The following is a 260,022-nucleotide window of genomic DNA, read 5'->3' on the forward strand; positions in this document are numbered from 1 at the left end:
AGAATTTTTGAAGTCGGTTAGTAACAAAAAAAACACATAAAAGAGATTCGATTTCAGGCCACATAGTATTCTATCATCATATCAAAAGTTTAAAAATAAATTAAAGATTCAAAGATAGATAAAAAAAAGTCAAGGAAACGTCGATATAATAAAATAATATTAATTTCACTTAACATTTTAAAAATTTAAAATGTATTTCATTTTGGTAATTTGTTTTTTTTTTAAGAAATTTTTCTCATTTGTGCGTTAATATTATAATGTATTATACCATATACTATTACATAATATAATAAACAACTCGAAACTTGAACAAACATGACAAGATTTTATGGATAATTCTTTCAGACGGTTGGTAAAGTGGTTAGAGCACTGGGGCGTATCCTGTGAGTCCTGATTTCATCCATTAATTTGGTATTTAAGGCTATAAGTTAAATATGTATACTTTATTTTAATTTGCAATAATTATTTTAATCATCGAGATACATAGAATAGATTTGTTTTGCTGACGGTACTCCCGCCTCGTGAAGCTTTATTAATTAACAGTAAATGTAAAGATAACAAATCGTACAGAGACATGCGATTGGACAAGTTGCTTCTTTTGTGTTTGGTAACAATGTATGGCTGGGGCCAATGTACGTCTGGAGGGAGTTTCGATAGAGGATGGGACAAGGTTAGTTTTTTAACTCATTTAGCAACATCACACAGAAACAGCTTAGTTTTGGTTGGAATGTTCCGTCATTTAACAGATTCACAAATGAACAGCTTAGTTGGGGTTGGAATATTCCGTCATTTAGCAGATTCGCATAGAAACAGCTAAGTGCCTGTTGGAAGGTTCGGTTCTGACACACCAAATTTAACTCTAAATATTTATATGGCTTAAACTAGCTGACCCAGCAAACGCCTGTGACATATAAAGTAATAAATGTAATAATTAATATATTTTTGGTATAAGATGACGACCGATTCTCAGACATACCGGATATATCGTTCATAAAATTTATTGTACTACATTTATTGTATTCGATCTTGCGCCCCTATTGCGTATCAGTGGATGGAACAAAATAATATAAAAATCGCGAAACAAAAATATATGTTGATCGTAGATTGGTTAAAATTTGAAGTTGTATAAATTTAAATAAAGATAAAAAAATGTGTCAAAAAAAATTAAAAATATTTAGGGGTAGACAAAATAGATGTTGGCCGAATCTCAGACCTACCCCATATGCACACAAAATTGTGTAAAAATCGGTTAAGATTTTCCGGAGGAGTTTAGTAACAAACACTGCGACACGAGAATTTTATATATAGATACTGTTACGTGTCATAACTATAAGGTACGGAAAACTCAAAAAAAAAAAAATTTTTTTTCACGTTGCAACAGACAGTTTTAGCACAATACAGTCATAGCACTATACAGTAACAGAACAGTACTTTAACTTCATACTAGAGCGACCGAATAACCCACGCATACATACACACGATTAACACGGAAACAAAGCAATTTTGAGAAGACAAAACTATTGTGTGCCACGTCGTACGCTACCGCCTACAACAAGCGAGAGCGGTCAGTCGCAGTATTCCTCGATATGGAGAAGGTGTTCTATCGCGTCTGGTACGCCGGCCTCATATACAAGCTGTCCAGGTCTACTCGAGCGCCCCATTCGAACCCAGGGAAGCTGTCTGACACTCGTCGACCATGCTAGCGTTGTATGCCGACGACGCGGCGTTCATTACCATCTCGCTGAATGCCCCGCATGCAGCGCTGAAGATACAGAGGGCACTGCACGCGCTCTCCACCTAGCGAATGACTGGAGACTCAAGGTCAACGTGGCGAACACTCAGGCGATTATCATCGGGCGGGTGCGCCTATTGCCGCCCCTTGTGTCACTGATGGGCGAGACCGACGAATGGTTCTCGAAGGTCGGCGCGACCATCGATTCAGCCCCATGTGAAGAACGTGGTCTTCCTCCGCCTCGTGCTGGCATCCCACCTGCCTCTCTGTATGAAGGTGTGCGTCTGCAAGGCATACGTTCACACGCGACTCACCGACGCGGCCCCCGCCTCGTTCGCGCAGACAAACGAGATGGGACGCAAGTAGCTGCGAGCGCAGCAGTCGCTGACGTTCAGCACCATCTACGGAGCACCACGCTTCATATGGAATCAGGTCATCTCCAGAGACCTGCGCATGGAGAGCCTGGACGACTTCGTTTGCCGCCTGAGCAGCTCTGTGATGGCACGCGCCGATGGAGCGCGATCCCAGCATCTTCGTGGCATCGCGCCATACCATCGACGACCTCCGGACATAAGAGGACTACCACGTGACCTAGTCTCCTACACGACTGCTTCCTGATGGCTGATGGGCGTCCACCGGTACACTAGCGGCGGGCTCGTCATCGCTTGACCTGCCACCTTGCCGCAGTCCGCAGATCACTCGCGACACTACGCGGACTCAATCGGACTGCAAAAGGATACCACCGGATACGACACCACGGACCAGCCGGTCCCACTTAGAGCCCCGCCTGAAGTTGCAGGCGGCAATGATATCACTGAAAGGGGCTATCTCCCCCATCATTTAACTCGAGGCCCGTGGGGTCCTACGCGGAAGACCCAGGATGGATGGTGGCACGGGGTTGCTACCTCATATACAAATATACTCTTTGGTTTTTATATTTGTTTAAAGTGTAGATCCTACTTTGATTTAAACACTGTCTCATTTACTCAGGGCAACAAGCACACAATTATAAAACTTTCAAAGAACTGGGGCATTCAATAGGAACTTGCCCACGCAAATGAAAATTTTAAAACTTTGCAATTACAAAGTTATCGCACTGAATAGATTTTAATTTCAGCACCAAAATTTACAATTTGATTTCGTAAATTAAAAGTTACTTAGAATACGTATTATACACAAGTATGTGGGAAAGCTTATTATTGTAATATTACGTTTAAAGTATGAACGGGATTGTAAAATCATGTAATATTGGAACACACCTGATCTATGAAAAGGAAACATTTTTGTGACAGATGTGTGACAGCGGCCTTCATCTTTTTTGTATAAATTTCGTCACAATATTATTTTGTGCTACTTAGGTAATAATTGAAAAGCCTGATGGCGGTCTCTCTATTCCCAATCTGTGGTATCATTAATAAAGTAATTTATGTTATAGTAAACTTTACCAAACAATCATTTCTTAAGAATTCTTTTGAATTGTAACACATTTGTTTTGTATATTTTCAGGGATCTAATAGTAAAATCATAATATTTAACGCGCAACAAATGACCTACTTACTTACTTAGACGTGTGGTAGGCATAATAAGTTATAATCTACTCCTGGTGTAAATATTATGTTTATATACATAACATTTTCAAGAATATATTGAGCTGCAACACTTTAAATGTTTATTAATTAAAAATTATCTCTTAATGATTCTTAGAATAGAATAGAAACACTCTATTAGCAATAAAAAACACACACGTTCAATTTTGAGTATTAATTACAATTTAAATTAAATGAAATAGATAACAGAAAAATTTAAACAAAAATAAAAATTATATAAAATTAAAAAGATCTGTGCGGCGCGTGATTCCCTGCTAAAGTGAGCTGACTCAGTACATTGTTGGTAAGTGCAGAAGACACCAACACAACACTGGTTTTCAGCAGCCCCTCGTGACGTTTGGAGTGGATGGTTGCTGTAGTCTTCCCATCGTTATTAATTCTTTAGGACCTAGCGCGAATTGCCATCTTCTACAGCACAAAGATGGTATAAATACCGGCTCAGCCCCATAAAAATATACCATTCAAATTAATTAATTAAGACACTTTCACACAACCTGTATATTCGTGCGTCCTATTAATCTCATTAATAAAGAAACTCATTGCTAACTTAATGCAGAATTTCATAAAATTTTTCACAAGTTTTTTATTCGGAAAAAAACAATTCGCGAGGTACGTTGTCCCCGAGTTAAGCAGTATTAAAGTGAGTTGGTGTTTTAAGTATATAAATGAGTAAGCATTATTATAACTCACAATTAAAGAATAAATTTATTTATGCGTTACTTAAACGTTACGATTTTATATTGTCTAAGGCTTGATGTATGTACTGTACACGATACGGCCCGGAATAATAACTTATTAATTTTAAGTATTTTATATTTTGCTATAAATTTAGAAATAATGAAAAAATAGTAATGGTTCTAAATTGGACGAGGGCAGCACAGGAGCGATCGTCATGGTGATCTTTGGGGGAGGCCTTCGTCCAGCAGTGGACGTCTTCTGGGTGAAATGGATGGATATGTTATTTAATAAAATACATAAGGGTAATTGTGGTCACAGTCGTCAGATTGCAAATGATAAATCTGGTTGGTGTTTTTTAAAATGTCTAGACCTAACGTCACTACGATGTCCGATGGTCCCTCTACCATCTTGCGGGATTATAATAAGGTGTTAGGTTACTCATGGTGGCGTTCTACTACTTACCATTAAGCGTTTATATTATAATAATAATGAGAATTCGTGCTGACTCGAAAGTACCGAAAGATTGTACCCCAATATATCCATGAACTACTGACGTAGGTGAATAAATGAAAGAAAAATTCCATAAAAATACCGTGTGCGTCTCGGGACTCCCGACAGAACTGATAACTTAAACTAATCTAGGTTAGGTTATTACTTAAATTTCATGTATATTAATATCATAATGTAAGGAAAGGTTATTAAATTATAACGGTTAAAAATTGTTTCAATTGATTTTTTAAGACTGAAGTATCGCGTTACGTATCGAAGCGGCTAAGCCTCCCATAAGAAGTTATCACTTCAAAAATATATGTTTAAAATATGGATATATCTGACAAAAAAAATTCCTTCGAGCCGGATTTGAACCAGCGACCTATGGATTACAACATTAACTCTACAGTCCACCGCTCTACCAACTGAGCTATCGAAGGTGTGACAGATAACTTCAAATAATATGATAAATAAGTGAAGAAGTCTGAATTATGCACGTCACTCGTTTTGATAACGTTGTTATCAAATTGGGGGCACGGTTGTGACTCCGCCAAGTTGGCCAAAATAAGCGGCATGGCCGTACCATCCTAATCTTGAAGCAGTTCAGGCCATTTTCAATCCCCTATAACTTCGTTGAGGATAAAATTGAAGAGAGAAGCCTGATTTTCAGTAACCAAGTAGCTATTGTTTAAGTACGGTATATTTAAAATCTCATTCAATTTGAACCAGTAGTTTAAAAATTATAACTAGTCAAAGTTACAAAATTTTGTCACTCACTGACTGACCAATCATTAAAAGTTTAAGGCACTTCTAGAAGATATAAAAGCTTCGAATTTATAATACAATTAGTATTAAGTGAGTAAATTAGTAGAAAACCGAAATATATTGCAATTTCAGTCCAGTTATCTAAATACACTAACAGCATAATAAAATAACTTTGTAATCCCATATAATATTATAAATGAGATTACAAAGTTATTTAGTTGGGGTTACGTGGAAATATCGTTTTTTATTTTTATCAATTATATTATATTAACAAAATATGTTTTTTTTTCACGAAATTTGGTGAATATTGCCCTTTTTATGTCCCAAGTACACTGTAATTGATCAAAATTGAAATAGATAAATTGTATAATACAATACAATAAATTGTTTTCACCTTATTTTGACACAAATTATCCAAAAATAACCCTTATTTTCAATCGAAAATTCTTTTTAAAAAGTTTTTTTTTAAAAATTGGTCTGTTTTCTGTTCGACAAAATCTCTACTTTCCGATAGTGTACAAAAAATATAAATTACAATGGTAAATGTTCGGAAAATTTTATTACCCTTAACCCCCCCCCCCCTTTTTTTTCCACATCCCGACCTCAGATCGCCCGTAATTTATTTTTCCTTTCATTTTTGTTATATTCTCTTCCATTTCCGATGGGTCCGATACATCCAACTATTATTTTTTTTGGTTTCAAAAATTATCGACACTTCTCTATTCGAAAATAAATGGACAGCTCTGAGAGAGAAGAAGCGACGCAAGAAACTCTCACAGCATTCCTTTTTGCTCCCTTTTTAACTTTATGTAACGGAAACTTTCAACATTTTACAATAAAATTCGTTTTTTTGTTACACATTCACACTATTCGTATATATTAAAGAGTAATATATTCTACTTTTTGCTTGGGTTTACTTTAAAAGCCTGTTTTTTAGTTTTTGTGTAACTATTTTTATACATGCGGTTAGATAATAAAATATTTGATATATATAGTACGTGTGCATTTTCAAATTTGGTTCAACCGTGCCGTGCATTAAAATAAATTATATTGTTTCCATCAGATGGAGCTAAAAAGAGTGGATTTGGCTAATGAAGAATACACTATGGACATGCATTACTTGGTAAGTTTTAGAATAAAATTTAAAGATATCGTAATGCTGAAACTTTAATCGTCATCATGATCAGCCGGAAGACGTCCACTGCTGGACAAAGGTCTCCCCCAAAGATTTCCACGGCGATCGATCCTGCGCTGCCCTCATCCAACGTATTCCGGCAATCTTGACCAGATCATTGGTCCATCTTGTGTGGGCCTACCAACACTGCGTCTTCCGGTTCGTGGTCGCCATTCGAGTACTTTACTGCCCCAACGGCCATCTGTCCATTGAACTATGTGCCCTGCCCACTGCCACTTCAGTTTCGCAAACACTTAGACTATGTCGGTACCTTTGGTTCTCCTACGGATCTCCTCCTTTCTGATTCGGTCTCGCAGGGAAACTCCGAGCTTGAATATTTTGAAAAAACTACTGAATGTACCTGGGACGTACTTCTTTTCTATCGACAATGACATGCCTCCTACGAAAAACAATGTCCCTCTAAAATTACCACTTTCTAATTTTTTTACTTATTTTTTTTTAATTCGGCACGTGTTTCGCCTGTCTTCAGGAGGTGTTGACTCGCCGAATTCTTTAACGAACCATGTCTCACGTCGATTCCTTACTGCAACTAACTCTCGAAAAATCTCATAACTTTTGGATTATTATGGATTTCCGTAAAATAACACTTAATTCAATAAACTTTCCTTACAACTAGAAAGTTTAAATTTTTCAGAAAAAATGCTGTTGCATACTTATTTATAATCCATAATATTATTTTGTAAAGACATAAATAGATTTATCAATCTTATGTCTTACTAGCTATGAATACCCGCTTCGCTGGGTCATTTTTAATTGTATACTTATTTGTTAATGTTAATAATCTATCACTACTTACTTCACAATTTTTTCACATAAAAGACACATTTTCTTTTTTCTTATTAATTTATTGATCTTACTTATTTTTACATTAAAATCTTACGACTAAGTAGACTTAGTTATATCTTTTATCATCTAACATTAACTGATATCCTAAACATTTTTATTGAAATACATTCTTATATACTACATTTACAGTTTTGCATTCTGGTGCATAAACAAATAAATTTTCTTTCTGTCCTACGCGTGAAAAAGCTACATAGAGTTGACCATGTGAAAAACAGGATTCTTTTAAATTAACTCCACAAAATCGGAATATCTGACCTTGCGCCTTATTGATAGTCATACTATAAGCTAATCGTACAGGAAATTGTAACCGTTTAAAATAGAATGGTAAATCATTCGAAATTATTGGAATTCTTGGTATAAAAACCAAGTTTCCTTTTTCTTTGCCAGTGAGAACTTCTGCCTCAATGATGTTGTTCAAAATTTGTTTTACGCATAATCTTGTACCATTGCACAATTTTGGCGTATTAAGATTTCGCATTAATATGACTGGTGATCCAATTTTTAGCTTTAATTCATGAGAAGGCATACCAGGTGGGTTTAATGAATTTAAAAATTCCGTTGGAAAGTTTAAACTTTCATCTTGATTCATCATTGTATCTATTGATTTATAGATTTTTTCCTCTCCCGGTATCATTTCCTGTATTTTTTCATTTATTCGTTTTACTGCATCATTTTTTGTAACCAAAATTGTTCGCTCAGACAACCATGTTTTATTTAAATAATTTTGTTGTATGGATGGATAAATTTTGTCTATAAGGTGTTCTTCGGTGTCTACCACATGACATATCTCTTCAGTTAAAATTATTTTACCAGACTGTGGATCTAGTGGGTAGGTGCCATTCCCAATTTTCAAAAGATTGTCGGCAAACTCTTGTGCTTTTGGATCTCCAGTAATTAACGCTCGCATATTTTCTGTCAGTGATAACTTTTCAACATTGTTCCAAAAAATTGATCGCTTTAAACATGCATTTATTTCGTCAGCTGGTGTTGATTTTGGAATAACTGGTAACGTTTGTCTAAAATCCCCCGATAGTAGCATCTCCCATTAGTTTTGTATTTTTCCGAGGATCCTGTAATGTTCTATCCAGCGCTTCCAGTGATTTTCGATGAGCCATCGTGCACTCATCCCATATTATAAGTTTGCATCTTATTAAAATTTGGCCACGTACAGAAAATTTTGTGATATTACAGACTGGGAATTCTTGTTCAGCTACATTTAATGGCAAATTTAGTGCAGAATGTGCCGTTTTTCCACCTTCCATTAATGTCGCGGCAATTCCAGAGGATGCCAATGCTAATGCTATTTCATTTTTCACCCAAATGGTAGCTAGGACCAAATTAATGAGGAAAGTTTTTCCAGTACCTCCGGGTGCATCTAAAAAGATTATTCCTCCTGCATTCGTCTCAATACGATTTATTATTGTGTTATATACTATTCGTTGTGTTCGTGTTAATTTTGGTTCATTTTCTTCAATGTAACGTTGCAATTCATCTTTATTATAATTAAGTTCTTTTGATAATTCAGAATTAGTCACGCTTAATTCGTTTCTTTTAGGAGATTGCACTCCGAGAGTAACTAAAGTTTGATTACATATTGCGAAACATCGATCTTCTAAAATTATCAAAGCTTCATTATAAATATTATCGTTGAATGTAATATTCATATCTTGATTTTCTCTACGTAGTCTTGCTAGAATATCATCACTCATACTATCACGATATTTCAGCCATAGTCTATTCGGATTTGAAGGATTACACGATGTTAGAATTATAGCAAAGAGTTCTCGCAGTTGATTCGCTGTTGCTGTTTCTGCTGCCTCTTTCATTGCCTGCTCCCATTGATTATCATTTTCTTATAAACCACGACGCTGGCATGCTTCACGATACGTTTCGCAAATGTAACCATCTACTGTTCGAAGATCTTCAAAAGAAGTTGGTCCACGTACTTCATGAAGTAGTAGACGTAAATAGAAACATTCAGCATTCTTTGGATGTACCGTATATACTCGACCAATAGCTTTATCTTTAAAGACACCTTTAAATCCTTCAACCGAAACTCCTTTCTTTCGTCGATTAAATACTTTTCGCGATGAGTCCCATGTGTAATAACTGGGAACATCTCCATAAAGAAGAGTTCTAGCAAACAGATCACTTCGACACAATTCGAAAAATGCAGTAAACGTAGTATTAACAGGTTGGTTTGCAACTTTTTGTGCTGTTTGATTAGTAAAATATACCCGTTTCCCATTCTCAAGGTGAACTGCTAAGTGAAAAACAGCTGGATCCCTGCCATGAATCGGAAACCCCAATATACGCCAAGCTGCCTCATTACTATTTATATATCGTCCCATTTGATAACTTAAAATTTCATCATATCTATTTTCATTTGTAATTTCAAAGACAGCCATATCACTTCCTTTGTTAATATAGTTACACAAATATTTAATTGACTGAACTGAACTGCAATATTCTACATTTATATGTGCATTAAACATTTTCGATAATAACGGATTATAAGGGACAACCCATCGATTATCAATTTCGATTTCTTCACCCCGTACTCTAATTTTAGCTGTAAATCCTCCTTCACTCGGTGGTCGATGTCAGTATTGCGGATATCCATCATCTCCCGTTTTTGTCTCACTCAAAAATGATCTTGGATATCGTTTTGAGCATTTATTATCTTTTATACAGGGTGATTGCATATTAAGTGCCCCGCAAGGTCCATGTATCATTTGTTTCACGATTATTTCATATAGAACAGGATCTTCAACCGGATTTGGGAATTCTGCTTTAATAACGTCATCGATTTGATTTGAGTGAATTTTTTCTTTCAGCCAAATTAAATTGTGTGAGTGTGGCAACCCTCTTCTTTTTTTTCCTTCCATGACGAATTGCACGTAAACGTTATGAATAAGTCAGGACGACCATATTTTCTCACATACGCCATTGCGTCTTGTGCATATTGAAGCATATGCCTAGGGCTACCAATGAATGTAGAAGGCAAAATTACTAATCGTCCCAAATTTTCAACATCCCCATCATTGGCTACCGCATCTCGTAAGTGAATATATTCATCCGTTCGTAATTTATTTTGATTTAGACGAATAAATAACAATCTTTCTGCTTCTATTTGCTTGCATATCAACAATAAACTGTAAAAACAATTTCCGACAATTGAGTATATGATTGTATTTATTCACTCTCTCCATTATCCGATATGCGTAAAATTCCTTGGAAGAAACTTTTTTGTTTGTAGGGCTATTTGTTTGTGGATCAACATGCTGAATATTAAAATGGTAACCGTCTTCACCATGACAAAATATTAGTGGATACTGTAAGGCGTCATACATGTGATGAGTTTCAGCGATGCGTTCCAACTTATTACTTCTTCGTTATACCACAATATCCCTATAACTACTTTCATTGTCCACCATAACTACGGCTATTTCATTTACTTGAGGTGCATTAAATCGTCTTTCGTGTTCGCCAATTGGCTTTTTATCTGCCCGAATTATTATTTTATAATCATCCGAAACCATTTTTTCCATCGCAGTCTTAAATATCTTTATCAACTCATTATTTTCATGTAGAAAGCGCTGTAAATGAAGAATTATATCTCGACGCAATTCTGTAAAATTTGAAAGCCTTTGATCCAGTTCGTCTTCTTCATTTCCTACAAAGTAAATTTGTAAAAATTTCGGAGTATTATTTGGGAGTGACAATAATGATCCAATTTTATGATATACTTGTCCCTGTATTTTAAATACTGGATTAAATCCTTTTTCTTCAATTACTGCAGTTGCTCCAAATGAAGTCATTTGAAAGCATGCATTGAATTTCTAATTTGTTGTAAGAATTCTTTAGAATTTTGTGTTTCTCCTTTCATATATTCTAGAAATTCCGGTGGCAGTGATTTTAACTCTGGTAATTTAATTTTGCCACTTGAACAGCATATACTTTGCGTTTCTCCTTTGAATTTTTTAGCTTCACAAAATTTGCATACTTCATTCATTCTTCCGATCACTTGAATGTTCAAAATAATTTCTAGTAGGATTATAATGAAACGCCTCTTGTTCAAGACTGTATTTTTCCCGACGTTTTTGACGAACAGAATATACAGTTGTTTTAGAAACTTGAGCCTCCATTTGTTAATTTAGTCGAAGATCACGCATTCTTATTGCATTTTGTATTCTTCTATCATCTGCTTTATTTTATTATTCTTCTTTTTCTTTGCAATCTTTTTCTGATTCGGTCCGTTTCTTTAGAATCATTAAGCTGCTCTTCAGTCTGATTATTTCGACTTTGATGATAATTTTCTCGAAGTAATGTGAGACGTTGTTCTCTTTCGTCTGTAGTTTCATTTCTCCGTGACATTTTTTGCCTTTTCAATACAATTCGAGAACGTGAGAATACGCATTTACGTTTCGGCATCGTTAGTAATATTTTAATTTTTTTTTCACCTTTTTCACACTGCACTAAAATAAAAAAACTAAAAAAAAAAGAAACAATATTGTGTATTACACTGCACGTTAAAACTTTTGATTCTTCACTTTAAAAAACACTATACGCTGTTATTTATGATTATTTAATTTTTAATATTTATTTTTTCGTTATACAATTCTTATAAAAAATCGACTGAAGCACGGGTTTGACATTTCGGCTTATATAGTCGCAAAAATTATCCCCACTACCGACCAAATTTTCCGGATTGTTCTAATAATTTCGACTTTTAAGTATCTCAAGAAATTTTAAAAGTTTCTAGAACGATCCAGCATATTTCTAATCTATCAAAAAGTTGAGATACATTTTGGAGCTTTCTAGATCATTGGAGGAATTTCCAGAACATTCTATATTGATCAGAAAATTAGTTTAAAACATTCTGGAATATTCTAGATCATTCTAGAAATTTCTAGGTGATTCTAGAATTTTTTCGAACATTTCAAATATATTTGATCAATCAGAGCCTTGGAATACATTCCAAAGATATCCAAATTATTCTTGGATGTTCTAGATTATTCGATAAATTTCTAGATCATTCTAGAATTTTCTAAATCATTTTTATTCAATCAGAATCTAAACGTAGATTTTAGAACTCTTTATATAATTCTAGAATTTTCCAGATCATTATAGACATTTCTGGATCATTCTAGAATTTTCTAGAACATTCTCATTCGATTAGAATCTAAATGTAGATTTTAGAACTTCCCATATCATTTTAGAACTTCCCAGATCATTTTGGAATTTTCTAGATCATTCTAGAATTTTCTAGATCATTCTAGAATTTTCTAGAACATTTTCGATCGATTAGAATCTAAATGTAAATTTTAGAACTTCCCAGATCATTTTAGAATTTTCTAGAACATTCTTATTTAATCAGAATCTAAACGTAGATTTTAGAACTCCCTACATCATTCCAGAATTTCCCAAATCATTCTAAACATTTTGGATCATTCTAGAATTTTCTAGAACATTCTCATTCGATCAGAATCTAAACGTCGATTTTAGAACTTCCCATATCATTTTAGAACTTCCCAGATCATTTTGGAATTTTCTAGATCATTCTAGAATTTTCTAGATCATTCTAGAATTTTCTAGAACATTTTCGATCGATTAGAATCTAAATGTAAATTTTAGAACTTCCCAGATCATTTTAGAATTTTCTAGAACATTCTTATTTAATCAGAATCTAAACGTAGATTTTAGAACTCCCTACATCATTCCAGAATTTCCCAAATCATTCTAAACATTTCTGGATCATTCTAGAATTTTCTAGAACATTCTCATTCGATCAGAATCTAAACGTCGATTTTAGAACTTCCCATATCATTTTAGAACTTCCCAGATCATTTTGGAATTTTCTAGATCATTCTAGAATTTTCTAGATCATTCTAGTATTTTCTAGAACATTTTCGATCGATTAGAATCTAAATGTAAATTTTAGAACTTCCCAGATCATTTTAGAATTTTCTAGAACATTCTTATTTAATCAGAATCTAAACGTAGATTTTAGAACTCCCTACATCATTCCAGAATTTCCCAAATCATTCTAAACATTTCTGGATCATTCTAGAATTTTCTAGAACATTCTCATTCGATCAGAATCTAAACGTCGATTTTAGAACTTCCCATATCATTTTAGAACTTCCCAGATCATTTTGGAATTTTCTAGATCATTCTAGAATTTTCTAGATCATTCTAGAATTTTCTAGAACATTTTCGATCGATCAGAATATTTTTTTGGTATACATATTAAAGCTTTCTAGAACATTCCAGAAATTTCCTGAACAATCCAGACCATTTTAGATCAATAATAGTCACATTTTCAAAGTTAACATCTTTCAACCCCCGTATCTTTTACACCCTTATAATTATCGACTTGCAACCACCATAGTGCACAATGGGAACCTTGTACCTATTGCCACATACAAACACTTTTGGTCTACGATGCGTAGTTTTGGCTGCAAGGTGAAATATAGGGACACACACCTCCAATTTTATATATATAATATTTTCAAAGTTAACATCTTTCAACCCCCGTATCTTTTACACCCTTATAATTATCGACTTGCAACCACCATAGTGCACAATGGGAACCTTGTACCTATTGCCACATACAAACACTTTTGGTCTACGATGCGTAGTTTTGGCTGCAAGGTGAAATATAGGGACACACACCTCCAATTTTATATATATAATAGATAATAGATATCTAAAACACACTAACATTACATCACAATAACATAATCAACCAAACCTTTTCGTTTTTCAGTTCGATAGACTGCAGGCTACTGGAAAGGTACGTGTTATTTCAGCCTTAAGGTAAGTTACTAGTGGGAGGCAAATTTGCACCGGATGCCGGCTAGATTATGGGTACCAAACAGCGGTCTGAAGGGCGCCGTATGTAGTGAAATTACTGGGCAAATGAGACTTACCATCTTATGTCGCAAGGTGACGAGCGTAGTTGTAGTGCCTCTCAGAATTTTTGGGGATTTTCATGTCACGTCCTTTATGTTCATAAAAAAAGTTTCTGTGTATTGTTATGTCCTTAATTAGAACGTTTTTGATAAATTTTGTGATTTAGTTTTATACGCAACATTAATATCAAGTTAAATCTTTGTAGGTAGCAACAATTCGACATATTCTACAATCGTATCTTTTATCATAACTCATAACAATTTTCGTTGATAATGGCGGACTTTTTTTAACCTACTTCAAAACTGAAGGAGGTTCTCAATTCGTCGGTATGTTTTTTTAATGTTTGTTACCTCAAAAGTTTCGACTGGGTGTACCGATGTTTATAATTTTTTATTTGAAAGGATATACTTCAAATATACTTTGGTGAGTGTTTGGTTAGGTTCTGATTACGAAATCCATGATGACAACTCTTCAATTATTAGGAGCAAATTAACGATATTCGGCCGAATCTTTTTTATGGTATCCGGATATTTAAGTGATCGATCATAACATAGTTATGGTCAAGTAAATGTCGTAGTCGAGTATGATGATCAATGGGACTTCTTAAGGACTAACAGTAAGGGTGCGATCTGTGGCAGAATTTCTAACTGTCTGTAATCAAATTGCAAAGCGCTTATTGCGCGTTCATTGCTGCATTGAAAGTTTTTGTATATCTACACATTTTAAGACAAATTGTTAGTTAGTGTACTTCAAATTCACTAAAAATCAAAAAAATCTACTACAAAGAAGCGACTTATGAATTTTAAGCACTATGTGGCACCGCAGCTACAATACAATAATAGAACAGTACATTAACTTCATACTAGAACGCAATAGACGCACGCACACATACACACGATTTACACGGCCGCTAAGCAATCTTAGGAACACAAATCTATTGAGTACCACACCGTACGCCGCCAAGACTGAGCACTGTCCGATTTAAAATGGCGTGGTCAATATTTTTATACGCTTCATATTAGCTTCACTTGTATGTTTGTATGTATGTTTGTAACTCACTTTGTAGATTTATCGAGGACCGATGACATGCGGTGTAGAAGAATTCTTATTTTAATAATATCTTAAAAAGCACCCCACGCTTTTTTAAAATAAAATATATTTTTTTACACTATTTTCAATTTAAATGTATTAAAATTTATTTTCTATTTTTTAGTTAGTGCTTTTTAAGATACTTATTAAAATAATAATTCTTCTACACCCACGCTTTTTTGCAATAAAATATATTTATTTACACTCTTTTCAATTTAAATTTATTAAAATTTATTTTCGATTTTTTAGTTGAATTTCATATAAAGCGTGCTTTTTAAACTATTATTTTTGTATGTATCAACCCTGGCTCTCCTGTAAGTAATCTAGTAGCCGCGTGCTAGGGTACTGACACCAATGAGTGCCTACTTTAGCGATCACGTAAGGGTGATAAAATTTTTGTTTTCTAAATATGATATATTTTGTTGTTTGACACTAAAACTTGAAACTGTATGGACGGTGTTTACGGCATCTCCAAAAGGTATATACAGCATGTACCTAACAATGCATGACATAAAAAGGCATAAAAAGCATTTATTTTCTCAAAGTTGATTCCTTTAGAATTCTTTTTGATGTCATTTCTAATATACTAGACACTACTACCACTTCGGAAACAAATGGCGCTCTGAGAGAGAAGAAGCGGCGAAAGAAACTCGCCCAGCATTCCTTTTTTTTTGCGCTCCTTTTAATGAAATATACAATATTGTACTGTTATTGCTATTGCTATAAAAAACTCCTAATCTAGTCCCAGGTTGTCGGATCACTTACGGCCATTTCCAATATTCAGTCTATCGCCTGCTTGAGATAAAAATCGTAACTATCGTTGACTTTTCTGTCCCAATAAACCTAGACGTAGGTATAAGTTTCAAGAAGACTGTTGAGTTATGCTACTGTTCTATCACTTGTACTGTGCCACAGTGTCGTTCGTTGCCTACCAGGGGAACAGCGGTAGTCCACGACCTACCACTCGCATGAATCGTCCGCTTCTTTCTTGGCGTGTTGGTAATGACAATTGGGACCGGAATGATGGTAGATCCGTTCTCCCACTTATCAAATCAAATCAAAATCAGTTCACTCACGTAGGTCACGGAAATGACACTTATGAATGTCAAAAAAAATTAAATATTAAATCGCCACAAGTTAGGATATCATCCTCACCATCTGGATGTGTGGCGGTCCTCCACAGTGCGGTTTACAAGGAGCTTTCTTCCACATACTACAAAGCTGTGGAAAGAACTTCCTTGTGCGGTGTTTCCGGGACGATACGACAAAAAAAAAATCTTATTGAATCTACCGCTACTTCGTAAAGGGTTGAGCTAATGATAAGAAGTAGCAAGAATCTCATTGCCACACTTTTATATCAAGATTTACATCGATTTACAAATCATTTCAATTACAATATAATAATATGTAAAATGATGCAACAAACACACTCAAACGTCAAATAGTCAATGTCTTACACGAGTAAGTCAAAAATGTAAATGTAAATTAATACAAAAGTTATTGAGTACAGGAGCTGCATCATCCACGTACACCATAAATAAGTAAAGGTATTCTGTAAGCATTTTATAAGCGCTTATAAATAAATAAATATGTATATACCCTTACATATATATTCACACAATTACCCCCTAAATATGTCATCTTTAACACAAATAAGTGGCCACTTTTAACACCTTAACCTTAAATCTATAACAATTTAATTGATCGATCAACGTATTTATTTATTTTGTTACAGAGTTACCAGTAAAGTGTACTGTAAGCACATAAATATTGCAAAATAATTATTATTTATGGTGTAAACACAATTCACAGGCAAACCGGCATGCATTTTTGAGTTGCGAAAATGCGGGGTTGTAAGTTTACACTGAAAAAGAATGTGTTTAATTGTACTAAAGTAATGTAAAGGTGAACAAGTGAAAAAATAAAAAGTAAAAAATAACATTTTGGAATTAAAAACAAAACAAAACATCAGTTACTTGGTTTCTACACCGATAAAGTAATGCAATTTTTTTTAATCCTGGAGGAGTGGATGTGAACACGAGTAATTTTGAAAAGCTTTTACCAATATTCTAGTTCTAAGTTCTAATGATATTTTCATTTACTAGCTGACCCGACAAATGTTGTTCTGTATACAATATATAAAATACTGTTTTAATTAATTTGTCAATAATATAATATATATCTTATCTAAGGGCGCGTACACATAGAACATCCGTTTTACAGGATCCTTTTTAACTGATCCGTCGTTACTGGAGGTAATATTCACACAGCATTTACAGGACCGATTTTAACAGATCCGACGCTACTGGAGGTAATATTCACACAGCATTTACAGGACCGATTTTAACAGATCCGACGCTACTGGACTTTCGTTCTTCAGTGTATCGCCTACTTTCTACGAGAATGGACGTTGTCGTGTTGTATTGGTACTATCGTCGTCTGCGGCGGAGGAAGCCCCGGCGTTATTGGATACATCCACTATTAAGGCAAAGATTTTGTCGTGGTGCTGTTGTGCGTCAGCTGAAAGAAGACGAATCTAAATTTTTTACTTATTTCCGAATGACGACGTCTACTTTTGATGACCTTCTTAAACGATTAGAAAAGGATTTAAAAAAGAAAGACACAAACTGGAGGAAAAGCTTGTGCCCTGAAGTAAAACTAGCGATATTTTTAAGGTAAGAACTTTAATTTTTGTTATTATCAATTAAAATTTAAAATGACAAAAAGGTTTACAAAAATGAAGATTTATTTCAAAACATAGACAGATCTGGCAAGTCTGACTCCTGGCTGAATGTAGATTCTACTGATGGCGAACCTTCTACTGATGGTGTAGAGTCAAGATGATGTGGCCTACTAAAATAACCTTGGGTGTGGTAGTGAGGAGTGCTAGAACTTTGTGAATATGGAGGCCACTCGTAGTTTGACTGACCATATCTTCTACTTTTAATATTTTGTAAAAGGTTTATCACTCCAGACTGAAATTCTAAAATTTGATCGCCATTAAGTGAAGCCAGTTGCGGCAAAATACCTTTGAAGAACGATAAATTGGGATCTTCAAACTCATTTTTACTTTTTTTTAACTGATCATTCATGTATTCAATCATTTTGGCGTCTACTTCATTCACATTTCTTTTGATTGCCTTGCGTTGCGGCGGGGCTAAATTTTGTCTTTCCTTTTGTCTGTCACTACCACTTTGTTCCGTAATCTGATCAGGTTCATCTTCGTTGTCTTTATTACTTTTTACTGTTTCCGTGATGTTGTCATTAGCAGGGACGTTCTCGTGTGTATCACCTGGGGTGACAACTTTTTTCAAAAATAACATTTGATTGTGATATTTGTAAGGCTTGGTATTTGAGGCAGCAGCTCCAGATTTCTTCAATTTCTTTTTCTCACTCAATGTTCGTATCCAGGCATCTCTAGTCGAATTCCATTTTTTTATAACATATTTTCCTGAAGCAAGTAAATAATAATATGAGATGGTTGTCAATAGCTTAGTAAGTGAAAGGCGAATAAGAAGGTAGAATAGACTTGTCAGTAATTAATTACCATATTGGTCAGTGGATAAGTCAAATTGACAGTGCAAGAACTAATCGGTCAGTAAATAATGGGAAGCAAAAAAGTATTACTAATGTTTAAATCAATTTATTTTAATTAGGTAATTTTATAATTTAGTTCAGTTCAGTTTAATTTTATTTTATTTATGTACTATATATACAGGGTGTTAGGCACGTCGACGCACAAACGGATACCATGGCTCCAGGACATGATTCTGGACCCCCCCGTGTTGGAATTTTTCGTCGGTTTTTTCCTAATTTTTTCATTTTTTTTGGAGTTTTTTTTACTTTAGACTCTTCATAATCGTTATTCTTACCTAACCCAATGAGATTTTTAATAAAAAAGTAATTAATTCACTACTTTCACTAAAAGTAGCAATGTAAATAAAACTAGAAATGGTGTCTTCTCAGCTGTTTATAAAAGTTCAAATGAAAGGTCATCGTACCACAGAACGATGACCTTTCATTTGAACTTTTACAAAAGTCGCGAGCCGTGCGCTTTATTCGTACCGCCTCTAGCTAAAATCTAAACAATACTTATTATTACTTCATTTTGCGCCACTATGAACATTTTGGATTGCGCGCGCTTTCTCAAAAGAAGCCGCTATTCTGCTTAGTCCATTATTGTTCTGTGGTCAAAGGTACGTTATCGCGCGTTGAAATCGCGGTGTTCACAATACATTGCGCGCTCGAAAATGACAATTTCTGTAACCGATCATTAGCGAGATGAATGACTTTCACAATTTGATTAGTGGCATTAAGTGTAGCCTTTTCGCGAAGTTTGCGTTATGACGTCAAAAACACCCTGTATAAGTATGAGTTTTGATTTACGACTTTGCTAAAAACTCTCATAAAAATTTCGACTTTCCATACAAAATTTGTTGGTCACTATAATATTTTATAGTTTTATAATAAAACAAGACTTATTCATCAAGCCATCTTTAATAGTCTGACCATAGAGAAGTACCTCTACGAAACATAGACATATACATAATCAGTAATAGACAAAATTAACTAAAACTAAACCCTTACAGTCACTAACGTTACTTTGTATGGGAAGTCAATATATGTGTAATAATATAGTAATTGATTAATTTATTTTTTTTAGGTATGCAGCGTCTGGGTGTACATTTCAAGAACTTCATTACGTCTTTCGTGTCGGTGTGTCAACTATAAGCAACATTATTAAGGAAGTTACACGATGCATATGGAACAACTTGAATGACGAGTTTATGCGACTTCCTACAACAGTGAGTGAATGGGAGCATATATCAAATGGATTCGACACAAAAGCAAATTTTCCCCACTGTTTAGGAGCAGTGGACGGTAAACACATCAGACTTCGAAAACCAGCAAAAAGTGGCTCAATGTACCTAAATTACAAAGACTTTTTTTCCATCATATTATTAGCGATCGTAGACTCTGACTATCGTTTTCTATATGTTAGTATTGGGTCGTATGGAAAAGAATGCGATTCATCAATATTCAAGGAGTCGACATTTTGGAAAATGATGCTAGATGGCAGTTTACAAATACCAGAACCTTGCCCATTAATAACAGGCTCAGAAACGAGAGTTCCCTACGTCATAATCGGCGATGAAGGTTTCGGTTTACACGAAAATTTAATGAGGCCATTTAGCGGGACGCATTTAGACGTAAATAAGCGAATATATAACTATCGTTTGACCAGAGCTAGACGATACGTTGAATGTGCATTTGGTATTCTTGCTAATAAGTGGAGAGTATTCCACCGGCCTCTAGACGTCAACAAAACAACAGCTATATGGATAGTTAAGGCATGTACCGTTCTACACAACTTTATAAGGGAAAAAGAGGGCTTAAAGGATGGCAACACATCCGAATCTGAAGCATTTCATTTCAATAGCCTACCTGATGATGAAACGCTACGAGGTGGTCGAACTGCAAATTCAGTTCGAACGGAATTCGAAAACTATTTCGTGTCCGAATCTGGGTCAGTTTCTTGGCAGAATGAAGCTATTTAAAATAAAAAACAATGTCTCCATTACAATATAAAATAAATACTTACCAAATTCTTGTCTTTCTTTTTGTTCCATAGCTTCAAAATCCTCCTTTAGAATACCGCATATTTCGCGCCAAGCTGCGGTTTTTGCAATTTTATCTTTATAAATCTCCAGTGTTTTGTCCCAAAGAACTGGTCTACTTTCAACACAATTTATCAAAACTTCTTGCTCAACATATTTTTCAAACGCCTTGCTTGCCATGATTATGATAGCACTGGACACGTGCACTACTCTAGGAATGAAACCGGCAAATGGCGGCTGTGTGTAGCACATCGCACCCCGCGCACCCCCGTGCAAAGCCTCGTGCGGTTTCAATCCGATAAAACGGATTAGTATAGTATTACTGGATCCGGAATACTGTGTGAACTGGCTCATACAACTACATACGCTAATAACATATACGTTTAAATGGACCTGTAAAACGGATTGCTGCTTATTTTGTCGGATCAGTATTTTTTACTGGATCCGGAATACTGTATTCTGTATGAACTCGCTCATTCAACTACATACGCTAATAACATATACGTTTAAACGGACCTGTAAAACGGATGTTCATACATATATAATGATGATATATATTTATTATACATTGTAATCTGATCGAAGTGATATATAAATATACCACTATACAAAAATACATGGTGTTATTTTTAATTTTTCCTGACGAAATGGATACGGTTCATTGAGACGATTAACCGCACATAAATATAAACAGCGCTAATTTAACAACAGCTAGCGCCATCTATGTTCCCATTTTATTGTAAACAGAACTACACTTTGCGCGGTAAGTTCAAAGACATTTGCATAATACTGGCAATGCCCCGCGGTTTCAAACTGACAAATAAACACATTCTTACAAACACTCGGTATAATAATCAGTAAGAAACAATATACAGGGTGCAATAACTTATTAAAATACCTAGGTATCTTTTATTTAATTCAAGTTTAATAATAATTACAATTATATTACACACATCTAAGAAATAAAACAAGTAACTTTACATACCTACATATAATACTACAAATGTACGGGCCAACGCACGAACTTTTGTTATTTCAGCACTTTTACGCCACATGCATTAACTTAGGTAATTTAGACAGCCAGTTCGTCAACGGTAATCAATCACGCCGCGCGTAACTCATAAACATAATATGATTTTAGAATCGATCAGTTTATTTTATCTTTTTATCAATATATCATTTTAACAACTATCAAAGACTTTTAATATCTGTTATAATTTTGAAATAGTGTATGGAAAGCATTAATTTTAAATAATCGAAAGAGGTAGGTAAAAACTGGATAGACGCACGGTGTTAATCTTTCAATCCATAATTTAAAGATCCCGATTTAGTCTAAACAAAACCACCCTTCCACTAAACACCGTGATCTATGGAGTAGCGTTCTGCGGTACATCCTAATCACATCGTGGAGCGACCATCACGCTGAGAGCTAAAAATGGAATGTATATAATATTTAATTAGTATCAATTATTAGCAACATTTAAGGTAACATGTGTCACGACAATGTCACAGTATTAGTTGCTGCACTTTGTGAGTACGCCTGCGGTATCTGGTATTTCATAACATCAAGAATTATTTCGTAAAATATGCACCCCGTTATTATAGTGAAATTGTTTCACAGCAGAAATGTCAAATCGTGCGTCAATAAATAATTCTCTCATAGAAAATATGTCCATAAAAAACAAATATTGGAAATAAAAATAATTATGGGTCCCAAATCGAAATAAAAACTATCCTATCTCTCAAGTTGGACTAAACTGCACTCCACGAAGTAATCCGTATTAAATTCCGTTCATTATTTTAGGAGTTCACAGGAAACACTGGATTAATGTATGTTATTATATATGTTGGATGCCTTCAACATAAGTCGTTGATTAGTACTGGCTTGTATCTTCTATTGAGTTCACTCGAAGGTTGTGCGATGAAACTCGTTAGTTTTAACTCCTAGTAGGCTACCTTTAAACCATATACACACATCAAAAGCGTAAAATCATGAAAAAATAACATTGCCATCTCTTGACTGTGGAATAAACTACTTATTGTAGATTAAGTATTACACGCACAGACGGTCTGTTCACATTTTATAAAACTGCAGAGCAAAAAAAAGAGCTGTATTAGGTCAATGTGTAGTCTTAAAATAACGGATAGTTATAAACCATTCTTTAATCAACTTAAAACTCTTACTTTGACCTCACTATATATCTATGAAATAGCATAATTTGTAAAAACTAACACTGATACATTTGTCAGAACATCTGAAATCCACAATATAAATTTGAGAAGCAAGAATAGATTACGTTTACATGGCAGTAACACAGCTTCTATGTACAATAGTGTTCTTGAAACGGCGCCGAGAATATTTAACAAGATACCTACACATATCACAGAACTTAAGTTGACGTGTTTTAAAAGGAAACTATTTAATCTCCTACTGACAAAATCGTACTATTCCATAAAATCTTCTTTTCAATAAATAATAAATAAATTTGGTTTATTTCAAAGATTACATATACATTTTTAGTGGTTGAGACTTCCCAGGAAGTTGTCTTAGGACACTTGTATTGGGAATATCCTGCAACTTCCTTAGCAGATACATTTTGTTTAGTAAACAATATAGAAATAAACAGAAATGATTAAAAACCAAATTTTACAATTTACAATTAATTGTGTGTGTGTGTGTGTGTGTGTGTGTGTGTGTGTGTGTGTGTTGTTTGAGTGTGTGCATGTGGGTTTGAATTGGACCTTTAATTGGGTCCATCTATACAATGCGTGTGTTTGTCATGTCAGTCTGATTAGAAGATTTTCCACTTCATCATAAGCAAGACAAGTTAGCCAATTATTTAAAGCCTTTTTCAGATACAACACTCAATTAACATTTTTCTAAATATCATTTTACTAAATTTAAATACTTTTTACCAATTTCAATTATTATATGTTATTTCAAAATGTTCAATTATTGATATATATATCAATTAACTGTCTTTGCGTATATATATATATTTGTTTGACTTGTTATTAATTACTATTTGTACGCCACAGCATGCGGGCAAGGAATGGAGAACTTTTATTGTGATTTGAAACATCTATGTATACACATGACTACAAATAAATGATCTTATCTTATCTTAAACTAATTTGAAATAATAAAAAACACGAAATAAACTATTATACTACATGAATAACCCTACTTTTTTTGTAATTTCATAATAACTAAATTGCTTAACAAATTGATATACATATCACTGCTGTAGGTTTAATAGTTTAAGAGTTATTGTTGATCAAATAGACACCTTTATTTGCGGACGGCCCAGTCCCTTTTTTTTGAGAGGAGGAAATTTTTGAGAGGAGTAGGAAAGGGCCAACGATTGGTTTGTTTTATAACTGCGGTGGTCATACTGAGCACTTTGCAGCTACATTCGGAGGCTGCAAACAAGCGGAAAACTCTCCATTAATTCAATTTCAAGTATTTTTTATTCAAAATAGGATTCAAAATAACTTATTGAACGTCAAAAACTACCACCCATTCAAAATAGACTGCATCAGACCTGAGAAGAACGGGCGCAAGAACAGTTGGTTTTTATATAAAAATATGGATTACAATGTAATATCGTACAATAAACATTTATAATTAAAGAACCTGAGGGTGTTCGTTTCATCCCAAGTCTGTGGTATCATTAAGAAAATCGTTTATGTTATAATAACCTTTCCCACATAAAAGTTTTTTTAAAGGTTCTTTTAAATCTCGTAAACGTCTCGTCTGAAAACCGCAATGTGGTGGTGGGGATGATATCATCCCTAACTTGTGGCGTGTCGTGCGATGGTGGAATTCGGCGACAGGAATCAAGTTCCGAGCAGCTCTTCGGAACACTCCCCGTGATAAATTCGAAGAAGACACACAATGAGCCAAGTGATCCAGCCGTTCACAGAGCACTGGGTCCCGGACAATTCGATCAGCTCTGCGTTACACGCGGTCAAATGGATCGAGCTGATACTGGGGTGCGCCAGACCAGAGATGACAGCAATACTCCATATGTGGCTGGACCTTTCTAATTTGTCTAGTTCTGGAAATGACCCCCTATATGGGGTAGTTTCGTCGATGAAATAGTTCATAGTTACTACTCCTAAAGTTTTATTACACATTGTATAGTTTTAATGCGTTTGATAATAATTAATGTAATTTTATTGCAGTGGGACGAGTTCGCGAAGTTGAATGACAAACTTAATGTATGTAATATTTTTGGATATATTTAAAAAAAAATCTGTTGACATTACAACCGCTTAGCTCCATGGTTTTTGGCGATGACTACTTGCAATTTTTTCTATAAATATTTTTTTATAATAGTGACACACAATCTAGGCATAGTCTGCATGTACTAAGGATGCAAGACAACGAAATATACATACTTAAGCATGCATAAATATGTATAAACATCCATGACGTGGAAACTAACATCCATATTCATTGAATAAATTTTTATATGTGGCGAACGAATGCTTACCTAGTAAACATATATACACAATACATTTAACTGGCACTAATGTTCTGTAGTTAACGTGACTAGATTTAACTCTTTGTTAGCATATATTATTATAGAAAAGCAGCGGACCCAGAATGGTTACGTATAGCCAAAGATAGAGACAATTGGAAAGCCTTTGTCGAAAGACAAGCTGTTACAAAGAGAGAACAACCGAATGCCAACGATAGCGCCTATTTAGTTTAAGTTCATATTTAGTTACCTCTTTTAAACATTTAATATGTTTTGTTAATTAAGTTAAAAATAAGAACAATAAAGGCTTATTTTATTTTATTTAACATATATTGCAAACCCGTGTGGTTTTCTGATGCTAGCTATAAGTATTTTCTTTTGTAAACTTTTATGTAAATAAATAAATAATATTTACTGTGATTTGAACCCCGAGAGCTGACAAGTGGGCAGAGACACAAACCACTGTACAATATGGGTCGTATAATTATTTGATGAATGTTTTTTTTTATGGAATAGGAGGACAAACGAGCGTACGGGTCACCTGTTATTAAGTGATCACCGCCGCCCACAATCTCTTGCAACACCAGAGGACTCACAGGAGCGTTGCCAGCCTTTAAGGAAGGTGTACGCGCTTTTTTTGAAGGTACCCATGTCGTATCGTCCCGGAAACACCGCATAAGGAAGCTCATTCCACAGCTTTCTAGTACGTGGACAAAAGCTCTTTGAAAACCGCATTGTGGAGGACCGCCACACATCCAGATGGTGGAGATGATATCCTAACTTGTGGCGTGTCGTGCGAAGATGGAATTTGGCGGCAGGAATCAGGTTAAACATATAATCTAAAATATATCCAGAATGAAGCGACGTCTCTACGCAATACCAAGTGATCCAGCCGTTCACCGAGCACTGGGTCCCCGACAACTCGAGCTGCTCTGCGTTGTATGCGGTCAAATGGATCGAGAAGATACTGGGGTGCGCCAGACCAGAGATGACAGCTGGGTGCGCTTTGGTTTCCAGTAGCTCTATTGAGGCGCGATGATAGTACATTGTACATTCTTCGCACCTCCGGGCCCCACGGACCAAGTATCTCGACACCAAACGGCACAAAGATGTAAGACTCTTACCCAAGAGGTGGTAGTGTTTTTATTGACATTAAAAAGTATTGGAAACGAGTTTAGAGAAAAAAATACTTTTTATTGCCTGCGACAACTAGAATTACTTTTTTACTAACTGTACTTTGTCTATTGTATTTGACAGAAAAAACCCGGAGGAAAAATAAATGTATGTATTATTAATATATTTTACTTATTTTATAGTGATTTGACAACTGGACTAGAAAGAAAAAAAATCTCGAACAAATATGCGGACGGAATTAATTATGAATATTCATTACTTGAATAATATCAAAAACGAGACTCAGTAAAATACAAAATTCGTTTGTTTGTCTCCGTTTGCGGCTCGTTCATAAAATTCCAAATAATATCACATGTCTAACAACTTCCAAATTCAAAAAGTTATAAAGAAATGCCTATTCATAAAGCCTTCATATATATAGAGGATATGAAAGTATTATTTATTCAAATTTTTTATGGGTCACTTGATAAAATATTATGTAATTCATAGGTGTACTAAATACTTCAGTAATTATAATATTTCTTATTTATTAATTAATTTATTTTTAGTATGAAGAAAATGCTCGAATAATGGGGGTGAGAGTTTTGTTTATCGTTTTATTTTAAGTCAATTTTTTTTGGTTCTATATTTATTCAAACAAAGCAACTAATATAACTATACTAGCTGATGCCTGCGATTTCGACGGGAAGATAAAGGATCTTAAAAAAAACAAGCAAGCTTGGAATTGAACATTATCTCATGTCCTATTCCAGTTACCGTTTTCGCTCCCGTTTTTGCTCCCGTCCTCAACATATTATATGTATCTTATTTCGAGGAATTTTCCTCGCGATAGCAATCTTGCCATGGCAAAATAAGCCTACTATTGGTATAGTTATAGCTCATCGACATGAATTTCAATTTTCCTGCGGGAACCGTGGATTTTTCCGATAAAATGTAGCCTATGTCCTTTGCCAAGCTCTTATCTATCGCTTTACCAAATTTCATTAAAATAGGTTCTGTAGCTCCGGCGTCGATGGGTAACAAACACTTACACTCACATTTATATTATAAGTAGGGATTTACAATACTATGATTACATTAAAATAAAACTATCATTACAGAGAAGCGTACCAAGAATACTGGCAGTATTTCCACGTTGGATAGCAAGGGCTGATCCGTTGACCAAAATAGCTGCCAGCGCTTGGGTTTCCAGTACTCTTTTTTAATAATATTTTTTTATTTCTTTACATTTATTTGAAATTTAAGTGACTGTGATATCAAATGAACTATATTTAATATAACCAATGTAATATGCTATGTTACATTCATAATCTTTACATTGTACACATTTTTGAAGTGAAGACGTTTTAGCGGCGTTGAGATGAAATTCGTACGACAGTCGGTAATATTATTGATGAAAGTTGGTTTCTCTGAGGGATAAGCTTTTTTATCTAAAATAATTGTAATACTTATGAAGTGTTATATTTTTTAAGTAATTTAAATTTTCATTTTTGTATACGATAGCGCAATTAATGAATATTGTATTTAACCACATAAATACTTAGAAATAAAGCAATTCGTGCGAAACTATTCCTAACTATACCAAAATATTCAAAAATTCCTCCGGCGTTCTGTACTCTAACCAACTGAGCCAACCGTTCGAGTAACATATCGTTATAAAATCTTGTATGCTATGTTCAACTCTCAGGTTGTGGCTGTTTTTCAAATTTTATTTGTGTATTAATCCTAGAAGGGTGGGTTATCACTTTAAAAACATAAGATATTGTTTACACTCAATTTTACGTAAGAAAAGTCTAAACAAAGCTTATGTACTCTCTAAAGATCTCAACCTTAGTCTCGTGTATTCCGAAACTTTCATAATTAAAACAACTTTTTACTATATATATAAATATTGCCATAAATAATGAAAAAAATAATTAAAATCTATTGCACATAATATCTATTACTTTTACAGTGTGTTAGTTTAATACATAAATAAAAAACAATTTAAAATATCAAAAGCTTATTCCAAGTGGTCTCAGTACTTTAAACGTTAAGGCCAGTTATCAATAGAAGCACGCACTCTTTCCACGGGAAAATTCTTCACTGCCAATCATACGTATTCTTTTAGGGACTCCAAATTATCATGGTGCTTAGAACAAGCCGTACTCTCTAAAACTGACCATAAATCATAATCCAGCGGATTAGGACTTTTTTTGAAAGCGTTTTTGTTGAAAGCTCTCAGAAGGCTTATTTTTTTTCGTCACATAAAACAAATATCGTGAATGTATACAAAAACTTAGTAAATTTTAATATACTAAAACTTTCCTTGAAAACCATCCTATCCTTTGGTGATAACAGCATGATGATCGGTGCAGTAGTTTTTGAGTTCATCGGGAGCAGACAGACAGACGCGGCGGAGGACTTTGTTTTATAATATGTAGTGATATCATATCAATGAAAATAACATTTTAAATTACACAAATTTTTCAGAAATTTTCGAGGGATTTACTCAATGAATTAAAAGTAAGTACTTATTAATAATATAATTTATCAAATTATTATTTTTTATTTACACCCATGCCTTAAATCCTCTATTAAAGATTCTAAAACAGTTAGCTTATTACCAACATTAAAACTCCCAATGTCCTAATAACCATTACATCATCCAAACGAGTGTTGTATTGAAATTCAGTACAAAATTAAATCATCCGTTTTTATAATTACACTCCTTTGGATGATATTATGGTTTCTAGGACTGGCTTTTTTAATGTTATCAGTAAGCTAACTGTTTCAGAATCTTTTATAGAGGATTCATATTAAATGTGTAGATAAAGTATTATATGCAACTGTTGATAATTAGGTATTAAAACACTCTGTGATATTATTATCACACATTCGTGTTTTAATACCCCTTATTACACAAAAAAAAAAGTTACAGAATAGATTTTCTTGTGGGAGGATGATTTTAAAAGGATAGCAGGACCGGACTGGATGAGAGTAGCTAGAGACCGAATAAGGTGGAAGTCCTTAGAGGAGGCCTTTGTCGAGAGACACATTACTAGTTAAGCTAATCTAAGTTTTATGTATAAGAAAAATGAAGTCACTAGTAATAATAAAGGCAATTTTATTTATTTATTTTATTTTATTATTACACAACAGTTGCATAAATAACTATTACAGAACTCTGCATACAAACAATTACTGGGTAATCCTAACATTATAGCATTATATGTATACAGTATGTTATGTTTTTAAAGTGAACGCCCTCACTTCTAGGATTAATACGCAAATAAAATTTGAAATACAAAATTTTTAGAACAAAAATTTGTAGATGAAGCCACAATCTGAGAGTTGAACATAGCAAACAGAATTTTATAACGAGGCGGTACTCGAACGGTTAGCTCGGTTGGTTAGAGCACCGGCACGGAACGCCGGAGGTCGTGGGTTCGAATCCCGTCGTTCATAAAATTTTGTTTTTCAAATTTTTTTGTGTGGAAATATGTATGATTAGATTTATACGGCACTTTACCGGCAATAAATTGATATATCTATATTATATGTAGTACCTACATAATATTTTTGAGGTATTGACTTCTTATGGAAGGGTTAACCGCTTGGTAACGTAACGCGTTACGGCGCCAGTCTGTCTGGCTTCCCTTTCTCTCACGCATACAGGAGCGGTAGGCAGGCTCCTCCTCTCTCACTCTAACCAATTATTACTGTTATAGTATAAAAAATTATATTAATAATATACATACACAAAATTGTAATGTACATATTCGAGAATTGTAACTAAGAATGAAATGTGTTTTATAATCAATAAAAGATTTTATTAATAAATAACCTTTCCTTACATTATCAATTATCATATTAATATACACAAAATTTAAGTAATAACTTAATCTTGTCTCAAGTTAAACAATTTCAATATTAAATTATTATTTCAACAGATTAGAATAAGTTGTCACTTCTGTGGGGAGTCCCGATACGCACACGTTTTTTTTTATTATTTGTAGTTTCAACTAAAATATGGTAACTATACACTCTTATTGTGTGTGTGTGAGTGTGTGTATGTATATGTTTGTAAAGGTGTTGTACTTTTGATAAAAACCCGATCCAATACATTTTACATGTACCTACAGAGTCACGAGTGGTCTCCTTCTACTGTAGTTGGTATAACATTTTATTAATATGTCTGCATACACTTTAGAATGGAACCTCTGTTTATACGGCGGAAAAAAATATATTTACTGTTATTCCATATGTAATGGAATAACCTTATAGACTGTTCGGAATTATTAGAATCTATAGAACCCGTCACACTGACTTGTTTCACTTCCCCCAAGTAACCATAAATTATGCCCAGAACAGTATTTTAAAACGTATAACATATTTATATAATACTGAGAGAGAGACATTTTTGCGACGACTAAGCAACGCTTTATAAACGAAATCAAATTGTATAACATAAACACGAAAACACTCAATAACCCGCACGCTCACTCACCTACACTTACATAATATATATATATATATACACACACACACACCTCTTAAATAATATTATTATTAACGTATAAACTATTAAAGTTTGTAATTATTATTCTTAATCGGTATATTTGTAAATTTATTTGTAAGTCTATTGTAATGGTTTATAAAGCTGTTGGATTATTAGTAAATAAATAAGTCTGAACTTTTAATTTCAGGCAAGCAAACTAGCTCAACAGGTGAGCATAGTTTCCTGTAACGGCCATCTCATAACTATATTGAATGCTATGGAATTAATAGTAAAGTGTATTACTTTTCTAATGAACAACTATTTCCAAGACGATACGATAGCACTATACAGTAACAGAACAGTACTTTAACTTCATACAAGAGCGACCGAATTAACTCACGCACACATACACGCGATTTACACGGCGGCTAAGCGATATTGGGAAGACAAATCTATTGAGTGCCACGCCGTCGTACGCCGCCGAGACTGGTCGCTGTCCGAGTTTAATTAACTGCGCCGCTCCGTCCGCGTCGTCAATCTTTTTATATGTACCAACCCTAGCGCTCCGCCCAGACGTAGGTATAAATTACAAGGAGACACTGAGTTACGCTACTGTTCTATAACTTGTATTGTGACAATAGTGACATTATTTACGACGCGGGCACCTCAATGTGGCTAGCACATTTTTTTTTAATGAAAATAAGGGACGAGACGAGCCGGACGTTCAGCTGATGGTAATTGATGCGCCCTTCCCATTACAATGCAGTGCTGCTCCGGATTCTTGAAAGACCCACAAGGAAGCTCATTCCACAGTTTTGTAGTACGTGAAAGAAAGTTCCTTAATAACCGCGCTGTGAAACACATACAGATTATTGCATATGGAAGACAAACCTTTATGTCTCATGCCATTTTCACAACAATACAACTTGCTTAGAAATGGTAACAGAAACAGAATATTTAAAAAAAAACCATTAATATTTTTTATTTTTGTAGATTTTTAATTGTCGATACGTAATTAAGATATCGAGTCGGTAACACGAATGGATATTACAACTAATTGATTGACTCGAGATGTCAAAAGTAAAATAAATAGTTGGACAAAGTATAGTGCTGCCATCTTCACTGTAAGCCTGTAATTTTTTCAAACTATCTCGCATGTACTTCGTAGCTACATTATCTCTGGAATAACATGAAGCTCCCTCCCGTTCCCCTTTCACCCCCTCGCGCTCGTCCTGCTGTGTCTGTACGGCTTGCAGTTTCATTACCTACGTACATGTTATTTTATTTTCGTACTATCGCTGCATTGTATTCATTGTTAGCTTTTGACTTTTGTTAATAGTTCTGTAGTTTCTGTTGTTCTGTCACAAAAATAATTACTTTAGTACTGAACCCAGGTTCTTTCTTTAATTTTTCATTATTATCATAATTATAACCACTACACAACACCTTTATATCAATCAATAATACAGATAAAATAAATCGTAGTTTATTTATTGACAATTATTCCTACTGATGCTTGTTTTGCACACCGTAACAAGGCGACGATGTGACGTCATCGATGTCAGTTTCAAAAATAATGTAACCGGGTAGTTATTTCTATTAAAACGGTATATTGCTAATAATTATTAATATAACCCTGATTATAGGAAAAACAAGTACCTTCTGGCAAGCCTAGCCCTGGTGTAAGTATGATTTAATTATAAGAATCATGAAAACTTGATAGTTAAATGTATGTACATAGATAGATATTAGTGAATATTCTAGAAACTATGATTAATAATAAGAGTTCCCGGCCTGTCAGGTGAACGTATCAAAGGTACTCATGTGGTATCGTCCTGGAAACACCACTCGAGGAAGCTCATGATCCTCAGTTTGTTTATTTTTTATGACAATAAGGTGCGAGACGAGCAGGACGTTCAGTTAATGGTAATTGATACGACCTGCCCATTACAATACAGTGTCGTTCAGGATTCATTGATTCTTGTGGCAGGGTATTAAGTCTCATTTGCCAAGTAATTTCACTAGCTACGGCGACGTTCAGACCGAAACACAATAATGCTTACACATTACTGCTTCACGGCAGAAAAGGTGCCGTTGTGGTACCCATAATCTAGCCGGCATCCTGTGCAAAGGAGCCTCCCACTGGTGTATGCGTTCCTTGAAATCCACACTGTGGAGGACACATTTAGATGGTGGGGATGATATTAAAGTTTCTGGCAAAAGCAAAATTGAAGTTTAAGTTCGGGTGCAAATCTGGGGTTTTGCGAGATTAGTTAAAACAGTTCTTCGCAACTAGGATAGAAACCATCCGTCCAGATTAATCCGGACATATCCGGATTTTTAGTCCGGATCTTGCCCGGCTCTCTAACTTATTATATTTATATTTATCCAAATGTTATGAGTTTTCTTGAGTATTCGAGGGTTTCGGATTCGGCGAGTCAACATCACCTGAAGATGCTTCGTTTCGAATTGGTCTGAACAAATCTTGTCTGGAATTACCCTCAAGAAAACTCCAGAACTCAAGAAAATAAAACATAATTAATTAATAATATTTGTTTGTTTTTTATTTTAATGATGTACGAATATGTGTATTCATATCGTATGAAATACATCGTTGTGTCGCGCAGTTCGCACCCATAGTACATGGCTGTCTTTGGGGCAAGATAATTTGTGTAAAAAGTGTTGTCAATATTATTAATAATAATAATTATTTTCCAGATGTTTGGCTACTGGGCTGAGACAGATAAAGAAACGGTAATTTAATTTGGAATATATTTGTTCTAACATAATTTTGTTTCCAGTAACATAATACAAGTAATTCTATTTTTAAATAGTTTGTCCATTGCTCAAATATAGTCTTCGAGAAAATCAAAACAGAAATCTGAATCACTTATTTATTCCCCGTGACAGATTACATGAAAAAAAATGGCTTAAACAGTCACCATTATTGAAAACATTCATGAGAGAAAAACATCATAAGATTATCCCTTAATAACAGAAAATCATTACATTTTGTTAGTTTTTAAGTGATAACCCTCACTTTTGGGATTATTTATGAATGTACAATGTACTATCTTCACGCCTCAATAGGGCTACTGGTAACCCAAGCTATTTAGGGATAACGGATCAGCCTAGCTATCCAACGTGGAAATACTGCCAGTATTGTTGGTACACTTCCCCGTAATGATTTAGTTTAGTTTTAATTTAATGTAAAAATCATAGTATTGTAAATATAGTTTTGATATTTGTTTTTTTTTTTAAATAAAAACTGTATAAATTATAAAAATATATTTTTATAATGTTCATATAATGTTTATTTATTATGTACAGTATTATATGCATCTACTGTTCTTAATAACTCTTTTTTATTTTTTGATATATTTGTTTGAGTATTTTTATTGCAACGCCTTACATGGAATGTAATAAAAATAATTTGTAACATTATGAAGCTGGAAATATAGGTTTTAACAATAGGCAAAATCAATTTCTTGCCACTTCTTCTTGTTAAGCCTCAACCTTTTCCGAAGTCAAGTCCGAAGTAAATGGTAAAATGTATTACTTTTATTATTTAAGTGTCATTTTTTCACTTGATTGAACAAATCTAAGTTGATCTAATATACAAATAAAATTTGAAAAACAAAATTTTATGAACTTGGAGGGACTTGAACCCACGACCTCTGGCGCTTAGTGCCAGCGCTCTGCCAACTGAGCTAACCGTTCGAGTGACGTATCGTCATAAAATCTCGTATGCTTTGTTCAACTCTCAGCAAGCTCAGTTGGTTAGAGCACCGGCACGGAACGCCGCGGTCGTGGGTTCCAGTCCCGCATCGTTCATAAAATTTTCTTTTTCAAATTTTATTTGTGTATTAATCCTAGAAGTGAGGGTTATCACTTGAAAAACATACCAAATTGTTTTGATCTAATATTTTAAACATAACCATGCAAACATAATTTTGATTGGTTTATATTTGTGGCGATATCACACAAATTCATGTCCAATATCAGAATGAGATTCCTTTAAGCTGACTTGAAGTTATAGTTAATTAATATTGATAATTGACTTCACACATACAATAGCCTTATCTGTATTAATTGACTAATAACTCATTAACGAACTGTCAACAACAATTATAAATGGCTTGACACACTAAAGCGGAGTTGCACCATATTACCTGTTACAGTTAATGTTTAAGTCAAATTTAACGTTAACAGTAACACTGGCTTTAACATATACTGAATGTGTGGCACATTCGTATTCATTGGCATTTTTCAAGTTAAAGTTAAAAAGTGACATATTATAGTACGAGATCCCACTGCTCGATTCTGCAGGAACGTGTTTTTTTGATAAAATTAATTTAAAAATGAACGTTGTGGGAGGTTTTAGTGTAATTAATTTTCTATTATTAATTGCAACCATATGTTTTTTTAATAAATGTTACGTCACCCCGTTACTTATTACTCATCCTCTCTGAATATGGTCCTTTAATGCGTAAACGTATCTCTTTGGGAAGACCAATTCTTCAACCACTTGTTCATACGTCGCCATTGATCAGCTCACTGCAAAAGATATAATAAGTCCTGTGTAGAGGCGAAACACGTGTCGAATTGTTTAAAGACAAATATTGGCGGATTTTTTTTTATGGAATAGGAGGACAAACGAGCGTACGGGTCACTTGGTGTTAAGTAATCACCGCCGCCCACTTTCTCTTGCAACAATAGAAGAATCACAAGAACATTGCCGGCCTTAAAGGAAGGTGTACGCGCTTATTTTTGAAGGTACCCATGTCGTATCTCTCTCTTTGTAGTTCGAGGGAGAAAGCTCCTTGAAAACCGCACTGTGGAGGACCGCCACACATCCAGATGGTGGGGATGATATCCTAACTTGTGGCGTGTCGTGCGAAGGTGGAATTCGGCGGCAGGAATCAGGTTAAACAGCTCTTCGGAACACTCCCCGCGATAAATGCGGTAGAAGACACACAATGAAGCGACGTCTCTACGCAACGCCAAGTGATCCAGCCGTTCACAGAGCACTGAGTTTCATTGAGTTTCATGAGCTGCTGAATTAAAACTAAAGAAAACTCAAATCATTTATATAATTATGGATTTCCGCAAAGTAACGCACGCCTACTTCAATAAATTTTCTTGGATATAATACGATTCATGGAAAGAATCAATGTTAACAGTGGCTATTACAATAGATCACATTGGTCGCAATAAAATAGGGATCTGTACTAAAGCCGCTTTATAAATCATAGGTCTTGCTGCCAACTCTTGCAACTAAAATAGCTCTATAAATTTGTGCAGCCATTTGTCAATCTATTCTTTAAACATTAAACATGCCCAAACCAACTCGTTTTTTTTTGCCAAAGATTGGATAGTAAATATATGAAACTGCAATGGGGCGGTTAGGGACATTCAACGGTAATCATAAGGTTTCGGTTTTTATTGGCGCTTCTCAGTAATTAATAAAACGATTTTTTTTTTTGCTAGCGAAATGTGCGACCTGGAACTAACCCACAAAATGTAAGTTTATAGGTATTTAAGTTAAATATAAAAATATGTATCAATAAGTATTTCATATAACTTGCATTCAACATGCAAATTTCAATTCCCACTGCCACTTCAGTTTCGTAACCATCAGCTATGTCGGTGACTTGGGTTCTCTCTCCTACGGCTGTCCTCATTTCCGCATTGATCTCGCAGGAAAACTCCAAGCATAGTACTCTCAAAGATGTCACAAGGTAAGGACCTTCTGACATCTTTGAGCCTGACTATGCCTCGTGTCAGCCAAGTCCTATTCCAAACACACAATATAAGTAATCAACACACCTAAAGAAGTATTCGCTTCAAATAGGGAAAAGAAACCGTCGACGGTAATGGCACGCAACTCAAGACAAAATGGCCGTGTCCGTGATATTATTCTCTTTGTCTTTAGATTCTTCATATTTCCTTGTTCTTGCAACAAGTGGCAAGATATTCAGAGGTAAATGATACGGCCTGCCCATTAGGTACCATCGACAAAATTGGCTCAAGACCCACTTTGCTGGTAATTCTTTTAAAATCATAAAAACAGTTGGGTTGCACGATAAATATTGTATTGACAGTTGGTTGAGTGTCAGTGTCTTATCTAATATAAATGATATCAGCTAGTTAGGAAATCTATGTTCAAACGAATTTCAATGAAGGAAATTGACATTAAGGTGGGTCATGATTCAATTTTTTCGATAGTGCAATACAGTTTAGGTTTTTTCTTTATTATTTATTCTTTTCTGACCCTAAAATTCTGATCTGTATTACGATTGCACATGCAAATACATGGTTTACTTTGAGAAATAATATGTACATAATATGTCATTACCCTAGTAAGATCAAGGAACTTGCTAACAGACGTTCAGCTGGTGGTAATTGATACGCCCTCCCATTACAACGCAGTGCCGCTCAGGATTCTTGAGAAACCAAAAAAATTATGAGCGGCACTACAATTGCGCTCGTCACCTTCAGACAGATGTTAAGTCACATTTGCCCAGTAATTTCACTAGCTACGGCGCCCTTTTGGGCTTCAGACCGAAACACAGTAATGTTTATACATTACTGCGTCACGGCAGAAATAGGCGCCGTTGTGGTACCCAAAATCTAGCCGCCATCCTGTACAAAGAAGCCTCTCCTTGGGTAGGTAGATGATCAGTCTCGTTACTTTCTCCGATCACATCATTAATGAAGTTTTTATTCTTTTTCAGCCACAATTTTCACCCGGAAATTTTCCAAGTGTAAGTCGGTGTAATAATAATTATTAACTTTCGTGGATTTTCCGGCAAAATATTGCATATTGTGGACAAGCAAAGCTTACTGTACATGATCTGAATAGTGGCGCTCATCCAGCCCAGATTTAAACTGCTTGAGCTCAAAATGGTCAGTACTGGAATACGTTATGAACGATGATTAAAAATAACTAAAGAGTATTAGAAAATGTTGTGCACATCGTTTGACGGACAGATGGCCGCTGTGGTAGTAAAGTCCTCGAATGGCGACCACGTACAGTGTTGGTAGGCCCCCCACGAGATGGACCGATATTCTGCTCACGTTTGCCGGAATAAGTTGGATGAGGGTAGCCCAGGATTGATCGTCGTAAAAAAAAAGAAATGGAGAGTGTTGGGAGTTATACCTTGTACCTAAACAAGGCAGTAAAAAACTTTAGAGAAGGCATTTACTAGCTTTCTATCCACATATTCCTAGACAAAGAGAATAAAGATGAAGAAGAAGTATGTTATAGAATATCGGTGTTTTTAATTCTAATCAACTAACATATATTTACTTTCAGGCAAACTATGCTCCTGGAAATTTCCCACATGTAAGTTGGTTTCAAATCATAAACGTTTGATGAACTGTTATAATGCCTACTACTCGGCTAAGTCGAGTTAGTAAGTCTTTTGTGGGGCGATGTATATGCTTTTACAACAAGATCCCAGAAAATGTTCAAAATGAAAGTATTACGTTATTCAAAAGAATCGTTAAAATACGTTTGTGTGGTAAAGGTTACTATAACATAAATGACTTTCTTAATGATACTACAAATTGGGAATGGAGCGACCGCCCTCAGGCTATTAAATAATAAGTTTAATTGTACAATGTTATTTTGTAAACATATTTTTTGATGAAAAAAAGCCCGCTGGGTTTGTTGCCTTCTTCTCAGGCCTGAGCAATTCATTTTGGAATGGGTGGTAGTTTTTTGACTTTCAATAAGTGATGTCACATCCTATTTTGAATTAAAAATTTTTGAAATTGTATTTGTACAGTTTTTGAAAAAAAAAATTTGAAAAAAAAATTTTGAAATCTTATAACCATTGCGTAGCGTTGTGATCAAAGCGAGGTCAAAACACAACTGAACGAAAACTCTGCGTAATAGTCGCGTAGGCAGAGTTTTGCTTCAGACAATTTTGGATCATGATTGTGATTCTAGTTGTTTAATTTTGATAATGTTCTGTATACACGAGGAACAAACATAAACTTGTTATGCCTTCTACTCGGTTGGGTCGAATTAGTAAGGCTTTTGTTGGGCGGTGTATATATACTTCTACAATATGATCCCAGAAAATGTACAAAACAAATGTGTTACGAAATTTTAAATAATTTTTAAAAAGTGTTTGTGTGGATAAGGTTACTATAGCATAAACGATTTTCTTAATGACAAACCGACTACCCTCAGGCTCTTTAATTATAAATGTTTTTTGTACGATATCTCTCAGGCATCTCATTCTTCTCAGGCAGTCTCTTTTGAATGGGTGGTAGTTTTTGACGTTCAATAAGTGATTTTGAATCCTATTTTGAATAAAAATATTTGAATTTGATTTTCAGTTAGCGTTTTCTGAATGTCAGCTTTTAAATCATTCGTAGTTGGTGGCTTGTTTATTAGCGTCAAATAATAGCTAATACTAATGTTGTCCATAATAATGATACTGGATAGAGATAAATTGATTATTACGGCCGTTCCCAATATTCAGTCATTCTCTTACTTGAGATAAAAATCGTAACTATCGTTGACTTTTCTGTCCCAATAAACTTATCGACGTTAGCTCACCTTATCCGTACACGCTGTCTGTCAATGGGACTGCGTATATAGCTTACCAGCGATAGAAGTTTGTATGGAAATTTCAATTCACGCGTCCCAATATAAGGCGATAAGAATGACTTATCGGGTATATTGGGACAGCTTCAGATTATTGACTGCTAATTACTGAGAGTAGAAGGTAATAATTTTTCTCTATCTGTAGATAGAATATTGGGAACAGCTGTAAGGGCAACTCTAAGACATTCCTTTAAATCAATATGAACTTTTACGTTTACTTGAGCAAGGTGAAATGGAAATAAGTCATCATTAATCTCTAAAGTTTTACGAATAGGTGTAATAAGTGTTTCAACATCACAACTACTATACATCTTCGTGAATACAATAAGTTAAACGATACTAATTCAGTGATTGATAAATTATATGTTCAGTAGTGGGGTGGTCAGGTTTTTTTTTATGAAAATAAGGGACGAGACGAGCCAGACGTTCAGCTGATGGTAATTGATACGCCATGCCCATTACAACGCAGTGCCGCTCAGGATTCTTGAAAGACCCAAAACTTCTGAGCGGCACTACAACTGCGCTCGTCACGTTGAGACATAAGTTGTTAAGTCTCATATGCCCAGTAATTTCACTAGCTACGGCGCCCTTCAGACCGAAACACAGTAATGCTTACACATTACAGCTTCACGGCAGAAATAGGCGCCGTTGTGGTACCCATAATCTAGCCGGCATCCTGCAAAGGAGCCTCCCACTGGTAAAAGGAAGGTATAAGGAAAGCGTTATTAAGCACTTAGCTGGTACTCCATCTGCATTAGTCAAATAAGTAGTTTTTCTTTTTTTATCTCTTTTATTTCAATTAATAGGTTTACTTTTTAAATTGTAAGTTTTTTTTGTTTGTAGCCATAGTAGTAGTTTTATTATTCAAAAGCAATTAATTATTAGGGAGTTATTTTCTTGATTTTTACTACCTCCATAACTGTCAAATATTTTAGAACAAAAATTGTAACATAATTGAATGGAGTTTCGATAAAAGGATCGACCCGTCATATTTTAGGGAAGATAACGGACAGACATAATTACATTATGTACTTAATTACTAAAATATGAAATCGTTCAAAGCAAAGTTATTACTAGCTTTGAATTAAACACATTCTACAGAATGAAATTTTCTCATCAATCACGTTCTATACTTACACATATAAAGACATCATTCGCAGTCTGATAGAGGAACGGTGTGCTTAAAAATATTGTAAGCACATTTATTGAAGTAGGCGTTACTTTGCGGAAATCCATAATTATACAAATGATTTGAGTTTGCTTTAGTGTTAATTCCGCCAATATTTGTGTTTAAAATATTCGACACGTGAGTCTAGTGCCAGATTTTGGCGAGACAACACGTCCTGAGGATGCCTCGTGTAGAGGTGAAACATTGGCGGAATAAACACTAAAGAAAACTCAAATCATTTGTATTGTAAGCACACTTTTCTCCTTAGACGTGTGTCAACTGTCACTGTCCGAATCAAATTTGAACTGAATTAATATTTTACATTGCTGTTTATTGACCAAGAATATTTATTACATAGGATATTGTTTCTCAAAGAAATAAAATAACGTATTTTTGCTTTTATAGCCAAACTTCTCCCCGGGAAATTTCCCATCAGTAAGTTGACATTTAAGTTTCTACATACATAATTTAAAAAACTTATTTACTTTACTAACCGACTTCAAAACAGGAGGTTCGTTTGACAAGGTTGCATTACCCCATATTTTCTCGACACTCATGCGCACTCTCCACGAGTGGAGAATCGATACGTAGCGTCATAGTATCGCCGCGGTATCGTATCGTAACGTGGCGCTATCGTAGCGAGCACAACGCATCGTCAAGGAAATTCGGAGATTCCGTTACGAGACACGGACGGACACGCTGTGATTCTGTCACGAGTCGCAACGATACGCGGGTGGAATAATTTATTTATTTATTAGAAAAAGGCTTACCAACTAGACATACAATTAATATTATGACTAATAATAATAATATAATATTAACCCACTCTTACACAAATTATCTTGCCCCAAACTAGGACTATGGGCACAATACTACGATACGATCTGTGGTCTGGTGCTAAAAGAGCCAATTTTTCCAAATATCAATTTTTGCTATTAATAGTTACTTTAATGGTTATAACAGTAGAAAATAAGGAATTGTTTGTTACTGGCTTCATTGAACACAAAGTAACTCTCAATGGTAAATAAATACACTTCTATAATAACGTCGCAGCAGCAATTCGGTTGTAATCTATACATAAAATTATTTATTTAAAGTCATTAGGACATCATTAAGAGCAAAAATTTATTTGGGCCTTTTAGCACCAGACCACAGATATAATACAATAAACATACTTAAACATACATAAATACTTATAAACATCGATGACTCGGAAACAAACATGCATATTCATCATAATAATCGCTTGTTCGTGGAGATTACCCGACGATAGAAGTGCGGACTCGCGATTCTCACGCTCGTGGAGACAGCGCCTAAGAAGAAAACGTTAGCAGTAACTTTTCCCTACAAACTTTCTCAACTACTTTCATAAAATAATATATAACCAAGCTGATATATGGCACGAACAGTACTACTGCTGTGCAAAACATAGACTTACAATATACTAGCGACTAGCGTATAACCAAACAAACAAGAGAGAAGAAACATCATCAAGCTAACCTATCGTTCCTGTAACCGATTTAAGTTGACGATTGAAGTCGTAAACACTTGGCATTATTCACACACACATTGACAAATCAAAATTGATACCCATTATCGGGCTGTCAGGATGTCTATGCGCTAGTATATAATAATTGTATGACTTGGATAATTAGTACGTCTAGAGTCTCTTGCTGTTAGGCAACGCATGACAACAGGACAAGTTTATTAATTTAGTGTGCATGACAAGTACGTCTCACTCTCGCGATACGTGAGTCACTTTTTAAGTGTGCGTTGCTGAAATTAGAGGTTAACAGTTCGCCGCAATTTTTTCCGACGTCTTCACAGCTGGCTATCTAAACGTTTTAATCATCCATGTTGTTAATCGTTATTATTACGATACGATACGACATTCAAAAAAGCGCGTACACCCCTTAAAGGCCGACAACGCTCCTGTGATTCCTCTGGTGTTGCAATAGAATGTGGGCGGCGGTGATTACTTAACACCAGGTGACCCGTACGCTCGTTTGTCCTCCTTTTCCACGAAAAAAATTAATCGTTTTGAAAAAAACAACCTTAGAGTTTCTAACTCATTCTTCTCTTACGAAATCTGCCATCCGAATGAGCTGTACGTAAAAAACATTACACATTTCTAGTGTAATATGATTTACCTATGAAATAAAAATATTTTCGAATTGATTTGTTCACAGCATGACAAGAAATCTGAATGTATTTAGAAGGCTTTAAAAAAAAACCGTCGTTCTGCATAATATTAATATTGTAATTGTTTTATGTTTTTAGTTAAATCGTAGGCCTCCATACGGCCAGAGCCAGCCGAATCCTGGCGTGAGTACTATTTTTTTATTACTAACGGAAGTACTATTAGCAATTAATTTATGTAAATATTTTGTCCCGACGACTGACATAGTCCAGTGGTTATTGACAATGCCTACTGAGCTAAAGATCCCGGGTTCGAATCCCGGTAGTTTCAAACATTCATAATATCTGAACAAGGAATTTTTTCACAGATGGGTCGCTGGCCAAATATGGGTCAACCAAACGTTAGTACTTCAGTTCTATTTTTGTATCTCAATATATTCTTGATAATGTAATGTATGTTCATAGGCACATAAGTGAATATGCCAGAAACTGTCATAACCATAATGTTAACACCAGGAACAGACATAAACTGATGATGCCTACTACTCGGCTAAGTCGAGTAAGTAAGTCTTTTGTGGGGCGATGTATATGCTTTTACAAGATCCCAGAAAATGTTCAAAACAAAAGTATTACGTTATTCAAAAGAATTGTTAAAAAACGTTTGTGTGGTAAATGTTACTATAACATAAATGACTTTCTTAATGATACCACAGATTGGTAATGCAGCGACCACCCTCAGGCTATTAAATAATAAGTTTAATTGTACAATGTTACTTTGTAAATGTTACTTTAATTGTAAAACATATTTTTGATGAAAAAAAAGGCCGCTGAGTTTGTTGCGCCCATTCTTCTCAGGCCTGAGGCATTCACTTCGGAATGGGTGGTAGTTTTTTTTTTTGACTTTCAGTAAGTGATTTCACATCCTATTTTGAATAAAAATATTTGAATTTGAATTTGAATTTATGTATTTACACGTTAATCGGCTTGTTTTGGTGCTACACTGTTATGTAAGGTGACACGGAGTCCTTATTTTTTTACTAGTCCGTGGTTTATATTATAATTACTGGAACGCTGTTGATTACCAATAAATAAATCATAATAATGAGCTACTAGTATTTTTATCTCCAATTACCTTTTTAGCCAAAATTCTTCAACTACTTGTTTTATTGATAGATTCCTCCGAGAAACACCTTGGACTCCACTTTGAAGAAATATGCTGTAAGTTGTTGTATCGTTATCATATCGAATGCAAGCAATTCTTGTAAATCTATAATAAAAATTAATGCGTTTCTATGTTTCATATCATGAAAACTGAGGATACGAGAAGGGTATATTCTGAATTCTGGTATACCTTCTGAAATACAAAATTAAGACAGCTAATATTGTTATGTAATATATAATTAGGAAATAAGATTAAAAAGGGTTTTTAAGCTTCTAAGTATAAATTTCAAACAACACAAAGACTAATATTCGAATAGAAATCGGACAGAGTAACGTACTAACTAGTCAACGGTTGCAGCGAAAATGTGTCGACGCGTCTTCTCTCGCCGCGCCCACATGGGCGCGGTGGGGGAATGCTGATCAGGACTTTTCGTCACCTGCAGCAAGGATCACTCGCCGCCCGTTGAAACGAGCGGGTCATTGGGGGTGAGAGTCGTTGCTCTCTGCGGTCGTCTTCTTTAATTTATGGTATATATGTTGGGGGAGCCGATGCCCCCCTTTGTGGTCATCTTTTTGGAGCTGAAGGAGTGCCTGTTCCCTCAGCTGAGATCCGGTGATTGTTGCCGGTTTGCGCGGGCCTTGACGATCAGCCCCGAAGAAGAGGGAGGGTGATCAGCCGAGCCGCGCGCAAACACGTCACTCTTCATCCTCGTCCCGCACGAGATCGCGTGGGTAGCGGCGGCTGTCAGGTGGCCGCGCGTGCCAGGGGGCCAGATCTCGCAGATGATGGAGATCGGACAAGTCGGCACGCGCGAACATGTTGACGGCGAGACGACGAGTGAAGTCGTCCAAGCCCTCGACTCTTAGGTCCCTCTGGATTGTTTGGTTCCTCACGTACCATGGTGCGCCCGTGATGCGGCGGAGGATCTTGTTCTGCAGAACGGTTTGCAACCTTTTCCGGATAGTTAGATTCACGAGCGGGTACCATGCAGGAGCGGCGTACGTGAGTCGGCTGCGTAGGTGGGTCTTGTACACCAAGACCTTCACCCTCAGAGGGAGGCTTGAGGAGAGCACTGGACGAAGTAAGGCCATCGCGACGTTTGTCGACGCGATGGTCTTCGTGACGTGCTCGTTCATGTTGAGCCGGCGGTCGATGGTGACCCCGAGGTACTTTACCGTCGGGGACCACGAAATGTCCTGTCCGTTTAGCTGCAACCTATGCTGGCCAGTGTGCACACACCCAGTCGCGAGCGCCTGGGTTTTGCCAACGTTCACCGATATCCGCCACTTCTTGAGCCATTCTGGCATCGTGTCCAGCTGGCGCTGCATCTTCACGGAGAAGGCGAGACAGACAGCTCCCTTGCGGTACACCAGCAGAGATAATCTTGGAAGCTGAAATTGCATCCTCTACCCTTACTCGAAACCGACGGTTTTCAAGGAAGTTGGCGACTATCCTCACCAGGCGGGGAGGTGTCGAGGTTGCAGCTAACTTGTGCACGAGTCCAGTATGCCAAACACGGTCGAACGCCTTCTCCATGTCCAGGAATACTGCCACAGCTTTCTCTCTTTTGTTGAGAGAAGCGGTGAGGGTGTGCAGTACCCTGGACAGCTGGAGCGTGGTGCTGTGTTCAGCGCGAAATCCAAACTGTTCTTCCCTTAGATCTATGTAGGGTCTTAGGAGTGACAGCAGAAGAGATTCGAATATCTTAGACTGGGTCGCCAGAAGAGTGATGGGCCGGTAGCTATGTGCTAGTGCGGTGTCTTTCCCCGGCTTCGGGATCATAATGACGAGGCCTTCCTTCCAGATATTTGGAAAGTACCTCGAGCGCAGGATGCCATTGAAGAGTCGCGTCATCGCCGCGATGGTTTGACGCGGCAGATGGCGCAGGGCGGCGTTTGTGATACCATCCGCGCCCGGGGCTTTTTTGGGCCTCGTCCGAAGGATGCAGCTTCTCACTTTAGTTGGGGAGAAGAACAGCGCATCTTCTAGTGCCTCTACCGGCCGTTCTAGATATTCGGCGACCTCTCTCTCAAGATGTCGGCACGCTCTGCCGCTGCGTATCTCAAGGCTCCGTCAGGATGACGCAGCGGGCGAGCTGCTAGATTTGTGATTTGGCGGCACAGACGATGAAGAACTGATACATCATCTGCGGCCTCGCCAATCGTTTCCTCCCAGCTCTCGGCGGCATCCTCTTCGAGCTTCTTCTTGACTAGGCTGCCCAGCCTATTAAGACGAGTCTTGAGTGTTGGGCATCTGGTCAGCTTAAAGCTCGTTTCTCGAGGATGAGTTGCCGCAGTCTTGCAGGCAACTCTATCTTTCTGGACTCGGTCTCCTTTGTCGCGCTGGCCAGCGACCGCTGGATACTCCCCGTGAGGTCCACGGCGAGGGCTTCGACGTCGGCAGCTGTCTCTAACTTCCGGGATGGAGTGTTGGCTGCCAACTCTTCCGCGAACACCTTCCAGTCAGTGACCCGGCGTGATGGTCGTGATGGTGCTCGCGTTGTGGTGGCGGTTATGGTAAGAAGGACTGGAAGGTGGTCTGACAGAAGCTCATCGATAATAGTTTCCTGAGTCAGCTGGCAGTCCAAGTTCTTGAGGACAGTGAAATCAATCACATCTGGAAGGTATTCATGGTTGTCCGGGTAGTGGGTTGGAACCTCCGGGCCGTGGACCTCGTATCCGTGTTGTAAGGAGTCGTTAAAAAGTGTTCTGCCCAAGGTGTTGGCCATTCTGGCATTCCAGGCAGGGTGCTTGAAGTTCAGGTCCCCGGCGGCGAGAGTTGCTTTCGGGGAGTTAAGTAACTGTCGCACGTCTCCGGGGACGAGCCTTCCGTTTGCCGGCCTGTAAATGGCGAAAATGCGCAAGTCCTGGCCGCTGATCTGGAGCTCAACACCGAGGGCTTGTAGACTATTCAGGTCCACCATCTGGAGCAGTTGGTGAAGCAACCCCCTCCTGACGAGCTCGACCAATCCCCTGTACGGACAACGCTCGCCGACTTCATCCTTGCAGTAAGTGATGAAGCCTGAGACCCGAAGTGTGTCCGCCCTCGACATCAGTGTTTCGCTGATGAGGGCGATGTCTATGTTCTGGTCTCGAAGGAGGTTCTTCAGCAATGGCAGCTTCTTCTTAATGCCTCTAATATTCCAATGAATAATTCTCAGCGAGTTGTCCATTTATGCGGTTATTATATCCATTAGTTTGTTCATCCCGCTGAGGATGACTGAAGCCACATCATCTTCCTTTTGAAGTGCAAGAATGACCGTTTGGAAGATCTCCATAGCGGCCTTCATCATTAGGTCTTTCTTGCCCTTCATTGGCTTCTTTGTGGCCGTGGTTTGAGGCCTTGTCCCGAACCTGGCCTCTTCATTTGCCGGCTTCTCATTTAGGCTCCTCTTTTCCTTCTTTTTGGCCTTCTTCTTCTTTTTCTTTTTGGCCCCAGCAACCGTGGGTGGTGCTTGGCGCCTGGGTATCGCCTCGTTTGTCGGGGCCATAAGGCTTGTTGCCTCCTTAGGCTGCTCCACCGCTGGAGCTGGCTCCCGGGCTGGCTGGGGGTGCTTGGCCTTTTTGCCGATTTTTTTGCTTCTTGGCGATTGGCCCTGCTTTCTTATTTCTTAATTCTTCCTTGAAAACAGGGCATCGAGAGTTGCATCATTCATCAGGGCATTGAGGACCCCCGCAATTTGCACAGGTTGCGGGTTCCGAGAGTAAGCGGGGGCAGTCCTTCGCTGTGTGTTCCCCACCGCAACGCACGCAGGCCAGTGGTCTGTGACACCCATGCGATGAATGACGGAACTGCTGGCACCTGTGGCATTGTGCCGGCCCCCTCTTTGATCTCCAGGCTTCGAATTTTACATCAGGCATACACAGTAGCTCGTTAATCTCAAATATGCCGGGCGTAAGATTGGGCGTCCTCTTCATTATTGCGAAGAAGATACAGCCCGGACGCCCTTGTCTGGCCCGTATCCTCTTCACACATTCGGGCTCGAAGCCGAGCCCGCCTAACTCCTCTTCAATTTCATTGGGCTCAGATGTCGCAGGTAGCCCTTGTATTGCGAACTTCGCGCTTTTCTCCGCCGGCAGCGAATAGCTGAACCAAGAGATAATACTACTTTTCTCCAGTTCGCTTAGGTATCTGTCGACGCTAGGGAGACGTCGCCTTTTATAGACGTCTTCACTCTGTCCACCTGTCTCTGTCAACACAATTTAAATAACTACTCACTACAAACAATCAATACGAAAACGGACAGAGTTTCTGAGAGATGTTCACAGTCCGACGACAAACAAGGAACGAATAATCACCAACTGTTCTGCTACGGCTGTAAGTGGGGAGAGGTGACGTCACGTCTTGAAAATTTTCTTGTGTTTCTATGAATATAATATTGGATTTGGTCCGGCCGTACCAAATCCAACCATGTGTTAAGCCTATAAGACTATTCGTATGAAGGTCATTCCACTTTATGTTAATACTATTTAGATTAATAATACATGTTCGAAGTAAATCCAAAAAACAGCATTATATTATAAATATTGCTTAGTAGATAAAATGAATTGTAATAAAACCATGTGTTGCCTTTAGTAAGGCAGTACGCGGGTGATTATTGATCGGGCCTGTCCTAGTTACTATTAACCATTACAGGACCGGCCCGAGTAACCATTTCAATCATTATTATTTATTACCAATGCATAGTAGAGATGCAGTACGCGAGTAACCATTGGTCGGTCCGGTCCTAGTTACCATTAACCATTTGTCTATAACCATTACAGGACTGGTCCGAGTAACCATTTTAACTATTTTAACCAATTAATAGTAGAAAACCGCGTACTCACAAATAGAACCATTAATTATAGTTATTTACCAAGTATCATAGATTAATTTAGTATCTTAAGTAAATAAATACTTTTACCATAAAACCAATATACATATATCTACCCCTAAGTGCACCCCTTTTCAATACATTTTTCTTTCACACAGGCCTTAGATGAATTTGATAAGAAAATGTCACCGCTTTATAAAACACAACGGGACTTCATGAACCTACCTGATGATGTGAGTCCAAAGTGAATCACTAATATTGTAAAGACAAAGTTTACAATATTTATTTAGATAACCACGTCATATCCTAGCTGTGTCTAGGCTAGTTGCTGTGAGACTCATTCTTTTTTAAACTTCATATTCTACAGACTGGCTTTTTAAATAAAACACTTTTTAAAGTTTTTAAACGCATGTAATTGTAACTGTGTTTTTACAATAGTTTTTGCGTAAAAGTTACATTTTTGAATTAAAACTTCTTTAGAATCGATGTGATTTGAGACTCGATGAAACGAAAAAGCGATACGATAAAGGTGCCATTGCCAGCTCTTATTTATAAAAGTATTATTTTGGTTAAAACTATGATTTCTACGATATGGATATTGTATCCGAGTTTCTCGAGGGTGCAGAGAACGAATATGAGATCATTTTTAAATCCAAGATGGCCCCCGCGCAAAATTATGATTTCAATATGAATATCGTATCTGAGGTTCTCGAGGGTGCAGAGAACGAATTTCGTTTCATTTATTTCATTTAAGTATTATTAATTATAATTACATACATTGTTCTTGGTGCCTTATTTAAATTTACAGAGTCAGTCTCAAAAACAGAAACAAAGAGGCACCTTTAATGTGTTAAATTCCTCTGTATGGCTCACTATTCATTTGTTATTAATTCACACATATTTTTTTATTATTATTTTAGCCAACCCGACGTTTCCTGACCTTTCCAAAGCACGCAAAATGTTGCCAAAAACCATCTGTCAACAGCAAATACCACCTCCGAGGCAGCAAATGGCGCTAAAGTTTATAATGACCAATATGACAAATACTATCTAGACTATCTGTCAATCGCAGTCCCCCTGAAAACATGCTCTAGGTTACGAAAAGTCGAGATGGCTAAAATAGATAATAATAACAACCTTTTTTTAAAAGGGTTTTATTTAAGTGTGGAACACTCGCGTTATTCAAAGAAAATACGAAAATAATTGTTCTTTTAGTTACGTTTGAAGTCGGTTAATTATAGTTTGAAATTGATTTATTTTACATTAATTTAAACCCTGGTAGCAGAGGATAACTTTGGCTATACCTTACCTTAATGATATTATTATATTTAATTAGATATTTAATTAAAAGTTTATTTTAACTTTCGTGAGATATTAGTTACTTTTTATTATTTAAATTGGCTTTATTCGCGATTCCTTGGTGTTGGTACCGACTAGTTTTGGACTATTCGGAGGTCCTTCATCAGGGTGAGTGTAGTGATAGCTGGACACATTTACTATTTTGTTTCTTTTATTAAAATGTAACCTTTATAATGTCAGCCAGACTAAAAATAGTGCAGCCAAAGAGATTTTATTACAAGTTATGGGTTTTTTTTATGAAAATAAGGGACGAGACGAGCAGGTCCTTCAGCTGATGGTAATTGATACGTCCTACCCATTACAATGCAGTGCCACTCAGTATTCTTGAAAAACCCAAAAATTATGAGTGGAACTACAATTGCGCTCATCACTATGAGACATAAGATGTTAAGTCTCATTTGCCCAGTAATTTCACTACCTAAAGCGCCCTTTACATATTACTGCTTCACGGCAGAAATAGGCGCCGTTGCGGTACTCATAATCTAGCCGGCATCCTGTGCAAAGGAGCCTCCCACTGGTAAATACTGGTGAATACATACTTTGCGAAAAGAGTTCCTGCTCGACCTATTCATTATGTATATACAAATTATTTAAGTTTTCTTTAGTGTTAATTCCGCCAATATTTGTCTTTAAAACAATTCGACACGTGTTTCGCCTCTACACGAGGCATCCTCAGGACGTGTTGTCTCGCCAAAATCTGGCACGAGACTGAATCAAATGAGCCGGAAGCCGCTCTTTTATACCCTCGTCCCATGAAATGACGCGTTGTGATTGGTCGGCTGTTGTGACGTATTACCCCCGGAAGAGACACGTAACAAAGGTGATGGGACTAAATTTGTTTGTTCATTCAACAATGTAAACATAATGTTATTTTTGTGTTTTATTATTTCTAATTGCTCCAACACATTTAAGCGAAATCCTTTTTCACATGTATGCAAAATATTAAAATTATTATTGTTTCTGAGTGAGTGACCTGTATCAATTAAATGTTTCGCGAAGTTTGATTTTTCGGGATGATTATTCGTAAATGCGGCAATATGTTCCTTTAATCTAATTTCGAAATTTCGACCTGTTTGACCTATATATACCCCGTTACAAGTGTCACAACTTAGTTTATAAACGCCGGATTTTTCTGAATTATTTAATCGATCTTTGCCATTACATATTCGACTGACATTCCCGTCCCACCACAATCAAATACTGAATATGTGGGTAGTTTGACATATATTGGTCCAATATCGGATAAAATAGCTAAAATATTTAAGAAAAACAATATTAATGTGTCCTTCCGAACGAATCACAATGTCAGTCGAATATGTAATGGCAAAGATCGATTAAATAATTCAGAAAAATCCGGCGTTTATAAACTAAGTTGTGACACTTGTAACGGGGTATATATAGGTCAAACAGGTCGAAATTTCGAAATTAGATTAAAGGAACATATTGCCGCATTTACGAATAATCATCCCGAAAAATCAAACTTCGCGAAACATTTAATTGATACAGGTCACTCACTCAGAAACAATAATAATTTTAATATTTTGCATACATGTGAAAAAGGATTTCGCTTAAATGTGTTGGAGCAATTAGAAATAATAAAACACAAAAATAACATTATGTTTACATTGTTGAATGAACAAACAAATTTAGTCCCATCACCTTTGTTATGTGTCTCTTCCGGGGGTAATACGTCACAACAGCCGACCAATCACAACGCGTCATTTCATGGGACGAGGGTATAAAAGAGCGGCTTCCGGCTCATTTGATTCAGTCTCGTGCCAGATTTTGGCGAGACAACACGTCCTGAGGATGCCTCGTGTAGAGGCGAAACACGTGTCGAATTGTTTTAAAGACAAATATTGGCGGAATTAACACTAAAGAAAACTTAAATAATTTGTATAGTTATGGATTTCCGCAAAGTAACGCCTTATTCAATACATTATGTATATGTTAATTAAACATACCTATATGAAATAATGGTTATGTTTTGAGTTAGAATAAATTATGGTTGAAATCTGAGTGACATTTTGTTTCAGCTGCCTTACGAAAACCATCCACCAGCAGTTATGTTTGTAAGTTTGTTGTTTAGATAATCTAATAGGACTATTCTAAGGCTGAGTTAATCTTATTAGCTGTTATTGTTACGGATAAAGTCAAATTCAACATTACCATTACTAATTAATTTCAAGCAATTTAAATAATTACATAAACTTTTAATAAAATACTTCTACTTTAATTCAAATTCCTTAAAAAAAATAACTTTATTAATTATTTAATATGATAATTTCATTCACAGACAACGCCGAAACAAAGCTCGGAGAATAAGATTCCTTCGGTGGTAAGATATTAGATAATAGGTGATAATTTCATCAAACAAAACAAATCTTATATCTATATTTACAATACTATGATTACATTAAATTAAAACTATCATTACGGGGAAGCGTACCAAGAATACTGGCAGCATTTCCACTTTGGATAGCTAGGCTGATCCGTTAACCGAAATAGCTGCCAGCGCTTGGGTTGCCATTAGCCCTATTGAGGCGAGAAGATAGTATTTGTACATTTTCCGTGCCTCTGGGTCCCACGGGCCAAGTTTCTCGACACCAAACGGCACAAAGATTTAAGACTCACTGAGACTGACATATTTGCGACAGCTTCTGCTGTCTTCTGCAGGCGAAGCAGCAAGATACAAGACATTATCTGGCGGGATATTGCATTAACTATCTCTTTGTTCTCTGTGGCTCTCTCTGGCAGCATCATATTGACTTTCCAGTTGTTCTATACTACTACAGAAACCTCTTTCTGATTTATTCTCTCCAATTCTTTATCCGTTTTGATTTGTCTTAAGGATAAGGAATAATAATAAACTGAACTGGAATGAAAAGCCTAACATTAACTTCAGCAAAATACCTAAACGGCGTCAAGCAACTCGTTAAAAGGTGCGTAAAACGACTAAGCTAGTTCGTTTTTCTTCTGGGTTTCCTACCATTTCATTGATGATCGGCATTTAACGAACACGTTAGCCATTGGCTATATTATTTAATAACATGTCTGCGACATCATCATGAGATCATGCATTTCAATATCCAATATACCCACTTTATAGTTTAAGATTTTTCAATATCCAGATTTTACTATCCGTAAATCAATCCTGAATCTGTATTTCCATATCCGATCTCTAGTTTACGATTATTGAATATCGGCAAGATTTTGCAATCCGTCAATCAGTCCTGAATCTGTATTTCAATGTCCAATCTCATGTTTAAGATTATTGAATATCGGCAAGATTTTGCAATCCGTCAATCAGTCCTGAATCTGTATTTCAATATCCAATCTCTAGTTTAAGATTATTGAATATCGGCAAGATTTTGCAATCCGTCAATCAGTCCTGAATCTGTATTTCAATATCCAATCTCTAGTTTAAGATTATTGAATATCGGCAAGATTTTGCAATCCGTCAATCAGTCCTGAATATGTATTTCAATATCTAATCTCTAGCTTAAGATTATTAAATATCCAGATTGTATTATCCGTCAATCAATTATGAATCAATTATATTTATTCCCAAGCCATAAATAAGAATTAGTCATTTCACAGAGAGTTTGAAAAACGAGCACAACAAAACGTCCCAAAGACCAGTTATAGAAATGCCAAAAGCAGAAATTGGATTAAAATTATAGTATCCGCTATTCGAGAATTACGATAGAAATTATCCGAAAATGGGAAAGTTATGTTAACAATAAGCTTATACTGACTTCGAACTATTTTTATATCGGCATTATTAAATGACATACGGCTATTAAGCGTATTGTCGCAATAGCATAATTCTACAGGGCTGTAAAAAATGCCTCAGTATTTCATAGAAAACCAATGTTCAGTTGATGGTACATATCCTTATCCACGACAGGTCCTTGATAAGGGTTTGAATCTTTGATGTGACAGTCTTTGTATTTGATCAAAAGCTTTTTGCAGGATGATTTTCGAGCGCCAATCCAGTGGGTTCCAATGAATTCTGTAAGTGATTTTGTAGGCTTATTTTAAGCCACGACTTTACATATCCATCATTATTTAATTTAAATAAATGTATTTGTTCGAATTCTAAATACTTTTTGTAAGTCCGGTTTGCATGAGTACTCAACTTTCACCACCGGATATTACGTCAAAATGGAAAATTCCAACCACATCATGTGTGTCATTCTACAACCACGCGGCTTGTGAGATATTTCTTGCCTAGCTCAGCCACTTTGTGGAATTAATTACCGGCTCCAGTTTTCCCAAATAAGACTAAGAGAACTTCAAGACTAGAGTATACTCACTATATGCGATAAACTCAAAAACTACAGAGTCCATTGGGAAGTTTTTGACTTTATCGCGTTCAGACAGAAATATGTAGCGTATATTTTATGATATAGTTGGATATTTAAATTTAAGTGCCTTTTTTGTAGAATTTGACCAGCGATGGACTTGCGAGAGTTACCGTAAGTAAATACTTTTAAAATGACTACTTAAAAAACTAAAAGTAAGTAAGTAACTTAAGTAGAACCAAACAAACTTGTAAGAAATAATTTTCAATGATTTTGACTTAGGAAATGTTATAAGCAAAAAAATATTATTTAAAAAGGCTTGGGCACACGCCGATATACGCATTATTATTTATTTTTATGTTTTTTGTCGTGTCGTAGCAACGAATGATCAACTTTTAGCTATGCGTATGTTTAAGGACGCGCCTTGGTCTTTGGCACAAACTTTGGCAAAAGTGTGCAAAGTTTCTAATCAACCCAACGTTTTCAAGGGGTTCAAAATCACATTCAAAGACATGTAGTCTTTGAACACCTTCATGCAATTTTATTATCACTCCCTATGGTAAATAAATATATTTCTATTCTACACTTTTTTGTTTGAATGATACAAAATCTACCATTTAACTTATTGACAATTTATGATGAAGGATCACAAAACGGGACAAAACCTCCAAATTAAAGTAAATGTAAGTATTAATGTAATAATTATCATCACGAACGTATGTTTTTAATTACTTATGAAAATTAAATTTAATATAACTTAGATCATCACTGCGTTATGTATCTATATCTTTTATATTAGTTAATATACTACAAGATGTGAGAGATGTGAAATGTGAGAGGTAGAGACATGACAGTGTATTGGCAGAGCTTAAAAACATTACAGGAATAGATGAAACGTTAAACACTGCATATACTAAAATTACTGCAGAACATACCTTCTGTGATTATAGTCACTGAAATTGGCTTTAACCTGGATGGTTTTGGATTGAAAGAGTGAGAAGCAGTTAGCTAATTTGTGGGTAAGCTAGCGAAAAAGACGGATGAGTTACTACCCTGAAAACAACAGAGGAAGGGTACTAGTATGATAAAGTATTGCTAACGAAGTCTAACAGGTCTGGCAGGAAATATTTTAAAACTACTGCATCATAATGTATCTGTTGTTACAACACAAGACACCAGTTCGCTCTCACCAGCGTTTTAGAGAAAATGTATAAGTGGTTGAAATATTTTTCACTCCTTGGTGCCTTTCTGCAAACTGTACCAAAAGTAAACAAAAATTTAAGGAACACTAGTACTGCAGTTGACTTGTTTTTTCCAATTAAAATAATCTATTAAAGAAGAGGCAAATAGTTTGCTGAGAGCTTATAAATATTATGAAACTTATTGGAATAGCGACTGTCGCTTCATTATTGCAATCTGAAGGTTGGTGTCGTTTATCGTTACGCCGTCAGAGTTTCGTGGTACAGGGCACCAGCTGTTGACAAGCACAAGACTAGCGTCCGTCGACCTTATCTACCGGAAAAAATAATTAGTGGGGATAACAACAGATCGATTTTATTTTTCTTATTAATTCTTGTCATCTATTAAATTGGAAAGTATATTGAAGATATATCGTAATATAAAAGTAAAAGACATAAAATATTACAGGGAACAATCTTCGTTCCAGTTATAGACAAGAGGCTCGACCATTTGGGTATAACCGTAAGTCAACAATTTGATTTAAACTAATATTCAATCATACAATCAATCAATCAATCAAATCCTTTATTTATGTATTACTTATTGACATGTTCTTTTTACTATATTAATATTAAATAAATTTTATAATTCAAGCTTGAATTTGTTGTACTTTCGAAAATTTAGAGCATGTTGCTAGAAATTCTAATATTATTATTCAAAATAGGATTCAAAATCACTTATTAAACGCCAAATAAGAACGGGCGTAATAAACTAAGCCAGCTTCTTCTTTTTTTTAATAAAATTTAGTTCAGTTTATTATTAAATAGCAAGAGGTCGCTCCATTTCCAATCTTTGGTATCATTAAGAAAGACATTCCTATGTTATACATACTTATTACATTATGCCATAGTTACCTTTACTATTTTTTGTTCATTGATTCTTCTGGATTTCGTAATACATTAGTACATTTTTTGGAATCATGTTATAGAACCGTATACATCGCCCAACAAGACTTATGACAGTTCCCAATATACTATCTACAGATAGAGAAAAATTACTACCTTCTACTGTCAGTAATTAAAAAAAAAAACTTTTTTATTTGGTCATATGAACAGTGGATAAGTAATTATAATGAAATAAAGTAATTTTTGTTAGTAGTTATTAGTTAAGGTAATATTTATTTGATTTCTTCCATAGGAACCCCCGTGCAGGTGAAGGCCTCCTCCAGGTTGTGCCATTTATCCCTATCTTGTGCCAATCCGAGCCAGCGTTTGCCTGCGGTCTCGCGTATGTCATCTGACCAGCGTTTAAGCGAACGACCTTGTTTGCGCTTTCCACTTCCTGGTCCTTTCCACCCTGTGACCACTTTCATCCGTCAGTAATTAGCTGTCAATAATCTGAAGCTGTCCCAATATACCCGATAAGTCATTCTTATCGCCTTATATTGGGATGCGTGAATTGAAATTTCCATACAAACCTCTATCGCTGGTAAGCTATGCGTCGTACCATTGACAGACAGCGTGTACGGATAAGGTGAGTTACCGTCGATAATTTTATTGACACAGAAAAGTCAACGTTAGTTATTATTATTATCTCAAGTAAGAGATAGACTGAATATTGGGAACGGCCGTTAGTGTCTCAACTTTATCAAGTATTAGGCATAACAAGTCTATGTTTGTTTATTGTGTTAACATTATGATTATCACAGTTTATATAAAAAAATGTTTATGTAAATAAATAACATTATCAAAAATACATTGAGCTGCTACAGTTAAAATATTTATTTCTTTAAATTTTTCTCTTAATGATTCTTCAGGACCTAGGTTATAAAAAGCGCGAATAGCTCTCTTCTGCAGCACAAATATGGTATTTATATCGGATGCACTGCCCCATAACAATATACCATAGGAGATGCGTAGGACATAATACTATGAAAATAACTTAACTATTCGCGCCGTAACTATGTCAGTTAACTGTCTTATCTAACTGATAAATGATGACATGAACGACTTTGAGATCTTTATTTTAGATTTAACACCAGGAACAAACATAAGCTTGCTATGTCTACTACTCGGTCAAGTCAAGTTCGTAAGTCGATGTATATCCAGAAAAATGTACAAAAGAAATGTGTTCAATATGCGAAAATCAAATGAGTCGTACAAAAACGTTTGTTTGGTAAAGGTTACTGTAACGATACTGACATCAAAAAGAATTCTAAAGGAATCATTTTTGAGAAAAGAAATGCCTTTGTGCATTTTTTAATGATACCACAGATTGGGAATGGCTACAGGCTAATCACTAAAAGAAGCCGTAAAAGTTTTCGAATGGGTGGTAGTTTTTGACGGTCAATAAGTGATTTTTTAATATTATTTTGAATAAAAATATTTGAATTTGAGTATTCTATTAGGTTAAAGAGAACCTTATGAATATCAAAGAGTTGAGCTTTAATGAGAATAAGTGGCATTGCCACTCTATTAAATCAACATTTAGAATTTCAGCATTTTACATTATATTTTATACAAAGTATGTAAAATGATGCACCAAAATTACTCTAAATTAATAAAAAAAAACTCAAAACAGTAACGAGTGTGGTAAATATATCAATTCGAATACACTGTTAATAAATCAAGACTTTATGCGGGCACTTATACATATTTAATATTAATATATACAACAGAATGATATAGAGCTTAGATCATTAATTACACGTCTAGATACACTGCGGCAGCTGTAAACACGTCGAACAAAATTGAGGTTGACTGTTAACCTCTATATTGAGCAATGCAGGCACACTGACACAAAGTTACATACAAATTGCGAGTGTAAGACGTAGCTTGTCACGCACACTAAAGTAATAAACCTAGCCTCTTTTCATCAGTTGTCGTAGCAGCAAGAGGCTCTATCCAGACGTTATTTATCTAAGATATCAATTATTAGATCACACACAGTATATTTCCTGTACATTTCTGTAAATTAAGGTATTTTTTTCTTAATTTCTTTTCAGACGACGCAAGTACCAAGTATTACTTCAGTCAGTACAGCATTACGAACTTTAGAAAAAAGCCTTGACCCCAAAGCTTTGGATCCAGCTGATTGGCTGGCCTTTGAAGTGGCAAAAGGTGTCACTCAAAGTGCACCGGATTCGGTAAATATATTTTACTTTAATAACTCTTTGACTTAGATAATTTATACTCTTAGCAATGCATGACAACAGACCCGGTTTATTGCTTTAGTGTGCATGACAACTGCTTCTTATACTCGCTAAAGGTACATGAGTCACTTTGTTTGTGTGCAGCAACGCATTGCTGAAAATAGAGGTTAAGAGTCAACCTCAATTTTTCAACGTTTTCACACCTGTTGCAGACTATTTAGACGTATGAATGATCTAAGTTCTATATCATTATGTTGTATATGTTGTATTGGTAAAAAGGAAAACAGTTTATATTATACCTGTCACTGGTGGCGGGAGCTTGTACAACAATGTGAAAAACTGTGAAAGAGCTGTCACAAAGAATTACTCAAGCGATTCAGATGTTAATAGTGTATGCGCCGCACGTGTTACTGATAACGAAAAAAATCATTAAGGCGCGGTCATACCTCAATATCCACAAAAGTTGGTTTCTTAGAGAGACGATTACAATATAACGCAATGAGAATATTCCTACGCAAAAAGTACAGCGCCTAAAGAAGGACTTAAAGAAAATTTTGAACCGAATAGAATATTTATATATTATTTTAAATATAATAATATTGGAAGTTGCTTCCCAAAAATAAACTTTGGAGTCAAAAATCTCCTAATTTTCAGCTATAACAACATTCTTTTTTTTAAAGAATTTAATAGAATTACTTAGTACTTTTCTAAAACTTCAACCGATCAATTTTACATTTTAATACGTAAATTTTGATAAACAAAAGAAAATCAGTAAAATAAATGCCCATTTGCAGCATGGCCACATGATCAACACAAATATTTGTAGGGTTGGATCATGGATGTAGCGTTTACAATCCTAGTCAGTCCGCGCCTTAAGTTAATCTCCCGGTGTATAATTTCCGCCGCTCTTTGCCGCTATTTTACGACATGTTCACAGTTATCCAAATTTTTGTGTGTTTTCTTGAGTGTAAATTCCGCTAAGATTTGTCTTTAATCAATTCTCAATAAATTTGACACTTGTCCAACCCGAGGCGTGCTCAGGAGATGTTGACTCACCGAATTCTGGCACTAGACAGATGTTTACAGCTGTCACATTTTATCTAGACGTATAAATTGTATAAGCTTTGATGACGTAGCAATTTCACGACAGCATGAATTCCAAATCCGAATTCCAAATCGCACGACACAGCAGATGTGGTGTGTCGTGCGATTTGGAATTCGGCGGCAGGAATCAGGTGAAACAGCTCTTCAGAACACTCCCCATGATAAATGCGGTAGAGGACACACAATTAAGCGATGTCTCTACGCAACGCCAAGTGATCTAGTCGTACACAGAGCACTGGGTTCAATTCGAGCTGCTGTGCGTTGCACGCGGTCCTGCGCTTTGTACAGCGCTAGAATGTGGTCCGGCTTGAAGTATTGCCGTGCTCTACTTATGACGCCCAGTTTCTTCGAAGACAATTTAGCTTTGCTCTCCAGATGGCCGTGGAATTGGCAATCGCTCGGGATATCGAGACCAAGAATTCCGATACTCGGCGAGGCTATAAGGGAAGTGTTGTCGAAGAGCGGTGATACGACAAATAGACTACACAAGACTCGATAGAAGACACAAGTTTCTCCCGGCACTGGTCGACTATTTGGCCGCAACCCAAGTTTGATACGCCTGCTTTTTGCAGCCAGATGCTGCTTTAACTGACGCATCGAACCAGGGCTGTGATCTGCCACCGATCGGTACTACAGAGCTTGGTATAAAAATATCCATGCTCTGTAGTATCACATCGGCTACTGCAACGGCGCAGGCACTAGGATCATCCAAAGGGAAACAAACCTTGCTCCAAGGGTAGGATGCAAAACAGGAACGCATCCTTTCCCAATCTGCTGACTTATAGTGCCAAACGCGGCGGTCTGAGACGTTGGCGTCGGATAGGCACTACACTCCTGACCAGGCAATGGCCGGACATTCCGAGAGGGGCGTCGACAGAGACCTGGTAACTATCAGAGTGAGTAGTCAGCAGAAGATCTAATAAGGACGGCATGTGGCTATCCACATCCGGGAGCCGCGTTGGCGACTCCACCAATTGGGACAGACCATATATTTATTTATATATTTGTTTTTCATAAATGTGTTCTAGCTTTTTTGGTAGTTTTAAATTGACAGTGAATAATTGTTATATTACCTCTATAGGTTTATGCTTTATTTTATTATAGTGTCGAGTTGGTGGATGTCCTGCGAGGGTAAGTAGATAATAATATACCGTTCATCAGAACTGTTATAAGAAATTGACAGTTATAATGTGACATGACAAAGTAATACCACTTGTGTTTGTAACACTAGATTTCTGTTTATTTAAACGAGCTTATCTTTTAACTAGGATAAAGTTTGAAAACTGGATGTCACAAGAAAATATAATATCGTTAATAAATATTATGGTGTGGGCAATCGGTCTCGGGTCTCTTGATCTTATATATATCTCTATATCTATCTAGAATATTGTTATAATTCACATTTTTTTTACTGGCTGTACTAAAATAACATTTTAAAAAGTGAGACGAAACAGGAATATGGGACGAAAACCCGGGGCCAAACAGGAACAAATCCGCACGAACGATATAATGAATTACAAAAACTGTTAGAAATAAGAAGTATGAAAAGAATATTGTGTGTGTTTATAGAGTTACTATTTTGCTTCAAATTGTTGGTTGTGATTGAAATTTATTTAAAAAAAATTGCGTGATTGACATTAATTTAAGTGGAGAAGTTAATATAGCGTCTATAAATACTAATTTTGACATAGCTATATATTCACCGTCTTAGTTGAATGACAGTCTCAATAATAAACGTCAGGTAATCACTACGTTCGTGTGATATTTCGTCTCACATACAATACATAGGTGAAGAGGTGAAAAATGGCCGCTAAATTAAGAGACTTCGATGAAGGTTCTATTATTGAGGGTAACTCAGATTTTTGAATTCAAAACTTCTTTATCCGAGTTGGTCACTTTATGGTAGGGGAAGTCTTATGGGTTCGCATCACCGATATGCTCATGACTGGCGTGATAAAAATAAAAATATATATTTATATAGTTAGACACTATACAAATGATTTAAGTTTTCTTTAGTGTTAATTCTGCCAATATTTGTTTTTAAACAATTCGACACGTGTTTCGCCTCTACACGACGCAACCTCAGGACGTGTTGTCTCGCCAAAATGGATGCCAGACAAATATTGGCGGAATTAACACTAAAGAATACTTAAATCATTTGTATAATTATGGATTTCCGCAAGGTAACGCCTACTTCAATAATTTTTTTTTTAGTTAGACACTGTTTGGATGGGTGAAATGTCTTGAGTTCGCGTCACCAAAATGCTTATAACAGTAATTGAATGGATAGCGGATAAAGTTTGTATGGAAATTGCAATTTACGCGTCCCAATATAAGGCGATAAGAATAACTTATCGGGTATATTGGGACAGCTTCAGATTATTGGCAGCTAATTACTGACAGTAGAAGGTAGTAATTTATCTCTATCTGTAGATAGTATATGGGAACGGCCGTAAGACGCACACACTAAACTAATATTCCTGGCCTATTATTATCGGTTGTCTAACTGCAAGAGACCCTATTTAGATGTATTAATTAACTAATATTAACCCTTGAGCAGTTTTTAGATGGAGAGTAACATAGGCATGTCGCATCGATTCTTTAAAGCAAGAGATATTGTTAAATGCAAAGATTGAGGTTGTCAGCATTGACATTTCCGACATTATTTTCGATAGTAAAATTTTAATAACAACGTTATAATCTAACCTTCAAATCTTAATCTCAATTATAATTGTGAGTGAACATTTTTAAAATGTGAAAGCAGTAATAATGCATTTTATTTAAAATAGAAAATGAATAATAATCTAATTATTATCGATTTTTTATTCTAGGTAGAGAAAATACCAACGCTGCTTAAAATATGAGGTTATATCATCAGCATTTGCGTTATATATACATTTACTAAATGAATTATGTATAATTTATATGCATATAATGTATTTATATGTAATATCTGTTGACTATTCCTAAAGTTTGTTACTAATTATTAAGTTTTACTTCAATCACGCGTAAAGGTTACACGCAAAGTGCAAACCTTTTTTGTATTTATTACTAAAAAACATATCTATTGTATTATTGATGTAGTTGTGAGAAGCTAAGTCGACATATTGTGTATCGTCAATAAGATTTTTCTAACCCAATCTAAAAATCTTTATATAAAGCTTATAATAGTAGGCGCTCCAAGTTGCTAGAATATGTTACACAAAACAAGTTTACTCAATGCACCGATAGATGGCGCTACACTAAAGTAGTGCATTTTAAAACACGCTATATGTGTTAGTCGAGGTAAGTAGACGACATGCGTAAACAAGTGTTGCTGTATTGTAATGGGCGTAAGGTGATCACTTACCATCAAGTGTATTTCTGACGAGTTAAAACTGCTTAACATTTAGGTGTTAGGTAGAACTCTAATAATAAATTAAAATTTACAGTTTACTCATTTTCTGTTCATGTGTTCAGTTTGAATTGTTGAATAGCGATGGCCGGGTCGTCGCAGTCGACGTATTTAGTTTGAACGAAGCTACGACTAGTCGATGGATTCGTTCAAACTTCAAATCGTGGACTGTTCACCTTCGACCGTATTGTAAATTATTTTGGCGTAAGTACTTAAAAGATCAATCATGATGAGATACTCTGTAGAAAGGCCGGCAGTGTGAAGCTATAATGAAAATGGTGAAAATATCTAGTTTATAATTTACATTATCTTTTAAACAGTCGACAAACGAACTCTGGTTACGTCTGTCATAGTGTATGAATTGAACTAGTCCATTTGAAAAACGTCGAACCGTCGACGCATCGACTGGTTGATTGAACTGGTCCGTTCATTCAACACCCACTGTTACTTTAATCAAATCAAAATATTTTATTGCAAGTCATATTTTACAGTAGGATGGTCGGTACATTAATGGGTAGACAATATGTGACGCCCTGCAAGGGCACAGCAACGTTATACATAAAAGTCTTATACATTCTTATACTATATTGTAACTAATTCTCACACTTAGTGTAATTTAAAAATTCGGGTAAATCGTAGAAGCATTTTGAAACTAAAAAATTTTTAAGACGTCTTTTAAATAGAGAAGGCTTCTCTTTATTTTTAATTTCGTTTGGGATGTGATTATAAATTTTTATTGCCATGTGGTGAGGGCTCGATGACACTAATGACATACTTGTTTGGGGAATTTGTTACTTGGTAGTGTTGAGTATAAGTCCGAATGTTTTTTAACAAATTTACATGCTTCTAGGATGTAAATTGAAGTAAGAGTTAAAATTTTGTGTTTAATGAAATATGGTCTACATGAATCCATCTGCTGGATATTTTCTAAAATTCTGATACATTTTTTCTGTTGAATAAATATATCTTTTATTTCACTACAGTTTCCTCATATCAATATTCCATATGATAATCTAGAATGTGCATATATGCATAATAAGCAGCAAGGGCAGATTTGAAATCTATTACGCGTTTTAGTTGGTAAAGAGCATAAGTAAAAGATGACATTTTGCTTTATAATCTTTACTGTCAAAATCTGGCTTCTAAGTTCTAACATGTATATTCAAAGGTACTCTGTGTCTAAGATGAAAGCAGACATTTCGTACCTTGAGATAAACAAAAGCATAAGTGGTCTTATGCCGATATGTTGGTTTTTACGTCATCGTAAAGAGCAACACAAATTTTACTCCCCTGCTGAATATCTAAATGATCGGACAGCCTGGGACTAGATTGTGATTATTTTATAGCGATAGAAATGACTGTACAATATTGTATATTTTTATTGAAAAGAGCGTAAAAAAAAAAGAATGCTGGGAGAGTTTCTTGCGCCGCTTCTTCTCTCTCAGAGCGCCATTTGTTACCGAAGCGGTAGTAGTATCTAGTATATTAGAAATGACATCAAAAAGATTTCTTATGGAATCAATTTTGAGAAAATAAATGCCTTTTATGTCTTTTAATTACATTAGCTCAATTTTTTTAGATTTTTCTTACAATTATTAAGGGAGAAATGTTAAAATTTGTTACTTGTGTATTTTTACGTTTGACAAAAATATATTGACTAAAACTTTGACACCTTTTTATACCTAAAAAATATTTTTATTAATTTTAGTAAACTTTTTTGTCATAAAATTTTAAATGTTGTAGTTTAAGTAAACATTATAACAACACTTTACCTTGTTCGAAATTATTGTTCCCCACAAACTATCGCGATTACCACTCAATGTGCTGTAAACTTAACAAAATTTTTAAGCGTTCGATTACGGATTTGTTTCCCAAAAAATAAAAATGTTCAATTCAAGTAAGCTTGCATACTTAAGAATTGCTTGTGAGGAATCCGAGTTATGTTCGAATACGATTGTGTGCGGGACCGGTGTCGTTGCAGATTTTATTGCATAGTCTTTAGTTATTTACCCAAATAATAACACTATTGATGGTTTAAAAGTATCATCAGCTGATGACAGTGATTTAAGGCGCGGTCATACCTCAATATCCACAAAAATTGGTTTCTTAGAGAGACGATTACAACATAACGCAATGAGAATATTCCTACGCAAAAAGTACAGTGCCTAAAGAAGGACTTATAGAAAATTTTGAACCGAATAGAATATTTATATATAATTTTTAATATAAAAATATTAGAAGTTGCTTCCCAAAAATAAAATTTGGAGTCAAAAATCTCCTAATTTTCTGCTATAACAGCATTCTTTTTTTAAAGAATTTAATAGAATTAGTACTTTTTTAAAACTTCAACCGAACAATTTTACAATTTAATACGTAAATTTTGAATAAACAAAAGTAAATCAGTAAAATTAATGCCCATTTGCAGCATGGCCACATGATCAACACAAATGTTTGTAAGGTTGGTTGTAGCGTTTACAATCCTAATCAGTCCGCGCTTTAATCGAGTTAATCATAATAATATTTTCAAAGAAGTAAGACCATTGTCACCCTCAACAAAAGATATTTTATATTCTATCCAAAGAAAATGCTCTCAATTTGAATAACTGACATACCTCGAAACGTAGATGAATGCGCAGAACAAATTTACGAGCACCAAAATATAATCCCATTAACTTTAACTGTTTCAAATTCTGGTCCAATTATTATTGGTATTACATATTATAATGTAACGGATACAAATAAGGCTGATCTAGTGAAGCTACTAAGTCTCCAACTTTGCTTATAAACAAAGGAAACGTTAAACCTAGGAAAAAGAAAGCAAATACTTGTAAAATATGGACATCTGTTAAGTGAAAATATACAGATGACGTTCACAAGCCACTATGTTTGTCATTCGTAAACTATGAGAAACACCGAATCCTGGGCGATGCTTCAGTCTTTCCAGTGGTTGACTATCGATATATCGATGCGTTGAAGTGTTTGTATGCAAACGCCACCATATGAGTCCATCTCCACGATCAGATCTCGACGCCTATCTGTCTGCAATGGGGAGTCAGTCAGTAAAATTGATGTCATATCGCCGAAGATGTCTTTAAGCTTCTGGACTGGAACGAACTGGGCATCAATTCAACGGCGAATAAATCGCTCACCCGCAAATCTGCGGTGGTTACATGGTTTTAGCCATGATTAAGACGATATCTTAATCATGGCTTAAGCCATGGCAGACTAAACCAATGTGCTCGATAGCCTCGATACACCTTCCCAAGGAGTAGATCTCGAAATGAACATGGACAAGACGAAGATCATGTCTCATATCCTATCGCACCTACTCCCGTAAAAGTGGGGAACTGTACTCTCAAAATGTTTAATGAGTAGGTACGTCTACCGTGGAAAATGATCGAGTTCAGCAGGTATAATTTGGTCCAACCGCAATTACCAACTGAGCCAACCGTTCGAATGACACATCAATATTAAATCTTGGTTTGTCTGGTTTGTCTGGTAGGTTGTGGCCTCATCTACAGGATCTACTTTACAGTTGATGACCATAGACAGATGACCTCGGGTGGGCAGCTTCGGGGAGCTCCGTCAAATCTTCTCGTCCCAAATACCATGAACATTGACGTATATATCTATTCATACACATTTCTTTAAAAAAAAAACTGTCTAATGAAGAGTCGCGTAATATACAAAATAGAAAATTTCTAAATAAGTATTAACTTTTACTGACAGCTTGTGTAATAAGCACGCGCTTGATACACTTAAGGCGACACTAAATGCCAGCGACCTTGAGCGATATGAGTTCACGGCAGCCGCCTCGCCATCTATGTATCAAAGCCAATATTTTCAAAATTCTTGCGTGGAAAACAGTTTATATGCTTACAATCCTCGTTATTCACTACTAATCTGAATAAATGAACCTACACAAAAAAGTACAAGCTATAAGAATAACTTTTCTGAGAGAAGTACCAAAAAAATGCGTCACGCCATGCCAAAAAACTTGTTTAACTTCAAAGAAATGTGGTAGTTCAAAAAGGCTCGGCAGTGTTAACTATAACCAACAGCAAGCATTAGCAACCTACAAATAAGACTTAAGGATATGTGTAACAGGATTAAGTAGTGTTCATAGCTCGAAATGCTATACTTTCACCACAAAACTTATATAAAAACACCATGTTTGGGTGTTTTCTGCTTACTCTTCGCCTTAACGTCGTGGCCGAACGGATCGACCTGTTTGTTTGCACTCTGAGTGAACTCACAAGGATTGCAATGTGGGCTATATGTTATGATAGTTATAAATAATAATTATAAGATAAGGTAACTTAAGTATTATATGATTGTAAGATTAAGTGTATCTCTATATTTTTATTTTTTAATTAATGCTTATTTTAAATGTTACATTATTTTTTTATGGTTAAGTTACACCAGTGCATTAGGAATATTCCTGTAAGGCTAGACAAAAAAAATAAAACAAATAAATAAAATAAATAGATAAGTGAAAAGAAGATTTTTTGACATTAAAAAAGTGGATTCCATTTAAATAGTTTTTTCGCTCTCGTGTAAAACATACTTTTTACACTTATGCTTTTGTTCATCTCAAGGTACGATATAAGAGCCGTAAATACAATATAAGTATAGAATAATAATTTAATATAGACACGCTTTTACACAAATTATCTTATCCCAAACTAGGCACACAACGATATTTTAATATAATATACTTACTTAATACAAATAAACATCCATGACTTGGAGATAAATATTCACAATGTTAAGAATTTCATAAATATCGAATTCCGCCGCGGCAACCAACCATCGTTCGTAAGAGCCGTATTAATCTCTAACTACAATAATTATTAAATATCAAATTACCAAGTGAAGTAGGTACATAAATATAATTAATAACAATTGTCTCGTTAGGTGAATTTTAAAAGTATAACAACATTGTCAACTCATATAATATACTCCATACGATTTACGAAACGAACGAAGCAAAACACCGCCAGTTGATCAATAAAGATAAGGTTTGGAATTAGATATCTAGGTGTTCAGAAATATATAGTTTATATATAGTTTTTGAAACCGTTATTCCTCAGTGATAGTATTGTGCTTACTGCATACCGAAAGGCGAAAACTGTTCACGTTTCGACATTCGAATTTCGAAAATAACAACAAATAATTATTAAGAGATTTAAGAGAACCACGGATTACGGGCTCTCTCTTCAAAAATACATATATGTTGATCAGATGTGTAGGTGATAGTTGGTAACCTACGTAATAACTTTGCCTGACTAATGAATACGGAAAAAATTTTAATAGCGCGTTGCTGTTTCTATTTATAAACGTACACAGCACCATCTAGTCGGTATCCGGTAAACAAACAGGGGCAGTCCCAACAATTAATTAGTATGAGTGCTAACTCGTTGAAATAAATTAATTATTATAAAGTACTAGCTGACCCGGCAAACGTTGTTTTGCCATTTAAACTATTTTTAGAAGTAGACCGTTTCTTGGACATTGCTTTATTTTCTAAAATAAACGTAGCCTAAGTTACTCCTTATTACATAAGCTACCTGCCAATAAAAGTCGCCGGATTAGACGGAACAAACAGACAGACAGACAAAAATTGTAAAAAATGTTATTTTAGTGCATATACGGTACGTATATATTGTGTTCATAATATACATTTAGTAAAAAACGGTTATTTCAATATTACAAACATACACTCCAATTTTATTTCAATATATAGATAATTCACACAATATTATAGCCTATATGTTATTCTGGTGTGTAAGCTATATTATTGCAAAGTTTCATCAAAATTCATTCAGTAGTCTTTGCGTTAAAGAAGTTCAAACATACATCCAGACATACAAACTTTCACATTTATAATATTAATAGGATTAGACACAAATTGCAAGCCTATCTTTTATTTTCGCCAAGAAAACACAACGTGCATGGTCTGGATGCGTCATCAGTTCTATATTTGAAGTCTTCAGAAACCTATTTGTGACCTTAGCTTAGCTTGGGAGGACGCGTTGACGGGACAGAGTAAGACTTTGCTACGTTCTTCGGAAAGTTTTTCAAAATCATTTCGCTTGACTTAGATTGTGAATACAATTCGGACCGATACGGACCGGTAGATTTTTATAATTATTTTGCTATGCTAAATATTGTACCCGGGGTACGTGAAATATGAAGTATCGCTAGGTCGAGATATCTGCGTCTAAGTAAGGAAACACAAGGCCGGCCGCGCCATCTCAAGGTTGAGGTGGATGGCGTTTAAATTGGAGTGGATCCACCTAATGTTGCAAAAGTCCACATTAAGCGTGGAGTATTTGCGGTTCTGTGCCCTCCCCAGAATACGACGGGTAGCCCGAGCGAGAGTGCTCGAGGAGCGATTCTACGACTCTGGTAGGGCCAGTACATTCCTGGGGTAAAATCTCTTATAGCACCGCTGTCATATTCTGGTGGAGGGGACTAGGCCGCTACTTCACGCCGGTATTCTGTGCGAGTGTGGTAATAAGCCTGGACGACTCTTGTCGCAATGGGCTGACGTCATTAGACGGCAGAGTGACTCTCCTACTTTTAAAAAGCCCTTAGTCGCCTCTTACGACACCCTTGGGCCTGAGAATTACTCTCTTTACGCCCGGGGGGGGCAATTTTATCAGACTTTTGAGCTTGAAGAGGTCAAAAACATGGACAGCGTTGAGCTCAAAGTGAGCGCGAAGCGAGAGCATGCGATTATAAACGGTTTAGACAAAACTAGGGATTTTTTTTAAACAAATTTTGAAGTTTAAAAAAATTTAAGCCATTAATCTCATTTTTTGTTTTGTACAGTTTCGGCATTTGTGTGCGTACTTTTACTTTCTTGATACCGAACTGTGATAAATTATTATTTTTACAGTGATTACAAAATTATTATAATAAAATAAAAGATGAGAAAATTAAATTAAATAAAATTGATAATTAGTCGATACTGGAACAGACGTATTTACATTTTGCAACCGAAACGTTTTTGTTGGATTATAAATAGAATTGAAAAGAATGACAATATAGGGTGGAAATACGCGAACTAAAACATTATTTTAATAGAAAAAATTAGCTATATCTGTATTATTATTTATGTATATGTGTGGTACACAGTGGTAGTATCGGTTGAATGTCGAGGAAATTAATTAATGTGTTAACAAGCTCTACCACATCGTGGAGCCGTAAGAGATCCCAATTAATAATTACATTTATTACTGTGTTAGTAATGCTTGTGGTGGTGACGTGGGACGGGTCGTTCTGGGTCGTCTTGTGGTGGCAGGATGATCCTGTTTCTGGTAGAAACTCTGCCTCATGGTTTTAAAATTAAAGTTATTATATTTTTTGTAATCGGTAATAAAATGCTCGCAAAATACTTTTATTTATAAACCTATATGGGGTGTGTGGATTAATGCATCTACTATACTCAATAACACTTGTTTTTACGTATTCATTTACTTTTACTTTTTTTTACTTACTTACTTCGTATATGGCGTTGAGTATTTGATGTTTGAGTATTTTTGTTGCACCACTTTACATACTATATTGTAATGAAAATTATTTGTAAAACGATGAAAATGTGATTGATGAGTTTCTTGCCGCTTCTTGTTCTCATTAAGATTAACCCTTTGCGAAGTGGCGGTAGATATAAAAATTTTTTAACATTTGTCACATGTGTCATTTCCACTGACTGGTCGCTGACACTCCACCCATGAACAGTTTACTACTTAGTCACTACTGTTAAGACTTAAGCAGACTTACTTTACTTTTTATGTTTTAGTGTAGCAGGCTTGGATGTGAATCGATGGTATGTATCATCTTGCGATAAAACTAAAAACAAATAAGTTAATGACATTATCTTAAGCATATTATACAAATGATTTAAGTTTTCTTTAGTGTTAATTCCGCCAATATTTGTTTTTTAAAACAATTCGACACGTGTTTCGCCTCTTGGCAGGCATCCTCAGGACGTGTTGTTTCGCCAAAATCTGGCACGAGACTGAATCAAATGAGTTTTTTTTTTTTTTTTTGCGCCCAAGCAAGGGAATGGGCTACCCTCCGGGATAACGACGGGAGGGAGGTGGTGAATGCTCATGCATACCAACGCAGCCTAAGTCTGCGTTGGTTATGTGGGACTCACGTGAAAACCTAGGTGCCTACCCACTAAACACCACCTGCAGTTGGCTGTGGGCAGGTGCCCTCTAAGCCTACATCGAAGGCGACCTTCTCTTGGGGAGAGAGAGGCGCAAGCGGCACTCCCTATGGAGTTTCCGCTGGGATGAATCAAATGAGCCGGAAGCCGCTCTTTTATACCCTCGTCCCATGAAATGACGCGCTGTGATTGGTCGGCTGTTGTGACGTAATACCCCCGGAAGAGACACTTAACAAAGGTGATGGGACTAATTTTTTAAAAAACAAATATTGGCGGAATTAACACTAAAGAAAACTTAAATCATTTGTATAATTATGGATTTCCGCAAAGTAACGCCTAATTCAATAAATTTTCTTAAGCATATTAGTAATTTATGTTACTCAACAACACTTGTCAAATTTGTTTGCAAATTGACATTTCATTTCGAACTAAATGTCATCTCGCCAGATATTTAAAGGTCATAAGTATATTAAGAAAGAAGCAAGAAGACGAATACAAAATTTAAATAGGAACTATACATAGAATACAGGCTCCTAAAATGTGTATATATATATATATATATAGGTAAATGTGTATAATATAGATAGTAGGTATAATATATATTTTAGTGTATAACTATAATATGTATATTTTATATACATATTATAGTTATATTATTTTTATTTTATTTTTTAAATATTTTATATGTATATATGTCACTATTACGATTACTTATAAATATTATTTTTTATCTTAATTTTTAAGCACTAGTAGTATTAGCGTAGATAACGCAATATTGTTAAAAATCAGCGGAACACGTGGTTTAGAATACATGTATCATAATTCTTATAACTCATTGTCTACACATGTATTCTGTTTGTGTTTTTCCAATAAAATAAATAAATATTAGAATATAGGTCAAATTAACGTTCTTTGTTTTTCGGAGATGTTCGAAATTTGAATGAAATGATATTATCTTAATCGATGTTATTATTTAGCAACAAAGAGGATGTAAATACTACGTAAATTGAAATTTATTTTAGTATGAAACTTGCAGTCATTTGACACAAAGAGTATAATAATATATAGATTTGACATAAGTTTGAAATAGTAGTAACTACAGCGTGGTGATGCGAGAGCCAATTTAATCTTTTTATTTAAAATATAAAATATTTCATAATTGATGTAGCTACTTGAAATGTTGCTAGGTTAGTTAATTACGTAATAACTTAATACCAAAAGACCGTTACGTTTGGACTGAATAAATTGACCGACTTGGTATTACTACGGACGAGTAAAAAAAGAAGGACTCCGCGCCGTGATATTAGCAAGTGAAGCACCGTTATGCTAGTGTGTTTGCGGTTACGGGGGATACTAGTTACACAATTTTTTCTCCCTTAAATAATCATATATGGCCACAAATACTTATATAGTATTGTTTTTACACTTTTTCACAATGCACGACGGCATTTTTAAAATATTTTATTAAGACGCAAACTGATCTGTCACAGACGATGACAATTCTCATAATGGCCGCCTATCGGCCTGTAGTAGTGTAGGTGTATGCATGGGGCTATGTATTTACACGTTACTCGGCTTGTTTTGGTGCTACACTGTTATGTAAGGTGATAAGGAGTCCTTATTTTTTTACTAGTCCCTGGGTATTACATGGATATCGCAACTTTTTACCGTAGAACTTAGTTGCAATACCTGCTTGATTTTTTTACAAGTTATGTTTTTGATGGCATTTTAACTCTGTCGATAAGTCCTAAGATACAATTTGTAAACTTAATCATGTATTTGTTTTATTTAGTGCCGTGGTGACACTTGTACATCCGGGGTAAGTAGAATAATCTAATTATTATTTTCATGTTGCGCTTTCTAAGCATCTTCGTAATGATGTGAAAACAGGGTCGAAATTATGCAAGACCTATAGGTTCTATGTAAATCGAACCTGTTCTTTTTTCCCATTGATTGGAAATTATTTGTTTCTGAAAACCGATCAAGTGTGAGGTCATAAATTGAATCACACGAAGTATGAAATTGTGACGTTGAGACATTTTTACAACATATAAATCAAATCAAATCAACACACTTTTAAAATGAACAAAAGTAAGTGATTTAGGTAATATTGACAGTAAATTGTATGAGGCATACAGTGCTGATAAAAAAAAAACAAAATGGACAAGAAGAAGTTAGCACATTGTGTAAAGGTGTGACAATGATGAAACTGAAGTGGAATCTAAAACCAAAGAATTTCGGAACACTGCTTCGGCTCCTTTAAGATCCTGAGGGATTGATACAAACGTACTTAGGTATTTATATTTTTTTCAAATATCTAATTAAAAATCTGATTTATTAATTGTTAATATTATTTATGAGTTAATCGTTAGATAGTTTAAACATCTAAAAAAAGCCTCTTGCTGTTAGGCAACGCATGACAATAGGCCAGGTAAATTCAAGGTTATTACTTTAGTGCGCACTACATCCTTTTTTATGACAGTAAGGGACGAGACGAGCAGGACGTTCAGATGATGGCAATTGATACGCCCTGCTCATTCAATTATGCATTGCAGTGCCGCTCAGGATTCTTGAGAAACCAAAATATTCTGAGCGGCACTACGATTTCGCTCGTCACCTTGAGTACCACCGATTTCGCACGTCACCACATCTTATGTAGATGTTAAGTCTCAGTTACCCAGTAATTTCACTAGCTATGTCGCCCTTCAGACTGAAACACAATAACGCTTACACATTACTGCTTCACGCCAGAAATAGGCGCCGTTGTGGTACCCATAATCTGGCCGGCATTCTGTGAAAAGGAGACTCCCACTGTGGTAGGTACTATCTACGTCTTACACACGCCATACGTCAGACACTTTTAGTGTGCGTGCTTTGCTGAAAATAGAGGCTAATAGCTACTGCTATATTTTTACAGCTATCTAGAAATATAAATTATCCAAAGATATTTCCTGCATTAAGTTTCTTGTTGCTTTCCAGTGCATAGGAGGAGCTTGTAGTACATTTGTAAGTAAAAAATATTAATTTTTAATTGTTTATTTTACAAAGAATAGAATAGCTCACCAATCTCCTGATGGTACTCCCAGCTCCTCATCTTAAACACTCTAATAACAACACCGACTAGCATCCCATGTCATTAATCAAATTAAAAAAAATTTGCCTGTTGCCTGCCGTCAGAAGTGAAATTTAGAACTTTTATTATTAAAAATTTTAAATTTTGTAATGCTTAAGAACAATGAAATTATTAACACGGCTAAATATCTAAGTGATCGGACAGCCCGGGACTCGATTATCATTATTTTGTAGCCATAACAATGACAGTTGACACAATATTGTAAGAGTTTCATGCGCCCTTTCCCAGAGCGCCATTTGTTTCCGAAGGGGTAGTAGAGTTTTAGCTGACATCAAAAAGAATTCTAAAGGAATTAGTTTTTAGAAAATAAATGACTTTAATAATTTTTCCTGGTTACATACGCGCTAATAATATAATCTAATCCCCATTGTTTTTATTATTTAACAGTGCAATGGACCCGGCTGTTTTGCCATGGTACGTAATACCAGAGATATTTCCATGCATTTTCTCTTAGGCTGAATTTAGTGCTCAACTATACATAACCAAGTAAATAATAAAATAAAAATTGCGGACCTCTCTTCTTACAAAGTAAGATCTACAGTACGGGAGTGGCTTTTACAATTCAGCTATGATGAAACCGAGAAAATTACTAACTCAAAATTAATATAACTTTATATATTTAATTATGAATATTTGTTTAAAACTTTGCTTTATCTATATAACTATTTGCTTTATCTATTATTATTTAAATTTAACAGTTCTTATTATAAGATTGGTATGCTTTAAAGTTAGATGAATATTAAGTGTCATTCTTGGTTTTATTTCATTAATTATTAACATTAAATAAAATTACACAGCAGACGGTAATCACTGGTTGGCTCTGCACAGGGTTTCCTTCCAGCCAGTTTGCCATCCAGAGGAATTTAATTTAAAGGTGCCTCTTTATTTCTGTTTTTGAGACTGAGATTGTAAATTTATATTAGGCATGAAGAACAATGTATTTATTTATAATTAATAAATAAATAAAACCGACAGTCAGCGCTTTCGTTGCTCGAGCGCTGATCATGCTGCGTTGAGTGCTCAGCTGACAGCAAACTTGATTGCGCGTGTACAATTGCAGTATATTATCGCCATAGCGTGTCAGCGGGCCGGCGTACGCCGGACCGACGAGCTCGACCTACGATTCTCGTCAGCGTATCGTAGCTGTACGCGCGTAGTAATTCATCAGCAGTGAACTGACGGCGATCAAATGTTTTCATTGGTATAGCTACGCTTGACCGACGTCAGCGCTAACCGTCCGCGTCGGTCGAGCACTAAATGCAGCCCTTATATTTCAAATAAACTGCTTTTGTGTTTTTACAAATAATTGAATCTCAGAAAATTAACTTTAGCCTTCTTGCCCTTAAAGGTACGGACAGACGTGCTCAAAAAAAGCGTGCTTTTAAGTTTGCTTAAAGTTAGCATGCTCATGCAATTGTTCACATTTGCCAGCAATAAGCATGCTTGCTTAAGCATACTCATTAAGGTAAGGTACAGACGCAATATTATTTTTATGTAAAGGAGAATGTGTGTTCCACAGACATTCGTAACGCGACATATTGAGGGTTCAATTTTCGTTTTTATTTTAATTTGACGCAAAAACAGTCACCCGCCGCGGATCGAGATCAAACCGATAATAGCATGCTAATAAGCAAATCTGTTCAGACGCGCTCGGAGCACGCCCCCTTCTACCCGCGCCTCAGGTAGCATGCTCGAAAATCAAACGTCGATTGATTTTAATCACACACTCTAAATAAGTATGCTCATTACAGTACACACGTGCTACTAATGAGCACATGCTCAATAAAAGCATGCTTTCGTGCTAGTAATGAGCGCGTCTGTCCGTACCTTTACGCAATTTCTAGTTAACTTTCCATAGCTTGATTTGTTGTTGACAAATGTAAAAATTGTGATGTGGATTGTATATTATCGTTACCTACCCAAAGATATGTGCGAAGGAAGCGATGGCTGGTTCATGCCCATGCTCGTGAACGGACGCTGTTTTTAATGCCTGGTCCGTCCTGCCAGCCATTTTAAGGTTTTAGTTTAAGTATATAATTGCTCACTTAATACGATTACTTATTTACATTGTATGCGAATTGAAGTACACACACACACTTTTTTTTTCTTCATCCTTTATTATGTAAAAGCATTATATAAATATAATTTTACATAAATGGTTTTGGTAAATGTTGTTCTGTTTGACCGCCGACTTTACACGAATGAGCGTTACAAAGCCGAGCGTGAAAGATCATTCAATAAATCCCATAATAACTTTATAGATTTAAAGTGTGTTGATTAATGCATCTGTTGTACTCAATAACTCTTGTTATTTTATTTATTAACTAGCTGACCCGGCAAACGTTGTTTTGCCACATAAATTACTAGCTGACCCGACAGACGTTGTTCTGTAGAAAAAAAATACTGTTTTATAGGAATTTGCCAATAATATTCAAAAAATCAAGAATTTTTTCGTAACATATGGTCCTTGTTGTTATAGTGAAATTGTTTCACAGCAGAACTGTCAAACCGTGCGTCATTAAATTCTCTTACAAAAATATGTCCATACAAAACAAATATATAAAAAATAATATAATTATGGGTTCCAAATCGAAATAAAAACTATCCTATCTCTCACGTTGGATTAAACTGCACTCCATGAAGTAATCCCCATTAAAATCCGTTCATTATTTTAGGAGTCCATCGCGGACAAACAACGTGTCACGTAATTTATATATATTAAGATTTTTAGAGTAAGACCGTTTCTTGGACATTACAACAATACTTTATTTTTCTAAAATAAAAGAATTTTCCGAAAATAAACGTACTCTTACTTACTCCTTATTACATTAGCTACCTGCCAATAAAAGTCCCGTCAAAATTGGTCCAGCCATTTCAGAGAACAGCTGGAACAAACAGACACTCCACTTTTATTTATATGTATACATTTACCTTTTTTGACGTACTAGTATTTGACGTTTGAGTATTTTTGTTGCATCACTTTACATGTATTGTAATCCAAGTCATTTGTATAACCATGTAAATGTTGATTTAAATGTAACATTGAGTTCCTAGCCACTTCTTCTCATTAAAGCTCAACTTCTCCGAAGTGATGGTTAAAAGGAAAAACTTTTGCTATTCATAAGTATAATTTCCTAGCCTACATCAAGATTTTTTTTAATCGAGTCGAAAAATGATTTTATTTTTTATTTTTCTTTTATTTTGTTCAATGTACTATGGTCTAAATAATATAAATATAATTAATTGATCCTGATTTGATTTGAATACCCACATAATTAATTGACTGGCGCCAAAAGATATTTCAACATTCATGTCAAAAATCTTATATATAAAATTCTCATGTCACAATGTTAGTTACCTTACTCCTCCGAAACAGCTTTACTGATTTTTATCAAATTTTATATGCTTATTCAGTAGGTCTGAGAATCGGCTACTATTTATTTTTCATACCCCTAAAGTGATAAGGGTTGTTCACCCTTAACATTTTTTTTGGACAATTTTTTTTATTTTATTATGATTCGACATTAAAAAACACATACAACTTCAAATTTTCACCGGTCTACGATCAAGACCTACTTTTGTATGGCGATTTTAATATTGTTCTCTTCCATCCACAGATACGCAATAGAGTTGCAGATGGCAATCGAATATAATGATTATTGTAGTACGATAAATTTTATGTACGATATATTTAGTAGGTCTGAGAATCGGTCGTCATCTGTTTTTTATACCCCAAAAATTTTTATTGTTGACTTTTTTTTATTATTTTATATGGCAATACAACGTTTGCTGGGTTAGCTAGTCTCCTTAGATCTTGTGATTCCTTTTACTTCACTCTCGTCCAATTTTCAGTGTATTGGTGAAAACTGTAGCGCTAAGGTCAGTAATTTTAGTATATGTTTACTATATAAATGATTTAAGTTTTCTTTAGTGTTAATTCCGCCAATATTTGTTTTTAAAAACAATTCGATACGTGTTTCGCCTCTACGACGTTGTCTCGCCAAAATCTGGCACGAGACTGTTTTTTAAAAACAAATATTGGCGGAATTAACACTAAAGAAAACTTAAATCATTTGTGTAATTATGGATTTCCGCAAAGTAACGCCTAATTCAATAAATTTTCTATGTTTACTTATTATTTATTACCATATTACATCTTTTGTATTTTATGGAAAAGGAGGACACACGGGTCACCTGGTGGCTAAGTGATGGGCTTTTAAGGAAGGTGTACGCGCTTTTTTTTTAAGGTACCCATGTTGTAACACCGCACAAGGAAGCTCAATCCACAGCTTTGTAGGAGGTGGAAGAAAGTTCATTGATTGATTGAAGGATTGTACAACATATTAAAACTACTCACAGTTTGTGGTAAAAAACATTGTAAAAGACCGTATTACGTAACAAATCAATGTAATAATAGAATTTCAAAACATTTGAATCAATTTCCCGTTACCACTTACCACCGAGTGCCGGCGTTACCACTTGATTGTCCGTAGCCATATTGTATTTTCCATTTAACTATCTACATTTTATACTTTAACGTCCTGACAAATAAAGTTGGCATATATATTGCCTGAGAATAAACCAAAGAATATGCAATAATTTTACAAATAGACATTTTGCTTAGGTTTATTCGGACGTATAACGTTTTCCCCGTTTATTTGCAAGGCTACATGACATTCGGTAACTTCATAATTATCATTGTATTGACAGAGTTGTCAGCGATATTGTTAACATTTTGCATATTCTTGGTTTATTCTCAGGTTTAACTTTATACCAAGTTTATCAGTAATGCCCTAATAGATTATTATAATTCAAGAATTAAATTTATAATAACCGATGCATCCAATGTAATATTGTTTATATTTATACATTTATTTTTATTACTTTCTATGAAATGTTTGACTTTTTTATATAAATATAAGGGACAAGATGAGTAGGACGTTCAGCTGATGGTAAATGATACGCCCTGTCCATTATTATGATTCTTGAAAAACCCCTAAAATTCTGAGCGGCTCTACAACTACTGTGCTCGTCACCTTGAGACCTAAGATGTTCAGTTTCATTAGTCCAGTAATATCACTAGCTACGGCGCCCTTCAGACTGAAACACAGTAATGCTTACACATTACTGCTTCACGGCAGAAATAGGCACTGTTATGGGTCCCATAATCTAGCCGGCATCTTGTCCAAAGGAGCCTCCCACTGGTAAGATTTTAAAGATCTGATAAGATTAAAATGCACTTTAGCTTTGAATATGATTCGTATTATATTGCCATAGCCAATGTAAAATAACATTTTTGATTTAAAAGAGTGGCCGTTATGTTGCCTGCCCTATAATAAACGTAGGTACTTCTCACGGGCTCTTCTTTTACCGGACATATGGTAGATTCAGTAGTTTAAATTAAATATTCATAATGACGATTGAAAAGCGATTAGTTTAAGTTTATTTGAATGGCTTATTTGACTTTGAATTTAGTTTTAAAGTCTACCTGAAATAAGATTAATAGTGTTAAGTTTATAAACATTTGGATGATTTTCATTTTAGTGCGAAGGAATATCCTGTGAGGCAAGAGTAAGTTACTTCCCATCCTAACTTATATTCTAAACGACAATGTGAGTTTGTTTGTCACACATTCATGACTTATGATGAATCATTCCTCCATTCAAACATTCTCGACTATTTTCTGCTTGGTTATTTGCTGCTGTGTTGATTTTTGAAGTGAAACTTCTTTAAAATCATTGTAATCTGAAACTCGATGAAACGAAAAAGCGAGACGAAAGAGATACAAACCGGTAAATGTATAGGATTCAGTCGGTGAGAAAATGAGACAGACACATAAATTCATAAGATTTAACGAGGTGAGAATGTGAAAGCGATGTTTTGGAACCAGGCGATCATAGTTGAAGAGAGATTGTCTTATGTATAACGCCTACGACGACTAACGAGTATACCTTAAAATATTCTGAGGTCATGCGCACTACGTAATACTACATAGAACTACTACATCTGGAGTACATAATTATGGTAGCGGTGATAGTAATGTTTTTCATAGCGGTTGAAAACACGTACCAGGACCTCATATGCAGTTTAGAGGTTCATGCACAATGCATATCATAAAATTATTATACAACTGCGGACCCGTTATTGCTTTCGTTCGTGGTTCTCTTTGCGCTCTGCTCCGTACGTGTTTGTGCGCGCATGCTATCCGTGAGGACCGTTAATTGGCTTATTTTCACTATTAGATTTTATTTAAAACTATTGTACGCTGTTGGTCTTCCTATATGAAATAAATAAATAAATAAATGCGTAGTACAAAGCTTGAGAAAAGGCATCATAACAACCGTGGTGTTTTGTGTACGTGTTCGTTACGTTTATAGATAAATATAGTTTCTTCATCATTTTTGAAGGTTTCACTTCTACCACGCGAGAATTGCACACATGTTTCTTTTTTGTGATATTTTTTTCTAAGTGATAGAGTACTTCAAAAAGTGCTTTAAACAACGAAAGCCTGGTATACAAACCCGACATCAATAAGAGAAAAGATCAAAACAATGATACAGAATTATTTCTTTCAAATTAGTTTCCAAATTTCGTTACAATTGGTTAAATTTTAGGGGAGAATTTTTGGGAAAAACATTAAAGAGTTTCAATAGGGTTCCATTGACTTTCAGATTTTACACAAATACTTACAATTAACTAGCGTAAGACAAACACAGCATGGAAGAGAAAAGAACTTAAAGAAGAGTTTAAAGATTAAAAATAGCAATGACAAAATAAAAACAACTTGGAAAATTATAAATGAGGAGATCGGTAAAAATAATAAGAGAAAGAATGAATTCAAATTAAAGATTGGTAACAGAAACATAAAAACAGATTCTGAAATTGCAGATACATTTGAAAAGTTTTTTACTGATATACCGGTCTCTACGACAAAATATCTAAATTCCTCACCTATATCTGCAATGAAACTGCTACAGAAAAACGTATCTTTATGTAATACAAACTTTAAATTTTAGCATGTTGATCGCATAGAGATTATTAAAACGTTTAGACTAATTAGCGTTAAGAAAACTAAAGATCTCTGGGGAATCTCTGTTAACGTAGTGAAATCTGTAATAGAAATTGTAGCCAAAGACTTAGCTTTTATTTTCAATAAGTGTGTAGATTGCGGTATATTTCCAAACCAAATGAAACAGAGCAAGATCACTCCTCTATTTAAGTCGGGAGATAAAGCTGACCCCACCAATTTTAGACCCATATCAGTACTACCAACCTTTAGCAAGATTTTCGAAAAAATTATGTTAACGCAATTAATTAACCATTTTTACAATAATAACCTCATGCATAATAAACAATATGGTTTTACTCAAGGTCTTTCAACCACAGATGCTAGTATCGAGTTAATAAGGAATATTTTGGATGCTTGGGAGGATTCATGTGACGCGTTAGGAGTGTTTTGTGATTTATCCAAGGCATTCGACTGCGTTCATCATGAAACCTTACTTCAAAAATTTCACCACTATGGTGTTAGGGATGTTTCACTAGATTTAATAAAATCATACTTGTGTAATAGGATTCAAAGAGTAGACGTTAATGGAAAAAGATCAACTGGCTCTATCATATCGATGGGTGTACCGCAGGGCTCAATCTTGGGTCCTTCTTTGTTCCTAGTACAATGATTTACCATACCTTATTCAAAATAAACATGATATTATACTGTTTGCTGACGATACATCTTTGTTATTTAAAATAAAACGCCAGTAGTAAATTGGTTTAATGTTAATAACTTACTTTTAAACGAAAGGAAAACAAAATGTGTAAGGTTTACACTTCCAAATATAAAGCACCAACCAACACCTATAAAAATTAATAATGAAAAACTTGATGTAGTAGAAACGACAACATTCCTACGCATTACATTAGACTTTAAGCTCATTGTAGCTTAAAGTCTAATGTAATGCGTGCTCATATAAAAAACTTATGTAATCGACTTAGCTCTGCAGTATTTGCGACAAAAAAAAATTAGGCAGCTGACAGATGTTGAAACGGCTAGACTTGTATATTTCAGCTACTTTCATAGTGTCATGTAATACGGAATTATATTGTGGGGTAGGGCTACAGATATTGAAAACATGTTTGTGCTGCAGAAAAGAGCAATTCGAGCAGTCTATAAAATGCGTTCAAGGGATTCATTGAGAGAAAAGTTTAGTGAAATAAATATTATGACAGTACACTGCCAGTACATATACGAGAACCTCCTATACGCCCATAAAAATATTAGCCAATTTAAAAAGAATAGTGATGTACACAGTGTCAATACTCGAAACAAACATAAACTCGCAATTCCATCTACTAGGCTCCGTAAAATCGCTAAATCTTTTAAAGTGGATTGTGTCGTATTTTATAATAAACTCCCAAATGAAATTAAAATGTTACCTTTTAAAAAATTTTAATGTATCGTAAAAAATAAATTAACATCTAAACCTTAATGATAAAGATAGTTGGAATTCTAAATTTTGGTAATGAATATTGTTATACTCATTTGAATGCTATTGTAACTTTTGTACTTCATCCTGACTTGCACTAAATAACTTATAAAGTTTTACAGTGAATAAAGATTTTTTGACTTTGATTTGACTTTGAACATATTTAACGGATATACAGCAAGATGGAAAAGAAAAGCGAATCTATTGTTGCTTTAACCGATTTTGATTGAGAAGTCGTAAGCAGTCAGCCACGCTTGGCAACTGTTTATTCGTATTTTAAAAATTAAACCAGCTAACGAACTACTAAACCGCACACATTGACAAATAAAAATTGGTCACGCATTAACGGACTGTCAGTTCTTCTGTATTTTTTTTTTTGCTGATGGTAATTGATTCGCCCTGCCCAATACAATGCAGTGTCGCTCGGGATTCTGGAAAAACCTAAAAAAATTTGACTGGCACTCAGGTCTCCTTTGCCCAGTAATTTCATTAGCTACGTCAGACCGAAACACAATAATGTTTACACATTAATAAATAATAAATAATAATAAATTTCATTTATTTCAAAGATTACATATACATTTTTTAGTGGTTGAGACTTCCCAGTAAGTTGTCTTAGGACACTTGTATTGGGAATATCTCGCAACTTCCTTAGCAGATAACTTTTTATTTAGTAAACAATATAGAAATAAACAGAAATGATTAAAAACCAAATTTTACAATTTACAATTAATTGTGTGTGTGTGTGTGTGTGTATGTGTGTGTGTGTATGCATGTGTGTGAGTGAGTGAGTGAGTGTGTGGATGTGGGTTTGAATTGGACCTTTGATTGGGTCCATCTATGCAATTACTGCTTCACGGCAGTAATAGGCGCCGTTGTGGTAGCCATAATCTAGCCGGCTTCCTGTGCAAAGGAGCCTCCCACTTGCATATTCTAAACTACGTGATCGACTATGTTCTCTCTTTTATATACAGATAAAAAGACAGTGACAAAGAATCCCATATTCCATTTCATAAGAGCTTTCACTACCGAGACACGACTTTTTACCTCTATAGTTACGATGCTTTTTATTTACTTACTAGCTGATTTACAGAGCTGAGACACTACTCCGCGTACACATGACTGAGCACGTAGTGGTTATAAAAATAATTGTTTCTTAAAACTTTAATAACTCACTGGGCAATGGAGAGGGCAACGCTCGAAGTATCCCTGCGAGATTGAATCAGAAATGAGGAGATCAATAGGAGAACCAAAATCACTAACATAGCCCAAATGATTGCGAAACTGAAGTGGCAGTGGGCAGGGCACATAGCTCGGCGGACAGATGGCCGTTGGGGCAGTAAGGTCGTCGAATGGCGACCACGTACCGGAAGGCGTAGTATTGGTAGGCCCCCACAAGATGGTCCGACGATCTGGTCAAGACCGCCGGAGTAGGATGGATGAGGGCAGCGCAGGACCAGTCTGTTGCATCATTTTACATATTATATTGTAATTTGAAATGATTTGTAAATCGATGTACTTAAATGTAAATCTTGATATAAAAGAGTGGCAATGAGTTTCTTGCTACTTCTTCTCATTAGCTCAACCCTTTACGAAGTAGCGGTAGATTCAGTAAGAAAAATATTATATTTTTTTTTGACACTCGTAAGTGTCATTTCCGTGACCTACGTGAATAAACTGATTTTGATTTGATTTGATCGTCATGGCGATATTTGCGGGAGGCCTGTGTCCAGCAGTGGACGTCTTCCGGCTGAAATGATGAGCTTTATACTTCGATCCGTATCTAATGGTAATAATCTGGTGTTCCTTATTAGCCAGCTAGATTATTTATAAGGATTGATTTAATACTTTGTTGCAGTGCAGAGGAGTTGATTGTCAAGCAAGCGTATGTATAATTCACAAACTTACACTAATTATTTTGAACCTAACTAGGCATAGCCAATGAATGAATGCATTGAATTTAGAACCCGATTCGGACAGTGACAGTTGATACACGACTAATGGCCGTTCCCATATACTATCTACAGATAGAGATAAATTACTACCTTCTACTGTCAGTAATTAGCTGTCAATAATTTTAAGTTGTCCCAATAGACCCGATAAGTCATTCTTATCGCCTTATATTGGGACGCGTGAATTGCAATTTCCATACAAACTTCTATCGCTGGTAAACTATACGTCGTCCAATTGACAGACAGCGTGCACGGTTATCCGTGGTCACCTTATGGTGAGCTACCGTCGATAAGTTTATTGGGACAGAGAAGTCAACGATAGTTACGATTTTTACCTCAAGTAAGAGATGGACTGAATATTGGGAACGGCCGTAAAGGAGAAAAGTGTGCTTACATTAGAATCTTTATATATGTGTATTGTCATTGTTTTCTTTCTATATTAGCTCTCTCTAAGGACTTCCATCTTGATTTATTCTGGACTATTCTAGTCCAGCCTGGTAATAATACAATTTAGATTTTTGTGTTTGTACATTATTAGTGCTCACATTATTTAATCCTATAAAAAAACAATTGGTTAGAGTGACAGAGGAGGAGCCTGCCTACCGCTGCCGTATGCGTGAGAGAAAGGGAAGCCAGACAGACTGGCGCCGTAACGCGTTACGTTACGCAGCAGTTTACCCTCCCATAAGAAGTTATCACTTCAAAAACATTTTAAAAACTTTTTCTACTTTAAATCGTTTCTACACCTCAGGAATGCGGCGTTCTTTATTAGGCTATTGCGTGGACCAATTAATTTATTCAATCCAAACAATTCGCTATTTTTAAAGTAATATAGTATAATATAATATATATTATATATATTTTTAGAAGTATTTTATAACCCTCACTTCTGGGATTAGTTACACATTTTAAATTTGAAAACAAAATTTATGAACGATGCGGGTCTCGAACCCACGATTTCTTGCGTTTCGTGCGAGCACACTTCCACTGAGCCTACCGTTCGTGTGACGTATCGTTGATAAATCTTGTCTGTCTTGTTCAACTCTCAGGTCGTAGCTTCATCAACAGGATCTACTTTACAGTTGATGCTATTCAACCCCAATTTTTGCATATTAGGACATTGACAATATAAACAATTTGGTGGAAAAGCGCTCGCACAAAATGCGCGAGGTCGCGGGTTCGAGTCCCGCATCGTTCATAAATTTTTTTTTTCAAATTTAATTTGTGTTATTCAATTCATTTTAAAAATTTATTTCAAGTGCCGCAGTTTCTCGTGCATGTTTGTGAAGAATGGTGCCATGGTGTTGGGGGGGAGATCCTGGGACCAGCACTATCCTGACTACAGAGGAAGATGATTATAGTTCAATAAAGTTTATCATTTAATTAAACGTCTTTTGGCATAAATCTCCAAGTTACCAAGATATACACAAAAAAAACTTAAACGACTTGTTGACAACTTATCATATTTATATTCAAATTCAAATATTTTTATTCAAAATAGGATTCAAAATCACTTATTGTACGTCAAAAACTACCACCCATTCAAAAGAGACTGCCACAGACCTGAGAAGAATGGGCGCAAGAAACCCAGCGGGCTTTTTTTTATATAAAATATGGATTACAATGTGATATCGTACAATAAACATTTATAATTAAAGAGCCTAAGGGTGTTCGCTTTATTCCCAGTCCGTGGTGTCATTAAGACAATCGTTTATGCTATATGCTTTCCCACACAAACGTTTTTAACAATTATTTTAAATTTCGTAACACATTTGTTTTGTACATTTTCTGGGATCATATATATATATATCATATTTTCATTTACAAACTCATAAACAACCTTATAAACTGTCCAGATAATCTTCAAATTATTAGCATTTGGGAACCAGCATTTAACTTTCGAATAGTTTACCCAGTTTTAGTACATATTCCCTAATATTTATTAAATTTTATAGAAGTAACTACGGATTAAACTCTCCCATTGAACTCATGTGTGTAAACTGAAATAAAATATTTACATAAGATCATACATAATATATATTTTTTCAAATTTTAACTTTTATAAAAAACAAGTGTCCTTAGTCATTAAAAATAATAAATATAAATTAGTTTATAAGTAATTAGTAGTAAAGTCATTATTTTTAGTCATTTTTTTATCTAAATTGTTTTAAGCATACATTTTTATTTAAGTAATGTTGCGCATACCAAATCAAAATCAGTTTATTCATGTAGGTCACGGAAATGACACTTATGAATGTCAAAAAAAATTATTTATCTCAATTATTGAATCTACTGCTACTTCGTAAAGGGTTGAGCTAATGAGAAGAAGTAGCAAGATACTCATTGCCACTTTTTTATATCAAGATTTACATTTTAGTACGCCGATTTACAAATCATTTCAAATTACAATATTATATGTAAAATGACAATGTAAAAATACCTTTAATTTTGATATTACTAATAGTAACACGTACCTACCTATAGATAATTGTTTATCTTATTCGAAAATGTTATCTTGGTAAGCCTAAATAAATAAATAATAATCCAAATCTATGGCTGTGCTCACAAGGTCCAGCTTTTTTTACAAAAATACGGACGGGACAAGACGAGCAGGACGTTCAGCTGATGGTAATTGATGACAATGCAGTGCCAAGCTCGTCACTGTGCAAAGACGTCTCCCACGAGTTAATGGCCTAAGACGCCTCTTACGACACCCTTGGACCTGGGACTTCCCTATTCTCTTTCCTCCTTATTCATAATGGTCCGCTAACTTTAAACAGCCGCTAAGGAGTGTTTTTTCTCATTCTGTCTTAGGTCAATAGAAGAAGACAAAGTGCGAATTAGCAATGCTTTAAGTTAGCAGACTATTTATTGGTATTAATTATGGGTTTATGATTATGGAAGCACAGGGCGATTTTATAATTTTTCATCATTTTATCATATCATATTTAAATTCAGACCAAACTGGCTGTATACGATTTCAAAAAATAATCCATGGAAGTCAATAAAGACGCAGTTCAGTGTAAAAAGGCTCTAAAATAATATGGCGAAGGCGAGCGTTGTATTATAAATGTGTTCAGTTATTTATGATGAATGTCATCCGGCAATATAAGAAGACACGGTGAGATTGCGTCCATGATTTATAACGCTTCTAGAGAATAAGTGTTAGGTATTGCTTATTTTCTAATATTATGTGAATAATTTAAATCTTCGTGTAATAACCCTAAAAATAAGGGATTGCTTGTAACTAATTCTAGTAGGCTTCATTAGATACATAATATGTTTAAGGGTAAATGTAAACCTTTTTAATAAAGTCCCAGCCACTGTTCAGGAATTATCTATAAATAAATTTGAATGTTTTATTAGATAATGGCTCTATCGTCAATCCCTACTACTACACAGCTTAATATCTAAGTGATCGGACTGCCTGGGACTACATTATGATTATTTTATAGCAATAGTAATGACAGTAGAATAATGTACATTTCATTAAAAAGAGCGCAAAAAAATGCTTCGGGAGAGTTTCTTGCGCCGCTTCTTCTTTCTCAGAGTGCCATTTGTTTTCGAAGCGGTAGTAGTGTCTAGTATAATAGAAATGATATCAAAAAGAATTCTAAAGGTATCAATTTTGAGAAAATAAATGCCCTTCATGCCTTTTAACTTGTCATCAGCATTGTTGCATCACTTTGTATATAAATGTTGATTTAAAAGAATGGCCATTAGGTGGTAATTAGATTCTTACAACTTCGTCTCATTGAAGCCTTTTCCGAAGTGGTGGTAAATATAAAAGAAAAGAAACCTTTTCACATTCATAAGTGTCATTTCCTTGACCTTGATGAAGAAAGTGGTTTTGATTTTGATTTTATCAAATGCGATAAACTTATCGATAATTCCCGATTACCGATAACCGATACGGGGGCTTATTGACCTTCAATCTAAGAGCATACTCCCAACTTAAAGCCCGACAACGTGTCTCTTTTTTTTATTTAGTGGCACGGGATGCAAGTCCATAGGCCAAACGTGTCTCTTCACCCCTGGTGTTGCCACGAGCGGTGCCTCACAACTTCCCATTAGGCCCCTCTTATTTAAAAAATAGTTATTTTAAATCCTATTTGTATAGAATATCAAATTGCAATAATGTATTTATTGGGATGCTGAATGGAATGCTAAGTGGCGTTGAAGAAGAATACAAATACAGGTAAGGCATGGCAGATATTTTAAGGAAAACGTTCGTAAAACACAAGTTTCTAATTAACAAGTTTTTTATTATTAAATAGTACTTTGGTTAATCATCATGGTACTAAAAACCTTGAAACTTATACAACTTCGAAATAATTTTTTCATAAAGTGCCTATTGATGATCAAACCCTATAAAATAGCTAATAAAAAAAGTTTTGTTTAATTTATCTTAACTGTTTGTGACAACAAACGCAAGAGATAAATTATAGTGTAATCGCTCGCTGTTACCTTTTTAGTCTTCAAAAGAGCTGCCTCATAGCAAAATCTGAAAAAAAATATATTTTTTGCAACCCGCCCTTAACTCATTAATCCTCGAAAGCATGTATACTCAAAAATCTTTCATTATTCTCGTGTCGAGGAATTGGATATGTTAACCTCAGTATGTTTGATATTTAGAAATATTTATTATAATGAGACTTCATTACAAGTAGCTTTGGTAGTGAAATATATTTTTCTTAATCTTCAGTGAGTGTCCTAACTGAACATCGCTCGCATAAACGTACGATCCGAATGTCTTCGCAATATCGTATCGTGAAATAATTTGATACAATATGTCAACTCACAGCATCTGTTTTTTTCATACGCTATACTGTTGGATACACTGACCTCTACTATATACCACCACTGGACTGTCGGCTGTCAAAGTTCTTGTGTGCCTGTTTGACATCCGCCATTTTGGCGCTGTTGGCCATAGTGAGAGTCTTCGGTACTAAAACTAGTGATGACAACCTCAGCAAACATCGATAGATGGTGGGAAACTATTTACAAGAAAAAATGATTACTTTATTACGTTGATTCTTGAAGTATAAATAACACGGAAATCGAAGGAAATGTAAAAATACTTCAGAGTATTGTACGTACCTTCGTAGTTATTTGTATTATACGTCAAAATTAGTTCTCTGGACGCTCGCAAGTGGCGCTTCAAATAGGCACAAAAAATTTGCTGTCAAACATAAGGAACAGCCTGTCCAGTGGTATTTATACAGGTCAGTGGTTGGATAGGATTGTAGTCTGTCTAAAACAGACATTTTATTCAAAGTCAAAGTTCTAATTTGCATAAACATGTAAGATTTATGTTACATATAATTTATGAAGTACATGTTTGCCTTATTTATGATGTACAAATTATACAAAATACATTATACATTACAAAATAATTAATTACTTAAATGACAATTTAATAAAAAAAAATCTAATCTATTACCTTTATTATTAGTAGCAGTATTATATATTTTTTTGTGAAAATAAGGGACGAGACGAGCAGGAATTTCAGCTGATGGTAATTGATACGCACTGCCCATTACAATGCAGTGCCGCTCAGGATTCTTGAAAAACCCCAAAAATTCTGAGTGGTACAATTGCACTCTTCGCCTTGAGACATAATATGTTAAGTCTCACACGAAACACTATAATGCTTACAATTTACTGCTTAGCGGTAGAAAAAGGCGCCGTACTTTTATTAATCTTTATTACAAATTTTAAGTTTTTTATTGTTATTTATTCTTACAGAATTAGCTAACAATAGACAGTTGCAACACATAAGTAAACCTCAATATATAACTTCCAAACCGTGCGGACATTGCATTTGTATGCGAGCAGTGACCAATTAGGACCGTCTTCTACAAGATGCCTGATTTTTATCAAAAAATTAAATTAAATTGACTTAATTCGTTTGTTTTTTCTTTGTCCTTGTTAAGCTTTATTACCGTCAAATTTAAAGAGAATGTAAATAAATCCTTTGTCTTCCTTTAGTTGTATTAAAATTCGTTTGCTTTGTTCCCAGTTCCCAGAAAAATATAAATAATAACATTTTTGAACAGAAGTTATTTAATTTGTTAGTCCTAAAATAAAGTTCAATCAACTTGATCGTAATTTAATAAAATTTCATTTATTCACGTCAAACAAGACCCTATTAATCAACATAATTAGGTTTTTTTTTTTTTTTTTAAATTAAATAAGTACACTTTTAACTTATTAATATATCTTGCCAAACTTCAACAGTTTGTTGGCAAGTTAATGCGCTTAAAAAACATTTAATTATGTGTACATACTTAACTACTACGTAATTTAATCTAAACTATTAGGACTTACAACTAAACATTATTAGAATTATTCAAATTAGACAAAAGAAAACATTTACTAAATCTATTATTGTATATTGTTATTGTTGAATAACATTGAACAACATTCAGTGAGAGTTATTCAATAGCATATTCAACAGCGCATTTTTCATCTTAAATTTAACTGCATTTTTATTTAGTTTGGGAACACTCCTCAGCCACGCTATCTCGTTGTATATGACTGGCACCACATATTCATTCAATCTTTTGCCGTAGTAATTTTCAATCTTTGGAACCATTAACTTTCCCTCCCTCACGCTTCTGGAGTTATATTTATTTTTTATAGGAACTTTCAAACTATCGTTAAAATAAAAATCTATTGCTATTTGGAATTTGGTTTTTAAATCAACAGGTAGTATTTTAGTTAGTGAATATAGCTTTCGATAATCACCTTTACAATTATTTTTATCTTTTTTGCTTACCAAATATTTTATAAATCTGGTTTGCAAGATATATACCTCTTAAGTATATGTATTGTAGGTACGACCATACACACCAACAGCGTAGTTGATAAGCGAATCAACTAACGCATAGTACACAGTGCGAAGCGTTTGTTTATTATTTACGTACCTTAGCTGATAATATTTGCTTAAAATAGCTCTCAATTTTATGCATAGCGCGTCAAAATGTAATTTTAAATTATAGTTCTTATCAACTACTAATCCTAAATATTTGTATTTTTCTACATATTCTATTGCGGAACAGTTACAATTTGCTTTATTTCGGTGTAAACATTCGTAAGTATGTCCTATTATAGGTATATTATTGTAGTTTATATTTTTTGCATTTCTGTTGTAGGTGGTAAAAATATGCAAATACTTAGTTTTTTCTAGATTCAATATGATGCTGTTGTCATGCGCCCATTTTATAATATTTTCGAAATCGTCTTGGATTGCCATTTGTGCACTTTCTATGTTTTCAGACGCATATAATAGGCACATGTCATCAGCATACATATAAATATTACATTTTTGCACGACGTTAACTACACTGTTGACAAGCATTCTAAACCCAATAGCGCCAAATACAGAGCCAGTCGGCACCCCTAGGGTCACCTTAGCCTCTTCACCAGTGGTTCCATTTATCATCGTGTTTATTGTCCGATTAGGAGGTAGTTTCTGAACCACTGATTCATTTTACCCCCCACTCCGCATTCTTGCATGGCTTGCATCAACCCATCATGGTCTAAAATTTCGAATGCCTTTTTGTAGGGTACAGCATTATATTTTGAAAAGTGATGCAACCGAATTTCTACTTACGTCTCAAAGGATATATACTCGTATAAGCTGTAGATGTAAATATAGCAATTCAAGTAGTTAACAAAACTAACAAAAAAAGGTCAGACTATGTACAATAAGTGTCGTCAGCTTTTTTGTACTAAAAATAATTTTGTTTTTTATTAAGAATGTACCAACATTGTTTAGATTTGAAAGAGCGACATCTCAAGTCAATTTGCTAATATGCAATTATTGGGGTTCAGCAGGTTATTAACTGTAAAGTATATCCTGTAGATGGAGCCACAACCTGAGAGTTGAACAACACATACCAAAATTTCAGTTGATGCGTCGCTCGAACGGTTGCCTCCGTTGGAAAGAGCGCTCGGACAGAACCCGAGAGACGCGGGTTCGAATCCCACATCGTCTATGAATTTTGATACAAACATATTAAACTTTTTACAAATCCTGCTTAAAATTATGGATATAATACTTATTTACGATAGTGTAACAGTGTAGAAATTACACAGGTGACAGGTAGGAAGGAACGCGGGGCGCGGAACATGTGATTTATTAATAAAATTGTGAATTGAAGAAACTTTATCAAAATTTTGCTATATTCGAGGGCTGATTTCTCACGTTGTTTATTTTTTTTTCTTGTAATTTTTATGGAAAAAGTTGACAAACGAGCATACGGGTCAACTGGTGTAGGTACACCTTGTACGCGCTTTTTTTGAAGGTGCCTATGTAGTATCGTCCTGGAAACACCGCACAAGGAAGCTCATTCCACAGCTTTGTATATGAAAGAAAGCTCCTTGAAAACCGCACTTGAGGACCGCCATACATCTAGATGGTGGGGATGAAACTGGCAGACAGCGAAGATGGAATTCGGCGGCAGAAAACAGGTGAAACAGCTCTTCGGAACACTCCCCTGTAATAATTGTGATAAATTTTTAGCTTTTGATCCAGTTCCAAGTCGGGTGAAGCCGCTAGTATTACCACAATTCCACACCATTCAATTCATTGCACAGTTCGATAAAACGTAACGTATCAAGATTTATCTGGCCAATTCGTCTCATTAATGCCTCGCCCTAATCGTTCAGATGTACAGACAGCGTATTCAACATGTAAGTCATAGTTTTTTACTTCCATTTAAAGAACTAGTTCTGTTAGGTTATTTTTAACATTTTTTGCGGGAGGAGGTGAAGAGATTGAGCAGATTATCAATAAAAGTATCACTGAGGCGATATAATACAGAGTCGCGGTCATCTGGAAGGCAAAGTCAAATTGGCTTCGAAGAAGCCGGGCGTCATAAATAGAGCTCGGTAATACTTCAAGTCGGAACACATTCTAGCGCTCTACAAAGCGCAGGTCCGGCCACATTTGGAGTATTGCTGTCATCTCTGGTCAGGCGCACCCCAGTATTCGGTCAAATCGTTTCGGGGACCCAGTCCTCTGTGAACGGCTAGATCACTTGGCGTTGCGTAGAGACGTCGCTTCATTGTTTGTTTTCCACCGTATTTATCACGGGAAGTGTTCCGAAACGCTGTTTCACCTGATTCCTACCGCTAAATTCTAACTTCACATGACGCGCCACGAATTAGTATATCATCTCCACCATCTGGATGCTCATGGTGCACATACTTATAGCAAATTTTAAGACTTTTATGATTTTCTCATGGATGCTATTGTCAGATCTGGATCAAATAGCAATGGGACCACATGGGAAGCATCTAAATCGATTCACCCAGTCGAAAAGTCTGAGGTAAATCATAAAAAAATTGAGAATTTTTTGAAGTCGGTTAGTAACAAAAAAAAACATAAAAGAGATTCGATTTCAGGCCACATAGTATTCTATCATCATATCAAATGTTTAAAAATAAATTAAAGATTCAAAGATAGATAAAAAAAGTCAAGGATATAAAAAAATAATATTAATTTCACTTAACATTTTAAAAATTTCAAATGTATTTCATTTTGGTAATTTGTTTTTTTTTTGAAGAAATTTTTCTCATTTCTGGGTTAATATTATAATGTATTATACCATTTACTATATATTACATAATATAATAAACAACTCGAAACTGAGGCATATCCTGAGAGTCGTGAATTCATCCATTAATTTGGTATACTATAAGTTAAATATGTATACTTCATTCTAATTTGTAATAATTATGTTAATCATAGAGATACATAGAATAGATTTGTTTTGCTGACGGTACTCCCGCCTCGTGAAGCTTTATTAATTAAAAAATGGCTGGGGCCAATGTACGTCTGGAGGGAGCTTCGATAGAGGATGGGACAAGGTTACTTTTTTTAACTCATTTAGCAAATTCACAAAGAAACAGCTTAGTTTCGGTTGGAATGTTCCGTCATTTAGCAGATTCACAAAGAAATAGTTTAATTTCGGTTGGAATGTTCCGTCATTTAGCAGATTCACAAAGAAACAGCTTAATTTCGGTTGGAATGTTCCGTCATTTAGCAGATTCACAAAGAAAAAGCTTAATTTCGGTTGGAATGTTCCGTCATTTAGCGGATTCGCATAGAAACAGCTAAGTGCGTGTTGGAAGGTTCGGTTCTGACACACCAAAATTAACTCTTAATATTTATATGGTTTAAACTAGCTGACCCAGCAAATGCCTATGCCATATAAAGTAATAAAAAAATGTAATAATTAATATATTTTTGGTATAAGATGACGACCGATTCTCAGACATACCGGATATATCGTTCATAAAATTTATTGTACTACATTTATTGTATTCGATCTTGCGCCCCTATTGTGGTTCAGTGGATGGAACAAAATAATATAAAAATCGCGAAACAAAAATAGATGTTGATCGTAGATTGGTTAAAATTTGAAGTTGTATGTATTTGTTAGTGCTGAATCGTAATACAATAAAGATAAAAAAAATAAAAAATATTTAGGGGTAGACAAAATAGATGTTGGCCGAATCTCGGACATACCTGATATGCACACAAAATTGTGTAAAAATCGGTTAAGATTTTCCGGAGGAGTTTAGTAACAAACACTGCGACACGAGAATTTTATATATAGATACTGTTACGTGTCATAACTATAACGTACGGACAACTCAAAAAAAAAATTTTTTTCACGTTGCAACAGACAGTTTTAGCACAATACAGTCATAGCACTATACAGTAACAGAACAGTACTTTAACTTCATACTAGAGCGACCGAATTAACTCACGCATACATACACACGATTAACACGGAAACTAAGCAATCTTGAGAAGACAAAACTATTGTGTGCCACGCCGTACGCTACCGCCTACAACAAGCGAGAGCGGTCAGTCGCAGTATTCCTCGATATGGAGAAGGTGTTCTATCGCGTCTGGTACGCCGGCCTCGTGTACAAGCTGTCCAGGTCTACTCGAGTGAACCCAGGGAAGCTGTCTGACACTCGTCGACCATGCTAGCGTTGTATGCCGACGACGCGGCGTTCATTACCATCTCGCTGAATGCCCCGCATGCAGCGCTGAAGATACAGAGGGCACTATACGCGCTCTCCACCTAGCGAACGACTGGAGACTCAAGGTCAACGTGGCGAACACTCAGGCGATTTTCATCGGGCGGGTGCGCCTATTGCCGCCCCTTGTGTCACTGATGGGCGAGACCGACGAATGGTTCTCGAAGGTCGGCGCGACCATCGATTCAGCCCCATGTGAAGAACGTGGTCTTCCTCCGCCTCGTGCTGGCATCCCACCTGCCTCTCTGTATGAGAGCGCTTGTAGACGTCCGTTTTTTTCACCGGATAACGGACCGTCAATAAACGGCTATCCTTGTATACATATTTTTTTTACCGGATGGATGGACTGCCGTCTATATGCGTTAGTTTTGAACTGGTAGTCAGAGATTACACACGTGTGAAATGTCGAATAATAAGAAAAAAAAACTCGTATTGGCCTACTATTTGTACAAGAAGAAACAAAAAGAAATAGAAAAACGTAAAAGGTCATCGTGGGTACATCCTATATTATTGGAAAGGGAGAAATATGGTGCATTTCAAACTCTTTTTACGCAGTTGGAGGAAGATGAAACTAAATTTTACAATTATTTTCGGATGAAGAAAGAAACCTTTCAACTATTATTAACAGCCATATATGATAAAATAAGACACGAGGATACTGACATGCGTAAATCTATTTCCCCTGCAGAGAGATTAGCCGTTACGATAAGGTATGTTAAAGAGATGTTCAATTTCAAATTATAGAAAAGGGGATTGATTACCTGTATTAATTAAAACAAAATTTAGTAGGTAGTAATTGTTTTATTATACTCAAAAAATAAATTAAGGAGTTTTAGAAAAATCGAAATCGTAATCATGCGATGTGATTGAACTTAATTCAGTAATAATTGAAGATTGGGAATCATCTTGCTGCATGAGTTCTTGAGGCATCCTGGATGTAGATGGAATGAGTTGTGTTGGCTGATATTCATAGGGCATCCTGGATGTAGATGGAATGAGTTGTGTTGGCTGATATTCATAGGGCATCCTGGATGTCGATGGAATGGGTTGTGTTAGTTGATATTCGTGTATCCTGTAGTCGGGTGTAGCCGTAGTGTAGCCTCGATTAATATTGTAATTGTAATTTTGCTGCTGCATGGATGCTTGATTTCTCCGAGTTAAATTTCTCATAACTTTAATGACTTCATATTGGAATTCAACATAATCGTCATCACTATACTTGTCTACAATCGGAGCAATACCTTTGAAAAAACACATACTCTTACTCTTGTCTTCATCTTCAACTGATTTAATTAAAGTAAGCATTTGTCGATCAACTTCGCTACAGTCTGTCTTTCTCTTCTTGCTTGTTTTTGTTAAATCGGTAGTATTGGCTGGTGCGGTTGGGTCATTATTGGTTTGTGAGTCAGTTTCTTTGTTGTGAGATTGTGTGATGTTTTTTTTGATGTAATACTTGCTTCCGTTGTTCGGCGAGTCACAATTTTACACAAAAAGAGCATTTGATCGTAGAATTTATATTTTCGTAGACTTTTTGCACCAGAGCCGGATTTACATTCCTTAACTTTTTTGTGACATTTCATCCAGTTATCTCTTGCATTGTTCCATTTTTTTATGATATCTTTGCCTAAAAAAGAAAAAATTGTTACAGATATTTAGCTGCAGGGAACACATTTAGTGATCTACATTACAGTTTCAGAATGGGTATAAAAACTATCAGCTGTATTGTACAAGAAGTATTTGAAGCATTGTGGGAAACCCTTTCTCCAATTTATATGAAACTACCATCGGAAGACGAATGGTTAACAATAGCAGAAGAAAGTGGATCAATGTTTTTCAACTACAAGCACTATTTCTCAATAGTATTAATGGCTGTGGTAGACACAAACTATAATTTTGTTTTTATTGATGTTGGAGCCTACGGCAAAGAATGCGATTCAGCAGTATTTAAAGAAACAGAATTTTGAAAAAGAATAGTAGGCGATAAATTAAATATTCCTCGACCTAAGCAGTTGCCAGGTGCAGGCAGTGAGTTACCTTATGTATTTGTTGCTGATGAAGCTTTCGCTTTACATCAACACGTACTTCGTCCTTACGGTGACTTGACTCAATAAAAAAAAATTTCAATTATCGTCTCACAAGAGCGCGACGCTACGTCGAATGCGCATTTGGTATTTTATCCAATAAATGGAGGATTTTGCATAGACCATTAAATGTTTCAACAGATACTGCTGTTAACATTGTAAAAACATGCTGCTTATTACAAAACACCGAGGGGAAGGTGTGGTGCATCTGGCGTAAATTGTTCGCCGGACCGATGTCCGGTGCATGTACACACATTCATTATAATTCATACACCACCGCGAATCCGGCAAAAAACACGGTCCGTTATCCGGTGAAAAAAACGGACGTCTACAAGCGCTCTGAAGGTGTGCGTCTGCAAGGCATACGTTCACACGCTCACGAGATGGGACGCAAGTAGCTGCGAGCGCAGCAGTCGCTGACGTTCAGCACCATCTACGGAGCACCGCGCTTCATACGGAATCAGGTCATCTCCAGAGACCTGCGCATGGAGAGCCTGGACGACTTCGTTTGCCACCTGAGCACCTCTGTGATAGCACGCGCCGATGGAGCGCGATCCCAGCATCTTCATGGCATCGCGCCATACCAACGACGACCTCCGGACATAAGAGGACTACCACGTGACCTAGTCTCCTACACGACTGCTTCCTGATGGCTGATGGGCGCTCACCGGTACACTAGCGGCGGGCTCGTCATCGCTTGACCTGCCACCTTGCCGCAGTCCGCAGATCACTCGCGACACTACGCGGACTCAATCGGAATGCAATAGGATACCACCGGATATGACACCACGGACCAGCCGGTCCCACTTAGAGCCCCGCCTGTAGTTGCAGGCGGCAATGATATCACTAATAGGGGCTATCGCCCCCATCATTTAACTCGAAGCCCGTGGGGTCCTACGCGGAAGACCCAGGATGGATGGTGGCACGGGGTTGCTACCTCATATACAAATATACTCTGTGGTTTTTATATTTGTTTAAAGTGTAGATCCTACTTTGATTTAAACACTGTCTCATTTAATCAGGGCAACAAGCACACAATTATAAAACTTTCAAAGAACTGGGGCATTCAATAGGAACTTGCCCACGCAAATGAAAATTTTAAAACTTTGCAATTACAATGTTATCGCACTGAATAGATTTTAATTTCAGCACCAAAATTTACAATTTGATTTCGTAAATTAAACTACTTAGAATTAATTACTTAGAATACGTATTATACACAAGTATGTGGGAAAGCTTATTATTGTAATATTACGTTTAAAGTATGAACGGGATTGTAAAATCATGTTATATTGGAACACACCTGATCTATGAAAAGGAAGTATTTTTGTGACAGATGTGTGACAGCGGCCTTCATCGTTTTTGTATAAATTTCGTCACAATATTATTTTGTACTACTTAGGTAATAATTAAATAGCCTGATGGCGGTCTCTCTATTCCCAATCTGTGGTATCATTAATAAAGTAATTTATGTTATAGTAAACTTTACCAAACAATAATTTCTTAAGCATTCTTTTGAATTGTAACACATTTGTTTTGTATATTTTCAGGGATCTAGTAGTAAAATCATAATATTTAACGCGCAACAAATGACCTACTTACTTACTTAGACGTGTGGTAGGCATAATAAGTTATAATCTACTCCTGGTGTAAATATTATATTTATATACATAACATTTTCGAGAATATATTGAGCTGCAACACTTTAAATGTTTATTAATTAAAAATTATCTCTTAATGATTCTTAGAATAGAATAGAAACACTATATTAGCAATAAAAAACACACACGTTCAATTTTGAGTATTAATTACAATTTAAATTAAATGAAATAGATAACAGAAAAATTTCAACAAAAATAAAAATTATATAAAATTAAAAAGATCTGTGCGGTGCGTGATTCCCTGCTAAAGTGAGCTGACTCAGTACATTGTTGGTCAGTGCAGAAGACACCAACACAACACTGGTTTTCAGCAGCCCCTCGTGACGTTTGGAGTGGATGGTTGCTGTAGTCTTCCCATCGTTATTAATTCTTTAGAACCTAGCGCGAATTGCCATTTCCTACAGCACAAAGATGGTATAAATACCGGGTCAGCCCCATAAAAATATACCATTCAAATTAATTAATTAAGACACTTTCACACAACCTGTATATTCGTGCGTCCTATTAATCTCATTAATAAAGAAACTCATTGCTAACTTAATGCAGAATTTCATAAAATTTTTCACAAGTTTTTTATTCGGAAAAAAACAATACGCGAGGTACGTTGTCCCCGAGGTAAGCAGTATTAAAGTGAGTTGGTGTTTTAAGTATATAAATGAGTAAGCATTATTATAACTCACAATTAAAGAATAAATTTATTTATGCGTTACTTAAACGTTACGATTTTATATTGTTTAAGGCTTGATGTATGTACTGTACACGATACGGCCCGAATAATAACTTATTAATTTTAAGTATTTTACATTTTGCTATAAATTTAGAAATAATAAAAAAATAGTAATGGTTCTAAATTGGACGAGGGCAGCACAGGACCGATCGTCATGGTGATCTTTGGGGGAGGCCTTCGTCCAGCAGTGGACGTCTTCTGGGTGAAATGGATGGAAATGGTACTGAATAAAAAATATATCGGTAAATGTGATCGCAGTCGTCAGATGGCAAATGATAAATCTGGTTGGTGTTTTATGAAGTGTCTAGATCTAACGTCACTACGATGTCGGATGGTCCCTCTACCAAGTTGCGGGATTATAATATGGTGTTAGGTTACTCATGGTGGCGTTCTACTACTTACCATTAAGCGTTTATATTATAATAATAATGAGAATTCGTGCTGACTCGAAAGTACCGAAAGATTGTACCCCAATATATCCATGAACTACTGACGTAGGTGAATAAATGAAAGAAAAATTCCATAAAAATACCGTGTGCGTCTCGGGACTCCCGACAGAAGTGGTAACTTAAACTAATCTAGGTTAGGTTATTACTTAAATTTCATGTATATTAATATCATAATGTAAGGAAAGGTTATTAAATTATAACGGTTACAAATTGTTTCAATTGATTTTTTTAAGACTGTAGTATCGCGTTACGTATCGAAGCGGCTAAGCCTCCCATAAGAAGTTATCACTTCAAAAATATATGTTTAAAATATGGATATATCTGACAAAAAAATTCCTTCAAGCCGGATTTGAACCAGCGACCTATGGATTACAACATTAACTCTACAGTCCACCGCTCTACCAACTGAGCTATCGAAGGTGTGACAGATAACTTCAAATAATATGATAAATAAGTGAAGACGTCTGAATTATGCACGTCACTGGTTTTGATAACGTTGTTATCAAACTGGGGGCACGGTTGTGACTCCGCCAAGTTGGCCAAAATAAGCGGCATGGCCGTACCATCCTAATCTTGAAGCAGTTCAGGCCATTTTCAATCCCCTATAACTTCGTTGAGGATAAAATTGAAGAGAGAAGCCTGATTTTCAGTAACCAAGTAGCTATTGTTTAAGTACGGTATATTTAAAATCTCATTCAATTTGAACCAGTAGTTTAAAAATTATATCTAGTCAAAGTTACAAAATTTTGTCACTCACTGACTCGGTCAGTCAGTCATCATTAAAAGTTTAAGGCTTTTCTAGAAGACATAGAAGCATCGAATTTAGAATTCAATTAGTATTAAGTGAGTAAATTAATAGAAATCCGAAATATATTGCAATTTCAGTCCTGTTATCTAAATACACTAACAGCATAAATAAAATAACTTTGTAATCCCATATAATATTATAAATGAGATTACAAAGTTATTTAGTTGGGGTTACGTGGAAATGTCGTTTTTTATTTTTATCAATTATATTATATTAACAAAATATTTTTTTTTTTCACGAAATTTGGTGAATATTGCCCTTTTTATGTCCCAAGCACACTGTAATTAATCAAAATTGAAATAGATAAATTGTATAATACAATACAATAAATTGTTTTCACGTTATTTTGACTCAAATTATCCAAAAATAACACTTATTTTCAATCGAAAATACACCCGTCAAAATATCAGTTTTTTTTTAAAAATTGGTCTGTTTTCTGTTCGACAAAATCTCTACTTTCCGATAGTGTACAAAAAATATAAATTACAATGGTAAATGTTCGGAAAATTTAAGCCCATCAAAAGTCGTTTCATAGAGAATTCATACATTTTATTTCATAGCAGCAATAATATGGATTACAATTAATCAAATCTTTTTATAAATGTTAAAAAGATAATAATTTTGTGTTATGCTTTCCAATTTTTTTCATTATTATAGATTAATTTGTATACCTACTATATTATTACCTACAACTTTTTCATTTTACTTATTTCCATAGGACTTGCAGTTTTGCCGGTAATCGAGATAAACCGTTTATTACCCTTAACCCCCCCCCCCCCCCCCTTTTTTTTTTCCACATCCCGACCTCAGATCGCCCGTAATTTATTTTTCCTTTCATTTTTGTTATATTCTCTTCCATTTCCGATGGGTTACATCCTACTATTATTTTTTTTGGTTTCAAAAATTATCGACACTTCTCTATTCGAAAACAAATGGACAGCTCTGACAGAGAAGAAGCGACGCAAGAAACTCTCACAGCATTCCTTTTTGCTCCCTTTTTAACGTTATGTAACGGAAACTTTCAACATTTTACAATAAAATTCGTTTTTTTGTTACACATTCACACTATTCGTATATGATGCTTATTAAAGATTAATATATTCTACTTTTTCCTTGGGTTTACTTTAAAAGCCTGTTTTTTTAGTTTTTGTGTAACTATTTTTATACATGCGGTTAGATAATAAAATATTTGATATATATAGGACGTGTGCATTTTCAAATTTGGTTCAACCGTGCCGTGAATTATAATAAATTATATTGTTTCCATCAGATGGAGCTAAAAAGAGTGGATTTGGCTAATGAAGAATACACTATGGACATGTATTACTTGGTAAGTTTTAGAATAAAATTTAAAGATATCGTAATGCTGAAACTTGAATCATCATCATGATCAGCCGGAAGACGTCCACTGCTGGACAAAGGTCACCCCCAAAGATTTCCACGGCGATCGGTCCTGCTCTGCCCTCATCCAACGTATTCCGGCAATCTTGATCAGATCTTCGGTCCATCTTGTGGGGGGCCTACCAACACTGCGTCTTCCGGTTCGTGGTCGCCATTCGAGTACTTTACTGCCCCAACGGCCATCTGTCCATTGAACTATGTGCCCTGCCCACTGCCACTTCAGTTTCGCAAACACTTAGACTATGTCGGTACCTTTGGTTCTCCTACGGATCTCCTCCTTTCTGATTCGATCTCGCAGGGAAACTCCGAGCTTGAATATTTTGAAAAAACTACTCAATGTACCTGGGACGTACATCTTTTCTATCGACAATGACAACCTCCTACGAAAAAACTGTCCTTCTTAAATTATCAGTTCCTAATTTTTTTACTTATTTTTTTTTTAATTCGGCACGTGTTTCGCCTGTCTTCATGAGGTGTTGACTCGCCGAATTCTTTAACGAACCATGTCTCACGTCGATTCCTTACTGCAACTAACTCTAGAAAAATCTTATAACTTTTGGATTATTATGGATTTCCATAAAATAACACATAATACAATAAACTTTTCTTATAACTAGAAAGTTTAAATTTTTCAGAAAAAATGCAGTTGCATACTTAGTTATAATCCATAATATTAATTTTGTAAAGACATAAATAGATTTATCAATCTTATGTCTTATATCTAAAACACACTAACATTACATCACAATAACATAATCAACCAAACCTTTTCGTTTTTCAGTTCGATAGACTGCAGGCTACTGGAAAGGTACGTGTTATTTCAGCCTTAAGGTAAGTTACTAGTGGGAGGCAAATTTGCACCGGATGCCGGCTAGATTATGGGTACCAAACAGCGGTCTGAAGGGCGCCGTAGGTAGTGAAATTACTGGGCAAATGCGACTTGCCATCTTATGTCTCAAGGTGACGAGCGTAGTTGTAGTGCCTCTCAGAATTTTTGGGGTTTTTCAATATTCGCAAGCGGCACTGCATGGTAATGGGCAGGGCGTATCAATTAGCTGAACGTCCTGCTAGTCTCGTCCTTTATTTTCATAAAAAAAAGTTTCTGTGTATTGTTATGTCCTTAATTAGAACGTTTTTGATAAATTTTGTGATTTAGTTTTATACGCAACATTAATATCAAGCTAAATCTTTGTAGGTAGCAACAATTCGACATGTTCTACAATCGTATCTTTTATCATAACTCATAACAATTTTCGTTGATAATGGCGGCCTTTTTTTAACCGACTTCAAAACTGAAGGAGGTTCTCAATTCGTCGGTATGTTTTTTTAATGTTTGTTACCTCAAAACTTTCGACTGGGTGTACCGATGTTTATAATTTTTTATTTGAAAGGATATACTTCAAATATACTTTGGTGAGTGTTTGGTTAGGTTCTGATTACGAAATCCATGATGACAACTCTTCAATTATTAGGAGCAAATTAACGATATTCGGCCGAATCTTTTTTATGGTATCCGGATATTTAAGTGATCGATCATAACATAGTTATGGTCAAGTAAATGTCGTAGTCGAGTATGATGATCAATGGGACTTCTTAAGGACTAACAGTAAGGGTGCGATCTGTGGCAGAATTTCTAACTGTCTGTAATCAAATTGCAAAGCGCTTATTGCGCGTTCATTGCTGCATTGAAAGTTTTTGTATATCTACACATTTTAAGACAAATTGTTAGTTAGTGTACTTCAAATTCACTAAAAATCAAAAAAATCTACTACAAAGAAGCGACTTATGAATTTTAAGCACTATGTGGCACCGCAGCTACAATACAGTAATAGAACAGTACATTAACTTCATACTAGAACGCAATAGACGCACGCACACATACACACGATTTACACGGCCGCTAAACAATCTTAGGAACACAAATCTATTGAGTACCACACCGTACGCCGCCAAGACTGAGCACTGTCCGATTTAAAATGGCGTGGTCAATATTTTTATACGCTTCATATTAGCTTCACTTGTATGTTTGTATGTATGTTTGTAACTCACTTTGTAGATTTATCGAGGACCGATGACATGCGGTGTAGAAGAATTCTTATTTTAATAATATCTTAAAAAGCACCCCACGCTTTTTTAAAATAAAATATATTTTTTTAACACTATTTTCAATTTAAATGTATTAAAATTTATTTTCTATTTTTTAGTTAGTGCTTTTTAAGATACTTATTAAAATAATAATTCTTCTACACCCACGCTTTTTTGCAATAAAATATATTTATTTACACTCTTTTCAATTTAAATTTATTAAAATTTATTTTCGATTTTTTAGTTGAATTTCATATAAAGCGTGCTTTTTAAACTATTATTTTTGTATGTATCAACCCTGGCTCTCCTGTAAGTAATCTAGTAGCCGCGTGCTAGGGTACTGACACCAATGAGTGCCTACTTTAGCGATCACGTAAGGGTGATAAAATTTTTGTTTTCTAAATATGATATATTTTGTTGTTTGACACTAAAACTTGAAACTGTATGGACGGTGTTTACGGCATCTCCAAAAGGTATATACAGCATGTACCTAACAATGCATGACATAAAAAGGCATAAAAAGCATTTATTTTCTCAAAGTTGATTCCTTTAGAATTCTTTTTGATGTCATTTCTAATATACTAGACACTACTACCACTTCGGAAACAAATGGCGCTCTGAGAGAGAAGAAGCGGCGAAAGAAACTCGCCCAGCATTCCTTTTTTTTTGCGCTCCTTTTAATGAAATATACAATATTGTACTGTTATTGCTATTGCTATAAAAAACTCCTAATCTAGTCCCAGGTTGTCGGATCACTTACGGCCATTTCCAATATTCAGTCTATCGCCTGCTTGAGATAAAAATCGTAACTATCGTTGACTTTTCTGTCCCAATAAACCTAGACGTAGGTATAAGTTAAGAAGACTGTTGAGTTATGCTACTGTTCTATCACTTGTACTGCGCCACAGTGTCGTTCGTTGCCTACCAGGGGAACAGCGGTAGTCCACGACCTACCACTCGCATGAATCGTCCGCTTCTTTCTTGGCGTGTTGGTAATGACAATTGGGACCGGAATGATGGTAGATCCGTTCTCCCACTTATCAAATCAAATCAAAATCAGTGCACTCACGTAGGTCACGGAAATGACACTTATGAATGTCAAAAAAAATTAAATATTAAATCGCCACAAGTTAGGATATCATCCTCACCATCTGGATGTGTGGCGGTCCTCCACAGTGCGGTTTACAAGGAGCTTTCTTCCACATACTACAAAGCTGTGGAAAGAACTTCCTTGTGCGGTGTTTCCGGGACGATACGACAAAAAAAAAATCTTATTGAATCTACCGCTACTTCGTAAAGGGTTGAGCTAATGATAAGAAGTAGCAAGAAACTCATTGCCACACTTTTATATCAAGATTTACATTTACATCGATTTACAAATCATTTCAATTACAATATAATAATATGTAAAATGATGCAACAAACAAACTCAAACGTCAAATAGTCAATGTCTACACGAGTAAGTCAAAAATGTAAATGTAAATTAATACAAAAGTTATTGAGCACAGTAGCTGCATCATCCACGTACACCATAAATAAGTAAAGGTATTCTGTAAGCATTTTATAAGCGCTTATAAATAAATAAATATGTATATACCCTTACATATATATACACACAAATACCACCTAAATACGTCATCTTTAACACAAATAAGTGGCCACTTTTAACACCTTAACCTTAAATCTATAACAATTTAATTGATCGATCAACGTATTTATTTATTTTGTTACAGAGTTACCAGTAAAGTGTACTGTAAGCACATAAATATTGCAAAATAATTATTATTTATGGTGTAAACACAATTCACAGGCAAACCGGCATGCATTTTTGAGTTGCGAAAATGCGGGGTTGTAAGTTTACACTGAAAAAGAATGTGTTTAATTGTACTAAAGTAATGTAAAGGTGAACAAGTGAAAAAATAAAAAGTAAAAAATAACATTTTGGAATTAAAAACAAAACAAAACATCAGTTACTTGGTTTCTACACCGATAAAGTAATGCAATTTTTTTTAATCCTGGAGGAGTGGATGTGAACACGAGTAATTTTGAAAAGCTTTTACCAATATTCTAGTTCTAAGTTCTAATGATATTTTCATTTACTAGCTGACCCGACAAATGTTGTTCTGTATACAATATATAAAATACTGTTTTAATTAATTTGTCATTAATATAATATATATCTTATCTAACATACATATATAATGATGATATATATTTATTATACATTGTAATCTGATCGAAGTGATATATAAATATACCACTATACAAAAATACATGGTGTTATTTTTAATTTTTCCTGACGAAATGGATACGGTTCATTGAGACGATTAACCGCACATAAATATAAACAGCGCTAATTTAACAACAGCTAGCGCCATCTATGTTCCCATTTTATTGTAAACAGAACTACACTTTGCGCGGTAAGTTCAAAGACATTTGCATAATACTGGCAATGCCCCGCGGTTTCAAACTGACAAATAAACACATTCTTACAAACACTCGGTATAATAATCAGTAAGAAACAATATACAGGGTGCAATAACTTATTAAAATACCTAGGTATCTTTTATTTAATTCAAGTTTAATAATAATTACAATTATATTACACACATCTAAGAAATAAAACAAGTAACTTTACATACCTACATATAATACTACAAATGTACGGGCCAACGCACGAACTTTTGTTATTTCAGCACTTTTACGCCACATGCATTAACTTAGGTAATTTAGACAGCCAGTTCGTCAACGGTAATCAATCACGCCGCGCGTAACTCATAAACATAATATGATTTTAGAATCGATCAGTTTATTTTATCTTTTTATCAATATATCATTTTAACAACTATCAAAGACTTTTAATATCTGTTATAATTTTGAAATAGTGTATGGAAAGCATTAATTTTAAATAATCGAAAGAGGTAGGTAAAAACTGGATAGACGCACGGTGTTAATCTTTCAATCCATAATTTAAAGATCCCGATTTAGTCTAAACAAAACCACCCTTCCACTAAACACCGTGATCTATGGAGTAGCGTTCTGCGGTACATCCTAATCACATACACATCGTGCTGCGATCATCACGCTGAGAGCTAAAAATGGAATGTATATAATATTTAATTAGTATCAATTATTAGCAACATTTAAGGTAACATGTGTCACGACAATGTCACAGTATTAGTTGCTGCACTTGGTGACTACGCCTGCGGTATCTGGTATTTCATAACATCAAGAATTATTTCGTAAAATAGTGAAATTGTTTCACAGCAGAAATGTCAAATCGTGCGTCAATAAATAATTCTCTCATAGAAAATATGTCCATAAAAAACAAATATTGGAAATAAAAATAATTATGGGTCCCAAATCGAAATAAAAACTATCCTATCTCTCAAGTTGGACTAAACTGCACTCCACGAAGTAATCCGTATTAAATTCCGTTCATTATTTTAGGAGTTCACAGGAAACACTGGATTAATGTATATTATTATATATGTTGGATGCCTTCAACATAAGTCGTTGATTAGTACTGGCTTGTATCTTCTAACGAGTTCACTCGAAGGTTGTGCGATGAAACTCGTTAGTTTTAACTCCTAGTAGACTACCTTTAAACCATATACACACATCAAAAGCGTAAAATCATGAAAAAATAACATTGACATCTCTTGACTGTGGAATAAACTACTTATTGTAGATTAAGTATTACACGCACAGACGGTCTGTTCACATTTTATAAAACTGCAGAGCAAAAAAAAGAGCTGTATTAGGTGAATGTGTAGTCTTAAAATAACGGATAGTTATAAACCATTCTTTAATCAACTTAAAACTCTTACTTTGACCTCACTATATATCTATGAAATAGCATAATTTGTAAAAACTAACACTGATACATTTGTCAGAACATCTGAAATCCACAATATAAATTTGAGAAGCAAGAATAGATTACGTTTACATGGCAGTAACACAGCTTCTATGTACAATAGTGTTCTTGAAACGGCGCCGAGAATATTTAACAAGATACCTACACATATCACAGAACTTAAGTTGACGTGTTTTAAAAGGAAACTATTTAATCTCCTACTGACGAAATCGTACTATTCCATAAAATCTTCTTTTCAATAAATAATAAATAAATTTGGTTTATTTCAAAGATTATACATATACATTTTTAGTGGTTGAGACTTCCCAGTAAGTTGTCTTAGGACACTTGTATTGGGAATATCCTGCAACTTCCTTAGCAGATACATTTTATTTAGTAAACAATATAGAAATAAACAGAAATGATTAAAAAGCAAATTTTACAAGGAATGGAGAACTTTTATTGTGATTTGAAACATCTATACACATGACTACAAATAAATGATCTTATCTTATCTTAAACTAATTTGAAATAATAAAAAACACGAAATAAACTATTATACTACATGAATAACCCTACTTTTTTTGTAATTTCATAATAACTAAATTGCTTAACAAATTGATATACTTATCACTGCTGTAGGTTTAATAGTTTAAGAGTTATTGTTGATCAAATAGACACCTTTACTTGCGGACGGCCCAGTCTCTTTTTTTTGAGAGGAGGAAATTTTTGAGAGGAGTAGGAAAGGGCCAACGATTGGTTTGTTTTATAACTGCGGTGGTCATACTGAGCACTTTGCAGCTACATTCGGAGGCTGCAAACAAGCGGAAAACTCTCCATTAATTCAATTTCAAGTATTTTTTATTCAAAATAGGATTCAAAATAACTTATTGAACGTCAAAAACTACCACCCATTCAAAATAGACTGCATCAGACCTGAGAAGAACGGGCGCAAGAACAGTTTGTTTTTATATAAAAATATGGATTACAATGTAATATCGTACAATAAACATTTATAATTAAAGAGCCTGAGGGTGTTCGTTTCATCCCAAGTCTGTGGTATCATTAAGAAAATCTTTTATGTTATAATAACCTTTCCTACATAAAAGTTTTTTAACAGTTCTTTTAAATCTCGTAAACGTCTCGTCTGAAAACCGCAATGCGGTGGTGGGGATGATATCATCCCTAACGTGTGGCGTGTCGTGCGATGGTGGAATTCGGCGACAGGAATCAAGTTAAGCAGCTCTTCGGAACACTCCACGTGATAAATTCGAAGAAGACACACAATGAGCCAAGTGATCCAGCCGTTCACAGAGCACTGGGTCCCGGACAATTCGAGCCGCTCTGCGTTACACGCGGTCAAATGGATCGAGGTGATACTGGGGTGCGCCAGACCAGAGATGACAGCAATACTCCATGTGTGGCTGGACCTTTCTGATATGTCTAGTTCTAGAAATGACCCCCTATATGGGGTAGTTTCGTCGATGAAATAGTTTATAGTTACTACTCCTAAAGTTTTATTACACATTATATAGTTTTATTGAGTTTGATAATAATTAATGTAATTTTATTGCAGTGGGACGAGTTCGCGAAGTTGAATGACAAACTTAATGTATGTAATATTTTTGGATATATTTAAAAAAAAATCTGTTGACATTACAACCGCTTAGCTCCATGGTTTTTGGCGATGACTACTAAACTAAGAGGACTACCTTCTAAGCCCTGTACTCGCAATTTTTTCTATAAATATTTTTTTATAATAGTGACACACAATCTAGGCATAGTCTGCATGTACTAAGGATGCAAGACAACGAAATATACATACTTAAGCATGCATAAATATGTATAAACATCCATGACGTGGAAACAAACATCCATATTCATTGAATAAATGTTTATATGTGGCGAACGAATGCTTACCTAGTAAACATATATACACAATACATTTAACTGGCACTAATGTTCTGTAGTTAACGTGACTAGATTTAACTCTTTGTTAGCATATATTATTATAGAAAAGCAGCGGGCCCAGAATGGTTACGTATAGCCAAAGATAGAGACAATTGGAAAGCCTTAGAGGAGGCCTTTGTCGAAAGACAAGCTGTTACAAGGAGAGAACAATCGAATGCCAACGATAGCACCTATTTAGTTTAAGTTTATATTTAGTTACCTCTTTTAAACTTTTAATATGTTTTGTTAATTAAGTAAAAAATAACAACAATAAAGGCTTATTTTATTTTATTTAACATATATTACAAACCCGTGTGGTTTTCTGATGCTAGCTATAAGTTTTTTCTTTTGTAAACTTTTATGTAAATAAATAAATAATATTTACTGTAGCATTTGCTGTAAGGAAAATTCGCCAGCTCACAAACGAAGACACGGCACGTGTCGTATATTTTAGTTATTTCCATACTGTTATGTCTTACGGTATATTACTGTGGGGACACGTTAGTGATATTCAAACGATTTTTGTGCTGCAGAAAAGAGCTGTTCGAGCAATCTACAATCTGTCCAGTAGACATTCGTTGAGAGATAAATTTAAGGAGATCAACATATTAACAGCACCATGTCAATACATATTTGAAAACCTAATATTTGTGCATAAAAATATAGATCGTTTTAAAAAAACAGTGACATTCATAACTGCAACACTAGAAATAAACATAATCTTGCTCTGATTCACACAAGGCTAACGAAAATAGACAAATCATTCAGAGGACAATGTGTCCGTTTTTATAATAAAATCCCTGAAGAAATTTGCAAACTACAATTAAAACAGTTTAAAATATTTGTTAAACAGAAACTTTTAAAAAAAGCTTATTATACAATTAAAGATTATATAACAGATAAAAGTGCATGGGATTAAAGCAATGTAAATAATTTTAAGATCTGCATACTATTTTAATTAATAAGCAGTAGGACTGTATTATTCTATTATTTTTATATTTTCTTGACTTCAAAAAGTGATGCGGTTATCCTATTTTGAGAAATAAACTATTTGAATTTGAATTTGAAAATTTTGTGATTTGAACCCCGAGAGCTGACAAGTGGGCAGAGACACAAACCACTGTACAATATGGGTCGTATAATTATTTGATGAATGTTTATTGTCAATATTTGTATTTGTGTGTGTAATAATATATTTTATCCTATCCATATATTACATAACGCTTGAAACTATATTTACACTAGTATGACTAGGTACATTAAAGTAAAACTATCCTTACGGGGACGTGTACCAAGAATACAGGCAGCATTTCCGCGTTGGATAGCTAGACTGATCTATTGGCCGAAATAGCTTTTTTTATGGAATAAGAGGACAAACGAGCGTAGCCAGTTGACCCACCTGGTGTTAAGTGATCACCGCTGCTTACATTCTCTTGCAACACCATAGGAATCACAAGAGCGTTGACAGCCTTTTAGAAAGGTGTACGCGCTTTTTTTGTCGTATCGTCCCGGAAACACCGCATAAGGAAGCTCATTCCACAGCTTTCTAGTACATGGACAAAAGCTCTTTGAAAACCGCACTGTGGAGGACCGCCACACATCCAGATGGTGGAGATGATATCCTAACTTGTGGCGTGTCGTGCGAAGGTGGAATTTGGCGGCAGGAATCAGGTTAAACAGCTCTTCGGAACATATAATCTAAAATATATCCAGAATGAAGCGACGTCTCTACGCAATACCAAGTGATCCAGCCGTTCACCGAGCACTGGGTCCCCGACAAATCGAGCTGCTCTGCGTTGTACGCGATCAAATGGATCGAGAAGATACTGGGGTGCGCCAGACCAGAGATGACAGCTGGGTGCGCTTTGGTTTCCAGTTGCTCTATTGAGGCGCGATGATAGTACTTTGTACATTCTTCGCACCTCCGGGCCCCACGGACCAAGTATCTCGACACCAAACGGCACAAAGATGTAAGACCCAAGAGGTGGTAGTGTTTTTATTGACATTAAAAAGTATTGGAAATGAGTTTAGAGAAAAAAAAATACTTTTTATTGCCTGCGACAACTAGAATTACTTTTTTACTAACTGTACTTTGTCTATTGTATTTGACAGAAAAAACCCGGAGGGAAATTAAATGTATGTATTATTAAAATATTTAATTATTTTATAGTGATTTGACAACTGGACTAAAAAGAAAAAAAATCTCGAATAAAAAAAATGCGGGCGGAATTAATTATGAATATTCATTACTTGAATAATATCAAAAACGAGACTCAATACAAAATTCGTTTGTTTGTCTCAGTTTGCAGCTCGGTCATAAAAATCCAAATAATATCACATGTCTAACAACTTCCAAATTCAAAAAGTTATAAAGAATTGCCTTAGTCATAAAGCCTTCACATATATAGAGGATATGAAAGTATGCTGAGATGGTTTGGACATGTCGAGAGAATGAATGAAGAACGATTGACGAAGAAAGTGTATAAGGCCAGTGTGAATGAAAGTGTTGGAAGGGGTAGACCTAGGCGGACGTTTCAAGATCAAATCAGGGACGTCTTGAAAAAAGGCCAGGTCAAGAGTACCCTAAACCAGAGAGCATGTATGAAAGGAATAATGAAAGTGGACGAAGCGAAAGAAGTATGTAAGGATCGTAGCAAGTGGAAAGAAGTGGTCTCTGCCTACCCCTACGGGAAAGAGGCGTGATTTTATGTATGTATGTATGTATATGAAAGTATTATTTATTCAAATTTTTTATGGGTCACTTGATAAAATATTTTGTAATTTATTTGCTTAAAATGTAATTTGTATTATCTCTCTCATAGGTGTACTAAATACTTCAGTAATTATAATATTTCTTATTTATTAATTAATTAATTTTTAGTATGAAGAAAATGCTCGAATAATGGGGGTGAGAGTTTTGTTTATCGTTATAGTTTTAAGTCAATTTTGGTTTTTGGTTCTTTATTTATTCAAACAAAACATCTTATAACTAACTATACTAGCCGATGCCCGCGACATCGTCCGCGTAGATACTAGGTCTTTAAAAATAATAAGCAAGTTTGGACTTGAAGATTATCTCATGTCCTATTCCAGTTCCGGCTCCCGTTTTCACTCCTGTTCCCAACATATTATATGAATCTTACTTCGAGGAAGATTGTTATGGCAAACTAAACCTACTATTGGTATAACTTTATAGCTCATCGACGTGAATTTCAGTTTTTCACAAATCCCGCGGGTACCATGGATTTTTCCGGGATGAAATGTTTGTGTTATGTCTTTTCCTAAGCTCTAGTCTATTGCTGTACCAAATTTCATCAAAATCGATTTAGTAGCTCCGGCGTCAAAGCGTAACAAACAAACATACACTCACATTTATAATATTAGTAAAGATTTACAATACTATGATTACATTAAATTAAAACTATCATTACAGAGAAGCGTACCAAGAATACTGGCAGTATTTCCACGTTGGATAGCAAGGGCTGATCCGTTGACCAAAATAGCTGCCAGCGCTTGGGTTTCCAGTATTCTTTTTTAATAATAATTTTTTATTTCTTTACATTTATTTGAAATTTAAGTGACTGTGATATCAAATGAACTATATTTAATATAACCGATGTAATATGCTATGTTACATTCATAATCTTTACATTGTACACATTTTTGTAGTGAAGACGTTTTAGCGGCGTTGAGATGAAATTCGTAAGACAGTCGGTAATATTATTGATGAAAGTTGGTTTCTCTGAGGGATAAGCTTTTTTATCTAAAATAATTGTAATAGTTCTGAAGGTTTATATTTTTTAAGTTATATAAATTGTCATTTTTGTATACGATAGCGCAATTAATGAATATTGTATTTAACCACATAAATGCTAGTAGGTACTTTTATAGTTATAAATAAAGCAATTCGTGCGGAATTATTCCTAACTATTGCAAAATATTCAAAAATGCACAACGTTAATGTTCAAGTTATCACTTCTGCCGGCACGACCGTATCTTTTTCATTATTTTTACATAAAGTACTTTAGGCATGGAAAATCATTCCTTTCTGTATCTGGAGAAGGGCGTTGTATTCTCCTTTCCAGTTTATTTGGAGCTATCGTTGCTTACTTTTTGTACTTAGGTTGAGATCTATAGAGCGTACTTAGACTTTGCTCAGACTTTACTTACGTAAAGCTTAGCTGAGGGTCAGCATAGTATAATCTTTTATTCGGCTTTTATACGGCCATACCCAATATACTATCTACAGATAGAGATAAATTACTACCTTCTACTGTCAGTAATGAGCCGTCAATAATCTGAAGCTGTCCCAATATACCCGATAAGTCATTCTAATAGCCTTATATTGGGACGCGTGAATTGCAATTTCCATACAAACTTCTATCGCTGGTAAGCTATACGTCGTCCCATTGATAGATAGCGTGTACGGATAAGGTGAGTTACCCTCGATAAGTTTATTGAGACATAAAAGTCAACGATAGTTACGATTTTTGTCTCAAGTAAGAGATAGACTGAATATTGGGAACGGCCGATAGTCATTTGACAGCTGAAATTATACTGAGCTTAAACTAAGACAGACCTATGTAAAAGTCAATTTCGCGTTTTATCACACTCAGCTACTAATTCTTAATTAATTGATGTTCCGAAACTTTTATAATTAAAACGACTTTTTACCATTAATTGTTACATATATCTAGTCTTGCCATACATTCTGAAATAAAGAAAAAAATATTCTATTGCACATAATATCTATTACTTTTACAGTTTAATACATAAATAAAAAACAATTTAAAATATAAAAAGCTTATTCCAAGTGGTCTCAGTACTTTAAACGTTGAGGCCAGTTATCAATAGAAGCACGCACTCTTTCCACAGGAAAATTCTTCACTGCCAATCATACGTATTCTTTTAGGGACTCTCTTGTCATGGTGCTTAGAGCAAGCCGTACTCTCTAAAACTGACCATAAATCATAATCCAGCGGATTAGGATTTTTTTTGAAAGCGTTTTTGTTGAAAGCTCCCAGAAGGCTTATTTTTTTTCGTCACATCAAACAAATATCGTAAATGTATACAAAAACTTAGTAAATTTTACTATACTAAAACTTTCCTTGAAAACCATCCTATCCTTTGGTGATAACAGCATGATGATCGGTGCAGTAGTTTTTGAGTTCATCGGGAGCAGACAGACAGACGCGGCGGAGGACTTTGTTTTATAATATGTAGTGATATCAATGAAAATAACATTTTAAATTAGACAAATTTTTCAGAAATTTTCGAGGGATTTACTCAATGAATTAAAAGTAAGTACTTATTAATAATATAATTTATCAAATTATTATTTTTTATTTACACCCATGCCTTAAATCCTCTATTAAAGATTCTAAAACAGTTAGCTTATCACCAACATTAAAACTCCCAATGTCCTAATAACCATTACATCATCCAAACGAGTGTTGTATTGAAATTCAGTACAAAATTAAATCATCCGTTTTTATAATTACACTCCTTTGGATGATATTATGGTTTCTAGGACTGGCTTTTTTAATGTTATCAGTAAGCTAACTGTTTCAGAATCTTTTATAGAGGATTCATATTAAATGTGTAGATAAAGTATTGTATGCAACTGTTGATAATTAGGTATTAAAACACTCTGTGATATTATTATCACACATTCGTGTTTTAATACCCCTTATTACACAAAAAACCGTTACAGAATGGTATTCAAGAAACGGGAAACAAAGGAAAGGTGGATAGATTTTCTTGTGGGAGGATGATTTTAAAAGGATAGCAAAACCGAACTGGATGAGAGTAGCTAGAGACCGAATTAGGTGGAAGTCTTTAGAGGAGGCCTTAAGAGGAGAGTCAAATTACTAGTTAAGCTAATCTAAGTTTTATGTATAAGAAAAATTAAGTCACTAGTAATAATAAAGGCAATTTTATTTATTTATTTTATTTTATTATTACACAAAAGTTGCATAAATAACTATTACAGAACTCTGCATACAAACAATTACTGGGTAATCCTAACATTATATGTATACAGTATGTTATGTTTTTAAACTGATAACCCTCACTTCTAGGATTAATACACAAATAAAATTTGAAAAACAAAATTTTATGAACAAAAATTTGTAGATGAAGCCACAACCTGAGAGTTGAACAAAGCAAACAGAATTTTATAACGAGGCGGTACTCGAACGGTTAGCTCAGTTGGTTAGAGCACCAGCACGGAACGCCGGAGGTCGTGGGTTCGAATCACGTCGCTCATAAAATTTTGTTTTTCAAATTTTTTTTTGTTTGGAAATATGTATGATTAGATTTATACGGCATTTTACCGGCAATTAAGTTGATATATCTATATTATATGTAGTACTTACATAAAAATTTTTGAAGTAATGCCTTCTTATGGGAGGGTAAACCGCTTGGTAACGTAACGCGATACGGCGCCAGTCTGTCTGGCTTACCTTTCTCTCACGCATACGGCAGCGGTAGGCAGGCTCCTCCTCTCTCACTCTAACTAATTATTACTTTTACAGTATAAAAAATATACTAATAATATACATAAAATTCTAATGTACATATTCGAGAATTGTAACTAAGAATGAAATGTGTTTAATAATCAATAAAAGATTTTATTGATTAATAACCTTTCCTTACATTATCAATTATCATATTAATATACACAAAATTTAAGTAATAACTTAAGCTTGTCTCAAGTTAAACAATTTCAGTATTAAATTATTAGTTCAACTTAGATTAGTTTAAGTTATCACTTCTGTGGGGAGTCAGAATACGCGGACTTTTTTTAAATATTTGTATGATTCAACGAAAATATTGTAACTATCTAACTATACACACTAATGTGTGTGTGTGTATGTATATGTGTTTGTAAAGGTGTACTTTTGATAAAAACCGGATCCAATACATTTAACATGTACCTACAGAGTCGGGAGTGGTGTCCTTCTACTGTAGTTTGTACAATATTGTATTATAAATATTTTAAGTTTTTTTTTATTTCAGGCAAGCAAACTAGCTCAACAGGTGAGAATACTTTCCTGTAACGGCCATCTCATAACTATATTATTGAATGCTATAGAATTAATAGAAAAGTAACACTAAAGATCAACTAAACTATGGAATGAATTTCTTTGCACGGTGTTTCCAAGACGATACGATAGCACAATACAGTAATAGAGCACTACTTTAACTTCATACTAGAGCGGCCGAATAGACTCACGCACACATACACACGATGTACACGGCCGCTAAGCAATCTTGGAAAGACAAAACTATTGAGTGCCACGCCGAGACTGGTCGCTGTCCGAGCTAAATTAGCTACACCGTGGCATCCGCGTCTTCAATATTTTTGTATGTACCAACCCTAGCACTCCGTCCAGACTTACGAATAAATTTCAAGGAGATCGCTGTGTTACGCTACTGTTCTATTACTTGTATTGTGAAAATAGTTACATTATTTACGACGCGGGTGCCTTAACGTGGCTAGCCTGATTATTGAAGATTATTTAAAACTTTTAACAACTTCATACAAAAAGCATGTCATTTTATTTTTAATTTATCTATCTATATAGTATTATGGTAACCCATAACAAAAGCTATATAAAGTAATATAGCATTGCATGGAAAAGGAGGACAAATGAGCATCCGGGTCACTAGGTGTTAAGTGATCACCGCCGCTCACAATCTCTTGCAACACCAGAGGAATCACAAGAGCGTTGAATGAAACGTCTGAAAACACCGCAAAAGTGCTGAAGCTTATTCCACAGCTTTGAAGTACGTGGAAGAAAGCTCCTTGAAAACCGCACTGTGGATAACATACATATTGCACAGAATACCGGCGTGAACTAGCGGCCTAGTGCCGCTATGTTTCATATAGGTTAGTGTCGAGGACCGGAGGCCATTACCCCCCCCCCCCCTCCACAACAAAGATTATGAAAGCGGTCCCTAAAGAGATAGTACCCCAGGAGGGTACCGGCTCTACCAGAGTCGGAATCCCTCCCCGAGCACTCTAGCTGGGGCTGCCCTTCGTATTCTGGGGAGGGCACAGTACCGCGCATGACCCAAGACAAACGAGGCAGTAACACCACGACACCCCGCTCCACACTCAACGTGGACGCAGATATCTCGACCTAGCGATACGTCATATTTAACGTACCCCGGGTACAAAATTGAGCAAAATTTTTTGCCTCATGCCGGGGTATGTGTGTACGTTAGGGAGGATATCTGCTGTCGCCGTCTCGGCAATTTTGAGGGTAGGGGCCTGTCTACTCTCTGGCTCCGCCTAGATTTAGAGGACCGCGTCCGCATCTATGCGTGTGTCTACAGGTCCCATAGTGGTAACGCAGAAACCGATCATCTCATGGGCTGCGCTCAAGCGGCAATTGACGACGTGCTTGCACAGATCCCCTCCGCTGAAATCGTAGTCTTGGGTGATTTCAACGGGCACAATGCCGAATGGCTTGGATCACGTACCACAGACTACGCAGGGCGATCTGTGCATAATTTTGCATTGGCGTATGGTCTGTCCCAATTGGTTGAGACGCCTACGCGGCTCCCGGATGTGGATAGCCACATGCCGTCTTTATTAGATCTTCTGCTGACTACACATCCCGATGGTTACCAGGTCTTTGTCGACGCCCCTCTCGGAACTTCCAACCATTGCCTGGTCAGGAGTGTAGTGCCTATCCGACGCCCACGTCGCTGACCACCAGCGACCCGCCGCGTTTGGCACTACAAGTCAGCAGATTGGGGTAGGATGCGTTCCTTTTTTGCATCCTACCCTTGGAGCAGGGTTTATTTACCTTCGGATGATCCTAATGCCTGCGCCATTGCAGTAGCCGATGTGATACTACAGGTCATGGATATTTTTATACCAAGCTCTGTAGTACTGATCGGTGGCAGATCACAGCCCTGGTTCGATGCGTCAGCAGCATCTGACTGCAAAAAACAGGCGTATCGAACTTGGGTTGCGGCGCTGGGCACAAAGGATCTGAACTGTATAGTTCTTAAGAGGAAAACAACCGTGCTTCCAGATTTTTTAAGCGGCAAATCGCCCGTGCAAAGTCAAAACACGTACTCAAAATCGGCGAGTAGATTTCCAGTTACCCGACCGGAACACGCAAGTTCTAGTCGTTGTCGAAAGCTGCTCTTGGTAACTTCAGCCAGCCGTCCATGCCGCCGTTGCACATGAGGAATGAAACCCTGGCCCATACGGCAAAAGAGAAAGCTGATCTCCTGTGCGCTCTTTTCCCCTCCAACTCGACTCTTGACGACAACGGAAAAACACCGCCGACCATCCCGCGGTGTCAGAGCTTTATGCCTGAAGTACAGTTCAGACAGAAAACTGTTAGGCGAGCTCTGTTTTCGTTGGACGTCAGGAAGTCGAGCGGGCCGGATGGCATTTTTCCAATCGTGCTTAGAACGTGTGCCCCTGAGTTGACGCCGGTGCTAACGCGTTTATTCCGGCACTCTTATTCCAATGGCGTAGTCCCTGACTCATGGAAGTCAGCCCTTGTCCATCCGATCCAAAAAAAAGGAGACAGAACGGATCCGGCAAACTACAGGCCTATTGCTATTACCTCCCTGCTCTCCAAAATCATGAAGAGCATAAGTAACCGTCAGCTCTAGGTATACCTAGAGGGTCACCAGTTGATCAACGACCGACAATACGGCTTTCGCCATGGTCGGTCGGCAGGTGATCTTCTGGTATACCTAACACATAGATGGGCTGCGGCTATTGAAAGCAAGGGGGAAGTCCTGGCCGTTCGCCGGGATATAGCGAAGGCGTTGGAGCGTGTATGGCACAAGGCGCTCCTCTCTAAACTTCCATCATTTGGGCTTCCCGAGAGCTAGTGCAAGTGGACCTCCAGCTTCCTCACTTGGCGTAGCATACAGGTCGTTGTCGACGGACATTGCTCGAACCCGAAGCCCGTGAATGCTGGAGTGCCCCAAGGCTGTGTGCTATCTCCTACGCTGTTTCTTCTGCATATCAATGATATGTTGGACACCTCCAACATTCATTGCTATGCAGATGACAGCACTGGTGATGCCGTATACACGGGCCATGCAGGTTTCTCTCGGGAAATCGTCGACCAGTGCCGGGAGAAACTTGTGTCTTCTATCGAGTCCTCTCTTGAGAAGGTCGCGGATTGGGGTAAATTGAACCTTATCCAATTTAACCCCCAGAAGACTCAAGTTTGCGCGTTTACCACTAAAAAAAACCCCATTTGTCGTATCACCGCTCTTCGACAACACTTTTCTAAAAGCCGCGCCTAGTATCGGAATACTGGGTCTCGAAATCTCGAGTGATTGCCAATTCCGTGGCCATCTGGAGGGCAAAGCCAAATTGGCTTCAAAGAAACTGGACGTCATTAATAGAGCACGGCAATACTTAAAAGCGGCCCACATTCTAGCGCTGTACAAAGCGCAGGTCCGGCCACACATGGAGTATTGCTATCATCTTTGGTCTGGCGCACCCCAGTATCAGCTCGATCCATTTGACCGCGTGTAACGCAGAGCAGCTCGAATTGTCGGGGACCCAGCACTCTGTGAACCGCTGGATCACTTGGCGTTGCGTAGAGACGTCGCTTCATTATGTGTCTTCTACCGCATTTATCACGGAGAGTGTTCCGAAGAGCTGTTTAACCTAATTCCTGCCGCCGAATTCCACCTTCGCACGACACGCCACAAGTTAGGATAGCATCCTCACCATCTGGATGTGTGGCGGTCCTCCACAGTGCGGTTTACAAGGAGCTTTCTTCCACGTACTACAAAGCTGTGGAATGAACTTCCTTGTGCGGTGTTTCCGGGACGATACGACATGGGTACCTTCAAAAAAAGCGCGTAAAAAGCCTTAAAGGCCGGCAACGCTCCTGTGATTCCTCTAGTGTTGCAAGAGAGTGTGGGCGGCGATGATCACTTAACAACAGGTGACCCGTATGCTCGTTTGTCCTCCTATTCCATAAAAAAAATGCATAAATGGAAAACAACTTTAAGGTTAATTTTATGACGCATGCCGTTTTCACAACAGCACAACATGCTTTGAAATGGTAACATAAAAAACCATCTTCATTAATTATGCCGGTTTTTTAACTGTCGAACCGTAATAAAGAAATCGAATCGGTAACACGAAAAAAACCTACTAATTGATTCGTACTAGAGCTGTCAAAAGTAAAAATAAATGGTTGGGCAAAGTAAAGTGGTGTCATCTTCACTTTAAGCCTGGATTTTTTTCAAACTATCTTGCATGTACTACACGGTCACATTGTCTCTGGACCTCGCTGGAACGAGAAGCTCCCTCCCGTTCCCCTTTCACTCGCTCGCGCTCGTCCTGTTGTGTCAGTACGGCTTGCAGTTTCATTACCTTTAGGTACATGTCATTTTATTTTGTGCATCGTTTTTAAAGTTCTCATTGTTACGTTTTGACTTTTGTTGTTAATTGTTCTGTAGTTTCTGTTGTTCTGTCACAAAAATAATTACTTTAGTACTGAACCCAGGTTCTTTCTTTAATTTTTCATTATTATCATAATTATAACCACTACACAACACCTTTATATCAATCAATAATACAGATAAAATAAATCGTAGTTTATTTATTGACAATTATTCCTAGTGATGCTTGTTTTGCACACCGTAACAAGGCGACGATGTGACGTCATCGATGTCAGTTTCAAAAATAATGTATCCGGGTAGTTATTTCTATTAAAAAGGTACATTGCTAATAATTATTAATATAACCCTGATTGTAGGAAAAACAAGTACCTTCTGGCAAGCCTAGCCCTGGTGTAAGTATGATTTTATTATAAGAATCATGAAAACTTGATAGTTAAATATATGTACATAGATAGATATTAGTGAATATTCTAGAAACTATGATTAATAATAAGAGTTCCCGGCCTCTCAGGTGAACGTATCAAGGGTACTCATGTGGTATCGTCCTGGAAACACCACTCGAGGAAGCTCATGATCCTCAGTTTGTTTATTTTTTATGACAATAAGGTGCGAGACGAGCAGGACGTTCAGTTGATGGTAATTGATACGACCTGCCCATTACAATACAGTGTCGTTCAGGATTCATTGATTCTTGAGACAGGGTATTAAGTCTCATTTGCCAAGTAATTTCACTAGCTACGGCGACGTTCAGACCGAAACACAATAATGCTTACACATTACTGCTTCACGGCAGAAAAGGTGCCGTTGTGGTACCCATAATCTAGCCGGCATCCTGTGCAAAGGAGCCTCCCACTGGTGTATGCGTTCCTTGAAATCCACACTGTGGAGGACACATTTAGATGGTGGGGATGATATTAAAGTTTCTGGCAAAAGCAAAGTTGAAGTTTAAGTTCGGGTGCAAATCTGGGGTTTTGCGAGATTAGTTAAAACAGTTCTTCGCAACTAGGATAGGAACCATCCGTCCAGATTAATCCGGACATATCCGGATTTTTATGACTCTAGTCCGGATCTTGCCCGGCTCTCTAACTTATTATATTTGTATTCATCCAAATGTTATGAGTTTTCTTGAGTATTCGAGGGTTTCGGATTCGGCGAGTCCACCTGAAGATGCCTCGTTTCGAATTGGTCTGAACAAATCTTAGCGGAATTACTCTCAAGAAAACTCCAGAACTCATGAAAATAAAACCTAATTGAATAAAATTTGTATGTTTTTTATTTTAGTGATGTACGAGTATGCTATGTCTTTGGGGCAAGATAATTTGTGTAAAAAGTGTTGTCAATATTATTAATATTAATAATTATTTTCCAGATGTTTGGCTACTGGGCTGAGACAGATAAAGGAACGGTAATTTAATTTGGAATATATTTGTTCTAACATAATTTTGTTTCCAGTAACATAATACAAGTAATTCTATTTTTAAATAGTTTGTCCATTGCTCAAATATAGTCTTCGAGAAAATCAAAACAGAAATCTGAATCACTTATTTATTCCCCGTGACAGATTACATGAAAAAAATGGCTTAAACAGTCACCATTATTGAAAACATTCATGAGAGAAAAACATCATAAGATTATCCCTTAATAACAGAAAATCATTACATTTTGTTAGTTTTTAAGTGATAACCCTCACTTCTGGGATTATTTATGAATGTATAATGTACTATCTAAATCTAAGTTGATCTAATTAAAATTTGAAATACAAAATTTTATGAACGATGCGGGACTTGAACCCACGACCTCTGGCGTTTCGTGCCAGTGCTCTGCCAACTGAGCTAACCGTTCGAGTTACGTATCGTCATAAAATCTCGTATGCTTTGTTCAACTCTCAGCAAGCTCAGTTGGTTAGAGCACCGGCACGGAACGCCGCGGTCGTGGGTTCCAGTCCCGCATCGTTCATAAAATTTTGTTTTTCAAATTTCATTTGTGTATTAATCCTAGAAGTGAGGGTTATCACTTGAAAAACATACCAAATTGTTTTGATCTAATATTTTAAACATAACCATGCAAACATAATTTTCATTGGTTTATATTCGTGGCGATATCACACAAATTCATGTCCAATATCAGAATGAGATTCCTTTAAGCTGACTTGAAGTTATAGTTAATTAATATTGATAATTGACTTCACAAATACAATAGCCGTATCTGTATTAATTAACTAATAACTCATTAACCAACTGTCAACAACAATTATAAATGGCTTGACACACTAACGGCCGTTCCCAATATACTATCTACAGATAGAGATAAATTACTTCCTTCTACTGTCAGTAATTAGCTGTCAATAATCTGAAGCTGTCCCAATATAGTAAAGTATTACGTTATTCAAAAGAATTGTTAAAAAACGTTTGTGGGGTAAAGGTTACTATAACATAAATGACTTTCTTGATGATAGATTGGGAATGGAGCGACCGCCCTCAGGCTATTAAATAATAAGTTTAATTGTACAATGTTACTTTGTAAATGTTACTTTATTTGTAAAACATATTTTTGATGGAAAAAAAAAGCCCGCTGAGTTTGTTGCGCCCATTCTTCTCAGGCCTGAGGCATTCATTTTGGAATGGGTGGTAGATTTTTTGACTTTCAATAAGTGATTTCACATCCTATTTTGAATAAAAATATTTGAATTTGAATTTGAATACCCGATAAGTCATTCTTATCGCCAGTTTACTGTTGCAATTTCTATACAAACTTGTATCCGTGGTAAGCTATAGGTCGTCCCACTGACAGACAGCGTGTACGGATAAGGTGATTTACCGTCGATAAGTTTATATATTATAAAAGTCAACGATAGTTATGATTTTTTATCTCAAGTACACAACCGGAGATAGACTGAATATTGGGAATGGCCATAAGGCTGGGTTGCAAAGGTCGCATCATATTAGCTGTTACAGTTACTGTTTAAGTAAAATTTAACGTAAACAGTAACACTAACTTTAACATAGACCGAATGTGTTGCACCATCGTATTCATTGGCATTTTTAAAGTTAAAAAGTGACATATTATAGTACGAGATCCCAATACTCGATTCTGCAGGAACGTGTTTTTTTGATAAAACTAATTTTGAATGAACGTTGAGGGAGTATGCTATGTATTATTGATAGGTTGCCCATAATAATTGGCCGCAATTACCTGATTATGATAATTAATTTAGTATAATTAATGTTCTATTATTAATTGCAGCCATATTATGTTTTTTTAACAAATGTTACGTCACCCCGTTAATCATTACTCATCCTCTCTGAATGTGGTCCTTTAAAAGGCATAAAAGGCATTTATTTTCTCAAAATTGATTCCTTTAGAATTCTTTTTGATGTCATTTCTAATAACTACTAGATACTACTACCGCTTCGGAAACAAATGGCGCTCTGAGAGAGAAGAAGCGGCGCAAGAAACTCTCCCAGCATTATTTTTTTGCGTTCTTTTCAATAAAAATATACAAAATTGTAGTCATTTCTATTTCTATAAAAAAATCACAATCTAGTCCCAGTCTGTCCGATCATTTAGATATTCAGCAGTGGAGTAATAAGATTTACGACAGAGCCATTTTTTTTATAAATCATTTAAATTTATTTATAGATAATGCCTGAACAGTGGCTGGGACTTTATTATAGAAGTGTGTTATACATTTACCTTAGAAGTGTAAACTTTTAATGCGTAAACGTATCTCTTTGGGAAGACCAATTCTTCAACCACTTGCTCATACGTCGCCATTGATCAGCTCTCTACAAAAGACATAATACGATTCATGGAAAGAATCAATGTTAGCAGTGATCCATAGTTAACAGTGGCTTACACAATAGATCACATTGGTCGTAGTAAAATAGGGATACCCTGATCTGTACTAAGGCCGCTTTATAAATCATAGGTCTTGCTCCCAACTCTTGCAACTAAAGTAGCTCTATAAATTTGTGCAGCCATTTGTCATCTATTCTTTGTACATTAAACATGCCTAAACCAACTCGAAATTATTTTTCCAAATATTGGATAATAAATATATGAAACTGCAATGGGGCGGTTAGGGACATTCCAAAGCTAATCATAAGGTTTCTGTTTTTATTGGCGCTTCTCAGTAATTAATAAAACGATTTTTTTTTTGCTAGCGAAATCTGCGACCTGGAACTAACCCACGAAGTGTAAGTTTATATTTGTTTAAGTTAAATGAACCAGCAATAGCTAACAATGTAGACCAGCAATAGCTAACAATGTCAACCAGCGATAGCTAACAATGTCAACCAGCGATAGCTAACAATGTCAACCAGCGATAGCTAACAATGTCAACCAGCGATAGCTAACAATGTCAACCAGCGATAGCTAACAATGGCAACCAGCGATAGCTAACAATGTCAACCAGCGATAGCTAACAATGTCAACCAGCGATAGCTAACAATGTCAACCAGCGATAGCTAACAATGTCAACCAGCGATAGCTAACAATGTCAACCAGCGATAGCTAACAATGTCAACCAGCGATAGCTAACAATGTCAACCAGCGATAGCTAACAATGTCAACCAGCGATAGCTAACAATGTCAACCAGCAACAGCTAACAATGTCAACCAGCAATAGCTTACAATGTCAACCAGCAATAGCTAACAAATATAAATATGTGTATCAATAACTTTTTCATATAACCTGCATTCAAAATGCAAGTTTCAATTCCCACTGCCACTTCAGTTTCGCAACCATCGGCTATGTCGGTGACTGGAATTGATCTCGCAGGAATACTCCAAGTATAGTCCTCTCCATTACCCTCTGACATCTTTGAGCCTGACTGTGCCTCGTGTCAGCCAAGTCCTATTCCAAACACACAATATAAGTAATCAACACACCTAAAGAAGTATTCGCTCCAAATAGGGAAAAGAAACCGTCGACGGTAATGGCACGCAACTCAAGACAAAATGGCCGAATCCGTGATATTATTCTCTTTGTCTTTAGATTCTTCATATTTCCTTGTTCTTGCAACAAGTGGCAAGATATTCAGAGGTAAATGATACGGCCTGCCCATTAGGTACCATCGACAAAATTGGCTCAAGACCCACTTTGCTGGTAATTCTTTTAAAATCATAAAAACAGTTGGGTTGCACGATAAATATTGTATTGACAGCTGGTTGAGTGTCAATGTCTTATCTTATATAAATGATATCAGCTAGTTAGGAAATCTATGTTCAAATGAATTTCAATGAATGAAATTGACATTAAGGTGGGTCATGATTAAATTTTTTCAATAGTGCAATACAGTTTAGGTTTCTTCTTTATTATTTATTCTTTTCTGACCCTAAAATTCTGATCTGTATTACGATTGCACACATTACATGGTTTACTTTGAGAAATAATATTTAAAGTCTCATTACCCTAGTAAGATCAAGGAACTTGCTAACAGACGTTCAGCTGGTGGTAATTGATACGCCCTGCCCATTACAATGCCGCTCAGGATTCTTGAGAAACCACAAAATTATGAGTGGAACTACAAATGCGCTCGTCACCTTGAGACATAAGATGTTAAATCTCATTTACCCAGTAATTTCACTAGCTACGGCGCCCTTTTGGGCTTCAGACCGAAACACAGTAATGTTTACTCATTACTACTTCACGGCAGAAATAGGCGCCATTGTGGTACCCATAATCTAGCCGGCATCCTGTGCAAAGAAGCCTCTCACTGGGTAGGTAGTATGATCAGTCTCGTTACTTTCTCCGAACACATCATTAATAAAGTTTTTATTCTTTTTCAGCCACAATTTTCACCCGGAAATTTTCCAAGTGTAAGTCGGTGTTATAATAATTATTAACTATCGTGGATTTTCCGGCAAAATGTTGCATATTGTGGACAAGCAAAGCTTACTGTACATGATCTGAATAGTGGCGCTCATCCAGCCCAGATTTAAACTGCTTGAGCTCAAAATGGTCAGTAGTGGAATACGTAATGAACGATGATTAAAAATAACTAAAGAGTATTAGAAAGTGTTGGGCACATCGTTTGACGGACAGATGGCCGTAGTGGCAGTAAAGTCCTCGAATGGCGACCACGTACAGTGTTGGTAGGCCCCCCACGAGATGGACCGATATTCTGCTCATGTTTGCCGGAATAAGTTGGATGAGGGTAGCCTAAGATTGATCGTCGTAAAAAAAACGAAATGGAGAGTGTTTGGAGTTATACCTTGTACCTAAACAAGGCAGTAAAAAACTTTAGAGAAGGCATTTACTAGCTTTCTATCCACATATTCCTAGACAAACAGAATAAAGATGAAGAAGAAGTATGTTATAGAATACCGGTGTTTTTAATTCTAATCAACTAACATATATTTACTTTCAGGCAAACTATGCTCCTGGAAATTTCCCACATGTAAGTTGGTTTCAAATCATAAACGTTTGATGAACTGTTATAATGCCTACTACTCGGCTAAGTCGAGTTAGTAAGTCTTTTGTGGGGCGATGTATATGCCTTTACAACAAGATCCCAGAAAATGTTCAAAATGAAAGTATTACGTTATTCAAAAGAATCGTTAAAATACGTTTGTGTGGTAAAGGTTACTATAACATAAATTACTTTCTTAATAATACCACAAATTGGGAATGGAGCGACCGCCCTCAGGCTACTAAATAATAAGTTTAATTGTACAATGTTACTTTGTAAACATATTTTGTGATGAAAAAAAAAGCCCGCTGAGTTTGTTGTCTTCTTCTCAGGCCTGAGCAATTCATTTTGGAATGGGTGGTAGTTTTTTGACTTTCAATAAGTGATGTCACATCCTATTTTGAATAAAAATATTTGAATTTGAATTTGGACAGTTTTTCACTGAAATCTTAAAACCATTGCGTGGCGTTGTGATCAAAGCGAGGTCAAAACACAACTGAACGAAAACTGCGTAATAGTCATGTAGGCAGAGTTTTGCTTCAGACAATTTTTAAGCGTGATTGTGATTCTAATTGTTTTAATCTACGTCCATGATTTTCAGTTAGTTATTTCTGAATGTCAGCTTTTAAATCATTCATAGTTGGTGGCTTGTTTATTAGCATCAAACAATAGCTAGCGTAGTCCATAATAATGATACTGGGAAGAGATAAATTGATTACTACGGCCGTTTCCAATATTCAGTCTATCTCTTACTTGAGATAAAAATCGTAGATTTTTCTGTCCCAGTAACTCACCTTATTCGTACACGCTGTCTGTCAATGGGACGACGTATAGCATACCAGCGATAGAAGTTTATATGGATATATTCAATTCACGCGTAAGTCCAATATAAGGCGATAAGAATGACTTATCGGGTATATAGGGACAGCTTAAGATTATTGACTACTTATTACTGACAGTAGAAGGTAATAATTTTTCTCTATCTGTAGATAGTATATTGTAAACGGCCGTAAGGGCAACGCTATGACATTCCTTTAAATCAATATGAACTTTTACGTTTACTTGAGCAAGGTGAAATGGAAATAAGTCATCATTAATCTCTAAAGTTTTATGAAAAGGTGTAAAAGTATTTTAAATATATATGAACAAATTAATAAATAGTAGTCCTAACAAAACTAGAATTCTTCGTGAATACAATAAGTTAAACGATACTAATTCAGTGCTTGATAAATTATATGTTCAGTAGTGGGCTGGTCAGGTTTTTTTTATGAAAATAAGGGACGAGACGAGCCAGACATTTAGCTGATGGTAATTGATACGCCATGCCCATTACAACGCAGTGCCGCTCAGGATTCTTGAAAGACCCCAAACTTCTGAGCGGCACTACAACTGCGCTCGTCACGTTGAGACATAAGTTGTTAAGTCTCATATGCCCAGTAATTTCACTAGCTACGGCGCCCTTCAGACCGAAACACAGTAATGCTTTCACATAACAGCTTCACGGCAGAAATAGGCACCGTTGTGGTACCCATAATCTAGCCGGCATCCTGCAAAGGAGCCTCCCACTGGTAAAAGGAAGGTATAAGGAAAGCGTTATTAAGCACTTAGCTGGTACTCCATCTGCATTAGTCAAATAAGTAGTTTTTCTTTTTTTATCTCTTTTATTTCAATTAATAGGTTTACTTTTTAAATTGTAAGTTTTTTTTGTTTGTAGCCACAGTAGTAGTTTTATTATTCAAAAGCAATTATTAGGGAGTTATTTTCTTAATTTTTACTACCACCATAATTGTCAAATATTTTAGAACAAAAAATTGTAACATAATTGAATGGAGTTTCGATAAAAGGATCGACCCGTCATATTTTAGGGAAGATAACGGACAGACAAAATTACATTATGTACTTAATTACTAAAATATGAAATCGTTCAAAGCAAAGTTATTACTAGCTTTGAATTAAACACATTCTACAGAATGAAATTTTCTCATCAATCACGTTCTATACTTACACATATAAAGACATCATTCGCAGTCTGATAGAGGAACGGTGTGCTTAAAAATATTGTAAGCACATTTATTGAAGAAGGCGTTACTTTGCGGAAATCCATAATTATACAAATGATTTGAGTTTGCTTTAGTGTTAATTCCGCCAATATTTGTGTTTAAAATATTCGACACGTGAGTCTAGTGCCAGATTTTGGCGAGACAACACGTCCTGAGGATGCCTCGTGTAGAGGTGAAACATTGGCGGAATTAACACTAAAGAAAACTCAAATAATTTGTATTGTAAGCACACTTTTCTCCTTAGGCGTGTGTCAAGTGTCACTGTCCGAATCAAATTTGAACTGAATTAATATTTTACAATGCTGTTTATTGACCAAGAATATTTATTACATAGGTTATTGTTTCTCAAAGAAATAAAATAACGTATTTTTGCTTTTATAGCCAAACTTCTCCCCGGGAAATTTCCCATCAGTAAGTTGACATTTAAGTTTCTACATACATAATTTATAAACTTATTTACTTTACTAACCGACTTCAAAACAGGAGGTTTGCTAAGGTTGCAATACTCCATATTTTCTCGACACTAAGGCGCCATCTCCACGAGCGGCGAATCGTTTCGTAGCGTCGTAGTATCACCGCGGTGTGGCATCGTAACGTGGCACTTTTGTAGTAAGCACAACGCGTCGTCAAGGAAATGCGGCGATTCCGTTACGAGTCGTCGCGGACACGCTGTGATTCCATCACGAGTCATGACGATACGAGGGTGGAATAATCGCTCGTTCGTAGAGATTACCCGACGATAGAAGTGCGAATTCGCGATTCTCTCGCTCGTGGAGACAGCGCCTAAGAAGAAAACGTTAGCAGTAACTTTTCCCTAAAAATTTTCTCAACTATTTTCATAAAATAATATATAACCAAGCTGATATGTGCCTCGATCAGGACTACTACTGTGCAAAACATAGACTTACAATATACTAGCGACTAGCGTATAACCAAACAAACAAGAGAGAAGAAACAACATCAAGCTAATCTATCGTTCCTGTAACCGATTTAAGTTGACAAGTCATAAACAGTCAGCCACAGTTGGCATTATTCACAAACACATTGACAAATCAAAATTGATCACCCATTATCGGGCTGTTAGGTTGTCTATGCGCTAGTATATTATAATTCTACGACTTGGATAATTAGTACATCTAGAAAGAGTCTCTTGCTGTTAGGCAACGCATGACAACAGGCCAAGTTTATTAATGTTGTGTGCATGACGGGTACGTCTTACACTCGCGATACTTGAGTCACTTTTTAAGTGAGCGTTGCTGAAATTAGAGGTTAACAGTCCGCCGCAATTTTGCCAACTTCTTCATAGCTGGCTAAACTATCTATACGTTTTAATTATCCATGTTATTAATCGTTATTATTACGATACGATACGACATTCAAAAAAAGCGCGTACACCCCTTAAAGGCCGACAACGCTCCTGTGATTCCTCTGGTGTTGCAATAGAATGTGGGCGGCGATTACTTAACACCAGGTGACCCGTACGCTCGTTTGTCCTCCTTTTCCACGAAAAAAATTAATCGTTTTGAAAAAAACAACCTTAGAGTTTCTAACTCATTCTTCTCTAACGAAATCTGCCATCCGAATGAGCTGTACGTAAAAAACATTACATATTTCTAGTGTAATATGATTTACCTATGAAATAAAAATATTTTCGAATTGATTTGTTCACACCATGACAAGAAATCTGAATGTATTTAGAAGGCTTTTAAAAAAAACCGTCGTTCTGCATATTATTTATATTGTAATTGTTTTATGTTTTTAGTTAAATCGTAGGCCGCCATACGGCCAAAGCCAGCCGAATCCTGGCGTGAGTATTTTTTTTTATTACTAATAGAAGTACTATTACCAATTAATTTATATAATTATTATGTCCAGACGACTGACATAGTACAATGCCTACTGAGCTAAAGATCCCGGGTTCGAATCCCGGTAGTTTCAAACATTCATAATATCTGAACAAGGAATTTTTTCACAGATGGGTCGCTGGCCAAATATGGGTCAACCAAACGTTACTACTTCAGCTCTATTTTTGTATCTCAATATATTCTTGATAATGTAATGTATGTTCATAGGCACATAAGTGAATATGCCAGAAACTGTCATAACCATAATGTTAACACCAGGAACAGACATAAACTGATGATGCCTACTACTCGGCTAAGTCGAGTAAGTAAGTCTTTTGTGGGGCGATGTACATGCTTTTACAAGATCCCAGAAAATGTTCAAAACAAAAGTATTACGTTATTCAAAAGAATTGTTAAAAAACGTTTGTGTGGTAAATGTTACTATAACATAAATGACTTTCTTAATGATACCACAGATTGGTAATGCAGCGACCACCCTCAGGCTATTAAATAATAAGTTTAATTGTACAATGTTACTTTGTAAATGTTACTTTAATTGTAAAACATATTTTTGATGAAAAAAAAGCCCGCTGAGTTTGTTGCGCCCATTCTTCTCAGGCCTGAGGCATTCACTTCGGAATGGGTGGTAGTTTTTTTTTTGACTTTCAGTAAGTGATTTCACATCCTATTTCGAATAAAAATATTTGAATTTGAATTTGAATTTGAATTTATGTATTTACACGTTAATCGGCTTGTTTTGGTGCTACACTGTTATGTAAGGTGACACGGAGTCCTTATTTTTTTACTAGTCCGTGGTTTATATTATAATTACTGGAACGCTGTTGATTACCAATAAATAAATCATAATAATGAGCTACTAGTATTTTTATCTCCAATTACCTTTTTAGCCAAAATTCTTCAACTACTTGTTTTATTGATAGATTCCTCCGAGAAACACCTTGGACTCCACTTTGAAGAAATATGCTGTAAGTTGTTGTATCGTTATCATATCGAATGCAAGCAATTCTTGTAAATCTATAATAAAAATTAATGCGTTTCTATGTTTCATATCATGAAAACTGAGGATACGAGAAGGGTATATTCTGAATTCTGGTATACCTTCTGAAATACAAAATTAAGACAGCTAATATTGTTATGTAATATATAATTAGGAAATAAGCTAAAAAGGGTTTTTAAGCTTCTAAGTATAAATTTCAAACAACACAAAGACTAATATTCGAATAGAAATCGGACAGAGTAACGTACTAACTAGTCAACGGTTGCAGCGAAAATGTGTCGACGCGTCTTCTCTCGCCGCGCCCACATGGGCGCGGTGGGGGAATGCTGATCAGGACTTTTCGTCCCCTGCAGCAAGGATCACTCGCCGCCCGTTGAAACGAGCGGGTCATTGGGGGTGAGAGTCGTTGCTCTCTGCGGTCGTCTTCTTTAATTTATGGTATATATGTTGGGGGAGCCGATGCCCCCCTTTGTGGTCATCTTTTTGGAGCTGAAGGAGTGCCTGTTCCCTCAGCTGAGATCCGGTGATTGTTGCCGGTTTGCGCGGGCCTTGACGATCAGCCCCGAAGAAGAGGGAGGGTGATCAGCCGAGCCGCGCGCAAACACGTCACTCTTCATCCTCGTCCCGCACGAGATCGCGTGGGTAGCGGCGGCTGTCAGGTGGCCGCGCGTGCCAGGGGGCCAGATCTCGCAGATGATGGAGATCGGACAAGTCGGCACGCGCGAACATGTTGACGGCGAGACGACGAGTGAAGTCGTCCAAGCCCTCGACTTTTAGGTCCCTCTGGATTGTTTGGTTCCTCACGTACCATGGTGCGCCCGTGATGCGGCGGAGGATCTTGTTCTGCAGAACGGTTTGCAACCTTTTCCGGATAGTTAGATTCACGAGCGGGTACCATGCAGGAGCGGCGTACGTGAGTCGGCTGCGTAGGTGGGTCTTGTACACCAAGACCTTCACCCTCAGAGGGAGGCTTGAGGAGAGCACTGGACGAAGTAAGGCCATCGCGACGTTTGTCGACGCGATGGTCTTCGTGACGTGCTCGTTCATGTTGAGCCGGCGGTCGATGGTGACCCCGAGGTACTTTACCGTCGGGGACCACGAAATGTCCTGTCCGTTTAGCTGCAACCTATGCTGGCCAGTGTGCACACACCCAGTCGCGAGCGCCTGGGTTTTGCCAACGTTCACCGATATCCGCCACTTCTTGAGCCATTCTGGCATCGTGTCCAGCTGGCGCTGCATCTTCACGGAGAAGGCGAGACAGACAGCTCCCTTGCGGTACACCAGCAGAGATAATCTTGGAAGCTGAAATTGCATCCTCTACCCTTACTCGAAACCGACGGTTTTCAAGGAAGTTGGCGACTATCCTCACCAGGCGGGGAGGTGTCGAGGTTGCAGCTAACTTGTGCACGAGTCCAGTATGCCAAACACGGTCGAACGCCTTCTCCATGTCCAGGAATACTGCCACAGCTTTCTCTCTTTTGTTGAGAGAAGCGGTGAGGGTGTGCAGTACCCTGGACAGCTGGAGCGTGGTGCTGTGTTCAGCGCGAAATCCAAACTGTTCTTCCCTTAGATCTATGTAGGGTCTTAGGAGTGACAGCAGAAGAGATTCGAATATCTTAGACTGGGTCGCCAGAAGAGTGATGGGCCGGTAGCTATGTGCTAGTGCGGTGTCTTTCCCCGGCTTCGGGATCATAATGACGAGGCCTTCCTTCCAGATATTTGGAAAGTACCTCGAGCGCAGGATGCCAGTGAAGAGTCGCGTCATCGCCGCGATGGTTTGACGCGGCAGATGGCGCAGGGCGGCGTTTGTGATACCATCCGCGCCCGGGGCTTTTTTGGGCCTCGTCCGAAGGATGCAGCTTCTCACTTTAGTTGGGGAGAAGAACAGCGCATCTTCTAGTGCCTCTACCGGCCGTTCTAGATATTCGGCGACCTCTCTCTCAAGTACTGTCACGTGCTATACGTCGTCAGTTGGATTCGCCTGGAACTGGCGTTCAAGGTGTTCGGCGAAGATGTCGGCACGCTCTGCCGCTGCGTATCTCAAGGCTCCGTCAGGATGACGCAGCGGGCGAGCTGCTAGATTTGTGATTTGGCGGCACAGACGATGAAGAACTGATACATCATCTGCGGCCTCGCCAATCGTTTCCTCCCAGCTCTCGGCGGCATCCTCTTCGAGCTTCTTCTTGACTAGGCTGCCCAGCCTATTAAGACGAGTCTTGAGTGTTGGGCATCTGGTCAGCTTAAAGCTCGTTTCTCGAGGATGAGTTGCCGCAGTCTTGCAGGCAACTCTATCTTTCTGGACTCGGTCTCCTTTGTCGCGGTGGCCAGCGACCGCTGGATACTCCCCGTGAGGTCCACGGCGAGGGCTTCGACGTCGGCAGCTGTCTCTAACTTCCGGGATGGAGTGTTGGCTGTCAACTCTTCCGCGAACACCTTCCAGTCAGTGACCCGGCGTGATGGTCGTGATGGTGCTCGCGTTGCGGTGGCGGTTATGGTAAGAAGGACTGGAAGGTGGTCTGACAGAAGCTCATCGATAATAGTTTCCTGAGTCAGCTGGCAGTCCAAGTTCTTGAGGACAGTGAAATCAATCACATCTGGAAGGTATTCATGGTTGTCCGGGTAGTGGGTTGGAACCTCCGGGCCGTGGACCTCGTATCCGTGTTGTAAGGAGTCGTTAAAAAGTGTTCTGCCCAAGGAGTTCAGGTCCCCGGCGGCGAGAGTTGCTTTCGGGGAGTTAAGTAACTGTCGCACGTCTCCGGGGACGAGCCTTCCGTTTGCCGGCCTGTAAATGGCGAAAATGCGCAAGTCCTGGCCGCTGATCTGGAGCTCAACACCGAGGGCTTGTAGACTATTCAGGTCCACCATCTGGAGCAGTTGGTGAAGCAACCCCCTCCTGACGAGCTCGACCAATCCCCTGTACGGACAACGCTCGCCGACTTCATCCTTGCAGTAAGTGATGAAGCCTGAGACCCGAAGTGTGTCCGCCCTCGACATCAGTGTTTCGCTGATGAGGGCGATGTCTATGTTCTGGTCTCGAAGGAGGTTCTTCAGCAATGGCAGCTTCTTCTTAATGCCTCTAATATTCCAATGAATAATTCTCAGCGAGTTGTCCATTTATGCGGTTATTATATCCATTAGTTTGTTCATCCCGCTGAGGATGACTGAAGCCACATCATCTTCCTTTTGAAGTGCAAGAATGACCGTTTGGAAGATCTCCATAGCGGCCTTCATCATTAGGTCTTTCTTGCCCTTCATTGGCTTCTTTGTGGCCGTGGTTTGAGGCCTTGTCCCGAACCTGGCCTCTTCATTTGCCGGCTTCTCATTTAGGCTCCTCTTTTCCTTCTTTTTGGCCTTCTTCTTCTTTTTCTTTTTGGCCCCAGCAACCGTGGGTGGTGCTTGGCGCCTGGGTATCGCCTCGTTTGTCGGGGCCATAAGGCTTGTTGCCTCCTTAGGCTGCTCCACCGCTGGAGCTGGCTCCCGGGCTGGCTGGGGGTGCTTGGCCTTTTTGCCAGTCTTGGCGATTGGCCCTGCTTTCTTATTTCTTAATTCTTCCTTGAAAACAGGGCATCGAGAGTTGTTTGCGGGGTGAGGACCCCCGCAATTTGCACAGGTTGCGGGTTCCGAGAGTAAGCGGGGGCAGTCCTTCGCTGTGTGTTCCCCACCGCAACGCACGCAGGCCAGTGGTCTGTGACACCCATGCGATGAATGACGGAACTGCTGGCACCTGTGGCATTGTGCCGGCCCCCTCTTTGATCTCCAGGCTTCGAATTTTACATCAGGCGTATGCCTGTGTATACAGTAGCTCGTTAATCTCAAATATGCCGGGCGTAAGATTGGGCGTCCTCTTCATTATTGCGAAGAAGATACAGCCCGGACGCCCTTGTCTGGCCCGTATCCTCTTCACACATTCGGGCTCGAAGCCGAGCCCGCCTAACTCCTCTTCAATTTCATTGGGCTCAGATGTCGCAGGTAGCCCTTGTATTGCGAACTTCGCGCTTTTCTCCGCCGGCAGCGAATAGCTGAACCAAGAGATAATACTACTTTTCTCCAGTTCGCTTAGGTATCTGTCGACGCTAGGGAGACGTCGCCTTTTATAGACGTCTTCACTCTGTCCACCTGTCTCTGTCAACACAATTTAAATAACTACTCACTACAAACAATCAATACGAAAACGGACAGAGTTTCTGAGAGATGTTCACAGTCCGACGACAAACAAGGAACGAATAATCACCAACTTTTCTGCTACGGCTGTAAGTGGGGAGAGGTGACGTCACGTCTTGAAAATTTTCTTGTGTTTCTATGAATATAATATTGGATTTGGTCCGGCCGTACCAAATCCAACCATGTGTTAAGCCTATAAGACTATTCGTATGAAGGTCATTCCACTTTATGTTAATACTATTTAGATTAATAATACATGTTCGAAGTAAATCCAAAAAACAGCATTATATTATAAATATTGCTTAGTAAATAAAATGAATTGTAATAAAACCATGTGTTGCCTTTAGTAAGGCAGTACGCGGGTGATTATTGATCGGGCCGGTCCTAGTTACTATTAACCATTACAGGACCGGCCCGAGTAACCATTTCAATCATTATTATTTATTACCAATGCATAGTAGAGATGCAGTACGCGAGTAACCATTGGTCGGTCCGGTCCTAGTTACCATTAACCATTTGTCTATAACCATTACAGGACTGGTCCGAGTAACCATTTTAACTATTTTAACCAATTAATAGTAGAAAACCGCGTACTCACAAATAGAACCATTAATTATAGTTATTTACCAAGTATCATAGATTAATTTAGTATCTTAAGTAAATAAATACTTTTACCATAAAACCAATATACATATATCTACCCCTAAGTGCACCCCTTTTCAATACATTTTTCTTTCACACAGGCCTTAGATGAATTTGATAAGAAAATGTCACCGCTTTATAAAACACAACGGGACTTCATGAACCTACCTGATGATGTGAGTCCAAAGTGAATCACTAATATTGTAAAGACAAAGTTTACAATATTTATTTAGATAACCACGTCATATCCTAGCTGTGTCTAGGCTAGTTGCTGTGAGACTCATTCTTTTTTAAACTTCATATTCTACAGACTGGCTTTTTAAATAAAACACTTTTTAAAGTTTTTAAACGCATGTAATTGTAACTGTGTTTTTACAATAGTTTTTGCGTAAAAGTTACATTTTTGAATTAAAACTTCTTTAGAATCGATGTGATTTGAGACTCGATGAAACGAAAAAGCGATACGATAAAGGTGCCATTGCCAGCTCTTATTTATAAAAGTATTATTTTGGTTAAAACTATGATTTCTACGATATGGATATTGTATCCGAGGTTCTCGAGGGTGCAGAGAACGAATATGAGATCATTTTTAAATCCAAGATGGCCCCCGCGCAAAATTATGATTTCAATATGAATATCGTATCTGAGGTTCTCGAGGGTGCAGAGAACGAATTTCGTTTCATTTATTTCATTTAAGTATTATTAATTATAATTACATACATTGTTCTTGGTGCCTTATTTAAATTTACAGAGTCAGTCTCAAAAACAGAAACAAAGAGGCACCTTTAATGTGTTAAATTCCTCTGTATGGCTCACTATTCATTTGTTATTAATTCACACATATTTTTTTATTATTATTTTAGCCAACCCGACGTTTCCTGACCTTTCCAAAGCACGCAAAATGTTGCCAAAAACCATCTGTCAACAGCAAATACCACCTCCGAGGCAGCAAATGGCGCTAAAGTTTATAATGACCAATATGACAAATACTATCTAGACTATCTGTCAATCGCAGTCCCCCTGAAAACATGCTCTAGGTTACGAAAAGTCGAGATGGCTAAAATAGATAATAATAACAACCTTTTTTTAAAAGGGTTTTATTTAAGTGTGGAACACTCGCGTTATTCAAAGAAAATACGAAAATAATTGTTCTTTTAGTTACGTTTGAAGTCGGTTAATTATAGTTTGAAATTGATTTATTTTACATTAATTTAAACCCTGGTAGCAGAGGATAACTTTGGCTATACCTTACCTTAATGATATTATTATATTTAATTAGATATTTAATTAAAAGTTTATTTTAACTTTCGTGAGATATTAGTTACTTTTTATTATTTAAATTGGCTTTATTCGCGATTCCTTGGTGTTGGTACCGACTAGTTTTGGACTATTCGGAGGTCCTTCATCAGGGTGAGTGTAGTGATAGTTGGACACATTTACTATTTTGTTTCTTTTATTAAAATGTAACCTTTATAATGTCAGCCAGACTAAAAATAGTGCAGCCAAAGAGATTTTATTACAAGTTATGTTTTTTTTTATTAAAATAAGGGACGAGACGAGCAGGTCCTTCAGCTGATGGTAATTGATACGCCCTACCAATTACAATGCAGTGCCACTCAGTATTCTTGAAAAACCCAACAATTATGAGTGGAACTACAATTGCGCTCATCACCATGAGACATAAGATGTTAAGTCTCATTTGCCCAGTAATTTCACTGCCTAAAGCGCCCTTTACATATTACTGCTTCACGGCAGAAATAGGCGCCGTTGCGGTACTCATAGTCTAGCCGGCATCCTGTGCAAAGGAGCCTCCCACTGGTAAATACTAGTGAATACATACTTTGCGAAAAGAGTTCCTCCTCGACCTATTCATTATGTATATGTTAATTTAATTAATCATACCTATATGAAATAATGGTTATGTTTTGAGTTAGAATAAATTATGGTTGAAATCTGAGTGACATTTTGTTTCAGCTGCCTTACGAAAACCGTCCACCATCACTTATGTTTGTAAGTTTGTTGTTTAGATAATCTAATAGGACTATTCTAAGGCTGAGTTAATCTTATTAGCTGTTATTGTTACGGATTAAGTCAAATTTAACGTTACCATTACTAATTAATTTCAAGCTACTTGAATAATTACTTAAACTTTTAATGAAATACTTCTACTTTAAATCAAATTCTTTAAAATAATAACTTTAATTAAATTAATTATTTCATTTCATTTCATTCACAGACAACGCCGAATCAAAGCTCGGAGAATAAGATTCCTTCGGTGGTAAGATATTAATAGGTGATAATTTCATCACACAAAACAAATCTTACAACTATATTTACAATACTATGATTACATTCAATTAAAGCTATCATTACGGGGAAGCGTACCAAAAATACTGGCAGCATTTCCACGTTGGATAGCTAGGCTGATCCGTTAACCGAAATAGCTGCCAGCGCTTGGGTTGCCATTAGCCCTATTGAGGCGAGAAGATAGTATTTGTACATTTTCCGTGCCTCTGGGTCCCACGGGCCAAGTTTCTCGACACCAAACGGCACAAAGATGTAAGACTCACTGAGACCGACATATTTGAGACGCTTGCTGTCTTCTGCAGGCGAAGCAGCAAGATGCAAGACATTATCTGGCGGGAAATTACATTAACTATCTCTTTGTTCTCTGTGGCTCTCTGGCAGCATCATATTGAATGTCCAGGTCCACGTCCGCGCCGGTATTAAGGTAATAAATAAACCAGACTATTGCGATCTATCGCAGGAGCAATTATTTGACGTCTATGCGGTGCATCTTGTTATAGAAAATATATTAAGTGTCGGAATTTATCACTCCAATCTCACTGATGATACCACTTACTTAAAACTATTTGAGAAACTTTTATCAAAAATATATGTCGAAGGCCTTGATGCAATAATTTCAGCAAAATACCTAAACGGCGTCGACCATCTCGTTAAAAGTTGCGTAAAACGACTAAGCGAGTCCGTTTGTATTTAACGAAAACGTTAGCGATTGGCTGGATTATTTAATTACATGTCATCTCTAGTTTAAGATCATTGAATATCGGCCTGATTTTAAAATCCATCAATCAATCCTGAATTTGTTTTTCAATATCGAATCTCTAGTTTAAGATTATTGAATATCGGCAAGATTTTGCAATCCGTCAATCAGTCCTGAATCTGTATTTCAATATCCAATCTCTAGTTTAAGATTATTGAATATCGGCAAGATTTTGCAATCCGTCAATCAGTCCTGAATATGTATTTCAATATCTAATCTCTAGCTTAAGATTATTAAATATCCAGATTGAATTATCCGTCAATCAATTATGAATCAATTATATTTATTCCCAAGCCATTAATAAGAATTAGTCATTTCACAGAGAGTTTGAAAAACGAGCACAACAAAATATCCCAAAGTCCAGTTATAGAAATGCCAAAAGCAGAAATTGGATTAAAATTATTGTCTCCGCTATTCGAGAATTACGATAGAAAGTATCCGAAAATGGGAAAGTTATGTTAACAATAAGCTTATACTGACTTCGAACTATTTTTATATCGGCCTTATTAAATGACATACGGCTATTGAGCGTATTGTCGCAATAGCATAATTCTACAGGGCCCTAAAAAATTACTCAGTATTTCATAGAAAACCAATGTTCAGTTGATGGTACATATCCTTATCTACGACAGGTCCTTGATAAGGGTTTGAATCTTAGATGTGACAGTCTTTGTATTTGATCAAAAGCTTTTTGCAGGATGATTTTCGAGCGCCAATCCAGTGGGTTCCAATGAATTCTGTAAGTGATTTTGTAGGCTTATTTTAAGCCACGACTTTACATATCCATCATTATTTAATTTAAATAGATGTATTTGTTCGAATTCTAAATACTTATTGTGAGTCCGGTTTGCATGAGTACTCAACTTTCACCACCGGATATTACGTCAAAATGGAAAATTCCACCCACATCATGTGTGTCATTCTACAACCACGCGGCTTGTGAGATATTTCTTGCCTCGTACAGCCACTTTGTGGAATTAATTACCGGCTCCAGTTTTCCCAAATAAGACTAAGAGAACTTCAAGACTAGAGTATACTCACTATATGCGATAAACTCAAAAACTACAGAGTCCATTGGGAAGTTTTTGACTTTATCGCGTTCAGACAGAAATATGTGGCGTATGTTTTATGATATAGTTGGATATTTAAATTTAAGTGCCTTTTTTGTAGAATTTGACCAGCGATGGACTTGCGAGAGTTACCGTAAGTAAATACTTTTAAAATGACTACTTAAAAAACTAAAAGTAAGTAAGTAACTTAAGTAGAACCAAACAAACTTGTAAGAAATAATTTTCAATGATTTTGACTTAGGAAATGTTATAAGCAAAAAAATATTATTTAAAAAGGCTTGGGCACACGCCGATATACGCATTATTATTTATTTTTATGTTTTTTGTCGTGTCGTAGCAACGAATGATCAACTTTTAGCTATGCGCATGTTTAAGGACGCGCCTTGGTCTTTGGCACAAACTTTGGCAAAAGTGTGCAAAGTTTCTAATCAACCCAACGTTTTCAAGGGGTTCAAAATCACATTCAAAGACATGTAGTCTTTGAACACCTTCATGCAATTTTATTATCACTCCCTATGGTAAATAAATATATTTCTATTCTACACTTTTTTGTTTGAATGATACAAAATCTACCATTTAACTTATTGACAATTTATGATGAAGGATCACAAAACGGGACAAAACCTCCAAATTAAAGTAAATGTAAGTATTAATGTAATAATTATCATCACGAACGTATGTTTTTAATTACTTATGAAAATTAAATTTAATATAACTTAGATCATCACTGCGTTATGTATCTATATCTTTTATATTAGTTAATATACTACAAGATGTGAGAGATGTGAAATGTGAGAGGTAGAGACATGACAGTGTATTGGCAGAGCTTAAAAACATTACAGGAATAGATGAAACGTTAAACACTGCATATACTAAAATTACTGCAGAACATACCTTCTGTGATTATAGTCACTGAAATTGGCTTTAACCTGGATGGTTTTGGATTGAAAGAGTGAGAAGCAGTTAGCTAATTTGTGGGTAAGCTAGCGAAAAAGACGGATGAGTTACTACCCTGAAAACAACAGAGGAAGGGTACTAGTATGATAAAGTATTGCTAACGAAGTCTAACAGGTCTGGCAGGAAATATTTTAAAACTACTGCATCATAATGTATCTGTTGTTACAACACAAGACACCAGTTCGCTCTCACCAGCGTTTTAGAGAAAATGTATAAGTGGTTGAAATATTTTTCACTCCTTGGTGCCTTTCTGCAAACTGTACCAAAAGTAAACAAAAATTTAAGGAACACTAGTACTGCAGTTGACTTGTTTTTTCCAATTAAAATAATCTATTAAAGAAGAGGCAAATAGTTTGCTGAGAGCTTATAAATATTATGAAACTTATTGGAATAGCGACTGTCGCTTCATTATTGCAATCTGAAGGTTGGTGTCGTTTATCGTTACGCCGTCAGAGTTTCGTGGTACAGGGCACCAGCTGTTGACAAGCACAAGACTAGCGTCCGTCGACCTTATCTACCGGAAAAAATAATTAGTGGGGATAACAACAGATCGATTTTATTTTTCTTATTAATTCTTGTCATCTATTAAATTGGAAAGTATATTGAAGATATATCGTAATATAAAAGTAAAAGACATAAAATATTACAGGGAACAATCTTCGTTCCAGTTATAGACAAGAGGCTCGACCATTTGGGTATAACCGTAAGTCAACAATTTGATTTAAACTAATATTCAATCATACAATCAATCAATCAATCAAATCCTTTATTTATGTATTACTTATTGACATGTTCTTTTTACTATATTAATATTAAATAAATTTTATAATTCAAGCTTGAATTTGTTGTACTTTCGAAATTTTAAAGCATGTTGCTAGAAATTCTAATATTTTTATTCAAAATAGGATTCAAAATCACTTATTAAACGCCAAATAAGAACGGGCGTAATAAACTACGCCAGTTTCTTCTTTTTTTTAATAAAATTTCGTTCAGTTTATCATTAAATAGCAAGAGGTCGTTCCATTTCCAATCTTTGGTATCATTAAGAAAGACATACCTATGTTATACATACATGCAATATGCCATAGTTACCTTAACTATTTTTCGTTCATTAATTCTTTTGGATTTCGTAACACATTAGTACATTTTTTTGGAATCATGTTATAGAACCGCATACATCGCCCAACAAGACTTACGACAGTTCCCAATATACTATCTACAGATAGAGATAAATTACTACCTTCTTCTGTCAGTAATTAGCTGTCAATAATCTGAAACTGTCCCAATATACCCGTAGAGTCATACTTGTATCTTTTTTAATGATACCACAGATTGGGAATGGAGCGACGGCCCTCAGGCTACAGGCTAATTACTAACAAGAAGCCCTAAAAGTTTTCGTATGGGTGGTAGTGTTTGACGGTCAATAAGTGATTTTTTTTATATTATTTTGAATAAAAATATTTGTATTTGAGTATTCAATTAGGTTAAAGACACACTTATGAATATCAAAGAGTTGATCTTTAATGAGAATGATTGGCATTGCCACTCTTTTAAATCAACATTTAGAATTTCAACAAAATTACTCAAACGTTTTGACTTACTTGTATAAGTAAAAAAAAAAACAAGATAAAGAAGTGATAAAAATACTCGAAAGAGTAACGTGTGAAGTAAATGTATAAATTCTTAGATCATTAATTATACGTCTAGATACACTGTGACAGCTGTAAACACGTCGTTCAAAATTGAGGTTGACAGTTAACCTCTATTTTGAGCAATGTACGCACACTGACACAAAATTAAATACAAATCGCGAGTCTGTTTTCATCAGTTGTCTAGCAGCAAGAGAAGCTCTATCTAGACGTATAAATTATCTAAGATATGTAGAGATACCCATTCTATATAGTCTGTATGTTCATAAGCACATTGAGAAATTTTCTAGAAACTGTAACATTCATAATGTTAACACGAGGAACAAACATAAACTTGTTATGCCTACTACTCGGTTGGGTGATGTATATGCTTCTACAATATGATCTCAGAAAATGTACAAAACAAATGCGTTACGAAATTTAAAAGAATTGTTAAAAACTGTTGTATGGGAAAAGCTACTATAGCATTAACGATTTTCTTAATGACACCACGGACTGGGAATGAAGCGAACACCCTCAGGCTCTTTAATTATAAATGTTTATTGTACGATATCACATTGTTATCCATATTTTTATATAAAAATAAAAGCCCGCTGAGTTTCTTGCTACCCATTCTTCTCAGGTCTGAGGCAGGGATTTTGAATCCTATTTTTAATAAAAATATTTGAATTTGAATTGACAGTTAGTCTTTTCGATTATTACATGGCACACGGTACATTTCCTGTACATTTTTGAAAGTATGGTATTTTTTTTTTAATTTCTTTTCAGACGACGCAAAAACCAAGTATTACTGCAGTCAGTACAGCATTACGAACTTTAGAAAAAAGTCTTGACCCCAAAGCTTTGGATCCAGCTGATTGGCTGGCCTTTGAAGTGGCAAAAGGTGTCACTCAAAGTGCGTCGGAATCGGTAATTATATTACTAATACTTCTTTGACTTAGATAATTTATACGTGGAGATAGAACAGGCCAGATGTATCACTGTAGTGTGCATGACAAGCTACGTCCTACCCTCGCGATACGTCAGTTACTTTGTTTTAGTGTGCATGCGTTGCTGATTTGAGGTTAACAGTTTACCGCTTTTTTTGACATGTTTATAGCTATCCAATTTTAAGTGTAATTTCTGGTAAGACGTGACTTCTTACGTTTACGTGACGTCAGTGTCTAAAACCGTTGTGTGAGAAACTTCTAGCCTAGCTCAGCCACTTTATGGGATCAATTAAGGGTTGCAGTTTAGCCGAACCGATACCACTTAGGGACAAGCTACTCCCTTAAACGTCTCCTTTTTACTCATAATAGTGATTTTATTATTATAACACTAGAAATAAAGGATTGCTTGTAACTAATTCAAGTAGGCTTCATAAGATACAAAATAGCTTTAAGGGTAAATGTATACACTTTTATAATAAGGTCTAACTTACTGTTCAGGCATTATCTATAAATAAATTTAAATACTTAATTAAAAATGGCTCTGTCTTAAATCCTACTACTCCACTGCTGAATATCTAAGTGATCGGACAGCCTGGGACTAGATAATGATTATTTTATAGTAAAAGCAATGACAGTACAATATTGTATATCTTATTAAAAAGAGCGCAAAAAACGAATATTGGGAGAGTTTCTTGCGCCGCTTCTTCTCTCTCAGAGCACAAATTGTTTCCTAAGCGGTAGTAGTATCTAGTATATTAGAAATGACATCAAAAAGAATTCCAAAGGAATCAATTTTGAGAAAATAAATGCCTTTTATGCCTTTTAAAGGCCGGTAACACATCTTATGACCCCTGGTGTCGCGGATGTCCATGGGCATTTGTCTCACCATTTCTCATCCCGTGACCCTCTTCGAATAAACATAAACGAATTTTGTTAAAAATTTTCGGGTCTTAATTATGATATATTAATATTTATATTAACATCTTAGTTAAGAATTGTCACATTAGTATGAGAAGTGAGAAGAGTCCTGACAAATTCAGCGAATTCGATACGATTTCCCGAAAATACAATACCTTCTTCTTCTACCGCATCTATCACGAGTGTCCCGAAGAGAATTTGATCTAACTCATGCCGTCGAATTCTACCTTCGCACAAAACGCCACAAAAGAGAATATCATCCCCACCACCTGGATGATTGGAGGTCCTCCACAGTGCAGATTTTAAGAATCTTTCTTTCACGTACGAGCGATCTGTGGAATGAATTTCATTGTGTGGTGTTTCCGGAAGATACGACATGGGTACATCTCGCTCGTACACTCTCCTTATAGGCCGGCAACGCTTCTGTGATCCAAAAAATTCAAATAAAAAAATGGGCGCACTTTATCCTATATATTTTTTTTATAAATGTGTTCTATATTTTTTGGTTGTTTTAAAATAACAGTGCATAATTATTACATAACCTCTAGCGATTTTTTTTTATTATAGTGTCGAGTTGGTGGATGTCCTGCGAGGGTAAGTAGATAATAATATACGGTTCATCAAAACTGTTAAGTATAATAAATTGACAGTTATAATGTCTTATCTTTGAACTAGGATAAAGTATTAACCTGGATGTGACAAACAAATATAATATCCTTAATAAATCATATCGTGCATCAACGATATAAAGAAATACAAAAACTGTTAAAGAATATTGTGTGTTTTTATATAGTTACAATTTTGCTTCAAATCGTTGGTTGTTATTGTAATTTATTTAAAAAAATTGCGTGATTGAGAGTAATTTAAGTGGAGAAGTTAATATAGCGTCGATAAATACTAATTTTGACATAGCTATATATTCACCGTCTTAGTTGAATGACAGTCTCAATAATAAACGTCAGGTAATCACTACGTTCGTGTGATATTTCGTCTCACATACAATACATAGGTGAAGAGGTGAAAAATGGCCGCTAAATTAAGAGACTTCGATGAAGGTTCTATTATTGACGGTAACTCAGATTTTTGAATTCAAAACTTCTTAATCCGAGTTGGTCACTTTATGGTAGGGGAAGTCTTATGGGTTCGCATCACCGATATGCTCATGACTGGCGTGATAAAAATAAAAATATATATTTATATAGTTAGACACTATACAAATGATTTAAGTTTTCTTTAGTGTTAATTCTGCCAATATTTGTTTTTAAACAATTCGACACGTGTTTCGCCTCTACACGACGCAACCTCAGGACGTGTTGTCTCGCCAAAATGGATGCCAGACAAATATTGGGAGAATTAACACTAAAGAATACTTAAATCATTTGTATAATTATAGATTTCCGCAAGGTCACGCCTACTTCAATAATTTTTTTTTAGTTAGACACGTTAGGATGGGTGAAATGTCTTGAGTTCGCGTCACCAAAATGCTTATAACAGTAATTGAATGGATAGCGGATAAAGTTTGTATGGAAATTGCAATTTACGCGTCCCAATATAAGGCGATAAGAATAACTTATCGGGTATATTGGGACAGCTTCAGATTATTGGCAGCTAATTACTGACAGTAGAAGGTAGTAATTTATCTCTATCTGTAGATAGTATATGGGAACGGCCGTAAGACGCACACACTAAACTAATATTCCTGGCCTATTATTATCGGTTGTCTAACTGCAAGAGACCCTATTTAGATGTATTAATTAACTAATATTAACCCTTGAGCAGTTTTTAGATGGAGAGTAACATAGGCATGTCGCATCGATTCTTTAAAGCAATAGATATTGTTAAATGCAAAGATTGAGGTTGTCAGCATTGACATTTCCGACATTATTTTCGATAGTAAAATTTTAATAACAACGTTATAATCTAACCTTCAAATCTTAATCTCAATTATAATTGTGAGTGAACATTTTTAAAATGTGAAAGCAGTAATAATGCATTTTATTTAAAATAGAAAATTAAAATATGTAGAGAAAATACCAACGCTGCTTAAAATATGAGGTTATATCATCAGCATTTGCGTTATATATACATTTACTAAATGAATTATGTATAATTTATATGCATATAATGTATTTATATGTAATATCTGTTGACTATTCCTAAAGTTTGTTACTAATTATTAAGTTTTACTTCAATCACGCGTAAAGGTTACACGCAAAGTGCAAACCTTTTTGTATTTATTACTAAAAAACATATCTATTGTATTATTGATGTAGTTGTGAGAAGCTAAGTCGACATATTGTGTATCATCAATAAGATTTTTCTAACCCAATCTAAAAATCTTTATATAAAGCTTATAATAGTAGGCGCTCCAAGTTGTTAGAATATGTTACACAAAACAAGTTTACTCAATGCACCGATAGATGGCGCTACACTAAAGTAGTGCATTTTAAAACACGCTATATGTGTTAGTCGAGGTAAGTAGACGACATGCGTAAACAAGTGTTACTATATTGTAATGGGCGTAAGGTGATCACTTACCATCAAGTGTATTTTTGACGAGTTAAAACTGCTTAACATTTAGGTGTTAGGTAGAACTCCAATAATAAATTAAATTTACAGTTTACTCATTGTCTGTTCATGTGTTCAGTTTGAATTGTTGAATAGCGATGGCCGGGTCGTCGCAGTCGACGTATTTAGTTTGAACGAAACTACGACTAGTCGATGGATTCGTTCAAACTTCAAATCGTGGACTGTTCACCTTCGACCGTATTGTAAATTATTTTGGCGTAAGTACTTAAAAGATCAATCATGATGAGATACTCTGTAGAAAGGCTGGCAGTGTGAAGCTATAATGAAAATGGTGAAAATATCTAGTTTATAATTTACATTATCTTTTAAACAGTCGACAAACGAACTCTGGTTACGTCTGTCATAGTGTATGAATTGAACTAGTCCATTTGAAAAACGTCGAACCGTCGACGCATCGACTGGTTGATTGAACTGGTCCGTTCATTCAACATCCACTGTTACTTTAATCAAATCAAAATATTTTATTGCAAGTCATATTTTACAGTAGGATGGTCGGTACATTAATGGGTAGACAATATGTGACGCCCTGCAAGGGCACAGCAACGTTATACATAAAAGTCTTATACATTCTTATACTATATTGTAACTAATTCTCACACTTAGTGTAATTAAAAAATTCGGGTAAATCGTATAAGCATTTTGAAACTAAAAAAATTTTAAGACGTCTTTTAAATAGAGAAGGCTTCTCTTTATTTTTAATTTCGTTTGGGATGTGATTATAAATTTTTATTGCCATGTGGTGAGGGCTCGATGACACTAATGACATACTTGTTTGGGGAATTTGTTATTTGGTAGTGTTGAGTATAAGTCCGAATGTTTTTTAACAAATTTACATGCTTCTAGGATGTAAATTGAAGTAAGAGTTAAAATTTTGTGTTTAATGAAATATGGTCTACATGAATCCATCTGCTGGATATTTTCTAAAATTCTGATACATTTTTTCTGTTGAATAAATATATCTTTTATTTCACTACAGTTTCCTCATATCAATATTCCATATGATAATCTAGAATGTGCATATATGCATAATAAGCAGCAAGGGCAGATTTGAAATCTGTTACGCGTTTTAGTTGGTAAAGAGCATAAGTAAAAGATGACATTTTGCTTTATAATCTTTACTGTCAAAATCTGGCTTCTAAGTTCTAACATGTATATTCAAAGGTACTCTGTGTCTAAGATGAAAGCAGACATTTCGTACCTTGAGATAAACAAAAGCATAAGTGGTCTTATGCCGATATGTTGGTTTTTACGTCATCGTAAAGAGCAACACAAATTTTACTCCCCTGCTGAATATCTAAATGATCGGACAGCCTGGGACTAGATTGTGATTATTTTATAGCGATAGACATGACTGTACAATATTGTATATTTTTATTGAAAAGAGCGTAAAAAAAAAAGAATGCTGGGAGAGTTTCTTGCGCCGCTTCTTCTCTCTCAGAGCGCCATTTGTTACCGAAGCGGTAGTAGTATCTAGTATATTAAAAATGACATCAAAAAGAATTCTTATGGAATCAATTTTGAGAAAGTAAATGCCTTTTATGTCTTTTAATTACATTAGCTCAATTTTTTTAGATTTTTTTTACAATTATTAAGGGAGAAATGTTAAAATTTGTTACTTGTGTATTTTTACGTTTGACAAAAATATATTGCCAAAAAAAGTAGCTTTATGGATTACACAGAAAAAAATTGCTAATATCCACGTAAATAGTTTGACACCTTTTTATACCTAAAAAATATTTTCATTAATTTTAGTAAACTTTTTGTCATAAAATTTTAAATGTTGTAGTTTAAGTAAACATTATAACAACACTTTACCTTGTTCGAAATTATTGTTCCCCACAAACTATCGCGATTACCACTCAATGTGCTGTAAACTTAACAAAATTTTTAAGCGTTCGATTACGGATTTGTTTCCCAAAAAATAAAAATGTTTAATTCAAGTAAGCTTGCATACTTAAGAATTGCTTGTGAGGAATCCGAGTTATGTTCGAATACGATTGTGTGCGGGACCGGTGTCGTTGCAGATTTTATTGCATAGTCTTTAGTTATTTACCCAAATAATAACACTATTGATGGTTTAAAAGTATTATCAGCTGATGATAGTGATTTAAGGCGCGGTCATACCTCAATATCCACATAAATTGGTTTCTTAGAGAGACGATTACAATATAACGCAATGAGAATATTCCTACGCAAAAAGTACAGTGCCTAAAGAAGGACTTAAAGAAAATTTTGAACCGAATAGAATATTTATATATAATTTTTAATATAAAAATATTAGAAGTTGCTTCCCAAAAATAAAATTTGGAGTCAAAAATCTCCTAATTTTCTGCTATAACAGCATTCTTTTTTTAAAGAATTTAATAGAATTAGTACTTTTCTAAAACTTCAACCGAACAATTTTACAATTTGATACGTAAATTTTGAATAAACAAAATAAAATCAGTAAAATAAATGCCCATTTGCAGATAACCACATGATAAACACCAATATTTGTAGGGTTGGTTGTAGCGTTTACAATCCTAATCAGTCCGCGCTTTAATCGAGTTAATCATAATAATATTTTCAAAGGAGTAAGACCATTGTCACCCTCAACAAAAGATATTTTATATTCTATCCAAAGAAAATGCTCTCAATTTGAATAACTGACATACCTCGAAACGTAGATGAATGCGCAGAACAAATTTACGAGCACCAAAATATAATCACATTATCCTTAACTGTTATAAATACTGGTCAAATATTATTGGTATTACATATTATTATGTTACGGATACAAATAAGGCTGATCTAGTGAAGCTACTAAGTCTCCACCTTTGCTTATAAACAAAGGAAACGTTAAACCTAGGAAAAAGAAAGCAAATACTTGTAAAATATGAACATCTGTTAAGTGAAAATATACAGATGACGGTGTACTAGGTCACAAGCCACTATGTTTGTCATTCGTGGACTATGAGAAACACCGAATCCTGGGCGATGCTTCAGTCTCTCCAGTGGTTGACTATCGATATATCGATGCGTTGAAGTGTTTGTTTGCAAACGCCACCATATGAGTCCATCTCCACGATCAGATCTCGACGCCTATCTGTCTGCAATGGGGAGTCAGTCAGTAAAATTGATGTCATATCGCCGAAGATGTCTTTAAGCTTCTGGACTGGAACGACCTGAGCATCAATTCAACGGCGAATACATCGCCTCGATACACCTTCCCAAGGAGTAGATCTCGAAATGAACATGGACAAGACGACGATCATGTCTCATATCCTATCGCACCTACTCCCGTAACAGTGGGGAACTGTACTCACAAAATGTTTAATGAGTAGGTACGTCTACCGTGGAAAATGATCGAGTTCAGCAGGTATAATTTGGTCCAACCGCAATTACCAACTGAGCCAACCGTTCGAATGACACATCAATGTTAAATCTTGGTTTGTCTGGTTCAACTCTCAGGTTGTGGCCTCATCTACAGGATCTACTTTACAGTTGATGACCATAGACAGATGACCTCGGGTGGGCAGCTTCGGGGAGCTCCGTCAAATCTTCTCGTCCCAAATACCATGAACATTGACGTATATATCTATTCATACACATTTCTTTAAAAAAAAACTGTCTAATGAAGAGTCGCGTAATATACAAAATAGAAAATTTCTAAATAAGTATTAACTTTTACTGACAGCTTGTGTAATAAGCACGCGCTTGATACACTTAAGGCGACACTAAATGCCAGCGACCTTGAGCGATATGAGTTCACGGCAGCCGGCTCGCCATCTATGTATCAAAGCCAATATTTTCAAAATTCTTGCGTGGAAAACAGTTTATATGCTTACAATCCTCGTTATTCACTACTAATCTGAATAAATGAACCTACACAAAAAAGTACAAGCTATAAGAATAACTTTTCTGAGAGAAGTACCACAAAAATGCGTCACGCCATGCCAAAAAACTTGTTTAACTTCAAAGAAATGTGGTAGTTCAAAAAGGCTCGGCAGTGTTAACTATAACCAACAGCAAGCATTAGCAACCTACAAATAAGACTTAAGGATATGTTTAACAGGATTAAGTACTGTTCATAGCTCGAAATGCTATACTTTCACCACAAAACTTGTATAAAAACACCATGTTTGCGTGTTTTCTGCTTACTCTTCGCCTTAACGTCGTGGCCGAACGGATCGACCTGTTTTGTTGCACTCTGAGTGAACTCACAAGGATTGCAATGTGGGCTATATGTTATGATAGTTATAAATAATAATTATAAGATTAGGTAACTTAAGTATAATATGATTGTAAGATTAAGTGTATCTCTATATTTTTATTTTTTAATTAATGCTTATTTTAAATGTTACATTATTTTTTTATGGTTAAGTTACACCAGTGCATTAGGAATATTCCTGTAAGGCTAGACAAAAAAAATAAAACAAATAAATAAAATAAATAGATAAGTGAAAAGAAGATTTTTTGATTGGAGTGGATTCCATTTAAATAGTTTTTTCGCTCTCGTGTAAAACATACTTTTTACACTTATGCTTTTGTTCATCTCAAGGTACGATATAAGAGCCGTAAATACAATATAAGTATAGAATAATAATTGAATATAGACACGCTTTTACACAAATTATCTTATCCCAAACTAGGCACACAACGATATTTTAATATAATATACTTACTTAATACAAATAAACATCCATGACTTGGAGATAAATATTCACAGTGTTAAGAATTTCATAAATATCGAATTCCGCCGCGGCAACCAACCATCGTTCGTAAGAGCCGTATTAATCTCTAACTACAATTATTAAATATCGAATTACCAAGTGAAGTAGGTACATAAATATAATTAATAACAATTGTCTCGTTAGGTGAATTTTAAAAGTATAAAAACATTGTCAACTCATATAATATACTCCATACGATTTACGAAACGAACGAAGCAAAACACCGCCAGTTGATCAATAAAGATAAGGTTTGGAATTAGATATCTAGGTGTTCAGAAATACATAGTTTATATATAGTTTTTGAAACCGTTATTCCTCAGTGATAGTATTGTGCTTACTGCATACCGAAAGGCGGAAACTGTTCACGTTTCGACATTCGAATTTCGAAAATAACAACAAATAATTATTAAGAGATTTAAGAGAACCACGGATTACGGGCTCTCTCTTCAAAAATACATATATGTTGATCAGATGTGTAGGTGATAGTTGGTAACCTACGTAATAACTTTGCTTGACTAATGAATACGGAAAAAATTTTAATAGCGCGTTGCTGTTTCTATTTATAAACGTACACAGCACCATCTAGTCGGTATCCGGTAAACAAACAGGGGCAGTCCCAACAATTAATTAGTATGAGTGCTAACTCGTTGAAATAAATTAATTATTATAAAGTACTAGCTGACCCGGCAAACGTTGTTTTGCCATTTAAACTATTTTTAGAAGTAGACCGTTTCTTGGACATTGCTTTATTTTCTAAAATAAACGTAGCCTAAGTTACTCCTTATTACATAAGCTACCTGCCAATAAAAGTCGCCGGATTAGACGGAACAAACAGACAGACAGACAAAAATTGTAAAAAATGTTATTTTAGTGCATATACGGTACGTATATATTGTGTTCATAATATACATTTAGTAAAAAACGGTTATTTCAATATTACAAACATACACTCCAATTTTATTTCAATATATAGATAATTCACACAATATTATAGCCTATATGTTATTCTGGTGTGTAAGCTATATTATTGCAAAGTTTCATCAAAATTCATTCAGTAGTCTTTGCGTTAAAGAAGTTCAAACATACATCCAGACATACAAACTTTCACATTTATAATATTAATAGGATTTGACACAAATTGCAAGCCTATCTTTTATTTTCGCCAAGAAAACACAACGTGCATGGTCTGGATGCGTCATCAGTTCTATATTTGAAGTCTTCAGAAACCTATTTGTGACCTTAGCTTAGCTTGGGAGGACGCGTTGACGGGACAGAGTAAGACTTTGCTACGTTCTTCGGAAAGTTTTTCAAAATCATTTCGCTTGACTTAGATTGTGAATACAATTCGGACCGATACGGACCGGTAGATTTTTATAATTATTTTGCTATGCTAAATATTGAACCCGGGGTACGTGAAATATGAAGTATCGCTAGGTCGAGATATCTGCGTCTAAGTAAGGAAACACAAGGCCGGCCGCGCCATCTCAAGGTTGAGGTGGATGGCGTTTAAATTGGAGTGGATCCACCTAATGTTGCAAAAGTCCACATTAAGCGTGGAGTATTTGCGGTTCTGTGCCCTCCCCAGAATACGACGGGTAGCCCGAGCGAGAGTGCTCGAGGAGCGATTCTACGACTCTGGTAGGGCCAGTACATTCCTGGGGTAAAATCTCTTATAGCACCGCTGTCATATTCTGGTGGAGGGGACTAGGCCGCTACTTAACGCCGATATTCTGTACGAGTGTGGTAATTCACCCAGACGAGTCTTGTCGCAATGGGCTGACGTCATTAGGCGGCAGAGTGAGTCTCGTACTTTTAAAAAGCCCTTAGTCGCCTCTTACGACACCCTTGAGCCTGAGACTTACTCTCTTTACACCCAGGGGGGCAATTTTATCAGACTTTTGAGCTTGAAGAGGTCAAAAACATGGACAGCGTTGAGCTCAAAGTGAGCGCGAAGCGAGAGCATGCGATTATAAACGGTTTAGACAAAACTAGGGATTTTTATTAAACAAATTTTGAAGTTTAAAAAAATTTAAGCCATTAATCTCATTTTTTGTTTTGTACAGTTTCGGCATTTGTGTGCGTACTTTTACTTTCTTGATACCGAACTGTGATAAATTATTATTTTTACAGTGATTACAAAATTATTATAATAAAATAAAAGATGAGAAAATTAAATTAAATAAAATTGATAATTAGTCGATACTGGAACAGACGTATTTACATTTTGCAACCGAAACGTTTTTGTTGGATTATAAATAGAATTGAAAAGAATGACAATATAGGGTGGAAATACGCGAACTAAAACATTATTTTAATAGAAAAAATTAGCTATATCCGTATTATTATTTATGTATATGTGTGGTACACAGTGGTAGTATCGGTTGAATGTCGAGGAAATTAATTAATGTGTTAACAAGCTCTACCACATCGTGGAGCCGTAAGAGATCCCAATTAATAATTACATTTATTACTGTGTTAGTAATGCTTGTGGTGGGGACGTGGGACGGGTCGTTCTGGGTCGTCTTGTGGTGGCAGGATGATCCTGTTTCTGGTAGAAACTCTGCCTCATGGTTTTAAAATTAAAGTTATTATATTTTTTGTAATCGGTAATAAAATGCTCGCAAAATACTTTTATTTATAAACCTATATGGTGTGTGTGGATTAATGCATCTACTATACTCAATAACACTTGTTTTTACGTATTCATTTACTTTTACTTTTTTTTACTTACTTACTTCGTATATGGCGTTGAGTATTTGATGTTTGAGTATTTTTGTTGCACCACTTTACATACTATATTGTAATGAAAATTATTTGTAAAACGATGAAAATGTGATTGATGAGTTTCTTGCCGCTTCTTGTTCTCATTAAGATTAACCCTTTGCGAAGTGGCGGTAGATATAAAAAGAAACGAAATTTTTTAATATTTGTCACATGTGTCATTTCCACTGACTGATCGCTGACACTCCACCCATGAACAGTTTACTACTTAGTCACTACTGTTAAGACTTAAGCAGACTTACTTTACTTTTTATGTTTTAGTGTAGCAGGCTTGGATGTGAATCGATGGTATGTATCATCTTGCGATAAAACTAAAAACAAATAAGTTAATGACATTATCTTAAGCATATTATACAAATGATTTAAGTTTTCTTTAGTGTTAATTCCGCCAATATTTGTTTTTTAAAACAATTCGACACGTGTTTCGCCTCTTGGCAGGCATCCTCAGGACGTGTTGTTTCGCCAAAATCTGGCACGAGACTGAATCAAATGAGTTTTTTTTTTTTTTTTGCGCACAAGCAAGGGAATGGGCTACCCTCCGGGATAACGACGGGAGGGAGGTGGTGAATGCTCATGCATACCAACGCAGCCTAAGTCTGCGTTGGTTATGTGGGACTCACGTGAAAACCTAGGTGCCTACCCACTAAACACCACCTGCAGTTGGCTTTGGGCAGGTGCCCTCTAAGCCTACATCGAAGGCGACCTTGTTGTTAAATGTCATCTCGCCAGATATTTAAAGGTCATAAGTATATTAAGAAAGAAGCAAGAAGACGAATACAAAATTTAAATAGGAACTATACATAGAATACAGGCTCCTAAAATGTGTATATATATATATATATAACTACGTAGTAAACTAAGACTAAGTAGTAAACTGTTCATGGGTGGAGTGTCAGCGATCAGTCAGTGGAAATGACACATGTGACAAATATTAAAAAATTTTGTTTCTTTTTATATCTACCGCCACTTCGCAAAGGGTTAATCTTAATGAGAACAAGAAGCGGCAAGAAACTCATCAATCACATTTTCATCGTTTTACAAATAATTTTCATTACAATATAGTATGTAAAGTGGTGCAACAAAAATACTCAAACATCAAATACTCAACGCCATATACGAAGTAAGTAAGTAAAAAAAAGTAAAAGTAAATGAATACGTAAAAACAAGTGTTATTGAGTATAGTAGATGCATTAATCCACACACACCATATAGGTTTATAAATAAAAGTATTTTGCGAGCATTTTATTACCGATTACAAAAAATATAATAACTTTAATTTTAAAACCATGAGGCAGAGTTTCTACCAGAAACAGGATCATCCTGCCACCACAAGACGACCCAGAACGACCCGTCCCACGTCCCCACCACAAGCATTACTAACACAGTAATAAATGTAATTATTAATTGGGATCTCTTACGGCTCCACGATGTGGTAGAGCTTGTTAACACATTAATTAATTTCCTCGACATTCAACCGATACTACCACTGTGTACCACACATATACATAAATAATAATACGGATATAGCTAATTTTTTCTATTAAAATAATGTTTTAGTTCGCGTATTTCCACCCTATATTGTCATTCTTTTCAATTCTATTTATAATCCAACAAAAACGTTTCGGTTGCAAAATGTAAATACGTCTGTTCCAGTATCGACTAATTATCAATTTTATTTAATTTAATTTTCTCATCTTTTATTTTATTATAATAATTTTGTAATCACTGTAAAAATAATAATTTATCACAGTTCGGTATCAAGAAAGTAAAAGTACGCACACAAATGCCGAAACTGTACAAAACAAAAAATGAGATTAATGGCTTAAATTTTTTTAAACTTCAAAATTTGTTTAATAAAAATCCCTAGTTTTGTCTAAACCGTTTATAATCGCATGCTCTCGCTTCGCGCTCACTTTGAGCTCAACGCTGTCCATGTTTTTGACCTCTTCAAGCTCAAAAGTCTGATAAAATTGCCCCCCTGGGTGTAAAGAGAGTAAGTCTCAGGCTCAAGGGTGTCGTAAGAGGCGACTAAGGGCTTTTTAAAAGTACGAGACTCACTCTGCCGCCTAATGACGTCAGCCCATTGCGACAAGACTCGTCTGGGTGAATTACCACACTCGTACAGAATATCGGCGTTAAGTAGCGGCCTAGTCCCCTCCACCAGAATATGACAGCGGTGCTATAAGAGATTTTACCCCAGGAATGTACTGGCCCTACCAGAGTCGTAGAATCGCTCCTCGAGCACTCTCGCTCGGGCTACCCGTCGTATTCTGGGGAGGGCACAGAACCGCAAATACTCCACGCTTAATGTGGACTTTTGCAACATTAGGTGGATCCACTCCAATTTAAACGCCATCCACCTCAACCTTGAGATGGCGCGGCCGGCCTTGTGTTTCCTTACTTAGACGCAGATATCTCGACCTAGCGATACTTCATATTTCACGTACCCCGGGTTCAATATTTAGCATAGCAAAATAATTATAAAAATCTACCGGTCCGTATCGGTCCGAATTGTATTCACAATCTAAGTCAAGCGAAATGATTTTGAAAAACTTTCCGAAGAACGTAGCAAAGTCTTACTCTGTCCCGTCAACGCGTCCTCCCAAGCTAAGCTAAGGTCACAAATAGGTTTCTGAAGACTTCAAATATAGAACTGATGACGCATCCAGACCATGCACGTTGTGTTTTCTTGGCGAAAATAAAAGATAGGCTTGCAATTTGTGTCAAATCCTATTAATATTATAAATGTGAAAGTTTGTATGTCTGGATGTATGTTTGAACTTCTTTAACGCAAAGACTACTGAATGAATTTTGATGAAACTTTGCAATAATATAGCTTACACACCAGAATAACATATAGGCTATAATATTGTGTGAATTATCTATATATTGAAATAAAATTGGAGTGTATGTTTGTAATATTGAAATAACCGTTTTTTACTAAATGTATATTATGAACACAATATATACGTACCGTATATGCACTAAAATAACATTTTTTACAATTTTTGTCTGTCTGTCTGTTTGTTCCGTCTAATCCGGCGACTTTTATTGGCAGGTAGCTTATGTAATAAGGAGTAACTTAGGCTACGTTTATTTTAGAAAATAAAGCAATGTCCAAGAAACGGTCTACTTCTAAAAATAGTTTAAATGGCAAAACAACGTTTGCCGGGTCAGCTAGTACTTTATAATAATTAATTTATTTCAACGAGTTAGCACTCATACTAATTAATTGTTGGGACTGCCCCTGTTTGTTTACCGGATACCGACTAGATGGTGCTGTGTACGTTTATAAATAGAAACAGCAACGCGCTATTAAAATTTTTTCCGTATTCATTAGTCAAGCAAAGTTATTACGTAGGTTACCAACTATCACCTACACATCTGATCAACATATATGTATTTTTGAAGAGAGAGCCCGTAATCCGTGGAGGGAGGTGGTGAATGCTCATGCATACCAACGCAGCCTAAGTCTGCGTTGGTTATGTGGGACTCACGTGAAAACCTAGGTGCCTACCCACTAAACACCACCTGCAGTTGGCTTTGGGCAGGTGCCCTCTAAGCCTACATCGAAGGCGACCTTGTTGTTAAATGTCATCTCGCCAGATATTTAAAGGTCATAAGTATATTAAGAAAGAAGCAAGAAGACGAATACAAAATTTAAATAGGAACTATACATAGAATACAGGCTCCTAAAATGTGTATATATATATATATATATATATATATATATATATATATATATATAGGTAAATGTGTATAATATAGATAGTAGGTATAATATATATTTTAGTGTATAACTATAATATGTATATTTTATATACATATTATAGTTATATTATTTTTATTTTATTTTTTAAATATTTTATATGTATATATGTCACTATTACGATTACTTATAAATATTATTTTTTATCTTAATTTTTAAGCACTAGTAGTATTAGCGTAGATAACGCAATATTGTTAAAAATCAGCGGAACACGTGGTTTAGAATACATGTATCATAATTCTTATAACTCATTGTCTACACATGTATTCTGTTTGTGTTTTTCCAATAAAATAAATAAATATTAGAATATAGGTCAAATTAACGTTCTTTGTTTTTCGGAGATGTTCGAAATTTGAATGAAATGATATTATCTTAATCGATGTTATTATTTAGCAACAAAGAGGATGTAAATACTACGTAAATTGAAATTTATTTTAGTATGAAACTTGCAGTCATTTGACACAAAGAGTATAATAATATATAGATTTGACATAAGTTTGAAATAGTAGTAACTACAGCGTGGTGATGCGAGAGCCAATTTAATCTTTTTATTTAAAATATAAAATATTTCATAATTGATGTAGATACTTGAAATGTTGCTAGGTTAGTTAATTACGTAATAACTTAATACCAAAAGACCGTTACGTTTGGACTGAATAAATTGACCGACTTGGTATTACTACGGACGAGTAAAAAAAGAAGGACTCCGCGCCGTGATATTAGCAAGTGAAGCACCGTTATGCTAGTGTGTTTGCGGTTACGGGGAATACTAGTTACACAATTTTTTCTCCCTTAAATAATCATATATGGCCACAAATACTTATATAGTATTGTTTTTACACTTTTTCACAATGCACGACGGCATTTTTAAAATATTTTATTAAGACGCAAACTGATCTGTCACAGACGATGACAATTCTCATAATGGCCGCCTATCGGCCTGTAGTAGTGTAGGTGTATGCATGGGGCTATGTATTTACACGTTACTCGGCTTGTTTTGGTGCTACACTGTTATGTAAGGTGATAAGGAGTCCTTATTTTTTTACTAGTCCCTGGGTATTACATGGATATCGCAACTTTGTACCGTAGAACTTAGTTGCAATACCTGCTTGATTTTTTTACAAGTTGTGTTTTTGATGGCATTTTAACTCTGTCGATAAGTCCTAAGATACAATTTGTAAACTTAATCATGTATTTGTTTTATTTAGTGCCGTGGTGACACTTGTACATCCGGGGTAAGTAGAATAATCTAATTATTATTTTCATGTTGCGCTTTCTAAGCATCTTCGTAATGATGTGAAAACAGGGTCGAAATTATGCAAGACCTATAGGTTCTATGTAAATCGAACCTGTTCTTTTTTCCCATTGATTGGAAATTATTTGTTTCTGAAAACCGATCAAGTGTGAGGTCATAAATTGAATCACACGAAGTATGACATTGTGACGTTGAGACATTTTTACAACATATAAATCAAATCAAATCAACACACTTTTAAAATGAACAAAAGTAAGTGATTTAGGTAATATTGACAGTAAATTGTATGAGGCATACAGTGCTGATAAAAAAAAACAAAATGGACAAGAAGAAGTTAGCACATTGTGTAAAGGTGTGACAATGATGAAACTGAAGTGGAATCTAAAACCAAAGAATTTCGGAACACTGCTTCGGCTCCTTTAAGATCCTGAGGGATTGATACAAACGTACTTAGGTATTTATATTTTTTTCAAATATCTAATTAAAAATCTGATTTATTAATTGTTAATATTATTTATGAGTTAATCGTTAGATAGTTTAAACATCTAAAAAGAGCCTCTTGCTGTTAGGCAACGCATGACAATAGGCCAGGTAAATTCAAGGTTATTACTTTAGTGCGCACTACATCCTTTTTTATGACAGTAAGGGACGAGACGAGCAGGACGTTCAGATGATGGCAATTGATACGCCCTGCTCATTCAATTATGCATTGCAGTGCCGCTCAGGATTCTTGAGAAACCAAAATATTCTGAGCGGCACTACGATTTCGCTCGTCACCTTGAGTACCACCGATTTCGCACGTCACCACATCTTATGTAGATGTTAAGTCTCAGTTACCCAGTAATTTCACTAGCTATGTCGCCCTTCAGACTGAAACACAATAACGCTTACACATTACTGCTTCACGGCAGAAATAGGCGCCGTTGTGGTACCCATAATCTGGCCGGCATTCTGTGCAAAGGAGACTCCCACTGTGGTAGGTACTATCTACGTCTTACACACGCCATACGTCAGACACTTTTAGTGTGCGTGCTTTGCTGAAAATAGAGGCTAATAGCTACTGCTATATTTTTACAGCTATTTAGAAATATAAATTATCCAAAGATATTTCCTGCATTAAGTTTCTTGTTGCTTTCCAGTGCATAGGAGGAGCTTGTAGTACATTTGTAAGTAAAAAATATTAATTTTTAATTGTTTATTTTACAAAGAATAGAATAGCTCACCAATCTCCTGATGGTACTCCCAGCTCCTCATCTTAAACACTCTAATAACCACACCGACTAGCATCCCATGTCATTAATCAAATTAAAAAAAATTTGCCTGTTGCCTGCCGTCAGAAGTGAAATTTAGAACTTTTATTATTAAAAATTTTAAATTTTGTAATGCTTAAGAACAATGAAATTATTAACACAGCTAAATATCTAAGTGATCGGACAGCCCGGGACTCGATTATCATTATTTTGTAGCCATAACAATGACAGTTGACACAATATTGTAAGAGTTTCATGCGCCCTTTCCCAGAGCGCCATTTGTTTCCGAAGGGGTAGTAGAGTTTTAGCTGACATCAAAAAGAATTCTAAAGGAATTAGTTTTTAGAAAATAAATGACTTTAATAATTTTTCCTGGTTACATACGCGCTAATAATATAATCTAATCCCCATTGTTTTTATTATTTAACAGTGCAATGGACCCGGCTGTTTTGCCATGGTACGTAATACCAGAGATATTTCCATGCATTTTCTCTTAGGCTGAATTTAGTGCTCAACTATACATAACCAAGTAAATAATAAAATAAAAATTGCGGACCTCTCTTCTTACAAAGTAAGATCTACAGTACGGGAGTGGCTTTTACAATTCAGCTATGATGAAACCGAGAAAATTACTAACTCAAAATTAATATAACTTTATATATTTAATTATGAATATTTGTTTAAAACTTTGCTTTATCTATATAACTATTTGCTTTATCTATTATTATTTAAATTTAACAGTTCTTATTATAAGATTGGTATGCTTTAAAGTTAGATGAATATTAAGTGTCATTCTTGGTTTTATTTCATTAATTATTAACATTAAATAAAATTACATAGCAGACGGTAATCACTGGTTGGCTCTGCACAGGGTTTCCTAGTGAGCCATCCAGAGAAATTTAATTTAAAGGTGCCTCTTTGTTTCTGTTTTTGAGACTGAGACTGTAAATTTACATTAGGCATGAAGAACAATGTATTTAATTATAATTAATAATAAATAAATAAATAAAACCGACGGTCAGCGCTTTCGTTGCTCGAGCGCTGACCATGTTGTGTTTAGTGCTCAGCTGACAGCAAACTTGATTGCGCGTGTACAATTGCAGTATATTATCGCCATAGCGTGTCAGCGGACCGGCGTACGCCGGACCGACGAGCTCGACCTACGATTCTCGTCAGCGTATCGTAGCTGTACGCGCGTAGCAATTCATCAGCGGTGGACTGAACGTGATCAAATGTTTTCATTATTATAGCTACGCTTGACCAACGTCAGCGCTGACCGTCGGTCGAGCACTAAATGCAGCCCTTATTTTAAATAAACTGCTTTTGTATTTTTAAAAATAATTGAATCTCAGAAAATTAGCTTATGCAATTTCTAGTTAACTTTCCTTAGCTTGATTCGTTGTTGACAAATGTAAAAATTGTGATGTGTTTTGTATATTATCGTTACCTACCCTAACATATGTGCGAAGGAAGCGATGGCTGGTTCATACCTCATGCTCGTGTCCGACCTGCCAGCCATTTTAAGGTTTTAGTTTAAGTATATAATTGCTCACTTAATACCATTACTTATTTACATTGTATGCGAATTGAAGTACACACACACACTTTTTTTTTCTTCATCCTTTATTATGTAAAAGCATTATATAAATATAATTTTACATAAATGGTTTTAGTAAATGTTGTTCTGTTTGACCGCCGACTTTACACGAATGAGTGTTACAAAGCCGAGCGTGAAAGATCATTCAATAAATCCCATAATAACTTTATAGATTTAAAGTGTGTTGATTAATGCATCTGTTGTACTCAATAACTCTTGTGATTTTATTTATTAACTAGCTGACCCGGCAAACGTTGTTTTGCCACATAAATAACTAGCTGACCCGACAGACGTTGTTCTGTAGAAAATAAAAAAATACTGTTTTATAGGAATTTGCCAATAATATTCAAAACATCAAGAATTTTTTCGTAACACATGGTCCTTGTTGTTATTATGAAATTGTTTCACAGCAGAACTGTCAAACCGTGCGTCACTAAATTCTCTTACAAAAATATGTCCATACAAAACAAATATATAAAAAATAATATAATTATGGGTTCCAAATCGAAATAAAAACTATCCTATCTCTCACGTTGGATTAAACTGCACTCCATGAAGTAATCCCCATTAAAATCCGTTCATTATTTTAGGAGTCCATCGCGGACAAACAACGTGTCACGTAATTTATATATATTAAGATTTTTAGAGTAAGACCGTTTCTTCGACATTACAACAATACTTTATTTTTCTAAAATAAAAGAATTTTCCGAAAATAAACGTACTCTTACTTACTCCTTATTACATTAGCTACCTGCCAATAAAAGTCCCGTCAAAATCGGTCCAGCCATTTCAGAGAACAGCTGGAACAAACAGACACTCCAATTTTATTTATATGTATAGATTTACCTTTTTTGACGTACTAGTAGACGTATATTTTATTATTAGTATTACTTCTCCGAAGTGATGGTTAAAAGGAAAAACTTTTGCTATTCATAAGTATAATTTCCTAGCCTACATCAAGATTTTTTTTAATCGAGTCGAAAAATGATTTTATTTTTTATTCTTCTTTTGTTTTGTTCAATGTACCTTGCTCTAAATAATATAAATATAATTAATTGATTTGATTTGAATACCCACATAATTAATTGACTGGCGCCAAAAGATATTTCAACATTCATGTCAAAAATCTTATATATAAAATTCTCATGTCACAATGTTAGTTACCTTACTCCTCCGAAACAGCTTTACTGATTTTTATCAAATTTTATATGCTTATTCGGTAGGTATGAGAATCGGCTACTATTTATTTTTCATACCCCTAAGTGATAAGGGTTGTTCACCCTTAACATTTTTTTTGGACAATTTTTTTTATTTTATTATGATTCGACATTAAAAACACATACAACTTCAAATTTTCACCGGTCTACGATCAACACCTACTTTTGTATGGTGATTTTAATCTCTTCCATCCACAGATACGCAATAGAGTTGCAGATGGCAATCGAATATAATGATTATTGTAGTACAAAAAATTTTATGTACGATATATTTAGTAGGTCTGAGAATCGGTCGTCATCTGTTTTTTATACCCCAAAAATTTTTATTGTTGACTTTTTTTTATTATTTTATATGGCAATACAACGTTTGCTGGGTTAGCTAGTCTCCTTAGATCTTGTGATTCCTTTTACTTCACTCTCGTCCAATTTTCAGTGTATTGGTGAAAACTGTAGCGCTAAGGTCAGTAATTTTAGTATATGTTTACTATATAAATGATTTAAGTTTTCTTTAGTGTTAATTCCGCCAATATTTGTTTTTAAAAACAATTCGACACGTGTTTCGCCTCTACACGAGGCATCCTCAGGACGTGTTGTCTCGCCAAAATCTGGCACGAGACTGTTTTTTAAAAACAAATATTGGCGAAATTAACACTAAAGAAAACTTAAATCATTTGCGTATGGATTTCCACAAAGTAACGCCTAATTCAATAAATTTTCTATGTTTACTTATTATTTATTACTATATTACATCTTTTGTATTTTATGGAAAAGGAGGACACACGGGTCACCTGGTGGCTAAGTGATGGGCTTTTAAGGAAGGTGTACGCGCTTTTTTTGAAGGTACCCATGTTGTAACACCGCACAAGGAAGCTTAATCCACAGCTTTGTAGGAGGTGGAAGAAAGTTCATTGATTGATTGAAGGATTGTACAACATATTAAAACTACTCACAGTTTGTGGTAAAAGACATTGTAAAAGACCGTATTACGTAACAAATCAATGTAATAATAGAATTTCAAAACATTTGAATCAAGTTCCCGTTACCACTTACCACCGAGTGCCGGCGTTACCACTTGATTGTCCGTAGCCATATTGTATTTTCCGGTTAACTATCTACATTTTATACTTTAACGTCCTGACAAATAAAGTTGGCATATATATTGCCTGAGAATAAACCAAAGAATATGCAATAATTTTACAAATAGACATTTTGCTTAGGTTTATTCGGACGTATAACGTTTTCCCCGTTTATTTGCAAGGCTACATGACATTCGGTAACTTCATAATTATCATTGTATTGACAGAGTTGTCAGCGATATTGTTAACATTTTGCATATTCTTGGTTTATTCTCAGGTTTAACTTTATACCAAGTTTATCAGTAATGCCCTAATAGATTATTATTACAAGAATTAAATTTATAAAAACCGATGCATCCAATATAATATAATTTATATTTATTTTTATATTTATTTATATTTTTATTACTGTCTATGAAATATTTGATTTTTTTTATGAAATTAAGAGACAAGACGAGCAGGACGTTCAGCTGATGGTAATTGATACGCCCTGTCCATTACAATACAGTGCCGCTCAGGATTCTTGAAAAACCCCAAAAATTCTGAGCGGCACTACAACTGTGCTCGTCACCTTGAGACCTAAGATGTTCAGTTTCATTAGTTCAGTAATATCACTAGCTACGGCGCCCTTCAGACTGAAACACAGTAATGCTTACACATTACTGCTTCACGGCAGAAATAATTTGAATTTGACTACCGAATAGCCGAATGGTTAGTTACCCTGACTACTAAGCTAGAGGTCCCGGGTTCGAATCCTTCGGGTGCAATCATTTATATGATGAATATGGATGTTTGTTTCCGAGTCATGGATGTTTATATGTATTTATGTAAGTTTAAGTAAGTATAGGCCATGCCTTGTTTGGGGCGAGATAATTTGTGTAAAAGTGTGTCAATATTATTATATTATAATTAAATACGCACCGTTGTGGTACCCATAATATAGCCGGCATCCTGTGCAAAGGAGCCTCCCACTGGTAAGATTTTAAAGATCTGATAAGATTAAAATGCACTTTAGCTTTGAATATGATTCGTATTATATTGCCATTGCCACAGCAAATTTAAAAAAATATTTTAGTTTTAAGAGAGTAGCCATTGAGTTTCTTATAATAAAACTTCCCACGGGCTCTACTTTTACCGGACATATCGTAGATTCAGTAGTTTAAATTAAATATTAATTATGACGACTGAAAAGCGCTTAGTTAAAGCCTATTTGAATAGCTTATTTGACTTTGAATTTAGTTTTAAAGTCTACCTGAAATAAGATTAATAGTGTTAAGTTTATAAACATTTGGATGATTTTCATTTTAGTGCGAAGGAATATCCTGTGAGGCAAGAGTAAGTTACTTCCCATCCTAACTTATATTCTAAACGACAATGTGAGTTTGTTTGTCACACATTCATGACTTATGATGAATCATTCTTCCATTCAAACATTCTCGACTATTTTCTGCTTGGTCTCTCTGTGTTGATTTTTGAAGTGAAACTTCTTTAAAATCATTGTAATCTGAAACTCGATGAAACGAAAAAGCGAGACGAAAGAGATACAAACCTGTAAATGTATAGGATTCAGTCGGTGAGAAAATGAGACGGACACATAAATTCATAAGATTTAACGAGGTGAGAATGTGATAGCGATGTTTTGGAACCAGGCGATCATAGTTGAAGAGAGATTGTCTTATGTATAACGCCTACGACGACTAACGAGTATACCTTAATATATTCTGACGTCATGCGCACTACGTAATACTACATAGAACAACTACATCTGGAGTACATAATTATGGTAGCGGTGATAGTAATGTTTTTCATAGCGGTTGAAAACACGTACCAGGACCTCATATGCAGTTTAGAGGTTCATGCACAATGCACATCATAAAATTATTATACAACTGCGGACCCGTTATTGCTTTCGTTCGTGGTTCTCTTTGCGCTCTGCTTCGTACGTGTTTGTGCGCGCATGCTATCCGTGAGGACCTTTAATTGGCTTATTGTCACTATTAGATTTTATTTAAAACTATTGTACGCTGTTGGTCTTCCTATATGAAATAAATAAATAAATAAATGCGTAGTACAAAGCTTGAGAAAAGGCATCATAACAACTGTGGTGTTTTGTGTACTTGTTCGTTACGTTTATAGATAAATATAGTTTCTTCATCATTTTTGAAGGTTTCACTTCTACCACGCGAGAATTGCACACATGTTTCTTTTTTGTGATATTTTTTTCTAAGTGATAGAGTACTTCAAAAAGTGCTTTAAACAACGAAAGCCTGGTATACAAACCCGACATCAATAAGAGAAAAGATCAAAACAATGATACAGAATTATTTCTTTCAAATTAGTTTCCAAATTTCGTTACAATGGGTTAAATTTTAGGGGAGAATTTTTGGGAAAAACGTTAAAGAGTTTCAATAGGGTTCCATTGACTTTCAGATTTTACACAAATACTTACAATTAACTAGCGTAAGACAAACACAGCATGGAAGAGAAAAGAACTTAAAGAAGAGTTTAAAGATTAAAAATAGCAATGACAAAATAAAAACAACTTGGAAAATTATAAATGAGGAGATCGGTAAAACTAATAAGAGAAAGAATGAATTCAAATTAAAGATTGGTAACAGAAACATAAAAACAGATTCTGAAATTGCAGATACATTTGAAAAGTTTTTTACTGATATACCGGTCTCTACGACAAAATATCTAAATTCCTCACCTATATCTGCAATGAAACTGCTACAGAAAAACGTATCTTTATGTAATACAAACTTTAAATTTTAGCATGTTGATCGCTATTTATAATCTCTATAGATTATTAAAACGTTTAGACTAATTAGCGTTAAGAAAACTAAAGATCTCTGGGGAATCTCTGTTAACGTAGTGCAATCTGTAATAGAAATTGTAGCCAAAGACTTAGCTTTTATTTTCAATAAGTGTGTAGATTGCGGTATATTTCCAAACCAAATGAAACAGAGCAAGATCACTCCTCTATTTAAGTCGGGAGATAAAGCTGACCCCACCAATTTTAGACCCATATCAGTACTACCAACCTTTAGCAAGATTTTCGAAAAAATTATGTTAACGCAATTAATTAACCATTTTTACAATAATAACCTCATGCATAATAAACAATATGGTTTTACTCAAGGTCTGTCAACCACAGATGCTAGTATCGAGTTAATAAGAAATATTTTGGATGCTTGGGAGGATTCATGTGACGCGTTAGGAGTGTTTTGTGATTTATCCAAGGCATTCGACTGCGTTCATCATGAAACCTTACTTCAAAAATTTCACCACTATGGTGTTAGGGATGTTTTACTAGATTTAATAAAATCATACTTGTGTAATAGGATTCAAAGAGTAGACGTTAATGGAAAAAGATCAACTGGCTCTATCATATCGATGGGTGTACCGCAGGGCTCAATCTTGGGTCCTTCTTTGTTCCTAGTTCAATGATTTACCATACCTTATTCAAAATAAACATGATATTATACTGTTTGCTGACGATACATCTTTGTTATTTAAAATAAAACGCCAGTAGTAAATTGGTTTAATGGTAATAACTTACTTTTAAACGAAAGGAAAACAAAATGTGTAAGGTTTACACTTCCAAATATAAAGCACCAACCAACACCTATAAAAATTAATAATGAAAAACTTGATGTAGTAGAAACGACAACATTCCTACGCATTACATTAGACTTTAAGCTACAATGGGGTGCTCATATAAAAAACTTATGTAATCCACTTAGCTCTGCAGTATTTGCGACAAAAAAAAAATAGGCAGCTGACAGATGTTGAAACGGCTAGACTTGTATATTTCAGCTACTTTCATAGTGTCATGTAATACGGAATTATATTGTGGGGTAGGGCTACAGATATTGAAAACATGTTTGTGCTGCAGAAAAGAGCAATTCGAGCAGTCTATAAAATGCGTTCAAGGGATTCATTGAGAGAAAAGTTTAGTGAAATAAATATTATGACAGTACACTGCCAGTACATATACGAGAACCTCCTATACGCCCATAAAAATATTAGCCAATTTAAAAAGAATAGTGATGTACACAGTGTCAATACTCGAAACAAACATAAACTCGCAATTCCATCTACTAGGCTCCGTAAAATTGCTAAATCTTTTAAAGTGGATTGTGTTGTATTTTATAATAAACTCCCAAATGAAATTAAAATGTTACCTATTAAAAAATTTAAATGTATCGTAAAAATAAATTAACATCTAAGGCCTATTATAGCGTGAAAGATTATTTGAATGATAAAGATAGTTGGAATTCTAAATTTTGTTAAAGAATATTGTTATACTCATTTGAATGCTATTGTAACTTTTGTACTTCATCCTGACTTGCACTAAATAACTTATAAAGTTTCACAGTGAATAAAGATTTTTTGACTTTGAACATATTTAACGGATATACAGCAAGATGGAAAAGAAAAGCGAATCTATTGTTGCTTTAACCGATTTTGATTGAGAAGTCGTAAGCAGTCAGCCACGCTTGGCAACTGTTTATTCGTATTTTAAAAATTAAACCAGCTAACGAACTACTAAACCGCACACATTGACAAATCAAAATTGGTCACGCATTAACGGACTGTCAGTTCTTCTCTATTTTTTTTTGCTGATGGTAATTGATTCGCCCTGCCCAATACAATGTAGTGTCGCTCGGGATTCTGGAAAAACCTAAAAAAATTTGACCGGCACTACAATTGCCGTCACCTTGAGTCATAAGATGTCAGGTCTCCTTTGCCCAGTAATTTCATTAGCTACGTCAGACCGAAACACAATAATGTTTACACATTAATAAATAATAATAAATTTCGTTTATTTCAAAGATTACATATTTTAGTGGTTGATACTTCCCAGTAAGTTGTCTTAGGACACTTGTATTGGGAATATCTCGCAACTTCCTTAGCAGATAACTTTTTATTTAGTAAACAATATAGAAATAAACAGAAATGATTAAAAACCAAATTTTACAATTTACAATTAATTGTGTGTGTGTGTGTGTGTGTGTGTGTATGTGTGTGTGTGTGTGTATGTGTGTGTGTGTATGTGTGTGTGTGAGTGAGTGAGTGAGTGTGTGGATGTGGGTTTGAATTGGACCTTTGATTGGGTCCATCTATGCAATTACTGCTTCACGGCAGTAATAGGCGCCGTTGTGGTAGCCATAATCTAGCCGGCTTCCTGTGCAAAGGAGCCTCCCACTTGCATATTCTAAACTACGTGATCGACTATGTTCTCTCTTTTATATACAGATAAAAAGACAGTGACAAAGAATCCCATATTCCATTTCATAAGAGCTTTCACTACCGAGACACGACTTTTTACCTCTATAGTTACGATGCTTTTTATTTACTTACTAGCTGATTTACAGAGCTGAGACACTACGACGCGACTTCGTCCGCGTACACATGACTGAGCACGTAGTGGTTATAAAAATAATTGTTTCTTAAAACTTTAATAACTCAGTGGGCAATGGAGAGGGCTACGCTCGAAGTATCCCTGCGAGATCGAATTAGAAATGAGGAGATCAATAGGAGAACCAAAATCACTAACATAGCCCAAATGATTGCGAAACTGAAGTGGCAGTGGGCAGGGCACATAGCTCGGCGGACAGATGGCCGTTGGGGCAGTAAGGTCGTCGAATGGCGACCACGTACCGGAAGGCGTAGTATTGGTAGGCCCCCCACAAGATGGTCCGACGATCTGGTCAAGACCGCCGGAGTAGGATGGATGAGGGCAGCGCAGGACCAGTCTGTTGCATCATTTTACATTTTACATATTATATTGTGATTTGAAATGATTTGTAAATCGATGTACTTAAATGTAACTTGTAACTTGATATAAAAGAGTGGCAATGAGTTTCTTGCTACTTCTTCTCATTAGCTCAACCCTTTACGAAGTAGCGGTAGATTCAGTAAGAAAAATATTATATTTTTTTTGACACTCATAAGTGTCATTTCCGTGACCTACGTGAATAAACTGATTTTGATTTGATTTGATCGTCATGGCGATATTTGCGGGAGGCCTGTGTCCAGCATTGGACGTCTTCCGGCTGAAATGATGAACTTTATACTTCGATCCGTATCTAATGGTAATAATCTGGTGTTCCTTATTAGCCAGCTAGATTATTTATAAGGATTGATTTAATACTTTGTTGCAGTGCAGAGGAGTTGATTGTCAAGCAAGCGTATGTATAATTCACAAACTTACACTAATTATTTTGAGCCTAACTAGGCATAGCCAATGAAGGTTCTAAATTCAATGCATTCAGCATTGAATTTAGAACCCGATTCGGACAGTGACAGTTGATACACGACTAATGGCCGTTCCCATATACTATCTACAGATAGAGATAAATTACTACCTTCTACTGTCAGTAATTAGCTGTCAATAATTTGAAGTTGTCCCAATAGACCCGATAAGTCATTCTTATCGCCTTATATTGGGACGCGTGAATTGCAATTTCCATACAAACTTCTATCGCTGGTAAACTATACGTCGTCCAATTGACAGACAGCGTGCACGGTTATCCGTGGTCACCTTATGGTGAGCTACCGTCGATAAGTTTATTGGGACAGAGAAGTCAACGATAGTTACGATTTTTACCTCAAGTAAGAGATGGACTGAATATTGGGAACGGCCGTAAAGGAGAAAAGTGTGCTTACATTAGAATCTTTATATATGTGTATTGTCATTCTTTTCCTTTCTATATTAGCTCTCTCTAAGGACTTCCATCTTGATTTATTCTGGACTATTCTAGTCCAGCCTGGTAATAATACAAATTAGATTTTTGTGTTTGTACATTATTAGTGCTCACATTATTTAATCCTATAAAAAAACAATTGGTTAGAGTGAGAGAGGAGGAGCCTGCCTACCGCTGCCGTATGCGTGAGAGAAAGGGAAGCCAGACAGACTGGCGCCGTAACGCGTTACGTTACGCAGCAGTTTACCCTCCCATAAGAAGTTATCACTTCAAAAACTTTTTAAAAACTTTTTCTACTTTAAATCGTTTCTACACCTCAGGAATGCGGCGTTCTTTATTAGGCTATTGCGTGGACCAATTAATTTATTCAATCCAAACAATTCGCTATTTTTAAAGTAATATAGTATAATATAATATATATTATATATATTTTTAGAAGTATTTTATAACCCTCACTTCTGGGATTAGTTACACATTTTAAATTTGAAAACAAAATTTATGAACGATGCGGGTCTCGAACCCACGATTTCTTGCGTTTCGTGCGAGCACACTTCCACTGAGCCTACCGTTCGTGTGACGTATCGTTGATAAATCTTGTCTGTCTTGTTCAACTCTCAGGTCGTAGCTTCATCAACAGGATCTACTTTACAGTTGATGCTATTCAACCCCAATTTTTGCATATTAGGACATTGACAATATAAACAATTTGGTGGAAAAGCGCTCGCACAAAATGCGCGAGGTCGCGGGTTCGAGTCCCGCATCGTTCATAAATTTTTTTTTTCAAATTTAATTTGTGTTATTCAATTCATTTTAAAAATTTATTTCAAGTGCCGCAGTTTCTCGTGCATGTTTGTGAAGAATGGTGCCATGGTGTTGGGGGGGAGATCCTGGGACCAGCACTATCCTGACTACAGAGGAAGATGAATATAGTTCAATAAAGTTTATCATTTAATTAAACGTCTTTTGGCATAAATCTCCAAGTTACCAAGATATACACAAAAAAAACTTAAACGACTTGTTGACAACTTATCATATTTATATTCAAATTCAAATATTTTTATTCAAAATAGGATTCAAAATCACTTATTGTACGTCAAAAACTACCACCCATTCAAAAGAGACTGCCACAGACCTGAGAAGAATGGGCGCAAGAAACCCAGCGGGCTTTTTTTTATATAAAATATGGATTACAATGTGATATCGTACAATAAACATTTATAATTAAAGAGCCTGAGGGTGTTCGCTTTATTCCCAGTCCGTGGTGTCATTAAGACAATCGTTTATGCTATATGCTTTCCCACACAAACGTTTTTAACACTTATTTTAAATTTCGTAACACATTTGTTTTGTACATTTTCTGGGATCATATATATATATATCATATTTTCATTTACAAACTCATAAACAACCTTATAAACTGTCCAGATAATCTCCAAATTATTAGCATTTGGGAACCAGCATTTAACTTTCGAATAGTTTACCCAGTTTTAGTACATATTCCCTAATATTTATTAAATTTTATAGAAGTAACTACGGATTAAACTCTCCCATTGAACTCATGTGTGTAAACTGAAATAAAATATTTACATAAGATCATACATAATATATATTTTTTCAAATTTTAACTTTTATAAAAAACAAGTGTCCTTAGTCATTAAAAATAATAAATATAAATTAGTTTATAAGTAATTAGTAGTAAAGTCATTATTTTTAGTAATATTTTTTATCTAAATTGTTTTAAGCATACATTTTTATTTTAGTAATGTTGCGCATACCAAATCAAAATCAGTTTATTCATGTAGGTCACGGAAATGAAACTTATGAATGTCAAAAAAAAAATCTTATTGAATCTACCGCTACTTCGTAAAGGGTTGAGCTAATGAGAAGAAGTAGCAAGATACTCATTGCCACTTTTTTATATCAAGATTTACATTTGAGTACACCGATTTACAAATCATTTCAAATTACAATATAATATGTAAAATGACAATGTAAAAATACCTTTAATTTTGATATTACTAATAGTAACACGTACCTACCTATAGATAATTGTTTATCTTATTCGTATATTATGTTAAAATATGTATCTAGATGGTAAGCCTAAATAAATAAATAATAATCCAAATCTATGGCAGTGCTCACAAGGTCCAGCTTTTTTTATAAAAATATGGACGGGACAAGACGAGCAGGACGTTCAGCTGATGGTAATTGATGACAATGCAGTGCCAAGCTCGTCACTGTGCAAAGACGTCTCCCACGAGTTAATGGCCTAAGTCGCCTCTTACGACACCCTTGGACCTGGGACTTCCCTATTCTCTTTCCCCCTTATTCATAATGGTCCGCTAACTTTAAACAGCCGCTAAGGAGTGTTTTTTCTCATTCTGTCTTAGGTCAATAGAAGAAGACAGAGTGCGAAGTAGCAATGCTTTAAGTTAGCAGACTATTATGAATAAGGGGGTTCATGATTATGGAAGCACAGGGCGATTTTATATTTTTCATCATTTTATCATATCATATTTAAATTCAGACCAAACTGGCTGTATACGATTTCAAAAAATAATCCATGGAAGTCAATAAAGACGCAGTTCAGTGTAAAAAGGCTCTAAAATAATATGGCGAAGGCGAGCGTTGTATTATAAATGTGTTCAGTTATTTATGATGAATGTCATCCGGCAATATAAGAAGACACGGTGAAATTGCGTCCATGATTTATAACGCTTCTAGAGAATAAGTGGTAGGTATTGCTTATTTTCTAATATTATGTGAATAATTTAAATCTTCGTCTAATAACACTAAAAATAAGGGATTGCTTGTAACTAATTCTAGTAGGCTTCATTAGATACATAATATGTTTAAGGGTAAATGTAAACACCTTTTTAATAAAGTCCCCCACCCAGCCACTGTTCAGGAATTATCTATAAATAAATTTTTAATGTTTTATTAGAAAATGGCTCTATCTTAAATCCTACTACTACACAGCTTAATATATAAGTGATCGGATAGCCTGGGACTACATTATGATTATTTTATAGCAATAGTAATGTCAGTAGAATAATGTACATTTCATTAAAAAGAGCGCAAAAAAAATGCTTCGGGAGAGTTTCTTGCGCCGCTTCTTCTCTCTCAGAGTGCCATTTGTTTCCGAAGCGGTAGTAGTGTCTAGTATAATAGAAATGACATCAAAAAGAATTCTAAAGGTATAAATTTTGAGAAAATAAATGCCCTTCATGCCTTTTAACTTGTCATCAGCATTGTTGCATCACTTTGTATATAAATGTTGTAAATGTTGATTTAAAAGAATGGCCATTAGGTGGTGATTAGATTCTTACAACTTCGTCTCATTGAAGCCTTTTCCGAAGTGGTGGTAAATATAAAAGAAAAGAAACCTTTTCACATTCATAAGTGTCATTTCCTTGACCTTGATGAAGAAAGTGATTTTGATTTTGATTTTATCAAATGCGATAAACTTATCGATAATTTCCCGATTACCGATAACCGATACGGGGGCTTATTGACCTTCAATCTAAGAGCATACTCCCAACTTAAAGCCCGACAACGTGTCTCTTTTTTTATTTAGTGGCACGGGATGCAAGTCCATAGGCCAAACGTGTCTCCTCACCCCTGGTGTTGCCACGAACGGTGCCTCACAACTTCCCATTAGGCCCCTCTTATTTAAAAAATAGTCATTTTAAATCCTATTTGTATAGAATATCAAATTGCAATAATGTATTTATTGGGATGCTGAATGGAATGCTAAGTGGCGTTGAAGAAGAATACAAATACAGGTAAGCCCAGGCATGGCAGATATTTTAAGGAAAACGTTCGTAAAACACAAGTTTCTAATCAACAAGTTTTTTATTATTAAATAGTACTTTGGTTAATCATCATGCTACTAAAAACCTTGAAACTTATACAACTTCGAAAAAAATTTTTCATAAAGTGCCTATTGATGATCAAACCCAATAAAATAGCTAATAAAAAAAGTTTTCTTTAATTTATCTTAACTGTTTGTGACAACCCTATCATAACAAACGCAAGAGATAAATTATAGTGTAATCGCTCGCTGTTACCTTTTTAGTCTTCAAAAGAGCTGCCTCATAGCAAAATCTGAAAAAAAAAAATATTTTTTGCAACCCGCCCTTAACTCATTAATCCTCGAAAGCATGTTTACTCAAAAATCTTTCATTATTCTTGTGTCGAGGAATTGGATATGTTAACCTCAGTATGTTTGATATTTAGAAATATTTATTATAATGAGACTTCATGACAAGTAGCTTCGGTAGTGAAATATATTTTTCTTAATCTTCAGTGAGTGTCCTAACTGAACATCGCTCGCATAAACGTACGATCCGAATGTCTTCGCAATATCGTATCGTGAAATAATTTGATACAATATGTCAACTCACAGCATCTGTTTTTTTCATACGCATCTGTTGGATACACTGACCTCTACTATATACCACCACTAAACTGGCGGCTATCAAAGTTCCTGCGTGCCTGTTTGACATTCGCCATTTTGTCGCTGTTGGCCATAGTGAGAGTCTTCGGTACTAAAACTAGTGATGACAACCTCAGCAAACATCGATAGATGGTGGGAAACTATTTACAAGAAGAAATGTTTACTTTATTACGTTGATTCTTGAAGTATAAATAACACGGAAATCGAAGGAAATTAATTCACGATGTGAAAATACTACAGAGTATTGTACGTACCTTCGTAGTTATTTGTATTATACGTCAAAATTAGTTCTCTGGACGCTCGAAAGTGGCGCTTCAAATAGGCACAAAAAATTTGCTGTCAAACATAAGGAACAGCCTGTCCAGTGGTATTTATACAGGTCAGTGGTTGGATAGGATTGTAGTCTGTCTAAAACAGACATTTTATTCAAAGTCAAAGTTTTAATTTGCATAAACATGTAAGATTTATGTTACATATATTTTATGAAGTACATGTTTGCCTTATTTATGATGTGCAAATTATACAAATACATTATACATGACAAAATAATTAATTACTTAAATGACAATTAAATAAAAAAAAATCTAATCTATTACCTTTATTATTAGTAGCAGTATTATATATTTTTGTGTGAAAATAAGGGACGAGACGAGCAGGAATTTCAGCTGATGGTAATTGATACGCACTGCCCATTACAATGCAGTGCCGCTCAGGATTCTTGAAAAACCCCAAAAATTCTGAGCGGTACAATTGCACTCTTCGCCTTAAGACATAATATGTTAAGTCTCACACGAAACACTATAATGCTTACAATTTACTGCTTAACGGTAGAAAAAGGCGCCGTACTTTTGTTAATCTTTATTACAAATTTTAAGTTTTTTATTGTTATTTATTCTTACAGAATTAGCTAACAATAGACAGTTGCAACATATAAGTAAACCTCAATATATAACTTCCAAACCGTGCGGACATTGCATGAGTATGCGAGCAGTGACCAATTAGGACCGTCTTCTACAAGATGCCTGATTTTTATCAAAAAAATAAATTAAATTGCCTAAATTCGTTTGTTTTTTCTTTGTCCTTGTTAAGCTTTATTACCGTCAAATTCAAAGAGAATGTAAATAAATCCTTTGTCATCCTTTATTTGTATTAAAATTTGTTTGCTTTGTTCCCAGTTCCCAGAAAAATATAAATAATAACATTTTTTGAACAGAAGTTATTTAATTTGTTAGCCCTAAAATAAAGATCAATCAACTTGATCGCAATTTAATAAAATTTCATTTATTCGCGTCAAACAAGAAGGGTCTTGTTTGACGCGAATAAATGACGGAACATGTGATTTATTAATAAAATTGTGAATTGAAGAAACTATGTCAACATTTTGCTATATTCGAGGGCTGATTTCTCACGTTGTTTTAATAGGGATTAATCAACATAATTAGGTACAGCATTATATTTTGAAAAGTGATGCAACCGAATTTCTACTTACGTCTCAAAGGATATATATAAGCTGTAGATGTAAATATAGCAATTCAAGTAGTTAACAAAACTAACAAAAAAAGGTCAGACTATGTACAGTAAGTGTCGTCAGCTTTTTTGTACTAAAAATAATTTTGTTTTTTATTTAGAATGTACCAACATTGTTTTGATTTGAAAGAGCGTCAACATCTCAAGTCAATTTGCTAATATGCAATAATTGGGGTTCAGCAGGTTATTAACTGTAAAGTATATCCTGTAGATGGAGCCACAACCTGAGAGTTGAACAACACATACCAAAATTTCAGTTGATGCGTCACTCGAACGTTTGGCTCAGCAAGAGGGTACCCGAGAGACGCGTGTTTGAATCCCGCATCGTCCATGAATTTTGGTACAAATTAATTTTGTATAATTGTTACACATTAAACTTTTTACAAATCCTGCTTAAAATTATGGATGCAATACTTATTTACGATAGTGTATCAGTGTAGGGATTATACTGGTGACAGTTAGGAGGGAACGCGGGGCGCGGAACATGTGATTTATTAATAAAATTGTGAATTGAAGAAACTATGTCAACATTTTGCTATATTCGAGGGCTGATTTCTCACGTTGTTTATTTTTTTTTTTGTATTTTTTTTTATTGAAAAAGTTGACAAACGAGCATACGGGTCAACTGGTGTTAAGTGATCACCGCCACCCACGTTCTCTTGCAACACCAATCACAGAAGCGTTGCCGGCCTTTAAGGGAGATGTACGCGCTTTTTTTGAAAGTACCCATGTCGTATCGTCCCGGAAACACCGCCAAGGAAGCTCATTCCACAGCTTTGTAGTACATGGAAGAAAGCTCCTTGAAAACCGCACTGTTGAGGACCGCCACACATCCAGATGGTGGGGATGATATTCTGATTTGTGGCGTGTCGTGCGAAGATGGAATTTGGCGGCCGGAATCAGATCAAACAGCTCTTCGGAACACTCCCCTGTAATAATTGTGATAAATTTTTAGCTTTTGATCCAGTTCCAAGTCGGGTGAAGCCGCTAGTATTACCACAATTCCACACCATTCAATTCATTGCACAGTTCGATAAAACGTAACGTATCAAGATTTATCTGACCAATTCGTCTCATTAATGCCTCGCCCTAATCGTTCAGATGTACAGACAGCGTATTCAACATGTAAGTGATAGTTTTTTACTTCCATTTAAAGAACTAGTTCTGTTAGGTTATTCTTAACATTTTTTGCGGGATGAGTTGAATAGATTGAGCAGATTATGAATAAAAGAATCACTGACGCGATATAATACAGAGTCTCGAAATCTCGAGGCCGATTCCGCGGTCATCTGGAAGGCAAAGGCAAATTGGCTTCGATGAAGCTGGGCGTCATAAATTGAGCTCGGTAATACTTCATGTCGGAACACATACTAGCGCTCTACAAAGCGCAGGTCCGGCCACATTTGGAGTATTGCTGTCATCTCTGGTCAGGCGCACCCCAGTATTCGGTCAAATCGTTTCGGGGACCGAGTGCTGTGTGAACGGCTAGATCACTTGGCGTTGCGTAGAGACGTCGCTTCATTGTATGTTTTCTACCGCATTTATCACGGGAGTGTTCCGAAAAGCTGTTTCACCTGATTCCTACCGCAAAATTCTCACTTCGCACGACACGCCACGAATTAGTATATCATCCCCACCATGTCATAGTGCACATACTTATAGCAAATTTTAAGACTTTTTTAGTTTTCTCATGGATGCTATTGTCAGGACCTGGACCAAATAGCAATGGAACCACATGGGAAGCATTTAAATCGGTACATCCAGTTCTGAGGTAAAAGTCATAAAAAATAGAGAATTTTTGAAGTCGGTTAGTAACAAAAAAAACACATAAAAGAGATTCGATTTCAGGCCACATAGTATTCTATCATCATATCAAAAGTTTAAAAATAAATTAAAGATTAAAAGATAGATAAAAAAAAGTCAAGGAAACGTCGATATAAAAAAATAATATTAATTTCACTTAACATTTTAAAAATTTAAAATGTATTTCATTTTGGTAATTTGTTTTTTTTTTAAGAAATTTTACTCATTTCTGGGTTAATATTATAATGTATTATACCATATACTATTACATAATATAATAAACAACTCGAAACTGAGGCATATCCTGAGAGTCGTGAATTCATCCATTAATTTGGTATACTATAAGTTTAATATGTATACTTCATTCTAATTTGTAATAATTATGTTAATCATAGAGATACATAGAATAGATTTGTTTTGCTGACGGTACTCCCACCTCGTGAAGCTTTATTAATTAACAGTAAATGTAAAGATAACAAATCGTACAGAGACATGCGATTGGACAAGTTGCTTCTATTGTGTTTGGTAACAATGTATGGCTGGGGCCAATGTACGTCTGGAGGGAGCTTCGATAGAGGATGGGACAAGGTTAGTTTTTTAACTCATTTAGCAAATTCACAAAGAAACAGCTTAGTTTCGGTTGGAATGTTCCGTCATTTAACAGATTCACAAAGGAACAGCTTAGTTGGGGTTGGAATGTTCCGTCATTTAGCAGATTCACAAAGAAACAGCTTAGTTGGGGTTGGAATGTTCCGTCATTTAGCAGATTCGCATAGAAACAGCTAAGTGCCTGTTGGAAGGTTCGGTTCTGACACACCAAATTTAACTCTAAATATTTATATGGTTTAAACTAGCTGACCCAGCAAACGCCTGTGACATATAAAGTAATAAAAAAATGTAATAATAAATATATTTTTGGTATAAGATGACGACCGATTCTCAGACATACCGGATATATCGTTCATAAAATTTATTGTACTACATTTATTGTATTCGATCTTGCGCCCCTATTGCGGATCAGTGGATGGAACAAAATAATATAAAAATCGCGAAACAAAAATAGATGTTGATCGTAGATTGGTTAAAATTTGAAGTTGTATGTATTTGTTAATGCTGAATCGTAATAAAATAAAGATAATAAAATGTGTCAAAAAAAATATAAAATATTTTGGGGTAGACAAAATAGATGTTGGCCGAATCTCAGACATACCTGATATGCACACAAAATTGTGTAAAAATCGGTTAAGATTTTCCGGAGGAGTTTAGTAACAAACACTGCGACACGAGAATTTTATATATAGATACTGTTACATGTCATAACTATAAGGTACGGAAAACTACAGTATAATTTAAAAAAAAATATTTCACGTTACAACAGACAGTTACAGCACAAACAGTCATAGCACTATACAGTAAAAGAACAGTACTTTAACTTCATACTATTAACTCACGCATACATACACACGATTAACACGGAAACTAAGCAATCTTGAGAAGACAAAACTATTGTGTGCCACGCCGTACGCTACCGCCTACAACAAGCGAGAGCGGTCAGTCGCAGTATTCCTCGATATGGAGAAGGTGTTCTATTGCGTCTGGTACGCCGGCCTCGTGTACAAGCTGTCCAGGTCTACTCGAGCGAACCCAGGGAAGCTGTCTGACACTCGTCGACCATGCTAGCGTTGTATGCCGACGACGCGGCGTTCATTACCATCTCGCTGAATGCCCCGCATGCAGCGCTGAAGATACAGAGGGCACTGCACGCGCTCTCCACCTAGCGAATGACTGGAGACTGAAGGTCAACGTGGCAAACACTCAGGCGATTTTCATCGGGCGGGTGCGCCTATTGCCGCCCCTTGTGTCACTGATGGGCGAGACCGACGAATGGTTCTCGAAGGTCTGCGTGACCATCGATTCAGTCCCATGTGAAGAACGTGGTCTTCCTCCGCCTCGTGCTGGCATCCCACCTGCCTCTCTGTATGAAGGTGTGCGTCTGCAAATCATACATTCACACGCGACTCACCGACGCGGCCCCCGCCTTGTTCGCGCAGACAAACGAGATGGGACGCAAGTAGCTGCGAGCGCAGCAGTCGCTGACGTTCAGCACCATCAACGGAGCACCACGCTTCATACGGAATCAGGTCATCTCCAGAGACCTGCGGAGAGCCTGGACGACTTCGTTTGCCGCCTGAGCACCTCTGTGATGGCACGCGCCGATGGAGCGCGATCCCAGCATCTTCGTGGCATCGCGCCATACCATCGACGACCTCCGGACATAAGAGGACTACCACGTGACCTAGTCTCCTACACGACTGCTTCCTGATGGCTGATGGGCGCTCACCGGTACACTAGCGGCGGGCTCGTCATCGCTTGACCTGCCACCTTGCCGCAGTCCGCAGATCACTCGCGACTCTACGCGGACTCAATCGGACTGCAATAGGATACCACCGGATACGACACCACGGACCAGCCGGTCCCACTTAGAGCCCCGCCTGTAGTTGCAGGCGGCAATGATATCACTGAAAGGGGCTATCGCCCCCATCATTTAACTCGAGGCCCGTGGGGTCCTACGCGGAAGACCCAGGATGGATGGTGGCACGGGGTTGCTACCTCATATACAAATATACTCTGTGGTTTTTATATTTGTTTAAAGTGTAGATCCTACTTTGATTTAAACACTGTCTCATTTACTCAGGGCAACAAGCACACAATTATAAAACTTTCAAAGAACTGGGGCATTCAATAGGAACTTGCCCACGCAAGTGAAAATTTTAAAACTTTGCAATTACAAAGTTATCGCACTGAATAGATTTTAATTTCAGCACCAAAATTTACAATTTGATTTCGTAAATTAAAAGTTACTTAGAATACGTATTATACACAAGTATGTGGGAAAGCTTATTATTGTAATATTACGTTTAAAGTATGAACGGGATTGTAAAATCATGTAATATTGGAACACACCTGATCTATGAAAAGGAAGTATTTTTGTGACAGATGTGTGACAGCGGCCTTCATCTTTTTTGTATATTTTTCGTCACAATATTATTTTGTACTACTTAGGTAATAATTAAATAGCCTGATGGCGGTCTCTCTATTCCCAATCTGTGGTATCATTAATAAAGTAATTTATGTTATAGTAAACTTTACCAAACAATCATTTCTTAAGAATTCTTTTGAATTGTAACACATTTGTTTTGTATATTTTCAGGGATCTAATAGTAAAATCATAATATTTAACGCGCAACAAATGACCTACTTACTTACTTAGAAGTGTGGTAGGCATAATAAGTTATAATCTACTCCTGGTGTAAATATTATGTTTATATACATAACATTTTCAAGAATATATTGAGCTGCAACACTTTAAATGTTTATTAATTAAAAATTATCTCTTAATGATTCTTAGAATAGAATAGAAACACTCTATTAGCAATAAAAAACACACACGTTCAATTTTGAGTATTAATTACAATTTAAATTAAATGAAATAGATAAGAGAAAAATTTAAACAAAAATAAAAATTATATAAAATTAAAAAGATCTGTGCGGCGCGTGATTCCCTGCTAAAGTGAGCTGACTCAGTACATTGTTGGTCAGTGCAGAAGACACCAACACAACACTGGTTTTCAGCAGCCCCTCGTGACGTTTGGAGTGGATGGTTGCTGTAGTCTTCCCATCGTTATTAATTCTTTAGGACCTAGCGCGAATTGCCATCTTCTACAGCACAAAGATGGTATAAATACCGGCTCAGCCCCATAAAAATATACCATTCGGACATAATACTATGAAAATTAATTAATTAAGACAATTTCACACAACCTGTATATTCGTGCGTCCTATTAATCTTATTAATAAAGAAACTCAATGCTAACTTAATGCAGAATTTCATAAAATTTTTCACAAGTTTTTTATTCGGAAAAAAACAATACGAGAGGTACGTTGTCCCCGAGTTAAGCAGTATTAAAGTGAGTTGGTGTTTTAAGTATATAAATGAGTAAGCATTATTATAACTCACAATTAAAGAATAAATTTATTTATGCGTTACTTAAACGTTACGATTTTATATTGTCTAAGGCTTGATGTATGTACTGTACACGATACGGCCCGGAATAATAACTTATTAATTTTAAGTATTTTATATTTTGCTATAAATTTAGAAATAATGAAAAAATAGTAATGGTTCTAAATTGGACGAGGGGCACAGGACCGATGGTCATGGTGATCTTTGGGGGAGGCCTTCGTCCAGCAGTGGACGTCTTCTGGGTGAAATGGATGGATATGTTATTTAATAAAATACATAAGGGTAATTGTGGTCACAGTCGTCAGATTGCAAATGATAAATCTGGTTGGTGTTTTTTAAAATGTCTAGACCTAACGTCACTACGATGTCCGATGGTCCCTCTACCATCTTGCGGGATTATAATAAGGTGTTAGGTTACTCATGGTGGCGTTTTACTACTTACCATTAAGCGTTTATATTATAATAATAATGAGAATCCGTGCTGACTCGAAAGTACCGAAAGATTGTACCCCAATATATCCATGAACTACTGACGTAGGTGAATAAATTAAAGAAAAATTCCATAAAAATAACGTGTGCGTCTCGGGACTCCCGACAGAAGTGATAACATAAACTAATCTAGGTTAGGTTATTACTTAAATTTCATGTATATTAATATCATAATGTAAGGGAAGGTTATTAAATTATAACGGTTAAAAATTGTTTCAATTTACGTAACGAAGCGGCTTAGCCTCCCATAAGAAGTTATCACTTCAAGAAATATTATTTTAAAATATGGATATATCTGACAAAAAAAAATCCTTCGAGCCGTATTTGAACCAGCGACCTATGGATTACAACATTAACTCTACAGTCCACCGCTCTACCAACTGAGCTATCGAAGGTGTGACAGATAACTTCAAATAATATGATAAATAAGTGAAGACGTCTGAATTATGCACGTCACTCGTTTTGATAACGTTGTTATCAAACTGGGGGCACGGTTGTGACTCCGCCAAGTTGGCCAAAATAAGCGGCATGGCCGTACCATCCTAATCTTGAAGCAGTTCAGGGCATTTTCAATCCCCTATAACTTCGTTGAGGATAAAATTGAAGAGAGAAGCCTGATTTTCAGTAACCAAGTAGCTATTGTTTAAGTACGGTATATTTAAAATCTCATTCAATTTGAACCAGTAATTTAAAAATTATAACTAGTCAAAGTTACAAAATTTTGTCACTCACTGACTGACCGATCATTAAAAGTTTAAGGCACTTCTAGAAGATATAGAAGCTTTGAATTTATAATACAATTAGTATTAAGTGAGTAAATTAGTAGAAAACCGAAATATATTGCAATTTCAGTCCAGTTATCTGAATACACTAACAGCATAAATAAAATAACTTTGTAATCCCATATAATATTATAAATGAGATTACAAAGTTATTTAGTTGGGGTTACGTGGAAATGTCGTTTTTTATTTTTATCAATTATATTATATTACCAAAAAAATTTTTTTTTTCACGAAATTTGGTGAATATTGCCCTTTTTATGTCCCAAGTACACTGTAATTAATCAAAATTGAAATAGATAAATTGTATAATACAATACAATACAATAAATTGTTTTCACCTTATTTTGACTCAAATTATACAAAAATAACCCTTATTTTCAATCGAAAATTCACCCGTCAAAATATCAGTTTTTTTTTTAAATTGGTCTGTTTTCTGTTCGACATCTCTACTTTCCGATAGTGTACAAAAAATATAAATTACAATGGTAAATGTTCGGAAAATTTAAGCCCATCAAAAGTCGTTTCATAGAGAATTCATACATTTTATTTCATAGCAGCAATAATATGGATTACAATTAATCAAATCTATTTATAAATGTTAAAAAGATAATAATTTTGTTCTATGCTGTCCAATTTTTTTCATTATTATAGATTAATTTGTATACCTACTATACTATTACCTACAACTTTTTCATTTTACTTATTTCCATAGGACTTGCAGTTTTGCCGGTAATCGAGATAAACCGTTTATTACCCTTAACTCCCCCCCCCCTTTTTTTTTCCACATCCCGACCTCAGATCGCCCGTAATTTATTTTTCCTTTCATTTTTGTTATATTCTCTTCCATTTCCGATGTGTTACATCCTACTATTATTTTTTTTGGTTTCAAAAATTATCGACACTTCTCTATACGAAAATGAATGGACAGCTCTGACAGAGAAGAAGCGACGCAAGAAACTCTCACAGCATTCCTTTTTGCTCCCTTTTTAACGTTATGTAACGGAAACTTTCAACATTTTACAATAAAATTCGTTTTTTTGTTACACATTCACACTATACGTATATGATGCTTATTAAAAAGTAATATATTCTACTTTTTGCTTGGGTTTACTTTAAAAGCCTGTTTTTTTAGTTTTTGTGTAACTATTTTTATACATGCGGTTAGATAATAAAATATTGATATATATAGGACGTGTGCATTTTCAAATTTGGTTCAACCGTGCCGTGAATTATAATAAATTATATTGTTTCCATCAGATGGAGCTAAAAAGAGTGGATTTGGCTAATGAAGAATACACTATGGACATGCATTACTTGGTAAGTTTAAGAATAAAATGTTAAGATATTGTAATGCTGAAACTTGAATCATCATCATGATCAGCCGGAAGACGTCCACTGCTGGACAAAGATCTCACCCAAAGATTTCCAAGGCGATCGGTCCTGCGCTGCCCTCATCCAACGTATTCCGGCAATCTTGATCAGATCTTCGGTCCATCTTGTGGGGGGCCTACCAACACTGCGTCTTCCGGTACGTGGTCGCCATTCGAGTACTTTACTGCCCCAACGGCCATCTGTCCTTTGAACTATGTGCCCTGCCCACTGCCACTTCAGTTTCGCAAACACTTAGACTATGTCGGTACCTTTGGTTCTCCTACGGATCTCCTCCTTTCTGATTCGATCTCGCAGGGAAACTCCGAGCTTGAATATTTTGAAAAAACTACTGAATGTACCTGGGACGTACTTCTTTTCTATCGACAATGACAACCTCCTACGAAAAAAATGTCCCCTCTCAAATTATCAGTTCCTAATTTTTTTACATATTTTTTTTTCAATTCGGCACGTGTTTCGCTTGTCTTCATGAGGTGTTGACTCGCCGAATTTTTTAACGACACATGTCTCACGTCGATTCCTTACCGCAACTAACTCTCGAAAAAAAATCTTTTGGATTATTATGGAATTCCGTAAAATAGCACTTAATTCAATAAACTTTCCTTACAACTAGAAAGTTTAAATTTTTCAGAAAAAATGCAGTTGCATACTTAGTTATAATCCATAATATTATTTTGAAAAGACATAAATAGATTTATCAATCTTATGTCTTATATCTAAAACACACTAACATTACATCACAATAACATAATCAACCAAACCTTTTCGTTTTTCAGTTCGATAGACTGCAGGCTACTGGAAAGGTACGTGTTATTTCAGCCTTAAGGTAAGTTACTAGTGGGAGGCAAATTTGCACCGAATGCCGGCTAGATTATGGGTACCAAACAGCAGTCTGAAGGGCGCCGTATGTAGTGAAATTACTGGGCAAATGCGACTTGCCATCTTATGTCTCAAGGTGACGAGCGTAGTTGTAGTGCCTCTCAGAATTTTTGGGGTTTTTCAATATTCGCAAGCGGCACTGCATGGTAATGGGCAGGGCGTATCAATTAGCTGAACGTCCTGCTAGTCTCGTCCTTTATTTTCATAAAAAAAAGTTTCTGTGTATTGTTATGTCCTTAATTAGAACGTTTTTGATAAATTTTGTGATTTAGTTTTATACGCAACATTAATATCAAGCTAAATCTTTGTAGGTAGCAACAATTCGACATGTTCTACAATCGTATCTTTTATCATAACTCATAACAATTTTCGTAGATAATGGCGGACTTTTTTTAACCGACTTCAAAACTGAAGGAGGTTCTCAATTCGTCGGTATGTTTTTTTAATGTTTGTTACCTCAAAACTTTCGACTGGGTGTACCGATGTTTATAATTTTTTATTTGAAAGGATATACTTCAAATATACTTTGGTGAGAGTTTGGTTAGGTTCTGATTACGAAATCCATGATGACAACTCTTCAATTATTAGGAGCAAATTAACGATATTCGGCCGAATCTTTTTTATGGTATCCGGATATTTAAGTGATCTACCATAACATAGTTATGGTCAAGTAAATGTCGTAGTCGAGTATGATGATCAATGGGACTTCTTAAGGACTAACAGTAAGGGTGCGATCTGTGGCAGAATTTCTAACTGTCTGTAATCAAATAGCAAAGCGCTTACGTTCATTGCTGCATTAAAAGATTTTGTATATCTACACATATTAAGACAAATTGTTAGGTAGTGTACTTCAAATTCACTAAAAATCAAAAAAATCTACTACAAAGAAGCGACTTATGAATTTTAAGCACTACGTGGCACCGCAGCTACAATACAGTAATAGAACAGTACATTAACTTCATACTAGAACGCAATAGACGCACGCACACATACACACGATTTACACGGCCGCTAAGCAATCTTAGGAACACAAATCTATTGAGTACCACACCGTACGCCGCCAAGACTGAGCACTGTCCGATTTAAAATGGCGTGGTCAATATTTTTATACGCTTCATATTAGCTTCACTTGTATGTTTGTATGTATGTTTGTAACTCACTTTGTAGATTTATCGAGGACCGATGACATGCGGTGTAGAAGAATTCTTATTTTAATAATATCTTAAAAAGCACCCCACGCTTTTTTAAAATAAAATATATTTTTTTACACTATTTTCAATTTAAATGTATTAAAATTTATTTTCTATTTTTTAGTTAGTGCTTTTTAAGATACTTATTAAAATAATAATTCTTCTACACCCACGCTTTTTTGCAATAAAATATATTTATTTACACTCTTTTCAATTTAAATTTATTAAAATTTATTTTCGATTTTTTAGTTGAATTTCATATAAAGCGTGCTTTTTAAACTATTATTTTTGTATGTATCAACCCTGGCTCTCCTGTAAGTAATCTAGTAGCCGCGTGCTAGGGTACTGACACCAATGAGTGCCTACTTTAGCGATCACGTAAGGGTGATAAAATTTTTGTTTTCTAAATATGATATATTTTGTTGTTTGACACTAAAACTTGAAACTGTATGGACGGTGTTTACGGCATCTCCAAAAGGTATATACAGCATGTACCTAACAATGCATGACATAAAAAGGCATAAAAAGCATTTATTTTCTCAAAGTTGATTCCTTTAGAATTCTTTTTGATGTCATTTCTAATATACTAGACACTACTACCACTTCGGAAACAAATGGCGCTCTGAGAGAGAAGAAGCGGCGAAAGAAACTCGCCCAGCATTCCTTTTTTTTTGCGCTCCTTTTAATGAAATATACAATATTGTACTGTTATTGCTATTGCTATAAAAAACTCCTAATCTAGTCCCAGGTTGTCGGATCACTTACGGCCATTTCCAATATTCAGTCTATCGCCTGCTTGAGATAAAAATCGTAACTATCGTTGACTTTTCTGTCCCAATAAACCTAGACGTAGGTATAAGTTTCAAGAAGACTGTTGAGTTATGCTACTGTTCTATCACTTGTACTGTGCCACAGTGTCGTTCGTTGCCTACCAGGGGAACAGCGGTAGTCCACGACCTACCACTCGCATGAATCGTCCGCTTCTTTCTTGGCGTGTTGGTAATGACAATTGGGACCGGAATGATGGTAGATCCGTTCTCCCACTTATCAAATCAAATCAATCAGTTCACTCACATAGGTCACGGAAATGACACTTATGAATGTCAAAAAAAATTAAATATTAAATCGCCACAAGTTAGGATATCATCCTCACCATCTGGATGTGTGGCGGTCCTCCACAGTGCGGTTTACAAAGAGCTTTCTTCCACATACTACAAAGCTGTGGAAAGAACTTCCTTGTGCGGTGTTTCCGGGACGATACGACAAAAAAAAAATCTTATTGAATCTACCGCTACTTCGTAAAGGGTTGAGCTAATGATAAGAAGTAGCAAGAAACTCATTGCCACACTTTTATATCGAGATTTACATTTACATCGATTTACAGTGAACAAGTGAAAAAATAAAAAGTAAAAAATAACATTTTGAAATTAAAAACAAAACAAAACATCAGTTACTTGGTTTCTACACCGATAAAGTAATGCAATTTTTTTTAATCCTGGAGGAGTGGATGTGAACACGAGTACTTTTGAAAAGCTTTTACCAATATTCTAGTTCTAAGTTCTAATGATATTTTCATTTACTAGCTGACCCGACAAATGTTGTTCTGTATACAATATATAAAATACTATTTTAATTAATTTGTCAATAATATAATATATATCTTATCTAACATACATATATAATGATGATATATATTTATTATACATTGTAATCTGATCGAAGTGATATATAAATATACCACTATACAAAAATACGTGGGTTATTTTTAATATTTCCTGACGAAGTGGATACGGTTCATTGAGACGATTAACCGCACATAAATATAAACAGCGCTAATTTAACAACAGCTAGCGCCATCTATGTTCCCATTTTATTGTAAACAGAACTACACTTTGCGCGGTAAGTTCAAAGACATTTGCATAATACTGGCAATGCCCCGCGGTTTCAAACTGACAAATAAACACATTCTTACAAACACTCGGTATAATAATCAGTAAGAAACAATATACAGGGTGCAATAACTTATTAAAATACCTAGGTATCTTTTATTTAATTCAAGTTTAATAATAATTACAATTATATTACACACATCTAAGAAATAAAACAAGTAACTTTACATACCTACATATAATACTACAAATGTACGGGCCAACGCACGAACTTTTGTTATTTCAGCACTTTTACGCCACATGCATTAATTTAGACAGCCAGTTCGTCAACGGTAATCAATCACGCCGCGCGTAACTCATAAACATAATATGATTTTAGAATCGATCAGTTTATTTTATCTTTTTATCAATATATCATTTTAACAACTATCAAAGACTTTTAATATCTGTTATAATTTTGAAATAGTGTATGGAAAGCATTAATTTTAAATAATCGAAAGAGGTAGGTAAAAACTGGATAGACGCACGGTGTTAATCTTTCAATCCATAATTTAAAGATCCCGATTTAGTCTAAACAAAACCACCCTTCCACTAAACACCGTGATCTATGGAGTAGCGTTCTGCGGTACATCCTAATCACATCGTGCTGCGACCATCACGCTGAGAGCTAAAAATGGAATGTATATAATATTTAATTAGTATCAATTATTAGCAACATTTAAGGTAACATGTGTCACGACAATGTCACAGTATTAGTTGCTGCACTTGGTGACTACGCCTGCGGTATCTGGTATTTCATAACATCAAGAATTATTTCGTAAAATAGTGAAATTGTTTCACAGCAGAAATGTCAAATCGTGCGTCAATAAATAATTCTCTCATAGAAAATATGTCCATAAAAAACAAATATTGGAAATAAAAATAATTATGGGTCCCAAATCGAAATAAAAACTATCCTATCTCTCAAGTTGGACTAAACTGCACTCCACGAAGTAATCCGTATTAAATTCCGTTCATTATTTTAGGAGTTCACAGGAAACACTGGATTAATGTATATTATTATATATGTTGGATGCCTTCAACATAAGTCGTTGATTAGTACTGGCTTGTATCTTCTATTGAGTTCACTCGAAGGTTGTGCGATGAAACTCGTTAGTTTTAACTCCTAGTAGGCTACCTTTAAACCATATACACACATCAAAAGCGTAAAATCATGAAAAAATAACATTGCCATCTCTTGACTGTGGAATAAACTACTTATTGTAGATTAAGTATTACACGCACAGACGGTCTGTTCACATTTTATAAAACTGCAGAGCAAAAAAAAGAGCTGTATTAGGTCAATGTGTAGTCTTAAAATAACGGATAGTTATAAACCATTCTTTAATCAACTTAAAACTCTTACTTTGACCTCACTATATATCTATGAAATAGCATAATTTGTAAAAACTAACACTGATACATTTGTCAGAACATCTGAAATCCACAATATAAATTTGAGAAGCAAGAATAGATTACGTTTACATGGCAGTAACACAGCTTCTATGTACAATAGTGTTCTTGAAACGGCGCCGAGAATATTTAACAAGATACCTACACATATCACAGAACTTAAGTTGACGTGTTTTAAAAGGAAACTATTTAATCTCCTACTGACAAAATCGTACTATTCCATAAAATCTTCTTTTCAATAAATAATAAATAAATTTGGTTTATTTCAAAGATTACATATACATTTTTAGTGGTTGAGACTTCCCAGGAAGTTGTCTTAGGACACTTGTATTGGGAATATCCTGCAACTTCCTTAGCAGATACATTTTGTTTAGTAAACAATATAGAAATAAACAGAAATGATTAAAAACCAAATTTTACAATTTACAATTAATTGTGTGTGTGTGTGTGTGTGTGTGTGTGTTTGAGTGTGTGCATGTGGGTTTGAATTGGACCTTTAATTGGGTCCATCTATACAATGCGTGTGTTTGTCATGTCAGTCTGATTAGAAGATTTTCCACTTCATCATAAGCAAGACAAGTTAGCCAATTATTTAAAGCCTTTTTCAGATACAACACTCAATTAACATTTTTCTAAATATCATTTTACTAAATTTAAATACTTTTTACCAATTTCAATTATTATATGTTATTTCAAAATGTTCAATTATTGATATATATATCAATTAACTGTCTTTGCGTATATATATATATTTGTTTGACTTGTTATTAATTACTATTTGTACGCCACAGCATGCGGGCAAGGAATGGAGAACTTTTATTGTGATTTGAAACATCTATGTATACACATGACTACAAATAAATGATCTTATCTTATCTTAAACTAATTTGAAATAATAAAAAACACGAAATAAACTATTATACTACATGAATAACCCTACTTTTTTTGTAATTTCATAATAACTAAATTGCTTAACAAATTGATATACATATCACTGCTGTAGGTTTAATAGTTTAAGAGTTATTGTTGATCAAATAGACACCTTTATTTGCGGACGGCCCAGTCCCTTTTTTTTGAGAGGAGGAAATTTTTGAGAGGAGTAGGAAAGGGCCAACGATTGGTTTGTTTTATAACTGCGGTGGTCATACTGAGCACTTTGCAGCTACATTCGGAGGCTGCAAACAAGCGGAAAACTCTCCATTAATTCAATTTCAAGTATTTTTTATTCAAAATAGGATTCAAAATAACTTATTGAACGTCAAAAACTACCACCCATTCAAAATAGACTGCATCAGACCTGAGAAGAACGGGCGCAAGAACAGTTGGTTTTTATATAAAAATATGGATTACAATGTAATATCGTACAATAAACATTTATAATTAAAGAACCTGAGGGTGTTCGTTTCATCCCAAGTCTGTGGTATCATTAAGAAAATCGTTTATGTTATAATAACCTTTCCCACATAAAAGTTTTTTTAAAGGTTCTTTTAAATCTCGTAAACGTCTCGTCTGAAAACCGCAATGTGGTGGTGGGGATGATATCATCCCTAACTTGTGGCGTGTCGTGCGATGGTGGAATTCGGCGACAGGAATCAAGTTCCGAGCAGCTCTTCGGAACACTCCCCGTGATAAATTCGAAGAAGACACACAATGAGCCAAGTGATCCAGCCGTTCACAGAGCACTGGGTCCCGGACAATTCGATCAGCTCTGCGTTACACGCGGTCAAATGGATCGAGCTGATACTGGGGTGCGCCAGACCAGAGATGACAGCAATACTCCATATGTGGCTGGACCTTTCTAATTTGTCTAGTTCTGGAAATGACCCCCTATATGGGGTAGTTTCGTCGATGAAATAGTTCATAGTTACTACTCCTAAAGTTTTATTACACATTGTATAGTTTTAATGCGTTTGATAATAATTAATGTAATTTTATTGCAGTGGGACGAGTTCGCGAAGTTGAATGACAAACTTAATGTATGTAATATTTTTGGATATATTTAAAAAAAAATCTGTTGACATTACAACCGCTTAGCTCCATGGTTTTTGGCGATGACTACTAAACTAAGAGGACTACCTTCTAAGCCCTGTACTCGCAATTTTTTCTATAAATATTTTTTTATAATAGTGACACACAATCTAGGCATAGTCTGCATGTACTAAGGATGCAAGACAACGAAATATACATACTTAAGCATTCATAAATATGTATAAACATCCATGACGTGGAAACAAACATCCATATTCATTGAATAAATGTTTATATGTGGCGAACGAATGCTTACCTAGTAAACATATATACACAATACATTTAACTGGCACTAATGTTCTGTAGTTAACGTGACTAGATTTAACTCTTTGTTAGCATATATTATTATAGAAAAGCAGCGGACCCAGAATGGTTACGTATAGCCAAAGATAGAGACAATTGGAAAGCCTTTGTCGAAAGACAAGCTGTTACAAAGAGAGAACAACCGAATGCCAACGATAGCGCCTATTTAGTTTAAGTTCATATTTAGTTACCTCTTTTAAACATTTAATATGTTTTGTTAATTAAGTTAAAAATAAGAACAATAAAGGCTTATTTTATTTTATTTAACATATATTGCAAACCCGTGTGGTTTTCTGATGCTAGCTATAAGTATTTTCTTTTGTAAACTTTTATGTAAATAAATAAATAATATTTACTGTGATTTGAACCCCGAGAGCGGACAAGTGGGCAGAGACACAAACCACTGTACAATATGGGTCGTATAATTATTTGATGAATGTTTTTTTTTTTATGGAATAGGAGGACAAACGAGCGTACGGGTCACCTGTTATTAAGTGGTCACCGCCGCCCACAATCTCTTGCAACACCAGAGGACTCACAGGAGCGTTGCCAGCCTTTAAGGACCCATGTCGTATCGTCCCGGAAACACCGCATAAGGAAGCTCATTCCACAGCTTTCTAGTACGTGGACAAAAGCTCTTTGAAAACCGCATTGTGGAGGACCGCCACACATCCAGATGGTGGAGATGATATCCTAACTTGTGGCGTGTCGTGCGAAGATGGAATTTGGCGGCAGGAATCGGGTTAAACATATAATCTAAAATATATCCAGAATGAAGCGACGTCTCTACGCAATACCAAGTGATCCAGCCGTTCACCGAGCACTGGGTCCCCGACAACTCGAGCTGCTCTGCGTTGTATGCGGTCAAATGGATCGAGAAGATACTGGGGTGCGCCAGACCAGAGATGACAGCTGGGTGCGCTTTGGTTTCCAGTAGCTCTATTGAGGCGCGATGATAGTACTTTGTACATTCTTCGCACCTCCGGGCCCCACGGACCAAGTATCTCGACACCAAACGGCACAAAGATGTAAGACTCTTACCCAAGAGGTGGTAGTGTTTTTATTGACATTAAAAAGTATTGGAAACGAGTTTAGAGAAAAAAAATACTTTTTATTGCCTGCGACAACTAGAATTACTTTTTTACTAACTGTACTTTGTGTATTGTATTTGACAGAAAAAACCCGGAGGGAAAATAAATGTATGTTTTATTAAAATATTTTACTTATTTTATAGTGATTTGACAACTGGACTAAAAAGAAAAAAAATCTCGAACAAATATGCGGGCGGAATTAATTATGAATATTCATTACTTGAATAATATCAAAAACGAGACTCAGTAAAATACAAAATTCGTTTGTTTGTCTCCGTTTGCGGCTATAAAGAATTGCCTTAGTCATAAAGCCTTCATATATATAGAGGATATGAAAATATTATTTATTCAAATTATTTATTGGTCACTTGATAAAATATTTTGTAATTTATTTGCTTAAAATGTAATTTGTATTATATCTCTCATAGGTGTGCTTAATACTTCAGTAATTATAATATTTCTTATTTATTTATTTATTTATTTTTAGTATGAAGAAAATGCTCGAATAATGGGGGTGAGAGTTTTGTTTATCATTATAGTTTTAAGTCAATTTTTTTTGGTTCTTTATTTATTCAAACAAAACATTTTATAACTAACTATACTAGCCGATGCCTGCGACTTCGTCCGCGTAGATACTAAAGTCTTTAAAGATAATAAGCAAGTTTAGAATTGAAGATTATCTCATGTCCTATTCCAGTTCCGGCTCCCGTTTTCGCTCCTGTTCCCAACATATTATATGAATCTTACTTCGAGGAAGATTGTTATGGCAAACTAAACATACTATTGGTATAACTTTATAGCTCATCGACGTGAATTTCAGTTTTTCACAAATCCCGCGGGTACCATGGATTTTAGCGGGATGAAATGTTTGTGTTATGTCTTTTCCTAAGCTCTAATCTATTGCTGTATCAAATTTCATCAAAATCAGTTTAGTAGCTCCGGCGTCAAAGCGTAACAAACAAACATACACTCACATTTATAATATTAGTAAAGATTTACAATACTATGATTACATTAAATTAAAACTATCATTACAGAGAAGCGTACCAAGAATACTGGCAGTATTTCCACGTTGGATAGCAAGGGCTGATCCGTTGACCAAAATAGCTGCCAGCGCTTGGGTTTCCAGTATTCTTTTTTAATAATAATTTTTTATTTCTTTACATTTATTTGAAATTTAAGTGACTGTGATATCAAATGAACTATATTTAATATAACCGATGTAATATGCTATGTTACATTCATAATCTTTACATTGTACACATTTTTGAAGTGAAGACGTTTTAGCGGCGTTGAGATGAAATTCGTAAGACAGTCGGTAATATTATTGATGAAAGTTGGTTTCTCTGAGGGATAAGCTTTTTTATCTAAAATAATTGTAATAGTTCTGAAGGTTTATATTTTTTAAGTTATATAAATTGTCATTTTTGTATACGATAGCGCAATTAATGAATATTGTATTTAACCACATAAATGCTAGTAGGTACTTTTATAGTTATAAATAAAGCAATTCGTGCGGAATTATTCCTAACTATTGCAAAATATTCAAAAATGCACAACGTTAATGTTCAAGTTATCACTTCTGCCGGCACGACCGTATCTTTTTCATTATTTTTACATAAAGTACTTTAGGCATGGAAAATCATTCCTTTCTGTATCTGGAGAAGGGCGTTGTATTCTCCTTTCCAGTTTATTTGGAGCTATCGTTGCTTACTTTTTGTACTTAGGTTGAGATCTATAGAGCGTTCTTAGACTTTGCTCAGACTTTACTTACGTAAAGCTTAGCTGAGGGTCAGCATAGTATAATCTTTTATTCGGCTTTTATACGGCCATTCCCAATATACTATCTACAGATAGAGATAAATTACTACCTTCTACTGTCAGTAATGAGCCGTCAATAATCTGAAGCTGTCCCAATATACCCGATAAGTCATTCTAATCGCCTTATATTGGGACGCGTGAATTGCAATTTCCATACAAACTTCTATCGCTGGTAAGCTATACGTCGTCCCATTGACAGATAGCGTGTACGGATAAGGTGAGTTACCCTCGATAAGTTTATTGAGACATAAAAGTCAACGATAGTTACGATTTTTGTCTCAAGTAAGAGATGAACTGAGACTGAATATTGGGAACGGCCGATAGTCATTTGACAGCTGAAATTATACTGAGCTTAAACTAAGACAGACCTATGTAAAAGTCAATTTCGCGTTTTATCACACTCAGCTACTAATTCTTAATTAATTGATGTTCCGAAACTTTTATAATTAAAACGACTTTTTACCATTAATTGTTACATATATCTAGTCTTGCCATACATTCTGAAATAAAGAAAAAAATATTCTATTGCACATAATATCTATTACTTTTACAGTGTGTTAGTTTAATACATAAATAAAAAACAATTTAAAATATCAAAAGCTTATTCCAAGTGGTCTCAGTACTTTAAACGTTGAGGCCAGTTATCAATAGAAGTACGCACTCTTTCCATGGGAAAATTCTTCACTGCCAATCATACGTATTCTTTTAGGGACTCCAAATTGTCATGGTGCTTAGAGCAAGTCGTACTCTCTAAAACTGACCATAAATCATAATCCAGCGGATTAGGATTTTTTTTGAAAGCGTTTTTGTTGAAAGCTCCCAGAAGGCTTATTTTTTTTCGTCATCAAACAAATATCGTGAATGTATACAAAAACTTAGTAAATTTTACTATACTAAAACTTTCCTTGAAAACCATCCTATCCTTTGGTGATAACAGCATGATGATCGGTGCAGTAGTTTTTGAGTTCATCGGGAGCAGACAGACAGACGCGGCGGAGGACTTTGTTTTATAATATGTAGTGATATCATATCAATGAAAATAACATTTTAAATTAGACAAATTTTTCAGAAATTTTCGAGGGATTTACTCAATGAATTAAAAGTAAGTACTTATTAATAATATAATTTATCAAATTATTATTTTTTATTTACACCCATGCCTTAAATCCTCTATTAAAGATTCTAAAACAGTTAGCTTATTACCAACATTAAAACACCCAATGTCCTAATAACCATTACATCATCCAAACGAGTGTTGTATTGAAATTCAGTATAAAATTAAATCATCCGTTTTTATAATTACACTCCTTTGGATGATATTATGGTTTCTAGGACTGGCTTTCTTAATGTTTGCAGTAAGCTGTTTCAGAATCTTTTATAGAGGATTCATATTATATGTGTAGATAAAGTATTGTATGCAACTGTTGATAATTAGGTATTAAAACACTCATGTGATACTATTATCACACATTCGTGTTTTAATACCCCTTATTACACAAAAAAACCGTTACAGAATGGTATTCAAGAAACGGGAAACAAAGGAAAGGTGGATAGATTTTCTTGTGGGAGGATGATTTTAAAATGATAGTAGGACCGGACTGGATGAGAGTAGCTAGAGACCGAATAAGGTGGAAGTCCTTAGAGGAGGCCTTTGTCGAGAGACACATTACTAGTTAAGCTAATCTAAGTTTCATGTATAAGAAAAATTAAGTCACTAGTAATAATAAAGGCAATTTTATTTATTTATTTTATTTTATTATTACACAAAAGTTGCATAAATAACTATTACAGAACTCTGCATACAAACAATTACTGGGTAATCCTAACATTATAGCATTATATGTTTACAATATGTTATGTTTTTAAAGTGATAACCCTCACTTCTACGATTAATACGCAAATAAAATTTGAAAAACATAATTTTTAGAACAAAAAATTGTAGATGAAGCCACAACCTGAGAGTTGAACAAAGCAAACAGAATTTTATAACGAGAGGGTACTCGAACGGTTAGCTCAGTTGGTTAGAGCACCGGCACGGAACGCCGGAGGTCGTGGGTTCGAATCCCGTCGTTCATAAAATTTTGTTTTTCAATTTTTTTTTTTTTTTGGAAATATGTATGATTAGATTTATACGGCATTTTACCGGCAATTAAATTGATATATCTATATTATATGTAGTACTTACATAAAAATTTTTGAAGTAATTACTTCTTATGGAAGGGTAAACCGCTTGGTAACGTAACGCGTTACGGCGCCAGTCTGTCTGGCTTCCCTTTCTCTCACGCATACGGCAGCGGTAGGCAGGCTCCTCCTCTCTCACTCTAACCAATTATTACTTTTATAGTATAAAAAAATTATACTAATAATATACATAAACTTCTAATGTACATATTCGAGAATTGTAACTAAGAATGAAATGTGTTTGATAATCAATCAAAGATTTTATTAATAAATAACCTTTCCTTACATTATCAATTATCATATTAATATACATAAAATTTAAGTAATAACTTAAGCTTGTCTCAAGTTAAACAATTTCAATATTAAATTATTAGTTGAACTTAGATTAGTTTAAGTTATCACTTCTGTGGGGAGTCAGAATACGCGGACTTTTTTAAATATTTGTATGATTCAACGAAAATATTGTAACTATCTAACTATACACACTAATGTGTGTGTGTGTATGTATATGTGTTTGTAAAGGTGTACTTTTGATAAAAACCGGATCCAATACATTTAACATGTACCTACAGAGTCGGGAGTGGTGTCCTTCTACTGTAGTTTGTACAATATTGTATTATAAATATTTTAAGTTTTTTTTTATTTCAGGCAAGCAAACTAGCTCAACAGGTGAGAATACTTTCCTGTAACGGCCATCCCATAACTATATTATTGAATGCTATAGAATTAATAGAAAAGTAACACTAAAGATCAACTAAACTATGGAATGAATTTCTTTGCACGGTGTTTCCAAGACGATACGATAGCACAATACAGTAATAGAGCACTACTTTAACTTCATACTAGAGCGGCCGAATAGACTCACGCACACATACACACGACTTACACGGCCGCTAAGCAATCTTGGAAAGACAAAACTATTGAGTGCCACGCCGAGACTGGTCGCTGTCCGAGCTAAATTAGCTACACTGTGGCATCCGCGTCTTCAATATTTTTGTATGTACCAACCCTAGCACTCCGTCCAGACTTACGAATAAATTTCAAGGAGATCGCTGTGTTACGCTACTGTTCTATTACTTGTATTGTGAAAATAGTTACATTATTTACGATGCGGGTGCCTTATCGTGGCTAGCCCGATTATTGAAGATTATTTAAAACTTTTAACAACTTGATACAAAAAGCATGTCATTTTATTTTTAATTTATCTATCTATATAGTATTATATACCCATAACAAAAGCTATATAAAGTAATATTGCATTGCATGGAAAAGGAGGACAAATGAGCATACGGGTCACTAGGTGTTAAGTGATCACCGCCGCCCACAATCTCTTGCAACACCAGAGGAATCACAAGAGCGTTGAATGAAACGTCTGAAAACACCGCAAAAGTGCTGAAGCTTATTCCACAGCTTTGAAGTACGTGGAAGAAAGCTCCTTGAAAACCGCACTGTGGATAACATACATATTGCACAGAATACCGGCGTGAACTAGCGGCCTAGTGCCGCTATGTTTCGTATAGGTTAGTGTCGAGGACCGGAGGCCATTACCCCCCCCCCCCCCCCCTCCACAACAAAGATTATGAAAGCGGTCCCTAAAGAGATAGTACCCCAGGAGGGTACCGGCTCTACCAGAGTCGGAATCCCTCCCCGAGCACTCTAGCTGGGGCTGCCCTTCGTATTCTGGGGAGGGCACAGTACCGCGCATGACCCAGGACAAACGAGGCAGTAACACCACGACACCCCGCTCCACACTCAACGTGGACGCAGATATCTCGACCTAGCGATACGTCATATTTAACGTACCCCGGGTACAAAATTGAGCAAAATTTTTTGCCTCATGCCGGGGTATGTGTGTACGTTAGGGAGGATATCTGCTGTCGCCGTCTCGGCAATTTTGAGGGTAGGGACCTGTCTACTCTCTGGCTCCGCGTAGATTTAGAGGACCGCGTCCGCATCTATGCGTGTGTCTACAGGTCCCATAGTGGTAACGCAGAAACCGATCATCTCATGGGCTGCGCTCAAGCGGCAATTGACGACGTGCTTGCACAGATCCCCTCCGCTGAAATCGTAGTCTTGGGTGATTTCAACGGGCACAATGCCGAATGGCTTGGATCACGTACCACAGACTACGCAGGGCGATCTGTGCATAATTTTGCATTGGCGTATGGTCTGTCCCAATTGGTTGAGACGCCTACGCGGCTCCCGGATGTGGATAGCCACATGCCGTCTTTATTAGATCTTCTGCTGACTACACATCCCGATGGTTACCAGGTCTTTGTCGACGCCCCTCTCGGAACTTCCAACCATTGCCTGGTCAGGAGTGTAGTGCCTATCCGACGCCCACGTCGCTGACCACCAGCGACCCGCCGCGTTTGGCACTACAAGTCAGCAGATTGGGGTAGGATGCGTTCCTTTTTTGCATCCTACCCTTGGAGCAGGGTTTATTTACCTTCGGATGATCCTAATGCCTGCGCCATTGCAGTAGCCGATGTGATACTACAGGTCATGGATATTTTTATACCAAGCTCTGTAGTACTGATCGGTGGCAGATCACAGCCCTGGTTCGATGCGTCAGCAGCATCTGACTGCAAAATACAGGCGTATCGAACTTGGGTTGCGGCGCTGGGCACAAAGGATCCGAACTGTATAGTTCTTAAGAGGAAAACAACCGTGCTTCCAGATTTTTTAAGCGGCAAATCGCCCGTGCAAAGTCAAAACACGTCGTCAAAATCGGCGAGTAGATTTCCAGTTACCCGACCGGAACACGCAAGTTCTAGTCGTTGTCGAAAGCTGCTCTTGGTAACTTCAGCCAGCCGTCCATGCCGCCATTGCACATGAGGAATGAAACCCTGGCCCATACGGCAAAAGAGAAAGCTGATCTCCTGTGCGCTCTTTTCCCCTCCAACTCGACTCTTGACGACAACGGAAAAACACCGCCGACCATCCCGCGGTGTCAGAGCTTTATGCCTGAAGTACAGTTCAGACAGAAAACTGTTAGGCGAGCTCTGTTTTCGTTGGACGTCAGGAAGTCGAGCGGGCCGGATGGCATTTTTCCAATCGTGCTTAGAACGTGTGCCCCTGAGTTGACGCCGGTGCTAACGCGTTTATTCCGGCACTCTTATTCTAAAGGCGTAGTCCCTGACTCATGGAAGTGAGCCCTTGTCCATCCGATCCAAAAAAAAGGAGACAGAACGGATCCGGCAAACTACAGGCCTATTGCTATTACCTCCCTGCTCTCCAAAATCATGAAGAGCATAAGTAGCCGTCAGCTCTTGGTATACCTAGAGGGTCACCAGTTGATCAACGACCGACAATACAGTTTTCGCCATGGTCGGTCGGCAGGTGATCTTCTGGTATACCTAACACATAGATGGGCTGCGGCTATTGAAAGCAAGGGGGAAGTCCTGGCCGTTCGCCGGGATATAGCGAAGGCGTTTGAGCGTGTATGGCACAAGGCGCTCCTCTCTAAACTTCCATCATTTGGGCTTCCCGAGAGCTAGTGCAAGTGGACCTCCAGCTTCCTCACTTGGCGTAGCATACAGGTCGTTGTCGACGGACATTGCTCGAACCCGAAGCCCGTGAATGCTGGAGTGCCCCAAGGCTGTGTGCTATCTCCTACGCTGTTTCTTCTGCATATCAATGATATGTTGGACACCTCCAACATTCATTGCTATGCAGATGACAGCACTGTTGATGCCGTATACACGGGCCATGCAGGTTTCTCTCGGGAAATCGTCGACCAGTGCCGGGAGAAACTTGTGTCTTCTATCGAGTCCTCTCTTGAGAAGGTCGCGGATTGGGGTAAATTGAACCTTATCCAATTTAACCCCCAGAAGACTCAAGTTTGCGCGTTTACCACTAAAAAAAACCCCATTTGTCGTATCACCGCTCTTCGACAACACTTTTCTAAAAGCCGCGCCTAGTATCGGAATACTGGGTCTCGAAATCTCGAGTGATTGCCAATTCCGTGGCCATCTGGAGGGCAAAGCCAAATTGGCTTCAAAGAAACTGGACGTCATTAATAGAGCACGGCAATACTTAAAAGCGGCCCACATTCTAGCGCTGTACAAAGCGCAGGTCCGGCCACACATGGAGTATTGCTATCATCTTTGGTCTGGCGCACCCCAGTATCAGCTCGATCCATTTGACCGCGTGTAACGCAGAGCAGCTCGAATTGTCGGGGACCCAGCACTCTGTGAACCGCTGGATCACTTGGCGTTGCGTAGAGACGTCGCTTCATTATGTGTCTTCTACCGCATTTATCACGGAGAGTGTTCCGAAGAGCTGTTTAACCTAATTCCTGCCGCCGAATTCCACCTTCGCACGACACGCCACAAGTTAGGATAGCATCCTCACCATCTGGATGTGTGGCGGTCCTCCACAGTGCGGTTTACAAGGAGTTTTCTTCCACGTACTACAAAGCTGTGGAATGAACTTCCTTGTGCGGTGTTTCCGGGACGATACGACATGGGTACCTTCAAAAAAAGCGCGTAAAAAGCCTTAAAGGCCGGCAACGCTCCTGTGATTCCTCTAGTGTTGCAAGAGAGTGTGGGCGGCGATGATCACTTAACAACAGGTGACCCGTATGCTCGTTTGTCCTCCTATTCCATAAAAAAAATGCATAAATGGAAAACAACTTTAAGGTTAATTTTATGACGCATGCCGTTTTCACAACAGCACAACATGCTTTGAAATGGTAACATAAAAAACCATCTTCATTAATTATGCCGGTTTTTTAACTGTCGAACCGTAATAAAGAAATCGAATCGGTAACACGAAAAAATCCTACTAATTGATTCGTACTAGAGCTGTCAAAAGTAAAAATAAATGGTTGGGCAAAGTAAAGTGGTGTCATCTTCACTTTAAGCCTGGATTTTTTTCAAACTATCTTGCATGTACTACACGGTCACATTGTCTCTGGACCTCGCTGGAACGAGAAGCTCCCTCCCGTTCCCCTTTCACTCGCTCGCGCTCGTCCTGTTGTGTCAGTACGGCTTGCAGTTTCATTACCTTTAGGTACATGTCATTTTATTTTGTGCATCGTTTTTAAAGTTCTCATTGTTACGTTTTGACTTTTGTTGTTAATTGTTCTGTAGTTTCTGTTGTTCTGTCACAAAAATAATTACTTTAGTACTGAATCCAGGTTCTTTCTTTAATTTTTCATTATTAATATAATTATAACCACTACACAACACCTTTATATCAATCAATAATACAGATAAAATAAATCGTGGTTTATTTATTGACAATTATTCCTACTGATGCTTGTTTTGCACACCGTAACAAGGCGACGATGTGACGTCATCGACGTCAGTTTCAAAAATAATGTAACCGGGTAGTTATTTCTATTAAAAAGGTACATTGCTAATAATTATTAATAAAACCCTGATTATAGGAAAAACAAGTACCTTCTGGCAAGCCTAGCCCTGGTGTAAGTATGATTTTATTATAAGAATCATGAAAACTTGATAGTTAAATGTATGTACATAGATAGATATTAGTGAATATTCTAGAAAATATGATTAATAATAAGAGTTCCCGGCCTCTCAGGTGAACGTATCAAGGGTACTCATGTGGTATCGTCCTGGAAACACCACTCGAGGAAGCTCATGATCCTCAGTTTGTTTATTTTTTATGACAATAAGGTGCGAGACGAGCAGGACGTTCAGTTGATGGTAATTGATACGACCTGCCCATTACAATACAGTGTCGTTCAGGATTCATTGATTCTTGTGGCAGGGTATTAAGTCTCATTTGCCAAGTAATTTCACTAGCTACGGCGACGTTCAGACCGAAACACAATAATGCTTACACATTACTGCTTCACGGCAGAAAAGGTGCCGTTGTGGTACCCATAATCTAGCCGGCATCCTGTGCAAAGGAGCCTCCCACTGGTGTATGCGTTCCTTGAAATCCACACTGTGGAGGACACATTTAGATGGTGGGGATGATATTAAAGTTTCTGGCAAAAGTAAAGTTAAAGTTTAAGTTCGGGTGCAAATCTGGGGTTTTGCGGGATTAGTTAAAACAGTTCTCCGCAACTAGGATAGGAACCATCCGTCCAGATTAATCCGGACATATCCGGATTTTTATGACTCTAGTCCGGATCTTGCCCGGCTCTCTAACTTATTATATTTGTATTTATCCAAATGTTATGAGTTTTCTTGAATATTCGAGGGTTTCGGATTCGGCGAGTCAACATCACCTGAAGATGCCTCGTTTCGAATTGGTCTGAACAAATCTTAGCGGAATTACCCTCAAGAAAACTCCAGAACTCAAGAAAATAAAACATAATTAATTAATAATATTTGTTTGTTTTTTATTTTAATGATTTACGAGTATGTGTATTCATATCGTATGCAATAGTACATGGCTATGTCTTTGGGGCAAGATAATTTGTGTAAAAAGTGTTGTCAATATTATTAATAATAATTATTATTTTCCAGATGTTTGGCTACTGGGCTGAGACAGATAAAGGAACGGTGATTTAATTTGGAATATATTTGTTCTAACATAATTTTGTTTCCAGTAACCTAATACAAGTAATTCTATTTTTAAATAGTTTGTCCATTGCTCAAATATAGTCTTCGAGAAAATCAAAACAGAAATCTGAATCACTTATTTATTCCCCGTGACAGATTACATGAAAAAAAATGGCTTAAACAGTCACAATTATTGAAAACATTCATGAGAGAAAAACATCATAAGATTATCCCATAATAACAGAAAATCATTACATTTTGTTAGTTTTTAAGTGATAACCTTCTGGGATTATTTATGAATGTACAATGTACTATCTAAATCTAAGTTGATCTAATTAAAATTTTAAATACAAATTTTTATGAACGATGCGGGACTTGAACCCACGACCTCTGGCGTTTCGTGCCAGTGCTCTGCCAACTGAGCTAACCGTTCGAGTGACGTATCGTCATAAAATCTTGTATGCTTTGTTCAACTCTCACCAACTGAGCTAGTTGGTTAGAGCACCGACACGGAACGCCGGAGGTCGTGGGTTTCAGTCCCGCATCGATCATAAAATTTTGTTTTTCAAATTTCATTTGTGTATTAATCCTAGAAGTGAGGGTTATCACTTAAAAAACATACAAAATTGTTTTGATCTAATATTCTAAACATAACCATGCAAACATAATTTTGATTGGTTTATATTCGTGGTAATATCACACAAATTCATGTCCAATATCAGAATGAGATTCCTTTAAGCTGACTTGAAGTTATAGTTAATTAATATTGATAATTGACTTCACAAATACAATAGCCGTATCTGTATTAATTAACTAATAACTCATTAACCAACTGTCAACAACAATTATAAATGGCTTGACACACTAAAGCGGGGTTGCATCATATTACCTGTTACAGTTAATGTTTAAGTCAAATTTAACGGTAACAGTAACATATTCATTGGCATTTTTAAGTTAAAGTTAAATAGTGACATATTATATTATAACACTAGAAATAAGGGATTGCTTGTAACTAATTCTAGTAGGCTTCATAAGATACATAATAGCTTTAAGGGTAAATGTATACACTTCTATAATAAAGTCCCAGCCACTGTTCAGGCATTATCTATAAATAAATTTAAATGTTTTATAAAAAAATGGCTCAGTCGTAAATCCTATTACTCCACAGCTGAATATCTAAATGATCGGACAGTCTGGGCCTAGATTGTGATTATTTGATAGCGATAGAAATGACTGTACAATATTGTATATTTTTATTGAAAAGAGCGCAAAAAAATAATGCCGGGAGAGTTTCTTGCGCCGCTTCTTAGTATCTAGTAGATATTAGAAATGACATCAAAAAGAATTCTAAAGGAATCAATTTTGAGAAAATAAATGCCTTTTATGCCTTTTTATACATAGTACAAGATCCCACTGCTCGATTCTGCAGATTTGTGTATTATTGATAAAACTAATTTTAATGAACGTTGAGGGAGCATGCAATGTATTATCGATAGGTTGCCTATAATATTAATTAATTGCAGTCATATGTCGCCATTGATCAGCTCACTACAAAAGATGTAATACGATTGAAATGAAAAGAATCAATTAACAGTGGCTTACACAATAGATCACATTGGTCGCAGTAAAATAAGGATACCCTGATCTGTACTAAAGCCGCTTTATAAATCATAGGTCTTGCTCCCAACTATTGCAACTAAAGTAGCTCTATAAATTTGTGCAGCCATTTGTCAATCTATTCTTTGTACATTAAACATGCCTAAACCAACTCGAAATTCTTTTTCCAAAGATTGGATAATAAATGTATAAAACTGCAATGGGGCGATTAGGGACATTCCAAAGGTAATCATAAGGTTTCGGTTTTTATTGGCGCTTCTCAGTAATTAATAAAACGAATTTTTTTTTTCTAGCGAAATCAGCGACCTGGAGCTAACCCACAATATGTAAGTTTATAGTTGTGTAAGTTAAATATAAAAATGTGTATCAATAACTTTTTCATATAACCTGCGTTCAAAATGCAAGTTTCAATTCCCACTGCCACTTCAGTTTCGCAACCATCGGCTATGTCGGTGACTGGAATTGATCTCACGGGAATACTCCAAGTATAGTCCTCTCCATTACCCTCTGACATCTTTGAGCCTGACTGTGCCTCGTGTCAGCCAAGTCCTATTCCAAACACAAAATATTAGTAATCAACACACCGAAGTATTCGCTCCAAATAGGGAAAAGAAACCGTCGACGGTAATGGCACGCAACTCAAGACAAAATGGCCGAATCCGTGATATTATTCTCTTTGTCTTTAGATTCTTCATATTTCCTTGTTCTTGCAACAAGTGGCAAGATATTCAGAGGTAAATGATACGGCCTGCCCATTAGGTACCATCGACAAAATTGGCTCAACACCCACTTTGCTGGTAATTCTTTTAAAATCATAAAAACAGTTGGGTTGCACGATAAATATTGTATTGACAGTTGGTTGAGTGTCAGTGTTAGTGTCTTATCTAATATAAATGATATCAGCTAGTTAGGAAATCGATGTTCAAACGAATTTAGACCTACTTATTTATTATGACTGTATGTAATGAAGGTGGGTACCTTAATGTCAATTTCCGATTGATATAATTGATTCAATTTTTTCGATAGTGCAATACAGTTTAGGTTTCTTCTTTATTATTTATTCTTTTCTGACCCTAAAATTCTGATCTGTATTACGATTGCACACATTACATGGTTTACTTTGAGAAATAATATTTAAAGTCTCATTACCCTAGTAAGATCAAGGAACTTGCTAACAGACGTTCAGCTGGTGGTAATTGATACGCCCTCCCATTACAACGCAGTGCCGCTCAGGATTCTTGAGAAACCAAAAAAATTATGAGCGGCACTACAATTGCGCTCGTCACCTTCAGACAGATGTTAAGTCATATTTGCCCAGTAATTTCACTAGCTACGGCGCCCTTTTGGGCTTCAGACCGAAACACAGTAATGTTTATACATTACTGCTTCACGACAGAAATAGGCGCCGTTGTGGTACCCACAATCTAGCCGCCATCCTGTACAAAGAAGCCTCTCCTTGGGTAGGTAGATGATCAGTCTCGTTACTTTCTCCGATCACATCATTAATAAAGTTTTTACTCTTTTTCAGCCACAATTTTCACCCGGAAATTTTCCAAGTGTAAGTCGGTGTAATAATAATTATTAACTATCGTGGATTTTCCGGCAAAATGTTGCATATTGTGGACAAGCAAAGCTTACTGTACATGATCTGAAATGAATGTTCTTAATTCTAATCTACTAACATATATTTACTTTCAGGCAAACTATGCTCCTGGAAATTTCCCACATGTAAGTTGGTTTCAAATCATAAACGTTTGATGTACTGTTATAATGCCTACTACTCGGCTAAGTCGAGTAAGTAAGTCTTTTGTGGGGCGATGTATATGCCTTTACAACAAGATCCCAGAAAATGTTCAAAATGAAAGTATTACGTTATTCAAAAGAATCGTTAAAATACGTTTGTGTGGTAAAGGTTACTATAACATAAATGACTTTCTTAATAATACCACAAATTGGGAATGGAGCGACCTCCCTCAGGCTACTAAATAATAAGTTTAATTGTACAATGTTTCTTTGTAAACATATTTTGTGATGAAAAAAAAGCCCGCTGAGATGGTTGCCTTCTTCTCAGGCCCGAGCAATTCATTTTGTAATGGGTGGTAGTTTTTTGTCTTTCAATAAGTGATGTCACATCCTATTTTGAATAAAAATATTTGAATTTGAATTTGGACAGTTTTTCACTGAAATCTTAAAACCATTGCGTGGCGTTGTGATCAAAGCGAGGTCAAAACACAACTGAACGAAAACTGCGTAATAGTCATGTAGGCAGAGTTTTGCTTCAGACAATTTTTGAGCGTGATTGTGATTCTAATTGTTTTAATCTACATCCAAGATTTTCAGTTAGTTATTTCTGAATGTCAGCTTTTAAATCATTCATAGTTGGTGGCTTGTTTATTAGCATCAAACAATAGCTAGCGTAGTCCATAATAATGATACTGGGAAGAGATAAATTGATTACTACGGCCGTTTCCAATATTCAGTCTATCTCTTACTTGAGATAAAAATCGTAGATTTTTCTGTCCCAGTAACTCACCTTATTCGTACACGCTGTCTGTCAATGGGACGACGTATAGCATACCAGCGATAGAAGTTTGTATGGATATTTCAATTCACGCGTAAGTCCAATATAAGGCGATAAGAATGACTTATCGGGTATATTGGGACAGCTTCAGATTATTGACTGCTAATTACTGACAGTAGAACGTAGTAATTTATCTCTATCTGTAGATAGTATATTGTAAACGGCCGTAAGGGCAACGCTATGACATTCCTTTAAATCAATATGAACTTTTACGTTTACTTGAGCAAGGTGAAATGGAAATAAGTCATCATTAATCTCTAAAGTTTTACGAATAGGTGTAATAAGTATTTCAATTATATATCAACATCACAACTACTATATATCTTCGTGAATACAATAAGTTAAACGATACTAATTCAGTGCTTGATAAATTATATGTTCAGTAGTGGGCTGGTCAGGTTTTTTTTTATGAAAATTAGGGACGAGACGAGCCAGACGTTCAGCTGATGGTAATTGATACGCCCTGCCCATTACAATGCAGTGCCGCTCAGGATTCTTGAAAGATCCTAAAATTCTGAGCGGCACTACAACTGCGCTCGTCACGTTGAGACATTCGTTGTTAAGTCTCATATGCCCAGTAATTTCACTAGCTACAGCGCCCTTCAGACCGAAACACAGTAATGCTTTCACATAACAGCTTCACGGCGGAAATAGGCGCCGTTGTGGTACCCAAAATCTAGCCGGCATCCTACAAAGGAGCCTCCCACTGGTAAAAGGAAGGTATAAGGAAAGCGTTATTAAGTACTTAGCTGGTACTCCATCTGCATTAGTCAAATAAGTAGTTTTTTTTATCTCTTTTATTTCAATTAATAGGTTTACTTTTTAAATTGTAAGTTTTTTTTGTTTGTAGCCATAGTATTAGTTTTAATATTCAAAAGCAATCATATTAAATATTTTAGAACAAAAAATTGTAACATAATTGAATGGAGTTTCGATAAAAGGACCGACCCGTCATATTTTAGGGAAGATAACGGACAGACATAATTACATTATGTACTTAATTACTAAAATATGAAATCGTTCAAAGCAAAGTTATTACTAGCTTTGAATTAAACACATTCTACAGAATGAAATTTTCTCATCATTCACGTTCTATACTTACACATATAAAGACATCATTCGCAGTCTGATAGAGGAACGGTGTGCTTAAAAATATTGTAAGCACATTTATTGAAGTAGGCGTTACTTTGCGGAAATCCATAATTATACAAATGATTTGAGTTTGCTTTAGTGTTAATTCCGCCAATATTTGTGTTTAAAATATTCGACACGTGAGTCTAGTGCCAGATTTTGGCGAGACAACACGTCCTGAGGATGCCTCGTGTAGAGGTGAAACATTGGCGGAATTAACACTAAAGAAAACTCAAATAATTTGTATTGTAAGCACACTTTTCTCCTTAGGCGTGTGTCAAGTGTCACTGTCCGAATCAAATTTGAACTGAATTAATATTTTACAATGCTGTTTATTGACCAAGAATATTTATTACATAGGTTATTGTTTCTCAAAGAAATAAAATAACGTATTTTTGCTTTTATAGCCAAACTTCTCCCCGGGAAATTTCCCATCAGTAAGTTGACATTTAAGTTTCTACATACATAATTTATAAACTTATTTACTTTACTAACCGACTTCAAAACAGGAGGTTTGCTAAGGTTGCAATACTCCATATTTTCTCGACACTAAGGCGCCATCTCCACGAGCGGCGAATCGTTTCGTAGCGTCGTAGTATCGCCGCGGTGTGGCATCGTAACGTGGCACTTTTGTAGTAAGCACAACGCGTCGTCAAGGAAATGCGGCGATTCCGTTACGAGTCGTCGCGGACACGCTGTGATTCCATCACGAGTCATGACGATACGAGGGTGGAATAATCGCTCGTTCGTAGAGATTACCCGACGATAGAAGTGCGAATTCGCGATTCTCTCGCTCGTGGAGACAGCGCCTAAGAAGAAAACGTTAGCAGTAACTTTTCCCTAAAAATTTTCTCAACTATTTTCATAAAATAATATATAACCAAGCTGATATGTGCCTCGATCAGGACTACTACTGTGCAAAACATAGACTTACAATATACTAGCGACTAGCGTATAACCAAACAAACAAGAGAGAAGAAACAACATCAAGCTAATCTATCGTTCCTGTAACCGATTTAAGTTGACAAGTCATAAACAGTCAGCCACAGTTGGCATTATTCACAAACACATTGACAAATCAAAATTGATCACCCATTATCGGGCTGTTAGGTTGTCTATGCGCTAGTATATTATAATTCTACGACTTGGATAATTAGTACATCTAGAAAGAGTCTCTTGCTGTTAGGCAACGCATGACAACAGGCCAAGTTTATTAATGTTGTGTGCATGACGGGTACGTCTTACACTCGCGATACTTGAGTCACTTTTTAATTGAGCGTTGCTGAAATTAGAGGTTAACAGTCCGCCGCAATTTTGCCAACTTCTTCATAGCTGGCTAAACTATCTATACGTTTTAATTATCCATGTTATTAATCGTTATTATTACGATACGATACGACATTCAAAAAAAGCGCGTACACCCCTTAAAGGCCGACAACGCTCCTGTGATTCCTCTGGTGTTGCAATAGAATGTGGGCGGCGATTACTTAACACCAGGTGACCCGTACGCTCGTTTGTCCTCCTTTTCCACGAAAAAAATTAATCGTTTTGAAAAAAACAACCTTAGAGTTTCTAACTCATTCTTCTCTAACGAAATCTGCCATCCGAATGAGCTGTACGTAAAAAACATTACATATTTCTAGTGTAATATGATTTACCTATGAAATAAAAATATTTTCGAATTGATTTGTTCACACCATGACAAGAAATCTGAATGTATTTAGAAGGCTTTTAAAAAAAACCGTCGTTCTGCATAATATTTATATTGTAATTGTTTTATGTTTTTAGTTAAATCGTAGGCCGCCATACGGCCAAAGCCAGCCGAATCCTGGCGTGAGTATTTTTTTTTATTACTAACAGAAGTACTATTACCAATTAATTTATATAATTATTTTGTCCAGACGACTGACATAGTACAATGCCTACTGAGCTAAAGATCCCGGGTTCGAATCCCGGTAGTTTCAAACATTCATAATATCTGAACAAGGAATTTTTTCACAGATGGGTCGCTGGCCAAATATGGGTCAACCAAACGTTACTACTTCAGTTCTATTTTTGTATCTCAATATATTCTTGATAATGTAATGTATGTTCATAGGCACATAAGTGAATATGCCAGAAACTGTCATAACCATAATGTTAACACCAGGAACAGACATAAACTGATGATGCCTACTACTCGGCTAAGTCGAGTAAGTAAGTCTTTTGTGGGGCGATGTATATGCTTTTACAAGATCCCAGAAAATGTTCAAAACAAAAGTATTACGTTATTCAAAAGAATTGTTAAAAAACGTTTGTGTGGTAAATGTTACTATAACATAAATGACTTTCTTAATGATACCACAGATTGGTAATGCAGCGACCACCCTCAGGCTATTAAATAATAAGTTTAATTGTACAATGTTACTTTGTAAATGTTACTTTAATTGTAAAACATATTTTTGATGAAAAAAAAGCCCGCTGAGTTTATTGCGCCCATTCTTCTCAGGCCTGAGGCATTCACTTCGGAATGGGTGGTAGTTTTTTTTTTGACTTTCAGTAAGTGATTTCACATCCTATTTCGAATAAAAATATTTGAATTTGAATTTGAATTTATGTATTTACACGTTAATCGGCTTGTTTTGGTGCTACACTGTTATGTAAGGTGACACGGAGTCCTTATTTTTTTACTAGTCCGTGGTTTATATTATAATTACTGGAACGCTGTTGATTACCAATAAATAAATCATAATAATGAGCTACTAGTATTTTTATCTCCAATTACCTTTTTAGCCAAAATTCTTCAACTACTTGTTTTATTGATAGATTCCTCCGAGAAACACCTTGGACTCCACTTTGAAGAAATATGCTGTAAGTTGTTGTATCGTTATCATATCGAATGCAAGCAATTCTTGTAAATCTATAATAAAAATTAATGCGTTTCTATGTTTCATATCATGAAAACTGAGGATACGAGAAGGGTATATTCTGAATTCTGGTATACCTTCTGAAATACAAAATTAAGACAGCTAATATTGTTATGTAATATATAATTAGGAAATAAGATTAAAAAGGGTTTTTAAGCTTCTAAGTATAAATTTCAAACAACACAAAGACTAATATTCGAATAGAAATCGGACAGAGTAACGTACTAACTAGTCAACGGTTGCAGCGAAAATGTGTCGACGCGTCTTCTCTCGCCGCGCCCACATGGGCGCGGTGGGGGAATGCTGATCAGGACTTTTCGTCCCCTGCAGCAAGGATCACTCGCCGCCCGTTGAAACGAGCGGGTCATTGGGGGTGAGAGTCGTTGCTCTTTGCGGTCGTCTTCTTTAATTTATGGTATATATGTTGGGGGAGCCGATGCCCCCCTTTGTGGTCATCTTTTTGGAGCTGAAGGAGTGCCTGTTCCCTCAGCTGAGATCCGGTGATTGTTGCCGGTTTGCGCGGGCCTTGACGATCAGCCCCGAAGAAGAGGGAGGGTGATCAGCCGAGCCGCGCGCAAACACGTCACTCTTCATCCTCGTCCCGCACGAGATCGCGTGGGTAGCGGCGGCTGTCAGGTGGCCGCGCGTGCCAGGGGGCCAGATCTCGCAGATGATGGAGATCGGACAAGTCGGCACGCGCGAACATGTTGACGGCGAGACGACGAGTGAAGTCGTCCAAGCCCTCGACTTTTAGATCCCTCTGGATTGTTTGGTTCCTCACGTACCATGGTGCGCCCGTGATGCGGCGGAGGATCTTGTTCTGCAGAACGGTTTGCAACCTTTTCCGGATAGTTAGATTCACGAGCGGGTACCATGCAGGAGCGGCGTACGTGAGTCGGCTGCGTAGGTGGGTCTTGTACACCAAGACCTTCACCCTCAGAGGGAGGCTTGAGGAGAGCACTGGACGAAGTAAGGCCATCGCGACGTTTGTCGACGCGATGGTCTTCGTGACGTGCTCGTTCATGTTGAGCCGGCGGTCGATGGTGACCCCGAGGTACTTTACCGTCGGGGACCACGAAATGTCCTGTCCGTTTAGCTGCAACCTATGCTGGCCAGTGTGCACACACCCAGTCGCGAGCGCCTGGGTTTTGCCAACGTTCACCGATATCCGCCACTTCTTGAGCCATTCTGGCATCGTGTCCAGCTGGCGCTGCATCTTCACGGAGAAGGCGAGACAGACAGCTCCCTTGCGGTACACCAGCAGAGATAATCTTGGAAGCTGAAATTGCATCCTCTACCCTTACTCGAAACCGACGGTTTTCAAGGAAGTTGGCGACTATCCTCACCAGGCGGGGAGGTGTCGAGGTTGCAGCTAACTTGTGCACGAGTCCAGTATGCCAAACACGGTCGAACGCCTTCTCCATGTCCAGGAATACTGCCACAGCTTTCTCTCTTTTGTTGAGAGAAGCGGTGAGGGTGTGCAGTACCCTGGACAGCTGGAGCGTGGTGCTGTGTTCAGCGCGAAATCCAAACTGTTCTTCCCTTAGATCTATGTAGGGTCTTAGGAGTGACAGCAGAAGAGATTCGAATATCTTAGACTGGGTCGCCAGAAGAGTGATGGGCCGGTAGCTATGTGCTAGTGCGGTGTCTTTCCCCGGCTTCGGGATCATAATGACGAGGCCTTCCTTCCAGATATTTGGAAAGTACCTCGAGCGCAGGATGCCATTGAAGAGTCGCGTCATCGCCGCGATGGTTTGACGCGGCAGATGGCGCAGGGCGGCGTTTGTGATACCATCCGCGCCCGGGGCTTTTTTGGGCCTCGTCCGAAGGATGCAGCTTCTCACTTTAGTTGGGGAGAAGAACAGCGCATCTTCTAGTGCCTCTACCGGCCGTTCTAGATATTCGGCGACCTCTCTCTCAAGTACTGTCACGTGCTATACGTCGTCAGTTGGATTCGCCTGGAACTGGCGTTCAAGGTGTTCGGCGAAGATGTCGGCACGCTCTGCCGCTGCGTATCTCAAGGCTCCGTCAGGATGACGCAGCGGGCGAGCTGCTAGATTTGTGATTTGGCGGCACAGACGATGAAGAACTGATACATCATCTGCGGCCTCGCCAATCGTTTCCTCCCAGCTCTCGGCGGCATCCTCTTCGAGCTTCTTCTTGACTAGGCTGCCCAGCCTATTAAGACGAGTCTTGAGTGTTGGGCATCTGGTCAGCTTAAAGCTCGTTTCTCGAGGATGAGTTGCCGCAGTCTTGCAGGCAACTCTATCTTTCTGGAATCGGTCTCCTTTGTCGCGGTGGCCAGCGACCGCTGGATACTCCCCGTGAGGTCCACGGCGAGGGCTTCGACGTCGGCAGCTGTCTCTAACTTCCGGGATGGAGTGTTGGCTGCCAACTCTTCCGCGAACACCTTCCAGTCAGTGACCCGGCGTGATGGTCGTGATGGTGCTCGCGTTGCGGTGGCGGTTATGGTAAGAAGGACTGGAAGGTGGTCTGACAGAAGCTCATCGATAATAGTTTCCTGAGTCAGCTGGCAATCCAAGTTCTTGAGGACAGTGAAATCAATCACATCTGGAAGGTATTCATGGTTGTCCGGGTAGTGGGTTGGAACCTCCGGGCCGTGGACCTCGTATCCGTGTTGTAAGGAGTCGTTAAAAAGTGTTCTGCCCAAGGTGTTGGCCATTCTGGCATTCCAGGCAGGGTGCTTGAAGTTCAGGTCCCCGGCGGCGAGAGTTGCTTTCGGGGAGTTAAGTAACTGTCGCACGTCTCCGGGGACAAGCCTTCCATTTGCCGGCCTGTAAATGGCGAAAATGCGCAAGTCCTGGCCGCTGATCTGGAGCTCAACACCGAGGGCTTGTAGACTATTCAGGTCCACCATCTGGAGCAGTTGGTGAAGCAACCCCCTCCTGACGAGCTCGACCAATCCCCTGTACGGACAACGCTCGCCGACTTCATCCTTGCAGTAAGTGATGAAGCCTGAGACCCGAAGTGTGTCCGCCCTCGACATCAGTGTTTCGCTGATGAGGGCGATGTCTATGTTCTGGTCTCGAAGGAGGTTCTTCAGCAATGGCAGCTTCTTCTTAATGCCTCTAATATTCCAATGAATAATTCTCAGCGAGTTGTCCATTTATGCGGTTATTATATCCATTAGTTTGTTCATCCCGCTGAGGATGACTGAAGCCACATCATCTTCCTTTTGAAGTGCAAGAATGACCGTTTGGAAGATCTCCATAGCGGCCTTCATCATTAGGTCTTTCTTGCCCTTCATTGGCTTCTTTGTGGCCGTGGTTTGAGGCCTTGTCCCGAACCTGGCCTCTTCATTTGCCGGCTTCTCATTTAGGCTCCTCTTTTCCTTCTTTTTGGCCTTCTTCTTCTTTTTCTTTTTGGCCCCAGCAACCGTGGGTGGTGCTTGGCGCCTGGGTATCGCCTCGTTTGTCGGGGCCATAAGGCTTGTTGCCTCCTTAGGCTGCTCCACCGCTGGAGCTGGCTCCCGGGCTGGCTGGGGGTGCTTGGCCTTTTTGCCAGTCTTGGCGATTGGCCCTGCTTTCTTATTTCTTAATTCTTCCTTGAAAACAGGGCATCGAGAGTTGTTTGCGGGGTGAGGACCCCCGCAATTTGCACAGGTTGCGGGTTCCGAGAGTAAGCGGGGGCAGTCCTTCGCTGTGTGTTCCCCACCGCAACGCACGCAGGCCAGTGGTCTGTGACACCCATGCGATGAATGACGGAACTGCTGGCACCTGTGGCATTGTGCCGGCCCCCTCTTTGATCTCCAGGCTTCGAATTTTACATCAGGCATACACAGTAGCTCGTTAATCTCAAATATGCCGGGCGTAAGATTGGGCGTCCTCTTCATTATTGCGAAGAAGATACAGCCCGGACGCCCTTGTCTGGCCCGTATCCTCTTCACACATTCGGGCTCGAAGCCGAGCCCGCCTAACTCCTCTTCAATTTCATTGGGCTCAGATGTCGCAGGTAGCCCTTGTATTGCGAACTTCGCGCTTTTCTCCGCCGGCAGCGAATAGCTGAACCAAGAGATAATACTACTTTTCTCCAGTTCGCTTAGGTATCTGTCGACGCTAGGGAGACGTCGCCTTTTATAGACGTCTTCACTCTGTCCACCTGTCTCTGTCAACACAATTTAAATAACTACTCACTACAAACAATCAATACGAAAACGGACAGAGTTTCTGAGAGATGTTCACAGTCCGACGACAAACAAGGAACGAATAATCACCAACTGTTCTGCTACGGCTGTAAGTGGGGAGAGGTGACGTCACGTCTTGAAAATTTTCTTGTGTTTCTATGAATATAATATTGGATTTGGTCCGGCCGTACCAAATCCAACCATGTGTTTAGCCTATAAGACTATTCGTATGAAGGTCATTCCACTTTATGTTAATACTATTTAGATTAATAATACATGTTCGAAGTAAATTCAAAAAACAGCATTATATTATAAATATTGCTTAGTAGATAAAATGAATTGTAATAAAACCATGTGTTGCCTTTAGTAAGGCAGTACGCGGGTGATTATTGATCGGGCCGGTCCTAGTTACTATTAACCATTACAGGACCGGCCCGAGTAACCATTTCAACCATTATTATTTATTACCAATGCATAGTAGAGATGCAGTACGCGAGTAACCGTTGGTCGGTCCGGTCCTAGTTACCATTAACCATTTGTCTATAACCATTACAGGACTGGTCCGAGTAACCATTTTAACTATTTTATCCAATTAATAGTAGAAAACCGCGTACTCACAAATAGAACCATTAATTATAGTTATTTACCAAGTATCATAGATTAATTTAGTATCTTAAGTAAATAAATACTTTTACCATAAAACCAATATACATATATCTACCCCTAAGTGCACCCCTTTTCAATACATTTTTCTTTCACACAGGCCTTAGATGAATTTGATAAGAAAATGTCACCGCTTTATAAAACACAACGGGACTTCATGAACCTACCTGATGATGTGAGTCCAAAGTGAATCACTAATATTGTAAAGACAAAGTTTACAATATTTATTTAGATAACCACGTCATATCCTAGCTGTGTCTAGGCTAGTTGCCGTGAGACTCATCCTTTTTTAAACTTCATATTCTACAGACTGGCTTTTTAAATAAAACACTTTTTAAAGTTTTTAAACGCATGTAATTGTAACTGTGTTTTTACAATAGTTTTTGCGTAAAAGTTACATTTTTGAATTAAAACTTCTTTAGAATCGATGTGATTTGAGACTCGATGAAACGAAAAAGCGATACGATAAAGGTGCCATTGCCAGCTCTTATTTATAAAAGTATTATTTTGGTTAAAACTATGATTTCTACGATATGGATATTGTATCCGAGTTTCTCGAGGGTGCAGAGAACGAATATGAGATCATTTTTAAATCCAAGATGGCCCCCGCGCAAAATTATGATTTCAATATGAATATCGTATCTGAGGTTCTCGAGGGTGCAGAGAACGAATTTCGTTTCATTTATTTCATTTAAGTATTATTAATTATAATTACATACATTGTTCTTGGTGCCTTATTTAAATTTACAGAGTCAGTCTCAAAAACAGAAACAAAGAGGCACCTTTAATGTGTTAAATTCCTCTGTATGGCTCACTATTCATTTGTTATTAATTCACACATATTTTTTTATTATTATTTTAGCCAACCCGACGTTTCCTGACCTTTCCAAAGCACGCAAAATGTTGCCAAAAACCATCTGTCAACAGCAAATACCACCTCCGAGGCAGCAAATGGCGCTAAAGTTTATAATGACCAATATGACAAATACTATCTAGACTATCTGTCAATCGCAGTCCCCCTGAAAACATGCTCTAGGTTACGAAAAGTCGAGATGGCTAAAATAGATAATAATAACAACCTTTTTTTAAAAGGGTTTTATTTAAGTGTGGAACACTCGCGTTATTCAAAGAAAATACGAAAATAATTGTTCTTTTAGTTACGTTTGAAGTCGGTTAATTATAGTTTGAAATTGATTTATTTTACATTAATTTAAACCCTGGTAGCAGAGGATAACTTTGGCTATACCTTACCTTAATGATATTATTATATTTAATTAGATATTTAATTAGATATTTAATTAAAAGTTTATTTTAACTTTCGTGAGATATTAGTTACTTTTTATTATTTAAATTGGCTTTATTCGCGATTCCTTGGTGTTGGTACCGACTAGTTTTGGACTATTCGGAGGTCCTTCATCAGGGTGAGTGTAGTGATAGCTGGACACATTTACTATTTTGTTTCTTTTATTAAAATGTAACCTTTATAATGTCAGCCAGACTAAAAATAGTGCAGCCAAAGAGATTTTATTACAAGTTATGGGTTTTTTTTATGAAAATAAGGGACGAGACGAGCAGGTCCTTCAGCTGATGGTAATTGATACGTCCTACCCATTACAATGCAGTGCCACTCAGTATTCTTGAAAAACCCAAAAATTATGAGTGGAACTACAATTGCGCTCATCACCATGAGACATAAGATGTTAAGTCTCATTTGCCCAGTAATTTCACTACCTAAAGCGCCCTTTACATATTACTGCTTCACGGCAGAAATAGGCGCCGTTGCGGTACTCATAATCTAGCCGGCATCCTGTGCAAAGGAGCCTCCCACTGGTAAATACTGGTGAATACATACTTTGCGAAAAGAGTTCCTCCTCGACCTATTCATTATGTATATGTTAATTAAACATACCTATATGAAATAATGGTTATGTTTTGAGTTAGAATAAATTATGTTTGAAATCTGAGTGACATTTTGTTTCAGCTGCCTTACGAAAACCATCCACCAGCAGTTATGTTTGTAAGTTTGTTGTTTAGATAATCTAATAGGACTATTCTAAGGCTGAGTTAATCTTATTAGCTGTTATTGTTACGGATAAAGTCAAATTCAACATTACCATTACTAATTAATTTCAAGCAATTTAAATAATTACATAAACTTTTAATAAAATACTTCTACTTTAATTCAAATTCCTTAAAAAAAATAACTATATTAATTATTTAATATGATAATTTCATTCACAGACAACGCCGAAACAAAGCTCGGAGAATAAGAGAATAGGTGATAATTTCATCAAACAAAACAAATCTTATATCTATATTTACAATACTATGATTACATTAAATTAAAACTATCATTACGGGGAAGCGTACCAAGAATACTGGCAGCATTTCCACTTTGGATAGCTAGGCTGATCCGTTAACCGAAATAGCTGCCAGCGCTTGGGTTGCCATTAGCCCTATTGAGGCGAGAAGATAGTATTTGTACATTTTCCGTGCCTCTGGGTCCCACGGGCCAAGTTTCTCGACACCAAACGGCACAAAGATTTAAGACTCACTGAGACCGACATATTTGCGACAGCTTCTGCTGTCTTCTGCAGGCGAAGCAGCAAGATACAAGACATTATCTGGCGGGATATTGCATTAACTATCTCTTTGTTCTCTGTGGCTCTCTCTGGCAGCATCATATTGACTTTCCAGTTGTTCTATACTACTACAGAAACCTCTTTCTGATTTATTCTCTCCAATTCTTTATCCGTTTTGATTTGTCTTAAGGATAAGGAATAATAATAAACTGAACTGGAATGAAAAGCCTAACATTAACTTCAGCAAAATACCTAAACGGCGTCAAGCAACTCGTTAAAAGGTGCGTAAAACGACTAAGCTAGTTCGTTTTTCTTCTGGGTTTCCCACCATTTCATTGATGATCGGCATTTAACGAACACGTTAGCCATTGGCTATATTATTTAATAACATGTCTGCGACATCATCATGAGATCATGCATTTCAATATCCAATATACCCACTTTATAGTTTAAGATTTTTCAATATCCAGATTTTACTATCCGTAAATCAATCCTGAATCTGTATTTCCATATCCGATCTCTAGTTTACGATTATTGAATATCGGCAAGATTTTGCAATCCGTCAATCAGTCCTGAATCTGTATTTCAATGTCCAATCTCATGTTTAAGATTATTGAATATCGGCAAGATTTTGCAATCCGTCAATCAGTCCTGAATCTGTATTTCAATATCCAATCTCTAGTTTAAGATTATTGAATATCGGCAAGATTTTGCAATCCGTCAATCAGTCCTGAATCTGTATTTCAATATCCAATCTCTAGTTTAAGATTATTGAATATCGGCAAGATTTTGCAATCCGTCAATCAGTCCTGAATATGTATTTCAATATCTAATCTCTAGCTTAAGATTATTAAATATCCAGATTGTATTATCCGTCAATCAATTATGAATCAATTATATTTATTCCCAAGCCATAAATAAGAATTAGTCATTTCACAGAGAGTTTGAAAAACGAGCACAACAAAACGTCCCAAAGACCAGTTATAGAAATGCCAAAAGCAGAAATTGGATTAAAATTATAGTATCCGCTATTCGAGAATTACGATAGAAATTATCCGAAAATGGGAAAGTTATGTTAACAATAAGCTTATACTGACTTCGAACTATTTTTATATCGGCATTATTAAATGACATACGGCTATTAAGCGTATTGTCGCAATAGCATAATTCTACAGGGCTGTAAAAAATGCCTCAGTATTTCATAGAAAACCAATGTTCAGTTGATGGTACATATCCTTATCCACGACAGGTCCTTGATAAGGGTTTGAATCTTTGATGTGACAGTCTTTGTATTTGATCAAAAGCTTTTTGCAGGATGATTTTCGAGCGCCAATCCAGTGGGTTCCAATGAATTCTGTAAGTGATTTTGTAGGCTTATTTTAAGCCACGACTTTACATATCCATCATTATTTAATTTAAATAAATGTATTTGTTCGAATTCTAAATACTTTTTGTAAGTCCGGTTTGCATGAGTACTCAACTTTCACCACCGGATATTACGTCAAAATGGAAAATTCCAACCACATCATGTGTGTCATTCTACAACCACGCGGCTTGTGAGATATTTCTTGCCTAGCTCAGCCACTTTGTGGAATTAATTACCGGCTCCAGTTTTCCCAAATAAGACTAAGAGAACTTCAAGACTAGAGTATACTCACTATATGCGATAAACTCAAAAACTACAGAGTCCATTGGGAAGTTTTTGACTTTATCGCGTTCAGACAGAAATATGTAGCGTATATTTTATGATATAGTTGGATATTTAAATTTAAGTGCCTTTTTTGTAGAATTTGACCAGCGATGGACTTGCGAGAGTTACCGTAAGTAAATACTTTTAAAATGACTACTTAAAAAACTAAAAGTAAGTAAGTAACTTAAGTAGAACCAAACAAACTTGTAAGAAATAATTTTCAATGATTTTGACTTAGGAAATGTTATAAGCAAAAAAATATTATTTAAAAAGGCTTGGGCACACGCCGATATACGCATTATTATTTATTTTTATGTTTTTTGTCGTGTCGTAGCAACGAATGATCAACTTTTAGCTATGCGTATGTTTAAGGACGCGCCTTGGTCTTTGGCACAAACTTTGGCAAAAGTGTGCAAAGTTTCTAATCAACCCAACGTTTTCAAGGGGTTCAAAATCACATTCAAAGACATGTAGTCTTTGAACACCTTCATGCAATTTTATTATCACTCCCTATGGTAAATAAATATATTTCTATTCTACACTTTTTTGTTTGAATGATACAAAATCTACCATTTAACTTATTGACAATTTATGATGAAGGATCACAAAACGGGACAAAACCTCCAAATTAAAGTAAATGTAAGTATTAATGTAATAATTATCATCACGAACGTATGTTTTTAATTACTTATGAAAATTAAATTTAATATAACTTAGATCATCACTGCGTTATGTATCTATATCTTTTATATTAGTTAATATACTACAAGATGTGAGAGATGTGAAATGTGAGAGGTAGAGACATGACAGTGTATTGGCAGAGCTTAAAAACATTACAGGAATAGATGAAACGTTAAACACTGCATATACTAAAATTACTGCAGAACATACCTTCTGTGATTATAGTCACTGAAATTGGCTTTAACCTGGATGGTTTTGGATTGAAAGAGTGAGAAGCAGTTAGCTAATTTGTGGGTAAGCTAGCGAAAAAGACGGATGAGTTACTACCCTGAAAACAACAGAGGAAGGGTACTAGTATGATAAAGTATTGCTAACGAAGTCTAACAGGTCTGGCAGGAAATATTTTAAAACTACTGCATCATAATGTATCTGTTGTTACAACACAAGACACCAGTTCGCTCTCACCAGCGTTTTAGAGAAAATGTATAAGTGGTTGAAATATTTTTCACTCCTTGGTGCCTTTCTGCAAACTGTACCAAAAGTAAACAAAAATTTAAGGAACACTAGTACTGCAGTTGACTTGTTTTTTCCAATTAAAATAATCTATTAAAGAAGAGGCAAATAGTTTGCTGAGAGCTTATAAATATTATGAAACTTATTGGAATAGCGACTGTCGCTTCATTATTGCAATCTGAAGGTTGGTGTCGTTTATCGTTACGCCGTCAGAGTTTCGTGGTACAGGGCACCAGCTGTTGACAAGCACAAGACTAGCGTCCGTCGACCTTATCTACCGGAAAAAATAATTAGTGGGGATAACAACAGATCGATTTTATTTTTCTTATTAATTCTTGTCATCTATTAAATTGGAAAGTATATTGAAGATGTATCGTAATATAAGAGTAAAAGACATAAAATATTACAGGGAACAATCTTCGTTCCAGTTATAGACAAGAGGCTCGACCATTTGGGTATAACCGTAAGTCAACAATTTGATTTAAACTAATATTCAATCATACAATCAATCAATCAATCAAATTCTTTATTTATGTATTACTTATTGACATGTTCTTTTTACTATATTAATATTAAATAAATTTTATAATTCAAGCTTGAATTTGTTGTACTTTCGAAATTTTAAAGCATGTTGCTAGAAATTCTAATATTTTTATTCAAAATAGGATTCAAAATCACTTATTAAACGCCAAATAAGAACGGGCGTAATAAACTAAGCCAGTTTCTTCTTTTTTTTAATAAAATTTCGTTCAGTTTATCATTAAATAGCAAGAGGTCGTTCCATTTCCAATCTTTGGTATCATTAAGAAAGACATACCTATGTTATACATACATGCAATATGCCATAGTTACCTTAACTATTTTTCGTTCATTAATTCTTTTGGATTTCGTAACACATTAGTACATTTTTTTGGAATCATGTTATAGAACCGTATACATCGCCCAACAAGACTTACGACAGTTCCCAATATACTATCTACAGATAGAGATAAATTACTACCTTCTTCTGTCAGTAATTAGCTGTCAATAATCTGAAACTGTCCCAATATACCCGTAGAGTCATACTTGTATCTTTTTTAATGATACCACAGATTGGGAATGGAGCGACGGCCCTCAGGCTACAGGCTAATTACTAACAAGAAGCCCTAAAAGTTTTCGTATGGGTGGTAGTGTTTGACGGTCAATAAGTGATTTTTTTTATATTATTTTGAATAAAAATATTTGTATTTGAGTATTCAATTAGGTTAAAGACACACTTATGAATATCAAAGAGTTTTCTTTAATGAGAATGATTGGCATTGCCACTCTTTTAAATCAACATTTAGAATTTCAACAAAATTACTCAAACGTTTTGACTTACTTGTATAAGTAAAAAAAAAAAAACAAGATAAAGAAGTGATAAAAATACTCGAAAGAGTAACGTGTGAAGTAAATGTATAAATTCTTAGATCATTAATTATACGTCTAGATACACTGTGACAGCTGTAAACACGTCGTTCAAAATTGAGGTTGACAGTTAACCTCTATTTTGAGCAATGTACGCACACTGACACAAAATTAAATACAAATCGCGAGTCTGTTTTCATCAGTTGTCTAGCAGCAAGAGAAGCTCTATCTAGACGTATAAATTATCTAAGATATGTAGAGATACCCATTCTATATAGTCTGTATGTTCATAAGCACATTGAGAAATTTTCTAGAAACTGTAACATTCATAATGTTAACACGAGGAACAAACATAAACTTGTTATGCCTACTACTCGGTTGGGTGATGTATATGCTTCTACAATATGATCTCAGAAAATGTACAAAACAAATGCGTTACGAAATTTAAAAGAATTGTTAAAAACTGTTGTATGGGAAAAGCTACTATAGCATTAACGATTTTCTTAATGACACCACGGACTGGGAATGAAGCGAACACCCTCAGGCTCTTTAATTATAAATGTTTATTGTACGATATCACATTGTTATCCATATTTTTATATAAAAATAAAAGCCCGCTGAGTTTCTTGCTACCCATTCTTCTCAGGTCTGAGGCAGGGATTTTGAATCCTATTTTTAATAAAAATATTTGAATTTGAATTGACAGTTAGTCTTTTCGATTATTACATGGCACACGGTACATTTCCTGTACATTTTTGAAAGTATGGTATTTTTTTTTTAATTTCTTTTCAGACGACGCAAAAACCAAGTATTACTGCAGTCAGTACAGCATTACGAACTTTAGAAAAAAGTCTTGACCCCAAAGCTTTGGATCCAGCTGATTGGCTGGCCTTTGAAGTGGCAAAAGGTGTCACTCAAAGTGCGTCGGAATCGGTAATTATATTACTAATACTTCTTTGACTTAGATAATTTATACGTGGAGATAGAACAGGCCAGATGTATCACTGTAGTGTGCATGACAAGCTACGTCCTACCCTCGCGATACGTCAGTTACTTTGTTTTAGTGTGCATGCGTTGCTGATTTGAGGTTAACAGTTTACCGCTTTTTTTGACATGTTTATAGCTATCCAATTTTAAGTGTAATTTCTGGTAAGACGTGACTTCTTACGTTTACGTGACGTCAGTGTCTACAACCGTTGTGTGAGAAACTTCTAGCCTAGCTCAGCCACTTTATGGGATTAATTAAGGGTTGCAGTTTAGCCGAACCGATACCACTTAGGGACAAGCTACTCCCTTAAACGTCTCCTTTTTACTCATAATAGTGATTTTATTATTATAACACTAGAAATAAAGGATTGCTTGTAACTAATTCAAGTAGGCTTCATAAGATACAAAATAGCTTTAAGGGTAAATGTATACACTTTTATAATAAGGTCTAACTTACTGTTCAGGCATTATCTATAAATAAATTTAAATACTTAATTAAAAATGGCTCTGTCTTAAATCCTACTACTCCACTGCTGAATATCTAAGTGATCGGACAGCCTGGGACTAGATAATGATTATTTTATAGTAAAAGCAATGACAGTACAATATTGTATATCTTATTAAAAAGAGTGCAAAAAACGAATATTGGGAGAGTTTCTTGCGCCGCTTCTTCTCTCTCAGAGCACAAATTGTTTCCTAAGCGGTAGTAGTATCTAGTATATTAGAAATGACATCAAAAAGAATTCCAAAGGAATCAATTTTGAGAAAATAAATGCCTTTTATGCCTTTTAAAGGCCGGTAACACATCTTATGACCCCTGGTGTCGCGGATGTCCATGGGCATTTGTCTCACCATTTCTCATCCCGTGACCCTCTTCGAATAAACATAAACGAATTTTGTTAAAAATTTTCGGGTCTTAATTATGATATATTAATATTTATATTAACATCTTAGTTAAGAATTGTCACATTAGTATGAGAAGTGAGAAGAGTCCTGACAAATTCAGCGAATTCGATACGATTTCCCGAAAATACAATACCTTCTTCTTCTACCGCATCTATCACGAGTGTCCCGAAGAGTTATTTGACCTAACTCATGCCGTCAAATTCTACCTTCGCACAAAACGCCACAAAAGAGAATATCATCCCCACCACCTGGATGATTGGAGGTCCTCCACAGTGCAGTTTTTAAGAAACTTTCTTTCACGTACGAGCAATCTGTGGAATGAATTTCATTGTGTGGTGTTTCCGGAAGATACGACATGGGTACATCTCGCTCGTACACTCTCCTTATAGGCCGGCAACGCTTCTGTGATCCAAAAAATTCAAATAAAAAAATGGGCGCACTTTATCCTATATATTTTTTTTATAAATGTGTTCTATATTTTTTGGTTGTTTTAAAATAACAGTGCATAATTATTACATAACCTCTAGAGATTTGTTTTTTTTTTTATTATAGTGTCGAGTTGGTGGATGTCCTGCGAGGGTAAGTAGATAATAATATACGGTTCATCAAAACTGTTAAGTATAATAAATTGACAGTTATAATGTCTTATCTTTGAACTAGGATAAAGTATTAACCTGGATGTGATAAACAAATATAATATCCTTAATAAATCATATCGTGCATCAACGATATAAAGAAATACAAAAACTGTTAAAGAATATTGTGTGTTTTTATATAGTTACAATTTTGCTTCAAATCGTTGGTTGTTATTGTAATTTATTTAAAAAAAATGCGTGATTGAGAGTAATTTAAGTGGAGAAGTTAATATAGCGTCGATAAATACTAATTTTGACATAGCTATATATTCACCGTCTTAGTTGAATGACAGTCTCAATAATAAACGTCAGGTAATCACTACGTTCGTGTGATATTTCGTCTCACATACAATACATAGGTGAAGAGGTGAAAAATGGCCGCTAAATTAAGAGACTTCGATGAAGGTTCTATTATTGAGGGTAACTCAGATTTTTGAATTCAAAACTTCTTTATCCGAGTTGGTCACTTTATGGTAGGGGAAGTCTTATGGGTTCGCATCACCGATATGCTCATGACTGGCGTGATAAAAATAAAAATATATATTTATATAGTTAGACACTATACAAATGATTTAAGTTTTAGTGTTAATTCTGCCAATATTTGTTTTTAAACAATTCGACACGTGTTTCGCCTCTACACGACGCAACCTCAGGACGTGTTGTCTCGCCAAAATGGATGCCAGACAAATATTGGGGGAATTAACACTAAAGAATACTTAAATCATTTGTATAATTATGGATTTCCGCAAAGTCACGCCTACTTCAATAATTTTTTTTTAGTTAGACACGTTAGGATGGGTGAAATGTCTTGAGTTCGCGTCACCAAAATGCTTATAACAGTAATTGAATGGATAGCGGATAAAGTTTGTATGGAAATTGCAATTTACGCGTCCCAATATAAGGCGATAAGAATAACTTATCGGGTATATTGGGACAGCTTCAGATTATTGGCAGCTAATTACTGACAGTAGAAGGTAGTAATTTATCTCTATCTGTAGATAGTATATGAGAACGGCCGTAAGACGCACACATTAAACTAATATTCCTGGCCTATTATTATCGGTTGTCTAACTGCAAGAGACCCTATTTAGATGTATTAATTAACTAATATTAACCCTTGAGCAGTTTTTAGATGGAGAGTAACATAGGCATGTCGCATCGATTCTTTAAAGCAAGAGATATTGTTAAATGCAAAGATTGAGGTTGTCAGCATTGACATTTCCGACATTATTTTCGATAGTAAAATTTAATAACAACGTTATAATCTAACCTTCAAATCTTAATCTCAATTATAATTGTGAGTGAACATTTTTAAAATGTGAAAGCAGTAATAATGCATTTTATTTAAAATAGAAAATTAAAATATGTAGAGAAAATACCAACGCTGCTTAAAATATGAGGTTATATCATCAGCATTTGCGTTATATATACATTTACTAAATGAATTATGTATAATTTATATGCATATAATGTATTTACGAGGGGAGGTCAAAAAGTTCGCGGAATGACTGGGAAAAAAGATGAAATGATACATTATGTTATTTTTCCTTTTCAATATATTCCCCCTTAACACGAATACATTTTTGGGATCTGGCATATAACTTATTAATACCGTCGAAAAAATAGGTTTTGTCTTGGGCGTCAAAATACGCCGAAATCGCCGACTTGACTTCATCATCGTCTCTAAATTTTTTTCCACGCAGCTCTTTCTTCATCTTTGGGAATAAATAAAAATCGCTAGGGGCCAGGTCTGGACTGTAGGGTGGATGGCGTAGTTGTTCAAAACCGCATCGATGAATGGCAGCCGTCGCAACATGACTCGTGTGAACGGGCGCGTTGTCGTGCAAAAGGAGTACACCTTTTGTCAGTTTTCCTCTTCTTTTTTCTTTAATAGCTTCTTTTAATCGGTCCAATAGGGAAGCGTAGTACTCTCCCGTTATAGAAACACCACGTTCTTTATAATCGATCAAAAGAATACCTTCAGTATCCCAAAAAATAGTCGCCATGATCTTTCCGGCCGATTGCGACACTTTAAATTTTTTTGGGGGTGGTGTGCCTTTTTTGTGCCACTGCATCGACTCCTGCTTTGACTCAGGCTCATAGTGGTGAACCCAAGTTTCATCACCGGTTACAATTCGGGCCATAATTTCTTCCCTAACTTCTCCACAGCGGTCCAAATACTCGCGGGAACAGTTGACGCGCTCACGTTTTTGCAGCGGCGTGAGCATTCTCGGGACCCACCTTGAACACACTTTACTCATGCCAAGATGTTGATGAAGAATATTTAAAATTGTGGTTTCTGATACTCCAACTGATGCTGCAAGTTGTTTCTTCTTCAACCTTCCGTCTTCCAATACAAGTTTTTCAACTTTTTCAATGATTTCCGGCGTAGTGGCCTCAATGGGCCGTCCAGGTCGAGGATCATCTTCAATTGACTCCCTTCCTTGCTTGAAAAGGCCGTGCCATTTGTAAATCATGGTTTTACCAGGAGCAGAGTCTCCGTAAACAGCTAACATCTCTTGCAAAATAGTTTGAGGCGTTTTTCCTTGTTTGGTGAGGAACTTTACGACGGCGCGATGTTCAATTTTCTCCATAGTGGCTAGTTTGTTCCCGATTTACTTGTTCACTCGTTTGTAACTCGAAAGCTAATGACCCAATTAGGCTAGAAATTGGCATATATAGTAATTATGAGTTACTCAAGTAGCGGCTACCTGGAGGAGCGACCTCACCCCCGCCAACCCCGCCATTCCGCGAACTTTTTGACCGCCCCTCGTATATGTAATATCTGTTGACTATTCCTAAAGTTTGTTACTAATTATTAAGTTTTACTTCAATCACGCGTAAAGGTTACACGCAAAGTGCAAACCTTTTTTGTATTTATTACTAAAAAACATATCTATTGTATTATTGATGTAGTTGTGAGAAGCTAAGTCGACATATTGTGTATCATCAATAAGATTTTTCTAACCCAATCTAAAAATCTTTATATAAAGCTTATAATAGTAGGCGCTCCAAGTTGTTAGAATATGTTACACAAAACAAGTTTACTCAATGCACCGATAGATGGCGCTACACTAAAGTAGTGCATTTTAAAACACGCTATATGTGTTAGTCGAGGTAAGTAGACGACATGCGTAAACAAGTGTTACTATATATAGAGGATGCCGCCGAGAGCTGGGAGGAAACGATTGGCGAGGCCGCAGATGATGTATCAGTTCTTCATCGTCTGTGCCGCCAAATCACAAATCTAGCGCCCCCAGCTCGCCCGCTGCGTCATCCCGACGGAACCTTGAGATACGCAGCGGCAGAGCGTGCCGACATCTTCGCCGAACACCTTGAACGCCAGTTCCAGCCGAATCCAACTGACGACGTATCGCACGTGACAGCACTTGAGAGAGAGATCGCCGAATATCTAGAACGGCCGGTAGAGGCACTAGAAGATGCGGTGTTCTTCTCCCCAACTAAAGTGAGAAGTTGCATCCTTCGGACGAGGCCCAAAAAAGCCCCGGGCGCGGATGGTATCACAAACGCCGCCCTGCGTCATCTGCCGCGTCAAACCATCGCGGCGATGACGCGACTCTTTAATGGCATCCTGCGCTCGGGGTACTTTCCAAATATCTGGAAGGAAGGCCTCGTCATTATGATCCCGAAGCCGGGGAAAGACACCGCACTAGCACATAGCTACCGGCCCATCACTCTTCTGGCGACCCAGTCTAAGATATTCGAATCTCTCCTGCTGTCACTCCTAAGACCCTACATAGAGCTTAGGGAAGAACAGTTTGGATTCCGCGCTGAACACAGCACCACGCTCCAGCTGTCCAGGGTACTGCACACCCTCACCGCTTCTCTCAACAAAAGAGAGAAAGCTGTGGCAGTATTCCTGGACATGGAGAAGGCGTTCGACCGTGTTTGGCATACTGGACTCGTGCACAAGTTAGCTGCAACCTCGACACCTCCCCGCCTGGTGAGGATAGTCGCCAACTTCCTTGAAAACCGTCGGTTTCGAGTAAGGGTAGACGATGCCATTTCAGATTCCAAGATTATCTCTGCTGGCGTACCGCAGGGGAGCTGTCTCTCTCCCCTGCTGTACGCAAAATACACAAATGACATCCCGCTCGAACCGTCGGCGACTCTGGCGCTATATGCAGATGACGCGGCGTATATTACATCGTCACTCAACCTAACGCACGCCGCCGTGAAGATGCAGCGCCAGCTGGACACCCTGCCAGAATGGCTCAAGAAGTGGCGGCTATCGGTGAACGTTGGCAAAACCCAGGCGCTCGCGACTGGGAGTGTGCACACTGGCCAGCATAGGTTGCAGCTAAACGGACAGGACATTTCGTGGTCCCCGACGGTAAAGTACCTCGGGGTCACCATCGACCGCCGGCTCAACATGAACGAGCACGTCACGAAGACCATCGCGTCGACAAACGTCGCGATGGCCTTACTTCGTCCAGTGCTCTCCTCAAGCCTCCCTCTGAGGGTGAAGGTCTTGGTGTACAAGACCCACCTACGCAGCCGACTCACGTACGCCGCGCCTGCATGGTACGCGCTCGTGAATCTAACTAACCGGAAAAGGTTGCAAACCGTGCAGAACAAGATCCTCCGCCGCATCACGGGCGCACCTTGGTACGTGAGGAACCAAACAATCCAGAGGGACCTAAGAGTCGAGGGCTTGGACGACTTCACTCGTCGTCTCGCCGTCAACATGTTCGCGCGTGCCGACTCGTCCGATCTCCATCATCTGCGAGATCTGGCCCCCTGGCACGCGCGGCCACCTGACAGCCGCCGCTACCCGCGTGATCTCGTGCGGGACGAGGATGTAGAGTGACGTGTTTGCGCGCGGCTCGGCTGATCGCCCTTCCTCTTCTTCGGGGCTGATCGTCAAGGCCCGCGCAAACCGGCAACAATCACCGGACCTCAGCTGAGGGAACAGGCGCTCCCTCAGCTCCAAAAAGATGACCACAAAGGGGGGGGCGCTCTCCCAACCATACCATAAATTAAAGAAGACGACCGCAGAGAGCAACGACTCTCACCCCCAATGACCCGCCCGTTTCAACGGGCGGCGAGTGATCCTTGCTGCAGGGGACGAAAAGTCCTGATCAGCATTCCCCCACCGCGCCCATGTGGGCGCGGCGAGAGAAGACCACGAAGTACTATATTGTAATGGGCGTAAGGTGATCACTTACCATCAAGTGTATTTTTGACGAGTTAAAACTGCTTAACATTTAGGTGTTAGGTAGAACTCCAATAATAAATTAAAATTTACAGTTTACTCATTGTCTGTTCATGTGTTCAGTTTGAATTGTTGAATAGCGATGGCCGGGTCGTCGCAGTCGACGTATTTAGTTTGAACGAAACTACGACTAGTCGATGGATTCGTTCAAACTTCAAATCGTGGACTGTTCACCTTCGACCGTATTGTAAATTATTTTGGCGTAAGTACTTAAAAGATCAATCATGATGAGATACTCTGTAGAAAGGCTGGCAGTGTGAAGCTATAATGAAAATGGTGAAAATATCTAGTTTATAATTTACATTATCTTTTAAACAGTCGACAAACGAACTCTGGTTACGTCTGTCATAGTGTATGAATTGAACTAGTCCATTTGAAAAACGTCGAACCGTCGACGCATCGACTGGTTGATTGAACTGGTCCGTTCATTCAACACCCACTGTTACTTTAATCAAATCAAAATATTTTATTGCAAGTCATATTTTACAGTAGGATGGTCGGTACATTAATGGGTAGACAATATGTGACGCCCTGCAAGGGCACAGCAACGTTATACATAAAAGTCTTATACATTCTTATACTATATTGTTACTAATTCTCACACTTAGTGTAATTAAAAAATTCGGGTAAATCGTATAAGCATTTTGAAACTAAAAAAATTTTAAGACGTCTTTTAAATAGAGAAGGCTTCTCTTTATTTTTAATTTCGTTTGGGATGTGATTATAAATTTTTATTGCCATGTGGTGAGGGCTCGATGACACTAATGACATACTTGTTTGGGGAATTTGTTATTTGGTAGTGTTGAGTATAAGTCCGAATGTTTTTTAACAAATTTACATGCTTCTAGGATGTAAATTGAAGTAAGAGTTAAAATTTTGTGTTTAATGAAATATGGTCTACATGAATCCATCTGCTGGATATTTTCTAAAATTCTGATACATTTTTTCTGTTGAATAAATATATCTTTTATTTCACTACAGTTTCCTCATATCAATATTCCATATGATAATCTAGAATGTGCATATATGCATAATAAGCAGCAAGGGCAGATTTGAAATCTGTTACGCGTTTTAGTTGGTAAAGAGCATAAGTAAAAGATGACATTTTGCTTTATAATCTTTACTGTCAAAATCTGGCTTCTAAGTTCTAACATGTATATTCAAAGGTACTCTGTGTCTAAGATGAAAGCAGACATTTCGTACCTTGAGATAAACAAAAGCATAAGTGGTCTTATGCCGATATGTTGGTTTTTACGTCATCGTAAAGAGCAACACAAATTTTACTCCCCTGCTGAATATCTAAATGATCGGACAGCCTGGGACTAGATTGTGATTATTTTATAGCGATAGACATGACTGTACAATATTGTATATTTTTATTGAAAAGAGCGTAAAAAAAAAAGAATGCTGGGAGAGTTTCTTGCGCCGCTTCTTCTCTCTCAGAGCGCCATTTGTTACCGAAGCGGTAGTAGTATCTAGTATATTAAAAATGACATCAAAAAGAATTCTTATGGAATCAATTTTGAGAAAATAAATGCCTTTTATGTCTTTTAATTACATTAGCTCAATTTTTTTAGATTTTTTTTACAATTATTAAGGGAGAAATGTTAAAATTTGTTACTTGTGTATTTTTACGTTTGACAAAAATATATTGCCAAAAAAAGTAGCTTTATGGATTACACAGAAAAAATTTGCTAATATCCACGTAAATAGTTTGACACCTTTTTATACCTAAAAAATATTTTTATTAATTTTAGTAAACTTTTTGTCATAAAATTTTAAATGTTGTAGTTTAAGTAAACATTATAACAACACTTTACCTTGTTCGAAATTATTGTTCCCCACAAACTATCGCGATTACCACTCAATGTGCTGTAAACTTAACAAAATTTTTAAGCGTTCGATTACGGATTTGTTTCCCAAAAAATAAAAATGTTTAATTCAAGTAAGCTTGCATACTTAAGAATTGCTTGTGAGGAATCCGAGTTATGTTCGAATACGATTGTGTGCGGGACCGGTGTCGTTGCAGATTTTATTGCATAGTCTTTAGTTATTTACCCAAATAATAACACTATTGATGGTTTAAAAGTATTATCAGCTGATGATAGTGATTTAAGGCGCGGTCATACCTCAATATCCACATAAATTGGTTTCTTAGAGAGACGATTACAATATAACGCAATGAGAATATTCCTACGCAAAAAGTACAGTGCCTAAAGAAGGACTTAAAGAAAATTTTGAACCGAATAGAATATTTATATATAATTTTTAATATAAAAATATTAGAAGTTGCTTCCCAAAAATAAAATTTGGAGTCAAAAATCTCCTAATTTTCTGCTATAACAGCATTCTTTTTTTAAAGAATTTAATAGAATTAGTACTTTTCTAAAACTTCAACCGAACAATTTTACAATTTGATACGTAAATTTTGAATAAACAAAATAAAATCAGTAAAATAAATGCCCATTTGCAGATTAGCCACATGATAAACACCAATATTTGTAGGGTTGGTTGTAGCGTTTACAATCCTAATCAGTCCGCGCTTTAATCGAGTTAATCATAATAATATTTTCAAAGGAGTAAGACCATTGTCACCCTCAACAAAAGATATTTTATATTCTATCCAAAGAAAATGCTCTTAATTTGAATAACTGACATACCTCGAAACGTAGATGAATGCGCAGAACAAATTTACGAGCACCAAAATATAATCCCATTATCTTTAACTGTTACAAATACTGGTCAAATTATTATTGGTATTACATATTATTATGTTACGGATACAAATAAGGCTGATCTAGTGAAGCTACTAAGTCTCCACCTTTGCTTATAAACAAAGGAAACGTTAAACCTAGGAAAAAGAAAGCAAATACTTGTAAAATATGGACATCTGTTAAGTGAAAATATACAGATGACGGTGTACTAGGTCACCAGCCACTATGTTTGTCATTCGTGGACTATGAGAAAGACCGAATCCTGGGCGATACTTCAGTCTCTCCAGTGGTTGACTATCGATATACCGATGCGTTGAAGTGTTTGTATGCAAACGCCACCATATGAGTCCGTCTCCACGATCAGATCTCGACGCCTATCCGTCTACAACGCCGTGTGTGCAATATCATATCGCCGAAGATGTCTTTAAGCTTCTGGACTGGAACGAACTGGGCATCAATTCAACGGCGAATACATCGCTCACCCGCAAATCTACGGTGGAATCATGGTTTTAGCCATGATTAAGACGATATCTTAATCATGGCTTAAGCCATGGCAGACTAAACCAATGTGCTCGATAGCCTCGATACACCTTCCCAAGGAGTAGATCTCGAAATGAACATGGACAAGACGACGATCATGTCTCATATCCTAACGCACCTACTCCCGTAACAGTGGGGAACTGTACTCACAAAATGTTTAATGAGTAGGTACGTCTACCGTGGAAAATGATCGAGTTCAGCAGGTATAATTTGGTCCAACAGCAATTACCAACTGAGCCAACCGTTCGAATGACACATCAATGTTAAATCTTGGTTTGTCTGGTTTGTCTGGTAGGTTGTGGCCTCATCTACAGGATCTACTTTACAGTTGATGACCATAGACAGATGACCTCGGGTGGGCAGCTTCGGGGAGCTCCGTCAAATCTTCTCGTCCCAAATACCATGAACATTGACGTATATATCTATTCATACACATTTCTTTAAAAAAAAAACTGTCTAATGAAGAGTCGCGTAATATACAAAATAGAAAATTTCTAAATAAGTATTAACTTTTACTGACAGCTTGTGTAATAAGCACGCGCTTGATACACTTAAGGCGACACTAAATGCCAGCGACCTTGAGCGATATGAGTTCACGGCAGCCGGCTCGCCATCTATGTATCAAAGCCAATATTTTCAAAATTCTTGCGTGGAAAACAGTTTATATGCTTACAATCCTCGTTATTCACTACTAATCTGAATAAATGAACCTACACAAAAAAGTACAAGCTATAAGAATAACTTTTCTGAGAGAAGTACCAAAAAAATGCGTCACGCCATGCCAAAAAACTTGTTTAACTTCAAAGAAATGTGGTAGTTCAAAAAGGCTCGGCAGTGTTAACTATAACCAACAGCAAGCATTAGCAACCTACAAATAAGACTTAAGGATATGTGTAACAGGATTAAGTAGTGTTCATAGCTCGAAATGCTACTTTCACCACAAAACTTATATAAAAACACCATGTTTGGGTGTTTTCTGCTTACTCTTCGCCTTAACGTCGTGGCCGAACGGATCGACCTGTTTGTTTGCACTCTGAGTGAACTCACAAGGATTGCAATGTGGGCTATATGTTATGATAGTTATAAATAATAATTATAAGATTAGGTAACTTAAGTATTATATGATTGTAAGATTAAGTGTATCTCTATATTTTTATTTTTTAATTAATGCTTATTTTAAATGTTACATTATTTTTTTATGGTTAAGTTACACCAGTGTATTAGGAATATTCCTGTAAGGCTAGACAAAAAAAATAAAACAAATAAATAAAATAAATAGATAAGTGAAAAGAAGATTTTTTGATTGGAGTGGATTCCATTTAAATAGTTTTTTCGCTCTCGTGTAAAACATACTTTTTACACTTATGCTTTTGTTCATCTCAAGGTACGATATAAGAGCCGTAAATACAATATAAGTATAGAATAATAATTTAATATAGACACGCTTTTACACAAATTATCTTATCCCAAACTAGGCACACAACGATATTTTAATATAATATACTTACTTAATACAAATAAACATCCATGACTTGGAGATAAATATTCACAATGTTAAGAATTTCATAAATATCGAATTCCGCCGCGGCAACCAACCATTGTTCGTAAGAGCCGTATTAATCTCTAACTACAATAATTATTAAATATCAAATTACCAAGTGAAGTAGGTACATAAATATTATTAATAACAATTGTCTCGTTAGGTGAATTTTAAAAGTATAAAAACATTGTCAACTCATATAATATACTCCATACGATTTACGAAACGAACGAAGCAAAACACCGCCAGTTGATCAATAAAGATAAGGTTTGGAATTAGATATCTAGGTGTTCAGAAATACATAGTTTATATATAGTTTTTGAAACCGTTATTCCTCAGTGATAGTATTGTGCTTACTGCATACCGAAAGGCGAAAACTGTTCACGTTTCGACATTCGAATTACGAAAATAACAACAAATAATTATTAAGAGATTTAAGAGAACCACGGATTACGGGCTCTCTCTTCAAAAATACATATATGTTGATCAGATGTGTAGGTGATAGTTGGTAACCTACCTGGTGGGTCTTCCGCGTAGGTCCTTACGGGCCTCGGGGTAACTGTTCGGGGCGATGGCCCCTTTCAGTAGTATAAACGCCGCCTGCAACTACAGACGGGGCACTGGGTGGGACCGGTTGGTCCGTGGTGTCATGTCCGGTGGTATCTTGCTACAGTGCGATCAAGCCCGCGTAGTGTCGCGAGCGATCTGCGGACTGCAGCCGGTTTGTAGGTCCGTGGTTAGCTTGCGCCCGCCGCTCAGCGAGGTCGAGCCCGCCGGTAGTGTACCGGTGAGCGCCCATCAGCCAGCGGCGAGGAAGCAGTCGTGTCCTAGGAGACTAGGTCACGTGGTAGTCCTCTTCTGTCCGGCGGTCGTCGATGGTATGGCGCGATGCCACGCAAATGCTGGGATCGCGCTCCATCAGCGCGCGCGAACATAGAGGTGCTCAGGCGACGAACGAAGTCGTCCAGGCTCTCCATGCGCAGGTCTCTGGAGATGACCTGATTTCGTACGAAGCGTGGTGCTCCGGAGATGGTGCGGAGCGTCAGCGACTGCTGCACTCGCAGCGACTTGCGACCCGTCTCGCTTGTCAGCGCAAACCAGGCGGGGGCAGCGTAGGTGAGTCGCGTGCGAACGTACGCCTTGTATACGCACAACTTCGTACGGAGAGGCAGGTGGGACGCCAGCACGGGTCGGAGAACGTTCCGTGCGGCGCGCGTCTGGGCAACCACGTTCTTAACATGGGGCCGCATCGAGAGTGTCCTGTCGATGGTCACACCGAGGTATTTGGCCTTCGGGGACCATACGACGGTCTCGCCCATGAGTGACACCGGGGGCGGCAATAGGCGCGCCCGCCCGATGGAAATCGCCTGAGTCTTCGCCACATTGACCTTGAGTCTCCAGTCCTTCAGCCAGGTGGGAATCGCGTCCAGTGCTCGCTGCATCTTCAGCGCTGCATGCGGGGCATTCAGCGAGGTGGTAATGAACGCCGCGTCGTCAGCATACAGCGCTAAAATGGCGCCGTCGGCGACTGGAATGTCGTCTGTGTATCTGCTGTAGCAGACGGGCGACAGGCAGCTTCCCTGGGGCACACCAGCTCGGATGGGGCGCTCCGTGGACAGAGCGTCTTCAACCGCCACTTGAAAACGTCTGTCTTCCAAAAAGGTGGCCACAGTCTTAACTACTCGGCGGGGAGTAGTAGACGTGGACAGCTTGTACACGAGGCCGGTGTGCCAGACGCGATCGAACGCCTTCTCCATATCGAGGAATACTGCAACAGACTGCTCTCGCTTGTTGTAGGCGGTAGCGAGATGGTGCAGTACCCTCGTCACTTGTAAAGTGGTGGAGTGTTCGGCACGGAAACCGAACTGTTCGTCGCGTGGCTGAAGATGCGGCGTGATGTGCAGCAACAGTAGCTTCTCGAAGACTTTCGAGGTGGTGGATAGAAGAGTGATGGGACGGTAACTCCCAGGCAGCATGATGTTCTTGCCTTGCTTGGGAATCAGGATGACTCGGCCGAGCTTCCACGATGATGGAAAGTGCCCGGTACGGAGGATTCCGTTGAAGAGCCGCGTCAGAGTCGCGATTGCTCGCGGAGGTAGGTGACGCAGGGCTTCGTTGGTGACTCGATCAGGGCCGGGTGCTTTGCGCAGTCTAGTTCGCCGAATCATCCTTTGGACTTGTCCGGGGGAGAACACGACGGGGTCTTCTGTCGGTACTATCGGCGACTCGAAGTAGTTCTTCACATGTCGCTCGATGGTCTCTACGTGCTGCACATCTGCGGTCGGGTTGGGTGTAAACTGCGTCTCCAGGTAGTCCGCAAATATCTCCGCTCGATCCTCAGCTCGGTAACGTGGGGTTCCGTCACTGGCCATGAGGGGTCTAATCGGGGAGGGCTTCCCCGAGAGTTGGCGGCATAGGCGGTGCATGCCAGACCAGTCGTCACCGGCTCGCTCAATGGCGGAGTGCCAGGATTCGTCTGCAACTGTCTCCAGTGCGTCTGAGATCTTGGCAGCCAGAGCGTTCAGCCGCGTCTTCATGGTCGGGCACCGCAGGTTTTGCCATTGCCTTCGCAGCTTCCTCTTCTCCTCGATCATCGCTTGTATGTAGGCAGGGAGCTGGGGTTGTCTACGAGTAGATGCAGCGTCGAGTCTGGACTCTCGAAGCACATTGGACGCTGTTGCGCTGAGGTCCGTGGCGAGTCGATCAACGTCTGCAGGGCTCTCTACTCTAAAGGATGGCGAATGTTCGGCCATGTGTTCGGCGAAGATTCGCCAGTCCTGGCGATGCTTCGGAGAAGGCAGCGATGTCGTCATCGGGGTTGTCTTCAGCGTCAAAAGGACTGCTTGGTGGTCGGAGATGAGGTGTTCATCCAGAACGTCTAACGACGGTGCGGCAGCTAGGCCGCACGTGACGGCTATGTCAAGGACGTCTGGCATGTGGGCTGCACAGTACGGGTAGTGCGTCGGGACCTCTGGTCCTAGCACCTGGTAACCGTGGCGATCTGCGTCGTCCAGGAGGCGTCTGCCATCTGGGCTCACGATATTGGAGTTCCACGCCGTGTGTTTCGCGTTGAAGTCGCCCGCGACAATCGTGGGCAGCAGCGAGTCCAACAAGGTGTGGACATCAGCCACTGCGAGTCGATTCTGCGGCGGCTTGTAGAAAGCGAACACACGGGTGGGCTGATGTTCGATGCAGATCTCCACGCCTAGGGCATACGACGTCTGCAGTTGAGGTACTGGCAGCAGTTGGTGAATGACGTTCCGACGGACCAAGACTGCTAATCCCCTGTAAGCAGTCCCGATCGGCGAGGCGTGGTCCTCCCGGTAGACGTAGTATCCGGAAACCTTCAACTTGTCTACCGGTCTGAGGTGAGTCTCGCTGATCAGGCCGATGTCCACTCGACGCTGAGAAAGCAAAGTCTTGAAGAGACGGGCTTTTTGTGATGAAAGCCCGTCGGCGTTCCAAAACACGATGCGGAGCTCAGCCATAAAAGGTGCAGAGCTCCGTGATGCAACCCAGGATCAGCGGAATAGGGTCACGCTGCTCCTGGATGGCCATCAGCACATGATTCAATGTGCTGATAACTTTGGTGAGTCGCGGGTCCAGCGGCGTCACTCGCTTCGCCTTCGTCCCCCCTGCGGGGGCGGCGACCACGGTGGGCTTGGACGATTTCGTACTGCGCTCGGTAGGCTGCAGTGCGGCGGGCGCAGCAGCGCGTGTCGCAGTAGGTGGTGCGGCAGGTAGGGCGCCTTGGCGCGCTTGAGCGCGTTTCCCGCGTTTGCGTCGGCGTTTAGCCGGTTGCCGTAGCTGGTTGGCGACAGCCATGAGCGAGCCGGGCGCGTCGCCCTCTGATGCGTGGGCAGTGGGAGGATACGCGCGCGCTGTTGAGGCGGTGCGTGCGATGGTGCCCGCCCGGCGGTTGCGCGTCTCTTTGCGGAACACCGGGCAGTTTGCGTTGTTCGCCGTGTGCGCGCCACCGCAGTTGGCGCACGTCGGCGGGTCCTCCCTGGGGCGCTGGCACTCTCGTGCAGGATGGTTGTCCCCACACCGCACACAGGCAATGGGCCGGTGGCAGTTGTGCGAGGAGTGCCGAAACTGCTGGCAGCGATGGCACTGCGCTGGTCCCTTTCTGCCGCGCCACGCCTCGATGGTGATCCCGGGCATACAGAGGAGCTCGTGCACCTCATATATACCCGGGATGAGATTTGGCGTACGCTGGAGTTGCACGAACATCAGACATCCCGGTCTGCCTGGGCGCGCGGGAATCGCGCGCACGTGCTCCGGGACGTATCCGAGCTCACGCAGCTCCGCGTCCACTTGTGCTGGCTCTGTGTTTGCCGGCAGGCCCCGTATTGCTACCTTAGCGCTCCTCTCCGCGGGGAGTGAGTAGCAGAACCAGGAGATTCCAGCGACACTTTCCAGCTGCGTGAGGTAGCGCTGGATGTGGCGGAACTCCTGGTCCGACTTGGGGATGAAGCGGACGCCTTTGCCAAACGGGCGTCCGTTAGGTGTGTGGCCGAGTAGCTTTTTGAGCTCTCGGAAATGCGTCGGCCAGTCGGGAAGCACCTCCACAATCAGCGGTGGGTAGCGACTGGTCGCTTTGGTGGTCGGAGTGGCTGAGGTGGTGGCGGCGGTCGCAGCGGTAGCGGTGGCGGAGGCGGCGGATGCGGTGACGTCGCCCGTCGTCGGCGTCTTTTTGGACGCGGTAGTAGCCGCGTATGTTGGGCTTGTCGCGGTCTCCATTGGAGAGCCTGGCGACAGGGTCGGCATACTCGGTGGTGTTCGTGCCGAGGTTTTGTGTTCTCCTCTATGAGGAGGCGAGGGGAAACGCCCCACGGGTATACCAGGCTGCGTGGCGGGATATCGTGGCTGACGTGGGTGAGGCGCTTGCGCGGTATGATTCGCCGTTGTAGGCGTCGCCGTGCGTACGGCAGGAATAGGCGTAGCGGCAGTCGTGGGCATCAGTCGTCGCCTGGGCGTTGCTGGTCGGACGATGGACGGCAACGATTCCATGGATGGAGCCGGTGACGGCGTCAGCGGACTCGCTGCGAAGGTCGCTTCACCGGCTCCCGTTGAAGGACCCGCTTGAGCGGCTTCGGGGCGTCTCGTTGCGCCAGCAGCGAGGGTGGCTTGGCCGGACGCTATCATTGCGTCCAGCCCGGCCTCAAGGCCGGAGATTGCCGACCGCACAAAAACCTTACGTCGAAGTGGGCGCGGTCGAGTCGCGCGTCGCTGTGACATCAGCGGCAGGATTGGTGGTGGCATGCTGTTTTTTTTTTTATATATTTTTTTTTTTGCCTTGCCTTTAGGCGCGGCCCAAGCGGAGGTGCTGGCACGCCAGCACCCCACCGGGCTGGTTCCGGGGTTTGCCTCAGGAGGCAGACCGGACCCAGACCGGAGGGGGTGTCGTGTTTACCCAGAACACTAACCGTGGCAAAAACAAGGTTTCAGTACAAAGTAGCACAGTATGCTGAAACACTATAAGGGCCCGAGCGCCGGTGCGAGTCGCTAGCAGACTCAGCACACGAAGGCAATCGAACTCTCTTCGGTAACCTACGTAATAACTTTGCTTGACTAATGAATACGGAAAAAAATTTAATAGCGCGTTGCTGTTTCTATTTATAAACGTACACAGCACCATCTAGTCGGTATCCGGTAAACAAACAGGGGCAGTCCCAACAATTAATTAGTATGAGTGCTAACTCGTTGAAATAAATTAATTATTATAAAGTACTAGCTCACCCGGCAAACGTTGTTTTGCCATTTAAACTATTTTTAGAAGTAGACCGTTTCTTGGACATTGCTTTATTTTCTAAAATAAACGTAGCCTAAGTTACTCCTTATTACATAAGCTACCTGCCAATAAAAGTCGCCGGATTAGACGGAACAAACAGACAGACAGACAAAAATTGTAAAAAATGTTATTTTAGTGCATATACGGTACGTATATATTGTGTTCATAATATACATTTAGTAAAAAACGGTTATTTCAATATTACAAACATACACTCCAATTTTATTTCAATATATAGATAATTCACACAATATTATAGCCTATATGTTATTCTGGTGTGTAAGCTATATTATTGCAAAGTTTCATCAAAATTCATTCAGTAGTCTTTGCGTTAAAGAAGTTCAAACATACATCCAGACATACAAACTTTCACATTTATAATATTAATAGGATTAGACACAAATTGCAAGCCTATCTTTTATTTTCGCCAAGAAAACACAACGTGCATGGTCTGGATGCGTCATCAGTTCTATATTTGAAGTCTTCAGAAACCTATTTGTGACCTTAGCTTAGCTTGGGAGGACGCGTTGACGGGACAGAGTAAGACTTTGCTACGTTCTTCGGAAAGTTTTTCAAAATCATTTCGCTTGACTTAGATTGTGAATACAATTCGGACCGATACGGACCGGTAGATTTTTATAATTATTTTGCTATGCTAAATATTGTACCCGGGGTACGTGAAATATGAAGTATCGCTAGGTCGAGATATCTGCGTCTAAGTAAGGAAACACAAGGCCGGCCGCGCCATCTCAAGGTTGAGGTGGATGGCGTTTAAATTGGAGTGGATCCACCTAATGTTGCAAAAGTCCACATTAAGCGTGGAGTATTTGCGGTTCTGTGCCCTCCCCAGAATACGACGGGTAGCCCGAGCGAGAGTGCTCGAGGAGCGATTCTACGACTCTGGTAGGGCCAGTACATTCCTGGGGTAAAATCTCTTATAGCACCGCTGTCATATTCTGGTGGAGGGGACTAGGCCGCTACTTCACGCCGGTATTCTGTGCGAGTGTGGTAATAAGCCTGGACGACTCTTGTCGCAATGGGCTGACGTCATTAGACGGCAGAGTGACTCTCCTACTTTTAAAAAGCCCTTAGTCGCCTCTTACGACACTCTTGGGCCTGAGAATTACTCTCTTTACGCCCGGGGGGGGCAATTTTATCAGACTTTTGAGCTTGAAGAGGTCAAAAACATGGACAGCGTTGAGCTCAAAGTGAGCGCGAAGCGAGAGCATGCGATTATAAACGGTTTAGACAAAACTAGGGATTTTGTTTTAAACAAATTTTGAAGTTTAAAAAAATTTAAGCCATTAATCTCATTTTTTGTTTTGTACAGTTTCGGCATTTGTGTGCGTACTTTTACTTTCTTGATACCGAACTGTGATAAATTATTATTTTTACAGTGATTACAAAATTATTATAATAAAATAAAAGATGAGAAAATTAAATTAAATAAAATTGATAATTAGTCGACACTGGAACAGACGTATTTACATTTTGCAACCGAAACGTTTTTGTTGGATTATAAATAGAATTGAAAAGAATGACAATATAGGGTGGAAATACGCGAACTAAAACATTATTTTAATAGAAAAAATTTGCTATATCTGTATTATTATTTATGTATATGTGTGGTACACAGTGGTAGTATCGGTTGAATGTCGAGGAAATTAATTAATGTGTTAACAAGCTCTACCACATCGTGGAGCCGTAAGAGATCCCAATTAATAATTACATTTATTACTGTGTTAGTAATGCTTGTGGTGGTGACGTGGGACGGGTCGTTCTGGGTCGTCTTGTGGTGGCAGGATGATCCTGTTTCTGGTAGAAACTCTGCCTCATGGTTTTAAAATTAAAGTTATTATATTTTTTGTAATCGGTAATAAAATGCTCGCAAAATACTTTTATTTATAAACCTATATGGTGTGTGTGGATTAATGCATCTACTATACTCAATAACACTTGTTTTTACGTATTCATTTACTTTTAATTTTTTTTACTTACTTACTTCGTATATGGCGTTGAGTATTTGATGTTTGAGTATTTTTGTTGCACCACTTTACATACTATATTGTAATGAAAATTATTTGTAAAACGATGAAAATGTAAATGTTGATCTAAAAGAGTGGCAATGAGTTTCTTGCCGCTTCTTGTTCTCATTAAGATTAACCCTTTGCGAAGTGGCGGTAGATATAAAAAGAAACGAAATTTTTTAACATTTGTCACATGTGTCATTTCCACTGACTGGTCGCTGACACTCCACCCATGAACAGTTTACTACTTAGTCACTACTGTTAAGACTTAAGCAGACTTACTTTACTTTTTATGTTTTAGTGTAGCAGGCTTGGATGTGAATCGATGGTATGTATCATCTTGCGATAAAACTAAAAACAAATAAGTTAATGACACTATCTTAAGCATATTATACAAATGATTTAAGTTTTCTTTAGTGTTAATTCCGCCAATATTTGTTTTTTAAAACAATTCGACACGTGTTTCGCCTCTTGGCAGGCATCCTCAGGACGTGTTGTTTCGCCAAAATCTGGCACGAGACTGAATCAAATGAGTTTTTTTTTTTTTTTTGCGCCCAAGCAAGGGAATGGGCTACCCTCCGGGATAACGACGGGAGGGAGGTGGTGAATGCTCATGCATACCAACGCAGCCTAAGTCTGCGTTGGTTATGTGGGACTCACGTGAAAACCTAGGTGCCTACCCACTAAACACCACCTGCAGTTGGCTTTGGACAGGTGGTGTCTAAGCCTACATCGAAGGCGACCTTCTCTTGGGGAGAGTGAGGCGCAAGCGGCACTCCCTATGGAGTTTCCGCTGGGATGAATCAAATGAGCCGGAAGCCGCTCTTTTATACCCTCGTCCCATAAAATGACGCGCTGTGATTGGTCGGCTGTTGTGACGTTTTACCCCCGGAAGAGACACTTAACAAAGGTGATGGGACTAATTTTTTAAAAAACAAATATTGGCGGAATTAACACTAAAGAAAACTTAAATCATTTGTATAATTATGGATTTCCGCAAAGTAACGCCTAATTCAATAAATTTTCTTAAGCATATTAGTAATTTATGTTACTCAACAACACTTGTCAAATTTGTTTGCAAATTGACATTTCATTTCGAACTAAATGTCATCTCGCCAGATATTTAAAGGTTATAAGTATATTAAGAAAGAAGCAAGAAGACGAATACAAAATTTAAATAGGAACTATACATAGAATACAGGCTCCTATATATATAGGTAAATGTGTATAATATAGATAGTAGGTATAATATATATTTTAGTGTATAACTATATGTATATTTTATATACATATTATAGTTTTATTATTTTTATTTTATTTTTTAAATATTTTATATGTATATATGTCACTATTACGATTACTTATAAATATTATTTTTTATCTTAATTTTTAAGCACTAGTAGTATTAGCGTAGATAACGCAATATTGTTAAAAATCAGCGGAACACGTGGTTTAGAATACATGTATCATAATTCTTATAACTCATTGTCTACACATGTATTCTGTTTGTGTTTTTCCAATAAAATAAATAAATATTAGAATATAGGTCAAATTAACGTTCTTTGTTTTTCGGAGATGTTCGAAATTTGAATGAAATGATATTATCTTAATCGATGTTATTATTTAGCAACAAAGAGGATGTAAATACTACGTAAATTGAAATTTATTTTAGTATGAAACTTGCAGTCATTTGACACAAAGAGTATAATAATATATAGATTTGACATAAGTTTGAAATAGTAGTAACTACAGCGTGGTGATGCGAGAGCCAATTTAATCTTTTTATTTAAAATATAAAATATTTCATAATTGATGTAGATACTTGAAATGTTGCTAGGTTAGTTAATTACGTAATAACTTAATACCAAAAGACCGTTACGTTTGGACTGAATAAATTGACCGACTTGGTATTACTACGGACGAGTAAAAAAAGAAGGACTCCGCGCCGTGATATTAGCAAGTGAAGCACCGTTATGCTAGTGTGTTTGCGGTTACGGGGGATACTAGTTACACAATTTTTTCTCCCTTAAATAATCATATATGGCCACAAATACTTATATAGTATTGTTTTTACACTTTTTCACAATGCACGACGGCATTTTTAAAATATTTTATTAAGACGCAAACTGATCTGTCACAGACGATGACAATTCTCATAATGGCCGCCTATCGGCCTGTAGTAGTGTAGGTGTATGCATGGGGCTATGTATTTACACGTTACTCGGCTTGTTTTGGTGCTACACTGTTATGTAAGGTGATAAGGAGTCCTTATTTTTTTACTAGTCCCTGGGTATTACATGGATATCGCAACTTTGTACCGTAGAACTTAGTTGCAATACCTGCTTGATTTTTTTACAAGTTGTGTTTTTGATGGCATTTTAACTCTGTCGATAAGTCCTAAGATACAATTTGTAAACTTAATCATGTATTTGTTTTATTTAGTGCCGTGGTGACACTTGTACATCCGGGGTAAGTAGAATAATCTAATTATTATTTTCATGTTGCGCTTTCTAAGCATCTTCGTAATGATGTGAAAACAGGGTCGAAATTATGCAAGACCTATAGGTTCTATGTAAATCGAACCTGTTCTTTTTTCCCATTGATTGGAAATTATTTGTTTCTGAAAACCGATCAAGTGTGAGGTCATAAATTGAATCACACGAAGTATGACATTGTGACGTTGAGACATTTTTACAACATATAAATCAAATCAAATCAACACACTTTTAAAATGAACAAAAGTAAGTGATTTAGGTAATATTGACAGTAAATTGTATGAGGCATACAGTGCTGATAAAAAAAAACAAAATGGACAAGAAGAAGTTAGCACATTGTGTAAAGGTGTGACAATGATGAAACTGAAGTGGAATCTAAAACCAAAGAATTTCGGAACACTGCTTCGGCTCCTTTAAGATCCTGAGGGATTGATACAAACGTACTTAGGTATTTATATTTTTTTCAAATATCTAATTAAAAATCTGATTTATTAATTGTTAATATTATTTATGAGTTAATCGTTAGATAGTTTAAACATCTAAAAAGAGCCTCTTGCTGTGAGGCAACGCATGACAATAGGCCAGGTAAATTCAAGGTTATTACTTTAGTGCGCACTACATCTTTTTTTATGACAGTAAGGGACGAGACGAGCAGGACGTTCAGATGATGGCAATTGATACGCCCTGCTCATTCAATAATGCATTGCAGTGCCGCTCAGGATTCTTGAGAAACCAAAATATTCTGAGCGGCACTACGATTTCGCTCGTCACCTTGAGACATAAGATGTTAAGTCTCAGTTACCCAGTAATTTCACTAGCTATGTCGCCCTTCAGACTGAAACACAATAACGCTTACACATTACTGCTTCACGGCAGAAATAGGCGCCGTTGTGGTACCCATAATCTGGCCGGCATTCTGTGCAAAGGAGACTCCCACTGTGGTAGGTACTATCTACGTCTTACACACGCCATACGTCAGACACTTTTAGTGTGCGTGCTTTGCTGAAAATAGAGGCTAATAGCTACTGCTATATTTTTACAGCTATCTAGAAATATAAATTATCCAAAGATATTTCCTGCATTAAGTTTCTTGTTGCTTTCCAGTGCATAGGAGGAGCTTGTAGTACATTTGTAAGTTAACAATATTACTTTTTAATTGTTTATTTTACAAAGAATAGAATAGCTCACCAATCACCTGATGGTACTCCCAGCTCCTCATCTTAAACACTCTAATAACAACACCGACTAGGATCCCATGTCATTAATCAAATTTTAAAAAAATTGGATGTTGTAGAGCCTGCCGATAGAAGTGAAACTTAGAACGTTTATTATTATACTTGAGAACAATTAAATTATTAAGTTCAATATATTTTAAATCTTATATTCAGTAATATATTAATCAAACAAAAACACTGTACACTCCACGGCTTAATATCTAAGTGATCGGGCAGCCTGGGACTAGATTATCATTATTTTGTAGCCATAACAATGACAGTTGACACAATATTGTAAGAGTTTCTTGTGCCCTTTCCCAGAGCGCCATTTGTTTCCGAAGGGGTAGTAGAGTTTTAGCTGACATCAAAAAGAATTCTAAAGGAATTAGTTTTTAGAAAATAAATGCCTTTAATAATTTTTCCTGGTTACATACGCGCTAATAATATAATCTAATCCCCATTGTTTTCATCATTTAACAGTGCAATGGACCCGGCTGTTTTGCTATGGTACGTAATACCAGAGATATTTCCATGCATTTTCTCTTAGGCTGAATTTAGTGCTCAACCATACATAACCAAGTAAATAATAAAATAAAAATTGCGGACCTCTCTTCTTACAAAGTAAGATCTACAGTACGAGAGTGGCTTTTACAATTCAGCTATGATGAAACCGAGAAAATTACTAACTCAAAACTAATATAACTTTATTTAACTGTATTTAATTATGAATATTTGCTTATAACTTTGCTTTATCTATATAACTATTTGCTTTATCTATTATTATTTAAATTTATACAGTTCTTATTATAAGATTGGTATGCTTTAAAGTTAGATATATATTAAGTGTCATTCTTGGTTTTATTTCATTAATTATTAAAATTAAATAAAATTACATAGCAGATGGTACTCACTGGTTGGCTCTGCACAGGGTTTCCTAGTGAGCCATCCAGAGGAATTTAATTTAAAGGTGCCTCTTTGTTTCTGTTTTTGAGACTGAGACTGTAAATTTATATTAGGCATGAAGAACAATGTATTTAATTATAATTAATAATAAATAATAAATTAATAAATAAATAAAACCGACTGTCAGCGCTCGAGCAACGAAACCATGTTGTGTTGAGTGCTCAGCTGACAGCAAACTTGATTGCGCGTGTACAATTGCAGTATATTATCGCCATAGCGTGTCAGCGGACCGGCGTACGCCGGACCGACGAGCTCGACCTACGATTCTCGTCAGCGTATCGTAGCTGTACGCGCGTAGCAATTCATCAGCGGTGGACTGAACGCGATCAAATGTTTTCATTATTATAGCTACGCTTGACCAACGTCAGCGCTGACCGTCGGTCGAGCACTAAATGCAGCCCTTTTATTTTAAATAAACTACTTTTGTATTTTTAAAAATAATTGAATCTCAGAAAATTAGCTTATGCAATTTCTAGTTAACTTTCCTTAGCTTGATTCGTTGTTGACAAATGTAAAAATTGTGATGTGTTATGTATATTATCGTTACCTACCCTAACATATGTGCGAAGGAAGCGATGGCTGGTTCATACCTCATGCTCGTGTCCGACCTGCCAGCCATTTTAAGGTTTTAGTTTAAGTATATAATTGCTCACTTAATACCATTACTTATTTACATTGTATGCGAATTGAAGTACACACACACACACTTTTTTTTTCTTCATCCTTTATTATGTAAAAGCATTATATAAATATAATTTTACATAAATGGTTTTGGTAAATGTTGTTCTGTTTGACCGCCGACTTTACACGAATGAGCGTTACAAAGCCGAGCGTGAAAGATCATTCAATAAATCCCATAATAACTTTATAGATTTAAAGTGTGTTGATTAATGCATCTGTTGTACTCAATAACTCTTGGGATTTTATTTATTAACTAGCTGACCCGGCAAACGTTGTTTTGCCACATAAATTACTAGCTGACCCGACAGACGTTGTTCTGTAGAAAATAAAAAAATACTGTTTTATAGGAATTTACCAATAATATTCAAAACATCAAGAATTTTTTCTTAACACATGGTCCTTGTTGTTATAATGAAATTGTTTCACAGCAGAACTGTCAAACCGTGCGTCACTAAATTCTCTCACAAAAAATATGTCCATACAATACAAATATATAAAAATAATATAATTATGGGTTCCAAATCGAAATAAAAACTATCCTATCTCTCACGTTGGATTAAACTGCACTCCATGAAGCAATCCCCATTAAAATCCGTTCATTATTTTAGGAGTCCATCGCGGACAAACAACGTGTCACGTAATTTATATATATTAAGAATTTTAGAGTAAGACCGTTTCTTGGACATTGCAACAATACTTTATTTTTCTAAAATAAAAGAATTTTCCGAAAATAAACGTACCCTTAGTTACTCCTTATTACATTAGCTACCTGCGAATAAAAGTCCCGTCAAAATCGGTCCACCCATTTCAGAGAATAGCTGGAACAAACAGACACTCTAATTTTATTTATATGTATAGATTTACCTTTTTTGACGTACTAGTATTTGACGTTTGAGTATTTTTGTTGCATCACTTTACATGTATTGTAATCAAAGTCATTTGTATAACCATGTAAATGTTGATTTAAATGTAACATTGAGTTCCTAGCCACTTCTTCTCATTAAAGCTCAACTTCTCCGAAATGATGGTTAAAAGGAAAAACTTTTGCTATTCATAAGTATAATTTCCTAGCCTACATCAAGATTTTTTTAAATCGAGTCGAAAAATGATTTTATTTTTTATTCTTCTTTTGTTTTGTTCAATGTACCATGCTCTAAATAATATAAATATAATTAATTGATTCTGATTTGATTTGAATACCCACATAATTAATTGACTGGCACCAAAAGATATTTCAACATTCATGTCAAAAATCTTATATATAAAATTCTCATGTCACAATGTTAGTTACCTTACTCCTCCGAAACAGCTTTACTGATTTTTATCAAATTTTATATGCTTATTCAGTAGGTCTGAGAATCGGCTACTATTTATTTTTCATACCCCTAAGTGATAAGGGTTGTTCACCCTTAACATTTTTTTTGGACAATTTTTTTTATTTTATTATGATTCAAAATTAAAAAATACATACAACTTCAAATTTTCACCGGTCTACGATCAACACCTATTTTTGTATGGCGATTTTAATATTGTTCTCTTCCATCCACAGATACGCAATAGAGTTGCAGATGGCAATCGAATATAATAATTATTGTAGTATAATAAATTTATCTACGATATATTTAGTAGGTCTGAGAATCGGTCGTCATCTGTTTTTTATACCCCAAAATTTTTTATCGTTAACTTTTTTTTATTACTTTATATGGCAATACAACGTTTGCTGGGTCAGCTGGTCTCCTTATATCTTGTGATTCCTTTTACTTCACTCTGGTCCAATTTTCAGTGTATTGGTGAAAACTGTAGCGCTAAGGTCAGTAATTTTAGTATATGTTTACTGTATAAATGATTTAAGTTTTCTTTAGTGTTAATTCCGCCAATATTTGTTTGTAAAAACAATTCGATACGTGTTTCGCCTCTACGACGTTGTCTCGCCAAAATCTGGCACGAGACTGTTTTTTAAAAACAAATATTGGCGGAATTAACACTAAAGAAAACTTAAATCATTTGTGTAATTATGGATTTCCGCAAAGTAACGCCTAATTCAATAAATTTTCTATGTTTACTTATTATTTATTACTATATTACATCTTTTGTATTTTATGGAAAAGGAGGACACACGGGTCACCTGGTGGCTAAGTGATGGGCTTTTAAGGAAGGTGTACGCGCTTTTTTTTTAAGGTACCCATGTTGTAACACCGCACAAGGAAGCTCAATCCACAGCTTTGTAGGAGGTGGAAGAAAGTTCATTGATTGATTGAAGGATTGTACAACATATTAAAACTACTCACAGTTTGTGGTAAAAAACATTGTAAAAGACCGTATTACGTAACAAATCAATGTAATAATAGAATTTCAAAACATTTGAATCAAGTTCCCGTTACCACTTACCACCGAGTGCCGGCGTTACCACTTGATTGTCCGTAGCCATATTGTATTTTCCATTTAACTATCTACATTTTATACTTTAACGTCCTGACAAATAAAGTTGGCATATATATTGCCTGAGAATAAACCAAAGAATATGCAATAATTTTACAAATAGACATTTTGCTTAGGTTTATTCGGACGTATAACGTTTTCCCCGTTTATTTGCAAGGCTACATGACATTCGGTAACTTCATAATTATCATTGTATTGACAGAGTTGTCAGCGATATTGTTAACATTTTGCATATTCTTGGTTTATTCTCAGGTTTAACTTTATACCAAGTTTATCAGTAATGCCCTAATAGATTATTATAATTCAAGAATTAAATTTATAATAACCGATGCATCCAATGTAATATAATTTATATTTATACATTTATTTTTATTACTTTCTATGAAATGTTTGACTTTTTTATATAAATATAAGGGACAAGATGAGTAGGACGTTCAGCTGATGGTAAATGATACGCCCTGTCCATTATTATGATTCTTGAAAAACCCCTAAAATTCTGAGCGGCTCTACAACTACTGTGCTCGTCACCTTGAGACCTAAGATGTTCAGTTTCATTAGTCCAGTAATATCACTAGCTACGGCGCCCTTCAGACTGAAACACAGTAATGCTTACACATTACTGCTTCACGGCAGAAATAGGCACCGTTATGGGTCCCATAATCTAGCCGGCATCCTGTCCAAAGGAGCCTCCCACTGGTAAGATTTTAAAGATCTGATAAGATTAAAATGCACTTTAGCTTTAAATATGATTCGTATTATATTGCCATAGCCAATGTAAAATAACATTTTTGATTTAAAAGAGTGGCCATTATGTTTCTTATAATAAACGTAGGTACTTCTCACGGGCTCTTCTTTTACCGGACATATGGTAGATTCAGTAGTTTAAATTAAATATTCATAATGACGATTGAAAAGCGATTAGTTTAAGTTTATTTGAATGACTTATTTGACTTTGAATTTAGTTTTAAAGTCTACCTGAAATAAGATTAATAGTGTTAAGTTTATATACATTTGGATGATTTTCATTTTAGTGCGAAGGAATATCCTGTGAGGCAAGAGTAAGTTACTTCCCATCCTAACTTATATTCTAAACGACAATGTGAGTTTGTTTGTCACACATTCATGAATTATGATGAATCATTCTTCCATTCAAACATTCTCCACTATTTTCTGCTTGGTTATTTGCTGCTGTGTTGATTTTTGAAGTGAAACTTCTTTAAAATCATTGTAATCTGAAACTCGATGAAACGAAAAAGCGAGACGAAAAAGATACAAACCGGTAAATGTATAGGATTCAGTCGGTGAGAGAATGAGACAGACACATAAATTCATAAGATTTAACGAGGTGAGAATGTGATAGCGATGTATTGGAACCAGGCGATCATAGTTGAAGAGAGATTGTCTGATGTATAACGCCTACGACGACTAACGAGTATACCTTAATATATTCTGACGTAATGCGCACGACGAAATAATACATAAAACTACTACATCTGGAGTACATAAATATGGTAGCGGTGATAGTAATCTTTTTCATAACGGTTGAAATCATGTGTCATCTTAGCAACACGTACCAGGACTTCACATGCAGTTTAGAGGTTCATGCACAATGCATATCTTAAAATTATTATGCAACTGCGGACCCGTTATTGCTTTCGTTCGTGGTTCTCTTTGCGCTCTGCTTCGTACGTGTTTGTGCGCGCATGCTATCCGTGAGGACCTTTAATTGGCTTATTGTCACTATTAGATTTTATTTAAAACGATTGTACAATGTTGGTCTTCCTATATGAAATAAATAAATGCGTAGTACAAAGCTTGAGAAAAGGCATCACAACAACCGTGGTGTTTTGTGTACGTGTTCGTATTATACGTTTGTAGATAAATATAGTTTCTTCATCATTTTTGAAGGTTTCACTTCTACCACGCGAGAATTGCACACATGTTTCTTTATTGTGGTATTTTTTACTAAGTGATAGAGTACTTCAAAAAGTGCTTTAAACAACGAAAGCCTGGTATACAAACCCGACATCAATAAGATCAATACTTCGACACAGAATTATTTTTTTTCAATTTAGTTTACAAATTTCGTTACAATTGGTTAATTTTTGGGAAAAACGTTAAAGAGTTTCAACAGGGTTCCATTGACTTTCAGATTTTACAAACGTCGGACAAACACAGCATGGAAGAACATATTTAACGGATATACAGCAAAATAGAAAAGGAAAGCGAATCTATTGTTGTTTTAACCGATTTTGATTGAGAAGTCGTAAGCAGTCAGCCACGCTTGGCATCTGTTTATTTGTATATTGAAAATTAAACCAGCTAACCGCACACATTGAAAAATCAAAATTGGTCACGCATTAACGGACTGTCAGTTCTTCTGTATTTTTTTGTTGCTGATGGTAATTAATTCGCCCTGCCCAATAAAATACAGTGTCGCTCGGGATTCAGGAAAAACCTAAAAAAATTTGACCGGCACTACAATTGCCGTCACCTTGAAACATAAGCTGTCAGGTCTCCTTTGCCTAGTAATTTCATTAGCTACATCAGACCGAAACACAATAATGTTTACGCATTACTGCTGCACGGCAGAAATAGGCGCCGTTGTTGTAGCCATAATCTAGCCGGCTTCCTGTGCAAAGGAGCCTCCCACTTGTATATTCTAAACTACGTGATCGACTATGTTCTGTCGCTTTTATATACAGATAAAAAGACAGTGACAAAGAATCCCATATTCCATTTCATAAGAGCTTTCACTACCGAGACACGACTTTTTACTTCTGTAGTTACGATGCTTTTTATTTACTTACTAGCTGATTTACAGAGCTGAGACACTACTCCGCGTACACATGACTGAGCACGTAGTGGTTATAAAAATAATTGTTTCTTAAAACTTTAATAACTCAGTGGGCAATGGAGAGGGCTACGCTCGAGTATCCCTGCGAGATCGAATCAGAAATGAGGAGATCAATAGGAGAACCAAAATCACTGACATAGCCCAAATGATTGCGAAACTGAAGTGGCAGTGGGCAGGGCACATAGCTCGGCGGACAGATGGCCGTTGGGGCAGTAAGGTCGTCGAATGGCGACCACGTACCGGAAGGCGTAGTATTGGTAGGCCCCCCACAAGATGGTCCGACGATCTGGTCAAGACCGCCGGAGTAGGATGGATGAGGGCAGCGCAGGACCAGTCTGTTGCATCATTTTACATTTTACATATTATATTGTAATTTGAAATGATTTGTAAATCGATGTACTTAAATGTAAATCTTGATATAAAAGAGTGGCAATGAGTTTCTTGCTACTTCTTCTCATTAGCTCAACCCTTTACGAAGTAGCGGTAGATTCAGTAAGAAAAATATTATATTTTTTTTTGACACTCGTAAGTGTCATTTCCGTGACCTACGTGAATAAACTGATTTTGATTTGATTTGATCGTCATGGCGATATTTGGGGGAGGCCTGTGTCCAGCAGTGGACGTCTTTCGGCTGAAATGATGAGCTTTATACTTCGATCCGTATCTAATGGTAATAATCTGGTGTTCCTTATTAGCCAGCTAGATTATTTATAAGGATTGATTTAATACTTTGTTGCAGTGCAGAGGAGTTGATTGTCAAGCAAGCGTATGTATAATTCACAAACTTACACTAATTATTTTGAACCTAACTAGGCATAGCCAATGAATGAATGCATTGAATTTAGAACCCGATTCGGACAGTGACAGTTGATACACGACTAATGGCCGTTCCCATATACTATCTACAGATAGAGATAAATTACTACCTTCTACTGTCAGTAATTAGCTG

At 36.6% G+C, this 260,022-nt stretch overlaps 4 protein-coding genes, 2 long non-coding RNA genes and 5 other non-coding genes across 11 annotated transcripts; 5 read left to right on the forward strand and 6 right to left on the reverse strand.

Annotated features, from left to right (window-relative positions):
* The first annotated feature begins 573 nt into the window (after window positions 1-573).
* Window positions 574-144,637, forward strand: LOC126976042 (uncharacterized). Its single transcript, XM_050824184.1, has 22 exons — window positions 574-670; window positions 6,335-6,394; window positions 14,085-14,111; window positions 25,126-25,161; window positions 27,107-27,133; window positions 29,031-29,063; window positions 31,247-31,267; window positions 32,685-32,720; window positions 33,757-33,792; window positions 126,842-126,874; window positions 128,469-128,498; window positions 129,050-129,079; window positions 131,533-131,562; window positions 132,914-132,958; window positions 133,937-133,981; window positions 138,918-138,992; window positions 140,791-140,826; window positions 141,053-141,094; window positions 142,578-142,619; window positions 143,051-143,083; window positions 143,554-143,592; window positions 144,557-144,637. Exons 1-22 carry the CDS (start codon window positions 575-577, stop codon window positions 144,635-144,637), a joined length of 933 nt encoding a protein of 310 aa, XP_050680141.1. The 5' UTR covers window position 574.
* Window positions 4,861-4,946, reverse strand: Trnay-gua (transfer RNA tyrosine (anticodon GUA)). The gene is given in 2 exon segments: window positions 4,861-4,896; window positions 4,910-4,946. It is a non-coding gene; the product is annotated as a tRNA-Tyr (tRNA).
* Window positions 17,503-20,927, forward strand: LOC126976183 (uncharacterized). The gene is made up of 2 exons (XM_050824430.1): window positions 17,503-17,994; window positions 19,983-20,927. The coding sequence occupies exons 1-2, from the start codon at window positions 17,723-17,725 to the stop codon at window positions 20,875-20,877; spliced, it is 1,167 nt and encodes a 388-aa protein (XP_050680387.1). The 5' UTR covers window positions 17,503-17,722; the 3' UTR covers window positions 20,878-20,927.
* Window positions 17,985-21,313, reverse strand: LOC126976188 (uncharacterized). The gene is made up of 2 exons (XM_050824437.1): window positions 20,922-21,313; window positions 17,985-18,770 (listed from the first exon to the last, which is right to left on the reverse strand). Exons 1-2 carry the CDS (start codon window positions 21,289-21,291, stop codon window positions 18,070-18,072), a joined length of 1,071 nt encoding a protein of 356 aa, XP_050680394.1. The 5' UTR covers window positions 21,292-21,313; the 3' UTR covers window positions 17,985-18,069.
* Window positions 43,114-52,374, forward strand: LOC126976218 (uncharacterized). The gene is made up of 4 exons (XR_007731866.1): window positions 43,114-43,154; window positions 44,142-44,186; window positions 49,102-49,176; window positions 52,339-52,374. It is a non-coding gene; the product is annotated as an uncharacterized LOC126976218 (long non-coding RNA).
* Trnay-gua (transfer RNA tyrosine (anticodon GUA)) lies at window positions 101,504-101,589 on the reverse strand. Its single transcript is given in 2 exon segments — window positions 101,504-101,539; window positions 101,553-101,589. It is a non-coding gene; the product is annotated as a tRNA-Tyr (tRNA).
* Trnaf-gaa (transfer RNA phenylalanine (anticodon GAA)) lies at window positions 124,448-124,520 on the reverse strand. The gene has a single exon. It is a non-coding gene; the product is annotated as a tRNA-Phe (tRNA).
* Window positions 144,638-182,627: 37,990 nt separating the features above from the next.
* Window positions 182,628-223,231, forward strand: LOC126976043 (uncharacterized). Its single transcript, XM_050824185.1, has 17 exons — window positions 182,628-182,739; window positions 188,704-188,763; window positions 189,612-189,638; window positions 196,186-196,221; window positions 198,155-198,181; window positions 200,558-200,590; window positions 202,318-202,338; window positions 207,065-207,100; window positions 208,116-208,151; window positions 210,062-210,094; window positions 211,297-211,326; window positions 211,467-211,496; window positions 213,888-213,917; window positions 215,269-215,313; window positions 216,286-216,330; window positions 221,294-221,368; window positions 223,175-223,231. Exons 1-17 carry the CDS (start codon window positions 182,644-182,646, stop codon window positions 223,229-223,231), a joined length of 717 nt encoding a protein of 238 aa, XP_050680142.1. The 5' UTR covers window positions 182,628-182,643.
* On the reverse strand, window positions 186,974-187,059 carry Trnay-gua (transfer RNA tyrosine (anticodon GUA)). Its single transcript is given in 2 exon segments — window positions 186,974-187,009; window positions 187,023-187,059. It is a non-coding gene; the product is annotated as a tRNA-Tyr (tRNA).
* Window positions 208,512-208,584, reverse strand: Trnaf-gaa (transfer RNA phenylalanine (anticodon GAA)). Its single transcript has one exon. It is a non-coding gene; the product is annotated as a tRNA-Phe (tRNA).
* A 5,612-nt stretch (window positions 223,232-228,843) lies between the features above and the next one.
* LOC126976212 (uncharacterized) lies at window positions 228,844-252,628 on the forward strand. The gene is made up of 6 exons (XR_007731859.1): window positions 228,844-228,978; window positions 230,491-230,517; window positions 248,726-248,752; window positions 250,867-250,893; window positions 252,024-252,050; window positions 252,614-252,628. It is a non-coding gene; the product is annotated as an uncharacterized LOC126976212 (long non-coding RNA).
* Window positions 252,629-260,022: the final 7,394 nt, after the last annotated feature.

The sequence above is a fragment of the Leptidea sinapis genome, chromosome 39 (assembly GCF_905404315.1).
Source record: "Leptidea sinapis chromosome 39, ilLepSina1.1, whole genome shotgun sequence".
Taxonomy (NCBI): Eukaryota; Metazoa; Arthropoda; class Insecta; order Lepidoptera; family Pieridae; genus Leptidea; species Leptidea sinapis.

What these genes read in the sequence shown, in the direction of transcription:
- LOC126976043 (XM_050824185.1), top strand. Translation starts at nt 182,644, where the DNA reads ATGCGATTGGACAAGTTGCTTCTATTGTGTTTGGTAACAATGTATGGC. An exon ending in CTGGAGCTAACCCACAATAT is followed by an intron (nt 210,095 to 211,296) that starts GTAAGTTTATAG and finishes ACTCTTTTTCAG; the next exon opens with CCACAATTTTCACCCGGAAA. An exon ending in CCACTTTGAAGAAATATGCT is followed by an intron (nt 216,331 to 221,293) that starts GTAAGTTGTTGT and finishes TCTTTCACACAG; the next exon opens with GCCTTAGATGAATTTGATAA.
- LOC126976183 (XM_050824430.1), top strand. Translation starts at nt 17,723, where the DNA reads ATGGACGTTGTCGTGTTGTATTGGTACTATCGTCGTCTGCGGCGGAGG. An exon ending in AAACTAGCGATATTTTTAAG is followed by an intron (nt 17,995 to 19,982) that starts GTAAGAACTTTA and finishes TATTTTTTTTAG; the next exon opens with GTATGCAGCGTCTGGGTGTA.
- LOC126976188 (XM_050824437.1), bottom strand. Translation starts at nt 21,291, where the DNA reads ATGAGCCAGTTCACACAGTATTCCGGATCCAGTAATACTATACTAATC. An exon ending in AAAAGAAAGACAAGAATTTG is followed by an intron (nt 18,771 to 20,921) that starts GTAAGTATTTAT and finishes TACTTGCTTCAG; the next exon opens with GAAAATATGTTATAAAAAAA.
- LOC126976042 (XM_050824184.1), top strand. Translation starts at nt 575, where the DNA reads ATGCGATTGGACAAGTTGCTTCTTTTGTGTTTGGTAACAATGTATGGC. An exon ending in AAAATGCTCGAATAATGGGG is followed by an intron (nt 27,134 to 29,030) that starts GTGAGAGTTTTG and finishes CAAATTTTTCAG; the next exon opens with AAATTTTCGAGGGATTTACT. An exon ending in AGAATAAGATTCCTTCGGTG is followed by an intron (nt 141,095 to 142,577) that starts GTAAGATATTAA and finishes AGCTTTTTGCAG; the next exon opens with GATGATTTTCGAGCGCCAAT.